General features: G+C 38.7%; 2 protein-coding genes across 7 annotated transcripts in view; one reads left to right on the top strand and one right to left on the bottom strand.

Annotated features, from left to right (window-relative positions):
• Nucleotides 1–16,793: 16,793 nt before the first annotated feature.
• LOC120515669 (neurocalcin-delta) lies at nucleotides 16,794–135,070 on the top strand. The gene is made up of 4 exons (XM_039736887.1): nucleotides 16,794–16,973; nucleotides 48,797–49,193; nucleotides 100,257–100,362; nucleotides 134,411–135,070. Exons 2-4 carry the CDS (start codon nucleotides 48,816–48,818, stop codon nucleotides 134,506–134,508), a joined length of 582 nt encoding a protein of 193 aa, XP_039592821.1. The 5' UTR covers nucleotides 16,794–16,973; nucleotides 48,797–48,815; the 3' UTR covers nucleotides 134,509–135,070.
• Nucleotides 135,071–187,714: 52,644 nt separating this feature from the next.
• grhl2b (grainyhead-like transcription factor 2b) overlaps nucleotides 187,715–214,111 on the bottom strand; it is a 357,473-nt gene continuing 331,076 nt past the window's right edge. For 5 of the 6 annotated variants that reach the window (XM_039737648.1, XM_039737649.1, XM_039737647.1 and 2 more), the window contains one exon: nucleotides 187,715–189,854. In XM_039737648.1, the coding sequence (XP_039593582.1) occupies nucleotides 189,740–189,854 (115 nt within the window). In that variant the 3' untranslated portion in view covers nucleotides 187,715–189,739. Of the gene's footprint in view, nucleotides 189,855–212,521; nucleotides 212,669–214,111 lie in introns of those variants that run through there. The other variant, XM_039737650.1, reaches the window with a different exon arrangement.

Here is a 214,111-nt window from a genome sequence, read left to right as displayed (position 1 = left end):
GAAAGAACTGCCATCTCTGTCTTGTAATGAAGCACAGTTTAAACGTTTGACTAAAGGGTGTTATTTCATGTCTAGAGGGCTCTAATAATGTTAACAGTGTGGGAGAGTTTATAAGGGCTTAAAATATATAAAAATAACCATACAAACATATGGTTTCTACTTCGCGGATTTTCACCTATCACGGGGGTCTGGAACGCATAACCCCAGATCGAGAGGATTACTGTATACATATATATATACTGTATACTATATATATATAGTACAGGCCAAAAGTTTGGACACACCTCCTCATTCAATGTGTTCTCTTCATTTTCATGTCCATTTACATTGGTAGATTCTCACTGAAGGCATCAAAACTATGAATGAACACATGTGGAGTTATGTATTTAACAAAAAAAGGTGAAATAACTGAAAACATGTTTTATATTCTAGTTTCTTCAAAATAGCCACCCTTTGCTCTGATTACTTCTTTGCACACTCTTGGCATTCTCTCGATGAGCTTCAACAGGTAGTCACATTGCGTTGTCCATGTCCCCTAGTGAACCTCGGGGGAATGGTGTATCTTCTGTCCCCCCGCTCCCCTGTCCTCCGGGAACAATCTCGCCACTTGTGGCCCGGCCGACGGCAGTTGTAACACCGACTATATCCTCCTGGTTTTCTCCCTCTGGGAGACCAGAAACACCTTGGGAATTCCGTCAGTGTCGTCTCCGCCCCTTTCTCCGCCAAGGGGGGCATTACGGCCGCTTGGCTGCTCTCAGCCCTTCTCTCTGTTCTGTCGGAAGACCCACGTTTTCTTTTGGGGATCTCCCGCTTATTCTGGGGTTTGTGCTCAGCCTAAGGCTCTCTATGGAAAGAAGAGAGCCTCTTTGCTGTTTGCACTCCCGTTGTCCTACATTTACCAAGAGGCGGCGTCATTAGCACCACATCGCTCCAACGAACAGCACTGTTCAGCTGCACCGGCACGATCGGCGCTTCCCCCGGCCCTCCTGTCACCGGCGTTACCTCGCACTTAAGACCAGTCGGGTCCTGGAGCTCTGCACTGCTCCGGAAAGCCGCGTCACACACATCCCCTGGGCTGTTTGCTCCGTTCCCCAACCATTCGGTCATCGTGCCACACTCTTCTGTCGGGCACACGGTGCTTTGACAACCGCTACTTATTACCTGCAGTGCCAGATCGCACTGTGTCCCCTTATATTCTACGATACGGGTCAGACTCACTTGCACTCCCGCATCGATCACTTCTGGAGCTTCCCGGCCCAGCCGCTGCACAAAGTCCCTCAGACCCTTCAATGGTGCTGCGGCCGTCGTTCCCAATTCCTCCACACGTTTCCTCAGCTCCTGCAACTCCTGAAAGAAACGGTGTAGTGGCACAAGGCATTCCTCGAGTCCCTTAAAATCCATACAGTTAGTTAATACGGCCAGTGGTACTTGTGCTTCCGCGTTTTCCTTACCCTCCGGCCGGGAACCAATGAGCACGTCCCTCCTTGGCATGTGTTCAGCTGGGTCGCGCAAAGGCTCTTGGAGTCCACCGAGGATCGGGAGGCCGTAACCGGCCGACTGCACTCCTCCTGTCCTCCTGTAGCGAAGAAGTGTTCGGTCACGTCCCGCTCCTTGCTACCTTTTTACTTGTGTTGGCGCTGCTTCGCTCGCCGTCCCCTTCCCTTTCAGGAGGCTCAGGTCCGTCGGGGAACGTGTGACCTCATCGGAGGACCCAAAATGACCTTCTCCGTCCCGGCGTCCGGCGCGCGAGGTCACGCGTTGTCCGCGAATGGGGTTGTCGCTTGCCGACAGCTAGCCTGACTTGCCTTCTGGGAATCGCAGCCATCTTGCCGAGGTATGAGGTAGGCATTCGACGCACCGCTTGCTTTCTGGAAGTGGGCTTCTGCAAAACAGGAATAGTAACACCCTGACACTTCGGGCGTTTTTCCGGCACCTACCTCCAGACTCGGCAGCGGTCTCCCCAGTCTGATTAGGGAGTCCGGCGCGCTCGATGGCTGACCACGTTACTGATCTTTCGCCACTCGAGCTCTTTCAGCCTTTATCAGTGCCCGGTCCTCCTCGCTCCCAGTCAGGTAAGCCCAGGTCATTTCAGCCTTGGTCATGTTCTGCACCCCGGTGGTACTACCTTCTTTTTCCCGGACTTCTTCCCCATCACGGTCCAAAGTAGCAGAAGGCTCACCGATGCAGCGCTCTCCGTAGGGGTTGGCGTTTGCACCTCTGTGCTTTGAAGCGTGGCCTTCCTAGGGTTGTCTGCCCACACAATATTTGTTTGAAATGCAGGTCCCCTGCCAACAGACGGCCAGAGAATCCTGGCAGTAGGGGGTGCTAGTACTCCCTTGAACCCTCAGGTACCACGCTAGACACTGAATAAAAGTCCCAGACTTTTTATTAATTAATAATACTGTGCACAAAGCACCCTCCACATTACTCATAAATTACACAACAACACAATGAAAATACTCTCTCCTCCTTGCCCAGACACTTTGCCACTCTACCTCCCAGCTCAGTGTCTGGACTCGCCCGTAGTCCTTTTATAGCCCCTGACCTGGAGGTGTTCCTGCCCAATTAGTCCACAGTTCTTTATTACTTCTGGGTCAGGATAAACAGTCCTTTTCTTCAACCTGGGAGCACGTCGTTCCTTCCTGTCACTTGACCGTGACGTACTCCCGGGTTATAGGGCACACAAGAGCCCACGAGCCCCCCTACAGCAACTCCTGGTGGCCCCCAAGGTATCCAGCAGGGCTGTGTAAAAACACTACATAGTCCATGAGGCCCTGCTGGAACTCGGGGCACGATCCTGCTGTCGGGAGAGCTCCTCCTGATGGCCTGGGGTGAGGGCTGGAACACAAAGCTGGCAGTCCTCCACAATATATACTCTATGGGTGCCTAGCTGGAACAATATAGACCAAACACGCTAATTATGCATTCCATACACAGCAGATTACATCTCCCCCTTTTTAAACAGAAAACAAATCAAGAAAATCACATATCTTTAAACAGTAAATCTGCAATTAGTTTCAAATTATTTACACCTATTTATTTTGTCTGTGTTTATTTTGCATTAAAAAATGAATGTCAATGTTCAGAACTAACTTGGCACTTTAAATGTTTCTTTTTTATTTTACTTTGCAACATAACTAACTTGGAAGGAGCAGTTTCCTGCACTTCACTTCCCCAAGGTGTCTTTACCATACCTGTCCCTAACTATTCAAGAACTTCCTAATTTGCAGGACTCACAGGTTCAGTCTATCAGGGGGTTTCACAACATGGTCCAGTCTGGTTGTGCATTGTTTGACTGGTTGAGTTTGAGCAGATGCAGGAGGTTCCTTTGGTGGTGACTAACGCAGATTCAGATAAGATAGGAATTGTAACTACAGGTTCACTCCAAGGTTCATCACATATTAACATGACTCATTGGCAGCTGTAGTGCTCAAGTGGTGACCTTGACTGTTGCAGCAGAATTCTTTCTCTCCACTTCCACAATATAAGAGCATGGAGCACTGTGTGGTACAACAACTGCAGGGGACCATTAGCAGCTACCACCATAAGGTGTCATCCTAACTTCATCTCCTGGAATTACTGACCTGAAATTTGGTACACATATACTACGTGAGGTCTTCTATCTGCTTAAGGGGTGATGATTGACCTCCAAGGTTATTCCTCTTTTTATTTTATTCTATTGTAGAATCAACTCACCCCTCCCTATGGAAGCCAATTTCTATGGAAGCCCATTTACATTTCTACCAAAAAAAAGAAAACAAAAAAGTTAATTTATCTCATAATTAAGATGTACAGTATCGTTATTACGACTTACTAACTCAAAGTTATGACATAGTATCTTATCATTTCGATTTAATATTTCATAATTACTACTTACTATCTCGTAATAATGACTTAGTATCTTGTCATTTCTATTGCTTCCGTATTATTTAATATCTCATTTTACGTGTTTTTATCTCATAATAATGACTGCATCCCATTATTACAACTTACTATCTCATAATTTCAAGTTAGTGTCTCATTATTCCGATTTACAATCTCGTAATTTCAGGTTAGTATCTCATTATTACGACTTAGTATCTCGTAATTTCGAGTTAGTATCTCGAAATTATTACTTACTATTTGAGCTTTCATTGGACAAAATAGTGTCCCATGACTTGAGCAGTTTTAGAGCCGCGGTTCCATGCCTCAGTATCACCACTAGCACTATAGTCTTACTGTAGTCCGTTTCTTTTTTCTAGTGAGTTTTTTTAATTTTATTTTAAAAATTTAATGAAAACTGATTTAAATATGGTTCTGCGCAATGCAGTAATTTACAAAAGTAATGGATGTAAGGATTTGTACCATTTTGTCTCCATTTACCGAACTATTGAACTTGCTACTGCTCCAAAGAAAGTGTCCGGGGATCCATCCACTATAAAATGGCAAAGTACAATGCATAATCAACGTAGAATTATATAACATTCTTATAGTTCACCAGTGCTGATATTTTGGTAACATAAAGTACATTAGAAGTATTCACTTATTTTCCTCCTCAGTCACTGCTTTCAGCATAAGTAGTGAAAAAGGTGAAACCGTTCTGCCACTTTGTGGGCTCAGTATTAGTCGCAGATTTGGCTGGCAAAAGCTGTAATGTTCTAAATCAAATCTCGCTACAGCCCTAATATAGAAAACAATTGAAGCATGCATTATTTTGAAAATTAATAAAGGTTTGCTTATTTACGGCAGAGTAATGCCCTAGAACATCAACATAATATTACAGAAAATGGAACTGCATCTTCAGAAGAAAGCAGAGAGATAGTTAAAAGGAACATTAAATCATAAAAAATAAATACAATATTCACTTGTAACACTTTTTTCCAGTTGCTAGTATGGAAAACAACACTAAATCGAGTATGGTAATTATAGATATACTTTAAAACTTACATTTACTTATGTTTGTTAAAATATAAAAATTAAAAGTGTACTTTTTTTACTTTTTATTTTCAATTGGATAAGATATCTTTGAGAATATCAGGTTATATTTTGTTTACATCATCTTGTATTTTACTAATTTTATTAATTTTTCTTCTTTGCTTTTATGTACTGTAATAGAACAATATTTATTAACTATTGTTGCTAGTCATGCAGTACCACATTGGTGTTTGTTTTCAGTGCACTTCTGCTTTCAAAGAAGTAAATGAGTTAAAACACCAGAGCTTCTCATGGATGAGCAGCAAAAACATGCAGTCACTGTGGCCTTCTATTACAGGGATTGTCTGCACTGCTTTGTAATGCCACACCAATAAGCAACATATAATATATATTGACAGTTACATGTTAGTGGATTTTGCGGTGGGCTGGCGCACTCCCCAGGGGAGTAACATAAAGTAACCCTGCCCAGGATTGGTTCCTGCCTTGTGGCCTGTGTTGGCTGGGATTGGCTCCAGCAGACCTCGTGACCCTGTAGTTAGGATCTAGCGGGTTGGATAATGGATGGATGGATGGATGGATGTTAGTGGATCATTACATTTTTAATAGTTATTTATTATGTAGGAATAATCAACTGTTAAAAATGTTTTGTTTTTTTTTGTTTAGATTGATTCAAATGTTCTACAGCTAATGACAGAGGAAGACATGAAGAACTACAGTATATGCCATGGTGATCAACTGGCAGTAATGGGTTACTGTAGAAGAAAGGACAGTCATTCCAATAATCGGAAATCAAAGCTTTTTGACCGCCTAAAATCCAAACTGAGTAAAAAACAAAAATATTCTCATCCAGATGATACACAGAAGCTGGATGTGCAGCCAAAGAATGCAGAAAAGAACATAAGAAAAATATAGATTGGGTGGATGATGTATGACTTTGAAAAAGAAGATGTCCAGGTGAGAACAAAAAAGGAGGTAGTACTCGAAAAATAATTGTATCAAAGGACAGCAGAAAGAAAGATTTGACAGAGCAGGCATTGCATTTATTTTTTACAAATGGAAATAATCATCATGGAATCACCTCTGATTTTGTGGTGGACTTAAAGAATTATCAGGAAATGTCACTTGATGAAGTCATAACAGTTGGAAAACTATATAAAGACACCAAATTACCAATCCTTAGATTCTTTCTCACAACAAAGAAAAAAATGACAGCAATACAGAAATTCATAACAAATCAAATTCAACTGATACTTTGCAGAATAGTTCTGTGGGTAATGCATCTTCCTCTACACCTAGCACATTAAACAGTATTCCACTTAAAGAAAGGACCACCAATTTGGATGAGATTTGTGTTGAGAGTTTCAGTGATGATTTCATTGACAGGACAGATAGTACATCACTTCTGTGTTCTACTCCATATGTGACAGGTGATTACAGCACAACTCTGCAGAGTTATGCTCTTATTATGCAGGAGAGTTTGAATAATAGTAATATTATGAAAATTTACAATGGAAACTTCTTCGAGGTGTTTTGGACACATTTTGGAAGATACAGTTGCACTTTCACCAAATGAATCTGCATATTAGAACAAAAAGATGAAAACAATGTTGTTCATTGGGGGCAGGTGCTTAAAGAGCTTATTAGATATTTTTGTGATGGTAATCTTATGAAGGCTAAAATCCAAATCCAGCTTCTTCTACCAGATGGAAAAAATGAAATGGGCCATGATGAAGGAGAAGTTTTAAGAGACTGCCTTTCTGAATTGTGGCATGACGTTTATGAACAATGCAGTATGGGCAATAGTTTTAAGGTGTCATTCCTTCAACATGACTTTGGAAAGCAGCAATGGGAAAGTGTAGGCAGAATAATTCTATTTGGCTGGCTGAAAGAAAAATATCTTCCAGTTAAGATTGCTCCAGTTATCTTAGAGAAAGCTGCTTTTGGATTTGTTAATATTGATCTCACTCAAAACCTTTTAAAATATGCTACAGAATCTGAACGTATAATCCTGGAAATAGGCCTGTCAGAATATGGCAATGATGAACAGGAAGAATTATTTGGACATTTACAGTTGCAGAAAAAATTCCTACAGCAAACAATTTTGAAGAAATCCTCAAAGAAATGGCTTATAAAACATTTATTCAAGAACCAGCATATGTAATTGAACATTGGACAAACATACTCATATTTGTAAGCAGCTGTAAGATCTTCCAGCTGTATATGAAAATATGCAGCCAACTGGAAGAAAAGTTATAAAGTCTGTGGATTTTCCAGTCAACGTGAATGCCTAAGAGAAGAGCATTGGGAGATATTTCACTACATACCTCAGAGAGTTGGAAATGAAGCAGTTGCACATTTCCTTAGATTTTGCACTGGATCTGACTTGTTTCTTGAAAAAAGTATCATCATTGACTTCACATGTATAGAGGGATTCCAGAGAAGGCCAATTGCACATACATGTGGTTGTGTTTTAGAGCTGTCAGTACACTATGACAGCCATCCTGATTTCAGATGTGAAATGAACAGAGTTTTAGAAAGTAATGTATGGGTAATGGACATTGCCTAGTGTCTAAAATCAACTGTACATCCTTGACAAAACAATGAATATGATTTCTTTCAGCTCCATCAGCCGTGTCATTTATCAGGATAATGTAGCTGATGAAGAAACAGTTTTGTTTCTGCTTGTTCTTGGAGTTTAACATTAATATTAAGGAAATATTTGATTAAAATGTTTAAATAGTTTAATGGATACTGATTCAAACCTATATTGATGTAATGTAAATATTTATGATCTTAAAACATTTTTGAAAGCTGCAATTGTTTCCAAATACCATATTACTATTGCCCTGAAATGCAGTTAATAAGGTCAGGATTGGCTACAGATTAAAGTTAGTGCAAATAAAGTTAGAATATTGAGTAAACAAAGTTACTAGAGTTTTTGCCACTTCCTCTGTCATTGCAGGAGCCACTACTGAAAAAAAGAAACCTTCTTATGTTTGATAAGGCCCATTATCTGTTTTAATCAATTACTTAATTGAATTTTTGTCATTAGAGTAAACCTTACAACATTGTGTGTTTACTCAGTTCATCTTAAAAAGTAGGCATACCTAGTATATGAAAATAGTGCAGCTTAGTATGGTCTGAAACAGAGCTCTACGGGCATTTTTGTTGTGAAGTGATCAATTCTGTAAAATTTGAAAAGGACCTCACATCCTGTCAAACTTTATCACTTATATCTCAGTGGAAAAATCCAAGACCACAAAATAAATATAAAAATCTCATTAAAACATTTATTCACTACCTAACCTATTAATTTTCAAAGAACCACAATAAGTTTACATGGAGGCCAATGAGTGGCCTCATTCATAAAAAACAGTCCAAGTTCCAAATAACGTTACATCCTTGGCTTTGCAAAAAAGACAAAAGGCCACATGTTGCATTCAAGTTATTTTAAAGGGCCAAACTCAGTTCACTCTGGATCAATGGCCAAAGTCTAATATAAAGATCTACAATTGCAAATACATCATGGGGCATAAAAAGATTCTCATCACATGGATAGTCCTTAAATACACAATCATCCAGGGCCACTTCAACCTCTTCTGGGCTTATGTGGTGTAGAAAGTCTCTTGCTCCATATAACTGAGGAGCTGTGTACATTATAGATGGGCTACCATTAGGGAATCATGAGTTGTTTAAGGGTCTTATTCGGAGACAGTTCAATGCAGATACCACATCATTCAGTTCTTCCTATAGATTGAAGTTAACATTTCATTAATAAGATGATATTAGTAGCAATTTATAATCATTACATAATGTCTGTATAAACTGGAATAAAAAATTCACCAATAGAAAATTATTGTACTGTATAATCCTGTTCTAGTGTTGCAAATAGCATTAAAAGTACCTTTATGTGCTGTAGTCTCAGTTTGTTTGAGTTTAAAATGGCTTATTAAAGAACAGTAATTTTTAAGATAATTTGACAATAATATTACTGTGTATGTGTTCTGGTTTTATTAAAAATACAGAAAACCTCCAGACTTTCATGGCTTATTTATAAATAAATTATGCTTTACAGTAAAATTATTTTATTATATTATTAATAAAGAAAAACAGTAACTGTTTTTAATGACTTATATAAACAGCGACATAATACAGTTTATATGTGCACTGTGTGTTAATATTACTGTCATGAATACTGTACATACAGTATAGTAATGAGGTAATATATTCAGTTGTTACGGTGCATTACTGTATGTTATTTATAAGAGTCAATAGACAGTTATATAGAGAGTCCACTGTTAAATAGCCACAAAGATTACATCTAAAACTTGCAAAACCTTAGATGTCACATATTGTACACCAATATTGTATAGAAAGTTGCCGTATCTGGATGTAATATAAAACAAAAATGAATATCTGAAAAGAATAACTTACAATTTTTTTTTTAAATATATCTTTATATATAGTATATAATAAATTAATAGCAGGTAAAAAGACACTGATAAATAGCCATACCAGTATGGTGTTCAGAAAACAAAACTGAATAAGTGACTTGTCCATAAAAGTGTTGGCAAGATGTTCATCCTCTCTCAGGGTTTCAAAATGGTTCATCGAAAATTGAATACATTAGTTTCTCAGTGTAAGCCAGCATCTCTCAATACATTGATTACTGATACTGGGGCCAAAAGTCACACTCTCTTCTAATTGATCTGCACAGAGAAACTGTTGCATATTTGCAGTATGAACATTTTCTGTCCCTTGGTCTATTCTTATTCTTTTAGGACAGCCCTTACATTCAATTATTGCATTTAAAAAGTATCCTGCAATAAGTTTTGGATCATTGTTGGTTTTGTAAGCTTCAAGCCATATGATTTTTCTTGAAAAACTATCAATACAGCCATTTATTCCAATTCCATATGGCTTCAATATATCATACCCATCAACGTGCCATACATAATTAGGACCTCTACTATTATATACTCACCTGTGGAGCTGATTTCTTGCTCTCAGATCTATACCTTCTCCCTCTAGAATTCGTAAGATAACACACACAGTTTCTCTGTCAGAAATATTTCCATTAAGCCAACATTTTTGGTGTATCCATAGATAGTCATGGGACTGACCTGGGGCCTCATGTATAACGCCGTGCGTAGAAATCGCACTATAACATGGCGTAAGCACAAAAGCTGAAATGTGTTTACGCACAGAAAAATCCAGATGCAGGAATCTGTGCGCACTCCAACTTCCACGTTCTTCCGTTACATAAATCCCGATCAGCGTGAAAACTAACGCTCGTGCACGCGCATTATGTAACGCCCCAAATCCTCCCAGAATTACGCCTATTTGAATATGCAAATCAATATAAATCGCCCTTAAGCGCAGTCTTCTGTGAAAAGACAATGGGAAAAGCACGGGGGAAAATATAAGAATTTCAGCGAATACCAAGTGGAGGCAAAGGAAAAACATACTATTTGTTCAAATAAACCGTGGTATAATCAACAAAAGGAAGTTGATCGGGTGACATAGCGTGTTGGAGAAACTTGAAAGCTCACATTCACAAAATCGCACAGTGCCGGAAATAAAAAGAAGTCACATATCAAAGTTGCCGTGAAAAGAAGAGTTGTAAGCCCACTGTCTGAGTGTCATATGAAAGTTTATTAGGGTACAGAGAAAAAAGGCACACTGTGGGGAAAAAGCACGAAATGTCAACTTCAATCTCGACATTTCCACTTTAATCACGTAGTTTATTTTGTCATTTAGTAGAACATTATAAACTTCATCTTAAAATCGTTTAATCAACCAGTTTCTCAAATCACATCGTAATTAAAGTAGCACGTTAAATGCTTTGTTTTGTATTTGATCTTCTATGTGCTCTATGTGTGTGAATCACTACTTGCTTCTTAAACCGGCTCTCTTCCTCCAACTGGACACAGAGTCCATTACATTTGTGATATTACAGCTCTCTGAATAACTAAAATACTGAGATGTATACGTGATGTCATTTTCATGATGATAGGAGCTAAAGCACTTTATTAAACATGTGTTTCATGAGCCTCGTGCTCATGACAAGCATTTATCTTTTGTCGAAATTTGTCGCTGCGTTTTTAGCTGTGTTGTTATTTTCTCTTTCTGTTTTATATTCAATATATATTGGCGTGGCCGCCCCAAGAGTCCTTGCTTTTCTTTCGCCAAGTAACCGATCACCACACAATCAGCTCTGTAATAGACGTTAAGCCATCTGTAAGCTTAGCGCTGATTCTTCAAAACGTTTAAAGAACATTGAAATATCTTCGTAGTACATGTTTAATTATTCTATCCTTCACGACACTCCCAGTGAAGAATATAAATTATTTAAATGAAGTTAAAGTTTTATGTGTATAATTTAACAAACATATTTTGCTGCATTTCACCTTAAAAATGATATCGTCATCATATGTAAATACGCGCTTTATAAAGTGGCGCAGGTTGTGTAATATTATAACTGTAGTGCAAGTTTACAGTGGGGTGATTGTACTTATAAGTACAAACAGTTCTACAAGGAGCAATTGATTGAGTGCATTTAAAGTTCTTGGGATTAAACTGTTTCTGAACCGCGACGTCTGTACAGGAAAGGCTTTAAAACGTTTTGCAGTGGCTGAGACAGCGTGTCCTTGAAGCTGTATACCGATAATTCTCTTTCCGATCAGCTGCTGCTGTGATTCACACTCAGATACAGTGATATCAATACTCCGAGTCGTGCAGTGAGAGTAATAAGGAAAAAGATGATCCGCTGTGGCAACTCCTAACGGGAGGAGCTGAAAGAAGAAGAAGAAGAAGGAGAAGTGAGAGTAACAACGCTAAAGCAGTTATGGTATTTGGAATACTATGGCTGTTCCCTGGGCCATTATATTGTTACGAGTTAATTACAATCAGATGCATTACACTAATAAACAATATGCGGTTAGTTTCTGTGTATTTATAAAGCCGCGTCATGAAAATAATGAGTAATCACACAAGAACAGTACCATTGCTTTGACGCTGGGTGCCGCCAGTTTGCAAAATCGAGCGGAGAACTTGCGTACGACAAGGCATGAGGTACTGTGGAAAAGTGCGTGGCCTTACGCCAAGTGTAGGTTTTATATATCGCGATTTGAACGTGGAAAAGTTCTTACGCAACATTTCTGTGCGTACGCACCGTTTATACATGAGGCCCCTGATGTTTGAAGCTGTTGTTGAATGAATGATATTACATCTGCCTCATCAGTTTTGTTCTTGCGTTTCCAAAGCCTCTTCTTACTTAAAATTCTTTCAAGACTAAGAAGACTTATATAAACTCCATGCAGTTCCTTAAGCATTTTCAAGATCTCTGTGTTTTTATATCCAAGTCTGAAATATTCTTCAATCTGTATGGATGCCATAGCTGAGCAACCTGCTTTAAGATTATAACACAAGTGGTATCAACCACTGAGTGCTAAGATATTCTGTAGGTCACCTGCAATACATCATATACAATAATTATATACAGTACACACACTTAAATAAAGTTTAATATCTATACATTTTTACAAATGTCAAAAATAATCATTTGCAATACTGTATGTGGCTCAAAATAAGATTCTCATTGATGGGTTGGTTAAATAAGATTGTTTTTCTTAAATTACTACAACAGTACGTTTAACTGCCTTTCTGTGAGTTTTATATGAAGGATAGTCAACAAAATAATAAACATTTTTGTCTGGAGTTGAGACATTTCTGGCGAGCTAGTGAGCGTGCCTTGTGTTAGGTGCTGCCTGGATAGAAATAAAACATATCTAAGATAAATTAATTTGCAGGTATCAGGATGCGCATTCCTTGTATATAAAATCGAAGAGCGGTTCCACCTTGGGGTGGGGTGTCACAAGTGTTTATACACTAGGATAAAATTGATCAAGGACTACATCATATTGATAGGCACAAAGATTTGGGCTTGGCACAATAGATCAGAGGCTTAACCTCTAAAGCCTTGGCCAGACACTGATGCTTCTACAGCTAATACGACAATAACGTGGTATGAGTGTGTTTGTCTTTCTTTTGGACTTCAATGTGTCTGCGACTCTGAATGAGATTGAGTGGGTTTGTGATTTTGCATTTACTGCATTAATGTACTATGATCTTATTTTATTACTAAAAACATCAAGTGTATTCATTTAATTTGTTTCTTGTGTTAAACCTCGGTTAACAGAGGCATAGACTCTGGCTCCACACAACACACATTAGGATAAGTAGATAGGGAAAATGTATGGATTATAATTGATTTCATTTGAAATCCCACATTATTTTGGAATCTGATTATTCTTATACATCACACCAGCTCACACCATAAGTGACAGAACGGTATCGTCTTTTTCTCTACTTATGCAGACAGGAGTGACAATAAGTGGATACTTATCATAATGCACTTTATGTTTACCGAAATATCATCGCTGGCGAACTATAAGAATTTTATATAATTCTACATAGATACAATAATCCATTGTACTTTGCCATTTTATAGTGTATGGATCCCCGGACACTTGCTGTGGAGCAGTAGCACGTTCAATTGCTCGGTACAAATACAAAAATGGTACAAATCCCTACATCCATTGCTTTTGTAAATTATTAAATTGCGGAAAATCATATTTAAATGAGTTGTCATTATATCGTTAAGAAAGAAACATGGCAATAAGACATGGTGCTAGTGCTGATACTGCAGCATGGAACCGTGGCTCGAAAACTGCTCAAGTCATGTGACACTATTTTGTCTAATGAAAGCTCAAATAGTCTTTATATATAATACACTACCGTGGCTGTTCGTTTGTCTGTCCAGGATTTTAAATCATCTGTAGCTGGCAAACCGTTTGAACTATTGACCTGAAATTTGGTACATATATACTATGTGACGTCTATTATACACTTTTAGGGTGATGATTGACCTACAATGTTATTCCTTTTTATTTTATTGTAGAATCAACTCTTGGCAGCAGCCAGCAGGGCATGCGTAAGGCGCCGTTCTCATCCCTACCACCTTCGCCATCACTTCCACTACCACTTCATATCTTAAATCATTCATGAGTCAGATTGAAGACTTAAGTGCCAGCTTAAGTGAAAAATGAAGGAAAATGTACTAAGTAATTGCAACCCTAATACTGACTTAATCAGTTTTAACACAAAAAGATGCCGACGAAAAAAGAGAAGAAGCGGGCCGCTAGGGTGGAGAAAAGAAGAGCTGCTCAGGAAACGACAAACGCATCAGACCCTGAGTAAACAAATGCTAAATGTACAGAGAAAGAGTATGAAAACTAGGAATGCTCAAGTCAACTGTATTCACCACACATTATTGTGAAGTGTGCCATTACTGGTAAGTAATCATTTCGAGATACTAGCTCAAAATTATGAGATAGTAAGTCGTAATAATGAGAAAGTTGAAAGTATGAGATGCTAAGTCATTATTACTATATAAAAACTTGTAATAATAATGAGATACCAGGTCGGAATTATGAGATAGTAAGCCATAGGTACAAGATGGAAAGTCATAATAATGACATACTAAGTCATTTACAAGACAGTAAATAGTAATTATGAAATATTAAATTGAAATTATAAGATACTATGTCATAACTTTAAGTTAGTAAATCGTAATAATGAGATAGTAAGTCTTAATTATGAGATAAATTAATTTTTTATTTTGGCGGAAATGGGCTTCCATAAAACTCTCCGCATAGGCCAGCAGGGCAGCCGTGAGGCCCATGTATACGGGCGCCGTTCTCATCCCTTCCAAGTTCGCCGTCACTTGCCCGTCTCTTCATATCTTAAATCATTCTTGAGGGAGATTGAAGACTTAAGTGCCGGCTTAAGTGAAAAATTAAAGAAAACATACTAAGTAATTGCAACACAAACACTTAATCAGTTTTAAAGCAAAAAGATGCCAACGAAAGAAGAGAAGAAGCGGGCCGCTAGGGTGGAGAAAAGAAGAGCTGCTCTGGAAGCAGCAAGTGCAGCAACCTCCAAGCAAACAAATGCTAAACGTACAGTGAAAGAGTATGAAAACTATGAATACTCAAATCAAGTGTATTCTGCGCCATTACTGGTGTAATACAGTATATTGTGTGTTGAGGCATCAATAATAACAAGCCACTGGGAAGCTGTTTTTGTGGAACTTCTTTCCTTATATTCACTACATTACAAAATGTTCTAACACCATACAAGGAAGCAGGACCTGTTGCTGTACGAGGCTGCCCAGCTCTTCCCTTGTGCACATCACACACGGTATGGGTTTTAAACTTATCAGGAATACTTGCAATTGTCAGGCATGTGGGTGGCTCTGTTGCAAACTCACGTCTCCATTATTCTCAAATTTAAAGCGCACAACTTTAAAACTGTCTTGCGCTCCTCGAACGATAACCGTACCCTGCCATTTTTGAGGGTCCCGTAAGCAACGTGGTGATTGCTACCGTTCATGCTAATAAAGACATCTTCTGAGATAACGTCATACTACACATTGTTACCGCAATTCGATTTAGCAACAAATAACTGTTAAAATGTGTATACATTTTTCGGCCCCCTCTGTATATATCTGAAACGAACCAATCTTGTTTTTTTTTTTCTTGAAAGGACCCACGTATGAAATATCGGTTATTGTTATTTCAGAAGCACTGGGTGTAAGGCAAAAATACACATCGTACAGCCAAAACAGAAAGGACTTTCTGTATGCAGTCCGGTTACAAAATAATGTGTCCATTTAAACAGATTTATAAAACAAAATAAATGTATCACAGGATTCAAGCTTATGTTCAAATTTATGGTGGCGGATAATGGCGTTTAACTGTAACAAAGAAGAACTTCAGAAGTTTACTTGCGCACGTAAATGCGGATTATTAACAGCAACATCAACAATTTATAGCCCAAAATCAAACAATGAATGCCTCAATGGGCTTAGCCGAGTCTGTTTTATGACAGCAAGTTTGCACTCCCCAAGAAAACGAGAAAAAAAAAAAACTTAACACCAAAAAAAGAAAAGAAAGAAAAAAAAAACACCTTGTGCGGAAAAAATAGAAGAAATCTCGGGAAAGGCCATTCAGAAAGGGACGACTTCCGGGTAGGTTGGGGGACCAGGTTTTTGTGTTAACCCGGTTACGTGTGGCCATATTAACTCACTGAGTGGCGTGGCGGCCACTTTTCATTCCGCGAATCGTCGGTGGTCCATGCCGGGGTTGTAAAAAAAGCACATAGATGTGTCTTACTTCAGAACATACGAAGGACTAAACTTATCTATAAAACTTAAGAACACTATGATGTTTGGTTGTGTTTTTGGTCAGTTTCGTGAAGGTTTATACTGTATACGAGTTTAAAATTTAATAACAGATGCTGGCCAGCCACGTACAGTTTTTCATTTAAAAGAAAATACAACGTAATTCAATAATAACATACTGTAAAGCAATACAGTTAATCAATAATGTACCAGTACTTTTAAAAGTAGCGTTTCCACATTGGCAGGGAGACACAGGCTCCCACTTACTTTCAGAGTCACGGCAACCGAGGAGAACATTTGAAATTTTTGCGCAGTTTAATGCCATTGAAGACTATTGGAAGAACTCCATTAGGGGCTCGCACATGTCATTTTTTTTTCTTATCCCGCTTTTGTGCATTCATATAAAAGCACTCATTGTCTTGACCATGGAAGCCCTTTTTTTGCAGAAATTTCGGTGAAATGTAATAAAAAAGGGATTGTGCAGCTTCAATGAGCATTGATTACAAATACCCTATTTCTTACTCCTCCCGCATGGCAAATGGCCCATAGAAATCGTTTCTGCGCCGTTTTCTTGTTGCTGAGGCAACCGAGGTTCTCAAAGGCTTTTATTTGACCACATGACTTGGATGTTGACGTCAGCAGGAGGCAGAGTTTGGTACTTCGTCTCCCGAGTCAAAGCCGCCCAGCAATCGTGCTGGCTTATATTTTTGTGAAATAGCTGTTGTTATCTACGTGACTGCACTCACTGTCTGTTAGCTCATTGCAAAGGAAAGTGCGCAGTTATGGAGTATTGAATCTTTGTGAGAAGTCTTTGGTGAGTGAGCTGCTTTTTTTGTGTTCATTCTACCATCTTGCCTGGATTTTCATGTTGTATTGTGCTTCCTACACAAAATAGTGAAAATGAAGAAAATTAACTTATGTGAGTTAAGCTCAAACGTGTATTTATTTAAAATTGATTTTATCCCCCTTGCCTGATTATATTTTGCTTCACAATGACTGTATGATTGTTTACCGAAAAAAGGTTTTTTTTTTATTCTTTGGGACTAGGGTATGGGCGCGATGTTTCCGTTTACTGCGGGGGAGGTGGCTCAGTAGGAAACGAGCGAAAGTATATGGCATTTGCACTTTCACGCAGTAACGGAAGCAGATCTGTAATAGTCTCGATGTGCCCTTTCAGCGTGTGTATGTATAAAAAAAATACTTTTGTTTTTCATTCGGGCTACATTGCATTCGTTAATGTCACCTGTAGTAAACTGGTAACATTTTATAAAGAGTGAGGATATATTTGTGGGTGTAAGTTAAGAGAGAATGACGAAAAATACACAATGCTTATTTTTATATGTCGCATTAAATGCATGGTGTTCGTAAATTTTGGAACACTATTTTCAGCGATTTACCCAAGACTCGAACTACACTGAAATATGTAAATCGTGCTCGAGTTATTTTTCTTTCACTTTTAGTACTAGGGTGTTGTACCGTGTTAGCCATTATGAATGCAGAGAAAAGCCAAGCAAAGTGACACCTTTTATTGGCTAACTAAAAGGATTACAATATGCAAGCTTTCGAGGCAACTCAGGCCCCTTCTTCAGGCAAGATGTACAGTAATACAGAGACTGGAGTTCCCTGTGTTTATATACACTCTAGAACAAGAAACAACACTGGTAAATCTTTAAATCAGAAATCTTAAATGTAAAAAATTAATAGATTCATTAAGGCTAGGGTTAATTTAACAATAGAGAGAAGAACAATGTATGGTCAAGATCTTTGGATAAGATAACTATCCAAAAATGTCTTTTGAAGTTTCTAATGAGTTTTTCAAAACAATGTGAGTTTGTAGTCAGGTTGTCTGTGTCATTCTGAGAGATGTAAACAATCCTTATATATGGCTATAAAACTCTTGTCTTTATTCAAGCCATGTTGTATTACATTTTAACATGAGTTTAACTTCCCATTCTTTTCTCTCTTGCTGCCCATAAGCACTGTGACTTTAAAATCCCTCTCACAGTGTACATGGCTGTTTGAAGTGGGCCGCTACAGGAACATCTGTGTTGCCACGTTTAATGTGGAACCTGTGTAAATTCATTCTCTGACGGAGTGTTTGTCCAGTTTCTCCCACATAGAGTGCAGTATCAGGACATTTCATGCAGAGAATTAGGTAGACCACATTAGATGATTTGCAGGAAAATAATCCCTTTATGTGATGTTCATGTCAGCAGTGTGGTATAACTATATGGTCTGTATTGTAAATGTGGTCACACGTTTTACATCTTTTCTGTAGGCAGGGAGATGTGCCATTTTCTGTTGGTTCATTTAGGGAGCTTCGGACATTAATTAATTGCTAAAGGGTTTGGTGGTTGTCTATATGCCAGGAGTGGAGGTTCAGGAAATACATTTCTCAGTGTTTGGTCATTGTTTAGCATCGGCTGAAGTTCTTTTATAATTTTTCAAAGTGTTTCAAGATGTGGGTTGTAGGTGACAACAAGGGGGATGCAGTTGTTGTTGTCTTTGTTTTTATATTCCAGATGGTTGTCTCAGGGTATGGCAGTAGCTCTTCTTATTTGAGTGTCTGTCGTTTTGGGGGTATAACCTTGTCTGATAAAATCTTGTCTGAGCTCCTGTAGTTGTTGATCCCGGTCTGTGAATGTCACCCTGATGTCTCTGATTTAAAATTAATAATGAATCAAATTTAAAATAACCAGTGAAACGTATGAATTTGAAAATAATCAGATTTTTATATTAGTTTGACCATCACAATAAAAAAGAAATACATTAAACAATACAAACTAAAGTACACATAGTCTTTAAACAAAAAAAGTGCATTTAACTTAACCAAAAAATACATACCGTAGATCCCGTTATATAAGCCGAGAATTTCGTCCTAGATTTTTGGCTTGGAGTTTGGGGTTGGTTTATACAACGAGTATCGTTTCAGATTCAAGATTTCCAGCGCAATGCCGGTTTTGCCGATGAATACGGAAGTAAATAATGACGAAACCACAGAGTCATCTTTCAGATGAAGAAGTAACTTTGCATGCCGGTACTTTAAATTAAATAAAGAATTTATTCAAAAAAGTGTTTTATTTCTTGATTTTATTAATAAAATTTATAATAAATTATCGGGAAGTTTAAAATGAAATTTTTTGTTTTGATTTACGATCAACATCTTGCGTTACGAAAGAGATGTGGTCACGTGTATCTGCTTGCGCGATTGTAAACAAACAACCGAGAGCGTTAGTAGCGTCAGTCGGAGCCCAGATACATGTGTTTGTGGATGTAATTTCCGTCATTGCAGTGATTTACCTATATATATAATTCATTAAGACCATGCAAGCACGACACATAATTGCTAAGGAAGGAAGAGAAGGTAAAAGTAAGCGATCGCAATCGAAACGAAGATGGACATTGTGTGGAAATATCTCCTCCCTTACTGCAGCCCAAAGATGTCAAATTAAATGGTGAGTACAGTATGAAATTGTTTCTAGAATAGAATGCCTTTTATTGTCACTATACGCATCTACAATGAGATTAAAACCAGCTCTTTCAGTGCAGAAAAAAGTTCCATATAGGGCTTGAATGGTTGTTTTTTAGCTTTAGCATAATGCCGGATCTGCGGCCCTGCTTCTGCTTTCTTTCCCTCCTCCGTCTGTGTTGTCTCCTAGACCCGACAACAATCCACGGAGAGCCCGCTGGTCTCTCTATGTTGTCTGGGATGTTGTGCGTGTGATGAAAAACACTCGAAACAGATGTCTGGCTCTGGACACCGATGTCTATAAGGTTCTGATTGGTGTAGCAGATGTTCGCCAAACCGATTGTGCACAAACAAGGACAAAAAAAAAAAGTACAAAAACAACAAAAAAGTGCACTGAAAAGAGAGCCCTGAGCCGCTGCGACCATGCGTGTCGCCATGCTCCTAGCTTAATTGAAGTAGGCTTGGCACTTTTTATAACTTTTTGGTTAGTACATTAGAAAAATGATTGGTGTTTTGGTAAATTATGCACATTATATTATACATCAAAAATGCCGGCAGTCTCAAATTCTCGCCGATAAACATTACATATAACATTAAATATACCCGAAGAGAGTTTTTTGAGATACAAGCTGTCACAAGGTCAATTTTTTGCCTTGAGTTACGAGCCAAAATTCGAAATATGAGCCATCAAAGAGCTTGTCGCCGCACATTCCGAGGAACTGACGACGGAGGAGTTGACGGAACTACAGACAGGGCAACATACGGAGGTTCTGCAGGAGATCGGTATCACGGAGGAGGTTATCTCTTCAAGTGAGATAAAGGAAGTGTTTCCAATGTGGGAAAAAGTTTTTAACTTTAAAGAAAAGAAACACTCAGAAAAAGTTACAACTGGTCATGCAGCGGTGCAATTTAATGATGCGTGCCTAACACTTGACTTTATTGAAAAGAAACCCTGAAAAAGTTGCAACTGATCGTGATGTCAAAGCCGCACTGACAAAAAACAGAGACATAGGTATACAGTGGGGTAAAAAAGTATTTAGTCAGCCACCAATTGTGCAAGTTCTCTCACTTAAAAAGATGAGAAAGGCCTGTAATTTTCATCATAGGTATACCTCAACTATGAGAGGCAAAATGAGAAAAAAAAATTCCAGAAAATCACATTGTCAGATTTTTGAAGAATTTATTTGCAAATTATGGTGGACAAAAAAGTATTTGGTCAATAACAAAAGTTCATCTCAATACTTGTTATATACCCTTTGTTGGCAATGACAGAGGTCAAACGTTTTCTGTAAGTCTTCAAGATTTTCACACACTGTTGCTGGTATTTTGGCCCATTCCTCCATGCAGATCTACTCTAGAGCAGTGATGTTTTGGGGCTGTTGCTGGGCAACATGGACTTTCATCTCCCTCCAAAGATTTTCTATGGGGTTGAGAACTGGAGACTGGCTAGGCCACTCCAGGACCTTGAAATGCTTCTTACGAAGCCACTCCTTCGTTACCTGGGCGTTGTGTTTGGGATCATTGTCATGCTGAAAGACCCAGCCACTTTTCATCTTCAATGCCCTTGCTGATGGAAGGAGGTTTTCACTCAAAATCTGATGATACATGGCCCCATTCATTCTTTTCTTTACACGGATCAGTCGTCCTGGTCCCTTTGTAGAAAAACAGCCCCAAAGCATGATGTTTCCACCCCCATGCTTTACACTAGGTATGGTGTTCTTTGGATGCAACTCAGCATTCTTTCTCCTCCAAACGCGACGAGTAGAGTTTTTACCAAAAAGTTCTATTTTGGTTTCATCTGACCATATAACATTCTGTCAGTCCTCTTCTGGATCATCCAAATGCTCTCTAGCAAACTTCAGACGGGCCTGCACATGTACTGGCTTAAGCAGGGGGACATGTCTGGCACTGCAGTCCCTGGCGGCGTAGTGTGTTACTGATGGTAGCCTTTGTTACTTTGGTCCCAGCTCTCTGCAGGTCATTTACTAGGTCCCCCCGTGTGGTTCTGGGATTTTTGCTCACCGTTCTTGTGATCATTTTGACCCTATGGGGTGAGATCTTACATGCAGCCCCAGATCGAGGGAGATTATCAGTGGTCTTGTATGTCTTCCATTTTCTAATAATTGCTCCCACAGTTGATTTCTTCACACCAAGCTGCTTATCTATTGCAGATTCTGTCTTCCCAGCCTGGTGCAGGTCTACAATTTTGTTTCTGATCTACTTTGACAGCTCTTTGGTCTTGGCCATAGTGGAGTTTGGTGTGTGACAGTTTGAGGTTGTGGACAGGTGTCTTTTATATTGCTAACGAGTTCAAAAAGGTGCCAGCCTCTTACAGAAGAAGTTACAGGTGAGAGCCAGAAATCTTGCTTGTTTGTAGGTGACCAAATACTTATTTTCCACCATAATTTTCAAATAAATTCTTTACAAATCAGACAATGTGATTTTCTGGATTTTTTTTCCTCCTTTTGTCTCTCATAGTTTAGGTATACCTATGATGAAAATTACAGGCCTCTCTCATTTTTTTTAAGTGGGAGAACTTGCACAATTGGTGGCTGACTAAATACTTTTATGCCCCACTGTATATGATATTTTGAATTTTTCATTTTATGACCTTATAGTACATTTCGGAAAACATTGTGGCACGGATGCAGCATTATTCATATTCATTCGCATACCTTCTTGCGGTTGTAATCAATGACCGCATTTTTTTTTTCCTCCCAATCTTGCCCAGTCTGCACAGGACTCTACAAGGTGTGCCATGAACGCTCTTCTTTTCTCAGTGGACCTTGCACAGTACATTTGCTTTGATTGCCACCAGGTCAAGCTTGTTATAGCACAAGCAACCGGCCACACCTGCGTGCTCCTGCTAGCACTGTATAAGCTCACGCCTTCTGGTGTCAGCATGCAGCAGGTGGGGAGAGAGAGACACAAATATATGTGACATTTTGAAGAAATCATCGTATGACCTGAATAGTACCAATCAGAAAAAATCGCACTAATGTAATATTATTTGAAAACGAACAGATTGGGTGTAAATTTGTTACTTCTAAAAGTTAGCTTTTTTTTACTTTTATTTTCTCAGTCTCGTTCACGCTCTCCCTCCCTTCCTGATCCGACCCTGACTAACTAATAAATTCTTAAGAGACGGCAGCATCACATCTCCAGGATGCTTTCGTTTAAGGTGCTCATGCATTGCGATGGTGCTGCCATGAAAAGAAAGCTCCGCTTTGCATCATCTGCATTCAACTTTTTTTCTTTTTTGATGAAGTGCTCCCACACTTTAGAAAGTTTCTGTCTCAATTTTTTTCCATCTCCTTCCCCCTCCTCTATCCGACTCACCAATGCAACCACGTTTATTTTCCTCTACATCCAGACGTTCTTCTTTAAAACATCCTCGCATCCAAAGGGCAACCCTACAAAGACTTAAGGTAGAAGGTGGCATGGCTCTACCTAAGTTTCAGTTTTATTACTGGGCAGCAAATATACAAACTATAAAAACCTGTACATTGACAAAAATGGATGAACATACACAGGCCCAGTTTGCAATAGAAATAAAATCCTGCAGCACTTCTTTATATTCCTTGCTTGTACCCTAGTAAATACAAGCTATCGCCAATATACTAATAACCCAATTTTGCTTCATTCACTCAGAATATGGAACCAATGCAGGAAGTACTTTAAGACAGAGATGCTTTTATCTGTGGCATCTTTGCACTATAACCACCTTTTTCCTCCCTTTCAAACGTACGCAGCTTTCAGTGCCAGAGTACAATGGGAAAAGGATCTCTCATTCAATATTTCGGAAAAGGAATGGAAGGCAGCAATGCACAGAATTTACTCAAACGCCATATGTGCAAAGCATACAATTATTCAACTTAAAATCATCTGTTGAGCACATGTGTGGTGTTAAAAATTGTCCAAAATTTTTCCAGGGCAAGATCCAACCTGCAAACATTGCAATCAAGTTCTAGCCTCATTGCGTCATTTGTTTTTGGCATGCACCAAATTAACATAATTTTGGACCAAAATCTTTGAATGCCTTTCAGACAGCCTTGGTGTCACAATCCCTCTTAACCAACTAACAGATGTGTTTGGTGTACTTCCAGATGGGATTAAAGTGGAGAAGGACAAACTGTAATTGCCTATACTTCACTTTTGGCACATAGGATTCTTCCAGTTAAGCAAGATAAGTCTAACTCGCCTCTTTTCAGTCATTGGGTAACCAATGTTATATACTACTTGAAATTAGAAAAAATTAAATACTAACTTAGAAGATTTGTGCAAAACTTTTATAAAACCTGGCAGGATCTGATTAACAGTATTTTAGAATAAGCATTTAAATTGAGGAAGCGGATTCTCTTCCCCTTTTTATTCTATTTATTTACTTACTTATCTTTTCTACTTTTAAAGTTTCACAATGTTGGCCTAGCTCTCTTTTCTCATGGGTGGGGGTTGAGGTTTTGTAAAATTTGACTTGCTTGTAAGGAATGTTGTTTGATTTTAATAAATTCAATAAAATGTTAAAAAAACTAGATTTAATTCTAGAAGAATTGATTGGATAGGACGAGGGAGCTTTGTTGAGCTGAATGACGTGTTTTCGCCTAGATTGCTCTAATCTAGTTAAAGTGCTGATCATCCTCCTGATGCACAGGAGACTATTTTGTACATGTTCCTGGAATTTATCAGTGAATTACCTTGTCGAAGACAAGTGAACAAAATCACTTCTATATGTAATTATATGCAACCATGTATACTTTCCCTCACAGAAAGGTTTTTTACAGAAGCCAGCTGAATGGTTCTTGCTCAGACAACAACAAAAGCAGTATTGAAATGGGGGAAATGTCAGGTGGTACCATGGGAATTACTGCTGCTTCACATAACTACAGCATACTTTGCTGAAATTCCAGCCTAGGGATCTCCTATACATTAATACCTCAGTTAATGAAGCAGATGTATTCCAGGACTTCAGTTTGTCATAAATTATTTTATCAGAGGTAAATGTACAATAAGAAAATTCAGATTCATTTTTGTAATGTCAGGGTTGGGGTGTTAAGGCTGTTGTCTATGACAACGCTGCCTCCATTCCAGTATTCCACAGCTTCTTCCATTCTACTCCATGTGCTCTCATCAATCTTTTTCCCTAACTGTGCATTCATGCTTCTGGCTTTGCCTAACACTGCTTAGTTGGGTTGGGGTAAAACCATTTGTCTCATTTTCCCCAACCCAATGGGCCGAACTGTGCCAGGATCTTTTAGGAGACTTGGTGGTGGCCACTAGCAGATAGTGATTTGTTGTTGTTTCTTTGGTTTTGTCTTATATTGAGAAAATTTGAATTCAGACTTTATATTTTCTTAAATAACCAGAAAGTGATCTTCATTATTATATTAGGCACAATGGGAACAAAAGATACAGTAATCCCTCGCTACTTCACGGTTCACTTTTTGCGGATTCACGACTTTGTGAGTTTTTAAATGGAATAGTAGTATTTCCTAGTCTAAGAACAACAAAACAAGTTCGGTGACTAAGTGCATTGTAACACGGGCTGTGATTGCTACATGGGAAGGAGACGACAAATCACAGCTTCCCGCTTTCTAATCGGGCCCGTGATTGGTGCTTTGACTGATGCCCAGATCCCACAGCATCTCCCCTTGTCTCTCTGTCGCAGCCGTTTCGCTTCAAGCTTTTTCGCCGAGCGGTTTACTTTACACTGTACTGTGTGTGATTTTTTTTTGTGGTTTCTTTGTGTTGAACTTGGCTTGAATTTTCACCCCCTGCAATGGCTCCCAAACGTGCTCCTTCTTCTAAGGCTGGTGCTGAGCCTAAACGCCAATGAAGAATGATGACGATCGCTGAGAAGGTGAAACTTCTGGATATGTTGAAGGAAGGGAGAACGTTCATGGCTGTGGCCCACCAACATGGCGTGAACGAATCCACCGTTTGCTACATCAAGAAGGAAGAGGCGAACATTAGGAAGACGGTTACCATCTATATATCTGCAGACTGGCTAAGGATCTGCAAGAGCGGTCACAGGAATGGGACAACAATATGGTTCGATCGGTCCTATTTTGCAGCAAGGTCGACGACGTCATGACCGCCTACAAGCTGCTCTTCGACCAGAAAAAGAAGCAGCAGCAGCAACTGCCAATCACAATGTTTTTGCAGCCTCGCAAAAAAGAGCCAGTTCCTACTACTACTACGGATACACCTTCAGAAACCGTGGAAGAGGTGCCCCAGGAAATGTTAGGTAGTTCCCCGTTATTAATAGAGTAAAGGGTGGGTTGTAAACAGTACAGGGAGGGTTTAAAAACGTCCAAATACACGTTAAATAATTAAATAAATATGGTGTCCCTACTGGTGTCCCGCGGAAATTCAGTTATTGCGGCCGGCCTTGGAACCTATCTCCCGCAATAAACGAGGGATTACTGTATACTGGTAATTCTGATTCCGAATGGGCTACTTAATTATGATTTTAAACCAAATCCTAAAGCCAATCCTAATCTTTTTTGACTATGGAAAAACTATTAAAAAAAAAAAAATAGGTGGCAGGTTAAGGAAAAGCCAAGAAGGAAAGAATATCTTTACAGTCAGTCAACATTAAATCAACTGTTTGTAACTAAGCTACTTTAGGTTGTTGAATGTATAATTTGTGTATTGCATTGTAATATTTTGCATAATGTGAAGCGATTAAACCACGTTACATTTTCCTCATCAGTTTAATTTTTTTTAAAGAAAGCAAATAGATCCTGCGTCTTTTATATAGGTAATAGACATGCTTCTACATTAAGACAAATACTAAACAAATTATAATGCAGAGATACAATTAATCTAAATTTTACTTAAAATGAAAATAAAGTGAAGTGATAAAAATGTGTTCATAAGTCCAAATTGACCGTGTTTGTCTCTCTGTGTTGCTACAGGCTATTAAGGCTATATTCAAACTGCAGTGACAATGTAGAGAACACATAACATTGGGGCTGTTTTGCATTTAATATTTCTCTAAAAAGAGTGAATCTGTGTCAGATACAGTGGAACCTTGGTTTACGACCAGAATTCGTTTCAAAACTCTGGTCGTAAACCGATTTGGTCGTGAGCCGAAGCAATTTCCCCCATAGGATTGCATGTAAATAAAATGAATCCGTTCCAGACCATACGAACTGTATGTAAATATATTTTTTTAGTTTCTGGGCACAAATATCTATACTAATAAAAGGCAAAGCCCTCACTCACTCACTATCTCACTGACTCACTCACTGACTCATCACTAATTCTCCAACTTCCCGTGTAGATAGAAGGCTGAAATTTGGCAGGCTTATTCCTTACAGCTTACTTACAAAAGTTGGGCAGGTTTCATTTCGAAATTCTACGCATAAGGGTCATAACTGGAAGCTATTTTTCCCCATATAATGTAATGGAGTCTTGAGTTGGAGATGGCCGGGGGGCGGAGTTTCGACATCATCACGCCTCCTACGTAAGTACGTAGAGCACAAGGAAGAACTCCAAACAGCGATCAGCACAAAACGCCATTTCACAATTGAGAAGGCAGAAAAACATTATGAAGCAAATGATGCATACAAGCATATTCATAAGTACAGCTACTGCGGAAACAAAGCACGGCGTGAACCGTAAGTTTATATTAAATTAAGTTCATAGGCTACCACTAGCGCTTGTAATTTAGTGCCTGCCCATATAAGGCCGCCCATCAGCGCAATCCAATACAAACACTGCCGGTAAATATTCACGGTGAAGGACTGTGCTTATGCAGAGGAAGATGAGATGGTCAGGGTGGTGTTTGGCACAAACTCATTGAAACTGCGAGAGAAAGTTTTAAGTGCCGGGTCTTAGCTGACATTACACGAGATGGCACCAGTACAGCTGGGAACCTTCGATGCAAGAACACCAAGCTGCTCACGGAACTGACGCAGTGCACAGACAAAAGCAACAGTTCCAAAGAGTGCTGAACAAAACCAATTACACAATTGAGAAGGCAGCAAAAAATATGAAGCGCCTTATACATACAATCATATTCATAAGTGCAGCTACTGCGAAACAAAGCACACGGTGGAAAAAGTGAATGTCCTGCTAAAGGAAGACAGTGTAAAAAAACCCGTGCATGCAGTTTGTCACATCACAGATAAAAAGGAAGACGAGCTGTTTATTGATGCAGTAAGGAACTAATCGATGAATGAAACCTCTTATCTTTACAACGATTGACAAACACGGAATGTAACTTGAACACATCCTACAAATACGAGCCTGATTGAAAGAAATAATGATAATCAAATCCTTGATGACAGCAACATTCAATAACACTCACAAAACAATTACTGTATATTGACAATCATGTTACGCTATTTTTAAAATGTTCCCTTTTCTTTTCATAACTTCTACTTCTCCACTGCGATACGGGTATATATATAAATGTATATATATACCCGATCTACAATACATACTTTAGCATAGACAAGCCACACGCTGTGGCTAATTGTAGAGTCTTCTAACGCCGACATTCGAGGTTCGGGATGTACTGACTATGTACGCTACCCGATTCATTTTACCTTCGATCTCCTTGGTTTGGGACGATGAAAAATATTAGGTTAACGCAGAATCATGTTACGCTATTTTTAAAATTTTCCCTTTCTTAGCACAAGCACAGCTGAGAAGCTTCATGCATGTACTCCATAACGCTGCTAAAAATAACGATTTAATCACACTTTCAATTCCAAGCAAACGGAACTTTTGTCAATGCATGATTTCCTGGTACATCCATTACACTGATGCACACATCACAGCTACAAAAATGTTAGAGTCGGAATAAAGCGCTCCTACGACTGATCATTTCGACTTCCCGAAAAGCCTTGATAAAAGCATGGTTTTGTGCACACTGAAAAGCAAGCAAAATTAGATGCATTACAGAAAGCGGACTTTGTGGCTCTTACTGGGGATCATTGGACTTCCGTGACCGTTAGTAATTCTAAATACATCTAATTACAAAATGTTCAATGATCACACTGTTTTAGCCTAATGTACAAAATAATTTTGGCTAATGTTACTCAGAGTTTAAAGAGTAAGCTGGTCAAATTACCTTTTATGTTTCTGACTTATTTTTTAAGAAGAAAACTGCACTTTATGGTGAAATTTTGGTTATTATTATTTAAAGACAATACTATTCTGAAAATGTACTTAAAGTACTTAAACTACCACTTTATTTTTAAGTCTGCCCAATTTTAACCAGGGATGATATTTTTGTTTCTGTTTTGAATTCAAATGCAGTTTAAAGGCTTTTTTTCAGAAATTAAAACAGCTTCAGTTTACAATATTCATGTCCATGTCTATTATTTGATTCTGTCGCCCACTAAAACCATTTTAAATAAAAAAAAAAACATTTGCATTTGGGGCAAATTTACGTGTCGATTACATACCATTAATCAAGATTAATTCTTACACAGCCTCTAATTAATTGGATTAATTTTTTTAATCGAGTCCCACCCCTAATATATATATATATATATATATATATATATATATATATATATATATATATATATATATATATATATATATATATATATATATATATGTATATATATATATATATATATATATATATATATATATATATATATATATATATATATATGTAGATATATATATATATATATATATATATATATATATATGTATATATATATGTATATATATATATATATATATATGTATGTAGATATATATATGTATATATATATGTATGTATATATATATATATATGTATATATATATGTATGTATATATATATATATATATGTAGATATATATGTATATATATATATGTAGATATATATGTAGATATATATATATAGATGTAGATATATATATGTAGATTTGTATATGTATATGTTGTATATACAGTATGTATACATGTGTGTGTATATATACAGTATGTGTTTATATATGTATATGTATACTGTTTATATATGTGTGTGTGTGTATGTGTGTATATATATATAACTATATATATGTGTATAGATGTGTGTGTGTGTGTATATATATATATATATATATATATATATATATATATATATATATATATATATATGCCAGCAACACTCATATCAATGACAAAACAATTACATTAACAATCATCTTACGTTATTTTTAAAATGTTTGCTTTTCTTTTTCATAACTTCTTTAACACACTACTTCTCCGCTGCGAAGCACGGGTATTCTGCTAGTAGTTAACTATACCATAGAGTGCACAGTGTAATAGTAAACTAAATGTATAAACATTGAATAACACTGAGAAAACCTTGAACAACAGAGAAAACTAACACTGCAATACTTTGCGATATAGTGCTAGGAACCGCTCACTAAAAACACGTTTTTTAATGAGTTTTAAGCACAGGGAAAAAAATGAACATTTGAAAAATCCGTAATTTAATAAACCACCAAGAAAAGTAACATTGCCCATTGCATGCTATGAACCGATCGCTGTAAACAGAACTGAAAACAAAAACAAGCCTTTTCTACCTTATGCGTCCAGCCCTCCCTCTCTCGCTGCTTTCGTTCGTGGTGCAGGTGTCTCTTGTGCGCGCCTGTGTGTGTGTCTCTTTCGTGAGCCTGTGCTGTGTCTCTCTTGTGTGCTTGTGTGTGTGTGTCACTCTCTCTCTGTCTTGCTCGCTCGCTCACTGCACAGGAATGCACAGGGAGAGACTGAACATGTACAAACCGAAAGGAAACTGGCTTGTTCGTATACCGAGTGTGTGGTCGTGAACCGAGGCAAAAGTTTTGCGAACTTTTTGGTCGTAAACCGATTTGTACGTGTACCGAGACGTTCGTGAACTGAGGTTCCACTATATGTGAAAGACAAAAATCAGTAATTTAAAATGCTGTTTGAATGTGGACTGGAGCCAAAATAAATTACAAAAGGGGAAAAAAAAGTGTTTTCAAATGTATCCATGTTAGTGTGGAATAGGTGACAGAGTCTCAAAAGCTATATACTGATTGATGAGAGAAGCTTATCAGACTGTCACTGGCTAGCAGTCATGCTTAAAAATTGGTGTATGTAGTCAAAATCTTGGTGGTGAGAAGCTTTCAATTGACTAAATCTCTAGGATCCTTGTTGTGTTTAAGCAGAAAATTGCTGTTTCACTGTTAAGATACTAAAATATTATTTTGGTTATATTCTTGAACTAGCAACATACCCGCGGTTCGCAGCGGCGAAGTACTGCATTTAAATTTTTATTAAGAAGAAAATTTTACCTTTTTAAACTGAGGGAAAATATGCCAATAATTATTTGTTAAGGATCTCTTTGTATACCATGTTGTCAGTTCGGCCCTCCGGTTGTAACATGACCAAGCTGTGCGCTGAGCTTACTCTTGAGCATGCAGCTTACAGTTGGCCATGTGAACAGTAATCTTGTCTCAAATCTCACAGCTTGGATTGCTGCTGTCATAATTGGTTTGAGTTTCATGGTTTGTTTCAATTGTGACAGTATTTGCAGGATTTGCTGTATTGAAGTGACATTCGGCATCTGTCAAGCGCTGTAAGCACAGAACCGGTTTCATCGATAAAATCACATCCAGCTTTTGAGAGTTTAAACATTCATAAACATCAAAGTGTCCACTACTGAAATCGTCACCTGTCAATCTAAGATGTTTAAGAGGCATTGGCGGTTGTCGAAAGGTGTAAAATATTTGGCCATTTCGGTACATTTGAAAGTGACAACCGAACAATTCAGTGGCAGCCATTAACTCACATGCAGATGCATAGGTGAAGGGCTTAAGCATTTCACTCTTATAGTGCTCCTGTGTAGTATAATTATCTCCTGTACCGTCATCAGTCCACACCTTGAACCTGTCCCAGTCATTCAATACATAAGACACAATGTTCCTCCGGATATCAAGAGTGAGCCTGATATGGCCGTGCAATATGTAACAAAGAGAATGGAAAAGGTAGGTGGTATCTCCGGGCATGGAAACCACTCGGTAAGTGATAGTTCTTTGATCGATAGTGATCATCTCGATAGACATGGTAATGGGGGTTGAAATGATAAAGGAAATGGGTACCTGAACAATGTAAAGTAAGTGTAAAATACCTATACAATAACTATAATTGTAATAAACAAACAATAAAACAGCAGAGAAGCCGTGGATTAAATAAAAAGGCTGTAGTTATCAGTAGGGAGACGTGAATCCCGTGGTGAAGCAAGGAAGGGAATGTAGAGACTGGAGCGACGGACAGCCTTATATAGGCAGGCAGCCAACAACGTGGGAGGCGTGGGATGGGGAACCCAACGCCGCCACACGGTGACTGAGCTGCAGGCTATGGACGTATATATGTACGTAAGTAGGATTCAGTTAGCAATGGGAACCCGTGTACCAAAGATGGGCCCATAAGTAACAAAGACTGTTGAAAAGTTCAATATGGCGGCCGACTGTGGCATCATACCACCGAAATAAGTACCAATTTCAGCCTTCTACCTACACGGGAAGTTGGAGAATTAGTGACGTTGGAAAGTTCAATATGGCGGCTGACAGTGGCGTCATACCACCAAATAAGTATGTACATTGGTTTTGGTTAGCGAGGAAGCCGCCACCAAATTTCGTGAAGATGGGGCCATGAATAAGAAAGTTCAATATGGCGGACGTTGTTGATCGTTCTGACCGTTACGCCTAGAATGTCGAAATGGAACCTGCTTAACTTTTGTAAGTAAGCTGTAAGGAATGGGCCTGCCACATTTCAGCCTTCTACCTACACGGGAAGTTGGAGAATTACTGACGTTTGGAAAATTCAATATGGCAGCCGACAGTGGCGTCATACCATCGAAATAAGTAAGTACATCGGTTTCGGTTAGCGCAGGGAAGCTGTCTACCAAATTTCGTGAAGATGGGGCCATAAATAAGGAAATTCAACATGGCGGACGATATCGACCGTTATGACCGTTGCGTGTAAAATTTCGAAATGAAACCCACTTAACTTTTGTAAGTAAGCTGTAAGGAATAAGCCTGCCAAATTTCAGCTTTCTACCTACATGGGAAGTTGGAGAATTAGTGATGAGTCAGTCAGTCAGTCAGTCAGTCAGTGAGGGCTTTGCCTTTTATTATTATAGATAAAAGCGCACATGTTTACTTGATATTTTGACTAAAGTCTTTGCACATTTTACACTTTTCGTCATTATTAGTATGACATGGATAAAGTTTCTGCTTTAGGTGTGTGTTCAGCATTTCTCGCAATTTCCTTTCATCCTACACTTACTTAGCCAGATCTTTGTAGACATGGAACACACATGTAATGCATGTATTCCAAATAACAATATACTGTATTATTTACCCTATACAACTCCTGGAACCTCACATGCAGATAAGTAGATGCCTTGGCTTGAGCTGGATGAGTTCAGCTCCATCAAAGCAGGGGAATGGAACAGCAGGCTCTTGCTGCTTGTGCCGATAGATGCATTTACAAAACAAAAGACGCTGATGGTAGAGGTGCGAAGGGACTTAAGGTAGGCTGGGATTACAGGTTTTTTCGTAGGCTTCAGGAATTGTAGTGTTAAATCTTGCCATATTTTAACAAAGTTTTGAACAGATCCTCTAAGTGAGAGTTAGATTGTTTACAATTTCAAATAGTATAGAACATCAGTTACCCACTGACTTGTAAAAGGCAGGGGTTGGGATTCTCCAAACAAGTTTTCGTACTACTAGTGTGGTATAGACATTTACAATCATTTTGTCCTTCTCCACTTTAAGCCCATCTGGGACTACACCAAACATAACTTTTATTGCGTTAGACATGATTGAGACACCAAGGCTGTCTGGTAAGCATTCAAAGAATTTTGTCCAAAATGATTTTCATTTAGTGCACACCCAAAGCATATGGCCCAGTGAGGCTGGTGCTCAATTGTGATACTCATACGTTGGATCTTTCCCTGGGTATGTTTTGGGTAATTATAAACAAAATAAATGTGATCAATGAAAAATTCTAAATTGAATGATTGAAAACTTTGCACATATAGAGTATGGCAGGCGGCTGGGTTCCATGCCCAGCCAGGATGCCCCTGCTGCATATGTTTTGGGGGAGCAACCATGGGCAACTCAATACCTCTTCCGGGATGCTTGGTGGCAGCCTCCCTGGCTGGTGGTGATGCCTCAACCTCCTTCAGTGCTCCATGGGAGATGGAGTCCTCAACAGACCGGTTGGGAGCTGGGGTGGCCGCCATGGGGTGCTGCAAGGATTCCACAACCCAACTGGACAACTCTACAGCCCTGCCCGGAGGTGCAGTCAGAAGCAGGTGATCAAGCACCTGGAGCACTTCCAGGTGTGCTATAAAAAGGGCTGGCAACCACCATTCAGGGCCAGAATCGGGAGGAAGAGGACGAGGTTGCCTGGGAGGAGGAGTGGTGGTGCCAGAGGAAGGGTTGGTTGTTTTGATTAAATGCTTGGGACTGTGTATTGCCTGTGGGGTTCATGGGGAAGACGTGCCCCACAGGTGAAGAAAAATAAGTCTTGCGTGTCTTCCACGTACCTCAGTGTGAATCTGTGCCAGGCCGGGTGCCTATATAGCGCGTTATTTCACAAGACCTAGTGTGTATTCTGGGAATGGCTGCCCTCCACTCCTTTTTTTGTGATGTTAATTAATATTGATTTTCTCACCATACTCTAGGATCTTTAAAAGGAAGACACTTTGAGATGTTTTAATATAGTGATATGGTGCTGACATGAGTCTTCAAGAATGATCAGCATGTCTTCACGATCAGAAATAGGTGGGAGGTATGGAAAGTTGGGAAGATTACTTTGAGCAGAAATTCTGATTTGAAAGTAGTGGAAAAATTGTGTTGCTGGGAAGTTAAATTTGTTTCATAATTGTTATCAGATGCAAACAAAAACATTATCTAAAAACAATTGTTTTAATCCCAGATATTTTTCAAAGAATAAATACTGTGTAGGTTTCAGAAGTTTGAAAAAGGTGATTATCTTGTAAAGGAGCAACAGATAAATCTTCTCTGCCTTGTGTACTCTACATTGGTTCCATATTCTGAGTGATTGATGGACAATTGGATTATTAGTACATTTTACAATCGGTTTTGTACTAGTTTAATTATTAAATAATTATCCAAAAAATTAGCTTTAGTACTAATTTAATTAGGGTGGCACGGTGTCACAATGGTAGTGCTGCTGTCTCGCAGTAAGGAGGACCTGGGTTCACTTCCTGGGTCCTCCTTGCGTGGAGTTTGCATGTTCTCCCCGTGTCTGCGTGGGTTTCCTCCGGGTGCTCCGGCTTCCTCCCACAGTCCAAAGATATGCGGGTTAGGCGCATTGGCGATACTAAACTGTCCCTAGTGTGTGCTTGGTGTGTGGGCGTGTGTGTGTGTGTGCCCTGCAGTGGGCTGGCGCGCTGCCCGCGGTTTGTTCTTGCCTTGTGCCCTGTGCTGGCTGGGACTGACTCCAGTAGACCCCTGTGACCCTCTGTTAGGATATAGCGGGTTGGAAAATGACTGACTGACTAATTTATTCATTAAGCTTTCTGTTTTGGCCCATGGCTGAATATTTTTTCCAACAAGCTCACTTTTCTGAAAAGCACACAAAGCAATGGTTTCACACATACGTAAATCAACATTAAACATTTGTTGCTGCGTGCAGTGGCCACTGTTGGCATCTGTTCACTGTCTCTGCCAGTCAGCTTGCAAAGTAGATAAGAACAGAGCACGTATTCATCACTTTTACATGCTTTTTATATACTATGTTAAAACTGAAAGATTTCTAACAATTGCAGGACTCAATAAACGTTTACAATGCCAATCAACAAGATCTGAAAGGATTGTATGGCACTGAATGCAACTGGCAGGTAAAAATAATTGCAGATTGTTGTTTTAATCTGAGAAATTCTTAACAAATTAAATGTAAAACAAACATACATATATTTCCTTATTTAAAAATATAACAACTACCTTTCGAAACTATTTCTACTGTGTTGTGTCTGCCACTCCTGTTAATGTTTAGTTAAATTGGTATTTTTTCCCACCTTGGTCTGTGTTGTGTGGTACGGTAGCACAACTTGAATACAGGTTTGCTTGAATCCTTGAGTTTACTATCTTCATTTAGCACAAAGCCAAATTATTTCCAGATGCCTCTGCGGCTGCACTCTTTGTCAAATAAATGTAACACAGAAAACTGTGATACCACTGAAGTAGCCATCTTTTTAACAATGTCTAACGCTCAAAGAACGACACAATGTACACAATGTTTTAGCATATGAGAAGTGGGGTATGTAAAATCAATACTTTTGATATTTTTGACAACATTACTATGTGCACAGTCTTTGAAAACGTTGATGTGGTAGGCATGTATTAGGAGCCCTAACAGGCCATCTCAAAACCAGTACCCAGAGAAAGAGAGAGAGAGATGTAGAGAGAGTGGAGGATTAAAGTGCAGGTTTGCACCAGTGTGGGTGCCTCCTGGGTGCATTGATGAGAGATCTCCCTGGAAGGGTGCATAGGCTCTTGGTTGGAGCCAGGGTGGATCAAATTGTCATTGTTCATGTTGTAACACATGACATACGTAAGGGAAGGCTGTCAGTTCTGCAGTCCAAATTTAAAGAGTTAGGTGCTAGGCAGAGGAGCATGTGCCAGTCTTGGCAGGGCCAATGAGATTTGAAGGCTTAACATGTGGCTCAAATTTTGGTATGGGATAGAAGGGTATGTAGGTTTATGAAGGCATTTTGTAGCAAATGGGATCTGTTTTGCTGTGATGTGTTATATTTTAACCAGAAGGACACTAATGTGTTAGGAACGTGTTAGAATAGGTTAGTTGAAGATTATTAAACTAGGGAAATGGATGGGGGTGGAATGGAGTTGAGGATAGGCCAGGTTTAGAATGGTTCATGAAGGGACAAAAAATAGTGTAAAAACAAATATGCGTAGTAACGTTAGTTGGAGTTTTGTGTAGCTGAGCATAATTATGATGATATAGCAAAAACAGAAACCTCCTAAATAACAAGGATGGGGATGAGCATAACATAACCGAGTACACACTTTTTAGGAAGGATAGACAGAACAGAAAAAAAGCTGGTTTGTGGTTTATGTCAAAGAGAATTTAAATGTATGTTTTCTTCAGTTGGACAATGAGATACATCCTAGTGAGGAGGTCTTGATTCATCTGGAAAACCAGTGCAGCATGGTCTAAAAGGGATAAACTGGAATATGCTTTTTTTCATTTTTATTTTATGTATTTCAAGAAGATAACATTACATACAATGAAGTTGAACTTATACAACAAATGACTTCTTGTCAAACTAGAAAAAAAAACAAAGTTAAAGTAAGGAGAGACTAAGCAAAACTAAATTCAGCCCCCATCTAAGAGGAAAAGAGAACCAAGATCATGGACAAAAATAGTTAGGAGGGGAAAAAAAGGGGGAAAGACCCTCCAATATGACTTCTTATTGTAAAATGTTATTTAAAATTAAATTTTGTCATATTTAAAAAATGTTTTGAACAGATTCTTGAAGTATGTGGTTCTAAAACTTGGTCCTGTGGAACCACTAGAGTTGCAGATGTTTGTTCTAACCAATTTCTGTGAAAATACGCGAATTGGAGGACCGTGTTAGGAACCTCATAGCAATTAGGCAAACCGAAAATTGGATCGAGTTGGTTTGTTTAGACAATTCAGCTACTTCTGATTCAGCTTCAGTCTCTCCAGGTCCCAGTGTAGTCAGTGTGCAGCCGAAGTCAGCAGCACCAATTCAGCCACGGGGCGAGTGGGTAACAGTAAGACAGGGGTCTAAGAAGCCAAAATTTAGTCCCTCGGTACCCAGATCACCAATTCGGACACAGAACAGATTCTCAGCATTCCGCAGCGTGCCTGTGGAAACTGATAAGAAAGTGCTCATAATTGGCGATTCCATAGTGCAGAATGTTACAATTCCAAACTATGTTAAACCGGCAGTTAATGTTAAATGCCTCGCAGGGTCCAAGATTTCTGACATAGAGGCCGCATTGGACCATGTCACCATTTGATGAAGTATCTACCTTATTGCTGCATGTCGGCACTAATGATATTTATTTACAGCAATCTCAGGTATTAAAGAGGAACTTCATCTCTCTGTGCACCAAAGCTAAAAGAAAATGTTGGAATTTAGTTGTATCTGGCCCCTCACCAAGATTATATAGAGGGGATTTATTTGATTTATAGCAGATTGCATTCTTTTCACTGCTGGCTAGAATCCTGGTGTGCAAATAAAAGCATTGTGTTTGTGAACAGTTAGGATGATTTTTGGGAAAGGCCTGGATTTTTAAAAAGAGATGGTCTTCATCCTAACTGGAGGGGATCTAGTGTATTATCCCAAAATATGGCAGCAAATCTGCCTGGTTGACTGATTAGAGCATTACCCAGGCCGCAGCCATGTGATCTTAAATCACAGGCTGTTGTTTATCCCACCTGTTACTATCCTGAAGCAGTTACCCATAATCCCAATTGTGGGGCATCCAGTAAATTTAGTCTTAATGCAAACCTTAAATTATTTGATAACCAAAAAAGTTGTATAATTAGACCAAGGGATAAAACCAGACCCTCCACCTGGGGCATCTGTAATAGAAATTTACTTCAAATTAAAAAAAATATATATATTAGCAATCCAGAAAGAAGTATGCAGTTTATTTACAGCAATACAGCTGCTTATTGAACATTCGCTCTCTTGGCAGTAAAGCTGTTTTGTTAAATGATATTATGTGAAGTACAAAATCTGATCTGTGTCTTTTCACTGAAACCTGACTTAGTAAATGTGACACTGTTCCCCTAGCTGAGGCGTCACCAGATGGATACTCATTCCTTCATAAGTCTAGAGATTCTGGTCGAGGAGGAGGCCTTGGAATAATTCATTGTAACCAAATACAAATCACGTCTAAAAATGTAGGCGAGATTCCAACACAATTATAGTGCTAGTCTAAAGACCACCAGGGCCATATTCATTGTTCATGACTGAGTTTAGCAACCTTTTATCTGATTTGTCTATAAATTATTATCACGTAATACTGATGGGGGATTTTAATGTACACATTGATGTGGAAACTGATATTTTTAGCAAATGTTTTACTTATTTGTGAAATTCAGTAGGATTTCGTCAGATTGTCAAAGATCCAACTCATAATCATAACCACAAATTAGAGTTAATTATAACTTACAAAGTTGAAATTCAAAATTTAGGTATTACAGTGATCCCTCGCTATATCGCGCTTCAACTTTCGCGGCTTTACTCCATCGCGGATTTTAAATGTAAGCATATCTAAATATATATCACGGATTTTTCGCTGGTTCGTGCATTTCTGCGGACAATGGACTTTCAATTTATGTTACATGCTTCCTCAGTTTGTTTGCCCAGTTGATTTCATACAAGGGACGCTATTGGCGGATGGCTGAGAAGCTACCCAATCAGAGCACGTATTACATATTAAATAAAACTCCTAAATGATATACGATATGCTTCCTGCGCGCTGCTTCGCACACTTCAAAGCTCTAACAGCCCGTATTGATTTTTCATTGTTTGCTTTTCTCTGTCTTCTCTCTCTGAGAAATACAGGCAGATACTTATCCATCATGCAATACCATCATGGAGGCGTATGATTGGCCCCATTATCTGCTCCTGACGAAGGAGGTGTGAGCAGAGGGGCTGTTTGCACAGTGGCTGTTTGCTTAGAAGATACGGACGCGTCTGTAAAAAAATGCTGAAAGGCTACCTTCACATTGATCCCTTCATTGTGCCACTTTATCGCGGAGCTTGCATACCTAAAAGCGCAACAGCCCTATTGATTTTTGATTGTTTACTTTACTCTCTCTCTCTCTCTCTCTCTCTCTCTCTCTGACATTCTCCACTCCCGACGCGCACCTTGAAGAGGAAGATATGTTTGCATTCTTTTAATTGTGAGAAAGAACTGTCATCTCTGTCTTGTCATGGAGCACAGTTTAAACTTTTGACTAAATGGTGTTATTTTATGTCTAGAGGGCTCTAATAATGTTAAACAACGTATTTAGAAGGTCATAAACAGGTTTTCAATGCTCTAACTGCGAAAATATTAGATTTATAAATAAAGAATCCTACTTCTTGGAAATTCATTTATCTGTCTGGAGCGGATCAACCGCTATAAACGAGGGTTTACTGTATAACTGTGCGGAGAATATTTATAAACAGTGTGGGAGAGTTTCTAAGAGCTTAAAATATATAAAAATAACCATACAAACATATGGTTTCTTCTTCGCGGATTTTCACCTATCTCGGGGGTTCTGGAACGCAACCCCCGCGATCGAGGAGGGATTACTGTACTCCATCAAATTAAGTTATTTCCAATTACTACTTAATTACATTTCATTTAGTCCTGCCCTTGTCAACGCACACACAGATTAAAACAAAGACAGATTGTAGTTTTGCTTTAAAATTCATAGATACTTTGAGTAAGTCGATTGTAATTGTGGAAAACCATTTAGATCAGTTAACATCAAATGTAAACGCGGAAAACAATTTAGATCAGCTAACATCACATTATACTGTGACCTTGAGAGATGCTATGGATGCAGTGGCTCCCCTTAAAACAAAAGTGATCAAAGTATATAGAAACTCTCCCTGGTTTAATGAAAACACTCGAAGTCTTAAATTACAAAGCTACATGTCTTTCAAATTGCATGGACAGAGAGTTTTAAAAAATATCAAAAAGCTCTCTTTAAAGCTCGCTCAGAATACTATTCTACAATAATAGATAGCAATAATAAAAATCCTCAGGTACTGTTTAGAACAGTTGCTAAATTAACACATGGGAATTTAGATCTACAGTGCAAAATACCAACAGATATTAGCAGTACAGACTTTATGAACTTCTTCAATGAGAAAATTAAAAATATAAGATTCAAGATTTCAGCATCACAGTACAAACCGCATACTAGCTTAGCAGACCCTGGTTCACATTGCATTCAGCACTTTAGTAATTTTAGTCCTGTAACTGAGCAGGAAGGCTTAACTTTAATTTCTAAAATGAAACCCAGTACTTGTTCCCTAGATCCAGTGCCAACTAAACTAATAAAAAGTGCAATGGATGTTATTGCAGCGCCTATTCTAAATATTATCAATAATTCATTATTGCATGGCACAGTACCTAATGCACTAAAAGTGTCAGTCATTAAACCATTACTTAAAAAGTCAGACCTAGACCCACACATACTAAATAATTATAGGCCTATTTCAAATTTACCCTTTCTCTCTAAAATACTAGAAAAAGTAGTCACCAATCAACTTCAGTCACACCTTACGCATTACAATTTATTTGAGAAATTCCAGTCTGGTTTCCGCACTGGTCATAGTATAGAAATGGCACTAACACAGGTTGTAAATGACATTCTGATATCTTCTGATGAAAAACTCCACTGTAATTATGTTGTTGGACTTAAGTGCAGCATTGGCACCATTGACCATTCTGTCTAACCTCTTAACTGCCCTCTGCCGGATATATCCGGCATCGTAGCGTTATTGCTGACGCCTTACTGCCGGAATTATCCTGCACATTTGCTTATGGTTATGTGAATGCCTGGCGCGTAGTATAACTAATGGTTTGGCGTGGGTATTATTACTAAATTGTATTTCGACAACTCTGTGGTTGTATTGGCCGGAAATAACCATTCTTTACTTTGTGATTCGGAAGTGAAAGTTGTGAATATGGCGAAACGTAAACTGACTTTAAGTGAGGTTTTGCAGGCAATTTTGGACAATAATTCTGATCACGATTTTAGCAGTTCTGAAGAAGATTTTAGCGACAATGATGATCAGCAACGTGTGCTGCAAGAAACTGTGAATTACGACGCATTGGATGATAGCGATGAGTGGGTGTATCCGCAACATCTCAACTGGACTGCTGCCCGTTGTGAACTACCATTTCTGTATCCGTTTGAGGCTTGTGGGTTTACTGTTGATGTAAACAATTACACTGCTAAGCAGTTGTATGAACTGTTTGTGTCACCTGACTTGATCAGACATTTTTGTTCATCAAACAAATCTGTATGCAGCACAGTTTATTGAGAAAAATCCCAATTTACCACCACATTCCCGTGTTCATGCTTGGGTAGACACTGATGAAAACGAAATGAAAAAATTCATTGGGATTTTGATGTTGATGGGAATAATCAGAAAACCAGATATTGAGATGTACTGGTCTACAGATCCTATGTATGCAACACCTAATTTTGCAACTATCATGAAACGTAACCGATTCTCTTTACTGCTGAAATTCATTCATTTGAATGACAACAGCAATGAGCCAGATAAGAAAGATCCAAACCGTGACCGCTTATTCAAGCTATGTCCTTTGATTGACCATTTATTCGAAACATTTCAGTTGCCCTACGTACCAGGCCCGTCAGTTGCAGTTGATGAAAGTTTATTGTTGTGGAAGGGCCGCTTACAGTTTCGACAGGATCTACCATTGAAAAGGGCAAGGTTTGGTATCAAGATGTTTTTCCTTAGCTGAGAATTCAGGTTACATTTATAGATTTCGTGTATACACTGGCAAAGAGGATCCTATGAATAGTATTTCAGCAGTGTTGCCAGACAAATGTAAGGACTTTGGACTTTCAGAGAAAATTGTTGTGTACCTTGCCCTACCACTATTGGACAATGCGTACACCATTTGGATGGATAACTGGTACTCCAGTTGTAGGCTGTTCCATTATCTTCATCATCGTAAAACTACAGCATGTGGCACAATTCATTCTCACAGGGTCCCTCCAGAAGTTCACAATTCAGCGCCAACATTGCATACCGCAGTGGCCCATTGCTGTGACTGAAATTTCGAGACAAGAAAGATGTTCACATGCTAACAACTCAGCACAATGAGTCTATGCAGGAGGCTTCCCCGCAGAAGAGGACGCCCATCACCTACTGATGTCCGTTACAAGCCACAATGCATCATTGAATATAACGGCAACATGAGTGCTGTTGACAAGCAGGACCAAGTATTGAAACCCTGTTCGGCTGCAAGAAAAGCTATGAAGTGGTATAAAAAGTTATCAGTTCATTTGCTCCAAATGGCAATGCTGAATGCTCACATTCTGTACCAGAAAAATGGAGGCACAAAAACATATCTGCAGTTTGAACATGACATCATTGCAGACTTCATTTTCTCTGGTGAGGTGGTGAGGAACAACATGCAGATAGAGTAAAAGCAGTGGTGAGGCTCACAGAACGTCACTTTCCGGACAAACTCGAACCAACAACAACTTGGACCAAGCCACAGGCACGCTGTCGTGTATGTTCAAAGAAGGGTCAACATAGAGACGTCAAGACCTAATGCTCACCAGGACTTTGCTGTGCCACAGGCCAAAGCAGGGAACTGCACAAACGCAAGTACTGGGAATGAAACTATGATTGACCGAACTACTTCGATAGCTTTTGACTGTTCCGTTTTGTAGTAGACACTAAATCCAGAAGCCTGAGAAAATGTACATTTTTGTGTTTTATTACACATTTGACCATTTCTAGAACTTGCACAACATTTAGTGGTAAATACTGCTTGAATAAATGTAAAAAAGTAAAAAAACAAAAATTGTTCAGATTTCGCCCGGCGTGGGGAATATTTAGGGAGTTGGCAGTTAAAGGGTTAACTGCACAGGCTAGAAAATGATGTTGGGCTTACAGGCACTGTGCTCGCTTGGAATAGATTTGATAAATAAGAACTAAACCAATAGGTACAGAAATGTGCTAACAGTACTCCATCATTATACACAGAAGTGAGATATAGTGTCCTGCAGGGCTCAGTACAGGGACCTTTACTGTTGTCTCTTTACATGCTTCCACTGGGATCTATCATTAGGAAACGTAATGTTAATTTTCACTCGTATGCAGATGATACCCAGTTATACCTTTCATTTAGATCAAACGAAGTTTCTCCAATGTTGTCTTTAATAAGTTGTGTTAGTGAATTAAAGGAGTGGATGGTTGAGAACTACTTGTCTTTAAACACAGATAAAACAGAGATGTTAATTGTTGGAGGGAATGATGCTCATCACAACAATATTTTGTCATCATTTAACTCGGTTGGAATCACCATTCATTTTACTGAACCAGCCCGCAATCTAGGAGTTATCTTTGAATCTAGCATGTCATTTAAAGCGCATATTACGAAGTTGTCTAAATGTTTCTTCCATCTTAAAAATGTTGGGATATTAATGCGCTTTCTAAATAAACAGGATTCTGAGAAATTAATTCATGCATTTATTTCTAGTAGGATTGACTACTGCAGTGCGGTGTTCACTGGATGTTCAAACGGTTCTTTATACAGCCTCCAGTTAATCCAAAATGCTGCTGCAAGAATTATTACAAGAACAAGAAAATACAAACACATACCTCCAGTTCTTAAATCCTTACACTGGCTTAACTGACTGAACTTATCATGACTTACAAACCAGAGCACACATTAAGATCTCAAGATGCCGGTCTGCTTATGATTCCAAGGATTAATAAAATGACAGTGGGATGTTGAGCTTTTAGTTACAGGGCCCCTAAACTGTGGAATGGTGTGCCTGCTACAAAAAGAGATGCCCCTTTGGTCTCAGCTTTTAAATCCCAGCTACTCACTGAAGCTACTACTTCAGTTTAGCATATCCTGACTAGAGCTGCTGATTAACTGTACACACTGCATCTCTGTTGTTAATCATTAGCACTAAAACATAAGTAACTTGATAGTTATAATTTGTTACTAACCCTCACCTATTCTGTTTCTCTTCTCTGTACTTATATTTGACACTTGGTGCCACGGCCCACCTGCCAAGTTGTTTGACTAAGGTAAAGTCATCCCTGATGGAGGATCGCAGGAATCGTGGGGTAGAGGGGTCCTTTAATCGGATTGGCTGGCCCAGGACTGTTTCAGCTATGGAATGGCCAATTTGGGGATGCAGCTTGATGGCTGAGGTCTCCAGTACTCTAAACAAATCCAAATCATATTATGTGATATCATCTACTGTTAAATTTTGCTCCATTCTTGTAAATTTTTTATTTTTATACTGTATTGAGGATTTGTGTGTATTGTACTGTATTGACACCCACTGCAAATACAGTGGAACCGAAGCAATTTCCCCCATAGGGAATAAAAATACAATTAATCCATTCCAGACCGTACCAACTGTATGTAAATATGTAAATATATGTAAAGATTAAGCTCAAATCTATATACTGTATATATATATATATATATATATATATATAATTCACTAAGGCAAGACAACCATGAAAAGCACGCCGGAAGGGGCGTGGTTTCACTAAGCCACCGACAAGTGAGACACCTATGGCGCACACAGGAAGGAGCCACGCCCACCAACTCCAAGACCATTGGATACGATGACAACTCGTAGGGCCACGCCCACCAACTTGGACGCGACGACACAGAAAAAATGGCGCCATTTATGTTCGTCTGTCGTAGAGGCCACATGCAGTGCAGGTCAGGTTAATGTCATGTACCTCCGAGCTACGTTGACTGTTCATAGAGGCATGTTTCTCGCGGAGGTAAATCGCCCTATGCAGCGAGGGGTATCCTATGGGATCCTTAAAACAATCCTTTAAAACTGAGGTTAAAGCACAATGAAGGAATCAGTCTTTAAAAACCAATAAGCCCTGTGCCTCTGTTTCATTACCGTCTCGCCTGCTTCACCAATGCAGGCCCTGCAACAGTCGAGACGCTCTGTCAGCAGCTGACCTTCCCTGTGCCTGACCGGTTCACACAGAGGCAGCGCGAGAGAAAGCTGCGCCAGAGAAAGACAGAGGCACACACACAGGCAGCTGGCGGGCGGCTCTCCGTGAGTTTCTCTTGCGAGCGGACATAGGACCAGGCGGTGTGTATGCCTCGAGAACGAGGCTGGATGCAGCTTGCGACCGGGCACATAAGAAGGCAGTGTGTATGCTTCGAGTGCGAGGGTGGACGCGACAGGACCATCTAGGAAAAATCATGTCGCAGATGTGAATCGCTGTATGTGGCGTGTAGAACAGTTTGCGAGGGGTGTCCCTGTGTCTTTCCAGAAGTGTTCAACCATCAATAAATAATTATGCGGCGTTTGTTATGCCGCGGGTTCACTATTGTGTTGTATTTTGCTCTATCCAGAGTTCCATCTTTTCATTCACTTACTGTTGTATTCTCACACTAACCTGTTTTAGACAACCGTGTCTTTCCAGAAGTGTTTACCATTCAATAAATAATTATGCATGAGATTGAGCGTGTGTCTAGGCGTGGGCAAACCGTTGAACCCCATTCGGGCTGCAAACCGTGGAATTGCCACTAAGTGTGACTCATACGCTCCCACTGTTTTCGTCCCTACCCTTTGTACCCACCCCCCTCCCACACATTGACTGTTAATAGAGGCATGATTCTCGCGGAGGTGAATCGCCATATGCAGCATGTAAAACTGTTTGTGAGGGGTATCCCATGGGATCATTAAAACATTCCTTTACAACTAAGGTTAAAACACAATGAAGTGAGCAGTCTTTAAAAAACAAGTTTTCAGTTTCGACGCACGACCACGTGCAGCATAGCAAAGTGTTGTACAATCTACATACAGCAATTCACATCCGCGACAAACATCCATCGTCTTAGATGCTCCTGCACTTTGTACACACACCCCTCCCACCTCGCTACGCCGCACGGACGATTGTGTGTTGGTTCGTTCCGTGCATTGTTACAATGTTGCTTTTCTTGCTGATTTATTACATTACCGATTTTGCAAATGTTACATTTTCTCCCTGTGCTTACAAATGATTAAAAAAACGGCCCGATTATGCGGCGTATGGTGTGCCGCGGGTTGGCCAGTATAGTTAATTACATCATAGAATGCACAGTGTAATAGTAAACTAATGTAAAAACATTGAATAACACTGACACAAAACACCCAGGCTTGCTGATCAGCGTCACGAGCAGGCTCACTTGCGCTCTCTCTCTCCCCCAAGTCTAACCCAATCAAGGCTGGAGTCGGGTGAAGAGGAAGACGAGGTCGTGGCAGAGGAGGCGAAGAGAGGCCCGAGTGATTTGTGTGTGTGGACAGTGGCTGTATTGAGGATTTGTGTGTATTGTACTGTATTGACACCCACTGCAAATACAGTGGAACCGAAGCAATTTCCCCCATAGGGAATAAAAATACAATTGATCCGTTCCAGACCGTACCAACTGTATGTAAATATATGTAAAGATTAAGCACAAATATAGTTAATTACACCATAGAATGCACAGTGTAATAGTAAAGTAATGTAAAAACATTGAATAACACTGACACAAAACACCCAGGCTTCCTGATCAGCTACACGAGCAGGCTCACTTGCGCTCTCTCTCTCTCTCTCTCTCTCTCTGTAGCACATACCCCCAACCAACCAATATATATATAGTGTCACAAGAACGAGACATGGACAGAACAGATAAAGGTTTTGGGCAGCCACCTGTATAATGTGGTATCCTGGCTGCAAAGTCGTTTTAACAAATAATCAGCACTGAAGTGCATTCAACTGAGTCCAAAACAAGACTGAGGAAACAAAGGAAAAGGGGCAGGTTTTAAAGTGGGAGACAGGAAGTGAGGTCATATGGATCCGGCACGTGGTCTTCCACCATTGGTTCATAGCCGGACGTGACATCAGAGGGACTGGAGCTGGTGTGGCCGACTTCCATTGGCTCAGTCCCGGAAGTGATGTCAGGAGAGCCAGGTGAAATCCCCCGGGAATGGTCTACAGGCAAGGGAGAAAAAGAGTCAGTGCACTCTGCCACACCCCTGAATGCCTCCGAACTGCCTTCACTCAAGCCCTTTAGCTGCCTCCCATGCACACGTGTGTGACAATAGCAAGAAGAAAGTTGTTAAAGATTTTGTTACAAATAAAAGAACCTTTTATGTGAGCCTATGACTTGGCTGTACATAGTTGTGTCTGGGGTCTTGGAGCTTGGTGGCACCCAAGGCCGAAGTGCAAGGCACAACATATAAAAATGAATTCCTTTCTGTGAATCTCACATGCTTATTTACTGTTAGTGGATATGATAGGCACTATTTACTTATTGTCCAACTGTTCTGCATTGCTGATCATTTCACTCGCATAGTGCCCCTCACCTGAGCAGCTGAAAAAAAGAGTAAAAACATCATTCTAGAGTGAAAAAGATATTCTGCTTAGCCCCTTGGTGTGAATCAAAAAAAGTCTTTAGAAACAAATGCTGTGTACTAATTAACTTTCACACAGAAGTAATGTGCAGCATTGAGCTTTAGTCCAGTCCATCATCCAAGGTTGATGCCAGCAATATAGTACATGCTCTGTAAGTCAGCAAAAGACTATGGGCTCTTAAAACCTTTTACAGCTGAATGCAATACCTGTGGCTGTAATGTGGTTGTTACATTGGTTGTTCAACTTGCCCTTCAAAACAGCGAGGAGGTCAGCAGTAGTGGGAAACTCCAGGCAAGCCAGTTGTAGTTGTACAAGTTGCTGTGGTGCCCACATGCTCAGTTCAGATTGGTGGTGGGGGTCTGGGTTCAGTTGTATTGGATTGTGGGAGAATATTAAGGGTAATATTAAGGGTTTATCTTAATTGGCTGGTTTGGGACCTCTTAGAAATAACATATATTACTGTCATTATTACTCAAAAACATGCCTTTGAAATTCCAATGTCCATCTAATGTTATGCTTTTGTTTTTTGTTTTTTTAACACATATATAACTACTTCTCCTTCTCTTGCCATTGTAATGCAGTCATTTGAAAATTTAAAACACTTCATTGTTTGATTGGCAAAATCTGCAAACATCACAGGGTTTGCAAGTAATAAATGGACAAATCTTCTAACCATTGAAACATGGAAGTTACACTGAATCAAAATAGAAATATATTCTAGTGGAACATTCTGACTGTATAACAAGGCTTAATCCTTACATCTTCAGATGAAGTTTGACCTGTTTTTGTGTTTGAAATCAGTAAAAAGCATCTGCTTATTTTATTAATAAGTTAACTGAAGACTTGTGAATGGTTTGTGACAGCAGCTGATTTGTTTTTAGTAAAACTATTCTAAATTCATTGCCTGTTGCTCATTTATTCTAAAATGATAAAGCATGATGGTTCTCTATTTGCAGTATGAATGGATTGTTCTTTTCTTTATAAAAGGTGGTGCAGAAAATAATTTGCTTTTTCTTTCATTTGCAGGTATTATTAGCAGTCCACAATGGGTAAGCAAAACAGCAAGCTGCGCCCAGAGGTGATGCAGGATTTGTTAGAAAGCACAGATTTCACAGAGCATGAAATTCAGGAGTGGTACAAAGGGTTCCTTAGGGATTGCCCCAGTGGACACTTATCAATGGAAGAATTTAAGAAAATATATGGGAACTTTTTCCCTTATGGGGATGCATCTAAATTTGCTGAACATGTTTTCCGTACCTTTGATGCAAATGGTGATGGTACAATAGATTTTAGAGAATTCATCATTGCTCTGAGTGTCACATCTAGAGGAAAATTGGAACAGAAATTGAAATGGGCCTTTAGTATGTATGACTTGGATGGAAATGGATACATCAGCAAATCAGAGATGCTGGAGATAGTTCAGGTATACATTTCTACCTGCTTTTTTTTTCTTTTTATTCTGTTTGGAAAAAAAGTGAATTTCACAAGGTAGTGTCCATTTTGGGTTTTGTTAGTGATAAAATTTGTTTAATCAAACATTGTACATGTCTAAATCAATTTAATAGGAACATTTGTATCTACTTGTTTTAAAAGTCACTTGCTATGGCTATTTTGGAAATCTTGCAAATGTTTGGGCACCCTTGCTTAAAATGTCTGTTACTCTGAATAGTTAAGCAGAAGATGAACTGATCACCAAAAGGCATAAAGTTAAAGATTACACATTTCTTTTTACCATTTTATCAAAGACTAGCAAAATACCCGGGCTTCGCAGCGGAGAAGTAGTGTGTTAAAGAAGTTATGAAAAAGAAAAGCAAACATTTTAAAAATAACGTAAGATGATTGTTAATGTAATTGTTTTGTCATTGATATGAGTGTTGTTGTCATATATATATATATATATATATATATAGCAAAATACCTGCGATTGGCAGCGGAGAAGTAAAAAGAAAAGGAAACATTTTAATAATAACGTAACATGATTGACAATGTAATTGTTTTGTCATTGTCATGAGTGTTGCTGGCATATATGTATATATATATATATATACACACAGACACATATATATGTGTATGAAAATCTTGATTAATCGTATGTAATTGCACACGTAAATTTGCCCCAAATCGCAAATGTTTTTTTTAATTTAAAAGTGTTTTAGTGGCTTACAGAATCAAATAATAGACATGTACATGAATATTGTAAACTGAAGCTGTTTTAATTTCTGAAAAAAAAAAGCCTTTAAACTGCATTTGAATTCAAAACAGAAACAAAAATATCATCCCTGGTTAAAATTGGGCAGACTTAAAAATAAAGTGGTAGTTTAAGTACTTTAAGTAGATTTTCAGAATAGTATTGTCTTTAAATAATAATAACCAAAATTTCAACATAAAGTGCAGTCAGAAACATAAAAGGTAGTTTGACCAACTTAATCTTTAAACTCTGAGTAACCTTAGCCAAAATTATTTTGTACATTAGGCTAAAACAGTGTGATCATTGAACATTTTGTAATTAGATGTAATTAGAATTACTAACGGTCACGGAAGTCCAATGATCCCCAGTAAGAGCCACAAAGTCCGCTTTCTGTAATGCATCTAATTTTGCTTGCTTTTCAGTGTGCACAAAACCATGCTTTTATCAAGGCTTCTTGGAAGTCGAAATGATCAGTCGTAGGAACGCGCTTTATTCCGACTCTAACATTTTTGTAGCTGTGATGTGTGCATCAGTGTAATGGATGTACCAGGAAATCATGCATTGACAAAAGTTCCCGTTTGCTTGGAATTGAAAGTGTGATTAAATGCGTTATTTTTTTAACGCGTTATGGAGTACATGCATCGAAGCTTCTCAGCTGTGCTTGTGCTAATAAAGGGAAACATTTTAAAAATAACGTAACATGATTCTGCGTTAACCTAATATTTTTCATACGCCCCAAACCAAGGAGATGCTAAGGTAAAATGAATCGGTAGCGCGCGACATACTCAGTGCATCCCTCTCGAATCGAACCTCAATGTCGGCATTAGAGGCTTAAGACTCTACAATTAGCCACAGCGTGTGGCTTGTCTATGCAGTATGTATTGTAGATCGGGTATATATATACATTTATATATATACCCGTATCGCAGTGGAGAAGTAGAAGTTATGAAAAGAAAAGGGAACATTTTAAAAATAACATAACATGATTGTCAATATACAGTAATTGTTTTGTGAGTGTTATTGAATGTTGCTGTCATCAAGGATTTGATTATCATTATTTGTTTCAATCAGGTCGTATTTGTACGATGTGTGTGTTCAAGTTACATTCCGTGTTTGTCAATCGCTGTAAAGATAAGAGGTTTCATTCATCGATTAGTTTCTTACTGCATCAATAAACAGCTCGCCTTCCTTTTATCTGAGATGTGACAAACTGCATGCACGGGTTTTTTTACACTGTCTTCCTTTAGCGGACATTCACTTTTTCCACCGTGTGCTTTGTTTCCGCAGTAGCTGCACTTATGAATATGATTCTATGTATCAGACGCTTCATATTTTTTTGCTGCCTTCTCAATTGTGTAATTCGTTTTTGTTCAGCACTCTTTGGAACTGTTGCTTTTGTCTGTGCACGCGCCAGTTCACGGAGCCGCTTGGTGTTCTTGCATCGAAGGTTCCCAGCTGTGCTGGTGCCATCTCGTGTAATGTCAGCTAAGACCCGACACTTAAAAGTTTCTCTCGCAGTTTCGATGAGTTTGTGCCAAACACCACCCTGACCATCTCATCTTCCTCTGCATAAGCACAGTCCTTCACACGTGAATATTTACCGGCAGTGTTTGTATTGGATTGCCGCTGATGGACGGCCTTATATGGGCAGGCACTAAATTACAAACGCTAGTGGCAGCCTGTCTATGAACTTAATTTAATATAAACTTACGGTTCACGCCGTGCTTTGTTTCCGAAGTAGCTGTACTTATGAATATGCTTGTATGCATCATTTGCTTCATAATGTTTTTCTGCCTTCTCAATTGTGAAATGGCGTTTTGTGCTCATCGCTGTTTGGAGTTCTTCCTTGTTCTCTACGTACTTACGTAGGAGGCGTGATGATGTCACACGAAACTCCGCCCCCCACGGCCATCTCCAACTCAACTCCATTACATTATATGTAGAAAAATAGGTTCCAGTTATGACCCTTACGCGTAGAATTTCGAAATGAAACCTGCCCAACTTTTGTAAGTAAGCTGTAAGGAATAAGCCTGCCAAATTTCAGCCTTCTACCTACACGGGAAGTTGGAGAATTAGTGAGTGAGTGAGTGAGGGCTTTGCCTTTTATTAGTATAGATTAGTGTAGATAGATTGTTTTTATTTTGTATAATTGTGCAGTGAAAAATGGAAAGGAGCACCATGCAAACTTTTGGGTACCCCAAGATATTTGAGGTCTCGGATAACTTTTGCCAAGGTGTCAGGACTTAATTAGCTTGGGCTATGGCTTGGTCTCAGTCATCATTAGGAAACAGCAGGTGATGCAAATTGCAAAGCCATATAAATTCTGACTCTTCAAACCGTGCCCCAACAATTGCAGCAATGGGCTCCTCCAAGCAGCTGTCTAGCACTCTGAAAATAAAATAATTGATGCTTGCAAAACATTAGAATGCTGTAATAAGATAGTGAAGTGGTTTCAGGTATCTGTTTCCTCAGTTCATAATGTTATTGAGAAATGGCAGTTAGCAGGAGTGGTGGAGGCCAAGTTGAGGTCTGGAAGACCAGGAAAACTTTCTGAAAGAACTGCTCGTTGGATAGTTAGAAAGGCCAATAAAAGCTCCCATCTGACTGCAAAAGACCTTCAGGAAGATTTAGCAGACTCTGGAGTGGTGGTGCACTGTTCTGTTGTGTGGTGACACCTAAACAAGTTAGACCTTCATGGTAGAGTCAGGAGAAGGAAACCTTTCTTTTGTCTTAGCCACAAAAGTCGGCACCTGAAGTTTGCAAATGAACATCTAAACAAGGCTGATGCATTTTGGAAACCAGTCTTGTGGACTAAAGTCAAAATAGAGGTTTTTGGCCACAATGTTCCAAGGTATGTTTGAAGAAAATGGTTGACAAATTCCAGAAAATGAACACCTCTACAACTGTTATGCATGGGTGTGGATTGATCAGCTGAAGAATCTTGCAGAATTAGAAGCCTTTTGAAAGGACGAATGGGTGAAAATACCCCAAGTAGGAATTGAAAGTCTCTTAGCTAGATATAAAAAGCATTTACAAGCTTTGGTACTTGCCAAAAGGGGGTGTTATTAAGTACTAAACACGTTGGGTGGCCAAACATTTGTCTGAGGCCCTTTTCATTTTTTTGGTGATTTTTTTGCCTGGGGAATGATGGAAATAAAAATTTAATCTTACTAAAAATATTAAAGAAATGTGTCATCTTTATGCCTTTTGGTGATCAGCTTATCCTGTGCCCACTTAACTATTCAAACATTTGCATGCCACCATGCTCTGACTATATTGAGTTTATATATGTTATAAAAAGTTCTAGTCTCTTGGAACACTTGCCTTTATTATTACAATGGAAAATGGTTACTTTTTAAAAACTTAAGATGAATTTATCCTATCTACCTATCTATCAATCAATCAGCAGGATGCAATGCTCAGAGCCATTATTAGACCTTACACTTATGCAGTTGGCCCTGGGTTCGTCCTACTTCAGGACAGTGATTGGCCTCGTGGTCAGAATTTGTAGGCTGTTCCTGGATGATGAACACATTGATGCCCTTGATTGGCCCACCCATTTTCCACACCTGAATTCAATTGAGCACCTCTGGGGCATTATGCATTGGTGTAGCCAAATAGCACCACATACTGCCCAGGAGCTCGCTGATGTCCTGATCTTGTATCTTGTAGGAGATACCTCAGAACACTGTCCTGCGTCTCATTAAGAGCATGCGCAGATTTTGTTGGGAGTGCATACAGGCACGTGAGGGCCATACACAATAGTAAGTCACATTAAGAGTTGCCATGGTGAAATTCATGCAAGTTGGATCAGCCTGTGATTTCAGTGTTTAGCTTTCATGTGATGTGATGTTGAGTCCAGCCCTCAGTGGGTTGGTGATTTTGATTTCCATTGACAGTTCTTACATCATTTTACCCTCAATGAATTATACCACTTATATATTTTATCCATTGAGATCTGATGTTTAAGTGACCCCTTAAATTTTATGAGCAGTGTCTGTTTGTACATATAAGATGTGCTGCATATGTGTATACTGTGTTACTACTAAATGTATTACTATAATCTATTTTTTTCTTGCAAGCATTGTCATTAATTTGAGTCATTGAGTTGCAAACTTTCAATGACAAGTTTAGTGCAACAGCAGTTATATAACAGTTGCTTAAATGATACCTTGTGTTCTGAAAGTAAGGGTTTAATTCAATGAAGTGACTGTATGTCTTAACATGTATATATCTTGTTAACAAAATAGTAAACAAGTATGCAGTTTTAAAAATAAAACTGAATAGTTTCAGTTTTTCACCTTGAAATGAAACTGTTTACTTCAATGAAAATCACCAATAACAAAGTTAAATACATTTAAAGACTAATGAAACTGAATAATAGCAAGGTTTCAGATTGTAAGAGCCATTTATTAGTTTTTTAAGTTATATTAAATGTTTGTCTATATATTAGTGCATATCTATGGGAAGTTCTTACAACACCCATGAGTTGAATTGAATTGGTATATTCTAACTATTTCTGGCCTCTCTGACTATACATTATACTCAGTGACCTGCCTTTCTGTGTGTAAGGCATTGAGGGCACATGGTTTTAAACCATGCCTTACGTGACAAGTAGTGTAAAAAATACAACTTTCTCTATTGAATGTTCAGCGCCATACATTTAAAAGATACTAAAAAATAAGTAAACCATCTGTACATATAGAAACAACTGAAGTTTGACAAGAAAAGCTAAGCTTAGTGAAGATACATTTTTTTCTATCTTTTTGCCAAGTGTAACAACCTGTTTTCTTTATTCTTGTGTGGACTATTTGTTTAGAATTTTCACTAAATCTTTTAAAACAAACTTTTGGACTGTGAGATTTCTTTCGATGCGCATTTTTGACATGCTTCATCCTGCCTTACAGCTGCACTAAATATAAGTTGTATAATCCGATTATAAATTACAATTAATAATTTCTAATTGATTGTATTTTGAAATTTTGTTTTGTGGAGGAGTTATATCATAGTTTTTAAAACCTTCACTCTTATATTTAAAGTTTTTTTAATTATGCCCGAACTTCTGTTTCATGGTTGTCAACATGTAGTAAACACTGGGGGGACAAAAAGACAGGCTAAAACATAAAGACTGATTTAATTCATAGTATAAGCATCTGTCAAATGCTCTTACCTTAAAGCTTGTGCTAAAATTCAGAAACTATTGTCCTCATCCATCTATCATGTCAATCTTTATTGTTGGCTTTCATTGGAAATACTCTATTGTGTTTTGATTGGATGGTAGTGTTGCATTTTTTGTATATGTTATTGAGTACACAGCAAACAATGTGGGTTATCATTGGTGAATGTTTCAAGGTAATCTTTATATGTTGACTTCATTGAATTTTGTGATTGTTAGGCCAGTCACTTTATGTTAGGGAAATGCATAAAACCTGTATATGTTTGTTTATAGGTCTGTCTTGGTACAGGTATAATTTGATTAACACCATCACTAGGATGTCTCTATTTAGTATAGCTCAATTTCTGCATGTTTTTCCAAGAGAATCTTGCAGACAGATGTTGACATAGGTGATTGAATCTCTACCTTCATGTTCTTACATTGCCAAACCACTGTTTCCCATCAAACCCCTTCACATTTCATCCCCACCAGTGCCAGTTCCATTCTAATATCCACCTTGCAGTCCAGTGCAGCGAAGGTAACCCCCTCTTCTTGGACTCTTGATTAAATTAAGCACTGTGGAATTATTTGGCATTATATGTGTGTATATGTCCTTGTGTTTAATAAGTTGCATACACTGTAAAAGGCAGGGGTCGGCAACCTACAGCTGATGTGCCAAGCATGTCACGCAGAATAATTTTCAGTGGCATTCTGATTGAATTAAAATATAGTAAAAGTAATATTTTAATTACAGCTCATGCGTTTGCATCCTCACCTACATTTTGAGTATGCAACTCACTTGTAAATGGAAACCATGTGATCAGTGCAGGCTGTGCTATGTTAAAACAAACCAGTGACAGTGAGGAGGGCCCTTCCCAGCTGCCTACTCCTGACATCACACATCCTCCTCCTCTCGGCCTACAGCCTCTGTCTCAGATTAGTGCAAATATATTGCTCCTGTAAGCAAACTATGATTCTTAGCGCGATGAGAGAAATCACAAAACCAACCGGAATGTTCAAGCAAATTATAGAAAAAGTGGGATCTAAATCCTTTAAGTAGTTCTCTCGTTTGCTAGCTAACAGATATAAGATATGCCTGAGGCAGGTTCGTGAATGAAGCGGGCCCCACCCCCCTCCCCTCAGTCCACTGCGTGTGTCTTGGATTTGCGCACCAATAAATCAGTAACGCAAGAGAACCATGATACTTAGCGTAATGAGAGAAGTCACAAAATCAACTGGAATGTTCAAGCAAATTATAGAAAAAAACCTGATTTAAATCCGTTAAGTATTTTGTGAAAAGCGGACAGACATACAGAAAGACAGACGGACATGTTGGATATATAGTATATATATATATATATATATATATACTAGAGAATACCAGCGCTCAGAGCGAGAAGTAGTGTGTAAAAGAAGTTAATGAAAAAGAAAAGGAAAAATTAAAAAAAAAAAAACATAACCTGATTGTTAATGTAATTGTTTTGTCATTGATATGAGTGTTGTTGTCATATCTATTCTTAACAAATGAAAAGAAAATATATATTTATATAGCATATCTTTGCAAAACAAAAAGAAAGAAATAGAGCGTCACATACACGTCTTCTTTCCTCTGCCTATTGAGTAATAAATTAAATCGATTATAAATTATTAACACAAAGTAAATGAAAAAAAAAATATCGGGAAAGAAACAGAAACCAGAACTTACCCCCACAGCATCCACCGCACTTCTATCGTTAGAGCCAAAAACGTGGTACACGCAGGTTGTGAGGTGTGACGCTAATTAACGCTCGTGCTACAACTATTTACAGGGATCAACAGTTTTGGGGAAGTCCATAACAAAAAAAAATAAAATTATAGATAACATTTTACACTTTGCTATATGAGCAACTGTTGCTGGGGGTGCCAGAATCCAACAAGGAAGAAAAATGAAAACATTATTTGTACAAAATCTTAATTTATTTTAAACGGATGACTCCCGCTCTCACGTGCAAGTCTGCGTGGATATTATGAACATCTGTTCCAAGTTCTATTTATATTTTAAATAGAAGGAATTTTTATTTAGTCGATAGAAATGTCTTTGGTAGGAATGTAAGTTAAATGTAGGCATCTTTGCATAAAGTTTTGACTATCCAGCGCTTACATTATATATTCCGAAATATTCCAAGACCGTCTTTATATACAGTACTCAGGTTTTGGGAAGCGCTGATCAATGTAATCGGTGTACCAGGAAATCATGCATTGACACAAGTTCCCCTTTGCTTGGAATTGAAACTGTGATTAAATGCATAATTTTTTTTAATGCGTTATGGAGCACATGCATCGAAGCTTCTCATCTGTGCGATTGTCAATGTAACACTTTGTAAGTAGTGCCTGGAGGATTCAGTGTGGAGAAACAGTAGAGACAGCTTGTGTATTAACTTGTGGATTTTATTCCAGCGCTTGCTCCTTACTTTCTCACTTGCGCTATAACGCGTAATGCAAACCTTGCGCGATACTCCGCTAACTTAAAAGCCTTGTGCAGCGCCTGTCAGTTGAAAATTGATGGTTTGCTTGCTTTTATCTGTCTCTCTCTGCTCCTAGCGGAACTGTCATCTCCGACTTGTCATGGAGCACGTTTAAGCTGATGTGTTTGCAGTCTGTGAATAAAAATCCTTCTTGTTTCTACGATCTCCTGTGTCTCTGTGCAAATCTGTGACCCAAGCGTGACAATATATTCCGCTGACTTTATATATTTAAGATTTGACTTTATATATTCCGACGCTGACTTTATATATTTAAGTTTTGACTATCCAGTGCTTATATTATATATTCCGAAATATTCCAACACCGTCTTTATATACTCAGGTTTTGGGAAGCACTGATCAATGTAATCGGTGTACCAGGAAATCATGCATTGACACAAGTTCCCCTTTGCTTGGAATTGAAACTGATTAAATGCATTATTTTTTTTAATGCGTTATGGAGCACATGCATCGAAGCTTCTCATCTGTGCGATTGTCGAGGCGTGCTGAGTTGCGCAGCAGCCTTACTTATGAATATGCTAAGCACATTCCTTCAGCCGCCACGCCTCCCACGGCGAACGAGCTGACCGCTATGGCCGTATACAGTACTGTATAGGAAAGAAGGTTCTAGTTATGACCGTCAGGTTTTGGGAAGCGCTGATCAATGTAATCGGTGTACCAGGAAATCATGCATTGACACAAGTTCCCCAATGTAACCTTTTTTTAATGCGTTATGGAGCACATGCATCGAAGCTTCTCATCTGTGCGATTGTCAATGTAACCTTTTGTAAGTAGTGCCTGGAGGATTCAGTGTATATGTCACTCGCCGCTTCTTATTGTTTCGCTGCCTTCTCAATTATATACTGCATTTTTCTTCAGCGCGTTTTGGAGCTCTTCCTGGTTTTCTACGTAGTGCGTTGACAGTCAGTTCACGTGATTACGTGGGAGGCGTGATGATGTCAGAAGAAACTCCACCCCCCACGGCTTTCCAGCTGAACTCCATTACAGCGTATGCAGAAAAATAGCTTCCAGTTATGACCATTACGCGTAGAATTTCGAAATGAAACCTGTCCAACTTTTGTAAGTAAGCTGTAAGGAATGAGCCTGCCAAATTTCAGCCTTCTACCTACACGGAAGTTGGAGAATTAATGATGAGTCAGTCAGTGAGTGAGTGAGTGAGTGAGGGCTTTGCCTTTTATTAGTATATATATATATATATATATATATATATATATATATATATATATATATATATATATATATATATATATATATACAGTGGAGGAAATAATTATTTGACCCCTCACTGATTTTGTAAGTTTGTCCAATGACAAAGAAATGAAAAGTCTCAGAACAGTATCATTTCAATGGTAGGTGTATTTCAACAGTGGCAGATTGCACATCAAAAGGAGAATCGAAAAAATAACTTTAAATAAAAGATAGAAATTGATTTGCATTTCATTGAGGGAAATAAGTTTTGAACCCCTACCAACCATTAAGAGTTCTGGCTCCCACAGAGTGGTTAGACACTTCTACTCAATTAGTCACCCTCATTAAGGACACCTGTCTTAACTAGTCACCTGTATAAAAGACACCTGTCCACAGAATCAATCAATCAAGCAGACTCCACACTCTACAACATGGGAAAGACCAAAGAGCTGTCCAAGGATGTCAGAGACAAAATTGTAGACCTGCACAAGGCTGGAATGGGCTACAAAACCATTAGCAAGAAGCTGGGAGAGAAGGTGACAACTGTTGGTGCGATTGTTCAAAATGGAAGGAGCACAAAATGACCATCAATCGACCTCGCTCTGGGGCTCCACGCAAGATCTCACCTCGTGGGGTGTCAATGGTTCTGAGAAAGGTGAAAAGAATCCTAGAACTACACGGGAGGAGTTAGTTAATGACCTCAAATTAGCAGGGACCACAGTCACCAAGAAAACCATTGGAAACACATTACACCGCAATGGATTAAAATCCTGCAGGGCTCGCAAGGTCCCCTGCTCAAGAAGGCACATGTGCAGGCCCGCCTGAAGTTTGCCAATGAACACCTGAATGATTCAGAGAGTGACTGGGAGAAGGTGCTGTGGTCTGATGAGACCAAAATAGAGCTCTTTGGCATTAACTCAACTCGCTGTGTTTGGAGGAAGAAAATGCTGCCTATGACCCCAAAACACCGTCCCCACCGCCAAGCATGGGGTGGAAACATTTTGCTTTGGGGGTGTTTTTCTGCTAAGGGCACAGGACAACTTAATCGCATTAACGGGAAAATGGACGGAGCCATGTATCGTGAAATCCTGAGCCACAATCTCCTTCCCTCTGCCAGGAAACTGAAAATGGGTCGTGGATGGGTGTTCCAGCACGACAATGACCCAAAACATACAGCAAAGGCAACAAAGGAGTGGCTCAAGAAGAAGCACATTAAGGTCATGGAGTGGCCTAGTCAGTCTCCGGACCTTAATCCAATAGAAAACCTATGGAGGGAGCTCAAGCTCAGAGTAGCACAGAGACAGCCTCAAACCTTAGGGATTTAGAGATGATCTGCAAAGAGGAATGGACCAACATTCCTCCTAAAATGTGCAAACTTGGTCATCAATTACAAGAAACGCTTTGACCTCTGTGCTTGCAAACAAGGGTTTTTCCACTAAGTATTAAGTCTTTTTGTTAGAGGGTTCAAAACTTATTTCCCTCAATGAAATGCAAATCAATTTCTATCTTTTATTTAAAGTTATTTTTTCGATTTTCCTTTTGATGTGCAATCTGCCACTGTTGAAATAAACCTACCATTGAAATGATACTGTTCTGAGACTTTTCATTTCTTTGTCATTGGACAAACTTACAAAATCAGTGAGGGGTCAAATAATTATTTCCTCCACTATATATATATATATATATATATATATATATATATATAGATATATATATATATATAGATATATATAGATATATATATAGATATATATAGATATATATATATATATATATAGATATATATATATATATATATAGATATAGATATAGATATAGATATATAGATAGATAGATAGATCTGGACCCAAAAATAAATCCACCGAATGTAGTTATACAATTGCTTCACATTAATTGATTAATAGCTCTTATTAATAATAAAGAATGATGAATTAGAATTCTTGATCATTTTTTCTTATTCAACCTATGTATTGAAAAAACTTGTAATTTATAATTTGTAACAGAATTTTTAATAAATGTGTTGAAAATTAAAATTTGACAGAACATTCTTTTCACATATGATCATATGTATTTTAAAATATTGAATGACCAATAAAATAAGATCTGGTTATAATGTGATTCAATATTATAACCGGACCAATTTTGATCTATACTAATAAAAAAGGCAAAGCCCTCACTGACTGACTTACTCACTTATCACTCATTCTCCAGCTTCCCGTGTAGGTGGAAGGCTGAAATTTGTCAGACTCATTCTTTACAGCTTACTTACAAAAGTTGAGCAGGTTTCATTTTGAAATTCTACGCGTAACTGTCATTACTGGAACATACTTTCGTCCATATATACAGCTATAGCCTGCAGCTCTGTCGCCATGTGAGGCGGAGTTGCGTCCACATCATCACGCTTCCCACGTAATTGAGTGCCTGCCCATATAAGGTAAATATTCGCGGGTGAAGGACTGTGCTTAGCATATTCATAAGTGCAACTACTGCGGAAATCAGCACGCCTCCCACGTAATTGAGCTAAATATTCGCGACCACACACTCGGTATACGAACAAGCCAGTTTCCCTTTCGGTTTGTATATGTTCAGTCTCTTCCTGTGCAGCGAGCAAGAGACAGAGCACGAGACAGTGCGACACACACACACACAGGCAGCGCGAGAGAGAGCTGGACACATTAAGGTAGGCACTGGCTTGATTTTATTTTCACTTCTGTTTCCAGCGATCTGTTCGTAGCGTGCATTGTTGCAACGTTATTTTTCTTGGTGGTTTATTAAATTACGGATTTTTTCAAGTGTTCATTTTTCTCCTGTGCTTAAAACTCATAAAAAAAAGTGCTTTTAGCCAGCGGTTGGTAGCGCGAACTATTGCAGTGTTAGTTTTCTCTGTTTTTCAAGGTTTTCTCAGTGTTATTCAATGTTTTTACATTTAGTTTACTATTACGCTGTGCATTCTATGGTATAATTTATATTTGTGCTTAAAAACTAAAAAAATATATATTTACATACAATTCACATGGTCTGGAACGGATTAGTTGTATTTGCATACAATCCTATGGGGGGAAGTTGCTTTAGTTCATGACCAAATCGGTTTACCTCCAAATACGAACCTGAATGAAAGAAATAATGATGATCAAATCCTTGATGACAGCAACACTCATAACCATCACAAAACAATTACATTTACAATCATGTTACATTATTTTTAAAATGTTTCCTTTTCTTTTTCATAACTTCTTTAACACACTACTTCTCCTCTGCGAAGTGCGGGTATTTTGCTAGTACTATATATAACAAAATTGGTAGAATTATGTCTGCATGTGGAATAACATTGTAACATAGGTTCAGCACGACACCGCTGAAAGGTTGCTGACCTCTGCTGTAAGGGGTAGAGGTGGAAAGGTTCTAGTAGATTCCCGTGTAATAACACTTGTCAGAGGTGGCTGGGGTGGCGACCCGGCTGGGACGCCCAGCAGGACCAGAGGAGGGCTTGCGCCTTCCCCAGACCATCTGGGGGCAACCACCCTGGTTCCTTTGGGGGCCACGGGTACAGAGCTTTGAAGCTCCACCCTGTAGGGGCCCGTGGTCGCTGCGAGGGGGTGCCCCCATGCCTTTGGAGCCCTGGACGGGGGTGTGTCTGTGGAAGATTGCCAGAACTCACCTGGAGCACATCCGGGTGATAATAAAAGGGGCCACCTCCCTTCATTTGAGGCTGGAGTCGGGTGAAAGAAGGACTAAGCAGGAGAAGAGAGTGTGGAGGCGGTCTGAAGAAGGCATTGTGGGGCCAGGACTGTGGGTACTTTGGGGGTTTGTGGTGCACTTATGGACTTGTACATATTGTAAATAAATGTGTGGTGAGTGAAAAACAACATATCTGCCTGTCTTTGCCCGGGTAACGTTCACATCTGGCGTAGTCGGCAGGATGCTCCGTCTCTGTCAGACTGGGACCTGTACCCAAAAATCTTGTTGTGGACAGCCCGGCGCAGCAGGGGACCCCACCCACAGGAGAGCCGTTTTCCCCTGTTGCGGGTTGACGGCGTGCAGAGCAGGCGTTCAGCGGGTTCCTGCGGGCGCGCTGTCGCTGAAGGCACCTGGGACGGCAGTGCGTCTAGGGAGGCCACGCAGAGGACGTCTCCTCAGTTGGACGGGACCCGGGAGGTGACTTCCCTGCCTATCGGCAGCTGGCCCTGGGGGGGCCGGGCGTGTGTTCTTTCTTGCAGGCAGGGACGGCCCGGATCCACGTCAGTGGTGGACGCATGCTGGTTGGCGGGGCTTCGGTGGCGCCTGCGGGAGTCGTGGAGAAGGAGCCGCTGCAGCGGGAGGGGCACTGGCAACAGCAAGGCTGCCAGCAAGCATGTTGCCGCCGCAGGAGGGGAGCCAAAATGGCCACGGACCAGAAGTCCCTCCCCATGATAGGCACGCATTGAATGGTGCGTCTTGCGTGCCCACCAATGACTAGAATATCCATCACATGCCGGGAGGAGACCCGATTGGGCTGGAGGAAGAGGCCCACAGGAGGTTGCCGGCAGCTAGAGCTGACGGATAGATGAGCTCCGCGTCGGATAACTTCCTGTCTTTGCCAGCTGCTCTGTCGGAGCTGGAGGCGTGCCTTCAGCCCGTGGAGCAGCATGTGTCACAGATGCTACGTGCCCTCCAGGCGGATTTGCGGTTCCTGGAGATGAAGGCGGTCGCATCAATCGAAGAGCTGCTGACGGCAATTAGACGGCGCGACGCTGGATTCTTCAGTCGGAGTTGTACGGCGGGGAAGGTGAGTACAGCCCTCCCCATTCAGCATAAAGGAGGGTCTGCCGAAATTGGCTGTGATACCAACGATCAGCATCGAGTAGGCAGACAGTGGATGCGGTACAGAAGGCTGTGCGCACGATGAGGGGAGAGACCGCGAGAGGGCTGGCAGGACATGGGCTGTTGAGTGCCTCAGGTCCTAGCGCCCTCCACCCCGAGTCAGCAGCAGTCTCGCGCCGCTCTACAGGGACGCAGACGGGAAGGAGTCTTTTTTTTTTTATGCAATAAGGAGATTCTGACCGTCCGGGCGTCCCAGAGTGACAGGAAGAATCGAAGGGTGAATGCCGGTTCCTCCAATAGAAAAGGATGTGAGGCAGGCGGCTTACGTCCGGTTGCTGGCCGCCCTCTGCAGGGGCAAATAGAACCCGCAAAGTCAGCGGGGAGGTAAGGACTGCCGGTGGTCCTGTCTGTTACATCAACAGGAGGGACATGGGACCCACAGAGCACATGCCAAACAGGCAAGTGCCGAGGTGCCGTTCGGAGGGGGGAGCGCTGCCAGTGCATGGCACGGTGGGACGCCAGGGAAGGGTGTCCAGGCAGCGGCTCTGCCCCCTTGTTTCTGTTTGTTGCAGGACCGGTCCCTGGACGTGCAATAGGACTTGCTTCGTTGGGAACCTGCCCTCATGCGACAGGCCGTCTGACGGGAGGACTCTCCTCTGGCGAGGGGGTGCCGCCACAGCTGGCGGAGGCTACAAAGGGGCGGGTGGCTCCAACCAAAGAGGCACGAAAACCTCGGAGGGGGTGCTGAAGGAGTGGGCCCCGGGGTGCCGGTAAGAGGGGGAAGCGCGGCCTGTGCGAGGCTCAGGAGGATGCCAGGTGGTGGTGTCCAGGTGGCGTCTCCGCCCCTATGCCTGTTTGGAGAACAGGGCTGGACCCTGGCTTCCCAGGAGTAGGACCCGCTTCGGGGGTAAGCTGCCCTCGCGGGATGTGCTGCTCCTCCCGAGTGGTCTTCGTTGGCAGTGGGGCACTGTCTGAGGTGGCTGGGATGGCGACCCGGCCGGGACGCCCAGGAAGACCGGAGGAGGGCTTGCGCCTTCCCCAGACCATCTGGTGGCAACCACCCTGGTTCCTTTGGGGGCCACGGGTGCAGAGCTTTGAAGCTCCACCCTGTAGGGGCCCGTGGTCACCTCCAGGGGGTGCCCCCATGCCTTTGGAGCCCTGGACCTCAGCACTTCCGCCACACCAGGAAGTGCTGGAGGGAAGAGGAGCAGGGACACCCGGAGTGCTTCCTGGGATGCAGCCGGCACTTCTGCCACACGGGGGTGTGTCCGTGGAAGATTGCCAGAACCCACCTGGAGCACATCCGGGTGATAATAAAAGGGGCCGCCTCCCTTCATTTGAGGCTGGAGTCAGGTGGAAGAAGGACTAAGCAGGAGAAGAGAGTGTGGAGGCGGTCTGAAGAAGGCATTGTGGGGCCAGGACTGTGAGTACTTTGGGGGTTTGTGGTGCACTTATGGACTTGTACATATTGTAAATAAATGTGTGGTGGGTGAAAAACAACATGTCTTCCTGTCTGTGCCCCGGTAACGTTCACACACTTCTCAGACGGGGTCTTTAACTTGAACCATTGTTTGTCATTTGGATATCAGGGCAAACTTTTAGCTGGTGCACAAAATTCAGTGAGCTCTTCACAGAGATGACTGGTGTATATTAGTAGGATAGCAGGGTTGAGATGCCTGATTGGAAGCAAACCTTTAAATCAGGATGGTTCAATATGAGGACACCTAGGAAACAAATCAGAGTCCAAGGCAAGCATCAATGATGAAGGATATAACGGAGAGTGCAGATACCATGTTTAACACTAGAATCCCTGAAGACAATGAAAAAAGTCATAATCCTAGGCCACCTTAAATTTCTTTGCACCTCTTCATCAGCGCCTTTCTTCTGCAAATCTGTCAAGCAGCACAGGCCACAAGAAGCCTGCTATTCCATCCCCCCCACTGACACAGCTGAATTCACACAGAAGATTCATAGAGCTCAAGTCTGTTTTTCTGGGTGTGAGGTGCCTTGAATTGCAGAGGGTAAATAATATATTGTCATTTGGAATACATACATTCCTCGTCTGTTCCATGTCTACAACGATCTATGTAAATATAGGATGACAGGAAATGCAAAGCAGGAAATTTTGAACACATAACTAAAACAGAAACTTCTTTCATGTTTTAGCAATACTTAACAAAATGTTGATATTTAGTGTACAATGTGTGAAGACCGAAGTCCAAATATCAAATAAACACATTCACAAAAGGTATAACAAAACAAGTGTACTTATATTCAAGAATATAACTGAAGAAAAAGAAATTGGTTTAGGGTACAAAGAAGATATGTCCGCTTGGCTACTGCAGTGGTAACAACCACTGCTGATTCATAATCAATTCGTTGCAGGTTTGATCCCTTCTGTTCCAAGACCTCCACTTCCTCCAGGAAAGAAAACTCTGTGTCAGGTGCTCCTTCAATGTAATAGGAACCACAGCACAAAGAGAGAGGTGTGTATATTGCAACAGGTACACGTTATAAATGTTGGAAGGAGGGTCTTTGGGTCTGGGGAACTGTTAACATTTGAATTTGATAATATATAGTGCGGAACTCATCTCTCTGTACTCTTCTTTCCTCATGTCCTGGAGTACAAAAGAAACACTACCATGCACCAAAACGTAGAGACTAGGCAAGAATGGGAAAAAAAACAAACGGTCACTGGCTACAACTGCATGAAGATATGCAAATGAATATAATGTTGCATCAGTGCCACGATATTTTCCAAAAAAGTACTATACAGGTCACAAAATTAATAATTCCAAATGTCACATACAGTATCTCACAAAGTGAGTATACCCCTCACATTTTTGTAAATATTTGATTCTGTCCTTTCATGGGACAACATTGAAGATATGACACTTTAATACAATGTGAAGTAGTCATTGTGCAGCTTGTATAACAGTGTAAATTTCCTGTTCCCTCAGAATAACTAAACACACAGCCATTAATGTCTAAACCACTGGCAACAAAAGTGAGTACACCCCTAAGTGAAAAATGTCCAAATTGTGCCCAATTAGCCATTTTCCCACCCCAGTGTCATGTGACTCGTTAGTGTTACGAGGTCTCAGGTGTCAATGGGGAGCAGGTGTGTTAAATTTGGTGTTATTGCTCTCATACTGGTCACTGGAAGTTCAACATGGCACCTCATGGCAAAAAACTCTCTGAGCATCTGAAAGAAAGAATTGTTGCTCTAAATAAAGATGGCCTATGCTATAAGAAGATTGCCAACACCCTGAAACTGAGCTGCAGCATGGTGGTCAAGACCATACAGCAGTTTAACAGGACAGGTTCCACTTGGAACACGCCACGCCTTGGTCGACCAAAGAAGTTGAGTGTATGTGCTCAGCGTCATATCCAGAGGTTGTTTTTTGAAAATAGACACATGAGTGCTGCCATCATTGCTGCAGAGGTTGAAGGGGTGGGGGGTCAGCATGTCAGTGCTCGGACCATACGCCACACACTGCATCAAATTGGCCTGCATGGCTGTGGTCCTAGAAGGAAGCCTCTTCTAAAGATGATGCACAAGAAAGCCCGCAAACAGGACTGGAACCATGTCCTGTGGCCTGATGAGACCAAGATAAACTTATTTGGTTCAGATGGTGTCAAGCATGTGTGGCGACAACCTGGTGAGGAGTACAAAGACAAGTGTGTCTTGCCTACAGTCAAGCATGGTTTAGGGACTGTCAAGGTTTGGGGCTGCATTGAGTGCTGCCGGCACTGGGGAGCGCTACAGTTTATTGTAGCTGTGACATACTGAAGCAGAGCATGATCCTCTCCCTTCGGAAACTGGGCCACACTTCCAAGACAACCACTACCTTGGAAAAGAAACTTGACGGGAAAGGTGCTGGACTGGCCAAGCATTTCTCCAGACCTAAACCCTATTGAGCATCTGTGGGGCATTCTCAAATGGAAGGTGGAGGAGCACAAGGTCTCTTAACATCCACCAGCTCTGTGATGTTGTCATGGAGGAGTTGAAGAGGATTCCAGTGGCAACCTGTGAAGCTCTAGTGAACTCCATGCCCAAGAGAGTTAAGGCAGTGGTGTAAATTAATGGTGGCTACACAAAATATTGACACTTTGGGGACAATTTGGACATTTTTCACTTAGGGGTGTACTCACTTTTGTTGCCACCGGTTTAGACATTAATGGCTGTGCGTTGAGTTATTTTGAGGGGACATCACATTTGCACTGTTATACAAGCTGTACACTGGCTACTTTACATTGTATCAAAGTGTCATATCTTCAGTGTTGTCCCATAAAAAGACATAAAATATTTACAAAAATTTATTTCAATCATTTTATTAATTATTACTAAAACATAAAGTTCCAGTCACTGATATGATGTAAAATTCTGCTGTCTACCTGGGAACCCACTGCCTGTAGGGTGTGGCCTCAACAAAGGCTGGAGTGACCCCTTTTACTTTAAAACAACAACCATGCTGGACTGAAAGGGCGGAAGACTTATCTGTATTGGAGTTAGAAGAGAGGCTCATGAGTCCAAATCTTGCTAAGGAAAAGCAAGAGAGAGTCACTTGTTAGTCTTGCTATCAATGGGAGCTGACACATCACTAGCTATCCAGCAGGTGTAACTTTGCTAGGAACTGAAGACATTGTATGTAATATCCTGAAAGAGAAAATTGCACACCGACCACAATCGGAAGGTTCAACCAAGGAAGAGAAGAAGAAGAGCTCCTGAACAAAGAACGAAAAGTATGCTGAAGATTCCTTCCGTGTGTGGAGAAAGCCTACTTGGAAAGGAACAAATCATCACCTTCACCAAGCTATAAGTAACCCCTACTTTGAGTCTTAAGAACTTTTAATTGTAACATAACAGTTGGATGAAAGCCAACTAATGAGTAATGGTATTGGAATCACAGTAACTGAATGACTTTGTGAAGGATAAGTTTTTACCTGTTACAAGTTCCTACCTAAATCCAGAAGGAAAGTTAAGAGCTGCATCTTACATACAGTACCTGTAAACTATGTGTGGGGAGTTAAACCAGTGCAGAGCAACTGTGAGCAAAAGAATACCATGGTGTATGTAGACACTAGTAAGCTTAATGACTACCTAAAGAACTTATTAGTCTTGACCAAATGAACTGAAACATTATAATTCACACTTTATTTGCCTTTTCTATGAGGGAGAGAAAGTTAAACTAATCTGTCATTATTTAATGTTCTGGGTTTGTTATTGTCCTTCATTCATATATACTATAGACCTGCAGCAATCAATTATTTAAGTAATCAAGTATTCTACCAATTATTTTATCAATTAATTCTGTAATCGGATAAGAAATACTTTATTTAAGAGCAAAAGTAAGTGTACAAAAGTGAAAATAACATCTGACTTAAAATTCAACCATAAAATTAATTTCACTTTTAAAAAAACATTTTTATTGCTTAAATTGCACACAAAATTATTTGTCAAAACTAAACCCATTTAAGTGCCATATTACATTCTGGGTTTTAAAGAAAATATTGCCTGAATCACAAAACAAATAAATCAAATTATATCAATTATACTAAGGCACAAATCAATAATAACACACAAAAATTGCCTTTAGGTTGTGCAACTTAATGTTCAGAGCTGGTTGTTTCAACCTTACATCCTTACCTACAGCTTACGCATAACATAAGGTTTTACTGTCTTCTTGGAAGGCTTTCTGACATTTGTAGGAGGCAAAAAAAGAGGTCTAGCAGGATCATATCACCTGGATAAGGTATTTATGGTGTGTATAAAGTTGGACAGTTTAACATCTGTGGCAGAGCGACGGGCATTAAGCAAACTCCTGTCAATCATGAATAATCCACTGCATCCACTGAAAAGTGTCATTTTCAGGCAGAGGAGTAGCTTCAGTGACAGACTTTTGTCACTGTCTTGCTCCATTGACAGACTGAGGAGATCGTTCCTCCCCCACACTATGCGACTCTTCAGTTCCACCCGGGGGAGTAAATGATAACATTATTCAAAGTTATTGTCTGCTTTATTTTTATTTTTTTCAATTGTTTTTCTTTTCATTTTTATTACTATTTAATTTAATATTGTTTCTTTGTATCAGTATACTGCTGCTGGATTATGTGAATTTCCCCTTGGGATTAATAAAGTATCTATCTAATCTATCTAATCCATTTTATCTATCTTATCTATCTAATCTATCTGCCTTTAAAAGGAGTATGTGGTGCTTGCAATGAAGAAATTTGAGCATATCAACATGGTCATAACTGACGTTTGGATTCAATGTTTCCAGCTTGCAGAAAAGAGACACTTTGGTGTAGATGTTGCTGGAATACATAAAAAGGACTTTGCCAGTGTTGCATAACATGCTGCATTTGTTTTCTCTCTCTTTGTCCATTTTGCAACCTGTACCATCAATTCACATCTTCACATCATGTATCCACAGTGGTAAGCCACCTGTGCAGTACTATCATCTATGCAAGACATGCTGAGGTATAGCTTATGGGGATTAAACGAATATTCAATGTAAATAATTTGCTTAGATGATTTTTCATTTAATTACTTGAGTTTCTTGAGGAATTGCCTTAATTTACTATATACCTATGTACATATACAGTCTGACTATCTATCTGTCTATCGAAAGTATTTAATGTAGAGTTTTAACAATTTATGAATCTCATTTAGAAATTGCATAGATATCTTCATATTTCTGGTCTCTTGGCTGACAGATGAAACAGAGACCCTTGGGTGGGCAATAATTAAAATACTAAAACACACTACATTAATTTGGTGTTCATGGGTGGATATACTACTAATTGTAATTTTGTTTTTAATAATTTACTGGCATTTCCAAAAGCAGCAACATTAATGGATTGATTTCACGTCAGTCAGTTGTTCTTCTCAAACCATATATATTTCATACAATCTTTACTCACCCAAGAACATGTTGAACAAATTTCGGTAATCAAAACTGTTAATCAGCATTGTTTAGTATGTATTTTTATAATATTACTGGAAATGTGCAGCTTTTTTTATTTATTCATTGGAAGAGTAGTTTTCAACGTGATCCTGGTCTTCCTGTTGCTTCCGTACTATTTTAGCTGAGTTTGTGAAGAAAATTGAAATGAAATCTTAACAAATCTTGATGCATGTGAAAATCACAAAAGTTCCTTTTAGACTAAGACTTTTAGGTGTTCACTTACACTACTGTTACAATCGCAATGTCATGGCTATAATTTTAAATAAATTTATGGGTAAAAAAAAATCAATTTCTATCAATAACAAAGATCTTTCTAGACGATTCCAAAGCTTTGAGTATTGGTGTGTATTAAGAGTGCTAACTTCCAGTTTTATCATTGGGTTATGAATATTAATATTTTGAGAATATGGAAGGAATCATGAGACAATGGAAGAAGATCTGCTTTTGCTTACTGAATTGGAAATCTTCAAACTGAACTGTTTATGCTTTGCTCTGGGTTCCAGTCCTTAGTAATTCTCTCTAATTCAGGAACAATCTAGTGGTGCAGAATTTGCTTCAACTATGTTGCCAATTTCAAAAACCAGTAAGAGTTGCTAAAATACACATTAAGTCATTTTACATTCTTGTACGTGCACAGTATTTATGCAGTGATTAGGTATGAAGTTAGTGGACAGCACCCTTGCAAGTATCTCAGCAACCTTCTTTAAGAATTCTAAATACTCCCAAGTAGCTGTTTGGTGTAGATGTACAAACAACATCCATTGCTTTCTTATGTGCTACTCATAGCCGCATTGAGGCTACACTGTCATTCATTGGACATATCTCCAATTGCACAGTTCTTAGAACATTAGAGCCATCTAGATAAGAACAGACCATTCAGCCCCCAAAACTCACCAATTCTATCCACTTATTTCTTCTTATATAATATCAAATTTAGTTTTGAAGGTCCCTAAAGTCTTACTGTTTAACACGCTACTTGGTAGCTTATTTCATGTGTCTATGATCCTCTTTGCAAAGAAAAAATGTCCAATGTTTGTGTGAAATTTACCCTTAAAGAGTTTCCATCTGTGTGTCTAAATAACAGTCTATATCCACTATACTAATTCCCCTTATTATTTTAAACACCTCAATCATGTCTCATCTTCATCTTCTTTTTGCTTAAACTGAAAAGGCTCAGCTTCTTGTAATTCATCCCTTGTAACCACTGAATCAGCCTAGTCGCTCTTCCCTAGACTTTTTCTAGCACTGTGCTTTTTGTACCCTGAAGACCAATAATGTCCACAGTACTCCAGATGAAGCCTCAAAAATGTGTTATAAAGCTTGAGCATACCCTCCTTTGATTTGTACTGTACACATTTTTTTTTTGTTCTTTTATTACGCCTTATACAATTTCTTGTATTAGAAATGTGTTAGTTTTCGCATTCCCCTTTGGGTCAGAGAGCAGGGTCAGCCATTGTACAGCACCCCTGGAGCAATTGCAGGTTAAGGGCCGTCAACCTATGGGATACCAGCACAGATCCTTAGCCTCAGAGTCTCCACTCCACCCATGACATGACATGTCCGCTATTTCACTTAACATTCTATTAGTTTTCTTAATGGTTTCTGAACACTGTGTGACAGTTAATAGTGTTGAGTCCACTATGACTCTTAAATCTTTCTTATGAGGTGTATTTATGATTTTGAGACCTCCCAATGTTTATTCAAAACTAACATTTCTGCTTCCTTACTGGGTTGTTCCATGTGAAATCAACCAAAGGCCCACGCACTCTGGGCAAATTCTGGAAAAACTACTAGTTGTGGTTGTGTTAGTCAGGAAACGCCCTGTAATTTTTTTGGATGTAAGATTAATACTTTCCAAGATACAGGCAGTTTACTGAGAGGGGGTTGTCAAATTAATCTGGCCTAATTTTCTCATTAAATTTCACAAGTTAATAGCTCAAGAATTAAATCATTAAGCTGGCTCAGATTTTGTAGGCTGATACACTGATTGTTATAGTATGTGAAAAAATTAAAACATTTGGTCCAGATGACCCTACATGGTCAAAGTAGCCTCTTGAAATTGACCAAAATTTAATTTGAGTTTTTGCTTTAGCTATGTTTAGGCCTCAGAAACACATATGTGTAACCAACACAGACTTTTGTTGTTTTTTTCCTTAATCAGAAAACTATATAGGCTTTCTGGAAAAAAATAAATGGGAATGTAACTGAATCAGGGTTTGAACAGCAGACTGGTCAAATCCAAAAAATCATTTTGGATTTCGTTTTCAGAGCATCCTAACATTATTTGGGAATGTGCAAATAACTGTTTAAATATTTTTCAGTTATTCTACAAAGTGTGCCTTCTTTCTCAAAACACAAATCTTACTTTTCTTATCCAAATCTTTCATGTTTATTTTCCATCCTAAACCAAGGCTGAACGCACAATGTGTTAATAATGGTAATCATTCAGTTTTCAATCATTAAGTTACCAAAAATGTCAAACTTTTTTCCATATTAAATGACAATGTCCTATCTCATATTGCTGAACAGAAAATGTGATTCTCCATTGCCGAAAGAGTAACTGGGTGTTTGACAATACCACTGTTACATCCCTACCAGGGTGGTGGTGAGGCTATCCTCCTGGCATTACAAGGAACCTTTACTTCCATTTGGGAGAATGACTGGAAAATTTGACTTTCCGTCCCTGTCTGGAAAGGGAAGGGTGATCGCCTGGATTGTGGACAACTACACGGGGATAACACTGCTCTCAGTGCCGGATTAGGTCCTTGCTAGGGTCGTTCTCAACAGATTCTGTGATCACTTGCTCAACTACCAGAGACTGGAGCAGTCTGGTTTTACACCTGAGAAGTCTAGTATTGATTGCATCCTGGCACTGAGGGTTCTCATGTAGCACAAAACGCAAATATCGACAGAATTTCTTTGCAGCCATTGTCAATTTTCATAGGGCGTTAGACTTAGTTGATCGAGCTGCCCTGTAGGACATCCTGAGACTTTGTGGGATCCCCTCATGGTTTTCGTGAATGTCATGGCTGTCCTGTACACTGGTACTGTGAGTGCTGTGCAGAGTAGAGACAGAACCTCTGAGTTTTTTCCCAGTTGATTCTGGGGTTCTTCAAGGGGTGTGTTCTTGCTCCTACTGTGTGCAGCGCTTGCATGTAGTGGGTATTGGGCAGGGTCGTGGGGTCCAGTGGCTGTGGGGCATCTGTTAGTGAAAAAGATTCACTGATGTTGACTTTGCCTATGATTCTGTAATCTTTGTGGATTCAATGGAGGCTCTGATCAGGACTCTCAGGAGACTGAGCGAGGAGTCTGAGTGTCTGTCTGGGCATGCAAGTGTTTTGGATAAAAACCAAGATTCAGGCCTTTAATGACCTCTTGGGCAAAGCCTTCAGCAAGTATGTCTGTCTGCGGAAAGAGTGTCGACCTTGTTGAGAGGTTTACTTAACTCAGCAGTGACATTCAGTGTGTGGTGTTCCAAATATCTATGCAAAAGGACGGCGTGTCCAAGTCTTTAGAGTCCTTGGGCCTCATGTATAAACAGTGCATACACACAAAAATGTTGCATACAAATGTTTCCACATTCAGATCGCGATGTATAAAACCTAAACATGGCCTAAAGCAATGCACATTTTCATGGTAGCTCTAACCCTGGCGTACGCAAGTTCTCTGCTTGGTTTTGCAAACTGGCGGCACACAGCGTGAAAGCAGTGCTACTGTTCCTGTGTGGTTACCCTTTCTTTTTTAGATCCACACCCTGGACGCAGCTTTATCATATAAATTTAAAGTAACTGCATATTGTTTATTAGTTTAAGGCATCTGATTGTAAATAACCTGTAACGATATAATGGTCCAGGGAATAGCCAAAGTATTCTAAATACCATAGCTGCTTTAGCGTTGTTATTCTCACTGCACCTTCTTTTGTCTTCTTTCAGCTGCTCCCATTAGGGGTTGCCACAGCGGATCATCTTTTTCCATATTACTCTCACTGCACCATTTGGAGTATTTATATCACTGTATCTGAGTGGGGAATCACAGCTCAGCAGCTGATTGGAAAGAGAATTATCGAGAGACAGCATCAAGCACACGCTGACTCAGCCATGCTGCCTATTGAACTTCTGTCATATGGCAAATGCTTCAGAGCCTTTCCTCGTGATTCAGAAACAGTTTCATCCCAAGAACTATAAACGCACTCAATCAGTCCATCAAGTGCTCCTTGTAGAGCTGTTTGTACTTATTAGTACAATCACCTCACTGTAAACTTCCGATACAGTTATAATATTGCACAACCTGAGCCACTTTATAAAGAGCGTATTTACATATGATGACGATATTATTTTTAAGATGAAATACAGCAAAATATTTTTTTTGTACTTTAACTTCATTTAAATAATCTATATTGTTAATAATTAAACATGTGAGGACATGGTGCTGCAGTGCTAGCGAGGAGCTAGCGCTCTGTTCATGGATTATTCCTGCCTTGCACTGTATTCTTCTAAACATGTACTACGAAGATATTTCAGTGTTCCTTAAAAGTTTTGAAGAATCAACGTTCTAAGCTTACAAATGGCTTAACGTCTATTATAGAGCTGATTGTGTGGCAATTGGGTATTTGAAGAAAGAAAAGGAAGGACAGGAATTGGAGGTTAGTACGTTTGAAAGAAACAGTACTGCTGCAAAAAATTATTTAATCGAAGGTCGCGCACAGCAAAGCAAGCATCTTGTGTGAGACAAAAACAATCACTGCGCCACTGTGTTACCAAGTTTAATAACATGCTTTAACTCCTATCATCATGATAATTATATCACGTGTACATCTCAGTGTTTTAATTATTCAGAAAGCTGTAATATTACGAATGTAATGGATTCTGTGTCCTGTCGGAGGAAGAGAAAGCCCGTAAGCACATAGTGATTCACACACACAGAGCACATACAAGATCAAATACAAAACAAAGCATTTAACATGCTACTTTAGTTACGATGGGTTTGGGAAACTAGTAAATTAAACGATTTTAAGATGAAGTTTATGATGTTCTACTTTAATGACAAAATAAACTATGTGATTTAAAGTGGAAATTTTGAGATTAAAGTTGACATTTCATGCTTTTTTCCCCACTGTGTGCCTATTTTTTTTTCTCTTTACCCTAATGAGCTTTCATATGATACTCAGACGGTGGGCTATGACATGCCTTTTCACGGTGACTTTGATATCTGACAACTTTTATATTTCGGGCACTGTGCAACTTTGAACTTGAGCTTTCGAGTTTCTCTGACACTCTGTCACTCGATCAACTTCCTTTTGTTGTTTGTACCACTTTTTAAATCAACAAATAGTAAGTTTTTCCTTGCCTCTACTTGGTATTCGCTGAAATTCTTCTATTTTCCCCTCATGCTTTTCCATTGCCTTTTCACAGAAGGCTGAGCTTAAGGGCTATTTATATTGATTTGCATATTCAAAGAGGCGTAATTCTGGGAGGAGACGGGGCGGGACAGCAGGCACATGCACGTGCATTACTTTTCACGCTGACCGGGATTTATGTAGCAGAAGAATGTGGAAGTTGGCGTTCACACAGATTTATGCATCTGGATTTGGATTTTTTTGTGCATACGAACATTTCCACTTTTGTGCTCACACCATGTTATAGTGTGAATTCTACGCAAGGCGTTATGCATGAGGCCCCTGGTGCTTCCTGTCTTGCTATATTGTTGCGAAACATGGATGCTATCCAGTGACCTCTGGACTTTGGTACTGTGTGTCTTTGGAGAATCCTTTGGTAACGATGGTCCCAAGTGAGGTACATTACTTGCATTGTGAGGGAGTGTCAGTTACAGCACTTACAGCCATGTGGTGCGATTCCCCAAGGGTGATCTGGCTTGCAGAATCCTCATTGTTGAGGACACAAGTGGTTGGACCAGGCCAAGGGGACGCCCATGTAGCACCTGGCGGCAGCAGATAGTGGGTCATTTCCTGAGAGTGGGACTGGACCATGTGTCTGCCTGGTGGGGTTGCCAACCAGGATCCTGAGCTGTTTTGTCATGTGGTTGGTGCTGTAATGTGCTGTATGTGTGCATGCTCCCTAATCTGACTTGACTGGATCCCCACAGATGGCAAACTCAGAATCAGTTGGGTGTCTGGTAAAGAGTCAATTAAATGTCCCAATTTTCAGCACTGAAGCAGCAGATGAGATCCTGCCCTCTTACGATCACACTCTTGATGAATTAGATGCATCCCTCACATTAGACCAGTGTCCTGTTGAGGGCTATGTTGGGTGCATGTATGTGACAAGAGTGAAGCAGAATCAGACATCCTGATATGTTTCATGCATCCAGACTATCCTGCAGTCTTTCCATTGGGCACCTAGAGATGATATTTGTTGGGTGCCATTATAATTTGTCATTGCACTGCTTAGTGCACCTACAACAGTCAGTGGGAGGCAGAACCATCTTTATCTCAAAGATGAAGAACTTGATGATTATCATTACTGGCAAATGGTGAATTTAACCCATGTTTTGAATGGAAAATAAAAATGAAAGATTCCCATAAGAAAAGCAAGGCTTTTTTTTGAGAAAGAAGGGACCATGTAGGATACAGGACAAATTATTTTAAAATGTCTGGACATTCCCACAGTGCATGAAGCTGGTCTGAAAATAAGACCCACAATGATTGTTTCATATTTAAGAGATCTGCTGGTTTGAAAAGCTCTGTGTAGATATCTAAACATGGGGGAAAAAAGTTCAACAGACTGTATCTGTTAGAATTATGCTTTCTGATATCATAAACCTGACAAAGCAAAAGGCACATTTTTCCATTTTTGAGGGTCTGTTGTTACAAAGTGGTGTCATCCAGATCAAACATTTTGATATTGGTACGTACTGTACATATAAAAATACCAGCATGCAAAATTTGAGCCTGCTAGGTGGTTTAATTCTTGAGATATCTTCTTGTGAAATTGAAAAAATAAAGCTGTGTCAAATATGACTTTTTTTTGGAAATCATTGATCCTACTTGAAATACCCTCCATTTACTTACATTATATTTAATCAGTCACAAATCTTCCCGTGCTTATATGCTGTCTCAAGTTCATCTGTAGTGCTTCAGTGAGTTCTAGATTATTTTGCCAATCCACCTAGTTTGGCATCATCTGCAAACTTGACCAGCTTGTTACTTGTAATTCTTGTAAAAGGTCATGTTAGTTTGTAAACTTCACCTTGGACACAGGAATTATTATTGAATTATGTATTTAATGTGGAAAGATGCACTGTTTTGATTGTTTTTCTTTTCTTTTTTTTTTAAAGCACGTATGGATTAAAAACTCTTTACTTTTACTAAAGCACTTTAACATCCATCCTTTGCCACTGTTGTGTGTGTGTGTCCTCACTTGCCATGGCCCAGTACTTGGTTATGACTATTGACAGCTGCGGGTTAAAGAGGCTTCCATTATGATTTTGGGAGAGTGTTCACAACACGTGCCATAACAGATTTGCATATTTCTCCCTGTACAGTACATAATATCATTAAACGATTCAAGGAAGCTGGAGGAATTTCAGTGCATAAAGGGCAAGGGTGCAAGCTTAAGCTGAACACCTGTGCTCTCCGATCCCTCTGATGGCACTGCACCCACAACTGTCACTCATCATTAGCCGATATAACCACATGGGCAAGGTATTACTTTGGCAAGCACTATAATACAGAGTTACATTCACAAATGTGAATATAAAAAGAGCAATTTGTCAAATCATGAGAGCATAAAAAATTATATTTATCAGACAGGTAGTGCAGATGACACTTGCATTTCAGCCAGCTTGGACAAACATGTCAACATTAAAAGAAAAAATAAAAACAAAAAAGATTTTCTTTCTTATCTTAGCCCATTTTATGTATATATACCTGGGCAATGACAGGTATTTTAAGAAGTGCTATATCAAGGCTTATATGAAATACTAGCAAAATACCCGCGCTTCACAGCGGAGAAGTAGTGTGTTAAAGAAGCAATGAAAAAGAAAAGAAAACATTTTGAAAATAACATAGCATGATTGTCAATGTAATTGTTTTGTCACTGTTGTGAGTGATGAGTGTTGCTGTCATATATATATATATATATATATATATATATATATATATATATATATATATATATATTTACACACACACATAAACATATATATATACATATCTATACATATACACATATATACATACACATATATATCTACATATACACACATACATATACATACATACACACACATATATACACACAAATACATATACAGTATATATATACATACACACACACATATATAAACATATACTGTATATACATATACTTACATATCTACATATATACACACACAGCTATTTCGTATCAGTGCAATACGCTGCTTGTTAAAATGGATAACTCCGCTCTTACGTGCAAGTCTGCGTGGATATTATGAACTATCGTATTTTTCAAGTTCTATTTAAATTTTAAATAGAAGGAATTTTTATTTAGTCGACAGAAATATCTTTGGTAGGAATGGTAAAACAGACAGGAATATTATTCGTGAATAAATCAACTCAAACCTTAAATAACTTAAAAGAACAAACCTTCAAATTTCTTTACTCTTATGTAAATTTATATAAAAAATAAACTTAGGTTTTAAATATCCCAAAAGATTCTGCTTCCATAAAAATATATCCTTTCAAAATTATACAAATTCAAATATGAACATGCTGCATAACAAAACCTGGAAATATAAATAAAATGTGTTCCTTTCAGCAATAACAAATCAAATCATTCAGTTGTCTTTGCTCATATGTCATTTTAGAGCTGGACGCCTGGCATCTTTTTGGCAACAGGTTCGTTTATGTTTGGTGTGAGGTTCTGTGTTGTGGAGATTCTCAGGATGGATTGCAGGTGCTCATCAGTGAGGCGACTCCTGTGTGCTGTTTTGTTATTCTTTATCACTGAGAAGAGCTTCTCACACAGATATGTGCTACCAAACATGCACAAGGTTCGAGCCGCATGTAGACGGACTTTTTTTGTTCTTCAGTGCGCTCAGTTTATCAGCAAAGTGCGTATTTGGGAACACCGTAGTGACGACTTGGTTCAACATTACTTGGCAACAGGGAAAGTTGCACTGGTGCATTTGTGTCTCCCATAAAAGCAACTTCACTTGAAATCACTTTGTGATTGTGCACGGTAAAACGTCCGCTGAAGTGTCAGATTCTTATTTAATTCTTCTGCTTTCTGTATCTTCTGCATTGCATTCAGGTCTTTCAGCCTCACTGATGAGCACCTGCAATCCATCCTGAGAATCTCCACAACACAGAACTCCCTGATGTTTTGTCTCATAGTGCCGTCTTAGATTAAATTCTGTAATTACAGCCACATTAGCTCCACAAATGAGACACACGGGTTCAGTAAACATATACTCAGCCTCCCATCGGTTTTTAAAGGCTCTATTTTCAGAATCAACTTTTCTCTTCAGCATCGTGTGAGCTAGCTTCGCAATAACTTGCAGCATCATAAGCTAGACTTGATTAACGCGTAAGTGTTCGGCAAGGCAGCTGAAGCGCTGCATTATGGGATCTGTAGTTTATTGTGTTACCAGCGCTTCATATACCCGGCCATTAATAACAATAATACAGTATATAAAATGATCTCGGGCTGGATATAATTACACGGGCGGATGTGGCCCGCTGCCCTTGAGTTTGACACATATGGACTAAATAGAACTTGAAAAGATATATTTTTCAAATGTGATCGCAATTCAGATAGAGTTGACGCACTACAGCCTGCATGCCTCAATAAGTCATCCTCCCTCGCTCTTACTTTTTACCGTTCATCTAATGAATACACTGAGTATGGCTTTACCAAAACGATCATTGATGGCGAATAAAGTATCCATTATTCGAGTATGTAGATCGGGATATATATATACATATATATATACCCGCGTATCGCAGCGGAGAAGTAGTGTGTTAAAAAAGCTAGAAAAGAAAAGGGAACATTTTAAAAATAACGTAACATGACTGTCAATATACAGTATTTGTTTTGTGAGTGTTACTGAGTGTTGCTGTCATCAATGATTTGATTATCATTATTTCTTTCAATCAGGTTCGTATTTGTAGGATGTGTTGTGTTCAAGTTACATTCCGTGTTTGTCAATCGTTGTAAAGATGACAGGTTTCATTCATCGATTCGTTTCTTACTGCATCAATAAACAGCTCGTCTTCTTCTTTATCTGAGACCTGACACACTGCATGCACGGGTTTTTTTTTTTACACTGTCTTCCTTTAGCGGACATTGACTTTTTCCACCGTGTGCTTTGTTTCCACAGTAGCTGCATTTATGAATATGCTTGTATGTATCAGACGCTTCATATTTTTGCTGCCTTTTCAATTGTGTAATTCGGTTTTGTTCAGCGCTCTTTGGAACTGTTGCTTTTTATCTGTGCACTGCGTCAGTTCACGTGAGCCGCTCGGTGTACATGCATCGAAGGTTCCCAGCTGTGCTGGTGCCATCTCGTGCTATGTCCATGGCTGTATTTAATGTTACCTTAGTCCTGGCACTTAAAACTTTCTCTCTTAGTTTCGCTGAGTTTGTGCCAAACACCACCCTGACCATCTCATCTTCCTCTGCATAAGCACAGTCCTTAACCTGTGAATATTTAGTGGGAGTTTGCTATTGGATTGCCGCTGACGGATGGCCTTATATGGGCAGGCACTAAATTACAAACGCCAGCTGCAGCCTGTCTATGAACTTAATTTAAAGTGTAGGTTTACATCGTGCTTTGTTTCCGAAGTAGCAGAACTCATGAATATGGTTGTATATGTCACTCGCTCGCTTCTTATTGTTTCGCTGCCTTCTCAATTATATAATGCATGTTTTCTTCAGCGCTTTTTGGAGGTCTTCCTGATTTTCTATGTACTGCGTGATTACGTGTGAGGCGTGATGATGTCACACGAAACTCCGCCGGGCGTTCAAGCTCATCTCCATTACAGTAAATGGAGAAAAACAGCTTCCAGTTATGACCATTACGCGTAGAATTTCGATATAAAACCTGCCCAACTTTTGTAAGGAAGCTGTAAGGAATGAACCTGCCAAATTTCAGCCTTCCACCCACACGGGAAGTTGGAGAGTGAGTGAGTGAGTGAGTGAGTGAGTGAGTGAGTGAGTGAGTGAGTGAGTGAGTGAGTGAGTGAGTGAGTGAGTGAGTGAGTGAGTGAGTGAGTGAGTGAGTGAGTGAGTGAGTGAGTGAGTGAGTGAGTGCTTGAGTGCTTTGCCTTTTATTAGTATAGATTAATGGGCATGAAATGTAATTCTGTAGCATCAAGTTGTTTTATTTTTTCTTTTTTCCCCCAATGTAGTAGTATTATTCGCTATGACTTTATATAATATTGAGAAGTTGTCCTGTTTTATATATTTAGTTGTTAATTGTATTTAGTTTTGTTATGCATTTTGATGTAACAACAAGAGAAATTCATATCAACTACAGTATTTATCTGGCAATTAAGTTAAGTTCACTTAGTGTATGTTGAACAAGGTGTAGTTAGTTTATAGTTTATTCATTGCATAAAACTGTCTAAAATCTATCAAAACAGGATCCAACATAGGGATGTGAATAGATATTGTTGAAACATTTAGCAATTTTCAAGCTGAAACCCGTTTAGGAATTAATGGTTAGCATATACACCCTAGCCCCTCCCTGCCCCAACCTCCTTATTGCATCCTCTCAGTCACAGTGCACTTTATATTTTCCTTATTAAGCTGCATGTCGATTCTAGGGTTGTGAAATATCTTAAAAGTTCACAATTTCAGTAATGTCGCCTGTTTTTGGTTTTCAATTTTGAATAATTAGCTGCAGCACCAATATACTGCAGAAAGTGTCTACACTGAGTGGTGAGAAAATGGTGTTTGGGTGTTTTAGCTCAGGACATGTAGTTTTATTGTCTCACAGATTTCTACAACTCGGCACGTAGCAGTATTTGGTAATGTTTGAACATTTTTTTTTTAAACTAGAAGTTAATAATTACTTTTACTAACTCAAGCAAACTCAGTTGTTCTGTTTGAGACATCTTCTGAACAAAAAACAACTTGACATTAGTTATAGAAAATTTTGTAATTTATGTTTGAACGTGGCTTGACTATAGCACATATTTTGTCCTTTTTATCCTGCATGCAAACAACATGCTACAAAAAGCACATAAACCTAAATGTTGATTGGTATTGCAACCTTGCAATGTACAATGTGTGTGAAGGAGGGCAATCACACAGACTTTTGGAACAAAGTAAATTGGAACAATTTTGTGTATGTAGTAGAATACCATTCCTATTTTAGTGACCCTCTGTGCGGATGGAAAAGAAAGGGAGAAACGTGTGTGCAAAATTCCCTGCTTCATGCTCGATGTGGGCAGGTCACGCCTAATGGGTTTGTTGCACATGTACACTCAGCGTGCTCACACTTGTTTGTGCTTTCTGTTCAGTGTTTGATTCTAATCTGAATAATAGTGTGTTGTGCTTTGCTAACAAAGTAACTTTTCTGTTGCCTTTAATTATTAATACATTGAGTGTACTTAAATTTATAACCAACACTTTTACTTCTAATAACATAATAGGCAACATGTGAGGAGCTGCTGGTGCACAACCTGTTAACACTTTTCGTTAAAATTCACATTAACTTTGCACTTTTTGCACTTCTTTCATTTTCTTTTATTGTATGTACTGTATAGTTCATTGATGCAATTGACTGAAATAGCATTGATTTTGGATTTATTTTTATGGACTTTGTCTTGACTGGGTTTGCAGTCTCAGGGACAACTGAATCTTTCTGTGTGATGCCTGCTCCTGTCTGGTACTTGATCTACAAACAGTTTTTCTCTGCATCTTAGAGATCTAGGAGCTGGGGATATTCCGTCTCCTTGATTATAATAGACATGCTGAGTTGCTGTCAATTCCTTCTGTACATGCTTTGACTGGGAATGACTGAGAAGTGATCTGATGTTTGCAGCCATCTTGTGGCTTTGGGACAGACATGCCTGTAATACCCAGTGTTGTATGTATGCCATTATGTGCTGGAACCTTAAGATTCTGTAAGCTACTGTATCTGTCAGTGTGCATTTTGTAATATCTCCTACTATGTTTCTTCTGGATTTTTTTGTTGCTTGCTATCATCACTCATCTGTGCTACCTTGCCCGCCCATCTCATCTCTGCTACTATCCAATAAGTATTGCTCTATACTATACTGAAATATTCTATTGACAAACTTCTTCATATTAAAACAGTTGGTTCAGGGCAAGTGGTCAGAGTGGGATGTCCTAAAAGACTCCGGCATTGTGCTGATAGATGCATTTACAAAACAACAGACGCTTTAAGGTGGGTCGGGATTACAAGTTTTTTCATAGGCTTCAGGAATTCTAGTGTTAAGTCCTGGCTGATTGATAGGCAAGATTTTGTTAGTCTTGGTAAAAGCAGGTCCAGCTCGGAGCCAGTCACACAAGGAGTTCATCACGGATCTTGCCCTCTGCTCTTCTGCATTTATATGCTTCCCCTTGACCATATTATTTGTAGCTTTGAGCTGAGTTATCATTTTTATGCAGATGATACTAGGCTTTATCACCTCACAACTTGCCTCAGTGAAATTAAAACCTGGATGGACTAGAACTCTTTAAAAATTAAATTTCAACAAAACTGAACTCCTGCACATTGGCACTAAAACACATCTTAAGAAAATTAGCTCCTTTTCAGTCTCATCAGACCTTCTTCTAATGCAAGGAATCTTGGTGTCATTTTCGATTCCTCCATTTCTTACTCTAAGAAACTTCTTACTTCCACCTCCGTAACATATCCTATATTCACTCTTTCTCTCCTTTTCTAATATTGAGAAACTTGTCCAAGGTTTTGTTACATCCCGCAATGATTATGGTAACTCCCTACTGGTAGGTGCACTTTCAGATCTTATATCACATGTCCAGTTAATTCAGAACTTTGCAGCAAGAGTTCTTACATATGAACCAGCAACAGCAAACACATCATACCCATCCTACTTTACTTCATTGGCTCCTTGTGTCTTAATGGCTTGAATATAAAATTCTATTAATAACCTACAAAGCTTTAAATGGCCTTGCACCAGACTACATCAGTGACATTCTCCATCGTTATGCTCCTGTTCACCCACCACTGTCCTCTGATTCTGGCAGTCTTCTTGTGCCTTACATTAACCTGCATTCTATGGATGACAGGGTCTTCAGCTGTATAGCATCGAAACAAATTAATTATATCAGCTGACTCCATCCATTCTTTTAAAAAACAACTTAAAACTCATCTGTTCAGGAAGGCTTTTACCTTAACTGTACTCTCTGCCCCTTCTTTTGGTTTATTTCTCTGTCCAGATGCTCAGGATAATTTGTATGTGTGTTAAATGGCCAGATCACTATATTCAGATGGCCTCCTCAGTCACCAAAATCTCAATCCAACAGAGTACCTTTGGAATGTGGTGGAATGAGAGATTTGCATCATGGATGTGTAGCCAATAAATCTGCAACTATTGTGTGATGGTAATGATGTCAATATGGACCAAAATTCCTGAGGAATTTGAATCTATGCCTCAAAGAACTATGACAGTTGTGAAGGCAAAAGAGGGTCCAGCCTGGTACGAACAAGGTGTGTCTAATAAAGTGGCTGGTGAGTATATATCTAAATGTTTTGCTGCAGTGCCTGACTACTCTCTGGTTTGGCTGCTGTTCTTTTTAACGGAAGAATTTAGACCCCCTGGTGTATAATCAGTCCTACCCCTCATAACATGGATTGTGGAAAGAATAAAAATTAAGAGTTTATTCTTTTTTTAAGGTTACAATAAAGATTTTAAAAGAATATTATCTTTAAGTGATGTTATAGTAAAATAAATATTTAAACAAAGGAATAGTGGCTTTAAGCGATATTACAGTAAGAAAAGAAATAAGCTACAGTATTCCTGACTGCTCATTTTAATGGCCATGGAGAATTCCCTGACTATGGCTTTGGTGTTTAATTTGGCCCCAAAACACACTGTCTCACATTTCTTTCTGTAGTATATTTGCTTCTTTCAGTGCCTTTCGATACTTAGTTTTCCCTTTCAGCTCCTTCAGCCTACTCCTTCCTGCTTCTGTTCCCATATTTATACCTTAGTTAGCCACATGGTGCACTCTTCTCTGAACGTCATTGGTTACAGGGAACCCAATAAACTCAGCCCTCGGTTTCTTTTATCAGTTTTAATTTGTATAGACTGAAGTTTTCTTGCTGCTGACCCTTGTACTGGCAGGCTCCAAAAAAAAAAAGCAAATGTTGAGTCAGCACTTATGTTTAAAGATTTGCCACTTCACAGCTGAAACATTACACTATTTGTCCCCAAGCTGTGCTTTAGATGGAATGCAATTACTGGCAATACTCTGTTTAGTTAGCGTCTTGTTCCTCCTCTCAGTTTCCTATTACTTTTACTTGATGGGAGGTAGGCTCTGTATTGGGGGCTGACGTGCATGCATATTAGTATATGATGTTAAAGGGAGGGAGTGTCCCCTTGAAGCTTTGAGCACCACTCGTACCAGTCCACTTCAAGCACTTGGAGTCTGAAAGCACTTCAGTGGCATGGTGTTACAAATATAACTGCACTCTTCCTTTTCAAACTTTCTGTGTGACTCACTGATCAGCCTTCCTTTCCTCAACTACAGTGTACTCCTGCTAAACCAAATAAGTGCTGGAATTTCATGCACCTCCTACTGCATTTAAGAGTACCTGAAAAGCTTTCTTTTGATGTACACATGAAATTTAAAAAAATAAAGACTGCTTCAGTTTGGCTTTTTGAGGATATTTCTGCAAATATTTGGAGCAAGTCAATAATACATATTTCATTGATGTGCCCAGCCAATCAGCGATGAATGATACAATTGTCCATTGGCTCAGGCATAGTTGATACTATAAATCAAATCTGCCTAACTGAATCAAATCAGGTATTTTATCAAAACCAACTTCTGAATGATCCAGGTAGAATGGGTTGTGTAACTGGTCCTCTTGATTTTGTGTACTCTGGTGATGTGTAAGATGAGAAATTATAAATGCAAAAAGTGTTTCCCCACTGGCATGTTTTCTAACACTGGCATGGAAGAAAGTGACATTACAGTCAAGCAGTGAGTAAACAAAAGACAGAGAAAGTGTACTTTACTGAAAATAATATACTGAAGTATATTAACACACTGAGAAAAGATATGTCGGAATATTCTTGCATTCTTGACATATATATTGTGAGTATAGTAAACCGCATTTATCATCATATAGTGTCTATGTCAATGAGCTTTTGCTGCTGTAATTGGTAGTGTTTTTTGTGTTGTTTTGGTGCTTTTATAGAGTTATTTGCACCTATTGCTTTCATATTCTAGTGGCTTAATGTGACCACAATCAGGACCTCTGCATTCTTTTCCGGGTCCTGTCATCACTGTCCCTAATTGGCGAGAAGGAGCATCTCCGTTTTAGAGTATGAGCTTTTTCCAAAATAGTCATTTTCTTCTTTTCTATAATATGCATAGGGTTAAAATATTAATCTGGGCCTCTTTGAATGGCACTTGAGGACAATATTGATGAGGAAGAAATTGCCCCATTAAAGGAAAAGGCTTTGCAGTGTGGAGTAGGGGCTTAGTAGTTATAAAAAAAAGTATATTAAGCAGGCTATTTTGTTTCAAGAGTTTGGTTTAGTATCTCACATTTTGGTGAATTTCCCAACTTTATTTATTTGCTGTTTATTCGATTGTATGATTTCCTTGTCTTGAGGTAACATCTGTGATGGTGCTAAATTTTAGACAAAAAATATAAAAAGTAGTGCTGCAAGCTCAGTGGGGTGATGTGAAGGTGGCGTATCTCTTGCATGGCGGAGCTGCTTCATGATATTAATGATGTGATCTATTTTTTTTTTTTTTTTTACTGTTGATGAAATTGTGGTTTTTTAAGTAAGCCTTGTTTAAGATAGGTGTATTACAGAAAAAAAATGAAATATGACCGCTTGCAATTATGAAAAGCATTTTATTTTCTTTTATGCCATATGCATTATGCACAAATATTTTGTAAATATTTTATTAGTATGTATTTTAAGGAAATTTTATTTATTTTAGTATTTTATGATCACTGAGCAATAAGCCTACAGAATTTCATTTGGTTAATAAAGACCACAGGTGTTTACCTTCATTTTTTATTTTAGTTACTAGCAAAATACCCGCGCTTTGCAGCGGAGAAGTAGTGTGTTAAAGAAGTTATGAAAAAGAAAAGGAAACATTTTAAAAATAACGTAACATGATTGTCAATGTAATTGTTTTGTGACTGTAACGAGTGTTGCTGTCATCAAGGATTTGATTATCATTATTTCTTTCAATCAGGTTCGTATTTGGAGGATGTGTTGCGTTCAAGTTATATTCCGTGTTTGTCAGTCGTTGTAAAGAAGGTTTCATTCATCGAAGTGTTCACTACCCAAATCGGTACTTGTAAATCTAAGATGTTTAACAGGCATTCCCGGTATTAAGTTGTGGATTTGCCTGCGAATATTTAGCAGCAGCGTGTCTGTGAACTTAATTTAAACTTGAACTTTACACCTTGCTTTCCTATTGATATGTCTACAAAGGCTTGTTCAGATTCAGAAGGTTGTTCCTTTCTTACTGCATCAATAAACAGCTCTTCTTCCTCTTTATCTGAGACATCTCACACTGCATGCACGGGTTTACCTTTCCCAGTCCTGCAAACTTTAGCGAAGTGGTTCAATTTACCACATTTTTTACACTGTCTTCCTGGACATTGACTTTTTCCACCGTGTGCTTTGTTTCCGCAGTACTTGCACTTATGAATATGCTTGTGTGCGTCACACGCTTCATATTCTTTTGCTGCCTTCTCAATTGTGTAATGCGTTTTTTGTTCAGCGCTCTTTGGAGCTCTTGCTTTTTGTGTGCGTACTGCGTTCTATCCCTGACCATCTCCTCTTCATTTGCATAAGCACAGTCCTTCACCCGCGAATATTTAGTGGCAGCGTGTCTATTGGATTGCTGCTGACGGACAGCCTTATATGGGCAGGCACTCAATTACGTGGGAGGCGTGGCGATGAGGAACGCAACTCCGCCTCACACGGCAACCGAGCTGCAGGCTATGGCCGTATATATGTATGTAAGTAGGTTCCAGTTATGACCGTTATGACCGTTACACGTAGAAGTTTGAAATGAAACCTGCCTAACTTTTGTAAGTAAGCTGTAAGAAATGAGCCAAATTTCAGCCTTCTACCTACATGGGAAGTTGGAGAGTTTAGTGATGAGTCAGTGAGTGAGTCAGTCAGTCAATGAGTCAGTGAGGGCTTTGCCTTTTATTAGTTATCGGCCTTTAAAAAAGAAAAAAAAAAACCTGATCAGGGCATCCCTGACATTCTTTCTTATATTAAATAAGTATCACATTTGTAGAGTATGTAGTCTTTTTTCCTGCCGATGGGAGATGACCACGCATATGTGTAAGCTAATGACTGTTTTACTCTATATTGCATAAATATCCATCCATCCATTATCAAACCTGCTACATCCCAACACAGGGTCAAGGGGGGTCTGCTGGAGCCAGTCCCAGCCAGCACAGGACACAAGGCAGGAACAAATCCCGGGCAGGGTGCCAGCCCACCGCAGTTGCATAAATATCTAATTTAATAAACTTCATCACAGACTCTGTATTGCGTCAATATCTAATTTAATAAACTTCACTGCAGATTCTTTTTCCAGTGTTGTCTTTTTCACTAGTTGAAGTGAGGTTGCAGAGCTAAAAAAACAAACAAAAACAGGGAAAATCAGCCGCATATCATGGCTTTATAACCCACTTTAAAGCTTCCCATTCATATGTGCCATTCTGTTGCTTCAAGCATAAGGAGAGAGCATAGTGAGAGGTTAAGAATGAGAAAAACAAAATAGTGGAGTGCATGTGGCACAAATGAAACCCCACTTTCCGCTCTTTCAACATCAATCTGCAATAAGCATAAAACATGGAATAATTAGTGGAGCCTGTCTGTTATGTTAAAAGACCTTCTACAGGTACAGTCTGGTTCCTGTGATCTTCCAGTGGTCATAACAATACTCAAAAATACACTGAAAATTAAGTCTGCAAGTGTTGAGCTGCTGCTGTTTTTAACATTATTTTCTGAATTCTGTGTAAATGTCTGCAAGTTTCTGTTTCTTTATACAAAAATGTTCACCAAAGTCTTGGATTTTAATGTCTCCAAATGTAATTGCAAAGCATTAACCTCTCAAGGGTATATTTTTTAGGAACGTCCCATACTTGGATTAAGTTAATACCCTTCTTTAGTGTCTTCTACATGAATTACAGAGGTTGTTTTTTTCCTAACAAACTGCAACAAGTAGTGTTTTAATTCACACACAATGATTTGTGTACATTTTAAAGGCTTGGAAGTTAAATGCATACCCCTCTAGGGATGCATCTTATATAACACTAAAAATAGTATAACTAACAAATATGAGGAAGGTTATATTCTGCCCCGTACTTACAATATTTCCAGCCTTGTCTACATTAGCTTGTAACTCCTTCAGTTATCATAGGCCTCTTGGTGGCCTGGTGATCTCTGTTTAACTAATTATGTGAGTTTTTAAAGTCAATTACATGCACCAGGATTGATTAGGTGTATCGTGTTAAAGGAGGATAGTACTTAGAGAACGAATATTATAGTATGTGTTTTATATGTAGGTAAGTAATTCATTTATACCACATTGCAAAGATCTTCAATTTGGCATATAAATGGTCTTTATTTGTTAAGTATCAAAAAAGCCATATTCACTGTGATTCAGTGTTGTTCAGCAATAAAATGTGAAAATGTCCAAGGGGATAAATACCTGTGTTGTGTGCATCATTACTCATTCACCTTCCATCATATTGAGATTTTATCTTGTGTATTGTGTCTTATTTGTACACTGATAAAACAATTTTATTTAGTTGACTTTAACAGACTTGTAATGTGCTTAAAAATATTTAATTTACCAGTTATTGGTTATTATTAGTGAAAACCTGAAGAGGTTGTGAAGTTGTGTGTGTCATGCTGTATTGTTTTTGAAAGAACATGTCATTACAGAGTTTTGTGCTGTTAAGATTGATTTTGGTCATAAATATTGCCTTACAGGATGGCACAGTGGTAGCACTGCTGCCTTGCAGTAAAGAGACCAAGGTTCGCACCCCAGGCTGGGCTTCGGAGTCCGAGACAAATTTTGGTACCTGGAGTTGGGGTTGGATTCTGCAAAAATGTACCAACTCCGACTGCTAATAAATTAAATTTGTAATGAAAAAAATATAGCAAGTTCAAATGTCCCATTTCACAAGCAATAGTCATAATTAAGTACTTATCTGATGTAAGAATAAAGCCCAGTGCATAGTTCAGCTGATGTATTACACAACCTGACATTCACATATTGTAATCTGGATTATGGTTCGTTACAAAAAGTGTTTTCATTTTAATTCAAATATAATATGTTTAACAAGTTCATTTGAGCGTAAACAAGTGTAATGATGTAGGTATAGGTGTGTGCTATGGCCTGATGTGTGTTCAGGGGTTCTTGTCTTTTGTTTAAACTGGCCAATAGGATAGAGAGTCCGCTTCTGTGGTTAAATGATGTGTATGTTGCCTTCCTTTAATCAACATGGAAAATACATTAGCATATTAAATACAAAGGAGTCGGGGAGTCGAAAGTCAACAGTACCAGAAACTAAGGGGTTGGAGTCGAAGTATTATTTTATTTACCGACTCCACAGCCCTGGCCCCAGGTTCTCCATGTGTGGAGTCTGCATTCTCCCCTAGTCTGTGTGAGTTTCCTTTGGGTGCTCCATTTTCCTCTAACTGTATAAAGAATTGGTGAGAGAGAGTGTTTTGGAAAAAAATATATAATGGATATTGTTGCCCAAAACTTAAATAAATAAATAAAGATTTTAATATAGATTCAATAAACTTTTCAGTTTCTCAATTGCATTTAGCCATGACATAAAAGGTAATTTTCTGTGTTTGGTGAAAAAGGATATATTGCATTTCAGATGGAAGTCTTCAGCTGAATTGTTTGTTTGGACTGAGAAAAGGCACAAGCTAAAGTATCTCTTCTGAGACTTAAAGCAAAGAACGATGGAGATTGTGTAGTTTTCAGTTTTGCTACCTTGTAAGTAACATATATACTTTGGAAAGCATATCACACCAAATCTATAGTATATTTGTTCACCTAGATAATATTTTTTCTGCCAGTATCTATATAGTGCTGTAAATATAGCACAGTTCAGTTGGCTCAGCAAACACACAGATTTGAGATCAGTAAAGGTATCGTTGATGAGGAAAAAACTGCTGCCAAATCATGCCTTTACCAGTTAAATGTATATTTCACCTTTTTTTATCACCTTTTCTTAAAAGCTTACTTCACAGTTAAAATATATTGAATTCTATGGGGACCATCATAACCCATTTTTTCCTTCCTTCAATACATGTGGTGGTATAGTTGTTAATTTAGCTTCTTGTGTTGTCTATTGCAGAGGCATAGAGAGTACTCATGCCAGCAAAGGAAGTAAGTAAACAAAAAATTGTATGTTGTATACCTCTTTCTTAACTTAAATTGTCCAGAATTCTACCCAAGATCTGATCTTGCATAGATAGATAGATAGATACTTTATTAATCCCAAGGGGAAATTCACATAATCCAGCAGCAGCATACTAATAAAGAACCATATTAAATTAAATTAAAGAGTAATAAAAATGCAGGTAAAAAAAGATAACTTTCAATAATGTTAGTGTTTACCCCCCTGGGTGGAATTGAAGAGTCGCATAGTGTGGGGGAGGAACGATCTCCTCAGTCTGTCAGTGGAGCAGGACAGTGACAGCAGTCTGTCACTGAAGTTGCCCCTCTGCCTGGAGATGGCATTGTTCAATGGATGCAGTGGATTATCCATGATTGACAGGAGCTTGCTCAGCGCCCGTCGCTCTGCCACAGATGTTAAACTGTCCAGCTTCATTCCTACAATAGAGCCTGCCTTCACCACAAGTTTGTCCAGGTGTGAGGCATCCTTCTTCTTTATGGTGCCTTCCCAGCACACCACTGCGTAGAAGAGGGCACTCGACACAACCGTCTGGTAGAACATCTGCAGCATCTTATTGCAGATGTTGAAGGACACCAACCTTCTAAGGAAGTATAGTCGGCTCTGACCTTTCTTACACAGTGCATCAGTATTGGCAGTCCAGTCCAATTTATCATCTTGCTGCACTCCCAGGTATTTATAGGTCTGTACCCTCTGCACACAGTCTCCTCTGATGATCACGGGGTCCATGAGGCCTGGGCCTCCAAAAATCCACCACCAGTTCCTTGATCTTGCTGGTGTTCAGGTGTAAGCGGTTTGAGTTGCACCATTTAACAAAGTCTTTGATTAGCTTCCTATACTCCTTCTCCTGCCAAATCCTGATGTAGTCCACAATAGCAGTGTCTTTTCTAAGTCTTCTGGGCAGCAATTTTTACTTACATATCAAAAATCAATGATAACAATGGAAGTATGATAATTCACCAACACTAGGGAGATTCAAGGTCCAAGAAAGCGCAGGCAAGGTTATATGCACATTTTTTAACATATGTTTAAGAACATTAGAACAATCTAGACAAGAAGAGACCATTCAGTCGAACAAAGCTCACCTGTCATATCCCCTTAATTCTTCCAAAAAAATATCGTCTATTTTTGAAAGTCCCTAAAGTCTTACTGTCTACCACATATAGTAGCTTATTCCAAGTGTTTATGGTTCTCTGTGTAAAGAAAAACTTTGTAATGTTTTTATGAAATTTACTCTTAACAAGATTCCAGCTGTTTCCTCGTGTTCTTGATGAGCTCATTATAAAATAACATTATCAATCCACTGTACTAATTCCCATCTACAATATTCCTCTTTATCTGTTTTATGGCCTCTTTAATATCCTTCTTAGTGTTTACTTCATATACTCATATGCCCTACAATTCACTTTGGAGTTATTTGTCTTATACTTTGCAGTTATTAGCCTTACACTGGTGGTTCTTATATTTTATGCCCAAACTGAATAATCGCACTAATAATTTGGAATTAATTAAAGAAAATTCAGAAACAAATTTGATGCCATGCCAGGGTAAAGAAAGCAAATGCAACTAAGGTTATATTGTAGCAAGACATTTCATATTTGATAAGAGACTTTGTAAAAATACTTCCTGCTTAGTTTGAAATGAAACTCGGTCATCCCAACAGAACAGATTTTTGAATCTGTTAGGAAACTGTTTTAAGGAAGACAGTGTGAACAAGAAACAAGGATTTTCATGCATCAGATAGAGAGCTTTCATAGTGACTAATAGGATAAATGTTTAAGCATCTTACAGGGACAGGAGGCCTATATTGCGAGTTTGAATAAATGTAGGATGATTAATGATGTTTGCTAGAAATGCCTACAGAGATAAATTGGAAAAAATGACCACTAACAGACTAAAAGTAAACAAACCATTATTGGGACGTGACTTCTTATATTCATTGCTGCCTTCCTTGAATTATTATTTTAATTTGATTTGATCATATTTCACTAGAACTCGGCAAATAAATCAGTCACCATTTCTGTTATGGATGAAACATGTTAAGCACCTATTATCTTTGAGTATTTAGTTAGTTTCTGCATGGTCCCCCCATTTTAGGGCACCATAATGTTTGCGACATAGCAATGATAAGTACCGTATATATACTCGCGTATAAGTCGGGTCTTGAAACCCGAAAAAATTGATCATAAAATGTGATCCCGACTTGTACACCCATTCAAAAATGTGACACTTAAATTTTTTTTATTTTTCTTGCCTCCTCCAATCTTGCATCAGTTTCTCACATGCATCAAATTTTGTTGCAGCAGCGCAGTTACCAATTTTTTTTGCTACTTCGATGTTTAATTTAAAACCAGCTTCATATTTTTTCTGATTGAGCGCTCCATTATAGATAAGAGATGCTATTACAATAAAGGTGTATGAGGGTGTGAGATACAAAAAACACAAAACGGTGCAAACATCACTTCGGAATACTTCTGGTATTACCGTGTGGTCACATAGGCACAATACATTGATAAAAAAGGCACTGTCCTCCATGCTAACTCTCTCAGGTGGGTGTTAGCATATCATAATCTCTTGGACCAATAGTGTGAGTTTTCTGCATTTGACTTATGCGACCGACATTATAAAATACCAGAAATTATATGGTAAAATCAAGTCCCAACTTATCAGCGGGAGAATTTATCCGCTAGTATATATGGTATATTAAAGCAATTGTATTTAGTACTTTGTTGTATATCCCTTGCATGCAATAACTGCTTGCAGTCTGTGATTTATGGACAGCACCAGGTGTTGAGTATCATCTCTCTAATGTAGCCATCTTCAGCTCCTGCTTGTTTCAGAGGCTTACCCTCTTACATTTTACCTTCAGGATATGGAAGGTATACTCACTGGGATTTAAATCAGATGACTGGCTTGGCCGTTCAAAATTTTTCCAACTTTAGCATTGAAAAACTCCTGTGTTGCCTTAGCAGTATGTATGGGATCATTATATTGTCATACAATGTAGCACCATCCAAGGAGTTTGAAGGTAATCACTTGAACTTTAGCAGATAAGATATTTCTATACACCTCAGAATTCATTGTGCAACTGCCGTCTGCAGTTCCATCATCAATGAAGATAAATGTGCCAGTACCTATGGCAGCCATTTATGCCCAAACCATAACACTTATACCACCATGTTTCATACATGAGGTGGTATGTTTTGGATTTTGGGCAGTTCCTTTTCATCTCCACACTTTGCCCTTGCCATCACTTTCATACAGGCTAATCTTCGTCTTGTCTGTCCACGGGTCTTGTCCTCCTGTTGAACAATGTCAGCTGCAGACTCCAAAGGAAGTCTGCATATAGATATGTTATGCCTGCACTAATGAAGCAATGAAACACACCCAAGTAATCACAAACACCTGTGACGCCAGTTGTCCCAAACATTATAGTGCCCCAAAATGTGTAGGGTGGGCATGTATAAAAAGTGTTGTAACTTCTACATGGTGTGACCAAAATGTATGCAAATGCCCTTAAATGAAAGTCCGCAATGTGCACTTGAATCATGTGTGTATTGTTTGATATGTAATTTTGAACTGTGAAGCATGGTATTTGTTACTACTCACAGTAGTTGTTCAGAATGGAAATGCAGTGTATTGAAGCCGTGAAATAATATAATAACATCATTAAGTCAGTGTGAATGAAAAATCTTTTACATTTCACAGGCTCCAACATATGTTTTTCTCCTCATAGTTGTGACAAAGCCAGTGTGCTTGTCAGGTTGGTGCCCTTATCGTTGACAATGGAAATAGTATTACATTTTTTTGTAAAAATATTTGCACGTAATCCATAGCATTTTAAATGCACATATTCAAATAATGTATTGTATTTTAAATACAGTAGGCCTAGTTAAAGCAAACTGTAAACGGAAAGCTCATAATGAAATGATTGTCTTTTTTTTTTTTAACATTGTGACCACCATTGGGCACTGTAGCTCCCCATCACTGGACACCAACAGATGCTAGTCACAAGTGCAGTGCAAATAAAGCTTTTATTCATGGGAAATACTTCCAGCAAATGTTTCTACCACCAAAGCACAGTACAACCAAGCCCAGTCACAGTCCATAGTAGTAGCACAACACTCTGTCCTCTCTATGTCACAGCCTCCTCCACTCCTCCCTGCAATCTTTATCCTCTTCTTCTTGATTCTGGCTCCCAAATGAAGAAAGGTGGCTCCTTTTAAGCAATCCCTGGAAGTACTTCTTGTGTCCTGAAAGATGGGCCCAGGAGCACTTCTGAGAAAGGCTGGAGCCCCAGTAAGTAGGTCTCCCCAGTCTCTGTGACACCCACAGAACTCCAATTCCCATAAAGCCCTGTGGGAAACTGTGGTTTTGCCACAACCCAGGGGAACTGCCAGCTAGTGCTCCGGGGGAGATAATGCCCTGCACATATTCTCTCCCCTGGTCCTTCCACCAAAAATGGGCAAGGGCCCACAGCCATCCACCACATTATCTAAGAGGATGACTTTGGCTATGCAAGTTTGATTTCAGTTTTTATCAGTCCATTTAAAAAATGAATAAGAAATGGCAATTTAAAGTATTGTGTAATTGAACCTCCGTAATTAATATTAGGGTACAACCCGTGTAGACGGTATACTGGTAGAAATATTTTCCATAATGTGCATTTTGCTTAACCATTTATACTGATAGAGAATTATTTAAATTTTTACATGTTGTATATGGAGCTACCAGAGTTGGTACAATTCGAGGATTTCAAAATTTAGAAATTTTATTGTGTTCCTGTCATAGTTTAAAATTCACCCATATTTTATCTACAGTAATGTAGCAATAAAGTGTTCATCTTGCTCATATATGGAAATCTTATAGGTTCAGAATTATTGATCTTTTGTGATTCAGGTATCCATTTATGACACATCTGCAGTCAGTGAGGCCAATCTAAGCAATCATGTGTTCTCTTAGCTCTTCCATGAAAGCAGAATCACTGACCAATTCCAAACACAAATATATGAAAAAGTGGTGGAACAGCTATGTTAGAAAGATAGGAATAAGTAGCAAAATTGTTGAAGAGAAGGATGTTTGGAAATATAATAGTTCAAATTAAAAGCTGGAACTAGAGCAGAAGACCATTATCTGCATATAATGTTGGGTGAAGATTTTAGTTAGAAGGGGTATTGCACATGAATACAAATATTTATGTAGGTATATGTTTAGAGGGAAATGCTGACATCATGGGAATTTAAAGGAGAGCAACCTCTTCCCTCAGGCTTCACATTGTCTTTGGTAAATTTAAATTATGATCCCTCATTATATAAGAAGATGTTTGAAGCTTGTAGTTACGACTCCTGTCACACCCTACGCAACTGTGTTTAATCTTATTCAGGAAAAGATCCCAGTCGCTCCACAAGAGAAAGACAAAGGTCATAAAGCTTATGAAACCGTTTCTGGACAAAAGCAGAACCATAATAAAAAGTTGCATGGAGCTTCCACCTGCAGCTGAATTCACTTCAGTACACATGTACTTTGTGAGCATGCCCATGTTGATCAAACAAAGGTAGCTCTGCAGTTTACTTGTGATTTTAAGCTGTAGGAAGATAAGTAAATAAATCAAAGTGAATACCATTTGATCAGGCTTTTATAGAAGTAACATATACATGGTTTTTATTAAAGGTCATCACAAAACATAATCACAAAAAGGACTTTGCACGATACCTTGGCAAGCTCTGTAAGCCATGCTGTTTTGTTGAAGGACAGTTGTGGGGCAGACTACTGGCAGGATGATTCCGGACCTGTTGCTACATCCAGACAATGGTCTTTTGCCGTTATGCCTGGTGCAGCTGTATTCTTATATGTGAGTGGTCATTTCTTAAGCCCTCTTTCTCCGATGTAGAACCCTCGTCCTCATCCGAGTTTGAAAACAGCAGTGTCAGATCAGGGCGAACTTGAACATGACTGAGAGAATAAAACTGAATAAAAAAAAAAAAGCTAACCTTTACAAGTACCACAAATTTACACCAGCTGTTACAGACTGAAATTAATTGTATGTTTTTATTCAATAATAGTAATAATGAACAGCAGCTCACTACTCAAAATGGAGGCATCCGGTATTGAACCACGATCATCTTGATTACGAGTCAGCAGTTCTTACCGCTGCACCACCAGGCGGTCATATTAAAGGTGTGTCAATGTCGCACCCTAATGCAAGTTCTTTTTCTGCAGCTATATTCTTGAATAAAAGCACACTTGTTTTATTATACTTTTACCTTTTGTGAAAGTGTTTATTGATATTCGGACTTCAAGCTTCACACATTATACATTTCATGTCTACTTTGTCAATTATTACTAAAACATGAAAAACGTTTCATTTTAACAATGTGTGTTGATAGATTGTTGTAGACACGGAACACACATGAAATGCATGTATTCCAAATAACTATATATTATTTACCCTCCCAGCAACTCACACACAGGAAAACAGACTTGAGATGAGAGAAGTTTCTGCCCTTTCTGTATTGGTGGGGGATGGTATAGCAGGCTGCTTGCTGCTTGTGTTGATCGACACATTTATAACACAAAAGACGCTGATGGAGAAGTGCAAACGGATTTAAGGTGGGCCAGGATTACGCGTTTTTTTTGTAAGCTTTGGTAATTCTAGTGTTTAATGGGGCACTATTTTATTAGATAATCTCCAAGAAACTCTATTATTTTGTGTATTTCTATACAGTTTTATTGTCATCCTGCTTTGTTGTATTACTTTCTCCTGTATATGTGTTTGTACTGTAATGTATTATCTTTCTTTATTTACCTAGACCTTCTTGCTTGATTTTTTAGGTTTGAGTTCTGCTATAGCACCCCTACATGCCAAATAATATTAGGTGGTGTGGGGTTGCTTATTTATATTACTGTTGTGGATTTTATAGTCTGTATTTTCATATTAATTATACCCTGTAAACTGCATTGTTTATGATTGTTTTAGATATTTAACAAATACTAAATAGCTAAGTTAAAAAAAGAAATGACACACACCTGTGGTAGATAATACAGATGGGAAGATCAAATTGATATACAATTCTCACAAAAAAGTTTTGAATGGAAAAACGAAGAGACAAATATTATGATATTGCAATGCTTGTACATATGCACAAGTAATTTCAATAGTGTCTCAGCAGAAGCAAGATGTTGTCAAAGATAATTTGTCTTTGACATTCAATAGAGTGCTCACTAGCCAAATGGAATTTTTAGAGAAGAGTATTGCTTTTACCTTACAGAAAGACTTAGAACTAAATAAACATATTTTAACCCTCTCCATTCTCTGTAAGAGGGCCATTTTAGGTCAAAAACTATTACTGATATTTATTGTGATGGTAAACTTAACTCATTGTATGTATTTAAATGCATGTATTTAAAATAATTATTACTAGAAAAAATGGTATTAATTCTGATGTGTATGAGCATTTCCAAATGTATATATCTATCAATAATGTCATATGACTAATGGTATTTAAAAAGTAGTTGTAATTATTAGAGCTGTGCAAGGAATTAAAGTCAAAACATAATATAGCCTTATTGAATGAGCATAATAAAACTTTCAGCATTAGTGCTACCCACTGAATTCCTGTTCCATCCTTTTTCCATTCAACTCAAGGAATGAGGATGGATACATTACTGGAACAATAGGTGCCAATATAATTTTACACATTTTTGTCATGTCTGCATAGTTCTTTCTTCTCCAATCAAATTGTCAATGTGATACATGTTAAATTAATTGGGTAATTCTAAATTTGCCCAATATGGTAAAGATATGTGTGCAAGTGTACTCTGAAGTGGACCAGTGTCACATCAAGGTTTAGTTTCTTGTCTTATTCAAGATACTTTCAGATGGGTTTCAGCTGACCGCCTTAGGAAACTGGGTTGATAGAAGAATGAACTGTCTTACTTATTCATTTAAAAGATTTGCCTTTACACTTGTGCTGTACTAGTACAATGTGTCAACAACTATAGACCAAAGTTTGTGTAGCTTTCCCTTTTGTAAGGTAAGCACTAACTTGAGTATCTGTTTGCTTTATAGGCAATTTACAAGATGGTTTCATCAGTTATGAAAATGCCTGAGGATGAGTCTACCCCCGAGAAAAGAACAGAGAAAATATTTAGACAAATGGATACCAACCGTGATGGTACAATCCCAACATAATTTTTTAACTATACATTTGTTTCTAATTTATCTTTCTGATCTATGACAATACAACAAATTATTTACATTGTAAAAGGTATTTCACCTCATTATCATAAAATTAAGACTTGTCTCAATATAAAGAATGATGGCTAAAAGACAAAGAGGGCATTATTTTTAGTTTAGCATTAATGTTTCAATTCAAATATTCTGTTTTGTTTTTTTGTGTATAAAAGTATCTTCTGTTTGTAAAGAGTCAAAAATTCAGTAAAATACTATTTTAATTTATTTAGTGAGCCCACATTTTCTGTTGCAGAAGGTCTTTCATTAATAGTCTATGTAGAACCAGAGTGATTATGTATTTTCTCTTCCAATTCTATACTTAAAAAACCATAACATAGTATTAATGTAACTTGTTTATTAATTGTGTTGCTTTCTTCTGCATGTATTCTGTCATATCAGAAATTTGTTGTATTGTAGCTTTTCATTTCATGAGAACATCATCAGAATGTTTCAATATGGAGTATAATCAATCAGGAATTACTTCATAGACTTACACGTTTTTGTCTTATTTCCTTCAAAACATTTTATTGAAATTGACTCAAATTCACAAGAACAGTTACAAATGAAGTCAAGCTTGAAGGTTTGCTGTTGATTTTTTATCAAACCACAGTGAACTAAGGCTATTTAGATTCTTTAATTAAAGAGCCAAAGCTTTCTATTACAGCATAGATAGTTATTCATACATTCACCTTAGATATATGCTAAATAATGACTGTACTTTTGTAATCATATAATGATGTTGCGAAATGAATCACTGAAAAATACATTTTTTGTGTCAAGTCCATGAGGCCATTCAGACTTTTACTAATCAAAAACAATTTTGTCAAGATTCTGTCATTTAGCCCAACAAAGCTAGTTGTTTATATTCACCAAATTTTTCCAAAATAACATTAAGATGACTTTTGAACATCCCAGAAGTATTACAGAGAGTTAGATTTCTATTCAATGTGTCTATAGTTCTGCTTGTTAACAGAAAAATGCCAACATTTGTCATCTCTTAATATGTTTGAATCACTGTCTTTGTGTTCTTTTTGACAAACTTAGTTTAAAGTAACCTCTAGGATCCACCATAGTAAATCATTTCGTAATTTTGAACAATTCAATCATGTCACCTCATAATCTCTATTTGCTTTAACTTTAAATGTTCAACTGATTTAATCTTTGCTTGTAGCTGTCTTGGCATTAGCCTAGTCACCCTTCTCTGAAATATTCTAGGACTTCTGTGTCTTTTTTCTAATACATACACCAAAGCTATATATTGTGTTTCAGGTGTTATATAGCTTAAGTGTATTCTTCCTTGATTTGCTGTACACATGTTGGGCTATACTACAGTCATGGGTGAACATGCATTATTTCTCAGTTTAAGAACATTTCCCATGGCTGGATTTTTTTATCCCCTGAATCTTTGTATACTTGGTGGGGGTTGCTCTACTTTCATTTTGTGGCTGCATTAATACTTTTGATAGTTTCAGCTAATGGTTTATTTATTATTTTTACCATGATGCCACCTTGGTTTCTGACAGCCAAGTCATTTTTGAATTGAATTGCAAGGTTATAATAATTACAGGTTGCTTGGGGCACACACCGGAGGTCGTGCCATCATGACATCATCATGTATGATGGTATTTAAACCCTCTTTTTGAGAAGTCCATTATTCTTTTGTTGACATTACCTTGACTGTAGCTGTTTTTACCCAAAATTACCAAAGTTCTACAGCTTCAGCATGCTTCATGGGATTCTGGCAAAAGCTTGACATGTTGAAATGATTCCACAGATAATATCTTCATTTTAAAAACTTTAGTAAAATTTCAAAGTAAAACAGTTTTACAAAATATAGAGAAAAAATTGATATAGAAAAGAAAAGTTCTCGTTTAAGAATGTTCTTTTTAAAGCTTATAAATCTTGTTTCATTTCTTTAAGTTTGCTTATACAGCTGGACCATTTCTAAATGGTCAGAAAACCATATGCTTATCCCATTTTTATACTGTACTTTTGGTCCCTTCTAACACTGGGACCTATTCTAAGCAACAACTACAACTGACTTAATTTACACACTGTATCTCAGATATAGCAAGTGGTTAAAAGACTATACCATATTCTAATAGATATTCTTCTATAGGAGTCAAGCAAACACTATATGAATGTAATTTTAAGCATTAACTTTCTGTTGAAGCAGCAGAATGGAGCTGTGGCCACAAGGTTGTCGGTGGCACTCTCATTGTGGACATCTAAGGTTCGAGAGGCCGTCAAGCTGAAGAAAGAGTCCTATCGAGTCTGGTTGACCAGTGGGACTCCAGAGGCAGCTGAGGGGTACTTGTGCGCCGGGCGTGTGGTGGTATTGGCTGTTGCAGAGGCAAAAACTCGGGCATGGGAGGAGTTTGGGGAAGCCATGGAAAACGACTTTCGGTCGGCACCGAGAAGGTTCTGGTAAACCGTCAAGCGCCTCAGGAGGGGAAAGCGGTGCTCCACCAACACTGTGCACAGTGGAGATGGTGCCCTGCTGACTTCAACTGCAGACATTATTGACTGGTGGGAAGAATACTCTGAGGATCTTCTCAATCCCACCAGCATGTCTTCCTTAGAGGAAGCAGAGCTGGAGGACTCCGGGGGGTGTCCGACCATATCAGGGGCCAGAGTCACCATTTAGTTAAAAAGCTCCAAGGTGGTAGGTCCCCTGGGGTGGATGAGGTTCACCCTGGGTTCCTCAAGAAGGCTCTGGATGTTGTGGGGCTGTCCTGGTTGACATGTCTCTGCAGCATCGCATGGACATCGGGGGCAGTGCCTCTGGATTGGCAAACTGGGGTGGTGGTTCCCCTTCTTAAGAAGCGTGACCGGAGGATGCACTCCAACTATACGGGGGGATCACACTCCTCAGCCTCCCCGGTAAGATCTATTCAGGGGTGCTGGAGAAGATAGTTCGGTCGATGGTCGAATCTCGGATTCAAGAAGAACAATGCGGATTCCGTCCCAGCCATGGAACACTGGACCAGCTCTACACCCTGGTCAGGTTCCTGGAGGGGGCATGGGAATTTTCCCAACCAGTCCACATGTGTTTTGTGGATTTGGAGAAGGCATTCGACTGTGTCCCTCAAAGCATCCTGTGGGGTGTGCTTCAAGAGTACGGGGTACCTTTCAGTCCCTGCACAGGAGGAGCAGGAGCATGGTCCGCATTGCCAGTAATAAGTTGAACTCGTTTCCTATTGGACTCCGCCAGGGCTGCCTTTTGACACTGATTCTGTTCATAAGTTTTATGGACAGAATTTCTAGGCGCAGCCGAGGAGCGGAGGGGGTCTGGTTCGGTGACCTCAGAATCTCGTCTCTGCTATTTGCGGAGGACATGGTTCTGTTGGCTTTAGCGGACAGTGACCTCCAGCTCTCACTGGAGCTGTTCGCAGGCGTGTGTGAAGCGGCGGGGATGAGAGTCAGCACCTCTAAATCCGAGGTCATTGTTCTCTGCCGGTAAAGGGTGGAATGCTCTCTCCAGGCTGGGAACACATTACTGCCTCAAGTGGAGTTCAAGTGGGGTCTTGGGGTCTTGTTCACGAGTGAGGGAAGAATGGAGCGGGATGTTGACAGATGGATCAGTGTGGCATCGGCAGTAATGCGGGCTCTGCAACAATCCATCGTAGTGAAGAGAGAGCTGAGCCAAAAGGCGAGGCTGTAGATTTGCCAGTCGATCTACGTTCCTACCCTCACCTATGGCCACGAGCTTTGGGTAGTGACCGAAAGAGCAAGATTGTGGATACAAGTGGCCAAAATGAGTTTTCTCCACAGGGTGGCTGGACTTTCCCTTAGAGATAGGGTGAGGAGTTCAGTTATCTGAGAGAGACTCGGAGTAGAGTTGCTGCTCCTCTGCATCGAGAGAAGTCAGTTGAGGTGGTTTGGGATCTGGTTAGGATGCCCCCTGGGTTTTAGTTTATGCATTGGGCTTATATTCTTCTCTCTGATTGATCTCCTGGTTATGACTCTGCTTGGTTTCTGATGTCACACTCTGTTGTTCAATTCCTCATCCTTTCCTCCTTTCTCCACCAGTCTGCACTATAAGCAATTCAAGTACCTAATATCCTTTTAGCCTTCTTAATCGTCTCTGTACACTATCTGGATGTAGATAGTGAAGAGTCCACTACAACTCCTAGGTCCTTCTCATAAGTATGTTTCCAAAGTTTAAAATGCTAATTCTGTATTCACATCTAAAATGTATACTTCCTACATGTAATGTTTTATATTAACTGATATTGAATTTCATCTTCTACGTGTTTGCACAAATATGAATAGTATCCAGGCCCCTCTAGTACAGTGCTATCTGCACATGAAAAGGGAACATTCATGTTTTTGTGCCTTTTAATTGAGAAAAGTACTTCTTCATATGAGTGAATGTCACTTGTCTACCTTTCTCTGGTGATTTATATGAAAATGGCCAAGTCATTAAATTTTTCTTTCTCAAACTAACCACATGAAAAAGTACTTTTTATTATTAAAAGAGCAGCAGTACTTATCCGTGAGGGATGGCATTTTTCATATTATCTAATAATAAAAAAAAAAAGTTCCTCAAACTATATGTATTTTTTATTGTGTCTTCTATTTTTCTATTCATTTTGTAAAGCACTTTGAGCTACATTTTTTTGTATGAATATGTGCTATATAAATAAATGTTGATTAATTGATTGATTGATATAACCCTTTGCTTTCTTTGTTCAAGCCAATTTTACAACAATCTTCACTTTGTCCCCTTCTTCTTCTTCTTTCAGCTGCTCCCGTTAGGGGTTGCCACAGTGGGTCATCTTCTTCCATATCTTTCTGACCTCTGCATTTTGTTCTGTTACACCCATCACCTGCGTGTCCTCTCTCACCACATCCACAAACCTTCTCTTAGACCTTCCTCTTTTTCTGTTGCCTGGCAGCTCTATCCTTAGCATCTTCTCCAAATATACTCAGCATCTCTCCTCTGCACATGTCCAAACCAAAGCAATCTCTGACTTGAGCTGACTTCATTTCTAATCCTCTTCATCCTTGTCACACCCATTGCAAATCTTAGCATCTTTAACTCTGCTACCTCCTGCTCTGTCTCCTGCTTTCTGCTCAGTGCCATCGTCTCCAACCCATATAACGTAGCTGGTCTCACTACTGTCCTGTAGACCTTCCCTTTCTCACTTGCTGATGTCCGTCTGTCACAAATCACTCCTTTCACTCTTCTCCACCCATTCCACCCTGCCTGCACTCCCTTTTTCACACCTCTTCTACAATCTCCATTACTCTTTACTGTTGATCCCAAGTATTTAAACTCATCCACCTTCACCAACTACTTTTTGCATCCTTACCATTCCATTGACCTCCCTCTCATTTACACACATGTATTCTGTCTTGTTCCAACTGACCTTCATTCCTCTCCTCTCTAGAGCATATCTCCACCTCTCCAGGGTCTCCTCAACCTGCTCCCTACTATTGCTACAGATCACAATGTCATCAGCAAACATCATAGTCCACGGGGACTCCTGTTTAATCTCGTCTGTCAACCTGTCCATCACCAGTGCAAATAAGAAAGGGCTCAGAGCTGATCCCTGATGTAATCACACCTCCACCTAGAATGCATCCGTCACTCCTACCACAGACCTCACCACTGTCACACTTCCCTCGTACATATCCTGTACAACTCTTACATACTTCTCTGCCACTACTGATGTCCTCATAGAATACCACAACTCCTCTCGAGACACCCTGTCATATGCTTTCTCCTGGTCCACAAAGACACAACGCAACTCCTTCTGGCCTTCTCTATACTTCTCCATCAATACCCTCAGAGCAAACATTGCATCTGTGGTGCTGTTTCTTGGCAAGAAACCATACTGCTGTTCACTAATCATCACTTCGCTTATTAACCTAGCTTCCACTACTCTTTCCCATAACTTCATGCTGTGGCTGATCAATTTATCCCTCTGTAGTTACTACAGTTCTCCACATCCCCCTTATTCTTAAATATCGGCATCACTACACTTCTCCACTCCTCAGGCATCCTCTCACTTTCCAAGATTCCATTGAACACTTTGGTTAAAAAACACTACCATCTCTTCTAAACACCTCCATGCTTCCGCAGGTATGTCATCTGGACCAACGGTTTTTCCATTCTTCATCCTCTTCATAGCTGTCCTTACTTCCTCCTTGCTAAATCGTTGCTCTACTTGTTTCAATATCTCCACATCATCCAACCTCTTCTCTCTCTTGTTCTCTTCATTCATCATCCACTCAAAGTACTCTTTCCACTTGCTCAACACACTCCTCGCTTGTGAGTACGTTTCCATCTTTATCTTTTATTACCCTAACTTGCTGCACATCTTTCCAAGCTCAGTCCCTCTGTCTAGCCAATTGGTACAGGTCCTTTTCTCCCTCCTTAGTATCCAGCCTCTCATACAACTCATCATACGCCTTTTCTTTAGCCTTCACCACCTCTTTCTTCACCTTGTGCCTTATCTCCTTGTACTGTTGTCTACTTTTTGCATCTCTCTAACTATCCCACTTCTTCTTTGCCATCCTCTTCCTATGTATACTCTCCTGTACTTTCCCATTCCACCACCAGGTTTCCTTTTCCTCCTTCCTCTGTCCAGATGTCACGCCAAGCACCCTTCTTGCTGTCACCCTCACTATATCTGCTGTAGTTTTCCGCTGTTTGGTAACTCTTCACTACTACCAAGTGCCTGTCTCACCTTCTCCCTAAACTCAACCTTGCAGTCTTCCTTTTTCAGCTTTCATCATTTGATCCTTGGCTTGCCCTCATTCTCTTCCTCTTCTTGATCTCCAGTGTCATCCTACAGACCACCATCCTATGCTGCTTAACTACACTTTACCCTGCTACCACTTTGCAGTCTTCAGTCTCCTTCAGATTGACTCTTCTGCATAGGATGTAATCTACCTGTGTGCATTTTCCTCCACTCTTGTACATCACCCTATGTTCCTCCCTCTTCTTAAAATACGTATTCACCACAGCCATGTCCATCCTTTTGGCAAAATCCACTATTATCTGACCACCTTCATTCCTCTCCTTGACACCATACCTACCCATCGCCTCCTCATCTTCTCTTTCCTTTCACCAACATGTCCGTTGAAATCCGCTCTAATCACCACTTTCTGTCCTTTAGGTACACAGTTTATCACTTCACCCATCTCACTCCAAAAATCTTCTTTCTCATCCATTGCACACCCAACTTAAAGGGCATATGCACTAACAACATTCATCATCACACCTCCAATTTCCAGCTTCATAATCATTACTCTGTCTGACACTCTTTTCACCTCCAAAACACTCTTGATATACTGTTCCTTCAGAATAATCTCTACTCCATTTCTCCTCCTATCCACACCATAGTAGAACAATTTGAATCCACCTGGCCTTACTCCCCTTCAATTTAGTCTCTTGCACACACAATATATCAACCTTCCTTCTCTCCATCATATCTGCTAACTCTCCCCTTACCAGTCATGCTGCCAACATTCAAAGTTCTTACCCTCAGTTCCACTCTCTCTACCTTCCTTCTCTCTTCCTGCCCCTGGACAGGTCTCCCCACCCCACCCTTTTCTTATCCTTCTCCTTCTTCTTCTTCTTCGGCCAACAGTAGCCCAATTTCCGCCAGCACCCTGGTGGCAGTCGTTGTTAACCCGGTGCAATTTGTATTGTTGTCCATATATTGATTTGGCAAAATTTTACACCGGATGCCCTTCCTGAAATAACCCTCCCCATTTATCTGGGCCTGGGACCATCAAGAAGAAACACACCGGTTTGTGCATCCCCTGTGGCTGGGTTCTTCACATTGCCCCCTGAACTTGCAGTAATAAGAGTTCTAATATATCTCATTAAATACAAACTGAATTTCAAAATGAGTAATATCATATGCACATCTCTGATTGTTTACTTGTAAGTGAGAATGATTTGTGGCTCCACATGGATATTCACTGTCTATATCCAGACATTGTATGGAAGCAATTTGCAACTCTAATATAACATTATCTTACATAACTCTGTGTGTCCAGGTAAAATAAACGATGGGTGGTACTTGAACTAGTGAGGTCTTTTGTGGAGTATTTTGTGTTCTGACCACTGTATTACAAAAATGATGTGTCTACACTAGAGAAAAACTTAATGAAGAGTAATTACATGGATTCCAGGACACAGGGTATTAGGTAGAAAGAAAAATTTTATAAGTTGAATCTTTTCAATTTAAGCAAACTTAGGTTAAATGAGATGTAATAGACATGTTCATAATTATGGTACAGTGGATTCCAACAGATTTTCAATGCAGTTCAATAAGGAAAAGGAGACACAGATGGAAGTTGGTTAAGGATACATTTTACACAAATGTTAGAAAGTTTTCTTCATCCAGAGAGCAATAAATGTTTCTTAAATATTGCCAAATGAATGTGGTGGACAAAAGTAATTTGTGACCTTTCAAAAATCAATTTGATGATATTTTACATAAGTAACGTGAACATGGAATTCATGAGTGATGAGGACTGAATGGCCTGATCCTATCAACATTTTTCTTATTTTCTTTGTAGATTGATATGAAATCCCTGTATTAATAATTACACATTTTATTTATGGAGTACATCAAAGTATTTAGTGTTGAAGGTAGCCAGAATTGATCTTGGAAGCACTGGAATTAATCCAAAAGCCAACCCTCATGGGCACTTTTGGGTAGTTGTTAGTTCTTTGCAACGTACACCCACACACACCTGCATAACACTAAGCAGGAGAAAAAAAAAAGAAAATAGAAAGGCTTTTGATATACTGCCAGTCAGAGAAAATGGATGGTGCAGTAGCTGCTTGTAGTAATTCACATGCAAGCTAACAAAAATGTCCAAAAGGTGGCACTCGTCGTGCATCATTTGTTGTTGAAACAATCGCTTTTCTTTTTTCGTTACACTACACGTTTCAGACAAGAATCCCTGAGGCCTATGAAAAAAGTCGAAATCCTTGGCCACCTTAAATTCCTTCACACCTCTCCTCATCAGCGTCTTTTGTTTTGCAAATGTGTCGATCAGCACCAGCAGCAAGCAGCCTGCTGTCCCATCCCCTACCTTGACAGAGCCCAGCTCAAGCCAAGACTCCTTATCTGTGTGAGATCTGGAGTTGTATAGGGTAAATAATACAGTATACTGTTATTTGGAATACATGCATTTCATGTGTTTTCCATGTCTACAAAGATCTGGATAAGTGTAGGATGAAAGGAAATGCAAGAAATGCTGAACACATACCTAAAGCAGAAACTTCTTTCATTTTATACTAATAATGGCGAGAAGTGTATAACGTATGAAGACTTTAGTCCAGATATCAAATAAACGTGTAATCAAAAATCATTCAATTTACATGTTGCTGTCAATGAGTTAAAAACTTAAGCTCAAATGTCAATCGACAGAAAGTTGATATGTATTCTTAAATGGTGTAGAGGTAAGAACTGCTGCCTATAACCAAAAGGTTCCAAGTTTGAGTCTGGTCACGTTTTGAGTAGTAAGCTGCTATTATTATTACTATAATATAATAAAAGCATACATTTAATTTGAGTCTGTAACACCCAATGCAAATTTTGGCTACTTGTAAAATTTAGCGCTTTTTTTATTATTCAATTTTATTAGTTCACATGGTACAATGAACTTGCCTTGCACTCTCTGAGTTGATGGCATTTATCTCCATTCTTTTCACTAGAGCATCACTATGGTTGATGCCTGCTCAGAACTATTTGTTGTACCGGCAATCAAAGATATGATGTCCTGTGACCGTTATCAGACTGGACAAAGGCAGGCTTTCGCTGGCTAACAGACTGCTGCACTCTGCTTGGCACCATAAAGTAAAATGGGACTTCCACCTGCAGCTAAAGTCACTTTAGTACACGAGCAAATCGCCACACTAGTGTTTAGATCTGGTAGTGCCATGCTGACAGTGTATGCGCCCAAAAAGAAGAAGCCATTGATTTCAGTCTGTAACAGACGGCGTAAAGTTTTGTTACCTGTAAAAGATATCACTGAAGGCATATAAGCAGACACACAAACACTGGTGTATCATGTCTCCTTGGTATCTTGTTGTCACTTAAATTTTTTGTTACTCAGTTTTATTCCTGAATAAAAGCACACTTGTTTCATTACACCTGTCTCTGCCTCTCTCGCACATGTACACACATTCATACATGAAAACGTCACTATTTAAAAACGTTATGCCATTTTAACATGGGTTGTCATTTGAACATGTTTTGTTTTTTTTCTTGCCTGTGCTCCGTGTTCTGTATAGTACAGAAAACGCAGACAGACTTCTTTTTGGCCACATAAATTAACAATACCTTTTCAACCCCCACCTCAGAATTGGTGAGGTGCTCACCTGGTTGACAGTATTAGATCACAATATAATATATTCTTTTTCTTTCTGGTGCGAATACATGCTGTTCAACAACAACAACAAAAAAAAACTTTCTTGTTGCTATTGTAGAAAAAAAATATTTGATTTAATTTCAGTATTTCAATGAGTGATTTTCTAGGTCCATTTAACAGCACCACAAAGTTACATGGGGCAAAACCCAGGCTCCTTAGATTCGAGCAGAAAGCAAGCTCCATTCAGTTGCTTGTTATACTGTGCATGATAATGGCTTTATTCACCCACGCTAACGGTACAAATTTCATTAAAATGTTAAAATGAACACTGTGTGGAAGCTTACCATCTACTTTAATGTATACCTGTATCAGGTCTTTGAGTAGGTGGAAGGAAAATCCACTGTGTTGTGGAAAGAAAATGCAAGTACTACACAATTGGCACCATGCTCAGAATTAAATTCAGTGAAGTTATCAAGTATAATTTTCAATACTTGTAACTTTTGCTCCTATGTTGGTATCAAATTCTTTAAAGCATAATAACATTTTAGAAATACAACTTACTTTGCATTTATAGTTGCTTAGAAGTAAACACATGGACACGTTAGTTGAGCCATTCTGCAAGAATCTTTCTGAAAAATGTGTATATGAAATGTGACATTTCAGAAAACATGTAGCAATTGGGCTGTAATGACAGGTTTTCTTTTTTCCTTTCACATTTCTCTAAAATTTCTCTTAATCTCATCCGTGTTGCAGATGTGAAAAGAATTCCCTTGTATAGTGTTTGTTGTTTATTCATTCTTTTGTAACAATTACAAATATTTTCAGGAATATAATGAATTTCATGTGTATCAGACAGATATTTACAGACATGAAAAAGCACAAATATGCCAATAAATTATAATGAAAAACCAGGAACCTTTTTGGCTCAAAGCACCATAAATTGAGTAAATTTCCTCTGCCCACCTCAGAATTGAAATACGGCCTGCACTGACCTACTCTATGATGTGCTAACTGGCCAAACTTGAATATCCTTGTCAAATCCATTAGCAAACCTGGCACATTGCTCAGAGAACTTGGTGGGAGTAGGAATGATAATGATGGTTTTATTCTGACCAATCATTTCCTGGGAATCAAAGTTCTTACTCTGCAATTTTGTCACTTTCCCATTTTTACAGATAAGGTACAACTCCACACTTATTTTGCATTTCACATTCAGACTTGGCTCAGTTCAGCATTCATTAAAGCAGTTCATTAGGTGGACTGCAAAGCCATCAACCAGGGATCAGCTCTTGAATGCAATAAAAAGTACTTGGAATGTAAAGTGACATCTGGGAGATCTAACCAGTATATTGATGAATTTTAGAGTGTGCTAAGAAAAGTGGTTGAACTTTAAGGATGTCACTCTGTGAAGCAAGACCAAAAGTCAAATTTCATTTTTTTTATTTTTTTGGAAAATGCATAATAACACTTAGAATTTGAAAGGAAATGTTCATATATGTTCATATAAATGTTCATATATTGTGTATGAAATGTGTGTGTGGTTATGTGCTATATACAGTAATCCCTCGCTATATCGCGCTTCGACTTTCGCGGCTTCACTCTATCGCAGATTTTAAATGTAAGCACATCTAAATATATATCACGGATTTTTAAGCTGGTTACTAGAGATTTCTGCGGACAATGGGTCTTTTAACTTATGCTACACGCTTCCTCAGTTTGTTTGCCCTGTTGATTTCATACAAGGGACGCTGTTGGTGGATGGCTTAGAAGCTACCCAATCAGAGCATGTATTACATATTAACTAAAACTCCTCAATGCTATAAGATATGCGTCCCGCGCGGAGCTTGATTGTTTGCTTGTCTCTGCCTCTGTCTTACCCTCTCTGACATTCTCTGCGCCTGACGGAGGGGCTGTGAGCAGAGGTGCTGTTTGCCTAGTGGATACGGACGCACCTCTAAGAAATGCCGCTTTATCGCGGTGCTTCCAAAAGCACACTTATTAATTTTTTGATGGTCTGCTTTAATCTCGCGCTCTCTCTCTCTCTCTCTCTCTCTCTCTCTGACGTTCTCTGCGCCTGACGGAGGAGATGTGGGGCTGTTTGCACAGAGGCTGTTTGCTTAGAAGATACTGACGCTCCTTTAAAAAATGCCGCCAAACTTAAAAGCACACGTATTGTTTTTTTGATTGTTTGCTTTTCTTTGCGAGCGCTCTCTCTCTCTCTCTGAAATTCTCTGCTCCTGAAGAGAAGATCTATTTGCATTCGTTTAATTGTGAGAAAGAACTGTCATCTCTGTCTTGTCATGGAGCACAGTTTAAACTTTTGACTAAAGAGTGTTATTTCATGTCTAGAGGGCTTTAATAATGTTAACAGTGTGGGAGAGTTTATAAGGGCTTAAAATATATAAAAGTAACTACACAAACATATGGTTTCTACTTCGCGGATTTTCATCTATCGCGGGGGGTTCTGGAATGCATCCCCCGCGATCGAGGAGGGATTACTGTATACACATTGAATAACTATTACAAAGTTAAATAATTGTTACATTCTCAGTTCACTGGACACTGTATGCAATTACATGCATAGTGCAATAGTAAACTGGTTGCCTCATGTACAGATTTGGATACAGCAGTCTTACTGAAAAAATAGAGATGGAGAGCTGTCAGAAGCCGCACAGTGGGACTGAGGGCAAAATTCCTGTGTGTTCCTCTTTACATTTAATGCTACTCCCTCCACAGAGGGTCATTATTTCACCACTGGGCAGGCTATATTCCTTTATTAATTTTAGATTACTAAGTTGGTCTAAGGAGTTTATTTCTATCTGCAAAACAGCATTTGGACCAGCAAATATGGCTTCTTGGACAGTGCTGTCTCAAACAACGTCTCTGGCTAAGTTCCACCATTCTGTGCACAGCTGTCATTGTCATTGCTGATACTAAGGGGTGATTCACCTTTCCAATTTAAATGATGTGACTGATGATACAGCAAGGTTAATAATTCAATATGTATTAAAATTGTATACAGGAGTTAAAGCAACAAAGAACTCCTTTTGTGCTAAGTTATAGCCTACATTTTAAATTGGTTATTATATTGCAACATTTACTTATTATTGTTATTACATTTTCCAAATAAAAGCATCATTGTGTTTTTTTGTAATATACCTAGAGTGATCTCGGTCTCTCTGACAAAATTAAACACAAAAGTCCAAATAACCAATGACATTAAAAATAATTAATTAAAAAGCTTTCTTTGTTTATTTACACATCTTCTGTAAAATAATGCATGTATGTGATTTTAATATGTGTGTCATCATTTCAGTATAGCTGTACTAAAATCATATTTATTTTTTTTTAAAAGTGCCTCATTCATAACCAAAGCACCATGTTCCAGCCATTCTTCTATCTTTACATTGTAAGCCCATTATTTGAAGTGATGCTGGCAGTGTGCAGTATTTTGTTGTATAATGTTTTTTAACCAAATGAAAAAATAGAACATCGAGAGACAGTGGAGTGTTTTAAAAACAATTTATCATCACATACTTCACACACATATTACATTAAATATCTGTGTATAATTTTTATATGCTCTTTTTCCTTACAATCTTTTACTTAACTAATGTTTTTTACTTCATTTTCCTTATTTTTTCATTTTATGTGACCAAGTGATTGAAATATGCTGTTTTGCTTTTTACTAATAAATGCTTTAATCTTTGCTAACGTTTAAAGTGAAAATATATGAAAACAATATATGTTATGTTCCACAAATTGAATTATTTTAATGTTTAATCAATCTGTTTCAGCCTATCTATAGTTTTTGTGTGTAGGGCATAGGTGCACATGGAGTTAGTGTGCCATTACTTTTTATTTTATACAGTTGATTTAAGAGGTGTGATCACATTAAATGCACAAGTGGGAACACATTAGAACATTCTAGATGAGAACAGGCAATTCAGCCCAACAAAATTCGCCAGTCCTATCCACTTAATTCTAAAATAACATCCAGTCTTGTTTTGAAAGTTCCTAATGTGTTACTGTCTACCACACTACTTGGCAGCGTATTCTTTGTGTCTGTGGTTCTCCGTGTAAAGAAAAACATCCTAATGTTTTTGCAAAATTTACCCTTAACAAGTTTCCCACTGTGTCCTCATGTTCTTGATGAACTAATTTTCTTGATCCAATGTACTAATTCCCTTCATAATTTTAAACATTTCAAAAATGTCTCCTCTTAATCTTCTTTTGCTTAAACTGAAAAGGCTCAGCTCTTTAATCTTTCCACATGATTCATCCCCTTTAGTCATGGAATAAGCCCAATCTACCTTCTCTGGACTTTTTCTAGCACTGCTTTGCCCCGAAAGGCACACAATTGGGCATGTACCAACTGTTGATGAAAAGCTCTGTTAAATTACAATGCACGAAATTTCACCTACACAGTTTGATTCAACACTGAAGGGTGGTGTGGTGGCAACCTCCATCAAAGAGGTTTCTCCATCAAGCCTATTGAAACAAACACAATATATGTGAAATTGTTCACTGAAAATAGAAAAGATCACATACATATTTAAAGTACATGCAGTACATTCCAAAATGTTGTTTCCTGTTTTTTTCCTGTTTTCCTTAGACCTTTCATTTATGGAAATACTTACATAAGAGAAAAAATTACAATGGTTTCACTATATACAGTAACTTGCACACTAATGATAATAGTCACGATATGTATACTTGAAGCATAGGGTAGCTCTTTAAAAGTACTAAGCACCACAATCGTGATTTTTTTGCATGTCTCTCTCTCTATTTACATAAAAACATTAAACTTCTGAGAAATGTTCACCATAGTGTAGAATTATTCACTTCTATTTCCCCAGAGCTTGCCTCACAGAAATTAAAAGGTACTCCCACCATAAAATATAGATGATGGAATAGTCCTTATGGATGACACTGCAGTTGTGACCCGCTGGGCTGGCTACTTTGAGCAGCTGTTTAACACTAGAATTACCAGAGCCTACGAAAAAACTTGTAAATCCGTCCCACCTTAAATCGCATCTTAAATCCCTTCACACCTCTCCGCCAGCGTCCTTTGTCTTCTAAATGTGCTGATAAAGAGAAGCTAGAAGCAGCCGGCTATTCCATCCCCCCCACCAATTTAGAACGTGCACGAACTTCTCCAAGCCCATGCCTTGATTGATTATCTGGGAGTGAAGTGGAGTTTTAGAGTGGAAATAATAGATCGTTATTTGGAACACACGCATTTCATGTCTGTTCCGTTTCTACACTAATCTGTGTAAACACATTGTTAAAACAGAAACGTTTTTTATATTCTAGTAGTAGATGACAAAATGTTGGCATAAACTATATAATGTATGAAGCCTGAAGTCCAAATATCAAAGAAATATTTTCACTAAAGGTACAAATATAAGACAACAATTGTGCTTTTATTCAAAAATATAGCTGCAGAAAAAAAAGCCGCCTAGACATGTGACATTGGCATCCACTAATTACGATCGTCTCCGTGGCACAACACATTTGGCTACTGACTGGGAATCAAAAGGTCGCGAGTTCGATTCTGCACTATTCTGTTTTGAGAAGTAAACTGCTCTTAGTCTTACTATTTTAGAATAAAAGCATACATTTGATTTCAGTCTGTAACAGCCGGTGTAATTTATGATCCTTGTAAAGGTTAGCTTTGTTTTTTTTTTAATTCACTTTTCATTCTCTCAGTCGCGTTCAGAATCAATCCATACAACCCCATCTGACACGGCTGTTTTCACATAAAGATGCGCTATAGCTCTGCAGTGTACCACGATGCATACTAACGCACCCCCCACCCCCAAAGGGTTCTGACACACAAACACTGGCGAAGCTGCCTTCTTCGTATCTCACTGTCACTTGATTTTCTTTTTATTCAGTTTTATTGAGTGTTCCTGCCAGTCACCACATGCTGTATGCTGTTTCTTTTGTACTCCAGGACATGCAGAGGACAGAATGGTAAAGAGCAGTAACTTCGGCGCTATATGCAATCATCAGACACTCCCCATCTGCCCGTGTCACTCAAACACAGGAACATATGTTGGTGTAAAAGTATAACAAAAGTGCACTTTTATTCAAGTGCACTTTTTCCATTGCCTTTTCCTGTAAGAAGCAATGTACACAATTCTCTCTATGCTGTGGTTTCTATTACACACCTGAAAGAAAGAGACAATATATGTGAAAACATCATTGCACTAATGCAATATTATTTGAAAACGAACAGCGTCAGATCGGGTGTGAATTTATGCAGGAAGTGAAAATTCTCTGATATGGGATCAGTTCTGTATGGTTGTGGGCGTGGGTGTGAGTGGTGGACATAACAGAATTACTGTGAATGTGCGTGGTGTTTTAAGATAATGAATAGAGCTGCAAATTCCAGGGAATTCTCAGATCTGACTCTGTTCGTTTTCAAATAATATTGCATGTACTGAACTATTTTAGAATAAAAACATACATTTGATTTCAGTCAGTCTGTAAGAGCCAGTGTAAATGCATAATTGTAAAGGTTAGCTTATTTTTTTTTTAATTCAGTTCCATTCTCTCAGTCGCGTTCACAATCCCGAATCTGACAATGCTGTTTTCACATAAAGACGCGCTATAGCTCGAATGTGATTTATTTGGAGACACGCTATACTCGAATGTTATTTATATAGGGAAGAAAGTACAATGTCAGGTGCTCATTCAGTGTAATAGGAACCATAGCACAGAGAGATGTGTACACTGCAACAAGTACACATGTCGTGCATGTAGGAAAGGTATGTGGGAATTGGTAATATTTAAATGTGATGATTTTATATAGCACGGATCGGAAATCAGCAATTCTTAGCATTGCACCACGCAAGCCTTCGTATCAACCGCCTACTATAACTTGCTTTATTTTTTCTTCACTTATAGTCTAGAATAAAAGTGCACTTGTTTTGTTATATTTGTATACCAACATATGTTCCGGTGTTTGAGCGACACTGGCATGCTCAAAAAATAGACGTGTAATGCCACGAAAAGTGCACGCAGGTACTTCAGTTCGCTAGCAGTGGTACGAGAATGCAGTCACAAGTACGCTTTATGTGAAAACAGCATTCTCAGATGGGGGGGAGGGGGTAGGGAAGGATCCTAAACACGACTGAGAGAATGAAAAGTGAATTAAAAAAAAAAAAAACCTAACCTTTGCAAGTATCATAAATTACATCGGCTGTTATACACTGAAATCAAATTCATGTTTTTATTCTAAAATAGTAAGAATAAGAGCAGTTTACTTCTCAAAACTGAATCGTGTGGGATCGAACTCCTGACCTTTTGAATACTAGTCAGCGGCTGATACCATTACGCTACCGTGACCGCTGTAACAACAACATTTATTTATATAGCACATTTTCATACAAAAAATGTAGCTCAAAGTGCTTTACAAAATGAAGAATAGAAAAATAGAAGACACAATAAAAATAAACATAAGTCAACATTAATTAACATAGAATAAGTAAGGTCCGATGGCCAGGGTGGACAGAAAAACAAAAAAAAAACTCCAGAGGCTGGAGAAAAAAAATAAAATCTGTAGGGATTCCAGACCAAGAGACCGCCCAGTCCCCTCTGGGCAATCTACCTAACATAAATCAAACAGTCCTCTTTGTATTTAGGGTTTTCATGGAAGGACTTGATGATGATGGTCACGTAGACTTCTGGCTTTCAGTCCATCAATGTTGGTGCATCATGATGCTTTGAGTAGGTGGTGGTGGTGCAGGCCGCCACCACAAAAACGGAAAAAGAAACAGAAGAGAGTAGGGGTCAGTATGGATTTTGAGCCACTATGAATAGTTATTATGATGAATTGAACATACAGAGTATCAGGATTAAGTTAAAGTGAAGTTATAAAAAGGCCATGTTAAAGTAATGTGTTTTCAGCAGTTTTTTAAAGTGCTCTACTGTATTTGCCTGGCGAATTCCTATTGGCAGGCTATTCCAGATTTTAGGTGCATAACAGCAGAAGGCCGCCTCACCACTTCTTTTAAGTTTAGCTTTTGGAATTATAAGGAGACACTCATTTGAAGATCTAAGGTTACGATTTGGAATATAAGTGTCAGGCATTCCGATATATAAGATGGGCGAGATTATTTAAGGCTTTATAAACCATAAGCAGTATTTTAAAGTCAATCCTGAATGACACAGGCAACCAGTGTAGTGACATCAAAACTGGAGAAATGTGTTCGATTTTCTTTTCCTAGTTAGGATTCTAGCAGCTGCATTCTGCACTCGTTGCAAGTGATTTATGTCTTTTTTGGGTAGTCCTGAGAGGAGTGCGTTACAGTAATCTAGTCTACTGAAAACAAAAGCGTGAATTAATTTCTCAGCATCTTTCAATGATATAAGAGGTCTAACTTTTGCTATGTTTCTTAAGTGAAAAATGCTGTCCTAGTGGTCTGATGAATATGCGATTTAAAATTCAGATTACAGTCAACAGTTACCCCTAAGTTTTTACTTCCGTCTTAACTTTTAATCCTAATGCATCAAGTTTATTTCTGATAACCTCATTGAATCCATTATTGCCAATTACTAAAATTTCAGTTTTCTCTTTATTTAGTTTGAGAAAATTACTATTCATCCATTCAGAAATACCAGTAAGACATTGTGTTAGTGAATCGAGAGAGTCGAGTCATCAGGTGCTATTGAGTAAGTACAGCTGTGTGTCATCAGCATAGCTGTGGTAGCTCACGTTGTAACCTGAGATAATCTGACCTAACGGAAGCATATAGATTGAGAAAAGCAGCGGACCCAGGATAGAGCCTTGTGGAACACCATATCGGATATCATGTGTCTTTGAGTTGTGATTACCACAACTAACAAAGAATTTTCTTCCTGCCAGGTAGGATTCAAACCAATTTAAGACACTGCCAGAGGCCCACCCATTGACTAAGGCGATTTCTAAGAATATTGTGATCAATGGTGTCAAATGCAGCACTCAGATCTAAGAGGATGAGAACAGATAAATGGCCTCTGTCTGCATTTACCCAAAGTCATTTACTACTTTAACGAGTGCAGTTTCTGTGCTGTGATTTGTTCTGAAACCTGACTGAAATTTATCAAGAATAGCATGTTTATTGAGGTGGTCATTTAACTGCATAATGACTGCCTTCTCTAGAATTTTACTTAAGAAGGGCAGGTTAGAGATGGGTCTAAAATTTTCAAAGGCAGAGGGTCAAGATTATTTTTCTTGAGCAGGGGTTTAACTACAGCAGTCTTAAGACAGTCTGGGAAGACCCCGTATCTAATGACAATTAACTATGTCAGAATATTGTCAATTAGCGCCTGATATTTCTTTGAAAAACCTTGTTGGTATTGGGTCAAGGACAGGTGGAGGGTTTCAGTTGAGAGATTATTTGTAATTCAGGTAAATCTATCCTGGAAAGATTTAATTTGTTTATAATGGAGTACGGGGCTTTGGAGGTTCCAGTGTTGGGGAGATATACTATGTTATTCTAATATCATTAATTTTTGATTGAAAAATACAGCAATGTTCTCACTGGTTTCACTGGAAGTATTCTGGGGGCATTCCTTTGTGTTACCTGGGTTTAACAGGCGATCAATTGTAGAAAATAAGACTCTGGGATTACTAGCATTGTTATTTATAATATTAGAGAAATAACAGCGTCTCTCAAGGCGGACTATGTTATTGTATTCTGTTATTTTAACCTTCAATATCTCATAATGGATAGTTAGTTTAGTTTTCCTCCATTTACGCTCAGCTCTCGACATGTTCTTTTTAAATCAGACACTCTTTGGGTCTTCCATGGAATAACAATACTAGAAGATTTTTAACTGTCTTTTCAGGTGCAACTATGTCAATAGCAGTTCTTACTTTAGAATTAAAGTTTTCCACTTTACTATTTACATTATCCTCGCTATTATAGTTGGCACTATAAACGGACTGATTGCTTAGAATATTTGTAAGTTTTAAAGCTTCTGATGAGTCAAAGAAGCGTTTTTTAACAAAATGCTTCTCATGAGTGTTTTCTATCTTTATTTCTATATTAAATAGTAGAAGGAAATGGTCTGATAGACCAATATCAATGACCTGCTTTATATCAACTTTAAGTCCTTTAGTAATCAGTAAGTCTAACGTATGACCTGCTTTATGTGTAGGTTGATTAACGAGCTGTCTCAAATCAAGAGTCTCCAGGAGGTTCATGAATTCTTTTACTTTTTGGTCACACTGATTGTCGATATGAAAGTTAAAGTCGCAGACTATTAAGAGTGTGTCATAGTTTGTAATTAAAATTGACATTAAGTCAGAGAATTCCTCAAAGAAAGACGCGTTATATTTAGGAGGTCTATACACGGATAATACTAGAACGTGAGAATCTCCATGAATAACAACGGCGAGATACTCAAAGGACTTAAATTTACCAAAACTAACATCTTTACATTTTAGTAACTAGTAACTAGCTGTAGTAAGTATGTGTCAATGTGGCATGCTAAGGCGGCTTTTTTCTGCAGTTATATTTTTGAATAAAAGCATGCTTGTTCTGTTATATTTGTACCTTTTGTGAAAGTGTTTGATATTTGGACTTCAGGCTTCATACATTATATAGTTTATGCTTACATTTTGTCATTTACTACTACAATATGAAAAACGTTTCTTTTTTAAAAATGCGTTTACACAGATTACTATTATTATTTCAAATAATGATCTATTATTTCTACTCTAAAACTCCACTTCACTCCCAGATAATCAATCAAGGCATGAGCCGGGAGAAGTTCGTGCACATTCTAAATTGGTGGGGGGATGGAATAGCCGGCTGCTTCTAGCTTCTCTTTATCACAGCACATTTAGAGGACAAAGGACGCTGGCGGAGAGGTGTGAGGGGATTTAAGAAGCAATTTAAGGTGGGATGTATCTACGAGTTTTTTCGTAGGCTCTGGTAATTCTAGTGTTAAAGCTGATCCTCCAGCTGGACGTTGGATATCTCTGAGGCTCATCCTCCAATTAGCTGTGAACCACCCAGTCTCACTGAGATTGCACAGGTGGTGAACCAGCTGAGGGTAGGGAAGGCTGCAGGGATCTGGGGTATCCGGGGTGAACTCCTACAGACTGGTGGTAAGGCTGTTGTCCTGGCATTGCAAGCAATCTTTGCTTCCATTTGGGAGACGGGCGTCCTCCCACCTGAGTGGAAAATGGGACACTTGCTCGCTTACCAGTGACCGGAGCAGTCTGGTTTTACGTCTAAGAAGTCTACTACCATCAACTGCATCCTGGCGCTGAGGGTTCTCATGGAGCGCAAATGCAAATATCGGCAAAGTTTTTTTGCAGCCTTAATCGATTTTCATAGAGTGTTCAACTTAGTTGATTCTGCTGCCCTGTGGTACATTCTGAGAGTTTGTGGGATCCTCTCAAAGTTGCTGGATATCATGAATGGCCTGTACACTGGTACTGCGAGTGCTGTGCAGAGTGGAGGCAGAACCTGTGTGTTTTTCCTAGTTGATTCTGGGGTTCATCGGGGTGTGTTCTTGCTCCTACTCAATGCTTGTATGGACTGGGTGTTGAGGAAGGTTGTGGGGTCCAGTGACAGTGGGACATCTGTTGGTGAAGAAAGATTCACTGATCTTAACTTTGCTGACGATGCTGTGATCTTCGCAGAGTCAATGGAGGCTTTGATCAGGGCACTCGAGAGATTAAGCGAGGAGTCTGAGTATCTAGGCTTGCGAGTGTCTTCGATAAAAACCAAGATTCAGGCCTTTAATGACCTCTTAGTCACAGCCATCAGCAGTGTGTCTGTCTGCGGAAAGAGTGTTGACCTTGTCGAGAGGTTTATTTACCTTGGCAGTGACATTCATGTCTCTGGTGACTCTTCCTATGAAGTCAGTAGACAGATTGGGAGAGCTTGGGGGGGTCATGAGGTCACTGAAAAGGGGTGTGTGGTGCTCCCGATATCTATGCAAGTGTTTAGAGTCCCGGTGCTTTCCTGTCTTGTTATATGGTCACGAGACATGGACACTATCCAGTGACTTGAGACGAAGACTAGACTACTTTGGTACGGTGTTTCTCCGGAAAATCCTTGGGTACCATTGGTTTGACATTGTATCAAATGAGCGGTTGCTCATGGAGTACTGAATGAGGCATATTACCTTCATTGTGAGGAAGCATCAGTTACAGCAATACGGCAATGTGGTACGATTCCCCAAGGGTGATCCAGCTTGTAGGATCCTGATTGTTTGGGGATATGAATGGCTGGACCAGGCCAAGAGGGTCGCCCACATAATACCTGGCTGCGGCAGATAGAGGATCATTTCCAGGGTGTAGGACTGGACTACATGTCTGCCTGGGAGGTTGCCAACCAGGATTCAGAGCTGTTTCGTCATGTGGTGGGTGCAGCAACGCACTGTACCAGTGCATGCTGCCCAACTTGAATTGACTTTAATTTTAGAGTACTTTGAGACTGGTGGTGGTTCTTGGCCCAGTCACATCCCTTTTTTTTAATTTTATAATGCCACACAACCTGTCAAATATGCAGCTTGAAGTCTTCTCTATATAGGTAAAAGTGACACTTGCTTAGTTGAACTAATGTTAAACTTTGCTTAATGCCTCAAGTCGTTTTGAATATGATGCCACAAGCTTGGCACATCTATCCTTGGCCAGTTTCACCCATTCCTCTTTGCAGCACCTCTCAAGCTCCATCAGGTTGGATGGGAAGCATCGGTGCACAGCCATTTTAAGATCTCTCCAGAGATGTTCAGTCGGATTCAAGTCTGGGCTCTGGCTGGGCCACTCAAGGAAATTCACAGTGAAGACACTCTTTTGATATCTTGGCTGTGTGCTTAGGGTCATTGTCCTGCTGAAAGATGAACCGTCACCCCAGTCTGAGGTCAAGAGCACTCTGGAGCAGGTTTTCATCCAGGATGTCTCTGTACATTGCTTTAGTCATCTTTCCTTTTATTCTGACTAGTCTCCCAGTTCCTGCCGCTGAAAAACATCCCCACAGCATGATGCTGCCACCACCATGCTTCACTGTAAGGATGGTATTGGCCTGGTGATGAGCAGTGCCTGGTTTCCTGCAAACATGATGCCTGGCATTCACACCAAAGAGTTTAATCTTTGTCTCATCAGACCCGAAAATTTTGTTTCTCATGGTCTGAGAGTCCTTCAGGTGCCTTTTGGCTAACTCCAGGCGGGCTGCCATGTGCCTTTTACTAAGGAGCGGCTTCCGTCTGGCCACTCTACCATACAGGCCTGATTGGTGGATTGCTGCAGAGATGGTTGTCCTTCTGGAAGGTTGTCCTCTCTCCACAGAGGACCTCTGGAGCTCTGACAGAGTGACCATCGGGTTCTTGGTCACCTCCCTGACTAAGGTCCTTCTCCCCCTATCATTTAGTTCAGATGGCCTGCCAGCTCTAGGAAGAGTCCTGGTGGTTTCAAACTTCTTCCACTTACGGATGATGGAGGCCACTGTGCTCATTGGGACCTTCAAAGCAGCAGACATTTTTCTGTAACCTTCTCCAGATTTGTGCCTCGAGACAATCCTGTCTCAGAGGTCTACAGAAAATTCCTTTAACTTCATGCTTGGTTTGTGCTCTGACATGAACTGTCAACTGTAGAACCTTATATAGACAGTTGTGTGCCTTTCCAAATCATGTCCAATGAACTGAATTTACCACAGGTGGACTCCAATTAAGCTGCAGAAACATCTCAAGAATGATCAGGAAACATGATGCACCTGAGCTCAATTTTGAGCTTCATGGCAAAGACTGTGAATACTTATGTACATGTGATTTCTCAGTTTTTTATTTTTACTAAATTTGCAAAAACCTCAAGTAAACTTTTTTCACATCATTATGGGGTGTTGTGTGTAGAATTCTGAGGAAAAAAATGAATTTAATCCATTTTGGAATAAGGCTGTAACATAACAAAATGTGGAAAAAGTGGTGCGCTGTCAATACTTTCCGGATGCACTGTATATTCATTGAATGCTGCAACCAGCTGTAGCCGTGTCTCAGTGCAATTTGCCAGCATGCAGGGGCTGAGTATATTTAGCGACATACATTTATTAAACGCTGCAACTGTCTATAGACGCTTCACAGAGCAATTTGCCAGCACTCTGGAGCTGAACAGTCAGTGCCGTACATTCATTGAGCAGCCAGCTCATGAGTACTGCCATCCCCGGCAGAACTGCAGCACCACTGTCCCTGGGATTCAGCCACTGCACTAGACGAGCCTGCCAGCATCAGCGACAGTGTGTTTTTGTGCAGCCAGTTCAAGCGCAGTTGGCTCCATGATTTACTGAATTTCATCAATGGCTTCAGTTGCACCTTGAACATATAATAATAGATTGTTGCAGTAGTTGTTTTTATAATTTTTACAGTTCATTTGCAGTGTGTAAAATGGTCAGTGTTGCAGTAATTGTGATGCTCTCTTTGCATGAAAAAAAAATGTGTTCCATTAAAATTTCACATTTTCTTTGGAAATTGTGACATTTACTTAAAAAGTGCAACTAAAAAGTATTTGGCATCCAGGGGTGCATTAACCCCCAAGTATGTGGCAGTTTAAGGGTTAACTGTAATTTCTGAACCCTTAATATACACATTATAGTACAAACATCAACATTAACACGTGATACTAACTTTACTTGCTAAAACTTACCTCTCAAGAGACGCCGGCATCACAGCTCCAGGATGCTTCCATTTCAGATGCTCATGCATTGCGGTGGTGCTGCTGTGAAAAGAAAGCTCCGCTTTGCATAATCTGTATTCAACTTTTTTTTCTTTTTTGGTGAAGTGATGCCACACTTTACAAAGTTTCTGCCTCAGATTTTTCCATCTCCTTCCCCCTCCTCTATCCGACTCGCCATTGCAACCACGTTTATTTTCCTCTACATTCTTTTTCTCCTCAGACGTTCTTCTTTGTTGGTAGGACTGTGTGCAGTCTTGACAAACAATAACAAACGATACTGCCCCAGATGTTCATGTAGTGCATTGCAGTTACAAAAACCAATGTGGTTCTTTGTGTCTGGAGCCTCTATTGAAGGTTCTGATTATGATGCGTCGACAATAAAAAATCTGCGTCAAAGATTTTTTGTAGTCCACGTCGTCGATTACGTCTACTAATCGTTACAGCCCTACTCGGAGGAAACCCACACAGACATGGAGGGAAATGCAGACTACACTCAGGGAGTACCTGGGACTTGAACCCTGGACTTCTTATTGCAAAGCAGCAACCCCACTACCACCGTATCACCCAAAATACTAATTAAATATATTTCATACTAGGGGGCCCTGTCCCCTGCTCACTTCGCTTGCCAACCAACGGGCGCGCACTATGCGCTAGCCACTTTGCGACTCTGCCGCTTGCGTATGGGGAAGCAGATGTACAATTTAAACAGAGTGCTATTTTCATGGTAGTTGTTACATATGCATAATAGAACTAACTATTTTACATTAAAGTGAGTAATTAACGATAGTAAAAATAGTAAAACATAATAAATTGAAAGAAAATTATGTTTCATGTTGCATTAGAGGTATTCATTGCATTATACGTTTTTGTTCTGTTTGGCTTTGAAATTAACACGCAAGTACTTTTTGAACTTACAATTTTACTGTAAAACTTCAATTAAAAAAATATTTGGAATTCAGTTTTCGTTAATATCATAGAATTTTGATTCTGTGTTTGGACTTACATCGTGACAACGCATTATATAACTGCCTATGAGTGAATATCGTTTCTTTCTGTCTAATAAATAAACTGACTTTTTAGAATGTTTGTTCCTGTGATTTGTTAATTGTCATAGCAAAAGCTATTCTAGTGGTAAACTGTAAACGTTTTAATACGAATAGCATATCAAGATCTCCTTTGGTGTCTAATGTTCTCTATGGAAGATGTACTACATTACCTTTCTGTCACCTGTTAAACATTTACATGTCAGAATTGTACGACCAATTTTGAATACAACTAATCTTGTCCTATTGCATAGCCCATCACTCGTACATAAATTACGCAATAACATTACGATAAATCCTTCTTTCAACAGTAATTCAGCTGGTGGAAGACCAGTGTTAATGGTTCGTTAAATTCTGCGGGATATTGTAAGTTGATGTTTTCATCTTCAGCACCATCACCACCAACTGTTTCAGAATAGTCTATTGATACACATTTATACAATTTGTCGTGTAACCGATTGACAATTTTCGAGTTCAATTGTCCCTTCAGGATGAAATTCTTCAATAAGATTTGGACATAGTAAATCTTTTATTGGGAACTTAAAGTAGGAAAACATAAAAATTTACAAGAGCTATGAGCGCAGGAACTGTCTGACAAAAGCATTCGCACAAATGACAGGTGAGAGGACGGTGGGAGTGGGCCGTTAACCAAAAATGGTTGAGAAACCCCTCTACCAACTTGAAGAAATCTCTTGGCAATAGTTTTGTCTCGTCTCAAGATTTCCTTTTATAATAGAGAGATATACACCATACCATATCATGTAATTTTCATATAATCATTGAATGCTAATTTATTCTCGCTGTCATTCCAAACTTATTATTAACTGTAAATGCATGATTTTACAAGGTAAAACAGGTCAACTAATGGGTCACGTCACTTTCTCATTGCATACATGAATTAAGTACAGTGGTTCCTCAGTATACATCCTTAATCCATTCCAGATCCTTTGACTTATACCAAACAGGACGTATATCAAACGAATTTTTTCCATAAGAAGTTAAGGGAAAATCAATAATCCTTCCCATGAAAAAAAATCCTATTGTTATTGGCATATTATACATTGATGGGGTTGTATAAAATAATTTAAACTCTGCTTAATACTAAAATACATACTGTAAATACAAAAGCAATTAGATGAAATAAATGAAAATTGAACCTCACTTTTTAATAACATCTTTGTTTTTCACAATCGTAGATACTGTCGTTCTTGGCATAGGGTATGCAGCAGCCAAGTCCCGGATATGCTTGCCACCTTCATACTTTTCAACAATCTATTCAAATTTATGCGAAAAAACACAAAATCACGTGAAAATTCACAGAGAGCTATAGTGTGGGTTGTTCACTGAATGCTAGCAACTGGCGTACTGACGCTCGTGGGCAGTCATGGCTTTGTCTCTAGAGAGGTAAACAAGAGTAGCGTGCAGGTTGTTCACTGAATGCTAGCAACTGCCATACTGACGCTTGTGGGCAGTCGTGGCTTTGTCTCGAGAGAGAGGTAAACAAGGGTAGTGTAGTGTTCTCTAGATTGAAGTAGCGACACACTCGGAATAACGTTTCGAATGCTGTTTATTTTGAACCATGTTTAACCAACTCTCCATACAGCATTCCTTCTAAACCACACCCCTCCCTCCGACAGTCATACGTCTCAAAAGACGCAGACCATAGCAATCAACACCCGAACATAAAGCAATGGATAAAAGCATCATTGAACAATCATATACAACAGGTAGCTTGCGGGTTGTTCACTGAATGCTAGCAACTGCCGTTCTGACGCTCGTGGGCAGTCGTGGCTTTGTCTCGAGAGAGAGGTAAACAAGGGTAGCACACGAGTCGTATTCCAAACAAAGGTTGTATACCAAGCAAAATTTTTCATGTCCAAACAGGACTTACACCAAGTTGGACTTATTCCAAAGCAGACGTATACCGAGGTACCACTTTATTTTATGAGTAAATTCCACAGTAGGTTAACAATGGAAATAATGATAATCTTTTTTTTTAAAAGGACAGCAGGATTTTCTCAATTTAAGTTAAACCAATAAGGATTTTTAAATGACTGGTGGGTGAAGAAATTTCAGCTCTTGGCCCATTATTCAGTTGCTTAGAGAGTGTCAGGTTAAGTATATGATTCTCTGATAGGCTAATTTTTGCAAGCAAGTGAAAAGTCTAATTAAACTTCACCTCCAAATGCCAACTCCAACAAGTGTATCTGATTCTGTGGAAGCTACAGGCCTAAGCATGCTGCAGATTGTATACATTTTGAATGTCTGAGAGGACTGGAAGAAAAGTTGACTGGATAAATCAACATTGTGTTTTATTGAGCTACTAGTTCAAGCAACCTCTTTTTTTCATAAAAAATAGCCTTCTAGTACCAAGTTAGAGCTGTTTATAAAGGGGTTGGCAAAGCTGGTGGCCACCCAGGGCCTCATGTTTTAGGTGGCTATATGCCTGTCCCATTCACTCCAGAATCCCTTTTCACATGCTATAAAAAAATCATAAAAACATGCATGCATAAATATTTCAGTAAGGAGACACACAAAATTTGTACTTTTACATACAATGAAATCTAAACTTGGTTGAAGAGCAGACCGATTATTCAAACCTGAAGGCATATCTGACCTACACAGATTGTGTTATCAGTTTCACGCTAAAAGTTATTATGAAATGCAGCATAACTGAACTAGTATGCAAAAGAAAAGGATATCTTGTGGAAAAATGGTGAGCACAGAACAATTAGGAACAGATCACTACAGTGGGATGCAGAAGATGGAGGATGTAAACATGGCACTTTAAGGTGCCTTATGAATGGCTACGTGTAAAAACCATGAGTGAAGAAATTAAAGGTAAAGTGTTATGATAGTGACAAAAAAGATTGCTAGTGTGATGCATTAAGGAACTAATTGAATTAGCAAGAACTGTGCACTTTGCAGGAAAGTTAGGTACTTCTTTCCTTGCCTTCTCACTATTCCTAGCCACCACCACTACACTTAAGTATCCAAAGACACATTTCCAACACCCAGGCCAGCAGCAGACTTTTGTGACACTCACTGATACAACTGAGCATAATTAAGATATTATTACAATAATAGAAACCTAGCTAAATCCAAGAGATGGGTTTGAGTATAACACAGATGGGTGCATATTATTTAGCAAAGACAGACAAAATTGAAAAAAAAGTTTAGGAACATTGTTTTTACTCTGTATTACAAAAAAGGTCCAGAGAAGAGTAGTAAGTAATTCCAGGGCTGCAACATGTGAGGTAGGGATGTTTAAATCCGAGAAATTTGGTAAATGCTTATAGTAAAGAAACAGAAATGCTTAAACATTTATACAGATTTCAGAACTTAATGTCAAATTACACCAGCTTAAAATTTACAGAAATTTCCATATTATGCTGAATACAGTAAGGCTCTGCTAGTTATACTAGATATACTTATGTAACTGCTTGATGCTTCAAAGTTGTGTTTGAAATGTGCAGGTTGAGTTGTCTTTAGAACATTAGAAACATCTAGACAAGAACAGGGCATTCAGTCCAACAAAGCTCTCCTGTCTTATCCACTTAATTCTTCTAAATAAAACATCAAGTCAGGTTTTTAAACCCCCTAAAATCCTACAGTCTTCCACTCTACCTGAAAGCTTACTTCATGTGCCTGTGGTTCTCTGTGTAAAGAAAAACTTCCTAATGTTTGTGTGAAATTTTACCCTCAGTATGTTTCCAACTGGGTCCCTGTGTTCTTCATGAACTCATTTTAAAGTAACAGTCTCAATCCATTGCACTAATGCCCTTCATTATTTTATATACCTCAGTCAATGTCTCCTCTTAATCTTCTTTTACTTAAACTGAAAAGGTTCAGCTGTTTTAACCTTTCCACAAAATTGTCCCCTGTAGCCCTTAGAATCAGCCTAGTCACTCTTCTCTGGACTTTTTCTGGAGCTGCTCACCAGTGCGTTATAAAGCTTGAGCATAACCTCCTTAGACTTGTACACTACACATCATGCGATTTAACTAAACATTCTGTAAGTCATCTTAATGGCTTATGAATGGAATCTGGCAGTTGGTAGTGCTGAATTTACCAGGACTCCCAAATCCTTCTCATAAGGTGTACTTCTGAGTTTCAGAGTTTGTTATTAGGGTTCCTTTCTTTTTTTTTTTTTCACTGTTGCTTTCTCTTGCAGCACAGCAGGCACAAAGTGGTTTCTTAGATTCTACTGGTTTGATTTTTCTTAAGCCCTCCAGGCTTCTAACAGTTTGTTAAAAATTAATTTAAACAAGGGTTTGGAGATAAACTTTACTTAACTAGGTAAAATCTATTTGCAAAATGCAGAGGTTTTGAATGTGGTTACATCAAGTGTTGATTTTCATCACCCTCATCCATCCATCCATCTTCTTCTGCTTATCCGAGGTCGGGTTTCTGGGGCAGCAGTTTTTGAGCAGAGAGGCCCAGACTTCCCTCTTCCAGGAGAATCCCAAGGCATTCCCAGGCCAGCCGGGAGACATAGTCCCTCCAGCGTGTCCTGGGTCTTCCCCGGGGCCTCCTCCAGGTTGGACGTGCCCGGAACACCTTACCAGGGAGGCGTCCAGGGGGCATCCTGATCAGATGCCCGAGCCACCTCATCTGACTCCTCTCGATGCTGAGGAGCAGCGGCTCTACTCTGAGCCCCTCCCGGATAACTGAGCTTCTCACCCTATTTTTAAGGGAAAGCCCAGACACCCTGCGGAGGAAAATCATTCGCGATCTCGTTCTTTCGGTCACTACCCATAGCTCATGACCATAGGTGAGGGTAGGAACGTAGATCGACTGGTAAATTTCCTCACCCTATAAAAGAAAATTAAATTGCCAGAGCAACATGCAGTGTTATTTCAGTTCTGATATTAATTGTAGTTTAAGTTTGTATTTTATTTTATAAAATTTATTTTTATTTCATTCTAGTTTTCAGTGGAGTTAACCATTTTTATTTAGGTCTGTGTTTAAAATTTAAGTTTTTATTTAGTTCTGGCTTTTTTACATAATATTAGTACAATTTTAGGGTTTTTTTTCTGTTGCAAGACCACAAATGCTGGCCTACACATATTTCAATGCAAGTTGTTTCTCTCAAAAAAATACACTCACAATTCATAATGCTGTTAAACACAGCTTGACTATCAATGATCAAAAAGATGAAGTGACCTAATGAGTGTAGTCAGCAGGATTAAATGTTTAAACCCAAGAAACCAGCCTGTGCAAGCACATTGCTGTTAAGCTTTAAACAAGCACACATTTCAAGAGATTTGTTCATGTTGCAACGACATCCGCTGCACAGATAGCCACACAGTGAAATTATTCACTTGACAAGTGCCTGTAATGCAGGTACACCGAGAATGTCCTCGACCACTGGCACCAGCAGACTGTATGTTGACGATTTCTGCTGACAGTAAAGAGGCAGTGACTTGCGGTGTGGTTCACGGCTGGTGAGACACGGACTCCATTAGAATCAGGTTTACAAATATATGAACCCATATCTTATTCACTATTCGATTGGCAGCATGCATATTTACTACTGGCTATGTTTCATATCTCATCAGCATTCTTTACACACACATATGTAAGGTATATATTGTATAAGAAAGAACATTACATTTATAGCGGCGAGAGAGCACATGTGCTCTAAATTTGACGTTGCAATTCCACAATTCATACTCATTCAATACAAATGAAAGTATAGAGTGGTGTACAAAAAAAAACAGATTTCAATTTTGAAATTTAGTTGATTTTAAATGCTTTTAATTCTGATGCCTTAATTTTAATACAGACTGTTAAACAAAAGGATAACAAGAAAAATAAAAGAATATTTTATTTAAGGTCAAAATTAAGTTTTTAAATGTTGGATTGTTTTTTTTCTTTTTTATATAGTTGAAAACCTTTTATGGTCTTACCTTTATTTGTAAAGTCCATGCGCCTATCTTTCTCCGCGAAAATCTCTGTCACTTTCTTGTATCAGTCCTCCTTATTTTCCTTTAGTTTTAAAAGTCTTAATCTTCCATTTTGTTAGTCAGTCGGAACAAAATATAAAAATAAATGGACCGTGGCAGTGCACTTGACTTTCTAATATCGCTAATTTATTGGTGCCTCTGAAAGAACAGCAGCAACGAGCACCTGTTGGGCTCACATCTGCCACCTTCAGGCCAGCACAGTACTGTCTGCTTCACCATGTGCCTTTTCACTGTGGTTTTATGTCTGATCAAGAAGATTAAATATGTCACACACATTCATTAACAATATTAGCCAGACTGTGGAAAGTCAGGGTGTATAATAAAAGTGTCTACAAACATTATATTGGCGACATATAGAGAGACAGCAACAGGAATGCTACAATAGCAGGCATCAACCCAGTGTGTGAGGGACACCTCAGTCCGACGTGAGGTGAGGCTCGTCGCTGCCACATTTTGTGTTTCTCCCCTATATTTGATCAGGATATGCGCAAATTATAAAATAATTAGCATTATTGGAATCATACAGAAAACAAATTTATAGCACAGACCAGTGGACAAATTTATTTTATGTTATCATTATTATTTTTTATACTTTTCATGATGACAGGTGAGACCGCATGTCCCTGTATGCAGTGTAGTCCTGGTGCCAGAGAAGTGCTGGACTTCCACTAAGTACTGATCCAGCTGGTCCTGCACTGAAAGTCCAAGACTCTTTTCTTCTTCTCGTACACTACATTTGGTTTTATTATCACCTGCGCTTTAATAAAAGTATTTCCACACATTACTTTCTCACTTTCTACCTGCAAACATCTGTGCAAAACTCACCATTGTCAACCGCAAGTGCTTACTGCTTCCTGATGAGCCAAATGCGCTTAACAATCAAATAACGGTCCTTTACGGAAGTTGTGCCTTGTGACACTAGTAAGCCCAAGTTACAAGATCACCGCATAGTTAACAGCGCAACGTAACTGAATGCTCAGGGTGACCTACAAACAACCCCTCTGCACGACTGAACCGGACTGAACAAAAATGCTATTGATGTTTTTTTTTTTTGTTTTTACTCAATTTTCATTCTCATTTTATTTCATTCATATATCACTAATTTTTGTTTTTATTTAGTTTTAGTTTTTCTGTTTGCTTTAATTTCAGTTCTCATTCTTGTAAAACGAAAAACAATATTTTTAGTTCTAGTTCTTGTTTTCGTTATAAAAATATCACTGGCAGCATGCTGTCCGGTAGGAACAATGAGAAAGGGAAATACTTAAAGTCTCATAACTTTATTGTAAATTGAATACAATTGGTGATCAATACTGCTCTGCACTCCACCAACCTTCCTGTAGGCAGAAGAAATATCAATGCAACAAGACGTTATTGACATTGCCAACTGCTTTGTAATGATGATAAGCATTGCTTATTGTGTTTATAATACTGACATCTCATACTTCTTTTCTTATAGTGCCCATACTGCATACTCCAGTATCTCAGTTTCAAGACTTCTCTGTACTTTGTTTGCTTGCTGTCTAGATTTTACTTCATTATAGCTTTTGTGCCTGTTTTATCAATAGTGCAAGTGTGGAATAACTCATTTTATTTATAAGTTCAAAATATGTACACAAAATCACTTTTTAACAAGTTATTATTGAAATGTTTGGTTGAGAAATTGAAAAAAAGAAACTAGAAGATGTTTACTGACTTCATAATAAACCATGTACATGAGGCAAGATACGGAAACAAAAGAAATCACCTTTTATTCATAGTGTGTGGTCAAATGTTAAAGAAGATAATGTGTATTTTTTGAACATGTGGAGATGTTTTAATCACAGGTTTTTTGATTCTCGTGTGTAAGCCCTTTATGTTTTAGTGTGTGGAATTGCCATTGATGCATTTCATTGAATACCAGAAAGCACCTACTTTTAAAATGGTGTTTTAAATCATATTCTTTTTTTTCTGTTTAAGGTAAACTGTCTTTGGAAGAATTTATTCGAGGAGCCAAGAGTGACCCTTCCATAGTGCGACTCCTGCAGTGTGATCCCAGCAGTGCTGGCCAGTTTTGAAACCCAGGATCTCATATATTATTATCATCAGTTTGTTTTTGTTTTCTCCTCTTTTGCCCGCAGACTTCTCAATATTTTTGATTTCTCCTCAGCATGATTTACTGTGCCTTTGTCTTGGCATGTATAAAAGGTTTAATAGTCTGGAACATGTTTTACATTAGTTGTTTTAATCTGTACAACATAATGCTGTCCAAAATGCAAAAATCCTCTCACATGGAACAAAAGATTTTACGGGTTTTACTTAATTAATGTGTTAAGATTTGAATCATCTTTCCTTTACATTAATGAAAAATCCAAAACAAAACACTCATAGTCATAAACATGTTTCAGCATTTTTTCAGGAGTGTGTGTCATCTTTGCAGTTCACTTATCCTTCCCAAACAAATGAATGTAAAACAGTAGAAAACAAGGCAAGAACAAAATTAAAATGGATAGCCAAAAAGGTACTAATTTAAATATCGATAAAGTCCATTTAATTTGTATATTTCCTGTATAAATATCATCGATGATTTAAACAAATCTAACATTTCTTACAAATGTGCAAATAAAACTGTTTACTGTATATTTTTAAAAACAAGAGTGAATTTTTTTTTTTTTTCTTTGGAAGTTTGTTTTTGCCACAAAGTCAAAAGATTATTTGAGGTAAAGCAGCATTTAAGGGATTGCTTTCACATTTAGGTGTGATTCTCTTTTTTTGTCTATTAAATCTCCATACGTGAACAAATGATGAATCATTACATGAAATTAATATTTTTGTTGTTTGTTATATGTTGAAATATTACAGTTTTAATACATTTTTAATTATTAGTTTGACAGAAACTTGAGACGTGTTACATGCATGTCCAGCCAACATGCAAAAATTGTACTGGACTCTGTATATATGGCAGTACTACTACCACTACATTCTTTCTTTAAAAATTAACCTAGCAATGTCCATGAGGTTCGCAATTTCACCATAACTCACTGTATTCCAACCAAATTTGCCTGCCTAAAGTAGATCTAAAATTTTATTTGCCAGACATACTGTAGTGTTACTTCTGTAATGGTGGTTTTTGCTTCATAGCCCCAGTGTTCTGGGATTTAAGCAACAGCAAGCTGCTGCATGTGTAGATTTAACATATTCTGTTTTTCAGTCTGAGGTTCTTTCCACAACCTAATGACATGTGTCTGTTAGTTTATCTGGTTACTTTAAATTGGTCCAAAGTGAGACTGCTCTGTGGTGGACTGGTTTTCCTTCCAGGGTAGGTTCTCGCCTTACACTCATTGATAGACACTGGCTCCTTGCGAAGCTGAACTGGATAAGTCTTAACTATCTAGTCTCTATTTTATGGTTTTGCTTATCATGTAATGTTTATAAAATTATTGTCCCACACCATTGATGCCACACTGAAGCCTAGTTTACTCAAAACACATATTCACAATAAACTTTTGAAGTAAATCATTGGTATAAACACATCAGTTTACACCTGCTGTGAACTTTACAGAAGCATCTGACATAATCTTTGCTTGACTTGTAACAACTACCACACACCTAATAACACAGTCACTTATATTACTTTCAATTTCACAGGTACACACAACTAAAACAGTGTTAAACAAATACACAGTATGTTACTGATCATGCTGAATGAAATGGAGTTCAAGTGAGGTGAAGGATATAGGGTTTGGTGGTCTGCTGTAAGTACTACATATTGTATATCTTAGTCAGATATGCCAGTTTTATAACTGTGTCTCCATTACCACAAAGCGAATGCGCCAGAGCGAGATATGTTGAGCTGCAACTGTATCAGTTTAGACACTTTGATACAGAAAGCTTAAAGCAGTGGCAACTAGTATTTTGACCTTAATATTTGACCCTTATTTTACAAATCTAAAGGCAGATGTGTATTTGCAGCTACTTTAACCAACTTTACAGCTCTGATAAGTGGCAAACGTGATATTAGTCAAATTGCCTGGCAAACCTGGCACATAATGTTTAAATCGCATTGCTTCCCATCTAACTTGTGACAGTTTTCTGACAAGAAGCACACTTTGGTTAAATTGCAGTTCGGTTAGGGTTAAATCGGGCTGCTTATTATAATAAAAATCTGCTAAATGTCTGATGGCCAAACAAGCCCTTTTCAGTTCCTTCTAAATATCACAGATCAGCATGCTAGATAAAGTATCGTATTTGCCACTGATCAGAGCTGTAAAGTTTGAAAAAGTGGCTCAGAATATGAACCTGACTTTAGGCTCGTAAAACAAAAGTCACATATTCAGTTCAGAATATTAATTGGCAAAGCTTTGGGCTTTCAGTGTCAAAAGGTCTAAACTGATGCAGATGCAGTTCACCAAATCTCACACTGGCTCATTCACCTTGTGATCATCTTCTCTGATACACCATATAGATCTGCAATCTGTCATAGCTTTAAACCGCTTAATAGAAAGTGTTCTATTGACTCAGTTAGAATGTTAAAGGATCGGTGTCGATGGTAGGTAACTTTGTCACCTGAACTGGAGTGTAGCCTAGTCCGTTACACCAGTTCTTTGATGTTTTCAAAAATAGTTTCATCAATATCATAGTCTAAAAAGGCTTGCCAGCATTGTAGTTTCTTCTGATCAATCTTTAATTTTCTGTCTGAAATACATGATAGCTTTGGCAAAATTCATATCATGGTAGTAGTAAGCATTTTCTAATTCATTCCAGTGCTATTTTAGTTTACTACTATCTCCCCCACTGATACATTGAATCAGGCATGAGCAGCCTACATTAAATCTTTCACCAATCAAAACATAGTATATGCTAGAGCCCACTGTCTTAACATTGACAAGTGAAAGTGACAGTTTCATTTCAAGCCATATTTCATGATGCATTTGGAGTAATTTTGTGGCCAAAATAAATAAATAAGCAAAAAAAAACCAATTTGTGACACATTTATTTATGCTTATATTTCATGCAATTTATATTTTTTGTGCATTTATTTATTTTATCCAAAATATTCCCCTAACATCTATCTACTAGTATCTACTATCTATCGCCATTTTCATTGAATTTGCTTTTTTGTAAAAATAACCACTATCAGTTTACTAGACTTAGGTTGAAAACTACATGACACATGGCAAGTGTGGTTTAAAGCATTTTTTTGTAAAAGAAGCATTTTAAGTACATTTTTTGATTCACTAAACTTTATAGCACAAGGCCTATTTGAATTGATGTAGATGGTAGCCATGGGTTTTCCACTTATATCCTTGTTCTTATCTCCATACCTTTACAGCTGTGTGTTTTCCTTTAAAACTCGCTGTTTTGTGCATATTTTAATCTGGATATGTATTGTGTGTTTACAGTATAGATTACTGTAATCTAGGCAAATGAGTGATGATAACTGTTATGTTTTCACATAAAAACGTGATTTTACTAGTTCTAGGAGCAGTTTATTTGTTTTATATACTTTATGTCAAAAAAGAAACAAGTCAGATCCAACATATGTGTCTATATTCTATACTAGTATATAGACCGGTATTGCAATGTACTGCAAATATTACATAATTTAATAATATGATTTCATTACTTGATTTAATTGATATGAGTAAATGCATTTATTAGTACTGTATGGTCTCATAAAATCAAATAATTGTCTATGCCAAGTGCAATCCCAGTTTAACTCATTGAATCTTTGTAAGCCACTCATACTGAAAATTCTGGCAGGGACTAAATTACATAAATCCTATAGGAGATAATTTGTGCCAAAAACTTAACAGATAAAACCAGGGAAAAAAAGCATGTGCATACATGAAAAGAAAGAATTGGAAAATTAATTAAGAAAAGAAAAATCTTAAAATGAAGTGCATATTTAAATTAAACTCAAGTCAGTTTCATAGTTTATTTTCATTTACAGGCTATAGGCCACAGATATGTTACGTACTAATGTTGCCTTTCTGTTTATACAAAAACAGTATATTATGGATTTCTTTCATTGCACACTATTTACCTAATATATACAATAGTTTTTAAAATTTCTACAGTGCCATTTTCTTCATCTTCTGACTTTGTATTTACCTGGCTAAATCAGCATTTGTAATGCAATTAACCCATGTGCCTAATTATACAGGGGTGGGCAAAAGTAGTTTTACAGTTGTGAGTATGCGAAACAAGAGTTTTTTTTCTTGGATTGACATTTATTTATTATTATTTTTTTTATTTATGATAAATGAGTTAATAAAGCTATGATTACTATTTAGTTCATAAAGCTATTGTAATAATCATAACCTGCATGTCTTTTTCATACAAACAACTGTAAACCTACATTTGCCCACCCCAGTATATACCATAGGTTGTCTAATACTTTACATATCGTACGGCATTTAGCTTTTGAAACATAGTACATGCATTTATAACCTACAAATTTTAGTTTTTGGAACTCCTAGCTGAAGAGCTAAATAATTTTTATTGTGTACCTTTGTTGCAAATTTTTATTGCTTGGAAAAGGGAGTCAAGTGAACATGCATCTGTCAAATGACGAATGGCTTTCTAGCTTGATGAAGATTATGTGAAATTTCACTTGAACTTATAGTCTCTTTTACTTTTTTAACTTGTAAAAATCATGTAACAGTCCAGATACTGTACATGTAGGAGTGGAGGACTGAGTTAGATGCAGCCTGACATTGTACATATGGAATCGCACCGCTGCAGCTTTAGAAGCTGACCTATCCGCAGAGCAGAGGAGGATTACCTTTTATTCCTCACCGAGATGGAACAGCACCTACTGTATATAACCCAAAGGCCTTGGGTTCATAACTGGTGGCTGGCTCTTGGTTGCAGCACCAATGACTGAATTCCTGGATGGAGTGAGGCAAGCCACAAAAATGTAATTGTTACCAAATACATAAAGTATTGACACAATATGTTGCAAATATTTACAGCAATTTTTTAATGAACCATTAACACTCATAGGGCCCTTTCTAAATTGCTCGGTTTACTGCAAAGCTCTTTTGAATATTGCATTGTGGTCATAATACTTTGTCTTTAGAGATTCTTCATTATCATCCATGACAGAAATTCTCAGATTATTTGGCATATAAAGCATAGACCATTACATATGATTTTTGTCATACAGTGTTACAAATACAGTAATCTCTTAAATTTTTATAAAAAGTGTATTTTTTGCTTCATCCAATTTCTTTCTCAGTCCTCCCAGTTTAAAAGAAATATTTTCATTCCTAATTTCTCTTAGTTTCAAAGTGTACTAGTTTATTAGTGTTTTGCCAGTTCTTAAAGCAAGAGTGACTTGAGTGTTTCGACTTTGTAAATATTGGAACAACTATCACTTGCATTCAATTAATATTAGTTCACAATATTTGAATAATATTTTTTAAATTAAAATGAACTATATAAATATTACCATAATCTATTTACTTTTTTCGAATTAGGCCTTAATTGAATTATACGCTGCTCTTATTTTTAATATGCATGTCATTAACTAGATAAGCAGGTTAAAAGATGGATGGAAAGATATGCTGGTGTCAGTGTTGCAAGGTTATTATAGTTTTGCCTTTTTAAATTAGTTTTTATTTCTATATTTTTTCTCACCTTACTTTGGACATTCAGTTTAGTTTTAGTTTTCCTTCATCGTGTATTTTTAGTTTTAGTTTTTATTTTACAAAGACATTTTTATTTTATTTTTATATTTATTAGTTTCAGTTATAGTAATTATGGTACAGTTAAAGAGCTACTATGGAGTTTAGTTTTTGTGTCACAATGAGACAGAACTGTACATTTAACGGGTTTGGATATACTGTAATATGAATTAAATTTTAGTGGAAGCTTACTACACTACACAACATACTTTACTATTTTGTTTTGTTTTAGTCTGGTAAAATATTTTCTATGTCATTTGTGCTGAATAAATCTGCGCTGACTGTTGGCACTTTTTTCTTTTCCTTTTATTACCCAGAATGGGCAAATTTGTAATGAACTTTAGGTGAATTTTAACGTGTGTGGGTTTTGTACTCTAAATGTCTACAATACACAACATCTCCTGCTCCAACGACAATGTGCTTATAATGAATGCCTTCAATATTTCATCAAAAGTCTCAAACACTGGGCTTTGTTATTTTCTACCAGCCATATTGATCTCTTATTACGTCTCAGGCATAAACAATTTATAGACAGAATTTTGCTCCTGCAGGGCCTGGAAAGATATAAAAAATATAGAAAAGAGAATCTAGTGTGTTTTGACAGGTGTGACCATGAAAATCACAGGGGTTAAGCAAGAACAAGGGTCTTAGGCTTGAATCAGTGTGCAGACCCCACCTAGCTGTATCGAGGGAAACAAAGAAAAACAAGCATAAAGTGTGAATGTTAGGGGCAGTGACATGTGAATAGCCCATCATAAGAACAGTGAACCCTTAATTAGCGGAGCAAGAGCAGATATAAAAAGTATGGACAGGTACAAAACGACAGAAACAGCATCTGAGATTAAGAACAATTTATGCATGATCTAAACCTGTTCATCCATAGCAGGATCACAGGAACCTGGAGCCTACCCCAGCAGATTTGGATGCAAGCCAGAAAAATCCCTGGTATGCAAAATGTATGATATGGCGGATGTTAAGAACAAAAAGGATATGATATTTCAACTATCTCATTTGAGAGGGAGAGAAACATTGAAAAAATGAGGACAGATATTTTAAAGCATAATTCTGCTACTGGATTATTTTCACAATATCAGGTATTTTGAGCTGTGAATATGAACTAAAAAGATAAATTAATAAATACAAAAACAAATTAGAATGTCTAGCTTTTCACCAATTGGCAGACTCCCTTTCCCCACCTACCTGTAGTTCTGTAGAGACATTGCCAACTCAGGAATTTTACAAGGTTTGTATCGCATTGTTGTTAAATGATGTTTTTAAAGCAACAATATGCTGATCTTGTATGATGACCTTGTCAGTCTCTCAATCAGTGCCGTTTTACTTTCAAAAATCGGGAGTGGCCTCCCCTTGACTTTCTCGTGTACTCAGATATGGGGATGGATATTTGAGGAATAAAACGCATGACAATGATTGTATTTTGAACAATTGTTATAAAAGTAAAGTTGAATAAATCGGACTCGGCAGCTGCATGAATGAAAAAAAAAACAAGTATGTGTTCAGGTAAGGTTCCACTTCCGGTTAATGGATTTGGTCCAAAATTTAACAAAGACCTACAATCTAGTTGCGTTTTTGAGATATTGTGTTTATATATACACACACGCACACAGATATAATTCCAAAAAACTGTATTTTCTGACTTGGGGAGGTCTAAAACGTCATCAAAATGTCGAAGTTGATTTTTTTTTTCCATGATTAGTATACTATACTTCGAGTGCAAAGTGGCAGTTGAATTACTGTCAAGAAAAAGCAGGCACCCGAGAAATAAACTGAACTGTAAGTCACTAATGATTTTTCTGTCTATATGGTAAAGTTTTTGTTGAGCAGCACATTCTGATTTCAGGTGTTTAAATTACATCTTTATATAAGTGCAGAGAAAGGCAGCATGTAAATCGCTTTCTATTCCACACGCTTTACACGCGTATTCAGTTCGCTCTATCACCGCAAATACAATGTGAATCCCCGCTCGCCATCAACAGCCGCTGATCACTGGATGAATACGTGCAGGCGGCTCGTGATGGATGTTATAAAGGTTAAAAACTAACAGCAAGGAAATTAATTCAAAAACGAAAACTAAAATTATGTTTAGTAAGTTATTATTTTATTTCAGTTAGTCTTTTCAGCTACTTTAATAGTTTCTTTTAGTTGTAGTTTTTCATTTCAGTTTTGCTATTTTATTTCAGTTTACGAAAATGTTTTTTTAATAATAGTTTCAATTTTCGTTAAGTATAATAACCTTACAGTGTTGACTATAGACTCATGACTTCAGTCTTGTTTTGAACCTATTTAGATTCCAACATTTTATGGGAAATATTAACCTGAGAGTGATTCCTGAGAAGGTTAAAAGCTTCAACTGCTTACCTTCTATGCTTTGTGTATGGTATCACACCACCATTTTTGTTAGTAGATGTCACTTCCTACCTTTTAATCAGCATCCATTATAGTGAAATGCAGACTGCATTTAATAGCTGTGAAAAACTATTTACCCCCTTTTACTGATCTTTTGTTTTTGAATATTTGTCAAATGGAATGGCTTTCTAGACAAAGTGTAAAATTAGTTAAATGGAACTACAGTGAACATATAAAACATGCCACACGGCCTAGAAAACACCATTACTAATAATAATAATACATTTTCTTTATATAGCACCTTTCCCATTACTGAAGGAACCATGAATTCTGCATTTAATGTAATTGGGCTATACAACAGGACAGTGAACCAAAGCACAAAGCTACAATGGCTGAGAAGAATGTAAGTTTTATAGTGGCCTATTAAGAGTTACAATTTGAATTAATTAGAGTTGTAGCAGGACCTGAAACAAGTAGTTCATTTTTGCAAACCTACCAGTGTGTCTTGAGTTAATTCTGTTCTGTAAGTATTTGGGCTAAAATTCCTCAACAATAAAGTGAAGGGCTGATTTCAAATTATAGAAAACCTTTAGCTGCAATTATTTCTGATAAAGGTAATACAACCAAGTATTGAAACTATGGAAGAAATGACTTTTTTCATAGAGGATAGTGGTGTTGAATAATCATTACCTATGTTATATATTATTTGAAATATCCCAAATAATTAACTGACTTCAATGTATATTATGGGTAAGTAAAGTAAAAGTGTCTGTTCCACTACCTATACAATTTTTCCAGCAGTATGTTTTTATTGTTCGTTGGGTGATGTGTTTTATTGAATCTTCATCAAACTGAACATTTTTGTTATATAATATTTCTTACCTTATGCAGTGTTCTGCATAATCTCAGAAGACTGTTTGGGTTTTCATAGGTAATGCTTTTCCTCTTGCTCTTGCTGATTTGTGAAGACCAAATTATATTGATTTGAGATACTCATGTTGACCAGTTCTACATAATTTTTTTACAGCTCATTATAATGTTGATCTTCTTTGGCCTGTTATAAATCTCCATGCTTAGTATTTTTTTTGATGGGAAACCTAGACAATGTCTGTGTATTACCTTACATTACATTATCCATCCATCCATCCATTTTCTAACCCGCTGAATCCAAATACAGGTCACGGGGGTCTGCTGGAGCCAATCCCAGCCAACACAGGGCACAAGGCAGGAACCAATCCTGGGCAGGGTGCCAACCCACCGCAGAACACACACAAACACACCCACACACCAAGCACACACTAGGGCCAATTTAGAATCGCCAATCCACCTAACCTGCATGTCTTTGGATTGTGGGAGGAAACCGGAGCGCCCGGAGGAAACCCACGCAACACGGGAGAACATGCAAACTCCACGCAGGGAGGACCCGGGAAGCGAACCCGGGTCTCCTAACTGCAAGGCAGCAGCGCTACCACTGCGCCACCGTGCCGCCCATTACATTATTTACATTTGAAATATTTTATGCATGTCTTGATCATGCTTTCCTGCCATCAGGCTTATTAGAAAGGTCCGTGTTGCCCATAGATGACTCTGATATATGCTACAAATTCAAGTAAAATTAAACATCTTCTTTGTTAGTTTATAAAAACATTTTAAAAATGTTATTTTGTAATTGAGACAAACTGTCAGAGTTGGAAAGAGCTTAGCTCACTGGCTATAGCAGCCATATCTGGAATTTGCATTGTCTCAGTGTACAGGCATAGAGTGTCACAGCATATACTCATGTTTGTTCACAGATAGCAAAACCATGCACTTTATGTGCATCAGCCCATTTTGGAAGTGTGATTTTTATTTACATGTGCATGCTTTGAAATAGTGACACCTGCATTGTCCGTAATGCAGTCTATATAGGCATTGGTTCTCTCTGACTAACCATTTTATCCCGCCTCTCTGGAGCAGGTTCGAGGGGAGCTGGAGCCTTAATATTAAATTTGAAGGCTTTGAAAATTAATGCAAGTAGGGTATTAGAAAGCCAGTCATTAACTCCGACAGTAATATACTTTTATTAATTTTCAAGTGTTTTGAGTATTTTTCAAGTGATGTTTATAGATGCATTAAATATTGTGGTTTCTTATCATACTGACAGATTGAAAATTCTGTTGAATTTCTTTTCAGTACAATGTTTTTAAAATGCTAACAGGTAAGGAAAATGGCAAGTAAAATTGTGGCCACATTCAAAACTGCATGAATGACAAAAAGATGAATTACAACAGAATTTCCCCATAAATGATATTGATATAGACTACTGCTAAGTATTTTTGCTTCTTATAATCAGGCCAAACATGACTTGCATAAGGTAAGAGCTAAGTACAGTGATCCCTCGCTATATCGCGCTTCGACTTTCGCAGCTTCACTTCATTGTGGATTTTATATGTAAGCATATCTAAATATATATCACTGATTTTTCGCTAGTTCACGGATTTCTGCGGACAATGGGTCTTTTAATTTATGGTACATGCTTCCTCAGTTGTTTGCCCAGTTGATTTCATACAAGGGACGCTATTGGCGGATGGCTGAGAAGCTACCCAATCAGAGCACGTATTACATATTGAATAAAATTCCTTAACGATGTACATTATGCTTCTCGCGCGGTGCTTTGCATACTTAAAAGCCCGAACAGCACGTATTGATCTTTGATCATTCTCTGCTCTTGACGGAGGGGGTGTGAGCAGAGGGGCTGTTCGCACACTGGCCTAGAGGATACAGATGCTCCTCAAAAAATGCAGAAAGACTACCTTCACATTGCTCCCTTCCTTGCAGCTGCTTTGTTGTGCGATGCTTCGCGTACTTAAAAGCCCGAACAGCCCTATTGATTTTTGATTGTTTGCTTTTCTCTCTCTCTCTGACATTCTCTGATCCTGGCACACACTCCTTTGAAGAGGAAGATATGTTTGCATTCTTTTAATTGTAAGACGGAGCTGTCATCTCTTTCTTGTCATGGAGCACAGTTTAAACTTTTGAAAAAGAGACAAATGTTTGTTTGCAGCGTTTTAAAGTCCCTGTCTCTACAACCTCCTGTGTTTCTGTGCAAATCTGTGACCCAAGCGTGTCAATATAAAAATAACCATATAAACGTATGGTTTTTACTTTGCGGATTTTCACCTTTCGAGGGGGGTTTGTTTCCTGGAACAGGAACAGGTTTTCTATGCTCTAACTGCGAAAATATTCGATTTATAAATAAGGAATCCTACTTTGCGGAAATTAATTTATCGTGGTTGAGTCTGGAGCTGATTAACCATGATAAACGAGGGCCGACTGTATAGCCATACATTCAAAGGCAGAGAATTTGTGTCTAGTAGCCACATCATTTCAGAATGAGAGCTCAGGAGAAATGTACAATATTTTGATAAAAAATTAAAAGTAAAAAGAAGGCTAACATTTTAAAAAATAAAATAGTTGCTAAATCATTTACTTTATCAAAATAATTACAAAGAACTTTTCCATTATCTAGAAAGGGAAACACCCTTACTACACCATAGTGTATGACACGCTATGCGTATATAAAATACAAAAAAAAAAAAAAACAACCCAAATCACTTTTTTAAATGTGTTAATGTAGATTTTTAATGCACATTCCTTTTGCTCAACTCCAGATGGTCTGTTTCTATACTGAATGATAAAGATTCTAATATGGTGGTCACTTGAATTTTCTTTTATTGCTATGACTTATAGGTAGTGAAGTTATTAGACGTTTTCTGAAAATGTGTTGTGTTCAATTATATCACATTATTTTGTGATTTTGATTATCATTATTTAAGAACTAATATTTTTATGATAAGCAGGTTTGGAAAAATTAATGAATATTTAGTAGTTATATAGTATGTGTGTGTGCTTGTGTTTTTTCTTGCTTTGTTAAAATGTGTGAATTAACAAACTGTATGTGGAGGCAGTAGTCCGGTATATTGTTATTTAGACTGAACATTTACTTTCCTTCCCTGATTATTTGACTCAAACCTGGCTTTATTATTATTATTGCCCTGTTTTAGTATGATCTTGTTTAATAACTGACCTGTTTTATGCCTCAAGCAAATATGCATTTAATTCAATTGGCATTTAAAATGAATTAATGCAAGTTGCCATGATAGGAAAAAGTAAGTGATTTAACTTGATCCATTATTGTTTTTTCCTCTGAACATGCACTGACTTAGTCTGTAAGATAGAACTGATTGATTGTATTTTACTTTCTTATATAATATAAAAGCTAGCATCAAAACTTAGCACTCAACTATTACCATATTTATAGACAATGGCCATTGGGCCATAATTTTATTTTTTTAATGTTTCAGCTCATCATTAAAAATAGTTTTAAGTATTACAGAAAATGAATAAAAAATGAAAATAACTGCACAATCAGCAGCATTTCCATTGGCCAATTCCAAAAGGGATTTTCAATGGAAATAAAACTTTGATATGCTGATATTTTGTAATTTATTAAAGATGCATTTCCAGCTTCCCTTAAATGAGTAAAAGGTTACTTAAGTAATGGGCATGCTAAATGAACACCAGAAACAGAAACAACTGAATGCCTTTATATAAAAGTTTAGGAAATGAAGTGAACTCTAAATAAGATTTTACCTTCATGGCAACTTAATTTGCTGAACTATATTTTTCTTTGCTAGCATAACTCTTCTTTGAGTGTGATTCTGTATATACAGTATTTCACATTGCATGTAAATCTAATTACCTGGGGTTGACAGTTTTTGGAACTAAATAAAATGTTTTGTAATTTTGTCTGTGATATTGCATGTTCAGCATGTAAATACTTTTTTGAAAAAATGTATTATCATTTTGGTAGTTGTTTAATGCAATTTTCCTGTTTGTCACAGTGTTCACCACATATTGAAATACTTTTTTTTTTTTTTTAACCAGGAGGAACACGTCTAGTGTAAAAAGTGTTTTGTAATAATGACTCCCTCCAAACTTCCTTTTTCAGAAAAATATCTTAAACTTGTCCATGTATGCACATTGAGCCAGTGAATCTTACACTTTGCTGCATGTGTTCTTTTTAATTTTTTTAGAAAGGTCCTACTAGAATATTTGTAACTATTAAATAAAGTGAAATTCAACAACCAATTGTCAAAAAATAAAAGAAAATGAAAGCATTGCATTTTTGGAGAAATACAAATATTTTGTACAATTACTTTCAAAGTGCTTCTAATAAATTTACTGTTTTTTTTTAATTGATTGTATACATTTAGGAATTATTTTTCTTAGCTGACGAAAGCAGCTTAGTTTTGAATGCTCTACTTTTTCATGATGAGTCACACATATCATATAAATACAGTATGGCATATCACAGTTTTTGTTAGAGTAGTCTACATCATATTGGAATTTACGGTATATAATGTTTCTTCAGGTAACACAGTATTTTCATAATTCATGGAATTCATGTAATGTTGGTCTTTATTTGGATTGGAAACCTTTCTAAACCCCTCATCATTTTTGTCACTTCAATGATGCTTGTATTACCTATCACTAATTTGAAAAATAAGTACATACAATTTTTAACGATTATTCAAGCTATTGCATATATTGAAAAAAAAAATAGAAATCTAGGTTGAAAACAGAATCATATTTTACTTGACTTTTGTATCTCTACTTTTCAATGGATAAAGAATATGTAACCCTAATATTTTAGTCTATATTTTATTTCATTTTTACTGTGAAAAATTACATTGCTCTCTCAAACATACTGGAATGAATGGGTTACTTACTAAAGATCATTGGTTGCATTGGAAGGGTATGTTTAGATATGTATTTATAACTATTGAATTTTAATGTTTTGTTGTTTTTGAGCTTTTGTAAACAAATGCTAAATTACAAGTAATGTAATGGAAATGTTTAAATTAATCCAGCTTAGTTATCTCTTATAAACACGAAGAATAAAGAATAACTTTGTCTGTATTGTATTAAATAGCATTTAGTGGTTACTGTAAGTGCCAAAAGACAAAATCAGTATTGTATACATTTATACTGTAATAATATGTTGATCAAAATGTTTATTGTTGTTAAATTTTGTAGCCCGTGTATGGTATTTTGGTTTTGTGACATTGTTGTTTTTAAATATAGTATTTTGATATCTTGTAGACCAATACCTGAAATCTCCAAAAGCCTGCTTCTGTGTCTGATTTTCTACGTAATACCATCTATCAGCTATTTTCTGATCCCAGCTCAGTAAATTTTTGTTTCTCTTCACACTCTACTATTTCTGTTCATCCAGCTCTTGAGTTTGCATTTTTTCAATAGAGTCACAAAGAGGTGGTTAAAATATACATGTTCTGTTGAACTAAGAAACATCTGTGATGTAACCAGAGGTCAATGGGTGTTTTGGATCTTTCAACATCAGACACGATGCCAGTGATCCAGAAGAATGTTCTCCCACCTCTGTCATTCTCTTCTTTTTTTAACCCCCTCCACTCCCAGCAAACTGTAGACTTTGCTGAGGGACTTGCCAAAAAAACATGGAGCCCCCCTCTGGTTGTGAGTTTGCTCCACAAGTTGGGCTGGTACCTGGGGTGTGGTGACTAGAAGATCATCTCAGTTAGCTCTTTGTTAATGTAAGGATTTTCATTTTAAAAAAAAATTTAACATACGTTTTCATTTAACGTTTTTAACATTATAAAGTTGTAGCGAACTCCCCTTTTTGTTGGATGAGGAGCCCTCTCACACAAAATATCTCCTATTCTTAGGAAAAAAAATAATTATATCAGGAACGGCAACCGACAGAACCTAAGCCTCAATTTGGAGTTCCCAGATGAAATGTACTTTTGTGAATTTAGGCTAGAGAAATAATCACCCAATCAAACTTTTAATCAATCACAAAAACAATATATATTATATTTTAAACAATAATAAACCCCCTTTAAACAATTCCTATAACCACTGCATCTATTCAAATCCCTTGAATCCCAGAATTCTGCGCAGCAGCAAAGAAAGCAAAAAAGCCAGAAGGAAAGAAGGAAAAAAAATGAAAAAACAAACATACTATTTCTAAACAAACCACATATCTTCACAATTACATAGATATTATATAGAAATAACCAGCGGACGCATAAATACAATCCCCGCAATGTACCCCAGTCCCTTTTATATTAACTTGTTTAAAAGTTTATCTTCACTCAGCCAGGGAAAACTGCTGTAGCACTAGCGACCAATCTTGAAGTGATGCCGCTGCGACTTTTACTGATCTTATGGATAACAAGAAGAGATCTCACCGGCTTAGTGTCAGTTCTTTTGAAGAGGGATGAAAATCCGTCACACCTGGGAGTCTCCACGTTAGCGTTCATCCATGGCCGACGCCCGCTTCAGTACAGCCAAGACAAGACGTGAACTCCGAAGGTCCTTTTAGGTTAAAAGGAAAACCTATCCGTACACCCAACAGTCCTTATTCCAGAGCCTGTCTTGATTGCTTTACTGCTTGCAGCTCCCTGTTATACGCCTTCTTAGCTCTTTTTCTCTTATTCACCTTCTACTCCATCTCTTTTCTTGTTTTTTTTTTCCCCCCCCCATACGCGCCTCCTTGCCTTTTTAAAGTCAGTCAACCTTTACGTCACACCAACGTACCGTATGGCAAGGACCCACAGGCGTAGTTTGGCCCCCCAACTCCCCTTAAAGAGATATCCCCAGTAAGTTATTTTGTAGGCCCCTCTGAAAGAAGCAAGAGGCGGATCCAGCTAAAAAGCACACAAAAAACATAGTATGTGACAACCGTTACATAGTCCCCACCCCCCTCCATAGAGGGTCAAAAGTAAGGCTTTAGGTTTACCACATGCATAGTGTCACTTTTCAATTCTGTTCCCCTACCAAACTGAACCCTGTAATTATTAGGTTCTAATATTTTTATTATTTTTGCTGGACCAATATATTTTGGCACTAGCTTGGAAGCAAACTGATCTATCTTTGAAGATTGTTGGTGAGACTTAATCCAGACCAGGGGCCTCATGTATAACGCCGTGCGTAGAATTCGCATAATATAACATGGCGTAAGCACAAAAGCTGAAATGTGCTTACGCACAGAAAAATCCAGATGCAGGAATCTGTGTGTACTCCAACTTCCACGTTCTTCCGCTACATAAATCCCGATCAGCGTGAAAAGTAACGCTCGTGCACGCTTTATGTAACGCCCAACTCCTCCCAGAATTACGCCTCTTTGAATATGCAAATCAATATAAATCGCCCTTAAGTGCAGCCTTCTGTGAAAAGACAATGGGAAAAGCACGGGGGAAAATATAAGAATTTCAGCGAATACCAAGTGGAGGCAAAGGAAAAACATACTATCCGTTTAATTAAACCGTGGTATAATCAACAAAAGGAAGTTGATCGAGTGACATAGCGTGTTAGAGAAACTTAAAAGCTCACGTTCACAAAATCGCACAGTGCCGGAAATAAAAAAGAAGTCACATATCAAAGTCGCCATGAAAAGGCGAGTTGTTGCCCACCGTCTGAGTGTCATATGAAAGCTTATTAGGGTACAGAGAAAAAAAGGCACACAGTGGGGGAAAAAAGCACGAAATGTCAGCTTCAATCTAGACATTTCCACTTTAATCAGGTAGTTTATTTTGTCATTAAAATAGAACATAATAAACTTCATCTTAAAATCGTTTAACCAGTTTCTCAAATCACATCGCAATTAAAGTAGCATGTTAAATGCTTTCTTTTGTATTTGATCTTCTATGTGCTCTATGTGTGTGAATCACTACCTGCTTCTTAAACCGGCTCTCTTCCTCTGACAGGACACAGAATCCATTACATTCATAATATTACAGCTCTCTGAAAAACTAAAATACTGAGATGTATACGTGATATTTTCATGATGATAGTTAAAGCATGTTATTGATTGTGCGCGACCTTCAAAATTATTTATTGCAGCAGTACTCATGGGCGGCTCTGTCCAATAGAGAAAGTCCAATGTCAATATGGTATCTTATGCACGGTGGATGGCCACATCCATTGCAGACACTGCATAGCCGCCTCATGCTCATGACACAAGCGTTTAACTTTTGTCGAAATTTGCCGCTGTGTTTTTAGCTGTGTCGTTATTTTCTCCTTCTGTTTTATATTCAATATATACCGTATTGGCATGACCGCCCCTCCAGTCTTTGCTTTTCTTTCTCCAAGTAACCGATCCCCACACAATCAGCTCTGTAATAGACATTAAGCCATCTGTAAGCTTAAAGTGCTGATTCTTCAAAACATACAGTTTAAAGATACAGTGATCTAAATACTCCGAGTGTTGCAATGAGAGTAATATGGAAAAAGATGATCTGCTGTGGCAACTCCTAACGGGGCAAGTTGAAAGAAGAAGGTGCAGTTTGAGTAACAACGCTAAAGCAGTTATGGTATTTGGAATACTATGGCTATTCCCTGGACCATTATATTGTTACAAGTTAATTACAATCAGATGCATTACACTAATAAACAATATGCGGTTAGTTTCAGTGTATTTATAAAGCCGTGTCAGGAAAATAAAGAGTAACCACACAGTAGCACTGCTTTGACGCTGGGTGCCACCAGTCTGCAAAACCGAGCGGAGAACTTGCGTACAATAAAGTATGAGGTACCGTGGAAAAGTGCGTGGCTTTATGCCAAGTGTAGGTTTTATACATCGCGATTTGAACGTGGAAAAGTTCTTACGCAACATTTCTGTGCGTACGCACCGTTTATACATGAGGCCCCAGATCCCCTACAGTGTAGTGAGCCTCTTTCCTACATCTATCGTAAGATTTGGCTTGCCTGGCTTTGGCCTTCGCCACACGACTCTCCACTTGCTCCTTTAAGGTGGTTAGCTGGTGTATCGTAAGATATGACACCGAATTGGGGTGTGGGGCTTTAATGGGACGCTCAAGGGGTCCCTTGATCTACCTACCAACAGCCAATAGAGCAGGGGTTTCTCCCGTAACTTCGTGTACTGCAGTATTAAGCGCAAATCGAAGCTCTGGCAGCCAGCAGTCCCAGTGTTGATGGTTCTTCCCCACATATGATGCAATCATAGTTTTAAGGGTCTTGTTTACCCGTTCAGTAATATTCGTTTGGGGATGATAGGCTGTTGTAAGTTTTCTCATCACCACCCTATCTGGAACATAGGTTTTCCATCATATCACAGGTAAACTGTGGTCCTCTGTCAGACACCATGTATTTTGGTACTCCCCAACGAGTAGCAAACAGTTCCACCCATTTAGAGTAGTAATCCACCACTACCAATAGTACAGTCTTTTTGTTCTTGGACCTAGGGAATGGTGCCATCAAATCCACCCCCACCATTTCTCCTGGTTCCTTCACCACAGTGGATTGACATAAACAAGCCGGTTTTCCTGGGGAAATCTTATACTGTTGGCATATCTGACAGTTTTTAACATGGTGCCAAACATCCTTACGGATGGTGGGCCACCAGGCTACCTCCAGGATTCGCAACAAGGTCTTGGTCTTCCTCAGGTACCTCCCAAAAGGACTGTCATGGAAGTACTGGAGAAATACGGAACTTAGCTCTTGGGGAACCACTAGCTGATACTTGTGGCCTCCATGTCTCGACGGGATCACCCGATACAGCACCCCTTGAAGTTCTTCATATTTGATATGCCCAGATCTACTCCCTGAACCTTCCCTGCGCCCCTGACAAACAGAACAAGTTGTTTGAGCTCGAGCGATTACCTGCAAGTCTAGGGACAGTTCAGATCCAGGGGGTTTGACCACAGCCACAAGTGCCTCTTGGGACTCTTCAGGAATCCGGTACAATGCATCGGACACTATATTACCAAGACCCTTCCGGTAGTAAACCTGGAACTTAAATTCTTGGAGCTGAAGCACCCATCTCCTAAGCTTAGAAGAAGTTTTTGAGCACTTGAAAGCCCAGGTCAAAGCATTATGATCAGTATAGATGCTGAATACTGTTCCCTCTAAATAGTGCTTCCACTTCTCCACAGCCCAAATTACAGCCAAACATTCCTTTTCACTGGCTGAGTAGTTAAGCTCAGGTCCCCTTAATTTCCTTGAGGCATAAGCGATGACACGCTCCCCGCCGTTATCACACTGTGTAAGCACCGCCCCCAGTCCGACATTACTTGTGTCGGTATTTACCCGAAACTGGAGTTGTGGATCCAGCTGTGCCAAGATGGCCGGCTCCTGCAAAGCGGTCCTCAGCCTTGCTACTGCCTACTGGCATTCGTGTGACCATTGCCACTGGGCTCCCTTCTTGCTGAGGTGATACAAAGGGGCTGCCATGTTTGGTATAAATTTATGATACCAACCAATCATCCCCAAAATTCTCTGCAAGCTTTTCACATTGGTAGGAGTTGGATAGTCCCGTATGGCGATGGTTTTCTCGTGATCTACTTCCACCCCTCTTGCCGAAACAACATGGCCCAGGAAGGTCAATTGAGATTGTATCAGGTGACATTTCTTTAGATGCAATGTCAGGTTGGCCTGATGGACACGACGGAAGACAGTTTCTAAATCCTGAAGATGCTGATCTAGGGTTGGAGAGAAAATGATGATGTCGTCTATATAAACAAAACAAATCTTTTGAAGTAACCCCTTTAATACTTGCTCCATAAGCCTCTGAAATGTAGCCCAGGCATTGACCAATCCAAAGGGTATAACCCGAAACTGGTATAACCCATCAGGGGTTATCACAGCAATCTTTTGTTTTCTGTTTTCATCCCATCCGTACCTGCCAATATCCAGAGCGTAGGTCCAAAGTGGAAAACACTGTCGCCCCATGGAGAGATTCAAGAATTTCATGAATTATGGGCATCGGGTATGCATCCACTCGGGTTTTTGCATTTAGAGCACGATAGTCCACACAAAACCGACGTGTCCCATCCCCTTTCCGAACTAACACCACTGGTGAAGCCCATGGAGAAGAGGACGGCTTAATTATGCCCGCTTGCAACATCTTAGTCAGTTCTTCCCTAATGATTTTGATCTTTTGGGGAGAGGCTCTATATGCCCGATGTTTAATGGGCCTCTCATCTGTTGTATAAATATTACGGGTTACAGCCTGGGTAGTCCCTAATTGGTTGGTCCATACCAATGGCCATCTGCATAATAATGGTCGTACTGTTTCTGGTTGGCAACTTATATGCGGTTCCACGTCCTTGTCCATGACCTCTGCCACTGCTAAATAAAACTGGGAGATTGGTTGACCCAGCTCTTCCAAACCTTTTCTTTCAAACTGAAACACCCCACCCCCAGGCAGGGTATACTCTCCTCTATAAGGGCAAATAGACATCTGTGCAGCCCCTATGGAATCCAGACCCAACAGTAAAGGCATGGCCAGATGGGCCTCATCCAATATGAAGGTGTCAGTCCTCCATACCATTTGCTGCAGTTGGTATTTGACCTGGACCTTCCCTAGAGCGACACCTCTTCTGCCATCTGCCAATATAAACCTGACCGACATGGATCCGGTCAGTTCGTCATCGGATGTCTTAATCTGTTGCCACATACTGAGGCGCATGAGGGTAAAAGTACTTCCTGTATTCACTATGGCTTCTACCCATAAGCCTCTCAGCTTGACTGGATCCACCAGAAGGGAAGGTTGGCCAAACACAGTTGCTAGCCGGCCTTCTACTGGTTCTTTCTTCTTTTGGTATTTACTATCTCTGCTGGTTGGTTCACCTGGCTTTGTTTTAGATGGCCTAAACCCTCTTTTAGCAGTCCAGTCTCGTTCCACCATTGATCCAAGTTTGACTAGATCATCCACCGTTCGAACCATGCCCCTGAGTGTCCCAGCCAGTCTCGAGTTGCACGCTCCCAATAAGTGACGCAAAATTTCTTCATCAGTTACAGTATGTCTGGTTTCCACTTCAGATATAAAGCCTGAAACTCGTATGCAAAGTCCCGAATGGCCTGCCCTGGCTGCTGCACCATTTCCCGCAATCTCTCTTCATAGTAATCGGAGGGGTGAAAAGCATCCAAAAAGGCCTTCTTGAATGAAGCCCAATCATTAATAGTCGGCTTCACAGCCTGCCACCAACAACTCCTTGTAGAGAGGCATTCAAAACCCCCATAAGTTCACTGGGTGTCAGGGAATGCACCTCCATAAAGGCGTCCCCCTGCTCTACCAATCGTAAATTGTCATCAGTTGTATATGCTTCCCCAATCTTGGGAAAGTCCATGTGCAACACTGCCGATGGGACAGGCAATACTGCTGGTCTCAAAAGGGACTGTCCTGATGGGGCTGAATGGCTAAAAGGACGCCACCATCCTTGGATACTCTTGACGAACCACTTCCTGCAACTCTGACTGCCACTTATCTCTCCGTTCAAAACAGGCCACAGTTTCTTTAAGAATATCCTCCGCCCGTGAGTCCATAGACTCTTCAAGTTGAGAAAAAGTCGCATCCATATACTCTCGAAGAGATTCCTCTCGTGCCATCAGGGTGTCCACCATCTGAACCAACCTTTCTTCAATTCTTTGGACCCTATCGAATAGCTCTGTCACCGGAGATGGCAGAGCAGTGTCTGATGTGTTGGTTCCCAGGGTATCATCCACATACAAATGCTGCAACATGCCCGTGACTTCTCTCACCCTCTCACAGGCCCTGACAGTGACCTGTGGACCCAAGACCATGGACTCTTCAGCCTGCAGTCCTCCATCACTATCGAGCCCCTGATCTAAAACCTCAGTAGCCATACCAGGGTATCTAACTAAGTATATAATTCACACTACCTGGAAATAAAATTAATTAAACCCCAGGTTCGAATTGGTCCCCATACGGGCCACCACATATGTAGCGAACTCCCCTTTTTGTTGGATGAGGAGCCCTCTCACACAAAATATCTCCTATTCTTAGGAAAAAAAATAATTCTATCAGGAACGGCAACCGACAGAACCTAAGCCTCAATTTGGAGTTCCCAGATGAAATGTACTTTTGTGAATTTAGGCTAGAGAAATAATCACCCAATCAAACTTTTCATCAATCCATCCATCCATCCAGTTTCTAACTCGCTGAATCCGAATACAGGGTCACGGGGGTCTGCTGGAGCCAATCCCAGCCAACACAGGGCACAAGGCAGGAACCAATCCCGGGCAGGGTGCCAACCCACCGCAGGACACACACAAACACACCCACACACCAAGCACACACTAGGGCCAATTTAGAATCGCCAATCCACCTAACCTGCATGTCTTTGGATTGTGGGAGGAAACCGGAGCGCCCGGAGGAAACCCATGCAGACACGGGAGAACATGCAAACTCCACGCAGGGAGGACCCGGGAAGCGAACCCGGGTCTCCTAACTGCGAGGCAGCAGCGCTACCACTACGCCACCGTGCCGCCCCCTTTTCATCAATCACAAAAAACAATATATATTATATTTTAAACAACAATAAACCCCCTTTAAACAATTCCTATAACCACTATATCTATTCAAATCCCTTGAACACTCTAATATATTTCCCAGAATTCTGCGCAGCAGCAAAGAAAGCAAAAAAGCCAGAAGGAAAAAAAATGAAAAAACAAACATACTATTTCTAAACAAACCACATATCTTCACAATTACATAGATATTATTATATAGAAATAACCAGCGGACGCATACATACAATCCCCGCAATGTACCCCAGTCCCTTTTATGTTAACTTGTTTAAAAGTTTATTTTCACTCGGCCAGGGAAAACTGCAGTAGCACTAGCGACCAATCCTGAAGTGATGCCGCTGCGACTTTTACTGAACTTATGGATAACAAGAAGAGATCTCACCGGCTTAGTGACAGTTCTTTTGAGGAGGGATGAAAATCCATCACACCTGGGAGTCTCCACGCTAGCGTTCGTCCATGGCCGACGCCCGCTTCAATATAGCCAAGACAAGACGTGAACTCTGAAGGTCCTTTTAGGTTAAAAGGAAAACCTATCTGTACACCCACCAGTCCTTATTCCAGAGTCTGTCTTGATTGCTTTACTGCTTGCAGCTCCTTTTCTCTTATTCACCTTCTATTCTGTCTCTTTTCTTGTTTTTTTTTTTGGTTTTTTTTTCCCCCATACGCGCCTCCTTGCCTTTTTAAAGTCAGTCAACCTTTACGTCACACCAACATACCATATGGCAAGGACCCACAGGTGTAGTTTGGCCCCCCAACTCCCCTTAAAGAGATATCCCCAGTAAGTTATTTTCTAGGCCCCTCTGAAAGAAGCAAGAGGTGGATCCATCTAAAAAGCACACAAAAAACATAATATGTGACAACCGTTACAAAGTAACAATGCAAGACAAAGCAATAATTATAGATCCTGGAGCCAGGTACAAAAAGTTGCAATGGTTACAATAACTTGAAAAGCCCATACCAGCAGTGTTTGACTCTACAGCCTACTGAGGCAACATTAGTCTGAATTGCAATTGGCAGTGTCTCAGTTCTGCATTGCAAGTGAATAAAATCTGATATGACCACCCTTGTATCTATCCTGAATCTGCAAAATTTCTGTTCTTGATGAACTAATTTTAAAATAACAGTCTCAATCCACTGTACTGATTCCCTTCGTAATTTTAAACACATCAGACATGAAAAGTCTCAACTCTTTTAATCTTCATAATTCATCCCCTGAAGCCCTGGAATAAGCCTACTTGCTCTTCTCTGGACCTTTTCTAGCACTTATGTCCTTTTTGTAGCCTGGAGACCAAAACTGCACACAATTCTCCAGATGAGGCCTCACCAATGCATTATAAAGCTTGAGCATAACCTAACATTCTGTGTGCCTTCTTAAAGGCTTCAAAACAGGTAAGGTCAGGTTGGGGAACATGAACACGTACAGCTGCCATCACATGACAAAAGTGCTCGGGATCCTAGTTGGTAACCTGCAGGCAGACACACTGTCCAGTCCCACCCTCTGGAAATGACCATCTATCTGCTGCAGCCAGGTGTTACATGGGTGTCCCTTTGGCCTGGTCCAGCCCCTTGGGTCCTCAGCAATGAGGATCCTGTGAGCTGGATCACCCTCAGGGAATCTTGCCACATGTTCATAGTGCTGTAACTGATGTTCCCTCACATAGCAGGTGATGCGCCTCATTCTGGACTCCATAAGCAAATGCAAATTTGACACAAAGTCAAAACCAGTTCTACCCAAGGATTCTTCAACAAGTCACAGTACTGAAGGAGTCCAGTCTTTGTCTCAGGTCACTGGATAGTGTCCATGTCTTGCAACCATATAGCAAAACAGGAAGAACCAGGACTCTAAAAACTTGGGCCTTTGTCCTTTTGCAAAGATATTGGGAGTGCCACATATCCCTTTCCCTCTCTCAATCTGTCTACTGATTTCATAGGAAGACTCACCAGAGACATGAATGTTGCTGCCGATCTGTCTGGTCACCCCTTTTTTATAACGGGACAATATTTGCCATTTTCCAGTCCTTCAGAATCTCCCCAGTGTTCAGTGACTTCCTGAAAATATGTGTCAAGGGTTTATATATGTATCTCTAGCTTCCTTCAGAACTCAAGGGGTCTTGGTGATTTGTTTGATTTCAACCTATTTAATCTGAGCAGTACTTCTCTGTCTACAATTTCTAAATCACTCAGGACCTACTTGGTAGGCTATTTACTGTTGGGAAAAATGCAAGCAGAGGTCACCAAGTCCAGTCCTGGAGGACCACCGTGGCTGCAGGTTTTCATTCTAACCCCTTTATTTAGTGAGTGCTCTGTTTGTGCTGCTAATTAACTCGTTGTGAATTAATTTTAATTGAATTGCTTTTTTAAGATTTGTTCCCCTGAATTTCTTCATTGTCCTTCATTGTTCGTATGAATTGCTGCATTACTTTCCTTAAATGGCACCCAAATAGAAATTAATTGTGAAGTGAGAGAGCCAACAAAAGACCAACTAAGTCAGGACCTCAAACTCCAGCCAATTTCACTCCAACCAGCTGCTTTAATAAGGTGCCAATTCTTGTCGTTAATTAAATCAGTTCTTTAATTTTGTGGCTTGTTGCTGCTCTTGTGGTGCAGTAGCATACATTTCTGAAATTGTTGATTTTCTTTTTCTATGGGAGCCCTGTTAAAATGTGTTGGGGAAATGACCAGATCAACATTTCTGAGACCGTCATCCTTCTTTATTTTCAGATATTGTACTTTAGGCGCAAGTTGTTTTGGCTCATTTTGTATCTCATTATTGTTTGTCTGCTAATTGAGGAAAAAGAATCAATTAAGGGGTCTGAGTCTTCAAGAACAGGTCAATTACAATTAATTCAAAAGAAGTAAACTAGCAGCAAAAACAGATCACTCATTAAGAAACAGGTTAAAATGAAAACCTGCAGCCACGGTGGTCCTCCAGGACTGGAGTTGGCGACCCCTGGTTTAAAGGATCCTCTATTTCACTGTCTCCATCTTTCAAATTCTTTTAACTATTCCTGATGCACTTGACCTCCTCCTTCATTGTTCATTTACTACTAAAATACTAAAATAATCTCTTTGGGTCATCTTTCACTTTATCTGCTATATTCATTTCCAACTGTCTATTAGCCTCCCTGTCCTTACAGGTTGCCCTCATGTTCTCATACACCCTACTACACTGTATTTATTAGTCTTATACACCTTATACTGATGTTTTTTCCTTTGCATCTTCTTTTCTAACTCTTTATTAACCCACTGCAGAGTTTTTTTTTTTTAATTTCATATTAAATTCAAATGTATGTACCTGTCCTATATTACATGTAAAACATTTTTAAACCTATTCCACTGCTCCTAAGCTGTCTCCACACTTAACAACTTATCCCCGTCTATCCTCCTTATACTTTGCTGCATCAACTCAAAGTTTGCCCTATCAAAGTTAAATTTCCAGTTTTAGCCTTTGCATCCACACTCTTGCAAAACAGTGAGAATTGTATTATAGTATGGTCACTTGACCATTAGTGGTTCAGTCTCCTCTCCATCCTCAGTTCTATCCTGATTATAACAAAATACTAAATCTGGACAGGCTTCACCCTGCATTGGTGCTTTAATATACTGTATTAAAAAGCAATGATTACTTCTAAAAACTCCTGCTCTTGTGCTCTGCCATCTGCAAAGTTATCCCAGTTAATATTCGTATAGTTAAATAATAATATCCCCCTGTAAACTTGCCTTTTTAATATTACTAAGAAAAATGTGTGTTGAAATTACTGTCTGCATTGGGTGGCCTATAACACACTCCTAAAATAAGGCCTATTTTCCTAATGCTTTCCAGGCTGAGCAATACCTCCTCATTAAGATGAAGCTCATTGTCCAACTGAAGAGGACTTGTGTTTAAATTCTGTTTTACATAAACAGCAACCCTACCTCCTTTTCAGTTCTATCTATCCTTCGTAAAAATGTGTATTCCTGTATGTTATACTCATCCCCATCTTGGTTATTTAGCCAGGTTTCTGTTATTGCTATAATAAATTATACTCTGCTACATAGAACTCACTTGCCTTATTTTTGATTCTTCTACCATTAAGGCAAGGTATTTTTATTTTGTTACTCCTTCTACATTTAAATGTTGGGTTAGAATTTACGTTACTACGCATTTTCATTTTTACACTATTGTTTGTTTCTCCGTGTATAGTTCTAAACCTGGCCTGTCCTAGACTCCTCCCCCAATCCCCACCCCCATTCTCTTGTTTAAACAACAACATTTATTTATATGTCACATTTTCATTCAAATAATGTAGCTCAAAGTGCTTTACATGATGAAGAAAGAGAAAAAAGACAAAACTAAATAAATAAGAGAAAACTCATTAACATAGAATAAGAGTAATGTCCGATGGCCAGGGAGGACAGAAAAAAAAAATTCCAGACAGCTGGAGAAAAAAATAAAATCTGCAGGGGTTCCAGACCATGAGACCGCCCAGCCCCCTCTGGGCATTCTACCTAACATAAATGACCAGTCTTCATTGTATTTAGGGTTCTCATGGAAGGACTTGATGATGATGGTCATGTGGACTTCTGGCCTTTAATCCATCAATGTAGGAACATCATGGTGCTTTGATTAGGTGGTGGTGGTGCAGGTCGCCACCACAGAAAACCGGGAAAAGAACAGAAGAGAGAGTAGGGGCTAGTACAGATTTTTGAGCAACCATGAATAGTAATGATAATTGATTGAATATATAGAGCATCAGAATTAAACTGAAATGAAATTATGAGAAAGCCATGTTAAAGTAATGTGTTTTAGCAGTTTCTTAAATTGCTCCACTATAGCCTGTCGAATTTCTGTTGGCAGGCTATTCCAGATTTTAGGTGCATAATAGCAGAAGGCTGCTTCACCGCTTCTTTTAGGTTTAGCTCTTGGAATTCTCAGCAGACACTAAATTTGAAGATCTACGATTTGGAATATAAGGTGTCAGACATTCTGATATATAAGATGGAGCGAGATTATTTAAGGCACTAAACAATCTTTGACTAGCCTACTCATATGCCTCACCAATACATTGGTGCCCCTCCAGTTCAGATGTAACCCGTCAAGGCAGAACAGATCCCATCTGTTCTAAAAGGATTTCCAACAAACCATAAACCCAAGATTTGTGCCATGCATTAAGCCTTCTAATCTCCTTTGTCTCACCTGGACTGTATTGTGGCATGGGCAGAACTGCTCCTCAGCCTGGCAACTGACTCTTTCAATTTGGACTGCAGAACTGACAGACTACCCTTATGTATGTCATTTGTTCCAACGTGGATAATGAAAACTCGACCCACCCCCTTTCTGGCCAAGAGTCTATTCTCCCTTGCAGGGAGATCTCCTACCTGTACACCTGGAAGGCAAAACACTGTGTGAGATCTCTGAAGCAAACCTGTGTTTCAATCCACATAATGATCGATTCCTCAACTATCATTACCTCTCTCTTTCTGGGAACTGATTTTGAGTTGGCCCTCTGGGGCTCCTCATACCTGCCTACCAGCTCAGAAGCATCAGAGACACTGTCCAGCTTTGCAAGGACCTGAAAACAGTTTGACACTTCCAGTTCTGGGGTTGATGCCCTGGGCTGTGTGCACCCTTTACCTTGTGCTTTGTGACTGTGACCCACTTATCTCTACCTGTCTGGTCTGGAATGTCCTCCCATTCCACCTTAAGGGGTGTGCACTATCTGAAGAACACCTGAGCCAGGATCGCCAATTCTGTACTACAATCTAGACCAGCCAACTCCTCCTCCGGTTCAGTGACCATGAGCTTGAGGTTCTAGATCAGCTGGCATCTCCTGCAGATATATCTCTCATAGACAACTCAAGCCATCATCTAAAAAGTCCAACATCCAAGAGGACTTGCATTGGACTCACCTCATTATTTAGGATTGCTAAAACTACTTTAATTTTAAGCCAAAGAAATTAGATTATAGAACTGCCACTGCTATTTTACACTTTCTGTCCCCTTAAGCTCCAGTAATATGTTCCCCCTCAACTGCCTGCTTTTTGTCCTTCTATGAGGTTAACTTTACTTTTGCCTTGTCTTTTTTCCTAACTTTGCACTCCTCTTATTCCTTACTTAATGAAGCCATATGTTGTCACCCACTTAGCTATTCTACCACTAAGACCTGTTCAATCTTTATATATAATATGCCAACATGGCTGTTTGTTTGTCTCTCCAGGATTTTAAATCACCTGTAGCTCGCAAATCATTTGACCTATTTACCTGAAATTTGGTACACATATAAAACGTGACAGCTGCTATCCGCTTTTGGGGTAATGATTGACCTCCACGGTTATTCCTCTTTTCATTTTTATTTTATTGTAGAATCAACTCTCGGCAGTGGCCAGCAGGGCGGCCGTTTGGTGCATGTGTACAGGCACCGCTCTCATTCCCTACCACCTTCGCCATCACTTCCCCTACCTCTTCATATCTTAAGTCTTCAATCTGCCTCAAGAATGATTTAAGTGCCAGCTTAAGTGAAAAATTAAGGAAAACCTACTAAGTAATTGCAACACAAACACTGACTTAATCAGTTTTAACGCGAAAAGATGCCAGCGAAAGAAAAGAAGCGGGCCGCTAAAGTGGAGAAAAGAAGAGCTGCTCAGGAAGCAGCAAGTGCATTAACCTCTGAGCAAATGAATACTAAACGTACAGAGACAGAGGATGAAAACTATGAATGCTCAAGTCAAGTGTATTCACTGCACGTTATTGTGCAGTGTGCTGTTACTGGTCTAAAATAAATAAATAAATAAAACTTGCTTAGTGGATATCTGCTGCTTGTTAATTTCTTACTATTTTATCTGCTTTTACAGCCCCTTATGCCTGATCAGGTATCTTAATGCTGGCCACTTACCTACACATTTTTGAGTCTTCCCTATTATTGCTTTCAAGTCAGCTGTGGTCATGGACTCATCCACCACTTGCACGAGGTAATAATTAAAGTTAGGCCAAACCAGATCACTCTGAGCCTTCCCCCCCCAAACCGATGGGCATCACCCCCTGGCAGCTTGTACTCCAGCTGTGACAGATGGATGGAAAGCCCTACAGACATAAGTGAGTCCATACCAGGTAACAAAGGCATTGACAGGTGGTCGTCTTCCAGGACATACACCTCTGTTTCCTAGTGTGTTGTGCAAACAAGGTCTCAAGGGCACCCAGCCTTTTGCCTCATGTGCCTGACCATTGGCGAGAATGAATTTTACTTTCACACTTTCCCTTAGTTGCTTATGAAGCACTTTAAGCTTTTCCCACAAGTTATATCTCATAAGGGTATAAGTGCTACCTGCATCTCTGACCATCTCTCCCATTACACCTCACACTTGCACAGGCACCACTTAAATAAAGGGGCAAGGTGGCTTGCACTGAGGTGACATTGGCATGGGATTCTGCTGGGGCTTTCCTTCATGGTTTGGGACAAGGGACCTCTTGGCACCCTTGCGAGACCCACTAACCCCAATGACCACTCAGTCCTTTTCCACTCTGGAACCCAGGCTTATCAACTCATCCACTGTTTTCACAACCCTCCTCAGAGTAGCTGCCACCTGAGGGTCACATGCATCAAAGATTTGTCACAATATCTCTTCCTCACACATGTCAGAATGCCACTTAAGGCACAACACTCAGAATTCAAAGACCAAGTCCCTGAGACTCTGCGATGTTTTTTACACAAAGGTTTGGAGTTTCTTTTCCAAATGAGCCTGGTACTCATCTGGGAAAAACCCATTAACAAGGCTGTATGAAACTCTGCCCAGTAGTTACAATTGTGCTGTTCCACAAAGCACCAAGCACGAGCCAGTTCGCTGAGTGCTGTGTACAGGAATCCGTGCAGCTTGGTGCTCAGTGGATGCAGCTCCACGAACAGGTCGACTTCCTCTACAAAGTTGACAAAGCTCGTGGGTGCACAGTGAAGGGCGTGCTTAGCAAACTTCATCTGTGGCTCCGCAACTGACAAGGACAACTGTCTCCAATTTTTCTCCACCCCCATTACAGAATTGACTGCCTCAGTGGCTGCGGGATGGCACACCAGTTCTTTTGCACATCTCTTCTGATCTTCTCTCTTATGTTTGCCTCCTGTTGCTGCCTGCTCTTTGTGAAGAACTGTTCAAGATGCTGCATTTTCACAGCTCCCTCACTGGATGCTTGGGCAGCTGTGGCAATGATGTGGTTGTCTCATCTCGATCAATAAACCTGCAAGTGATATTGTCAACCCGTGCCTCCAATTACTCTAGGTGCAGCTTTAGGACTTGCAGAACCCATCCCTGGCTGGTCCCCACACACTCCAGACTAGAGATGCACAGGGTATCCAGAAGGCTTAACTCTTGCTCAAGTGTGGCTCTGACCATTACATGATGTGGCCTAGACATTAGATACATATTTATCATCGGCACACTCAGTCAACACTCCCTGCACTGTGCCCACAACAGGCATGACTTCTGTGTAAGTGAGAAATGGGAATTGAAATAAAAGGGTAGGTATAAGTAAACCTGGCTCTTACCTGGCTTGCCAAAATCTGTACCAGGTACAATGCCGCTAAGATTCATGCCACTGCAAGGACAGTGATTTATTTATTTTTTTGGTGGGTACCCCAGGAATGCACCCAGCCTTGGCTCAACTCACACCCTTCACACACACAGAGACAAGGAAAATAATCAAAATCAGTATATTAAATAAAAAGTGTAAGGAAAAATCCAACTAAACTTTGAACCAAACCAAACTCTCCTCAGCTACTAAAACACTGATTAAGGAGAACCCTGTCGGCAACCAGAAAAGTAACTCTATAAAGGAAACAACAAACACAATAAACATAATCGACAAAGTCCATAACAGTCCAATATGCAGCGGCAACAGATGAAGTGAAATAAAGGAGAAAATGATGATCCAATTAACAGCTTGCTGTAAGCAATGTACAGACAGCCCTAGCGGTATTCCTGATTTGGCAAGAGGTGGTGAAATTTTGAAGCGCACCCTCTGATGAAGCATGATGGTAAATCTGACTCCCTACTCGTAGAAAAGGCAGGCAGAAGACAGTCCACACATCCATACAGGCGTGATTATGCAGACAAAGACAATAATCCACAGGTGACAGTATAGTTGACAAGACAGATGGGTGAACTCAGAAAAAAAACATCAGGGCCTTCTTTACTGTATAACCAGCTTCCTTTTAAATCTCCCTTTTCCCCCTGTGTTCTCCTTAGATGTTCAATAAGAGCTACAGCAGGCACTTCTGCAATGAGTGTAGGTAGGTGAATTAATGACCTAAACACAGGAAGCAAAGGGATAGGGCAAAGGGATTTGGGTGATGTTAAAATTAGTGTCCATCAGGGATCAATGTTGGTGCTCCGGCTCTTTTTAACATATATAAACAATCTGGATAAGAATGCAACTGATAAGCTAAGTGGAAGGGCAGATAATGTAGAATCAACAAAAAATTTACCCACCACTTGTAGAGCACACAGGCTTGGGCAGAACTGTTGCAAACAAAGTTTAATATAAGTATCAATATAAGTTTATATACATATTATACATGCAAAGTAGAAACGTTAGATTTGATAACATAATGTGAGCTCTGAAACCTGAAAGTAAACCCTATCAGAAGGATCTAAGGGTCACCATAGACTTGTCACTGTCTACATCCAGACATAATTAAAGAGGCTATTTGCAGGATGTGACTGTCAGTTTTCCTATGCACAATGATCATATTTCCAGCCACCCCTAACTAATATTGTATTTAATTTACTGAAGTCATTTGGCCTTCATATCTTTTGAAATCCCTAAATTGACAATATATTATTTTTTTAACAAATGCATCTCAGTTACAATCCCCGAGTTTGACACTGCTTCTGCTATGTGCAATATAGAAACTTTGTTAAAGAAACCTGTCCAGCTTTGCTAACCTTTAATCTTCAGCCAGTGGTTGGAGCTTTCCTACCCAGTAATAAGGAAAATTAAAGGAACCTTCACAGACACTACCAGCTAATCTCAAAGTATGCTTCTGTAGATTACATAAGGCAAAGTTAGGAATGAAATTGAATTTCATAACGGAATTTAGCCATCAACACACTCTTCATCAATTTTTAACACAGTATTCTGTAATTCACTTCATAATTGTAAACTGCAAGAAAGGAGATGACAAACAGATGAAAGAAATGACTTAGATGGTGTAGCAGATTTTCACAAGATTATGGTTGAGAAGTTTGTTGTAGTTATATCTAGAAGGCAAATCGAAATGGACATTAACAATTTTTCAATTATTTTCTAATATTCACTTGGACATAAACATGGTCCTTTTAATCTTGATGATCTAGATCATCTGGAGAAGTACACTGACAAGTGTTACAACACACTCTGCTCAATGAAGATGTTAAAGACTGAAAAGACCAAACAATATTGCAGCTCTTCAATTCATATGTAAGGGCTAACAGTGAAAATTTCAGAGGACATTTACATTTCATACATTATAAACTGTATTCATTAGATGCCAGGATCTAATTAAAAGAGGCTCTTCACAATGAGTTTGAAGGCCTAAGAGTCTTGAATATTGTCAAGAACATATTGAAATACTGATTAAGGAGAACAATTGATCAAAGAACTCTTAAGTCTTTCACCACACAAGTCACAGCAATAAAGAAAATAAACTAATCAAACAGACAACCTTACATTTTCAGGCACACAGAATTCTGAAACAAGGTATGCAGATGAAACTGAAATTAATGCCTGAATATATTAAGAAAATAATATTGCATAAAGTACATTGTCTATGAGGCAGAGTAATGGCAAAACTTCCAGTCTACATAGTTACAAAGTTTGAGCATTTTAAGCATAAAGAATTGATTGAGAGTAAGAAAGAACTGAAAGGAGCAGTGTACAGTATAAATGACTAGTTTCTTTACAAGGTCCTGAGGAGACTAAAGTTTCTGGAAAAGGGGGAACATGCAATAACTGTAATGGATAGAATGTACGTAGATGAAAAAATTAACAATAATACAACACTTGGAGGGAGAAGTACTGCTTAGATTAAATAGGCAGAAATCAAACAAATCACTAGGACCAGATAATATTTACCCTCAAGTTTTTAATGAAATTAAAGAGTACATATTGTCACACATATGCACTTGGGAGACAGTTTAAGGGCTCAAATAACTGTGTTTTTCAGCCAGACCAGTGGTTGGCACTGTCCTCTGATGCGTTCTCCTTTTTTCCCTCCTCACTTTTCTGGTTCAGGCCTCCCAAATCCCACCTCCATATGATGTCCTTTCCAGTTCCTATATCCCAGATATACAGTGCATCCGGAAAGTATTCACAGTGAATAACTTTTTCCACATTTTGTTATGTTGCAGCCTTATTCCAAAATGGATGAAATTCATTTTTTCCTCAGAATTCTACAAACAACACCCCATAATGACAACGTGTAAAAAGTTTACTTGAGATTTTTGCAAATTTATTAAAAATAAAAAAATTGAGAAAGCACATGTACATAAGTATTCACAGCCTTTGCCATGAAGTTCAAAATTGAGCTCAGGTGCATCCTGTTTCCCCTGATCATCCTTGGGATGTTTCTGCAGCTTATTTGGAGTCCACCTCTGGTAAATTCAGTTGATTGGACATGATTTGGAAAGGCACACACCCGTCTATATAAGGTCCCACAGTTGACAGTTCATGTCAGAGCACAAACCAAGCAAGAAGTCAAAGGAATTGTCTGTAGACCTCCGAGACAAGATTGTCTCAAGGCACAAATCTGGGGGAGGTTACAGAAAAATTTCTGCTGCTTTGAAGGTCCCAATGAGTGTGAAAGGGTCTTGAGAAGCCGTGGAGTATGTCATGCTGCCTGTAACATCGTTCACCATGACCAGTTTGGTGGTGGGTCAGTGATGGCCTGGGGAGGCATATCCATGGAGGGACACACAGACCTCTACAGGTTAGACAACAGCACCTTGACTGACATTAGGTATCGGGATGAAATCCTTGGACATATTCTCAGACCCTATGCTGGTGCAGTGGGTCCTGGGTTCCTCCTGGTCCACAACAATGCCCGGCCTCATATGGCGAGAGTATACAAGCAGTTCCTGGAGGATGAAGGAATTGATATCATTGACTGGCCCCCACGCTCAGACCAAAATCCAACAGAACAGCTCTGGGATGACACCATCCGTCATCTCATTAGGAGCAATCCCTGATGTTGTCAGGCGTGGGGGACATGAAAACTATTGAGTACAATTTTAAGTTGCTGCAATGAAATTTTGGCAAAATTGACTAGCCTGGCGCATCATCTTTTCACTTTGATTTTTGGGGTTTCTTTGAATTCAGCCCTCTGTAGGCATTGCTCATCCATGTAGGAACACCAGCATACCCAACTTAATGAGATAGAGACCTGCAACCAAACCAGGGTGGCTCTGCAGTGTGAAAAGGTATTAGGACCCTCACAGGTACTAACGCTATTATGATGACAGCACAAGATGACACTGAAGCCTATTTTTGATCTTTGAACACACTGCAACCCAGCATTGCTTGAAACATGTGGAATGGGCTAATATAATAGCACCATTTTTGATGGGTGAAGCTTAAGAGGGCTTCATATACTGTATATAGGAGTCAGATGGAGAACTGTGTTTCTTGGCGTAAAGAGAATTGTCTGCATCCTGACAGAAGCAAAACCAAGGAACTGGTTATTTGACTATCACATCAACAAAGAGCCTCCATGCCTGGTCACTATTCACGGAGTGTTCCACTCCAACAAGTACTTGGGGGTCCATGTCATTTACAGGTTAAACTGGTCTTCGAATACAGATTAACTATATAAGAAAGGGCAGAGCAGGCTCCTTTTCCTTAGGAGGCTCTGGTCCTTTAATGTGACATCCTTCACGTCTTCTATAACTCTGTGGTGGCCAGTGCAATTTCCTACACCATAGTGTGCTGGGTGGGTAATGTCACTTCAGGAGAGATCCACAGAATCAACAACCTGATTAAAAGGGCAAGTTCAGTTATGGGGCACACTGTGGACTCCCTGGAGGTATGCTGCTCATCTTCTTTCTGACACACTAACACTGTGCTTTCAGCCAGCAAATTATTCAGCAAAAGTGTGTCAAGAAACGCTATGGGAGCTCCCTTACACTAACAGCACTATGCCTACATAATGCCTCACTGTGACTGTGAGTGCTAAGTCATATGTTTTCTTTCTTCTTGATTTTATTGCTTTTCAGTCATTCTGGCATGTATTTAGATCATAGTGGGCGTATGTAATTATTTATTTAAAGTCAGTCAGTCAGTCAGTGTCCAAACTGCTATATCCTAACACAGGTCACGAGGGTCTTCTGGAGCTAAACCCAGCCAACACAGGGCACAGGCATGAACAAATCCTGGGCAGGGCGCCAGCCCACTGCAGTATTTATTTAAAGTGCTTCTGTAAAAAGCCAAATTTCCACCTAGGGAAAAATAAAGTTCTATCTATCTATTGCATCTATCTATGACCTCAATGAGCAAGTTGCCAGTGACTATGATGAGCTCATGGCCGAGATACTGGCTTATTGCTTGTGACTACCCGCTAATGGCCTCCCAGAGTCTCTCACCCAGCAGGTATGACAGCAGAGCTGGAACAACATAAAAAGTCTTGGATGGGTCATATACCAAAACCTGAGCCTGCCACAAGTCCAAAGGAAAAGAATCCACCTGCCCTCCACTCTTTCAAGTGTGGGAAGGTGGGACAGATTCCCATCTCAGTGAGCCAAAGGATTGCAGTTGAGCGCAAGGATAAATGTACTGCACAGTTGGTAGCTCTTTTTTTCTTTCTTACACAGGTATGATTGTAGTCAATGGGCACAAAGTCACTGCATTTATTGATTCTGAGAGTAACATTTCTATTGTTGCTTGCTGTTTTGTGCTCCAGTGACAGTGAGAAAACTGGAGGACCAGTCTAACATGGGTAAACTCACTCACAAATCTGCTTCATACATCATTGTATTTTATTACTCGAACTATAAAGATGACTGTCATATGCAGTTCACCTTACCCTATCATATTGGTGTGCAACTGCTCATAACCTAACAGTGAACAAGTAAGTTACACACCTGGTGGGCTTGGCAAAAGACTGAACTACTCCATCTCAAGTTGTCCCCAAGCAGTGTCACCAGCCAGCATGAGAAGTGAATCATGTGGCAAACCCATTGTGAACAAGATGATGTTACACCATCACATGCTGATGTCTTGATTGGGATGTCGGCTGGGACATCATTGGCCGAAACTCCACCCTAGGTGGGCACGTCCCATCTGCTCTGAGAATTACACTTTCAATTTCGAAACTTACTGGCTTCTTATAAAAGAAATCAATTGAATTACAATTCCCTTAAATTCATTAAAAATGCAGTCGTCCCAGTAGACGAGCAGCATTTCAGTCAACCCAGGCTCCAGGGGCCATATTTTATAATGAACAAAAACGTTTTTGAAACTAGCAAAGAACTACTACATGAGCTCATGCCTCACTTTGTAACGGCCGACCCCTTTACCCAGCCGGCAGCTACACCTCCAAGACCTGTGGCCTGGATAATTTACTGAGAAATCTAACTATCAAGCCGTACTTCTACACAATTAAACTTTTCCCCACAATCGACGGTATAAATGCAAGTACACAAAAGCAGGATTTAAACGGATTAAATGTATTAAATGAAACAAGACATGCCACAAAACAGATATAAATATAAATATCCCTCCACCCCAGCAACAACAAGACAGCACCAAATATAAATACAAAAACCCTCCCTTGTCCCTGTAACATATAACACACAACACGAACAACAAAATGACTGATAAACAGAATGATTGTGAACTTGAGTCCGAATATAAAAAATGTCCTGAATACGGATGACTGAACTAGCGGCAATTTGTGGTGTTTGATTTTCCCGGCGATTGGAGCAACCTCACCGTGATTCCTCGGCATATGGTGGATGGTGAATCGACCCCGGGGTCTCAGCAGATGCAGGTTGAAAGACAGTCCGGAAAATGAAAAGCAAACTGGTGAAAAGGTGCGATGTGAAGAAACAGCAAGCAAGTTGAAGTGGTTGAAACAAAACGGTCTTTTTTTTCCTTCTCCTCCCTCTTTCCTCTTAAATAGTCTGTGACGGCTGTGATTGATTAATTAAGAACAGGTGTTTTCCAGGTTTGCGGCTGTGGTCTCCTTCCATCATCCGTCCTCCTTTACGGGGACGGCATTAACTGATACACATACAAACAGCAAACGGGACAATGAAACGAGACGCACTCAGAACTGACATTTAAACACTAACTATGTGGCCCCGCTACAACTTTTCAGAGAGAGCTACACCTTTGACAAACCTCTAAGAAAAGTGGACTCTAGGCAATATGGTAGTAATGAGTTAAAAAGTGTACGTGCCATGATGAGCCAAAGCGTTGATGGTGTTAAACACCCCATCATGTACTTGAGCTGGAAACTATTGGACCAGGAGACAAGGCATGCAGCTGTGGAACATGAGGGTCTTGCTGAAGCAAAGGCTGAGGTACTACCTTCTTGGCTGCGAGTTCACTCTTGTCAGTGGCCATGCTCTCCAGTGGATGACACCACACAAAGAGTTGACTGTGTGTCACTGAGTGGTTTTTGGACCTCCAACTGTTCAAGTTTAAGGTCCTACAATGCTGGGGTTCAATTCACAACAATGCTGATGTTCTTTCTCGAATATATGACCTCTGAGTGCAGGCTACCTATGTATGCTTGGGGACAACTTCAAGACTCACCCTTCATCACACTCTACATCAAGTTTTAACACAGTTCCCACAAAGACAGTCCACAAACCATGGATCACAAAAGAACTTACTAAATAAAAAAAAGAAAGCCTTCAAGTCTGGAGATAAGAAGGAAATCAAGTAGATGCAGTACTTAGAAAAGGACTGATGAGACAAACCTGAACACAAGTTACAGCAGAATAACATGAAAAAAGTGTGGAATAGGATGAAAACTATCAGGGTCTAGAAGCAGGCTCTAAAACATGCAGAGGAAGGGATCAAGAGCAGAGCTAATGAACTGAACGAGACTTCAAAAGATGTCATTCATTCTTGTCAACCCACTTTGTTTGCAAGCTCAGGAGGTTACAGTATCTCAACTGCAATCTGCACGACCTTACCCTGCAATGATATCACACCTGTGGTCTTCTGTCCCCCACCACTTGAATCAAGAATTTAATACTGTATTAGTACATTCACCATTCATGTTAAGCAGCATTAACCAGCAATTTAAATTTTGTAAAACAAGGCATTATTATCAGGAAATCCAGCATGCAAAATGAAAAGAAAGAAACAAAAACTAATGTGGTAAGAAATAACTTTCCAAGAATTTTGATAGTTACACTTTACTAAAATCATATCTTAAGCATCACCGTCCCTTTGTTTGTCTCTTTTTCTAAATTTGTAGATAATACAGAAATGCTGTTTAAATAACCCATTTCTATGTCCCTGATAATGCTGATACTTATCAGCTGTTATACACACAACTTATTCTGAAAATCTTAAAAATTGAATATGTCAAAAGAAACATAATGCCTGGTTATATGACAAGAGAGTATTTGTAAAGAATGCCTGATTAAAGTGTAAATATCCCAATTTTGTAGAATTTAATATCGGACTGCAAGACACTCAGAACTATACTGTACTTCTCCAGTACCTAGAAGCACAGAAGAAACTTGCATCATCTTACAATGAGACTTCATCAAGTGGCATGCCAATATTAAAAAATAAATAAGTGGTAAATGTGTGAGGGAATCCATTTTTTTACTGATCAATTTTAGATAGATAGATAGATAGATAGATACTTTATTAATCCCAAGGGGAAATTCACATAATCCAGCAGCAGTATACTGATACAAAAAACAATAATAAATTAAATAGTAATAAAAATGCATGTAAAAGCAGACAATAACTTTGAGTAATGTTAGCATACAGGCATTTTGTGCAGTTTTCTGTAACACTGAGTTAAGTACAGTATGATTACTGTAACTCAGTCATTACCACACCATTTTTAAGTCCAAATCAGAACAAATGCTACACTGTATATGTTTTATATCTTTTGCAATGGTTTAAACTCATGTATACTATTTGCATATTCTGTATGTGCATTTTCATATCCTTAATAGTTTGTATAATGCATGAGTGTATTGATTGTATAACATTCACAACTATACTTAGATGGTTAGATTTGTTCATGGGCTAGTTTAAGTCACGACTTTTTCTACTTTAGCAGCTCTGAAATGCACATTGCAGCACCAGTTAGTCAAGTGTAAACTCCAACATTGCTCTGCATATTAAGACAAGATCATCTCAGGATGATTCTATACTGGATGCACACAGCAACTGACCCATAATTTTATACCCGAGATGTACAGTATCTGATTACAAAGACAAGGAAACCTTTAGCCTCTTTAGTAAATTATATTTTTGTAACCTGAGTTTTGGGATCCCTGTTTTCCATTTTGTTTTTTTTGTTTTTTTTGTTTTTTTACCGTGTCCTGTTCGGCTGTGAAGCAATCAGAATTGATGTCTGAATGCTGGCGACTAGCCTTACAGTTTTTCTCTCAGGTGGAGCGTTACAGCTTCTGCTGACGTCACGCCTGATACCAAAACTTTATTAAAAAATATTTTTAGATGTTTTTAAGATTCGAACTGGACACGGAGACAAAAGTGAAAGAAAAAGAAGAGAGAAAAGGAGGAGATGGAGGTAAAGGGGGAAGGCTGGGTTTTCGTATAGAATAAACAATAAATGAACCAGAATCTGCTTCTAGACCTGCAGAAAGAGGAGTGAGGTGGGGGTGGGGGTGGGGGTTTGGGGTATGGGGAACCATAAGACAAAAACATTGCTGCATCAGCTACATGAAGATATATAAAAGTAAAAATGTTTGGTGACAATCACACAGTAATTATTGCTAAGGCATTTAGGGCCAACCACAGCCTTAGGTCATGTGCTGAAGATGTCCAAGTCATACTTATGAAAGCACCATGTGAGCACCTGTGTGCGTACGCACGCTTGAATGTGTAAGGTTTCTCAATAGGGGCGTCCAATAGTGAGTGTGAAGGGCCACAGACCTGCCCCCACAAACGTCGCGGAAGATGGAGGGAGTTCCAAGCCCAGAGATCCAGAGGTCACCCCAGAGTGCGGAGACCCCAGGGAGACCGTCACCAGAGAAGCCCCAACCCCCCCTCGAGAGGCGCAGAGGATCACCCCGGGGGGCCACAACCAGCAGCCGGCAGAGTCCCGGGAGATATCAACGGCAAAACCCCAGGCCCGTCCACAGCCGCTCACCCCCGAGTCGGCCGGGCCCGGAACCCAGCAGCCCGGGACCCAAGGGCGACCCACGCCACCGAGGACCCAACAGAGCCCAGGGACCCAGATCCCACCAGGCAGCCACCGGGAGCGACCAGACAGATGCTAAAAAAAAAAAATATGTGGCAGGGGGAGGGTAAGCAAAGATGTTGTAGCATTGCCAGATGTCCCAGGAGAGGGGAGGAGTCCAAAACCCCACCTGACATATACAGTCACACACAAACACAGTCATACACTCCCTCCCTCATGCTCTCAAATACACATACAACCCAAGACTTACAAGGCTGTATGCCAGACACCCATTCACACTCCCCATATACACCCTACTAACTCTGGTCCCGGTGCTGTCGTACCGAAGGCCCAACCATTCCCAGACGCCAGAGTTGGCCCCGTTCCGCTGGGGTAATGATGAGCAGGCACCCCCGTCCAACGCAGAGCAAAGCAACCCACCACTCCAGACCACAGGCAGACGGCCAGCACCCACTCCTAGCCTCCAGCCCCGGGCAGCTAACTGAGAACAGAGGTCTCCCTCCGCTGGCTCCAATGTAATATTGATATGTGTTGATAAGGTGCATTTTGTGGTTGGGGGAGCGTGGGCAGTGCTGGCATCATGTGGCCTACACCAGCCGATGCCAACACACAGCCCCACTTCCCCCCCAAAACCCTCTGTGACTAGGTGCAGTTTAAAATTGGAAGTGGGCACCGGCACGCGGAGTGAGGCTGAAATTTTCCCCCACCGGATGCCGTTGAGTGTGCTCACTCCCAAGGCCCTAAGTGTTCATTTGTGTGGAATGTTGTTTGTGTAAGTGTTTAATCTATACTAATAAAAGGCAAAGCCCTCACTCACTCACTCACTCACTCACTCACTGACTCATCACTAATTCTCCAACTTCCCATGTAGGTAGAAGGCTGAAATTTGGCAGGCTCATTCCTTACAGCTTACTTACAAAAGTTGGGCAGGTTTCATTTCGAAATTCTACGCCTAATGGTCATAACTGGAAGGTATTTTTCTCCATTAACTGTAATAGAGTTGAACTGGAAAGACGTGGGGGGGCAGAGTTTCGTTTGACATCATCACGCCTCCCACGTAATCACGTTAACTGACTGTCAACGCAGTGCGTAGAAAACCAGGAAGACCTCCAAAAAGCGCTTAAGAAAACATGCATTATATAATTGAGAAGGCAGCGGAACAATAAGAAGCGAGCGAGTGACATATACTACCATATTCATGAGTGCTGCTACCTCGGAAAGAAAGCAAGGTGTAAACCTAAACTTTAAATTAAGTTCATAGACAGGCTACCGCTGGCGTTTCACATGCCCGCAGGTAATGCGGGATACAAGTTTAATGAGAGGACGCAGGATATAAACGAGAGTTTTGATCACTTTGTAACTAAGTTAAAATTGTAAGTGAAGGGGTGTGCTTATGCAAATTCCGAGAGACTGTGTTTGTGGGGGATTGACAGTTAAGGCGGGTGGGGGAGTCACGTCATCATCTCCCCTCCCATTCATCTCATTTCGCTCTGAGCTGAGCTCAGCTAACGCCGTCTTCGAAGCAACTCTTCGGACTGCCACCAAATACTCACAGAAAAATCCACAAGTTAATACACACGCTGTCTCTAGAGTTTCTCCACACTGAATCCTCCAGGCACTACTTACAAAAGGTCACATTGACAATCGTGTTACGTTATTTTTAAAATCTTTCCTTTTCTTAGCACAAGCACAGCTGAGAAGCTTCGATGCATGTGCTCCATAACGCGTTAAAAAATAATGCATTTAATCACACTTTGCATTACAAGCAAAGGGAGCTTTTGTCAATGCATGATTTCCTGGTACACCGATTACATTGATCAGCGCATCCCGATTCATTTTACCCTCGCACCACCTTAGTTTGAGAAGAAGTATGAAAAATATGAGGTTAACACAGAAAAACAGATCACCAATTCAAGCTTTATGAATAATCGATTCGCCATCAATAATTGTTTTGGTAAAGCCATCCTCCTTCCATTTTATAATTTTTCCGCCACTAGCCATGATTAAATGAACGGTAAAAAAGTAAGAGCAAAGCGAGGGTGACTTATTTAGGCAGGCATATATATGACAGCAACACTCATGACAAAGTCATTCATGTTACGTTATTATTAAAATGTTTCCTTTTCTTTTTCATTACTTCTTTAACACACTACTTCTCCACTCAGTAGGCACGAGTATTTATATATATATATATATATATATATATATATATATATATATATATATATATATATATATATATATATATATATATATATATATATATATATATATGAATGACCTCCAAAGAGCGCTGAGACTTTTGATATCATGAACGTGTCTGCAAAACTGGGGTCTCCTGCCCAGCAAAGTCGAGCAGCCAGCGCGCTTCATAGCTGTGCCGCCTTTGAGACGCTGACTGCGCTTCTGCCTTAAGTGAAAGTGAGCACTTTTAATTTTTTTCATCCTCCCCCTGCGCTATAGCCCAGACAAGTGCAAACACGGGACCCCTTTTCTACACCACGCCAAAATAATGTTAAGGCTATTCACACTTTCTTTTGCACGTATACGATTATCTGGTCCTCAGCTCGGATTATGAAGACACGCACAGGAGTGGAGGACTGACAGTGCCATTACAGCTGATTAATGGCGGGGACGTCTCACCAGTCTACACAAGACCCACCGGGACTGTCCCCAAAAGGCGATCATAACGTCAGCGAACACATCTCTCTATACTATATAAAAGAAAAGGCAACTTTCCTTTCTTTACACCTTTTTACTTTTATCCCAAACCAAAGCCTTTCTCTTAACACTGCAGAGGACACAAAACTAATTTTCTTTAAATGCCGGTTTCCTTTTCTTTCTCTTTCCTTCTTTAACACACTACTTCTCCGCTGCCAAGCGCGGGTATATATATATATATATAGATAGATATGAGAACAACATATATATATATATATATATATATATATATATATATATATATATATATAGAGAGAGAGAGAGAGAGATAGATAGAGATATATATATATATAGATAGATATGAGAACAACACTCATATCAATGACAAAACAATTACATTAACAACCATGTTACGTTATTTTTAAAATTTTTCCTTTTCTTTTTCGTACCTTCTTTAACACACTACTTCTCCGCTGCGAAGCGCGGGTATTCTGCTAGTGTGCAAATAAAATTGGGGGGTAGGCTGCCACAGGACTGCGGAAATGGGATCCATACCCGCACCCCCTGACTTACCCACACCCCAAGGCCCTATGTGCATGTTTGTGTGATGATGTGAAGGAGCAGGAGGAGGGAAATGTCTGAGAATGGGGAGGAACGGCTGAGGGGCCTGAGCCCTCCAGGGAGCCAGCTCCCCTACTGGCCCCAATAGGCACCTCCGCTCCCAAAATCCACCTGGGGCATGGAGGCCCCAGCCTATCTAGCCACGGCCCAAAGCAGCAGCATCACAGAGCCCCACGGAGTCTGAGGCCACCAACCCACACCACCCCAGCAGAATATTTACTCCCATCCCCACATTTACTCAACATTCAGACTAAGTAAGACATAAGACACCCAGGTAAAGTTGGATCCTCCCCCTCCCGGACATCCCCCTCCCCCATGGTGGAACAGAAGTGTTCTCATCCTGAGCTCCTGGAGCCAGGGCTCGGCACTGCCCCATGTTCCGGCCATCTTCCTGGCAGCATACATGCCAGGACCCAATCCCCAAGACCCCACCCAGATCCCCATCCGGGGACGGCCGCCCTCATACCCCAAGCCACCAGGCAAGGGCCCAGACCCACCCAGGGGCGATGCAGCCACCAGCTGAGCCTGTCTGAAGAATAATCCATCCAAAAATTTTAATCTCCCGCAAGTATAAGTGGACAGTCCAAGTGTTCGGAGAGTACAGAGAAAAAATTCTGAAAGAATGTGGAGTCATCTATGTTTGGACAGTATATGCTAACAATACATAAGCTTTGATTTTGTATAGATAGTTTTAGTATTATAAATCTACCATCTGGATCTGAGACTGTGTCCAATACTGTGAAATTGGTATTTTTGTGTATTAAAATAGCTACACCTCTTTGTCTAGAGTTATAGGGGGCAGAGAACAGTCTGGGTAACTCAGACATTTTAAGTTCATCTGCAACTGTGGCAGACCTATGAGTCTTTTGTAATAAGACATCTGCCTGCATTCTTTTAAGCTGATCAAAAATCTTTAATCTCTTCTCTCTAGAGCCAGTTCCATGAACATTCCAACTGACAAACCTAAGTGTACCCATAGTTGTGTGTGTGAGTAGCTAATGTATGGTGCCCTCATGTGAATAAATTAAGTAAATAAATGTATAATTTAATCTGAAAAAATAAAGCAATAAATAAGTAAATAAAAAATATATGTATAATAATGCTGATGATAATAATAGTACTGATGATAATAATAATACTAATGCTGATAATAATAATACTAATAATACTAATGCTGATAATAATCAGACAGTAATAATAATAATAATAATCAGACAGAACCAAGAGTGTTTGTGGTTGTATGATAAAATGTAATAATTATAATCCAGTGTTTGTATGCGCGCGTTGTGTGTGTGCTGACGCAGTGTAGGAAAGTCGTGTGATTGTGTCATGCGGATGTAAAGCTCCAGAAGCAGGTAAAAGAAGGAAAGGAAAGAGTAATAAAGGTTAAAAAAAGAAAAAAAGAAGTAAAAAGAAAAGGTGCTAGAGGTGTGGGGTGGTGAGAGAACAGGTGATCCCATCATCTAAACACAGATATAGCAGCTTTTTTTATCCTGACATGCTCATATCCAGTGAATCCCGATAAGAATAATAAACTTGTGACCTGATGTTGGGCTAATAAAGCCAGTCTGTCACTCCTCGCTCCTTGTACAGCCTGTTGTTGACGTAGAGCTTGTCCACAGAAATGACAGCGCGGCTCCCTTCTTGAATGAGTTTTTTACGCAGTGGGAACAAAACTCTGCAGCAATCCAAAATTTCTTTAGGAAATTGATCGTTCACGCTGAAATCTTTTCCTTTGAGCTCCTTCCCGCGGCTTTTAACAAAATCCTTTTGTTTAAAATGCTCAAATTTGGCCACGATGGGACGAGATCTTCTGCTGTCTGCTCTCTTGGCTCCAAGGCGATGTACCCGGTGAAAGGTGATGTTTTTTACCGTTTCTTCGGGTATCTTTATGTGGGTCTGGAGAAAGTTCTTGATTGTTTGTTCGCAATCCTCTGGTTGTCCTCCCGTCTGCTCCAGTAGGCCTGCGAACACCAGATTGTCTCTCATGCTGTGGGCCTGAAGATCCAAAACCGTCTCCTTCAGGGTCTTGTTGTCTTGGGAGATCCGTGTCATTCCCTCTGTCAGGGAAGACACAGTCTCCCGCAGAGACGCGTTTTCAGCAGCAAGCCGCTCCACCTGATCCTGGCTGAATTCCAGAGATTGTCGGAGGTTCTGGAACTCCTGGTGTAGAACCTCGAGCAGGTGGAGTCGTCCCTCAAATCCCAAAAGCCTTTTATCTATAGACTCTAATAATTGTAATATATCCTTGCGGGGAGATGAGGTCGCCTCGGGGGAATCCTGAGGATGGCTTCTCTTGGTAGCAGGTGTTTCCGTGTCAGCTGCTGCTTTCTTAGGCCCCTTGACAACAGACTCAAAAACTTGATCAATATAATTTTGTAGACTTTCCAAATTTTCTTCACTTACCTCCAGGTTGAGTGAGTTATACTTACCGGATTACTTGCGTTGTCAGTAAATAAATTTGGTGTAAATGTGTCTTAGTTGTTTAGAATGTTTGTTAACGAGCTGCCATCTGCGTCAAACGCTGCTGAGAATCCGTTATTTTCCTAGCCAGTACTTCTCTCTCCCAGCATGCTCTCTCACCTGTTTTCCATTTTGCAGACTTATGGAATGTTTATACACGTCTCAATATATTTAATCATTATGGTGGTGATGTCACTACAGTGCTGAGGTTTTGGTTGTTTTTCTTGTGGGCACCACTGTTTGGAGCATCTTGGTTTTGCCAACGGCCCTTTTCCTCTGGAACAGTCAAACTTTCTGAATGTGGTCCATCAAGTGTTGAGACTCTCTAATGCCTCTGGTCTGAGCACCTCTGGGTCATCTGGCTGAAGGTTCACCTCTAGGAAATTTCAAAACACATTTGTGCGGTTGTCAGGAACTTCCCAGGCTTGTGTAAAAAGAGAACTGAGAGGAAAACGTGGCTTACTGTTTCAATGCCCATCTCTGAAGGTGAAATAATAAACTCATTAACAAACTGAGAATACAAAATTGATTTATTTATTTATTATAAGGTATTCTAATTCTTTATATAAATGAAAAATCTATTCCAAAATATAAAATATACTTGAATTGGCAACTTTATTCACAAACTTTGTATTAGTTTGGTAAATACAGCTGATTGAAAATACAGTATATCTAATAACAATGTAGCATACAAAACTATGCTGTTGAAAATAAAACATATCTAAAACTATAATTATTAACATATAAATGCCTGACATTACTTTCAAAAGCCACATTTTGCCTTGTACTCAATCTACGGCACTTAAAATGATCTCTACCAGACCTTTAAAAGTCACGTGGCTTCTGCATACTGAACCGTCATTGTCAAATTTTAGATATAAAATGTGCATTCAAAATGACAATTATTAAGTACAGCTCATCCATGTGGATAAATATAATAAGAACTAAGGATTTGAAAGGAATACAAGTATCTAGGATTGAAACATCATTCAAATTCCTTTCAAACAATATTTTAAGGCGTGTTTTGCTATCATGACCCTTTTTTACTTTGTAAAGCCTGCATTTCACTTTCAACAACTTGTTTTTCAAAACTTTCCAGTACCAGTTTCCAAAATGTCTGCTGTCTAACTGATTTGTAGGTATGAACTAAATAACTCAAACTATAACACTTTGAACAGCCTTTTCACCATTTTAGATTCCTCTGTTATCAGTATAAAATTCATTAAAAGAAATACAGAACACATTTAAACCCCTTCACTTTACACAACACTTTAGTGTGCTGTAGATTTAATTATAAACAGATGAAGCTGCCATTTATGCCCATCAAACTACACTCAAATAATGGTAAAATTAAACCATGTTTTCAGAAAGGTTTGCAAATTTGTTCATATCAGTAGTCAGACATTTAACTCAGTGCTTTGGCTGCAACTACAGTTTCAAATCTTCTTGGATAACGTTCTATATGCTTTGCGCACCTAAGTAGATTGGGGCAGATTCGCTGAAGCTCCGTTAGATTGGAAGGGAAGTATCTGTAAACTGCCATTTTCAGGTCTCTCCAAACATATTTTATGGGGTTTAAGTATGGGCCACTAAAGGACAGTCAAAGAGTTGTCCCAAAGGCACGTCAGTGTTGTCATGGCTGAATGTTTCAGGTCATCGTCATGACCTCAGTCCATGTTTGCATGCATTCTGGAGCAGGTTTTCTTCAAGAATCTCTCAGTATTTGAATGCATTCATCCTTCCTTTACTTCTGACTAATGAGAAGCAACCCCACAGCATAATGATCCCAAACACCATATATCACAGTAGGCAGGTATTGGGCAGGTGATGAGCAGTTCCTAGTGTTTAGAGTTCTGTCTGAAGAGTTGGCTTTTTTTCTAATCAGACTAAAGAATCTTTTTCCTCATGCTTTCAGTGTCAATGCATGCTGTCTGTCAAATGCCTTTTACCAAAGAGCCCTATCTCATAAATGCCTGATTGATGGCGTGCTGCTGGGATGGGAGAACCTGTCGAAGTGACTTCTGAAGCTCTGTGAGAGTTGTCAATGTCTTCTTGTTCAACTGCCTGTTCAAGGTCCTTCTTAAGGATGGCCAATTCTAGAGTTTTTCAGAGCTTTAAAAATGGTTGTATACCTTTGCCCTGATCTATCATTCCCTACCTTTTGATCAATGCAGCCAAATACAGAAAGATTCTTCAGATTGCACAAAGGTCTCAGACTGGGGTCATGGTTTACACTTCAGCATGATGCTGACCTGAACAAGAAAACATTGGAGTAGCATACAGCAGATGTGCAGCAGACCTGAACATAGCAGTTTGCAGACACGTCCCACCCAACCTAATGGAGCTTTTGGAGGATTTGCCAAGAAGATCTGAGGTTGTAACTGTTGCCAATGGGGCTTTCTCAAAGTACTAAAATAAGTGTCTGTATACTTGAATGAGAGGTTTTTGTTTTTAATTTTTAATACATTTGTAAGCCTTTCTGAAAACATGTTTTCACCTTATCATTACTGAGTGTAGGCTGATGGTCAAAAATGTTACATTTATTCATTTAAAATTAAACCTACAACACAATACAGTGTGCAGAAAAGTGAAGGGGTCTGAAATACTCGCTGAAACCACTGTAGCTTTCCAAAGCAACCACCTGCAACATTTTTAGCTGCTTAGATACATTATTAAATATTAATATTACCTTTAAGTACATGCTAGAAAAGGATAAAACATTATAAAGCAACATTTTATGAAGTACAGAACATAAATGTCACGTGTCAGGTCAAACACTTTAAAACCATTATCCACCATACTATAAGTTACCAGGTTAAAGACTTTTACACATAAAATATTTATGAAAAGGATAGAAGTTAATTGTTGTACACATAGAGTATATCACTAGAATGTTGCCATCACCTACAGTTATGCCATTGAATTTTCTTGGTGCAGATATAAGTCTCAGAAATGCACATCACTTTCACATGCTACAGAAAAAAAATTAAAAATGAATAAAATTCTCAACCGTATATAACTTAAATTACACAATTTTAAAAATGATTGTTTTGCAGCCTTGAATGGAAATGAAATGCAGGTCATTACTGGTAGCAGCTCCAAATTCTTTTTCAGGTTTTCAAGAACCCATTTTAGACATTAAGAACAAGCATAGTGTTTTAAACATGTATAAAATATATAGAACACACATACATACATATATGTAATATATATATATATATATATATATATATATATATACACAGTGATCCCTCTCTATATCACGCTTCGACTTTCGCGGCTTCACTCTATTGTGATTTTTTTCTCATACACGCTTACGTCACTACGCATGCGCTTTCTGAGAACTTTTATCTAAGCCCTACGATGGCTCCTAAACGTGCTGCTTTTTCTAAGCCTTCTGACAATAAAACTAAGCGCCGGAGGAAGATGCTTACTATCCAGGAGAAGGTGAAACTCTTGGATATGATTAAAGATGGCAATACCCTACAAAAGCCTCCTCACGCATATGAAAAGACAGTGCCAGCAACTGCCTATCAAGATGTTCTTCAGCCACGCACCCAGACACCCACTGCATACTCCTAGTACTTCTTCACTGAAGACAACGCACCTGCTGAAGATACTGCACCACCTCTGAAGACTCTCCTACTGAGGTGGTGCCTTCATAGGTTAGTGGTTGTGTGTAAGAACTGTGTGTGTTTGTGTGCAATTAAATGTACAGTACAATAATCTACTATATAAAAGCGTTCGGGATTGTCCTTCCGTCCCGTGAGTGCAAAGCGTAGCGGTATTCCCTTATTACAGACTTACTACTTGCGGCTTGAGGTACGAAGCGACGCGATGTGAGCAGAGTTCTGGTGCTCTCATTGTTCCCTTGCTTTTGTGCGCGATGCGCTGGAAAAATAGACAAAATTATGTCTCTGGAAATAATGTTGATGGGAGTACAAATGCCTCACCGCGTAATAAATATCAGGGGAGATGGTGCTTGCTTATTCTCATCTATAGCTTATTTAGTGCATGAAACTCCGTCTTTAGCGGTACAGATTCGGGCTGACATTGTACGACTTTGGACAGGCACTTGAGGGGATAAAAAACAACTTTTTTTCGGGAGATGTTATGAATGGGCACTTTGATGTTCTCATTCCCTACACTTATATGCCTGATGTACAGTACACATGGAGCGCAAAAATTGAGGATAAAAGTCGGTCGCCTTAAAAGGCGAGTGCGCCTAGTAATATGATATTTGTAACGTCTAATGTCTTATTTTCTCTTATTTATTGGGTAATACGAGTGTAATGGTGACTAAAGGGGTGTTATTTCATGACTAGAGGGCTCTAATAATGTTAAAAAACGTATTTAGAAGGTCGTAAACAGGTTTTCTATACTCTAACTGCGAAAATATTAGATTTATAAATAAAGAATCCTACTTCGCGAAAATTCATTTATCACGGTAGAGTCTGGAACGGATTAACCGTGATAAACGACGGTTCACTATATATATATATATATATATATATATATATATATATATACTCACACACCTCACTTGAGAGTATGATGTCCCTTGCCAAATTAATATGTGATTATGAAATACAGACTGGCACAATTCCTAAAGCACTAGAAGTGTCTGTTATCAGAAGATTATTGAAAGAAAAACACACGCTAACACTATAAATCCTTATAATTATAGATCTGTTTCAAGTGATCCTTTTCTTTCTAAAGTAAATGAGAGTATTTGGTTTCATCCTCACACTTTTCAATTTGCTTAAAAATAATATAGTCTGGCTTTAGCAGACTACAAAAACAGCACTAAGTCATGTTGTACAGTAAATTATATTTTAATATGGTCTAATGAAGGAAGCGCTATAGTAATGCTTCTGTTTTATTTAAGGACACCCTTCAACACCAATGACCACTCTATTCTATTAAAAAGGTTTAAACATTACATTGTGTTCTTGGGCACTGTTCTTGTATGATTTAGTTCACATCTATCAAATCAGTCTTAAGTATGTAAGGAATTGTGTTAACGGTACTGCTAAATTATATTCAGAAGTTACATATGGTGTTCCACAGGAGTCAGTATTCACACCTTCAATGCTTTCAGTTGACGTGGTTCTTTTGGAAGTTATTATTACAAAACATAAGACTCATTTTCACTCAGCTATCTCTTTCTTTCAGACCATATGACATTTCTCTTGTAGTGCATTAAAAGAGTGGCTCAACAATGTCTTTGAACATAGAAGACAGTAAGCTGACATTGGGGGAATCATACAGACCACAATAATAAAGAAGAAGAAGAAGATCTAAACTGACTTTTACTGAATCAGCATGTAACTTTGGCATTATGTTTTACAGCAGTCTGTCTTTTTGAGTAAATATTACAACACTACCTAAAGCCGTTTTTTTTTTTTTCAGCTTATAAATATTGGAAATGTGTTGGCAGTTTAAAAAAAATAATGCTGTGAATGTGACTTATTAACACTTCCTTTGCATAAATCACTGTTTTACAGCATTTTGTATAGCAGTTGAATATTTTTTTTATTCTCTCTAATCAAATTATTTGTATTCTATTTTTTTTTTTTTACCAGACATTTGCCAAATATTGAAATCTTGCAACAGACTTTCAATAATATTCAGGTCTGGACAATTTCAAGTTGCTTTCAAAATATTATTGTGCTAAGAATAACCTGTTTCTTTTCATGTCCAATTTCCTCGCTGACTGGGGGACATCAGTTTCTAGGATTTGATTAAATTCTTCTGACATTCTCTATACAATGCTTCCTGTGGCACTACCTGTCTACTCCAAAGCATAACCAATCCACCCTTATGTTTATCACTTGGCAATGTGTACTTTTCTTCAAGTGCTTCACCCTGCTTCTCCAGATACATCTTTTGTAGCTGTGGTGCGAAACTTTGTTTTTATTTCATCAGACCCCAGGATTTTTATCAAAAAAAAAGGTTTTTGGCTTATATTGTACTTCGCAGGCCTGCATAAATTCCAAACTGTACACAGTAGATATTTTTTATAGCATGACACTGATTTGTAACTACAAACTATCTTTATTTCCAAGACTTTGGTTAAACTGCTTAGAATCCATGAGTGCTGAAAGTAGATATAGAATCCTAAATGGTTAGAAGGGCCACATAATTCAACTCTCAAATTGCTTTCTTTTGGCTTATTTAAACTGCTTACAAACCAATCATATTTGAAGTCATAAGAATGTATTAATTAATATGCTGGAAAGATGCCAAAATATTTGCATATGTTTGCATGCACCTATTTTATAATTGGTTAAAAAATAGGTTATTTTATAATCAGTTTTTAATAGGTTAAATTCTGCAATTGTATAATAACTGTTAAAACATACAGAAATGTGTCACATTTAAGTTTGCATGCTGCGCAGATTTTTCTTTTCACTTACAAATACCAGAAAGAGTCAATTAGTCATTTGGTACAAGGTTAGCAAAATATTTACAGTTTTTATAGTATTGTTCAAGCTGAATGAATAACTAATTTGGGATATTTGGATGTTATTTATTGGCAGAGGGGTATTGCTAGAATGCACCTTTTAAATTGGAGTGCTCACTGGTGAGACTGAAATACTGAATAGCTTGTATATGTAAAGGAACCTTAAGTGATAATAGGAGCTCTTCTCTTAACACAAATCAAACCTGCTATGGAGAACCTTGCTGCTCACATAGTGAGCCTTCACCAGTTGGTGTAAATAAAGGAAGTGTTTGGATTTCATTTATAACAATAACTTCAGACTTTATTTACTTTTTATTTAAGTGTTTTCCACAACAGCATACTTGTACCATCATTTTTTTTGGTAATACGTTACAAAAAAAGTTGTTCAAAGGTTCGTTACGAGTATGTCCATCTTAACTGAATGTTTTGTCAGAAGCCTCACTCCTCATAGGTCACTAGTTCATCAGCATGCAAATGTAACTGAACTCCACAAAAAGTATGAAACTAATCTTGCTTTGTATTACACAATTCCTGCTATACATGCCCTAACAGAAACAGTGGAATAAAGTGCATCACAATAGATAAGATTTTATTGTAAAAAGCAGTGCAAAGCAAGACACATTCTTGCATATCTTTAAACCTACAATATATGTTCAACAGCAGATGTATCCTGAAAGTATTTTCATCTTTGTATTAAAGCTTATAATAGAGCCATTGCAATAGTCTGGTGTCAAATTATTTTGGAATACTTGCAGCTTTACATCTACCAAGAGGAATGACATTGTTACTAGTAGGAAAAAAAACCTTCTTCAACCCACTTGTAAAATCCTGCATATTGTACGAATTGCATTAAAGCTTCCCTTTCCTTAAAGATCTTTCATGCACAAATGACAAAATGTTCTAACATCCTCATGAAAGTCTGCACTCGTCAGTTTACCAAGAAATTTTTATTATACCAACAGTCTTCAAAAAAAATTTACTGAAGGACAATTTTGAGTGTTATCTAAAATTCACATTTTTATCATTGCAAAACATATCACCAAAGACTATGCATTTTGATGAATCCATGCTTTCTAGTAGTATATTAAAATAATAATATTTATTATACAAACCGCATACAATATTAAGAGACCTTTTCCCGAAACACATTTTCTGGTCACAAACCTGTAAAAAGATCTACAGTAAAAGATATATATGTATAAAAATAATTGCAACATTCATAATGAACTACATTTATGTTAACCAAAAATAAAATATCTATTTCTCAGTAAAGTTATGTGAAAATAAGAATAAAGACGGGCATTTAAAAAGTCCCAGAGTGATTCCATGAATGTGGAATGAAAGCAGTATACATAATGCTACACATTTACAGAGCTGAACAGCACTTCTAGTAGTTTCTTCTCTACTCACTTGAAAAATTATACAGTGGCATTCCAATGTAATATATGCTCTAGTTTATATCCTCTAGGTAGGGTACATAATATTCTGAAATATACCAGAAAATAATGCATTTGAAAGACTAATCCATGCAGAATAAAGTGTACATGACAATTTTATAACAAGATGTGACAACTCCAACCACAATATACGACAGCAATTTCTCAAATTACAAAGCATCACATACACGTTCAAGGAATTCTCATAGCCAACATTTACAAATTTCACACTGATATTTTTACATGGTTCTCTCTTCTGTATGGACTTCTTTTTCAATTGATATTGAAAAATCATCTTCTGCGTCTTCCAGCGATTAATACCAGCAATGTCTTAATTATTTATGTTCCTATTTCCATGATGCTTTCCCCTTCTGTTGAGCCTTTGACATCTGTAATTACTGTATAGACCACTGCTATAGGTTTTGTAAGACAATTCTTCTTTGTCATCTTCAATGTTTGCCAGCTTTACTGTTGACTTGTGGATATCAAAATTAAAAATGGCAAGTTTAATAATCAAAATGAATGGCTTTTACCTCTTATGCCCTGAAAATCCCAGTGAAATTGCAATTTAACTAATAATCTAAAAAGCAGCACAGGTTGTTTGAGACTAGCAATAAACCCTGTAATTGGCAATAAGCCTGTGTCCTTCCAGTATGAAATATGAACTTCTCAGGTAAAAGCAACAGTTTGCTTGACAAATGAAGCATATATAAAAATAAAGAATATCATTCAACTTCTCTGAGAAAATAAAAAAAGACCACCACATCTTTAAGGGTTGGTAACAGGCATCCTAGACGTGTTTTTGTCCCACTTTTTGCCTTTTAAATTCACAGATGACTTCCATCAAGGGTTCTTACAAAAGTAAAGTTTGTTTAGATTTCTGTTAATGTGATTTTGTAAGAATCACAAATATTCTCGATATTCAGTATAAATGTGTCTTCATTTGAGTAATGTTCAATGATGTTGTCATCCATATTGACCAAAATCCTGTAATAGGAGGAAGACCAAATTATTGTTAGATAACAAACATAAAAACAGGCTTTTTTTTTTTTTATCTTTTATGGAAATATATCTACATAAATATTTACTGGATATTACAATTACACTTGACAATTAGAATACAGTATGCACAAAAATTTGAATGTATGATTAACCACCTATTTTAATATGGCATTCTGTACCTTATAAGACGGCTTTTAAACTGGAATGCAATGATATGCTTGGAGTATTGCATGTAACTACTTCATCAATGTAAAATGACACTCTGAAAGCTGATGTCAAACAGTGGGCGGAGGATTAGCAATAATTAGGTTTGGTTGAAAAGCATACCGGACAAAGCCGACAAAAAGGCAAGAGGATGCTAATCTTATATAAATGCACTAACTGTGTTACCTTGGCTTCTCAAGAGAAATTGCATTAGACAAAGGGTCCTTTATAGTGCTGTTGGTCAACTGGGTGGATCACATGAACTATACAAGTAACAAAGTGGTATTCTGTACATACACACTATTAGTAGCTTTTCTTTTATTAGATCACTGGAGCTGCTTAATTGTTTACAATTGTCCATGACAAAAACACTTTTAGTTTTTGATTTTATTTTTTATTTAGTTTAGCTCTTTACCATTTTTATTTTTTTTTAATTTAGTTTCGTTTTTCAGCAATCAAGTTTTAGTTTTTACTGCATGAGTTTTTTGTGGTTTTTTTTTTTACTCACCAGGGGCCTCATGCATAGAAACTCACACTATAACATGACGTAAGCACAAAAGCCGAAATGTGCTTAGGTACAGAAAAATCCAGATGCATAAATCTGTGCATTTACCAACTTCCGCGCTCTTCCGCTACATAAATCCCAGCGACAACCCCTAATGGGAGCAGCTGAAAGAAGAAAAAGAAAGTGTAGTGAGAGTAACAACGCTAAAGCAGTTATGGTATTTGGAATAGTTTGACCATTCCGTGGACCATTATATTGTTACAGGTTAATTACAATCAGATGCATTAAACTAATAAACAATATACGGTTAATTTCAGTGTATTTATAAAGCCGCGTCAGGAAAAGAAAGGATAACCACACAGGAACAGTAGCACTGCTTTGATGCTGGGTGCCGCCAGTCTGCAAAACCGAGCGCAGAACTTGCATACGACAGGGTATGAGGTACGTGGCTTTATGCCAAGTTAAGGTTTTATACATCGTGATTTGAACATGGAAACGTTCTTATGCAACATTTCTGTGTGTACGCACCGTTTATACATGAGGTCCCAGAAATTTCCATATGAAAACCGTTTTGCCTCTGCAAATGCAGTATCCTTTATAGTTGTCAAATTGTATATCATTACTATTGTACCTGTCAACTTAGCACATATAATATTACGGTCTATGACAGAAGTCCATTTTCTCACACACGGACATTCATATCAACATCTTTTACAAGTACCATAAATTTACACAGGATGTTACAGACCCACACCAAATGTATGTTTTTGTTATATGATAATAATAGCAGCTCACTACTCAAAGTGCAAAGTACAGAGAAGAAGAGGTATTCAAACCTATTACCTCTCCATTGATAATGGAAGCGTATCCATTGCACTATCTGCGCAGCCCCATGATTGAGCACCGCTACCACAGTGACAACAGATTGAAAATGAAATGCACAAACACGCATGTATGTGAACGTCTTTTATTTTTGTACCGACTGATAGTTGTGCTTCAGCGACTTGTCAATTGAGCAATTTTTTTTATCTGTTTTATCCTTGAAAAAGCATACTTGTTTTGCTTACATCTTTTGTGAAAGTGTTTATTGGATATTTGGGCTTCAGTCGTCAGACATCCTAGACTTCACGTCAAAAGGATGTCACTATTACCATAACATAAAAAAACATTTTATGTTTTAGCCGTGTGTTCAGCATTTATTGCCTCGCATTTCCTCTGTTATTCTATATTTACACAGATCATTGAAATCCACATCAAATGTATGTATTTCAAATCACGGTATTTCATTACCTAAACAATTCCTTACAAACGCATCACCAGATAAACACTTCAACACAGATTTGAGCTGTGAGGATTGCAGCAGGGCGATGCCTTCATCTGACAGAATGGGGAGTGGGGGGTGTAGCAGGCTGCGTTCTGTTAAACCACACATTTGCAAAACAAAAGCGGGCTATTTGCGCAGTGATAAGGAACTACCAGTTTCTTGGTGTATGTCAGGAAAATTTAAGGAGGTCAGGGACAGTGAAAAAATCGTAAGCTTCAGGGATTCTAGTCTTAATTACAGTATATGCAAGTATGTACAAGCATAAGCAGCACAAAAAAGGTTCAGAATGAAATGGAAAAGACAACTAAAGCTCTATCTAAGCCTAAACAGGCCTCAATTTCAAAGTATGGTCTGCCAAAAACTAGGTGAACGTACAGATCTCTGGGGACCTGAGGCCGCAGCATCGGCTCCAGCCAAGAGCAAATGTGGGAGCAAAACTGCAAGTGAGTTGGGCCAGGAGAACTTGTCGATTCTGTAAGGTTCATCGTAACGGAGCATGGCCTTACTATCCGCACTGGAGCTAAAGAGTAATATAAAGAAGGTTACAAATGACAGAAATATGAAGGACATACACAAGACAAACAAGAGTTAGTTCAGGGTATTATAGACCAGGAGAAATATTCAAGTAGTCGCTTTGAGGCAACCTTTAAAAGGTATGCCATAAAAAACTAAAGGAAAAAAAATACAGGACAATGCTAGTAAGTTTGACCATAAATTTACAGCATTTGGTGCACAATTTGAAGACATAAAGCAAATATTCAAAACTTGTATTGAAATAGTTGAACAATTGGCATCCACTGATGACATAAAAATCAATGGCTACAAAATCTGAATGTAAAGTGTTTGAAGACAGACTAACTGTGCTGGAAGATGGATATAAAGGAAATATGAGATTTGAAGGTCTCTCTAAAAACTGTGAAAGACCAAACCCAGTACAATTCATAACTGAACTACTGTATTCTCTATAATAACTGGAGAGGACTTTAAATCAAACACTGAGATATTAGCAGCTTACCGCATATGTGGATCAAATGCCTCAAAACCTTATAATTGCCTTATTGTTATAATGTCTCAAAACCTTATTGTTCGTTTTGACAAATTACAATCTAAAGTAAATTTGATGTCACTTTTCAGAGTGAAACAAGAGATTATATTTGAAAATAATCGCATTCATATTTTCCCCTGATTTCTCAACTTTAACAACTGCTAAACATGCTGCATTTTACAGCATTAAACAATGCTTGTGCAAAGCCAAAATCAGATACAGCCTCTTGTATCCTGCTAAATTGAGAGGGATATTGAAGGCAAGTTCTACATATTTAGATCTCTGGATGAAGCAGAAGAGGAGCTAAGAAAATTGATCCCAACACTTTTTGAAATATGATCATGAGTCGTATTGTGTCCTGGCAAGGCAAAGATTTACCTGCATTTAGGTCCATTCGCAATGAGACTTTTGCTGTAATTATATATTCTGTTCTTTTCTCACCTACTTTTACATTTTAATTACAATTATAATTATAACCATTTTTCTCCAAAGGGGATTATTTAAATTCATACCCGTGGCTTATTATATTAGGACTATACTATCATAGCAGATAATTCTGCTTCTCCATGGGTACTGTTTAACATCATCCCCAGGGTTTATTCTTTTAGGATTCTTTAAAATTACATTCTAGGTTTATTGTATTTGGACTGTATTGCCAATAGATATCGCTACTTTAATCTTTCTACACCGCTGCTGCTGGAGGAATGTTTTGTTTTGGACATGCTGTGTCTCTAGGCATGTCAGAGGACTGGGACTTCGTGAAGTCTTGCCTCACTTGGCTAGGCAAAATATGGGGGTATGGAGGAATCTGGAGGGGGGGAGGGAGAAGACAGCAAGCTGTTTCTAATCTATCTTTTTTACCCCCACTATTGTAAGTACCAACACAACAACAGGTTTCATAGTCGTATCTCCTGGCAAAATTGGAAATTAAGGTTAAAGCCATCTTATGTAATAATGTACTATTATAATTTAAGACTATAAAATGTCAAAAAAGTTCAGAAGCAATGTCTCTATGACCAAACAATGAATTTTGTGAGCTTGAATGTCTCAATCACAAATTAAAGAGGATGAAAGTATTCTCTCACTTAACAGGTCTAACGTCAAAGATAGTATTATTTACAGGAGATTCACTTATTAAGCAAGGATCAGTTTCGGTTGCAAAGAGATTGGATTGGCCAAATATTTCACTCCAACTATACAAAGAAAACTATAAGTGTGGGAATCTTAATACATAGAACAATATAATTTGTAGTATCTAACCCTGAAGGGTGATGTTTAATCTTGATGGACATTTTACTTAATTGTAAATTAATTTTGATAAATATATATGCACCCAATGTGGATGACAGACTTCATCCAAAACGTATTTGGATGAAAAAAAAAAATTATAATAGCCGGAGACTTTAGTCGTGTTTTAAATCAATTTAATTGTGTTTTTTTTGTGAATTTCCCCTTGGGATTAATAAAGTATCTATCTATCTATCTATCTAAATCCAGACCTGGATAGGTCTTTTGCTACAAGGGAAACAACATCTAATACTGCAAAAACAATTACACAGGTCATAACTGATCATAACTTATCACTAATTATTTCCAAATCCAAACGTAAGGGCATATTCCTTCTTCTCACCAGTACATCACTGTTACTCAAGAAATGATTATTTCTTTACAGATAATATCTCTGAACATGCCCGTTTCATAATGGACCTCAAATCACTAAACCCCACATACTCATCTCGTAGCTGGCGTCTCAATCCTATTATCAGCTGATGAGAACTGTGCAGAATTTATATCCAAGCAAACAGATTTTTTTTTTTTTTTAAACAGAAAAATGCATCCTCCGAGGTCTCTGCAGGAACACTATGGGGAAACACTGAAGACATTTTTAAGAGGACAGATTATTTGATATCTCTCCCACCAAAATAAATCGGAACCCAAGAAGGTGTCAGAGTTAATCAGTGAAATTACCAGACAGACAGCATTTCCATAATATACAAAAACACCTAAAGCTACTTCCTTTCAAAGATCCCAGAATAAAGCAGGAAAATGATCTCTTACTCAACATTTCACAAAAGGAGTGGAAAGCAGCCATGCACAGAAATTACTCTAGCTCCATATGCACAAAGCATATAATCATTTATTCAACTTAAAATCTTTTATTGAGCACATCTATCTCATTTAAAATTGCCCAAAATCTTTCCAGGGCAAGATCCAACCTAATGAACGTTGCAATTCAGCTCCAGCCTCACTGGGCCACATGTTTTGGGTGTGCACAAAACTAACATCATTCTGGACACAAATCTTTAAATGCCTATCAGAGAGCACCAACTGTGTTTGGTGTTCTCACTGATGGGCTTACTGCGGAGAAGAACAAAAAACTGTAATTACCTTTACTTCACTATTAGCACAAAGACTATCTTGCTCAACTGGAAAAATCCTAGCCCACCTCTTTTAAGTATTTGAAATTGAAAAAAATCTAATTCTCAGAGGATCTGTCCAAAACTTTTTTTTAAAACCTGGCAGGATCTAATCAATAACATTTTGGAATAAGCATTTATATTGGGTAAAAGGATTCTCTTCCCTCTTTTCTACCCTTAAAATCATAATCTGATGTTGGCCATACTCTCTTTTTCTTGGGTGAGGCTTGAACTGAATTTAGACTTGTTAAGTTTGACTTGATTGTATGAAATGTTACTTGCTTTTAATAAAATCAAATCAAAAAAGTCATTAGCTCTGTATATGATGCTCTGTCCATGGTTGGATCCAATAATGCCTTTGACATAAATGGTTTGTGGTAGTTTGTTCATACTGTGATGGACAGGTGCCCTGTCTGGGGGTTATTTCTGCCTTACGCCTGATGCTTGCTAGGATAGTCCGCAGATTCTCCATGACCCTACTCAGGATAAGTAGGCTAGAGAATGGATGGTTCAGGAAATTATGTTTATAATATGCCTATAACCTTTCAATCATCCATTTCTTGAACATGCATAAATGAATCTGACTGGCTGTATACAGTGCATGTGGAATCAAATGCAAATTAAGGCAGGAACTAACTGTATACAAGGTACCACCTCATCACTGTGCACAAACATCCAAATATCACTAAATATAATTACATTCAATAATAACATTATACAGTATAACTGGGTTTAAAAAGCAACAGACCGATGACTATTTTTCTAAATGAAAATTTAAAAATGTACTGCCACTCATATTTATTGATTTGCTAAACACTAAATAGAGTATGTAAGGTCTTTCAATTAAGTCAGATGTGTATTTAATATATAGATTTCCGAAAATGTTGCACACTTTACTGGTGTAACTTGTATGTTTTTATTATTTCACACTAAGTTTTAAAAGCTCACAACTCCCCTAAACCCTTGTATGGCTGATATATATTTTCCATTTTCCTAACCAATATATGGAACCTATTCCAGTAATCATCAGCCACAAGGCAGAAACCATCTAATATATACAAAGAACTGTGATGAATTGGTACCCTTACCAGGGATTGTATTTTATGTTCATTATTTTGTGATGAAATGAAAATGTACTATTAAGAGAAACTCCAGTAAAAATAAAGTTTTATTTTTCAAAATAACTCCCATAACAGTAAAATTGTTGTTATAACATACACAACGCTTTTCTTGCCACTCAGAAAAAAAATAGTCTTGCTTGTGCAGCCAGTTCAATTCAATTCAGTTTTTGTGTAGCGCTTTCAGGGGTAAAGTGGGGCTTTTTGTCAGCTCTGGAGAAAAATGATGCAGACAAGCCCACCCCCTTGGATGGAAGGGGGCATTATTAGTAGGCCGTAATGGTAACTGCCAACAAAAGAAAAGAACTCCTAACTCGGCTATCTCTTTCTCTTTTCAACATACTTATGCAGCATGTTGGAGCAACAAGTTGCCATGGTGTTGAGTGTTGTCTTGTAGAGTACAGATAGATTCAGCTTTTTATCCTTGATAGTTAAGGCCATGTTTTCCAGTCTCATTTAGCAGCATATCCTGTCTTGAGGATTGTTAGAGGTGAGAGCAGAAAAACACATCAAGATCTTTGCAATGTGGATTTGCAAAGTAATGAAAACTTACATTCTGTTTATCTGACTGAGTATCTCTTTATCCTCCTTGGCTGTTATTGCCTCTGTCATGTACCCAAGAAGTACAACCCTGCCTGGTCTCTGGCATGGATCCTGCAGTTTATTCACTCTCCCAGCAGGGCCAGCCTTATCTTTGATAACTAATAAATTACTTAATAGGACTACTACTATGTAGAGTATACTGCTATGCACCACAGCTAATTATAACTTTGCGATACTTAGTACTTGATGTCTATGCCATAATATTGCTTATCCCTTCATTGATAATTTTTTTGTATCTTGCAGTCACTATAATATTTCAAACTGGTCATATAATTTTCTGTAATATTGAAAAATGCTTGCAAACCAACATCCCATCATCATGCCAATGCACCACAATTTTGTACACGCCTGTTGCGGTTCTCTCTTTGCTACCACCTGCTCCTGCCTCATTAGCATTACTGAACTGACTTGGTTGTGGCAGCTAATTGGAGCTGTGTGCTGAACTGGTGCAAGATTTATAAAGGTAGCCTTTAAGGAATTGTGCTTTACCTGCTTCTGTGCAAATTCTGCCCACTCAGGTTTTTAGCCACAGGAGCTTTTCTTTGTGAACTTGCTGACCGAGTTGCACCATGCCAGCTATATAGGATGATGTTATCCGCAAGTCATCTAGATAGATGAAATTTCCTTACACTGTGGTTGAACTGTGAAACATCAAAGCACAATTTGTAGCAATGTCCAGTTTTCCAAATATAATCGGAGTGGTCAGCTGCACCCACATTGCTTTTGAATTGGCAAAAAAATGAGCTGGCATTGCATCATATATAGCTGGAGAACCAATAAAGACGGCAGATCCATACAGTCCCAAGTGCTTTTTCCAACTAGTGCGGCAAAGGGCAAGCAGTCCTTTTAAGTATAGCAAGTCACTTCAAAGCAAAGAGCAGAGAATCGGTCCATTGTGGCGCTTGGTGCCGACGCTACACTAGGAAGGCTCCTTCAGAGAATGAATTTACTTATGAAAATAAAAAGAATTTCCACTCTATTAATGTGCACAGAAATTGTGTCACAGTGTGCAAGCACATACTTTAAGATATTTGTTATGATGAACCTGACCCACCAAATGATCAGCCAAGTCGGATGGCGTTACAACTTAAGTTAAATGTAATTAGCAGAATGTAAAAACAGGTAATCAGATGCAGCATTTGTTTTTTAACCAATTCATTTAATTTGATGTGTGGTGCTTCACATGACAACGCAGTTAACATCAGTTCACTAAATTATTTAGTGGCCAACAAGTTCAGTTGTGACGTAGTACCACTAATTAGCTTTCATAAGTAGTTTTAAGCTTTAGAATTTAGGCTGTTTTTAGCCTATTAAGAAAAGGAAACTGTTTAGTGAATTTACAAGGCAAAACATTAAGTAACCAAAATATGACTTACTTTGGATGCCTAGAAAGAACAAAACCCACCCCCTTTTGCAAAGATAAATGGGTGAAAATACCTCTAATAAGAATTAAAAGACTCTTCGCTTGCCTCAAAATGTGTTTACAAGTTGTGATGCTTGGCAAAATGGGGTACATTGTAAACACATTTTGAGGCAAGCGAAGAGTCCTTTAATTCTTATTAGAGGTATTTTCACCCATTTATCTTTGCAAAAGGCTACTAACTCTGCAACATTCTTGGGCTGTCTTGCATGCATGATTTGAGATCTATCCACAGATTTTCAACGATGTTTAGGTTCGGGGACTGTGAAGGCCATGGCAAAACTTTCAGCTTGTGCCTCTTGAGGTATTACAATGTAAATTTTTAAGTGTGTTTCAGATCATCATCTTGATGTAGGACTCCTCCTCTGTCATATGATTATAATTGAATTTTAAGATTTTATCACACCATGCTCCAACTATTATTTCAGATGACCCCTTTACCATTTTGGTCTGGAGCCGAGGCTGATAATTTCCCTTCTCTCATACCATAATGTATTTACACACCTTATCCAGCAAGTTGAGCAAGCAGAAGATATGAAAGATAATGAGAAAAGTCCTATTGTGCCCATGCAATAGAGAGAAGCAACAACATTCAAGGCACCTTTACTTAGTGTAAAGTAAATAGAAATGCTGATAAAACAAAATGCTTTTCTTTCTCTGGATAGATGATGAAGTGGGGCTGCTTTTAAAGGCTATACATGAGCATAAGGTTGCCAAACCCTTGGAAAATATAAAATATTAGCAGCACCTACCATCGCCTGGGCAAGTAATGTTAAGGCCGACCCATCCAACTTCTATAAATGGTGTTTCTTAATGTGTACACTCCCAGAGATAAATTAAAATAATTTATTCAAGTCAAAATCTGGGAAAAGGCACTGTCTTTAGAACTCACTGTAGTGAAAAATAACCTCCTTCATACCTGTGTCTCTTTCTAAGAAAGAGGACTATGTATGCAAAGTTTGTTGAGACTGGCCCAACAATGTGGAATTGTACAGTATAAAGAACAAACACACACACCCACAGTAAGCTTTATATATTACACTAGACAAAGAACTAGTGTTGCCTAGGTATAGTACTTGCAGAATGGGTAAAGGAAAGTAAGCAAAGGTTTGTGTGTTTTTTTAAACAGTGATCCTGTTGCTATTGCTAGCAGTCCCATTCTTCATTCACACTGCATCTCTATCAATGTCTCTGATCTCATTGAGAATTTGTTCTTTTCAGATCTGAATAAACTCTAAGATTGCAGTAACTATTTGCTCAGTTATAACAATGAGCACTGTCATGTCTTACTTAGTTCAATGTGATTAGTTTGCAGCGCTTAATTATGAAGAAAAGCTGACAAAGCAGGAGTTAAACAACCACCCATTGACTTTCCTTTGAATTGAGCACCATTTCTACTCTTAAGTCTCACCCAACAACCACCTGCAAAAGCAAATGATACATTATATATATATATATATATATATATTGCATATAGAAGCAGCACATGGCAAGTAATGTTAACCTCAAGTATTTTTCTGCTAGTCTGGCTTCAGTCTGTTTAGATGTTTCGCTCATTCTGAGCCAGCAGGTGGCACTAGTGTGCAAACTGTAGCACACACGGAAAACAAACAAAAAAAAACAAACACTGGGACCTCTCTCCCAGGTCAAAATCTGAGAAGGGTATTGCTGCAGACCAGAGACATTATGGGCGGATCTAAAGGATAACTGTGAATCAAATTTGACTTCAGCAGACCATATTGTGCTAATTCAGAACTTCAACGAATGAGATTGTTGTTACTGTATGACAATCAAAAACTCACCTGTCCAATTGTCAACGTTTGAAGTTGTCTATCAAGTGTAACTTTAACTAATCGTTTCACAGTTCATGATCCCTACCTCTTTGAGGTTCTGCCTTATAGTTTCCTCTTAAATAACCTGCCATTGTACCAAGCGATGAAACACCATTCAATGCACCACTAAATTATACGCGAGTCAGACTGACAGTCGTGATATTCATAGAGCCTTTTAATTTAATTAAAAATGACATTTAGATTTTCCTTTCAGCCAACTTGCTACAAGAATATCTTCTGGAAACTGCAGTTTACCTTATTTTACATTAACATCCAAACACCCATTTCTTAAACTTGTAATTTACTTGTAGTGTTTGACTTCCACATTTTTTTTTTCCTTTTTTTCCCCTAGGACATCCCTACTGGTTCAGTAGACTATAGAATAGACATGTTTTTTAATATTTGAATATTAACTGTAAGCTTTATGTAACTTAAATCGCGTAAGTGGAAATAATAGATCGTTATTTGGAACACACGCATTTCATGTGTCTTCCGTTTCTACAGCAATCTGTGTAAACACATTGTTAAAACAGAAACTTTTTCATATTTTAGTAATAAATGTTACAAAATGTAGGCATAAACTATAGAATGCGTGAAGCATTAAGTCCAAACATCAAATAAAAACATTCACAAAAGGATCAAGAATGAAAAATCAGCTTCCATGGCTTAGCAGTAAGAGTTGCTGACTCAAAGGACTGCAGATTTGCCGTGCCTCAGAGACACGAGTTTGATTCCCCGCTGGGGAGAAAAATGTTTTTTTTTTTTTCTTTTCTTTCTGTCTATCTATATAGTAATAACAGTAATTTTATTATTATATAGCAGCTTCCCTGTCTGCCTATCATATATAGATAAATTAGGAAAGAAAGGCACTATATCTATCCCCTTAGCTGTTTTTTTATATATATCTATTATACAGTGCCTTCATTATTGTTAATTGTAAGGATTTCTTGAAATGGTTGTACAATTTATACTGAATAATTATAAATTTTTGTTTTTGGTAGTGACAATATGGAGTGTTTTAATTTGTGCTGGCCAAATCAACTTGCATATTAACACAACTAGAACTGATAGATTTGAGCATAGCCTCCACTTGTATCAACACAGTCTACTAAAGGCAGTTGGACTCGCTGGTAATCCCACAAGATAAAAACAGCATGGAAACTGAGCATCCGGATACTTTGATGTTCACTTACAAACATTGTCTACAACAATAAGGATCTTACTTATCTTTATTTAGGTGTCACATTTTCAATAAAACTTGCATTGTCTTTAACTGAAAATGCAGCTTTTACATATAAGAACAAAATTAATGGAAAAGAAATTGGTAAATAAATAAATCAATAAATGGAGAGTCAAAACCTTTGAAGCTCAGTATTCTAAAACCAAGACTCACAGCTAGAACCTTGTTATTCTAAGGTCTTGACATTAAGTGTGTATGTGTGTGTGTATTATATATATATATATATATATATATATATATATATATATATATATATATATACATACACACACACACACACATACAGTGCATCCGGAAAGAATTCACAGCGCATCACTTTTTCCACATTTTGTTATGTTACAGCCTTATTCTTAAATGGATTAAAGTCAGTTTTTTCCTCAGAATTCTACACACAACGTCCCATAATGATAATGTGAAAAAAGCTTGAGGTTTTTGCAAATTTATTAAAAATAAAAAAACTGAGAAATCACATGTACAAAAGTATTTACAGCCTTTGCTAAATACTTTGTCGATGCCCCTTTGGCAGCAATTACAGCCTCAAATCTTTTTGAATATGATGGCACAAGCTTGGCACACCTATCCTTGGTGAGTTTCGCCCACTCCTCTTTGCAGCACCTCTCAAGCTCCAAGTTGGATGGGAAGCGTCGGTGCACCACCATTTTAAGATCTCTGCAGAGATGTTCAATCGGATTCAAGTCTGGGCTCTGGCTGGGCCACTCAAGGACATTCACAGAGTTGTCCTGAAGTCACTCCTTTGAACCTTGGCTGTGTGCTTATGGTCGTTGTCCTGCTGAAAGATGAACCGTTGACCCAGTCTGAGGTCAAGAGCGCTCTGGAGCAGGTTTTCATCCAGGATGTCCCTGTACATTGCGGCAGTCATCTTTTCCTTTATCCTAACTAGTCTCCCTGTTCCTGCTACTGAAAAACATCCCCACAGCATGATGCTGCCACCACCATGCTTCACTGTAGGGATGGTATTGGCCTGCTGATGAGCGGTGCCTGGTTTCCTCCAAACGTGACGCCTGGCATTCACACCAAAAAGTTCAATCTTTGTCTTATCAGACCAGAGAATTTTCTTTCTCATAGTCTGAGAGTCCTTCAGGTGCCTTTCGGCAAACTCCAGGCGAGCTGCCATGTGCCTTTTACGAAGGAGTGGCTCCCGTCTGGCCAGTCTACCATACAGGCCTGATTGGTGGATTGCTGCAGAGATGGTTGTCCTCTCTCCACAGAGGACCTCTGGAGCTCTGACAGAGTGACCATCGAGTTCTTGGTCACCTCCCTGACTAAGGTCCTTCTCCCCCTATCGTTCAGTTCAGATGGCCTGCCAGCTCTAGGATGAGTCCTGGTGGTTTCAAACTTCTTCCACTTACGGATGATGGAGGCCACTGTGCTCATTGGGACCTTCAAAGCAGCAGAAATTTTTCTGTAACCTTCTCCAGATTTGTGCCTCGAGACAATCCTGTCTCAGAGGTCAACAGAAAATTCCTTTAACTTCATGCTTGGTTTGTGCTCTGACATGAACGGTCAACTGTAGAACCTTATATAGACAGTTGTGTGCCTTTCCAAATCATGTCCAATGAACTGAATTTACCACAGGTGGACTCAAATTAAGCTGCAGAAGCATATCAAGAATGATCAGGGGAAACAGCTTCATGGCAAAGGCTGTGAATACTTATGTACATGTGCTTTCTCAATTTTTTTATTTTTTAAAAAATTTACAAAAATCTCAAGTAAACTTTTTTCACGTTGTCATTATGGGGTGTTGTGCGTAGAATTCTGAGGAAAAAAATAAATTTAATCCATTTTGGAATAAGGCTGTAACATAACAAAATGTGGAAAAAGTGATGCACTGTGAATACTTTCTGGATGCACTGTATATAGTAAGAAAAGGTGCTATATTGCACCCGACCCGACACAGATTTTCATGGGAGGCACATGTAAAATAAAACAACTATTTATTTTTCTTCCCCGTGAACCCCATAGGCATAACACAGTCCCAAGCATAAGCACTCAAAGTACCACAAGCAAAACACTTTCCCTTTACCATCACTCTTCCCTGGCAACCTTGTCCTCCTCCACCCGACACTGGCCGCTGGCTCCCTTTATTGGGTACCGGAAGTGCTCCAGGTGCTTGATTGCTGACATCTGGCTGCACTTACGGATGTGGCAAAACCAGTGCCCAAAAGGGGTCAGCAGCTCCTGCTGCAGGACCCCCTGTCGGCGCCTGTGGAACCCAACAGGGCTGCAAAGAACTACAAACACCATGAAGCCCTGGGGAAATTAGAAGCATCGCTGTAACCCAGGGAGGCTGCCATCTAGCGTCCAGGGGGAGATACTGGGTTTCCCACCCTTGCCCCCCTGGTACATATGGTGCAGGGGCGTCTTTGGCCAGGCATGGGCCCTTGCCATCCGTCACTATATATATATATATATATATATATATATATATATATACATATATATACACATATATATATACATATATACATATATATACATATATATACATATACATATATATACATACATACATATACATACATACATATATATACATACATATATATACATACATATATATACACACATATATATACACACATATATATGTATATATATATATGTATATATATATATGTATGTATATATATATGTATGTATATATATATATGTATATATATATATGTGTATGTATATATATGTGTATGTATATATATTACATACATATATACATATATACAGACATACATATATACAGACATACATATATACAGACATACATATATACACACATACAGATATACACACATACATATATATATATACATATATATATATACATACATATACATACATAGACATATATATACATACATATATATATATATATATACATATACTGCTCAAAAGAATTAAAGGAACACTTTTTAAATCAGAATATAGCATAAAGTCAATGAAACTTATGGGATATTAATCTGGTCAGTTAAGTAGCAGAGGGGGTTGTTAATCAGTTTCAGCTGCTGTGGTGTTAAAGACATTAACAACAGATGCACTAGAGGGGCAACAATGAGATGACCCCCAAAACATGAATGGTTTAACAGGTGGAGGCCACTGACATTTTTCACTCCTCATCTTTTCTGACTGTTTCTTCACTAGTTTTGCATTTGGCTACAGTCAGTGTCACTACTGGTAGCATGAGGCGATACCTGGACCCTATAGAGGTTGCACAGGTAGTCCAACTTCTCCAGGATGGCACATCAATATGTGTCATTGCCAGAAGGTTTGCTGTGTCTCCCTGCACAGTCTCAAGGGCATGGAGGAGATTCTAGGAGACAAGCAGTTACTCAAGGAGAGCTGGAGGGGGCCATAGAAGGTCCATAACCCATCAGCAGGACCAGTATCTGCTCCTTTGGGCAAGGAAGAACAGGATGAGCACTGCCAGAGCCCTACAAAATGACCTCCAGCAGGCCACTGGTGTGAATGTCTCTGACCAAACAACCAGAAAGACTTCATGAGGGTGACCCAAGGGCCCCATGTCCTCTAATGGGCCCTGAGCTCACTGCCCAGCAGCATGCAGCTCGATTGGCATTCGCCATAGAATACCAGAATTGGCAGATGCACCACTGGTGCCCTGTGCTTTTCACAGATGAGAGCAGGTTCACCCTGAGCACGTGACAGAAGTGAAAGGGTCTGGAGAAGCCATGGAGAACATTATGCTGCCTGTAACATCATTCAGCATGAGCAGTTTGGTGGTGGGTTAATGATTGTCTGGGGAGGCATATCAATGGAGGGTCACACAGACCGCTACAGGCTTGACAAAGGCACCTTGGCTGCCATTAGGTATCAGGATGAAATCCTTGGATCCATTGTCAGACCCTATGCTGGTACAGTGGCTCCTGGTGCACGATAATTCCTGGCCTCATGTGGTGAGAGTATGCAGGCAGTTCCTGGAGGATGAAGGAATTGATACCATTGACTTACCACTACACTTTCCTGACCTAAATCCAATAGAACACCTCTGGGACATTATGTTTTGGTCCATCCAATGCCATCAGGTTGCACCTCAGACTGTCCAGGAGCTCAGTGATGCCCTGGTCCAGATCTGGGAGGAGATCCCCCACAACACCATCTGTCATCTCATTAGAAGCATGCACCGATGTTGTCAGGCATATATACAAGAACACAGGGGCCATACAAAGTGCTGCGTACAATTTTGAGTTGCTGCAATTAAATTTTGGCAAAATGGACTAGCCTGCCACATAATTTTTTCACTCTGATTTTTGGGGCGTCTTTGAATTCAGGGCTCTGTAGGTTGATCATTTTCATTTCCATCAAACGATGTGGCATCCTTTCGTTCCTAACACATTACCCAGTCTATATCAGTATAGATATCCAGGAAGATTTCTTTTTCCCATTGAGATCTGATGTGTTTTCAAAGTGTTCCTTTAATTTTTATATATATATATACACACACAGTGGTGTGAAAAACTATTTGCCCCCTTCCTGATTTCTTATTCTTTTGCATGTTTGTCACACACAATGTTTCTGATCATCAAACACATTTAACCATTAGTCAAATATAACACAAGTAAACACAAAATGCAGTTTTTAAATGATGGTTTTTATTATTTAGGGAGAAAAAAAATCCAAACCTACATGGCCCTGTGTGAAAAAATAACCTAACTGTGGTGTATCACACCTGAGTTCAATTTCCGTAGCCACCCCCAGGCCTGATTATTGCCACACCTGTTTCAATCAAGAAATCACAAATAGGATAGGAGCTGCCTGACACAGAGAAGTAGACCAAAAGCACCTCAAAAGCTAGACATTATGCCAAAATCCAAAGAAATTCAGGAACAAATGAGAACAGAAGTAATTGAGATCTATCAGTCTGGTAAAGGTTATAAAGCCATTCCTAAAGCTTTGGGACTCCAGCGAACCACAGTGAGAGCCATTATCCACAAATGGCAAAAACATGGAGCAGTGGTGAACCTTCCCAGGAGTGGCCGGCCGACCAAGATTACCCCAAGAGTGCAGAGACGACTCATCCGAGAGGTCACAAAAGACCCCAGGACAATGTCTAAAGAACTTCAGGCCTAATTCAGCCCTCTGTAGGTTGAAAAATTTCATTTCCATCAAACAATGTGGTATCCTTTCATTCCTAACACATTACCCAGTCCATATCATTATGGATATCGAGCATGATTTTTTTCCCATTGAGATCTGATGTGTTTTCAAAGTGGTTTTGAGCAGTTTATATAAAAAAAGAGAGGAGTCTTGCAAAAGATGAGATCATAGAGCTCCTTATAATCCATTCATAGTGCCTTTTTTTAAAGCACAGGAGAGACTAAGGATGATGAGGAATTCAAAATATTGTTATATTTATAAACAATTATCTGTGCCTTAGAACTAGGCATCAATAACAACATAATTGCAAAACTTTTTTCTATGAAATGTATTGTAAAGTTGTGTTCAAATAGTATTGTAATTTTTATATTATATTAACTGTATAGAGAGAGTGTGATGTAACATCTAGAATGCCTTGCATCTTCCAAGATCAAACCAACATTTCTTTTAAACTGGGTAGACCAATGCGAGTGGGTGGAGCAATGAATGCAATAATAATTGTTGCAAACTACATGTTTAGCAATTTGGTAAAAAAAACACATTTCAGGATTACAAAAATAAATTAATTACAGCGAGAGCACATCAGACATCTGTGCATGTCTGGTATGAGTGCAAGAGAAATCCAGAAGATCTTAACTGCTACAGGAATTGATGTTTGTCTGGAAACAATCAGAAAATACTGTCCTTAAATCTCTGTCAAGCCATACATAAGAACTCAGAGGAAAACACACTGGTAGGCTATATGTATATATTTTCAAATTTTTATAATCATTGTGTCTATCAGTATTACTCTTTTTTTTACATTTACAGTGTATATGCATTTTGTGACACTGCACATGGTGTGAACAATACATATTTCTTATTTTTAAAGGTAGATTGAAACTTTGGATAAAGGAGGAACATGAGTGATCAGCATGATATTTCTAGGCAAATACAAAAAAATTCACATCAGCATATTAGAGCAAACCATTAGGGGAAAAAAAAACGGAAGAAAGCTTGGGTGAATATATGCTCAAATGCAGTAAGTTTCTGTCTTGCAATTAAATGTGTTTGCCAAATCTGATGATGTTTCGGTTTCTTAGCTTACTCTCTACATCTTACTACTGGTTGACTCACATTGAATGAAAAAAAAAATTGTTGAAGTTTAAGGAGGCGCAAAATTGGCTCACTACTCGTGAAACCTTTCAAAACATTATTTTTGTTGAAGAATCTATGATCAACCTAGTGAGATTTGTGAGAAATGAGATGTTCATGTACTCCCTGTAATGAAGGAAATTAACCAAATTTCTTACAGAATGTTGCAGATAATGATCCAAAACACTCAGCAGCTACATACTGTTTAGGGAATGAAGGAATAAAGTGGGGGTAGAACACCAGAAGAGTAAGCACTCCAGTAGTCAAACTTTATTTCTCCACCCATATTTACAGTATAAATAGCCCTGAATTTTAAGTACTTTCGGCACAAGTGTCTTTGTTTCTGCAGGTTTCCAGATCTAAATCCCATTGAGGTGGCGTGGCATTCTGAGAAGTAGTACATAAAATGGACTACAAAGCTATCAACCAGCTTGGGTGTGCAATCAAAATGTACTGGGAATCTAAGATGACATCTGGGACCGGTAAAGGGTTTATTAACAGACTGACCAGTGTGTTTAAAAAAATTGCTCGAGTATCTGAGATGTCTCTCTGGGATGTGAATTTTTTTTGTTTAAATTCATATTGACTGTGGTAGAATTTGAAACAAAATGTTTACTGGTGTGATATGTAGTTTATATGAAATGTTTATATGGTTGTGTTACACTGCACATTTGCAGAATATTATAAAGTTACATGATTATTACATTCTCAAATGTGGTTAGTTTAGACTGTCGGTCAAAGGGGCTTGTCTCTCATCTGCATCAGTCCATTGCAGTCCACTTACTCATCATCGGCAACATGAACTTTGTAGGTTTGTGATGGTAGAGGTTAATGGGGAGCTGAATTTCACCAAAAGAAGAAAGTGAACATTGGCCCAATACTGAAAAAATAGGGACATAAATGTGTTTCTGGTACTTTATCAATCTGATTAGATTTGCTGAAACATTTTGTCACCACCACATGCATAAGAACTTGATAAACAAGTTTTAGCGATCAAAACCAAGGTTATTAAAATTAACAAAAACTAAAATCAAAACTAAAACAATTAATAAAAAACATTTTTGCAAACAAAATAAAATGGAAATGAAAAACTAAAACAAAACTATTAACATTGCTGAAAAAAAAAAACCTAAATGACTCACTGAAATATTTTTAGTTTTCTTAACAACCAGTTTTACGCCAGGGCTAACCTGAGCTGCAGGGGTCCAAAAATAAATTAAAATATATTAAGAATTTCATTTTTGGTATTCCTGCTGTTAAGCTTTAACCTTTGTAATTTTCAACTCTAAAACAGAAAGTCAGTGACAGAGCAAGATGAATACAGGTGCGTAAAGCATGTGAAATAGATAGCAATTTACTGTATGATAATAATGTCAGTTCTTCATGAGCTGATAGTAACAGCATGATAGATTCTGATTCAAGTGTTAGTGAAGAATACCAAGGTGATAATTATTTGATTTTAATAAATTCAATACAATGTTAAAAGAAAGAAATACAGATAACCCCTTACAGAATTTCAGTCTGTTCATAAATGATGGCATGTTAGCGGTAATTCTGACTGAGCCCAATTTACACTAGGTTCACAACAATTAATACAGCAGCACACACTAAGCTAAATTCCAGGCTGCATGCGAGTCTCATTTCAGTTATGGTGGGATGCGACATTTCTTTGCACTTCTTATATATCAAGATGAAATTGAAATGCCTGAAATCGAAATGTGCTGGTCAAGAAAACCTTTACTCTATGGACAGAAAAAGAGTGAGTGAGTAACATTTCAGTTTATTTCTCCGGTGTCTGCATTTTGTTGACAATAATTCACCTACCACTTTGCACAGGATAAATTCTTTTTTACAATAAAATGGCACTGATAGAGAGAATGACAAGATCAGCATACTTTTGCTGACCAATCACTTTTACTTTAAAAAGGTCGTTTAACAATGAAAATCTTGTAAAATTCCTGAGCTGTCAATGTCTCTTTTGAACTACAGGTAGGAAGGTGAAGAGAGTCTGTCAAATCGCGAAAAACTAAACCTAAGAAGAAGTTTCTGTATTTATTTATTTTGTTTAGTTTACATTCACAGCTCAAAATGCATTATTGTGAAAATAATCTGGTGGCAGAATTCTGTTATAAAATGTTTGTCTCCCTCTTCAATATTTCTCGCTCACAAAATAAATAGTTGAAATTTCATACTCTTTTTGTTCTTAACATTATCCATGTCAAACATATTACATAATATATAGTATTATTGTAATAGGCTGCCACCCTGTCCAGGGATTTTTCCTGCCTTGCATCCAAAGCTGCAGTGATAGGCTCCAGGTTTTCTGCAAGCCTGCTCAGGATAAATGAGTTTAGAAAATATACATATTTTCTTTGTTTCCCTTAATGCAACTAGGTGGGATCTTCACACTGATTCAAGCCTAAGAGCCCTGTTCTTCCTAAGCTCCAATGATTTTCATGATAACACCTGCCAGAACACAGTAGAATGCATTTTCTGATTTTTGATATCTTTTCAGGCCTGTAGGTGACAAAATTCTGTGTATAAATTGCATGTGCCTGAGATGGAATCAGAGAAAATAAAGAACAGTATGGGAATTTTTTTAATACAAAAATTTGTATTTGTACTGAAGTCATTCATTTGCTTGGAGCAGGATATGTTGTGTTCTGTAGACATTTAGAGTATAAAAGCCGCAAACCTTGAAATTCACCTAAATTTCATCACAAATTGTCCCATTCAAGACAAGAAAAAAAAAAAGAATGAAGAAAAACTAAAACTAAAGTGAATTTCCAAGTAAGATCAGAAATAATATAGAAACAAAAACTAATATAAAAGGGAAAAACAATTACCTTGATCAAAACACACTGTCTCAATTCACCTGCAGATTATGCCAAACATTTGAGAACAGCAAAGCTGTCTGTATATGAAGTGAACTACTAGAACCAATTTGACATGGGGAAAGAACATAGAATTATGGACAGAGTAAGCCAGCCATGAATGGAAAAGGTAGAGATCTTAAAATGGCTGTGCACCAACGCTTCCCATCCAACCTGATGGAGCTTGATAGGTGCTGCGAAGAGGAATGGGCGAAACTGGCCAAGGATAGGTGTGCCAAGCTTGTGGCATCATATTCAAAAAGACTTGAGGCTGTAATTGCTTGCAAAGGTGCATCGACAAAGTATTGAGCAAAGGCTGTGAATACTTATGTACATGTGCTTTCTCAGTTTTATTTTTAATAAATTTGCAAAAACCTCCATTAAACTTTTTTCACATTGTCATTATGGGGTGTTGTGTGTAGAATTCTGAGGAAAAAAATAAATTTAATCCATTTTGGAATAAGGCTGTAACATAAAATGTGGAAAAAGTAATGCGCTGTGAATACTTTCTAGGTACACTGTATATAATGGACAATTTTTTAGTAGTTCATCATGCCTCTTGCCCTTTACCTATATATTTCATGAAATATTTTTATAAGCTATGTTTTAACTTGTATTGTTTTACTTAACTAACAATTTTCCTTATTATTTTAAATTTGTATTTACTTAATTTATTATGTGGCCATGTAATTAAAATGTGTGGTTTTACTTTTTTGTTTCAGTTTTATGTCCCCAGAAAGAATTTTTATTTTAAATGAAAATGTATGTGGTCATTTAAAGTGAGAATGTGCACAAATAAGATATGCTGTATTCCAATAATTTATTTACTTTTACTTTCACTCAAGTAGGATTAGGTGATCTATGATTTTGAAGTTAGGGCAGTAGGGCTGCACTTAGCTGCACACAAAGTTACTAGGCCATTAGTAAAAACCAAATGATACAGATGCCACTTGCCAGTTAAAGTAATGAAAAAAAATGCATTGAGTTTCTAGTGTTACTGTGCTTTGATTATTTTAAGCTACTTTTAAAAAACATTTTAGCACTTATTAATTAAATGAATCATCAGTTTCAAGCTAGCCACTTCACTGATTAGATGCATTTATTACAAATTTTCCCACAATTTCAGTATATAAAGCACTGGATAAAAAGCACCGTTCTTTCAGAATCAATCAGAAAGCAATCATTAAGATTTTATGGAATAAAACCTGCTCAGAAAAAAAGATGGCCAAGAGTAAGGTAAGGAGACCCATGGAAAACTCAGCCTTTATAATAAAAATATAAGTCATTATTGTTGAAAATAATAAGATTGCTGCTAAAAGATTAGATTTTATATTATGGCTACATAATCACTAATGTTAATATATTGTGTATTACATTATCCAAAAGAAGAGGAAAAACAGTAGCAGGCCTGTTGTTATTCCAAAAAAAAAAAAAAAACAATTTTTGAAAAGACTGTAAGATAGATTTGCTCATTTTTTGTTTGTTTTTGGTGCATCATAATTTGAATGGCTGCTTACTATAAATTTGCCAATATTCCTTCAGGCATGTGCAAAAGAACTTACACAGGATGATTCAGCAGGCTTCCAATTGCAGATGTTAAAAGAATTGGATGATTCCCAGGTGCTAAACGTGGTTTTCTATGAGAAGAACAGGCAGTTCAGAGAGACGACTTAGGACTTAGCTGGAAATAAATTAGCTCCATTTCTGCTATCATACTAAAATTATCCCTACCTGAGCCTGTCCTGTCCAGAGCAAAACCCGAGCAAGCCACAAACAGCCTCCCACGAGTTCCCCTACTTGAGACATGGGGTTTGAGGAATATGCCCTTGCCAGACATTACTTCCAGTATATTCCTTCTGATATTAACATGAACCTTTTCTTGGGGCATTGTGATAAAGTGCATTTAGTGGTCATTGGCATTGTAAGTTTTCAGTTTGGAAACAGTTTGGCTCAGGCTCTGCAGAGGAAAAAAAAAAGCAGAGAAGGAAAGTCAGGATTGTGGCAGAGCTGGTGCAGCACATAGGAGACTTGGCCATGGGGAAAGAAGCCCCGTGTGGAGCATTCCAGGAGCAGGGTCATTCCTGCTGAGCAAAGAACTGGAGCAGGAGCAACCAATTGAGACAGTGGTGTAAGAAGAGAACATGGCTTGTGGAGTCTAATTGGTTGCAAAAAAATGGTGGTGGGGACAAAAGCAAGTAAAAGGCTGACTATGCTTGATTGAGGGTGTTTCCTGCTGCTGAGCAGACAAAGTTAAGCAAAGGAGTTTGCAGATTTGTAAGAATTCACTAAGGCCTGTGGCTTTTAAAAGGACTGATCCTGACTGTGTTGTTACCTTGATTTTAACCATTGTGGGATTTATTTATTGTGACTATAACATGCCCTAAGAATATTTTTTTTTATTGTGGATTATTTATTTGAAGAGACTGCACTGTGCTTTTCAATACTACTTTGTTTACAGAATAAATGTACTTTACAATTTTGCAACAACTCTTGTAGTGATGCATCCTTATTCACCCTTGTCCATTTTAGTTTCATGACTATCGATGACCTGGGTTCAAGTGGAGTAAGAAGGCTGTGGGAAACCTAGGCATCACAGGCATGTGTTAGCTGCCCCTATCAATATGGAGTAAAGTTATTTCAAAACCTAATCACATTTTAAAAAGTGTAAAGAATGGACCACAAATATGAACTGGACTTCCAAAAACCTTAAAACAAAACATCATAGGAAAAAGTGACAGAGACATTACCCATTTTGGGTAATGGGGCTAGAAAGAATGTTATGTTTACCCTAGAGAAATGAGCCAAAAAGGGATTTTTTTCCTCCACAACAAGAAAAAATGTGCAACAGAAACATGTAAATACCGACACATCAATATACATACAAATACATACATACATACATACATGGTGACTCAAAATTATGTTAAAATTTGAATGGCAGAAACAATTTATTCACAAAACATACTTCATATGTACGAGCAACAGTACCTTTGAGAGCCTGGACACACATTTCATGGGGAATAGATGACACCTGTGGGATATGGACAGCCTTTCATTGCGGCCAATACCCCCAGGCCACCAAGTGGAGCCCTGCAAGCAACATAGAGGTGCCCCGAGTTCCAGCAGGGCATCATGGACAATGGAGTTTTTCATCACAGCCCTCCTGGATACCTGGGACGCTGCAGGAAGACACAGTGACTTTGGTTTTACCTATAACCCGGAAGAACGTCCTTAGTCAAGGCGACAGAGGGAATGACGTACTTCTGGGACGAAGAAGAGGACTTTTGATCTGACCCGGAAGTGATAGGAAGTCACATGACTAAAGATTTGGAAACTCTTCTGGGTTAGGGACTATAAAAGAGACTAAGAAACACCAGAGCGCTGAGCTGAGCTGGGTGGA

The sequence above is a fragment of the Polypterus senegalus genome, chromosome 15, assembly GCF_016835505.1.
Source record: "Polypterus senegalus isolate Bchr_013 chromosome 15, ASM1683550v1, whole genome shotgun sequence".
NCBI lineage: Eukaryota > Metazoa > Chordata > Cladistia > Polypteriformes > Polypteridae > Polypterus > Polypterus senegalus.
The sequence above is the reverse complement of the archived record's forward strand: the minus strand, read 5'-3'. Positions and strand labels throughout refer to the sequence as shown.

What these genes read in the sequence shown, in the direction of transcription:
- LOC120515669 (XM_039736887.1), top strand. Translation starts at nt 48,816, where the DNA reads ATGGGTAAGCAAAACAGCAAGCTGCGCCCAGAGGTGATGCAGGATTTG. An exon ending in AGATGCTGGAGATAGTTCAG is followed by an intron (nt 49,194 to 100,256) that starts GTATACATTTCT and finishes TTTGCTTTATAG; the next exon opens with GCAATTTACAAGATGGTTTC. An exon ending in AATGGATACCAACCGTGATG is followed by an intron (nt 100,363 to 134,410) that starts GTACAATCCCAA and finishes TTTCTGTTTAAG; the next exon opens with GTAAACTGTCTTTGGAAGAA.